The sequence below is a fragment of the Podarcis liolepis genome (genome assembly GCF_965112155.1).
Source record: "Podarcis liolepis genome assembly, chromosome: 2".
NCBI classification, from domain to species: Eukaryota; Metazoa; Chordata; class Lepidosauria; order Squamata; family Lacertidae; genus Podarcis; species Podarcis liolepis.
The window spans coordinates 34082857-34326649 of NC_139555.1; the positions used below are offsets into that span (position 1 = coordinate 34082857).

The 243793-nt window shown below is 44.2% G+C and overlaps 7 protein-coding genes, 3 long non-coding RNA genes and 1 pseudogene across 25 annotated transcripts; 6 read left to right on the top strand and 5 right to left on the bottom strand.

The window, feature by feature from the left end:
• Positions 1-3854: 3854 nt before the first annotated feature.
• Positions 3855-42332, bottom strand: FDXR (ferredoxin reductase). 2 transcript variants are annotated; one of them, XM_083487189.1, is made up of 12 exons: positions 42296-42332; positions 34095-34204; positions 21371-21466; positions 19508-19630; positions 18287-18400; positions 17351-17452; positions 14442-14549; positions 13808-13892; positions 11633-11832; positions 10826-10997; positions 10011-10184; positions 3855-7591 (listed from the first exon to the last, which is right to left on the bottom strand). In XM_083487189.1, exons 1-12 carry the CDS (start codon positions 42315-42317, stop codon positions 7461-7463), a joined length of 1437 nt encoding a protein of 478 aa, XP_083343315.1. In that variant the 5' UTR covers positions 42318-42332; the 3' UTR covers positions 3855-7460. The 2 variants fall into 2 exon arrangements, with proteins under 2 accessions (XP_083343315.1, XP_083343314.1); XM_083487188.1 differs by lacking the exon at positions 42296-42332 and adding an exon at positions 38473-38917.
• On the top strand, positions 34099-35579 carry LOC310699463. The gene is made up of 2 exons (XR_014522098.1): positions 34099-34209; positions 35312-35579. It is a non-coding gene; the product is annotated as an uncharacterized lncRNA (long non-coding RNA).
• On the top strand, positions 41586-51472 carry LOC310699459. The gene is made up of 3 exons (XR_014522094.1): positions 41586-42189; positions 42494-42700; positions 51219-51472. It is a non-coding gene; the product is annotated as an uncharacterized lncRNA (long non-coding RNA).
• On the bottom strand, positions 47283-70460 carry FADS6 (fatty acid desaturase 6). 2 transcript variants are annotated; one of them, XM_083487209.1, is made up of 10 exons: positions 69912-70460; positions 67794-67979; positions 67476-67574; positions 62969-63094; positions 58839-61049; positions 56741-56907; positions 53767-53947; positions 51479-51666; positions 50079-50258; positions 47283-48522 (listed from the first exon to the last, which is right to left on the bottom strand). In XM_083487209.1, the coding sequence occupies exons 5-10, from the start codon at positions 59362-59364 to the stop codon at positions 48373-48375; spliced, it is 1392 nt and encodes a 463-aa protein (XP_083343335.1). In that variant the 5' UTR covers positions 59365-61049; positions 62969-63094; positions 67476-67574; positions 67794-67979; positions 69912-70460; the 3' UTR covers positions 47283-48372. The 2 variants fall into 2 exon arrangements, with proteins under 2 accessions (XP_083343335.1, XP_083343334.1); XM_083487208.1 differs by lacking the exons at positions 62969-63094; positions 67476-67574; positions 67794-67979; positions 69912-70460 and adding an exon at positions 64378-64524 and having other exon boundaries at positions 58839-59370.
• Positions 70461-70826: 366 nt separating this feature from the next.
• On the bottom strand, positions 70827-113754 carry LOC310699447. Its single transcript, XR_014522081.1, has 5 exons — positions 113650-113754; positions 101397-101517; positions 95617-95729; positions 87237-87350; positions 70827-72475 (listed from the first exon to the last, which is right to left on the bottom strand). It is a non-coding gene; the product is annotated as an uncharacterized lncRNA (long non-coding RNA).
• On the top strand, positions 96634-97899 carry LOC310701012 (cyclin-dependent kinase 9-like; annotated as a pseudogene). The gene has a single exon. The product of its transcript is annotated as a cyclin-dependent kinase 9-like (transcript).
• Positions 113755-122481: 8727 nt separating the features above from the next.
• Positions 122482-158232, bottom strand: USH1G (USH1 protein network component sans). Of its 8 annotated transcripts, XM_083487211.1 has the most exons (7): positions 158073-158232; positions 153302-153392; positions 146059-146182; positions 142423-142483; positions 138280-138544; positions 125617-126849; positions 122482-124324 (listed from the first exon to the last, which is right to left on the bottom strand). In XM_083487211.1, the coding sequence occupies exons 5-7, from the start codon at positions 138441-138443 to the stop codon at positions 124321-124323; spliced, it is 1401 nt and encodes a 466-aa protein (XP_083343337.1). In that variant the 5' UTR covers positions 138444-138544; positions 142423-142483; positions 146059-146182; positions 153302-153392; positions 158073-158232; the 3' UTR covers positions 122482-124320. The 8 variants fall into 8 exon arrangements, 7 of the variants coding, with proteins under 7 accessions (XP_083343337.1, XP_083343339.1, XP_083343338.1 ...); XM_083487213.1 differs by lacking the exons at positions 142423-142483; positions 146059-146182; positions 153302-153392; positions 158073-158232 and adding an exon at positions 139209-140683; XM_083487212.1 differs by lacking the exons at positions 142423-142483; positions 146059-146182; positions 153302-153392; positions 158073-158232 and adding an exon at positions 139126-140683.
• Positions 141121-150890, top strand: OTOP2 (otopetrin 2). The gene is made up of 6 exons (XM_083487173.1): positions 141121-141586; positions 142572-142708; positions 143648-143706; positions 144569-144687; positions 146260-147155; positions 149023-150890. Exons 1-6 carry the CDS (start codon positions 141172-141174, stop codon positions 149191-149193), a joined length of 1797 nt encoding a protein of 598 aa, XP_083343299.1. The 5' UTR covers positions 141121-141171; the 3' UTR covers positions 149194-150890.
• Positions 155783-163548, top strand: OTOP3 (otopetrin 3). 3 transcript variants are annotated; one of them, XM_083487172.1, is made up of 7 exons: positions 155783-155966; positions 156639-157053; positions 157760-157896; positions 159173-159231; positions 160559-160677; positions 161630-162564; positions 163270-163548. In XM_083487172.1, exons 2-7 carry the CDS (start codon positions 156657-156659, stop codon positions 163438-163440), a joined length of 1818 nt encoding a protein of 605 aa, XP_083343298.1. In that variant the 5' UTR covers positions 155783-155966; positions 156639-156656; the 3' UTR covers positions 163441-163548. The 3 variants fall into 3 exon arrangements, with proteins under 3 accessions (XP_083343298.1, XP_083343296.1, XP_083343297.1); XM_083487170.1 differs by having other exon boundaries at positions 155833-155966; positions 156603-157053; XM_083487171.1 differs by having other exon boundaries at positions 155833-155966; positions 156636-157053.
• A 3516-nt stretch (positions 163549-167064) lies between these two features.
• HID1 (HID1 domain containing) lies at positions 167065-209477 on the bottom strand. The gene is made up of 19 exons (XM_083487129.1): positions 209139-209477; positions 201370-201519; positions 197707-197877; positions 193000-193113; positions 189146-189252; positions 187947-188060; positions 185799-186021; positions 183762-183818; positions 183509-183649; positions 182587-182677; positions 180784-180935; positions 179782-179860; positions 177656-177820; positions 176816-177043; positions 176024-176157; positions 173301-173381; positions 172113-172204; positions 169980-170138; positions 167065-169021 (listed from the first exon to the last, which is right to left on the bottom strand). Exons 1-19 carry the CDS (start codon positions 209202-209204, stop codon positions 168958-168960), a joined length of 2388 nt encoding a protein of 795 aa, XP_083343255.1. The 5' UTR covers positions 209205-209477; the 3' UTR covers positions 167065-168957.
• A 2548-nt stretch (positions 209478-212025) lies between these two features.
• Positions 212026-243266, top strand: CDR2L (cerebellar degeneration related protein 2 like). Of its 4 annotated transcripts, none has more exons than XM_083487225.1 (6): positions 212026-212427; positions 212890-213040; positions 234367-234479; positions 235240-235388; positions 236532-236696; positions 239958-243266. In XM_083487225.1, exons 2-6 carry the CDS (start codon positions 212962-212964, stop codon positions 240841-240843), a joined length of 1392 nt encoding a protein of 463 aa, XP_083343351.1. In that variant the 5' UTR covers positions 212026-212427; positions 212890-212961; the 3' UTR covers positions 240844-243266. The 4 variants fall into 4 exon arrangements, with proteins under 4 accessions (XP_083343351.1, XP_083343350.1, XP_083343352.1 ...); XM_083487224.1 differs by having other exon boundaries at positions 212242-212427; positions 212954-213040; XM_083487226.1 differs by lacking the exons at positions 212026-212427; positions 212890-213040 and adding an exon at positions 214738-214839.
• The last annotated feature ends 527 nt before the right edge of the window (positions 243267-243793 follow it).

A 243793-nucleotide genomic window follows, 5' to 3' on the forward strand; every position in this document is an offset into this window, starting at 1 on the left:
TTTAAAATTGGGGCTCATTTTATACACGGGTAGTGCTGAGGGGTGTTTTCTTAATTTGGAGTCCCCCAAAATAGGGGTGTCTTATACATGGGGGCATCTTATACACGGAAAAATACGGTAATGAGTATAAAAACGATTAGGGGAAAGTATGCATAAAAAGGCAGGCACTAGTGCAAATAACATGCCCCAAAATGCATTATATTAAGAGGAATTGCCAGCAAAAAAAATAATTAATGTGATAAGCAGGCCCTTCTGGCTTTGTCTTTTGCGTCCATAGAGCTGAAAGCTCCTAGCCCAAAGATAGCTTCTGCACTATTAGTAGCTATGAGACAAGGAAACATTGGGGCAGAGGGGGGTGCCACTTATTCCATCACAGTTGTGTTGATGGTAAGAGAGCAGTGTCTGTAAGTTCCCTCCTCTCTCTTGATGCAGGGATGTTAAATACATAGCAAGTGCAACCTCATTTGTCAAGAAAGAATGCTAACATATCAGCCCTCAGAGTCTTGATGTGTGCTGCACCCCTTGTATTTGTGAACAGACAAGAACGTGGCGAATTAAGAGACCCCACCAACAGAGTACAGTATTCCCTTCATACCATCTGTTGCCCTGCCAATTGTGGAATAAGACGCTCAAAACAAAACTCTGCGAAGCAGCCTTTTTCAATCCAATGCCCTTCATATGTTTTGGACTAGTGGTGACTGGGGTTATGGGCATCAGGTCAGTGAAGGCAGATGTAAAAACTATGCAGAAACATACTAAGAATTTAATTCCCCCCCCCCCAAATCATACGGAGAAAAAAGGTATGTAAGCTAATTTTTGGAAGTTTGGGTGCAACTCAGCTTTTTTCATGGGACCTCCAGCTTTCCAGGCAATCCCTGTTATTTTATCTCTTTGCTGACTTCTCTCTAGCCTTTGAAGTATAGACTGATACATCTTCGATGGCATCCTGTTTACAACTTCCTCCTCCTCCTCACACTTTCTCTGGACCTCGAAGTGAGAGGTCACCTTGGATTTATCTTCTGACAACAAAGCAGAAAATGTGGCTCCTTTTTTTCTTCGACTAGTTAGCTAGGACTACAAAACTATTTTCCATCAAGAATGTAATTCCTTTAAACAAGCTTTCTTATTTAATACCAAGTCTCAGATCTGAATACCTTCCAACTAAAGGTGTGCTCCAAGAAGAATGCATTTAACTAAAGTTAACTTCTGCTGCTTATGCTATGCTAACACTATTTTCTACTAAGAAGTCTTCTTGACCAGGGGAAACAGGAGATGGGGGAATAACTGAAATGATTTCAGAATTGTGAAAGTGTATAGAATTGTGAAAGTCATTTCTCCAGTTCCACACTGTGGCCCGGCCTTCATATAGCTCCACAACAGTCTGGCCTCTCAGTATTCCACAGAAAGGAAATTCTCCTTCCTCATAATAAAAACCATAACAGCGCCCTATAAACATAATAAATACAATATATTTTTAAAAAAACGTGAACCCAAATAAAGGAATGAAAGGTTGCACAGGTTTATAGGTAAACCAGTTGCAAGATTTAGGTTTTCTATGTACTGAATTCTAATTCCCTAGATTTTACCTCAGTTCCTGTCCCCTAGGTGGCTTCACACTTCGTGGGGCAGTCATGTGTGCACCAAATGTCTACAAGGGCACATGTCTATAAATACACAGTGGGTGCATGCTGAGAGCCATGCTTGGTACTGGCATCCTGGCACACCGCCGCTGCATGTTTGTCCATCTCCCTTCCTAAAGTTATGGAGCTCATTGTTTTTATGCACCAGGCAACCAAGAGACACATTGGCTACCCAAAGCATAAAGGGGCCTCGGTGGAACACTAAAGATTAAACCCAACAGGGGGCTTATTCACCTGTTGATATTATCAACAGATGCCTCAGCAGGAGAAAAATAATGGTTTGTGCCATTATGGGCAAAAGCTGAGGGAATCTTTTCCTGTCACCAGTCTTTAGATCAGCCTTCGTCAACCTCCAACACTTTAGACTGGGCTGGGTTAAGTGGGGCATGATCGACCCACGTGGTGGTGCGAGGAGACAGGCAGTCCAGTGAACATCTTTTAATTGCATGACAAAGTGTAGATGGGGCATTTTATTGCAACCCTGCGCTTAGCAGGGAAGATGGTGAGTGGCATATCTGAAACTTGAGTTCACACCCACTCTATAGGTGATCTTAAGCTGTTTCCAGATTATTCCCACCCCTTCCTCCCAGTCCTAAACACAGGTTTAGTATGCAAATTTTGTTGTTCTTGTTCCAACCAGGACAGAATTATCAGGGCATGCTGCAGAGTTTGGAGATAAATGAACCATTCCATTCCTTATATCCCTACCTCATCATTGAGGTCTTGAGGTGAATCGCTGTTTGTGGTCCTCCACAGCTCAGATGCACAGCTCCCTTCTACCAGGAGCCATGCACATTCAAGTACTATGGGCCCAATTTTGGGAAGCTCCCTTCCAGTTGAGGTCAGACGGGCTCCTTCCCCACTAGAACTTCTGGCACCTGGTAAAGTCGTATTTAAATTTCTGCAGGCATTTCAAGTCAGGTGGGTGGGATACAAATAATAAAATTATTATTGTTCTTTCCAATTTTATAATTAGCTGTTAACTGGCCTTTCCTCTGGTATATTTGTTGAGCTTGTTGTACACTTAAAGGCGATGGTAATTGAGGAGGATATAAATGGTCAAAATAAAGAACTCCTGCATTGAATGGGTACCTCTCTTTTTTGACCATCTCTCCCCCCCCCCCCGGCTTCCTCATTTAGCACTGCATAGCTCAGTCGTACCTGAACGTAGAAATACCTTTAACACTGCAACTGGGAAGCCACGGGAAAGAGCCTCCTTCTAAACTTAGCAGCAGGCAGCTCCTGTGCAAAGAATGATTCCCTTCCTCTCCCCAACCTGCCTCCCACTGGTTAAACAGGCAGAAGGGGTCTTAAACAGAGGAGAAGGCAAGTCAATATGTGTGGCATGAGCCATGCCATGGCATCCAAGCCAAGCCTTAAGTCCAGCCACTTTTCACTCAAACTTTTCAGGAACAATCAGGTGTCTTGGAAGGGGTGTGTGGGCGCATGCGCAGTAGTTTCTGGCTCCACAGCACCACCTAATGGAGAGAGCAGACTCGGGACAAGAAAGTTGCCCCAGGAAGGTTGGCCTAGGATGGGGAGAGAGAGAAGAGGGAAGGGTTTTCAGGCCAAATTGGGTCACAGCAAACCGATGTGGTGGGAGGGGCAGTTCAAAGGCATGAAGAAGCGGCACCACATTTACATAATCTTTACTGAGGGCTCCCTTCCCTCCCCTGCTCCCACAAGGTTAAGCCCAAAGGATTGACTTTTTGTCCTCCGGTGCTACTTTGCATAGGGGCATTAATCCCCCAAGCTCAAATCAGACTTCAGTGCGAATAGCTAAGTGGCTGCCCCAAAAAGTTTCTCCTTCAAGTCTTCATCCTTTCTCAGTTACTGACGTAGAGGGGAAGCCAAACCAGAGCTGCCATCTTTTTCTTGTTTTACACAGCTGGAATGGTGAAGGTTGTGTGGGTGTCAAATAATGTACCATTTGCTTCCACTGTGGATTTTTTTTATCTGTAGGCCCGATCTTGAGGTAGTTCCTGCAAGGGGCATGGGGAAACGCCTTTGCAATGGGAATTCAGCCATTTTGACAGAAGCACCAGCACTAAGACCTTGCACCCACCGTTGAGTTGGGATGGTGCGTCAGAGGCCCTCCTCCACCTCAACATCCCCACCAGAAGCCCAGCTCTTCCACCTCCACAAACCCCAAACACACGTCAAGGCTAATTCAAGAACAAGAAATACGACAACGAAACAGAGTAGGCACACTTCGACTGGCCTCCTTAATATATTCAAGGCTGCAGCTTTATAGCTCTTACAACACTCGCTTTATTTACAAAAGGAAATGTTGGAGGCAGGATTTATAGACGGTCCCCCAAAGTACCTATCTCTCCCATTTATGAGAGGCCAGGCAGAGACAATACGTGTACAGCAAAAACTGATCACCTGCCCAGCTCCCCAAGGGCTCCGGAGAGAGCAATAGTCAAGCTCACTCTCTGCAAACTCACACTAGCACAGGCAAGAATTTGAATTCCAAACTCTGTTGCTGGGAGACAGCATGGCTGGCCCCAAATGTTTTGCTTCCCAAGGTAGCATATCCACATGACCCTCCTCTGCCCCACAGAGGAGGCAAACAAACCCCACTTAATGGCAAACAGCGCTGTGGTGACATCATCTTCAGGAACACCAGGGGTTTGTACCATGCCCTCCTTGCTCTGGCTGGTGAATGAGGAGATGACAAGGCTTTCAAGTTTTACTTTTGTTTGTGAAATGTCAGCATGTAACATGATTACTGTCAGCTTAAAACGCTTGGCTATAATGGTATATTATACAATTGGTATAATGCTGGGCACTATTGCTCTTTTGTCTCAACGTGTAAATTCAGGAATAGGGAACCAGGTGCTCTCTGTGTGATGATGTAGGACTTGTATCAGCCCCAACTTATGCTCAGGAACGATGGGAGTTGTAGTCCAACTACCTCTGTTGAAACAAGAGCTGCCCGATAGCATGATTCCTGGTAATTCCAATGTGCCTTTTACAGAGTAACCACCCAAGCAGAGTCTGCTACATGGGACAGTTCCTCCCCATCTCTCACCCAAAGTTAGTCTCTGCAGCAGCTAGCTCACCTTGCTTCATGGTGGAGTCACTACTGGAGGCGAGATGCTAGCTCACTCCCCAAGCAGCAAGGGTCAGCTACCACCCTTGGGGGTCCAGGTAAGCAGCCTCTTTTATCCACTGGGCACAGATGCACCCAGCAAAGGATGGTGGGATGCTTCAGAGTACAAGACTGCCTTCTGCCAAGAAGTGGAAAGGCTTTAAAAAAACAACAGCCAACCTTCCGAGGGAAACCTTTGGATACAGGAGCAGGCCAGATCAGAAAACTAAAGGGCCCCCGCTTTTTGTACCGGGACCCTGAATCCTCGCAGAGCAGGGGACGCAGATCAGTTCCAACACTTCTTAGAGCATGCTGCCAAAACCAGCTTTCCTAAATCCAGAGTTGATGTAATCCCCAGATCAGAGAGAGTAACACCATAAATGCATCATCCAAGTGCCGTAACAGGGGCTCTATCACACAAGCAGCTGTTCGACAAGCTTTATTGCTCGTTTGCATACGACTTTCCAGCAGTCACTCCATTTCTCCCGAGTTCCCTAATGAGAGACTGCAAATGAGATTCCGGGGGTGCGTGCGTGCCTTCTCTCTGGGTTAGAAATGGGTCTCAAATACGGAAACCGGGCAGCTCGAAACCTAGAGTCTCCCAGTAACTGAAAAAGCCCCTGCAGGCCCCAATAGTCCAGTGAAAATGTGTATTTTGTGTTCAAAAAGCAAAAAAGCTGAGCCAATAAAACAAATCTGATTTTTTTAAAAACTAAAAAAATCCACACATTTCAATGGGTTTGCACAATTTATTCTGTCCTGCTAAGTCATGGGGAAGGGTAATGAATTCTGCAGGGGCCCTACGCCATAACCCTCCCAATTAGGCTGGCTTTAGAGATCCCACCTGGGAATCTCCGATTTGCAGCCACAACAGTTCCAGAACAAGGCTGTGGAACCTTTCTTCTGTCAAGAGCCACATTTCCTTGGGGAAAGGCCCTTTGGGGGGCTGCATATTGGCAGTGGGCAGGGGCTGGAGCCGCTGCTGTTGGGGGGGTTGGGTCAATGACAAAAGTAGGTGGGGCCTGAAAACGTTCCCCCACCTCCTTTCCACCTGTCTGAAATGATTTAACAAAATGCATATACTGCTTGGCTGTACAAAAATCTCTAAGCAGTTTACCAAAATATAAAATAAAATTATTGGTTAAAAACCAGCCTCAAACAGGCATTTAAAAATATTCTTCCAAACAACCCAAAGTCTAAAACTTGACAAATCCTGTCTTGTTTTGTGAGCCACTAACCACAGTTTCCAGTTATGCTCAAACCTGGAAACTAAGGCCAAGTGCTGGATCTTGGCTTGCACAAAGGTAGGAGCAAAAGAGTTCCGGATACCAAAAGGTAGCTTAGGCACATGTTGGCTTATTAAGCTTGGAACTGATGGTGCGAAGATCACATTGCCTCTGCAGCCCTACCAAGCGAGAAGGAGGATTACAAACCTCCTCCTTTCAACATAATAGATTGGTACCCAGAGACAAACTCCATGGCCCAAGAGAGCCCTAAAACATGCAACCCAAGAAGCCATCACTAATGCCCACCCAAACTTTGCATTGTGGGAGCAAGCTAATTAATCACGCACGTACGTTCCTTTATCTGCAGCAGTAATCCAGCTTCTGTTTGAGCTTCCAACAAGAAAAGATAATCATCGCCTGTGATTTATTGACAGTGACCGTGTGCTTGAAATTGGCAAGGACCAGTCAAGTTTGTCAAGAGCAGCCCTGCATTTCCCCAGCTCTTAGGATGGCTCCCGTGGCAGGTTTGCAGGCCTGCGTTAAAGCTAAAGCACACAGGCTGGCTAAGGAAGCTGGATTCCACTGTGCTGACCCAGGTTCACCTTCTGTTTGAGAAAGAGCTTTATTTTAAAATGGTTATACAATCCGCAATCTGGCATCAAAGTTGGGCGGCGGGTAGAAAGGAATAATTTGAGTTTCAGGGCGAAGGGGAAAGGTGACTGATGTTTCTCGTCCTATCTCTGGCTCATTCTCATGATTATTCATCCAACTTTTCGGCCCTCTCTCGGAAAGTTCTTTGACTTGGGTTTTTACTTCTTTTATGCTCACGTCCAGTGTGTGTGTAAATGGAATGCGCTGTACATTTAGCTGGGGGGTGCTCTTATGAAGCTTTTCATTATGGCAGAATAAGAGATGGCGAAAACTCATCAGGGTTTTTCTAATTACACAGGGGGAGGGGGGGAGGCGTGCCTGGCTTTGTCTTCTCAAGATGGTTTGTGTAAACCTCATTACGTGGAGATGTGAAGTGAGGAAAAACAAAGGGACAACCCTGAAATAACAAGTAAGGCACTTGGGAAAGGCCTGAATAATAAAAAAACAAAACAAAAATTTAAATTGTTCGCTTTAACCATTTACAGGCTACCTTTTCTGCAATGATTATGGCAAAGAGACAAGTGAGCCAATTCATTTTTCTGGAGCAGGACTGTAAATCAGGAGGTAAAACTATGGCTAAAAGCCAGAGGTCCTTTGCAAAAAAAAATGAGCGTAAAGGTGGACAGGGCTCTGGACCAAACGCTACTGCTGGCAGTAGCAACAAGCTTTTAGCATATTCACATTGTTTTCAAAGTCCAGAGCCAGCACCGCCGTCACACGTTCTCTGTTTTCGGCGCATCTGTAGCATCATGAACGATGATTTCCACCATCTTTAGCAAACCAAGCACCTTTGGGAGCTGCAGGGCCATTAACACGGCTAATTCTTGGCCGATTCCTGGCTACATCTCAGGGACCGATCAATTCTAGCATTTCCTTCGGGTCGACAATCTTCTCCCGAGGCTTCCCGGCCAGCTTGCCTCTCGCCACTTCAGCAGTGTCAATCTTCTCCCAATCCGAAAAGGAAACTGGGCGGATCCCTGTTAATCACCGCAGAAAGGGAAAGCACAGATCAGATCAACCTGCTGCTCCCAGATAAATTCACACATGCAAAAACGGCAGAAGCTCACAAGCCTTCCGCATCAATTACTAGGCAGACTCAGGAGTGCCGGTCAAATGAGATTACTTGTATCTTGCAAGGCTCTTATAATAGCACAGCTCTACCTTAGGGGATGAAGCTCTTTTTTGGTTCGCTTTAAAAGCCTGAATTGGTTTAGAGGGAACACGTTAATTGAAAGCATTTAAATATAATGACAGCAAAGGACCCTGTTGGGCTTTAAAACTACGTCCCCAAGCCCACTGGGGAAGGATCGCTGCAAAAACGATTCAACGTTTCTCCACAAAAACAAAGCCATATTCCTGTGGTCTTTTTTCCCCAGGTTCTGCACATCGCTGAAAAGCAGTCAAACCGTCCGGGTTCCTTTTGAGATGGCATTTCTGCCCTCTCAATCTTGCCACGGCTACTGCTTTTCACATCACCACCACCCCATAACTTTGCACCCTTGGGAGTGCAGGGATCCTTTTTGCATAGGAATAAATTACCTGCATGGATCTCTCTGCCACACAGCAAAGTGAGCATGCACCTTTGTGGGTGGAGTGTTACACGGGCATCCCTTATGCTGCATGTTCAAATAGAGCAGGGAGTTTTAAATGGCCCAGGTCACCAAACGAAATAGACACTAGGCCTGGGTGATATATCACATGATAGCGGTTTCATAATTTGTGATCTGGCAATATATCACAATTCATGATATATGTTTGTGTGTGTGTGCCCTATGCAAAAAAATATGTGGGGGAAACCGTGAAGTCAGCCAATGCCTCTTTGTAGCTCCATCCTTATTTTAGGCATTGTGATATAAAAGTAAAAGGCAAAGGACTTCTGGACGGTTAAGTTCAGTCATCTCGCTTTCAGGCCGAGGGAGCCGGCATTGGTCCACAGATAGCTTTCCGGGTCATGTGGCCAGCATGACTAAACAGCTTCTGGCACAACGGAACACCGTGATGGAAGTCAGAGCGCACGGAAACGCTGTTTACCTTCCCGCCACAGCGGTACCTATTTATCTACTTGCACTGGCATGCTTTTGAACTTCTAGGTTGGCAGAAGCTGGGACAGAGCAACAGGAGCTCACTTCATCGCAGGGATTCGAACCATTGACCCAAGAGGCCCAGTTGTTTAGACCACAGCGCCACCCGCATCCCTATCAGTATATCACAATGTTTAGCGGGCAATATATCACGATGCTGAAAACCAGATATCGCTCAGCTCTACTGCTCACCTCTACAGAGTTTCATCCTTATTTCAGACATTGTGATATATCGATATATCACAATGTTTAGCTGGCAATATATTGTGATGTTGAAAACCAGATACTGCCCAGTCCTAATAGATACATGTTTCTATCACATAATTGTGTGTCCACAAACAATTGCTTTTACATACTAGGTAACTATTTTCCCATGGGCAAAGTGGCCCCAAGAGCTGCCAATGGCTTCCTGCTTGCTGCCTTGGCTTTTATTTGAGCCAGATATGTAAGCAACAGCACAGTGCTCTTACATAGACAAACCTTGTTCGCCCGCCCCCAAAGCTTGCCTGACATGCTGAACACGACACAGCACAAACCTGACGTAATCCTCTATTACGGCAAGCAAAAAAGAATAACACCACCAGACTCTTTGTGTGGAAAGGGATGAAAGTCTCTAATCGTAAGAATGAACACCCAGTTCAAGCTCCAGTTCTTTCAACCTCGGCTCCCCTTCAGTGAAGCACTGAACAACAGCTCACCTTAAAGCACTTGAGGCAAGGTTAGGCAAAGGCTGCAAAATACACACTTAAAGAAGAGAACAACCACAGTAACACCAAGTTGCTGTCTTTGGTTCCTGGGAGAGGAAGGCTGAATTTCCTGTCCATGATGTTTGGGTCAAAAAAAAATCTCATTAAAAGTGAGAACAGCAAAATAAAGTTGACGGTAGGTATCCTCAAGGCTCCAGAAAGAGATTAGAAAGAAACACAACAGCAAAGGGCATTATTATTTCTTAAGATCCTTATAATGTACCAAGTACAGATAAAAAACAAGAACCCAAAAATCAAGTCCCCTGGCAAAGCCTTAACAATCTAACATATTTCTTTAAAAATTAGAAGATGTATCTTGTCCCTCAACACTTGAACTGTGTATTTAAAGCCTCACATTTCCAAATCTTGTCTCATTGTTCGGTGGACTGTGCGTCTTTCGGCAATATATTGGGTCATTAAGGTAGCTGCATGGACACCACTGCCAATCTGGTGACAAGCTTCTCTAATGAGAATTAAAATACACACCTTGGCCAAGGTCACCTGTCCTATTATAGGATTCCAGTGTGAATCGCAGTAGGATGGACAGAAAGACAGAGCAACACACTTACGTCGGGATTGAAGGATGCTTCTCACTGAGCCAAAGCCTTCCTTGGCATCAGGAAAGTCCAGAGCGCCAGACTGCAGGTCCCCCAGCACAGACTGGGCTGTGTCAAAGCTATCGTTCATCGTGGTGATGATGACGCCGGTGGGGCCCCTCTTCACCCAGCCGCTGCAGTAGAGCCCTGCAAAGGGAAATGAGCAGATGAAGCACGTGTCCGCAGGTCTTCACATGGAACACCTCCAAGCAGAAGCTGCAAACCTGCAGCTCTTTCTCCAGGGTCAACTGGAATACCTGCTGCTGACCCCAGGAATAATTTCCGTATTTTAATATTTTGTTGGAAGCTGCCCAGAGTGGCTGGGGAAGCCCAGCCAGATGGGCGGGGTATAAATACAGTGGTACCTCGGGTTACAGACGCTTCAGGTTACAGACTCCACTAACCCGGAAGTTCTTAACCCTTGGGTTAAGAAATTTACCTCAGGATGAGAACAGAAATTGCGTGCTGGTGACAGCAGGAGGCCCGATTAGCTAAAGTGGTACCTCAGGTTAAGAACAGTTTCAGGTTAAGAATGGACCTCCAGAACGAATTAAGTACTTAACCCAAGGTACCACTGTATTATTGTTATTATTGGGAGGGGGGGCAAATGCAGCAGAGACACTCCAAGGCCCATGCATGCAGGTGCCACAAAGCTGGCCCAGAAAGCCTCGGTGCCGGAGCCACAAACCTCTCAGTAGAAATTACCCTGGGAATCACGAGCACCCCTGTCGGAAACACAGTCTCACCCTCTGCAATGCCAGTCTCCACATGGCTGCAGGTCAACTAACCTGGTGCCCCAAGAACTCTGCCCGACTGGTTCGGGATAACGCCTCGCTTGGGGTCAAAGGGCACGGCGGGGTCAATCGGGAGGCTCCTGTACCCAATGCTGCTGAGAATCAATCCGCTCATGACGTCCTCAGTATCTCCAGTGGGGACTGCCTTGGCAGCGTCTCCTGAGCCCTGCACAGTTCAGGGGCAGCAAAAGAGGAGCAGAGGACAGTGTTAGGGAGGGACGTCCTGTCCTGCCAGCACACACACAAAAACCAGGCTAATTGGAGAGGTGCATGAGCCGAGAGCCCCCAGCAGCACTGCTAGGTGTGTCCCTGGCTAGGCGTCTCCGCCACCCCTGTCCTGAGAGCCTCATGCTCCAAGCTTTTACATAGCTGAAATAGATTTCAGAAGCAGCATCCGTTTGGGTCTCAGCCTCCCCAGGATGCTGGTGATCTCCTCGTGAGCACTGGCTGCGTTATGAGGGCATCCTCCTTACCCCAGCTACCAAAGAGATTGTGGGAGGGGGAGACACTTTCTGTACCACTCGGAGGAAAATGGATCCTCGGGGAGACATCGTCCCGGCTTGCCGAGAAGCTGCCATTTCAGCTTGCAGACGGCAGGCAGTTTACACCGGTGGCTCTAATTAGACTGGGAGAATAAAGCTGTCTTCCACTTAATGCCGAAAGGCTCCTGGGGGAAACTCCAAAGCTAAATGGATGCAGCAAGGCGTTCCAAGCGCCAGACAGGATGAGCGAAAGGGGGCGGGAGCAGGGAAGGAAACGAGGCTTGGTGGGGCCACGGGAGAGGAATTTCGGAGCTCGTACTTCCAACCTGGTGGCAGCCAATCGGATGGCTCTGGCCTGCTTCCCGTCGGCGGTGGGCAAGACTTCCAGCGGGCTGCACAAGAACTTCAGGCTCCACTCCTTGGAGGCCGAAAGCCAGCGGCCAGACACCACTTCCCCGGGCTCTTCCAAGGCTGTTTTGGCCATCAGCTCCGTCAGCCGTTTCCTAGGTCTGGGGAGATCTGAAAATTACAAAAGCACTTCAGAAGCACAGGGCGGCCCTGTTGGGATCAGAGGTCCCTGTTGTGCTACTTCAGATGATGATGGAAGAAGGCCCAGCAGGAGGAAGAGAGACCATCTTGCTCTGCTACACAGTAATCAGAAAAAGTGGAAGACTATCTGCGGGACTCAGCCAGCCACCAGAACGTGAGAAATTGGGGTTAAGGCTCCATTAACTGAGGCAGCTGGCACTGAGCTCGGTAATAGAACATGAGGAACAGGACAACTCTGCCCACAGAGCCACTTGCAATGAGGGGATTCAACCTGCCGTGTGAAGCACAAAGCAGAAGACTTTTTTCTCACAAGGAGAGAAAACACAACAGCCATCAACATGGATACAACAATGGAGCCTAAGTGGGGAGGGCTATTACCCCTTTGACAAGGTAGCCACTTTCCTACAAAAGGAAACACACAAATAAAGCAGGAATGGAGCCCTCATGCGATACATTGGGCTCCATCAGCAGTTCTCAGAAGGCGTCCCAAGCATGTCAGCATCCATAAAGGTCAAACTAGACATGAAGTGATAGGATTTTCCCCATTGGGGCCCTTTGCTTTGCTTAAAAGCAGCAGGGTGGGGTAGAGGTGAGATTGGATTGGGGCCCAGGAGGAGGAGGGGTCAACTCTTTTCCCTGCCACTAACACAGTGATTTATATTGCCCCACAGCCCAAACTGTTATTAGCCTCCAGGTGTGGGGTTTGTGGGGAGGGGGTAAGGAAGACCCATGCAGTATTTCAACATAAAGAAAGCGTACATCTAGGGATCTGATCGCGGATCTTCTCCCATGTCTAGTCTGCATCTTGGGCTGCCAATTCATCAAAAGCGGAGGTGGAACTGGCTCAAGTCTGCAAACTGGCTCAAGCCCTTCGCAGCTTGCTACACTACAAGGGGAGGAAAAACTTGGGTTGTGATTTTACCAAAATTGTTGTTGTTATTATTATTATTCACTTGGTGAGGTGGCAACAAGCATTCATTCCCCTATCCCAATCTGAAGGGTTTCACATTTTACTTGCTGAATTCAAAATTTGAACATACAACACTTTCAAAGACAAACAGTTTAGGCCGGCTCAGCTACGAGACAGAATTCCAAACACAGCATTTATCTGTTTCCCCCCGCCAACAGAATGCTTAACCTTCTACTCTCTTCTACTCAGCCCCCTTGAAATGCACCCTCCATCAACTCCTTCGCCGCCTCTGGGCTCCTCCTCCTTCTCCCCTGATGTTCCTTTGCTGTTGTTGCGATCGGGATGTGCAAGGAGGAAGCTTTAGGACAGTGCTTGCTGCACGCTCCCGAGAGCCAGCCAGCGTGGAGGAGCTTCTGCCTGTCTCTGGCCCTCAGCCATCTCAAGGTTAAAGACAGCTGTTGTTGCAGCTCATTGCCCTTTGGAGCACTGCAGTTCGTCCCGACAGCGTACACTTCATTATTGTAAAAGAGGCTCTCCGCAGGAAACAAAAGGCAAAACAGGGGACATGTTTCGCTTGCTAAACCAAACCACTCCTGCTTGAGGTATGGCTCTGCACTGTAAACATTTGCAATGGTTCAACCCTCATAGCAACCCTCACACCTCCACCATGGAATCTGGGTATGGTGAGGAGGACTGGCTCAAATTACCACCCTGTGTTGACTTGGCCTTGGTCATCAGCACCAATTGGTAATTTATGAACGATAAAAAGGCACCAGCTGCCGAACGAAACATAAACATCATCCACATGTCTCTGCCATCTAAATGGAGGACCCCGCCTCTATGTGGGGACTTGGCCCCAGAGCATCTGATGTGCCCCTACCCATGTACAGAGTGCTTTCTGCTCATCACTTCCCATGCTCAGCCACACCACAACCAGCTGGGATTAGCAGGAAAGGTTTTCAGATCACGAGCCATAGCAGCAGCAGCAGCAGCAGCAACATTCATTTAGGAAACGAGCTTTGGCCGATTCCTCACCTTTAACAGCCTCTCCAAGGTCTTTGAAGTCTGCAGGATCTAGAAAAGGCCGGGCGTTAGGTAGGTTGATCATCTCCCGCAGCTCCTGAAGGTTGTCAGACAGAGAGCCATTATGCGCCACAACTCCACGCCACCGAGTTGCAGAAATAGGTGTGATGCAGGGAAGCAGAATCAAATTGGCTTTCAAAAGTCCTATTATCAATATATATCTATACTCCACTGCCATAAAGAGCCTATAGGCTTAGAAAACTCATGTTTCAAACACCCACAAATTTTGGGGTCTTTTCTACCCAGCAGGCTGGCCTCACAACCAGGTGTGTCCTGGCAGGAACAGGCAGAGATTGCAGTCATTTTTGCAAGTGTGAACTGCGAGCAATCTTCCCGCCTTCAAAACTTTGGTGTGGAGTGCAGAAGCTCTCGCTCCGTTCCTTTTGAGACCGTAACGTGGCGAATCCAAGCCTGTCTTGGATATTCTTCATCCCAAACTTTAATCAGTGACTTCAGCAATTTTACACCCAATGGAACATATCAGCCACACCAGATGAAGTGATAGTTATACTGAGCTGGAAGACACAGAACCTGAAGAGCTTTCAACTGAGAAACAAAAGAAGCGTGTGTGTCTGTTTGTTCATACCTTTATGGTGAAAGCCACCTGGAGGGGTCCCCTCCTACCGATAAGGCACACCCGCTTGACTTTGCTGCGGGCCAAGGCTGTCAGGGCATCCTCCGTGATGTCAGTTTTCTAGACAAAGGGAAGAACAGCACCATCCAGGGTTAAGGCAGGCCCACGAGGACCTAGGGTGAAAGTCATGTAGCCACCAGTTCACATGAACGACCCAATCTCCTTCAACGCAAAGCTCATCTACGCAGGCAAATCTGACATTCAAAATTTGAAGAATTGAGCACAGCATAACCTGGGTGGGAGCATAGGAATGTGCATCATTCCAAGTCACACAGCTGGTCCAGATTGCTGAGTACTCTCTGCACCAGGGTTTCCCAAACTTGGGTCTGCAGCTGTTGTTGTTTTTTGGACCACAGTTCCCATCATCCCTGACCACGGGTCCTGCTAGCTAGGGTGATGGGAATTGTAGTCAAAAAATAGCTGGAGAAGTTTGAGAAATCCTGGTCAACATTGATGGACAGCAGCACTCCAAGGCAGAGGCCTCTCTCAGCTCTTAACTGGAGAAGTCAAGGATGGAAACAGGGACTTTCTGCTTCACCTCTGAGCCACACCCCTTCCACACATTTCTCAAGATTATAGACCAGCCATGAGCGTGCTGGAAACTCCGCCTGCTGCCTTCTTTATAGGGCACAGCTGGTAACTCAGGAATCAAATTCTGAGCTTAGAATAGCAAACTAGTTCTTTGTCGTTTTGTCACTTATAAATGGCCAAATGGTTGCAGAGGAACCCAGTCCTCATCTGATGACCAGTCACATATTATACACAAGAAAGAGCTGTAACTGACATACAATGTGTCAATAAGAAACTATGGGTTGCGTCCCAAGGAAGACATCCCATCAGCGCAAATGCTTCCACCTGCACAACAGGATCTCCCCTCCCCTGTCTCTAAGAAGGGACAGGTGTTTGCAGGTAGAATCAACCAGCATATCCATGGTGACACATCTGGCAACCCAGCCAGATGGGTGGGGTATGAATGAATGAATGATTATTATTATTGTTTGGCAGCTTCTTAGGGCAGGGCAATGACATCTGCATAGCTCACATGGGAGATCTTTCTAGGCATTTTTGCAATGACTTGCCTAACTAGTTGAGCTTCAATGTGAAATCTTCCAGTGGGGAGGCGGGAGAACAGAGAGCTGCACAGCAGCGTGATGAAAGGTCAGCCGCACAAAGCCAGAAGCACAATTTGACATGAGTGTGGAGGGAGAAGTCTCAACGGGCAGCATCTCTGGAGCTTCCAATTCATGTTAGCTCAAGACCGGTTTTCTCTCCTTTGCTAGTGCAGGAAAGCTGCAGTCTAAGCCTAGCAGGGCTCGTCGGATTCTCCACCGTCCGTGTTTTCCAGATATAAAAGGGCCGAGAGATGCTCAGATGCCTCTTGCCCAAGGCTGAATAAACTCCAGTTCAATCAGTGCCTCCAGGTGGATTTAGTCCAGATGGAAGGCAAAAGAAAGTCTGGCTGTAGTCACCCGGGAAGCAGTGGATAAAACTCAAGGCGCCAAGTTGGACGTAGGTCGGAGGAGGAGGCGGGAGAGAGTTTCCTGACCAACGTACATGAAAAACATACCCAGGCTGCCACCTTGTGCTCAGCTGAGGTATGGGAGGCGGTTCCAGAAGAACGCACTGTGGCAAGAGCTGCTCCCATTTCGAACATCAGCTCAAGAAAGCTCTACCCTTCTGCATGCAAACACTGTTCCCTCAATGGGCAATTCTGCTTTTATTTTTTTAAGGACATCCTTTCCTCCAGTTCCCACAGGATGGAAGACTCTTAGAAGCACATGCAGGCAACCTCTAGGCCAGGGAAGGGGAATCTCTCTCATCCCGAGGGCCATGCTGCTTTGTAGGAAACCTTCCCAGGGCCGCAGGGTATGTGTCAAAAGTGGTTGTGGCCAGACATGTCCCATCGCATCCTCCTTCCAAGCAAGCAAAATATATTCTTACTACAGTTCAAGGGCACATTCCAGCCCAGTAAAATCTCCCGAGAGGTGGACACAGAGCAGGGCCAGCGAAGAGCATGGATTGGGGAAAGGGGAGTGTGGGCTGAGGAGTGCCAAGGGCCAGGCAGAAAGGCTTGGAGGGCCACATTCAGCCCTGCGGTTCCTCACCCCTGCACTAGGCTCCACTTATTGCCGCTGATAGCTTATTTACCGTATGCCACCCAGAGAATTTAGGTTGTGGGGGAAATTAACAAATATGAAAATATGAGGGGCTGTGGGATTTTTGCACCATTAACGCAGTCTGTTCCGCCCTCCCAAAGCAGAAGACAGAAAGAAAACACGAGATGAGGAAAAAGGAAATGAAGTGGGCAGAATTCAACTTCTCTAAATCTTGCAAGGAAAGAAACAAAAGAATTTAATGCATTTAAATAGCAGAGAATGCAAGTAGTTTTTTTAGAAAGAGATCTGTTTTGCCCGTGACGGTGTGTCAGTCCTACCATTGGTGGATTTAAGCAGACACACCATAAGGAAACGCGAGGGTTGATTTGTCTGTGTCTCATTTCTCACCCATCTCATGCACACACAGAGCGACACACACAGCTATGACTCTATCAGAACCCTCACTCCCTCTCCCTCCCGCCCCCCGGCCACCTCCCTACCCCAAAGTCCTTCAGTGGCAGATGCAGGATTACAAGCTCCCCACAGAGCTAAGCAGCAGAAGGACAGCTCTTATCTGCAAGGCGGGAATCCAACAAGCTGGCTGCAGCCGTGTAGCTGCTTTTAATTAGATTCTGCCCAGCTCCACCTCAATGGCAAGAGCCCTTCATTAATCTAGATGGGATTTTCTGGTATAGTTTTACGCAAAGCCTTCACTGGCTTACACACACCCCTGCACCTGACTTCTGTTGCTTGTTCTCGACTTACCTGAAGGATTTCGAGTGGGGATAAGAGAATCCGGGCAACGTCCAGTGCCACATTCCCATGTCCCAGGACCACAGCCGTCTCACTGCTCAGGTCTGGTTTCAGCTACAAAAAGGAAAGGGATTTTTCATCACAAGCACTCCAGCCATCCCCCTCGGTCTTATTACACAGCAGAGATTATCTGCTCTTCAGGATGTGCAGTTATGCTTTGCCTGCCCTTCGCCGTCTTGCAGGACTTCCCGTGCCTCTCCACTTGAAGTCTCTGGGAGAGTTTCCCATGCCTCCCTCTCACAGTCTCTGGCAGAACTTCCACGCCTGTTTATATAGGCCTGTGGACTCCATTTCTCTGTGCTCCAAAGGTGCCACTGTTCTTCTGACCAACTAAAAGCTGTCGCCAGCATCACAACCGATGTGGTTAATTGAAGAAAATCCACCATAGACGCCACTTAGTCTCATATAACTCAGAGACCAGCCAGTTCGGGGGACCCACTTCAAATCTCCTCAGGCGGGAGCCTTGGGCAAGCCACCTTTCCCAAGCCTCCCCACCACATGCAATATTGGGATAACAAAGCTTTTCGTACAGGTTACAGGACAGCCCAATCCTTTTATTTCCTACATTCAAACAGGGGTTGGAGGTGGGGGAAATGCCCCACTGGACATACCCCCACTTCTCACCCCACCCCCTTCCCCAAAGTAGAAAAATGCCCCTACTAGGTTTCCTCATGGCACCTCCAAGAGAGGGTGCCAGCTAATCCCCTCTTACGGACGTGCAAATTGTTCACATTTGTAAGTCTAAGGAGGATTTAATTTGATGTCTGCTAATCTTTTCCAATTGCAGGCCTTTCAGCCAGCCACTAATCTGAAGCTGGATGGCTTCTCTGGAACATGTGGAAAGCCTGAAGAGGCTGCCGGGGGGGAGGGGGACGACGTTCTCCTTACGTCTCTGTTCTCAGGCAGGCCATTGTACCACCCCACAAAGGCTCTGGCTGTATAAACTCCGGCCAGGTCCTCCCCTGGTATCCCCAGGGTCCGATTGTCCTCAGCTCCATAGCTCTGCAGGGGAAAGAGAGGAAATCCATGTACATTTTGCAGCACAGCTGGGAGGAGTGGCTGGCAACATTCTGCAACACTGTGATGGGTTTCCCCCACTTAAATTACTCTCATGTTATCTGCAGCAGAGAAGGAGGTGGGAAGACCACGATGACCATAGGACTGTCAAGATCCTGGCAGAGCGGCAATGTTACTTCTCCCTTAGTTCTAGTGTGCTACAAGGGACTTTTGCCGAGATCTCACACTCACATTTATCTGATTGTAATGGACGGCTTGAGCATTTTGAACTTCTAAGCCTCCAGCAATTTGTTTTCCAACTTCTGGATGGGACTTTTTTGTACTCTGGGAGCTTTTCCAGTTCCCAACAGTCAGAACTGAAGCAAAGTGGTTCTATTTGGGTATTTCAAATGGTTCCTGTCACTAGGGGGCAGTGTAACAACAACAACAACAACAACAACTTTATTATTTAACAACTACTACTTTACAGTAGTAAAGTACTTTACAGATGAAGGGCAATGTGGGTTAAACCACAGAGCCTAGGTCTTGCTGATCAGAAGGTTGGCAGTTCAAATCCCCACAACGGGGTGAGCCCTGCTCTTGCCCACCTAGCAGTTTGAAAGCACGCAGTGCAAATAGATAAATAGGTACCATTCTGGCGGGAAAGTAAACGGCGTTTCTGTGCACTGTTCTGGTTCAACAGAAGCAGCTTAGTCATGCTGGCCACATGAACCGGAAGCTGTACGCTGGCTCCCTCGGCCAATAAAGCGAGATGAGCACCACAACCCCAGAGTCAGCCACGAGTGGACCTAATGGTCAGGGGTCCCTTTACCTTTACCACTTTATTATTTAACCCCCTGCCCATCTGGCTGGGTTGCCCCAGCCACTCTGGGCGGCTTCTAACACATATAAAAATGTGTCTTTGTGGTTTCAGTCCCAGGAAAAAAATAACTAGGGACCTAGCAATGGACACTGTGAGAAGTGGGCACACCTGGACTAAGGTAAAACATAGTCCAACAACTCTGACCTAGCCAATATATCTTTGAAAAACCCATGTCTGATCAGGTCTGCCACTGATTCTCCCGCTTAAAAACCAGAGCCAAGCACACTTACCAAAACCACCGCATGGTACGCTTTCTGCAGCTCCTCTACGGTTACGTCCTTCCCCACAGTCACATTCCCGTAAAAGGAGCAGCGGTCGGAATGTGCCGTCTGAGTAAAGGTGTTGATCACGTTCTGTTGCAAGAGGTCAAAAGGGAGAGGTCAGAAGAAGTCGTGTTCCCACATATGCAGAGAGAACTCCCACAGCACCCAGGCAGGAGACCAGAGTCAGGCCAGAGAACAATGAAGGTCCTCAATGACCTTGCAGCATTTAAGCCAGCATCTCGCTCTCTGGTTCATGCTGCCTCTTCCAAGACTCTTATCTGACAACCGACGAGAACATCTCATTTTAAAACAACATTGTTATCTATGACCTGGCACAAGGCCAGACAGTTTCACTAAAACGGTACATTTATTTATTTTTCGTCCCCCAGCGTATAGTCATAGGAGAAAGATCGGGGGAGGGGAGGATTTCAAGTGCTGTATTCACAGGGGGGAATGTGGGCTTTCTCACCCATCCATTTACAAGCATTTTATCAAAAAAATGAAACAATGGCAGGCTAGCAACGACCTTGTCCAGACATCAGGGTTTACCACTCCAAAAATCTAGTTACCCATACTATTGCTTTCCATTGAAAATCCTGCAAAATCAAAAGGTGAAGTGCAAAGAAGAAATCTAAACCAATGGAAATAATGCAAGTGCTGCATGTATTACCACTTTTAAAGCACCTGCCCACAGAAGACGGTCCTTGCCTGCAGGTGCACAATCTAATAGACATGGCACAAAAGGGGAAGGGGGAAAAATGTGGAGGGAAGAGGACAAATTCAGGTAGCAATTATTGAAGTTACATAACCTCAGCAGCATCATTTGATCCCTGCCTTTTAAGTACAAATATATGTGCAACCCAGCTGCCCTTAGTCCCTCAACCAATGACAGAATCTACTCTGATTTTCTCTTCAGCTTAGCAATTGGATCCTAGCTATTACTTACCCATCCTGCCCCAAATTCATACCTCTAGGATGTTTCTTCCTTCCACTACAATACCTATGTGACTTGTGCAGCTCCCTTTACTATACCGGTGGAGAGGGGAGCCAGTGGTCTAGCCTGCTTCTTCCCAGGAAGTGGATTCATGCCATAAGGAGGAATATTGCTTCCTATGACCTAAGATGCCCCCCTCCCCAAAAAAACTGCAGACGAGGCAAAACGGCTCAGGTGCTCGCAGCTTTTCCAATTCTCCATTTTGCAAAGGTCAAGTGGCTCCTCCCTGTTCAGCATGAGATCCCTCAGCCCGGGATCTCTCCTACTTCTTGTTAACTACTCTGTAGGATCCACATTTGTCTCGACTCTTTTATGGAGAAGCTCACAGCAGCATTTTGGCTTCACTGCAACCTGTGAGGTAAGGGAGGCTGACAGATGGCGACTTGGCCAAGGCTACAGAGTTCAATACTCCACTAAGCAAGGATATGAATCTGTGCTTCCCCACAGCCAAACCCCAAATCCTGCCCAGAGTGCCAGGCTGGCTCACAGGCATCTGTGTCATTTCATGGAGAAGAAAAGAAAGAAAAGAGTGATTAAAGCAGGAGTGGGGAACTTATGCCCCTCTAGATCAGTGGCGTGGCAACTTGTGGTCCTCCGGGTGTTGCTTAGCAACAATTCCCATCACCCTCAGCTATGCTGGCTGGGGCAAATGGGAGTTGCAGTTCCACAACAACCAGAGGACTATAGGTTAGCCATCCCTGCTCTAGGTGTTGCTGCTGCCACCATCCCAGATCACTGGCCACGCTGACTGGGACTGACAGGAGCTTGAGGTTAACGATATCTAGAAAAGCACAGGTTGGTTTTAAGGAGAGAGATGTTCCCAAGCTACTATTTACCTTTACTTCAGGGTGGTCCGGAGCTACTCCAAAACGAACAAGGCCAAAGGGAACAGGCAACTTCTCATATATATCCACCTGAGCCAGTTTGTGGTGCTAGGGAGGAAATTAAGTTGGATTAACACATGTAACTGATAGCGGTAGGGCAGGAGACAGAGGAAAAGTTGAAATTAAATTGACTGAAGCTATTATATTGTTGAAACAGGTCATACGCAACAGCTGCTGTTGCAGCAGCTTAATGCAACTCCTATTTTTACTTTTTGAACAGACAGTTTTGAGTTCCACTTACTCACTAATTGCTGTGAACGCCACCCATGGATTACATTACTTCCTTAAAAAAACCCACATCTTCTGCTGGATGATGGCAGTATCTAGAAGGCTCCATGAAGTTGGTGGGGATCAAAGCATAACAACTTCAAGTCAGCACTGACACCATCTTGGGAGTTCCCAGGACCGATGCAGCCACCTGGTCTAGAGTTCTCACAAAGCAGAACCCAACATCCCTATGTGTTCACTTTCAATTTACTTCAATTACAATTAGCAACTTCAAACATTCCACTTTTCAGAGGTTTATCTCGGAACAGGTCTTCTTGCCTAAACCAGGGAAATGTGGGTTCTCTCCTCCTTTACTGCAGCCACAAGGAGGAGCTTGAAAGCTTTCCCTTCTGTTTTCAGTTTACTGTGGTTTTCTGTAATGCCAGAACCTGGAACTGTGGCTAAACTTAACTACCACTTAGGAAACGGGATCATAAACCACAGTTTGAAGTTGGCTTCTTTCCCTCAAGCATAGATAAGATTGACCACTGTTTGTCCAGGTTTAGCTGTAACACACAACCGCGGCTTGTAGGAAACTGAAGAGAAAGCTTCTGATCTTCACCTTGCAACTGTGCTAGAGGAGGAAAGAGCCTGATGCACAATCACGTAACACTAACGCTACAGTTCAGGGTTACGTCCAAAACACAGCCACCGTGCTCCAATAATGTAATGCCTTTTTCTTAAAACTTAGTGCTCTTTATTCATTGCCGCATAATGTGTATTTAACAAGCGGCAGGCCGCAGTCCCAAATACTGGGGAGTGAATCCCATCAGACTTAATGGGATTTGTTCTGAGTAAACATACTCAGGGTTGCTTTGTTAGGAAAGGAACTACAATAGATCTCACTTAATTACCAGATACTTGTGAACCAGTTGGAACCATCCATTCGTGGATGAGCTCCGGAACGGAACGTGCTAAACAGTACAATACAGAACAGCTCATCACAATTGCCACCTTCTAACCCAAAGAGCTGCCTGTTATTGGAATACAGATTGGCAAAGGGACGAGACCTCGATTCAGTTATAAATATGTATGCAAGGTTTTGAACTATGGGGACATTATTGTTTCTCGGAGAGACTTCCCTCACGACCTGGTAAATTATTTGCTTTTGATCATCCTTTGCCTGGGGATTGCGGGGCAAATCTAAACACTGCCATTGTTTCAGCAGAAGTGGGAACTCTGGGAAGGAGGCTAGAATCTAAAGTAGGCACACACTTTGAAAATTCGGTTATACTATGCATTTAAAGATGCTTCCCACCAGGTAACAAAATGTCTCCCACCAGACAGCTTTTATGGAATCCAACAACAAACCCAAAACCCTGGGAATTGATGGGGTTGTATTCAAAAGCAGTTTGTGTCCAAGTGGACTTGACTTCGACTCCCGCAATGGGACATTACCTCTCTCCTCTCCCCTCCATGTCCTCAGGGTTGGGGGATCTGCCAGAGCAGATTTTAGGAGCATGTGGTAGGAGGACAGAAAGGTGAAGTCCCACTGCGTGGGCTGAAGTCCATTCACACAACACTGGGTTCCATTCTGTAGCTCTGTGAAATGACTGGTGGCTCCTACGAACTAGCAGTACATTGGAGGCAGTATGCTTCTGAATACCAGCTGACAAGGACAGGGAATTTGTGAGCAGGTCCTCTTTCCAGGTTTCCTACAGGAATCTGGCTGGCCACTGCGAGAATCGGATGATTCTCTGGTCTGATCCATTAGGGTTCCTCTGAGCAGCACTCACAGAACTACCATCCCTATGGTTCTTCTTTTTTTTTTTTTATAAAATTTTTATTGGTTTTACAGAGTTTTTTAAGAAAAACAAACAAACACTTAAAAAGACAAACATACACGTATAGTTTCAAACATATTTTCATAAACCTCTTTTCTTTGACTTCCCCATACCCCCCCTCTCTGCATCCCAATGTCCATAATTCTACAAACAACTCCCAATTATTACTTTCCAATCTCTGTCATCTTAGTCCTCTTTTGTGTTCTAACCTTATATCCCTGTACCCCTTTGTTTCTGAAAACCACAACATTTTAACATTCATTAAGTTTATAGTAGTCCTTAAGATAACTTTTAAATTTTCTCCATTCTTCTTCCACCGTCTCTTTTCGTTGGTCACGGATTCTGCCTGTCATCTCGGCCAATGTCATATAGTCCATCACTTTCATCTGCCATTCTTCCAGAGTGGGTAAATCTTGTGTCTTCCAATACTTTGCGATGAGTATTCTTGCTGCTGTTGTAGCGTACATGAAAAAAGTTCTATCCTTCTTTGTCACCAATTGGCCGACAATGCCCAAGAGAAAGGCCTCTGGTTTTTTAGGAAAGGTACATTTCAGTACCTTTTTCATTTCATTATAGATCGTTTCCCAGAAGGCCTTAATCTTCGGGCATGTCCACCAAAGGTGGTAGAAGGTACCTTCAGTCTCTTTACACTTCCAACATTTGTTATCGGGCAAATGATAAATTTTTGCCAGCTTGACTGGGGTCATGTACCACCTATAAACCATTTTCATAATGTTTTCCTTTAAGGCATTACATGCCGTAAACTTAATGCCGGTGTTCCATAACCATTCCCAGTCAGCTGACATAATGTTGTGTCCAACATCCTGTGCCCACTTAATCATAGCCGATTTAACTGTTTCATCCTGTGTATTCCATTTCAGCAACAAGTTATACATTCTAGATAAATTCTTAGTATTGGGTTCTAACAGTTCGGTTTCTAATTTTGATTTTTCCACCTGGAAACCGATTTTCCTGTCCTGTTTGAAAAATTCCACTATTTGGCGATATTGAAACCAATTTTGTACTTTATGTTTCAATTTCTCATGACTTTGTAGTTTGAACTTATCTCCATCCTGTTCTAAAATTTCCCAATACTTCGGCCATCCGACCTCCATATTGAGTTTCTTCACTGCTTTAGCCTCCACTGGTGACACCCATCTAGGGGTTTTATTTTCCAATAGATCTTTATATCTTATCCAAACATTAAACAGTGCTTTTCTGACAATGTGATTTTTAAAGGCACTGTTAACTTTGTCATACCAAAGATATGCATGCCAACCAAAAGCATTATTAAAACCTTCCAGATCCAAAATGTCCGTGTTCTCGAGGAGCATCCATTCTTTCAGCCAGCAAAAAGCTGCTGCCTCATAGTACAATTTTAAGTCCGGCAGGGCAAAACCCCCTCTTTCTTTAGCATCTGTCAATATTTTAAATTTAATTCTGGGCTTTTTGCCCTGCCAGACAAATTTCGAGATATCTTTCTGCCACCTCTTAAAACATTCCATCTTGTCAAGAATCTGCAAGGTCTGAAACAGAAATAACATTCTAGGCAATACATTCATTTTGATCACTGCGATTCGGCCTAACATTGACAATTTCAAATTTGACCATATTTCTAGATCTTTTTTAATTTCTGACCAACATTTTTCATAGTTGTCCTTATACAAATTCACATTTTTAGATGTTAAGTAAACCCCTAGGTATTTCACCTTCTTGACCACTGTCAAACCTGTCTCCTCTTGAAATTTCTCCTTTTCCATATCTGTTAAGTTTTTCCCTAAAACTTTAGTTTTTTGTTTATTCAACTTAAATCCAGCTACCTGGCCAAACTGTTGTATTATTTCTAAAACCTTTTTCGTACTAGTGTTTGGCTCTTGCAAAGTCAATACTAGATCATCTGCAAACGCTCTTAACTTATAATGTTTAGCTCCGACCTGCACACCTTTAACCTGCTGGTCATTTCTTATCATGTTCAGCAGCACCTCCAGAACTGAAATGAAAAGTAATGGGGAAATTGGGCACCCCTGTCGTGTTCCTTTTTCTATCTTAAGTTCCTCAGTCACAACATTGTTTACAATAAGTTTAGCTTTTTGTTCAGAATATATTGCAGCCATACCATTCTCAAAACCCTGGCCTACCCCCATCCCATGAAGATTCTTCCTCATAAAACTCCAAGAAATATTATCAAAGGCTTTCTCCGCATCCACAAAGATCAGTACTGCTTTAGTGTTTATATTCACCTCTAGCTTTTCCAGAATGTCTATTACATTCCTTACATTGTCTGCTAGGTGTCTTTTAGGGAGAAAGCCTGCTTGGTCCTTATGGATCTTCTCCATCAACACTCTTTTAAGTCTTTTTGCCAAAATGTCTGCAAAAATTTTGTAATCCACGTTAAGCAATGATATTGGGCGGTAGTTCTTAAGTTGGGTCTTTTCAGTCTCTGACTTTGGTATGAGTGAAATATATGCTTCTTTCCACGATTCAGGTGCCCTTTTTCCCTCAAGGATCTCGTTACAAACTTCTCTCAATGGTTGAGTCAGCCATTCCTTCAGCGATTTGTAGTATCTGGAAGTCAGTCCATCTGGTCCTGGAGATTTGCCCAATTGCATATTCTGAATGGCAGCCTCTATCTCTTGTTCTGAGATTCTCTGGTTCAGATCCATCTTGCTTTGATGAGAGATATTTTGTAGTCCATATTTTCCAAGGAATTTGTCTATGTCCTCTTCATTTTGCGGGCCTTGAGTGTAAAGTTTTTTGAAGTAGCTCAGAAAGCAGTTTCTAATTTCATTGGGTTTAGATATATTTTTTCCATCCACCTCTAGGCTTGTAACTGTATTTAATTTCTGCCTTTTCTTCAGTTGCCATGCCAAAAGTTTGCCACATTTATTTGCTGATTCAAAAGTCTTTTGCTTCATTTGCTTTATCTTCCATTCAATCTCTTGGTTCATCAATTCCATATATTGTGTTTGATATAACTTGATCTCTCTTAAAATGTCCTGAGACTTTGGTTTTGTTCTTAATTTTCTCTCTCCTTCCTTTATCTTTTCCAAAATCTTTTCTTTTTTCTCATTTTGTTTTTTCCTCTTTATTGAATTTTGTTGAATCAAAAATCCTCTCATCACCGCTTTACTTGCATCCCAGATCACTCTTTTCTCCACGTCGGTCCTCAGATTTATTTCAAAATAGTCTTTTAGAGTCTTTTGGGCCTTCGTGAGGATCTCCTTATCTCGAAAGAGGGTGTCATTCATTCTCCATCTAAATTGACCAGTTATTGTAAGTTTCATCTCCATCTTCACGGCGTTATGGTCGGAGCAAGTTTTTGGGCAGATTTCCACTTTATTAATCTTTGGGGCCATACCACTAGTAATCCAAATTTGATCGATTCTGGTCCAGGTCATCATTGCTTGGGAGAAAAAAGTTCCCTCTCTCTCCAGAGGGTTCCTTGTTCTCCATATGTCTATCAAGTCCATATTTTCTGTCATTTCAAAAAAAGTCTTAGGAAGTCTCCCTTCCTTACTAACTGTTAGTCTTTGTGCCTTGTCCATATTAGTGGAGACCACGCCATTCATGTCTCCCATGATTATCATATTGTAATCCAAATAGTCAGTCAGGGTTTCATGAAGTCTCTTAAAGAAGTCAGATTTGCCTTCATTTGGTGCATAAATTCCAACCACTAAAAATTTTTCTCCTTGTATTTGTATCTCCACTGCCAGGTATCTCCCTTGTTCGTCCTTGAATATCATTTTTGGGGCCCATTTCTCTTTCACATATATTACAACTCCTCTTTTCTTAACTTTATCTGATGAGATAAATTCTTGTCCTAGCCTTTTATTTATAAGTAGTCTCCTGTGGGCTCTAGTTATGTGAGTTTCTTGCAGGCATATCAGGTCCAATTGTTCTCTGTTCAATATATGAAATACTTGTCTTCTCTTCAAGGGCCCATTGAGCCCATTACAATTCCAACTAAGGAATTGCAGAGCCATCTTATTATTTTTCTAGAACTCCTCCAACAGCTCCAAGTTGTTGCTCTTCTTCTGATGGTGGTGGTTTTTGTCCAATCGAGAGATTCAAAATCTCTAGTGCTCTCCTCTGTTCTGCAAGTACATCCACAGTCCCCTTCTGCAGGTCCTCCTGATTTCTTGCCAAAAATTTGTCCTTATCTTGAATTGTCTTTATTTTCACCTTCTTTGCCTTATAGTCAAATGACAGTCCTTGTGGGAACTCCCACCTGAAGCGGATGGAATTTTTCTTTAACAAAAGAACCAAATCCTTGTAGAAGTTTCTTAAATCCAAAATATATTTTGGAATGTCTTTAAAGATCTGTACAGCTGAATTTCCAATTTGCAAGGCCTTTTCAAAGTGTAGTCCTAATATTTTGTCTCTTTCCTCCTTGGATCTGAGTGTGATCAAGCAGTCTCTCGGGGTCTTTCTGTCTTGCTTTTTACCCAATCTAAAAGCTGTCGTGATTTTAAATTCCTCTTCCTCAAGGTCCCAACAATCCACAAACTCCCGTGTCAGATATTCCACAAGATTGTCTCTTTCATTCTCCGGAATCAGTCTTAATTTCAAATTTCTCTCTTTTCTCTGTAAGTCCCACAAGGCCAAGGTTGCATCATGCTCATAAACCTTCTTAGCAATCGGCTCTAATTTCTCTTGTGTCTCTCCAGCAGTAGCTTTAGCATCTTCGGCAATTTGACGTGTGGTAGCGTTTTCCTCCACCAATTTATTTATAGATTCTGTGTTCTGGTTTAGTCTTACTGATATTTCTGTTAATTTTTGTGTATTCTCTGAAGTCTGTTTTGTCAAAGACTCCAAAGTTTGGTTTATCTTGAGCAGAGCATCTGTCACAGCTTCCATAGAGGCAGCTGTTCCTTTTTCTTGTCCTGTTGTTCCTGCTGATCCGGCTGTTACGCCTGAAATTGAGCCTCTTTTCTTTGTCTGTTGCTGCTGCTGCAGCTGTTGTTGTTGTTGTTGCTTGGTCTTGGCTCTTGTGACTATCTCTTCTTGTGAGCCACTCATGTCAAGGTCAGTTCCCACGGGATCTGTTCCCCGTTGGAAAATTCCACCGTCTTAGGCCGTGCCGGACTTTACTTTATCCTCTAGGGGGAGCAAATCAAAATGGCCATAGAACAGAATATCCAAATACGAAAACAAAGGAGAATGCCCAAAGATGTAAAAAAGGAGATTAACACAGTCAAAGTCAATGTTGGTAGAAACTTATAACTTCAAATTGCCACAGTTGCCCAATTTATACTGTTTCTTCTTATAATGTACTGTAGCCAGGCACTGTGAAAACTTTGTATCACAGTATCACTTTGCAGGAAAAAGTCAGTTCAGTGTCCTAAAAGAGGCAAGCCGTTTCATGCTTTCAATAGGTGAGACAGCAGAGGATTTTTACTTCAATTAAATCGTGCAATTATTAATCTCATTCACCTCCCCTCTGCCTTGCTAGCTAGAGGGGAGATCAAAGGTCTAAATGTCCGGTTTAGCTGATCAAAGAGCGAGTTTCAACGGATGCAAGTTTAGAGTTCCGTTGCTTTCACTTTCATGCAGTCGGGGGGAGGCAGACTTCCTTGATTTAAATCTCCCCGTTTTTAGCCCAATTTTCAAAATTTAAAGGGTCCCGAATATTTTCCAGCTCTTACTCACGGGAATTCAGTCCGAATTTTCTTTTCAGGAAGGAATCGGCGCTCTCCGCTTATGGCGACGCGGCTTCACTTCGCAGGCTGGGTAGCGACTCTCAGCACCGCGCTCACTCCCGATGTCGATCCGTAGCCTTTAAAAAGGCTCTTTCACGGTACCGGGGGGCGCAAAGGTGCCCACCGAGTCTCCTTGTTCTCAGGCTTCAGCGCCTGGGATTTTAGGGGTCCCCCGCTCGCCGTAGCGGGTAAGACCCGAACTTGCGAAGCAGTCCTTCTCCGGAGCTCGGAGGTAGGACCGCCATTAAGCGCTGGCACCGACCGGAAGTCTCCATCCCTATGGTTCTTCAGGAGGAAGCGGCGAGACTTTAATCAACTGAAAACAAGCTTTAAATGTGGAGGACAGATTTAACGTTGGCTTGTAGCAAATTCAGCATGGCCCCCGCATTACAGCGTATTAGAAAGCCAGTGTGGCGCAGTGGTTGGGGTGCTGGACTAAGACATGAGAGTCAAGGGTTCTAATCCCGACTCATCCACGAAGCTCACATGGTGACCTTGGGCCAATCACAAGTCTCCATCCTACCCCACAGGGTCATTGTGAAGATAAAACGTGTCGGCAGTGGAAATTGTGGGTAGGACTCAACTAACAAAGCCCCACAAATGGAAGGGCTTTCGCTAGCACAACAGGCCTTTGCCCCACCTCCCCCACTGGCCTTGGCTCTGGGTGGGTTGGCAGAACCCCCAGAACAGCACACAGCAGGGAGGAGAGGGTAAAAACTGTCCCATTAGGCAAGCAGAAATGTTTGCGGTGACGGGAGCGATCTGCTTAGCACCACGCAGAATTTCTCCCTGAGAATGCCTCCTAAGGCAAGATAGGAATGCATGCAAATTCCTTTTGACAATCTGAAGCCACAGTAGTAACTCCATGAGCAGTAGGGGGTTAAGATGAGGTAGAGATATTCCTGCCCCTGCCCAAGCCCCAACTGTACCTGGCAAAAGCCAGTAGAGCAGGGCAAAGCAATTCAAAGCTGCTCCTCCACCCCCAGAGAGGAGACTGATATTTGCCCCTGCTCTGCTACACCAACGTGGAGCTAGCGCAGCGAAAGAAGCATGCATGCACATGCACATACACCCTTTGTGGCCAGCAGGGTCTGGGTGCAGTGGAGGACCTGATGTTACATTCCTCCACAGCCAGTCTTAGGACTGCCAGGCCGGAGGACTTTTACAAGCCTTGACACAAACGCAGGACACAAAACAAGGCTGGGGAAGCCAGAGCTACTCTTGCAGAGACCCACAGTTTCAGCTACACTAGCACCACACATCAAGAGCTCGCCCTGAGCAGGGAGAGCGATGCCCTTGAACACGCTGGCACCCATTCCAGGATCAGTTTGTTATGCCTTTCAGGATTATCCTTCACAGTCGAATTTTGCGGCTGAGGGCGAGCAACAGGAACATTGTTTTCCCAATTTCAACCAAGAGGGAGAGAGAGAGAGAGAGAGCTCTTGAAGTTCAAAAGGATAGCAGTGGAGGCGGGGGAGAGAAGAGTGATCCTAATTTAACAGCATCACATCCAGTACTGCAAGAAGCAGAACACTTTATTCCCAATTACAGTCTCTTCCATATTCTGAACCGGCCTTCCAGCGAGAGATTTCCATCCCTCCAAGAGTCTCTGATGTGCTAATTAACCTACCTGACCTGGCTATATACAAGCACAGAAAATCCATTTTTCTTTTTACTATTTGGATCTAATCACCCTTGCAAAAAAAAAAAAAAAAAAAGTTGTGTGAAGCTTGCTTTCTCTTTTCGGGTCCAAAGCGTTGTCCCAATCAAAGGAATCGCCTCCACCATCAAAACTTGCAATCTCATGCAAGGCTTAAGGCCAAGATCTGCTAAGCATTTCAGACAGTGGGTGTGAAATTTTCTAGTTTAGAATCCCTCTGCAGAAAAGCTGCAGGCCTACATAGACCCTTAACCAGAAGTAAGTCCTACTAAATTCAATGGGGCATACTTCTGAATAGACAAACACAGGGTTCTCTCTGTTATTATCTGTGGAGCCGCCACGAAAGGAGGCTCACCAAAAACCTGCTATTAACAGTGTCCAGTTAAGAGAGGAAGGTTGCAATTCTACACATGCACAGTAAGCACCAAGGAACTGAGCCTAAATGCACAGGATTGCATTTTTGCTCACACTAGCGTATGAGGATGGATTTAAAAAAAATATTATTTGGGAATGGCTATTGCAGTTGTTGCTGTTTTTTATCCTATTACGTGGTACAGAAAGTAAACCCTTGTATCTGCTTCTCAGGGACTTATACACAGACACACACAAAGAGGGGAAATGCTACTAATTGCCAGTGATCTTACAGGTACTATTCAACAGACACCCAGTCATAATAATAATAATAATAATAATAATAATAATAATGATAATTTATAACCCGCCCATCTGGCTGAGCTTCCCCAGCCACTCTGGGCGGCTTCCTATAGAGTGTTAAAAACAATACAGCATTAAATATTAAAAACTTCCCTCAACAGGGCTGCCTTCAGATGTCTTCTAAAAGTCTGGTAGTTGTTTTTCTCTTTGACATCTGATGGGAGGGCGTTCCACAGGGCGGGCGCCACTACCGAGAAGGCCCTCTGTCTATAACCTCACTTCTCGCAACGAGGGAACCGCCAGAAGGCCCTCGGCGCTGGACCTCAGAATGTTTTAAATCAAACCACAAGGAAAAACAATTGGCCCTAAAACATTCCAATCTAAAACAAAAATAGATAACTATGTGTTTTTTGTATTTTAATGCTTGCCTAAGCGTTTCACTAACAAACATACAACAGAGCCACCAAAATACCCAATAATATAGAAACGAGCTAAAATGCCAACTCTCCAAACGTGTTTCAGCTACTCAGGTCTTCAGCAGTTTAAGCACATTAAAAAGAATCCTAGAAGAGTTGGAAGGGATCACAAGGGTCATCTAGTCCAACCCCCTGCAAGGGAGGAATCTTTTGCCCAACGTGGGGCTTGAACCCATGACCCTGAAATTAAAGAGTCTTTTGCACTACTGGCTGAGCTAAGAAACCTTGTTCTTGCTCATCTGGGCCCTGCTAGGCCTACATATCCATCATGTCTCAAAGTTCTGGTATGTTTCATGCACACAATAGGCAAACTCGACCCTCCAGATGTTTTGAGACTACAATTCCCATCATCCCTGACCACTGGTCCTGTTAGCTAGGGATGATGAGAGTTGTAGTCCCAAAACATCTGGAGAGCCGCGTTTGCCTATGCCTGCAATAGAGCTATGATGGATCAAAAAGGAAGACACTATGCCATGTCTGGGTCTCTTATGTATAAGTTGCTTAGACCTTTGTGCACATTTTTTTCTGCTTTAGCCAACAGAGGCCTTGGCATCATGATAAGAGTAGCGGAAAAGCAGCCGCGAAGCCAAAACAAAGGTGACAGAATAGCACATTTTAGCAAACCGGCACTGGAATGTCACAAAAATGCCCTGTGTGGAGAACCGCCGACACGGCAGGGTCCCAGGTGCTCATTTCTCCACCCCCTCCCAAATTAATTAATTAGTCTGTGTCTATATACGTAGTCATGTCAGCTGCATGAACAGTAAAATTAATAGAAAGTTCCTGGTTCCATTACTGAAAGATATTAAAAGATGAAAAAGGGATTTTTTAAGGTTGTTCTTTTGCAGAGTTTTCTGCTCCCCCACTTCTTTCTTGCTTCATGATTGCATTCCATATGGATGTTCATATCACTTAATAGTCATACCTTGGAAGCTGAACAGAATCGGTTCTGGAAGTCCGTTCGACTTCTGAAACATTTGACTTCCAAAGCACAGCTTCTGATTGGCTGCAGGAAACGGCTTCCAAAAGAACGTTCGAAAACCGGATCACTTCCGGTTTTTGATCATTCAGGAGCCGGAACATTTGACTCCCAAGGCATTCAGGAGCCGAGGTACGACTATAATACCATTAAGCTTTGGATATTAATATAATGAAGTGAGCAACTGCAGTCCTTTGCTGCCTCCTTTCCACATGATAAGCTGTCAAAGCCCCAAAGAGAGAATTTGGAACACATGTATTACGTGAATTCTTCAACCTCCAGGGATAATCACTGCCAGCAAATAAGAGTCATAATAATAATAATAATAATAATAATAATAATAATAATAATAATATCTTTATTGTCATTGCCCCCTCTCGGGGACAACGAAATTACTTGGCTGCTCCATCCACCCAGGTAGGGCACTCCACACAAAATCAAATCAACTATAAAAACACTAATTAAAACAATACAGTATAAAACAGCAAGGAAGATTAGATGACTTTCAAAGTCCAGGCTTCCCATTCAGGGCCGAGATCGCTCTGGGGAAGAAGCTGTTCTTAAGACGGCTTGTTCTTGTCTTCATCGTCCTGTATCTCCGTCCCGACGGCAGGAGCTCGAAGAGACAGTGACCAGGATGCGATGGATCTTTTACTATGTCCAGTGCCTTCCTATGACACCTTGTGGCATAAATCTGCTCTAAGGTGGAGAGTGGGCAGCCAACAATGCTCTCTGCTGCCTTAACAACTCTGCACATCCCCAACCTGTCCCGGGTAGTACAGCTTCCGTACCACACACATAAGCCATAAGTGAGCACGCTCTCAATGGCACAGTGATAGAAGGCAAGCAGCAGTTTCTGCGGAAGATGGTTTTTCCTTAGAATTCTCAAAAAGTACAGTCTCTGCTGCGCCTTCTTCACAAGCCCCCTTGTGTTGACACTCCAGGACATAGAATAGTAGAGTTGAAAGGGACCACAAAGGTCATCTAGCCCAACCCCCCTGCAATGCAGGAATATTTTGTCCAATGTGGGACTCGAAACCGTGACCCTAAGAATAAGAGTCTCGTGCTCTACCGACTGAGCTATCTAAGCTCCTGCTTCCAGAAGCCACAGCCGAGATAAGAAGCCCCACTCTTGCCTTTGTAAGTATGCCAATTACCTTCAGAAGGTGTTGTGCCGTGTAGAATCCAGCAGGTCCACTGCCTACAATACATATCCGAGGTTCGGTCTTGGCTGTAGAAAGGAGCCTCTTGTTTCCTGAGATCAAAACTGGGGTGAAGACAACAGAGAAGTCACACAAAAAGCAAAAAAACAAAAACCACAGTGGTCCATAGCTGGTAGGTTCAATCCAGCTACAGAAATGCGCACCTGGCCTGGAAAATAAAAATACTATATCACTGGAAAAGTGATATATACACACCCCTTCAGTTCCATCCTGATTGATGTCACAAGTGGCTACCAGCAAACAAAGCAGAACCAAACCCAGTGGAAGTGGCAGAAACAGTGGGGCAGGAAGAAGACCCCCCCCTTACAACAAGGGGGCTTATGGCCCACTGTTTCCATGTTCACCTCTAGCCTTGCCTGCTGATCACCACTATTGGTTGATTCAGCTTGCAGAATGAAGCACAGAAGAACAGAGTGGTAAGTGTGCAATATTTTTGATTCCCCAACCATCCCCTGCTCTGGCCATCCTTGCTCAGAGTTAACTTATAGAAAAAAATGTTATTCTTGTGTCTGTGAATTTTATTCCCCTCATAGGGGAAAGTGAACTAGTGCCTCCTTTATTGCTAAGCATCCCCAACTCTACCAGTTAATTTAAAAAATAGCAACAATTGTTCCTATAAGCAGTTATCAGCACAGTTTGGATAAGCTGCTGTGAATCCAATATACCCACAAAATGCATGTCAAAGGAATTAGAGGGGGCCTTACACTTATTGTAACAACCTCATGGTGATAATGAGCTACCTATTATATTGGGGGGGGAGGGGAGCACCAGTCACCACATTGCATGGGCTTGCACTGTTGTATTTTATATTTCCCCCATGATCCTTGACAGTTTGCTTATCCATGACAAATAACTGGGTTCTTACTCTCATCCCCATTCACGACAGCAATACAATCCAGAGGCCAAAGCTCATCAGTTACCACACGTGACTTAATCAAAAAGGCGAAGGTCTAGAGATCGTAGCCTTCCTCCCCCCCCCCCCCAGCCTACAAAGACCTTGGCAGTCACTGATAATTTTTACACTGTGAAGTACAAAGATAGCCCTATTCCCCAGCACGTCACTGAGTCTAACATTTTGATGAACTGTCCCTGATATTTTATGGGTTGTTGTTTTTTACCAGTTTGGGTTGCGTAAGCATTACTTGCTTCAGAACTGCTAGACTTGCTTGGATCCACAGCCTGCCTAAGCTTGTATTCCAGTTCCAACCAGGGCCAACATTAGAAGCTTGAAAACAGATTGAGAACCGGTGGGACCTCCAGAAGTTGCGGCCTACAGAGCAATGTCCAACAGGTTGATCGTGATCGATAGGTCGATCCTCGGGGGCTCCCTTTTGATTGCCAGCTGTAAAAAGAATTGTGTAGGAAGTCTCGCCCCCCCAATGCTCATTCTGTCCGTGAGATGGGCGGTCATTTAAGATACTTGTCTGTATCATTTTGTCTCCTCTTTAGACCTGTGGCTGTTTTTGACTGCTTTATGACACCCCCCCCAAAAAGTTCAACTTTCATCTTCTACTAAAAAGGCTCAACAACTCTCAACAAACCCTAAAAGCTCAACAACTTTGGTTCCCCCTCTTCAATGACAATGGGTAGATCACTGCCAGTTGTTTTATACTGGGAGTAGATCGCAGTCTCATAAGGCTACAGTCTGTAGGGAGTTGGACGTGCCTGCCCTACGCCATTGCATTGCCACTAAGAAGGGGAATAGCTTTCCCACCTGAGCCTGACCCCACCTGTGTCTGCGGTCTAAAGACTACTGTGTAAACTTTAGCTTTGGTTAAATACAGTCTCGCAGCCCTTGGAATACTTTGTGTAGGCCTACAACCATCTGGAAGCACGGCGGTTCAACACAAAGCTCAAGGGCCACATGCAGCCCTCAAGGCCTTTTTTGGCAGCAGTGTTAGAAAATCAGATATAGAGTGGAACCTCGGTTTTCAAACATAATCCATTCCGGAAAACTGACTGACTTCCGAAACGTTCAAAAATAGAAGCAATTACATCCGGGTTTTCAGCATTCAAAAACTGAAATGTTCAACTTCGAAGACGCTCGAAAACCAATGTTCCACTGTTTAAGCTAACCACCAAATGGTTCCTTAAACCTGAGTTAAGGTAAGGTTGCCACAGCAGAACATCTAGGTGCCACTGGGCGGGGGAACAGTGAGGTTTATTATTAATTATTATTATAATCATCACCAGCATTTATATACCACTTTATAGTTTAAAGGGGGAGGGGGAAATCTCAAAGTGGTTTACAATATATTAAAGCATCCAATGAAACAATCCAATTTCCAGCTTCAAGGAAAATACTTCAGTGTCATTTTGCTTTCCCCATATTGATTTATCAACTTAATTTATATAGCTTCCCCTTAGCAGAAGTACTCTATGAAGCCAGTGTGGTAGTTAGTGTAGACTAGAACCTGGAAAATGCCTGTACAGTGGTACCTTGGGTTACAGACGCTTCAGGTTACAGACTCTGCTAACCCAGAAATAGTACCTCGGGTTAAGAACTTTGCTTCAGGATGAGAACAGAAATCGTGCTCCGGCGGCGCAGCAGCAGGAGGCCCCATTAGCTAAAGTGGTGCTTCAGGTTAATAAGTTTCAGGTTAAGAACGGACCTCCAGAACAAATTAAGTTCTTAACCTGAGGTACCACTGTATTTGTGCTTCACCCACGGCTCTAAGATGCCCATGAAATGTACCTTACCTAAGACAGAACAGCAGCGCCATGTCCAATTGCAGTAATGCTGCACCTAACCCCAAACTCACCCCTGCAGATGAATGCAGGAAATCTCTGGTGCACCCTGGTTTGCACACACTCCAAGTGCCACAAAACCGACAAGATCAGACAAAAGATCTCTCACTCTCTAGTCCAGCCTCCTGTTCCCACAGTGGCCAACCAGAACCCACAGAAGCAGGACATGAGCACAACAGCCCTCACCCCTCATAGTGCCTCTGGTCCTGGTGAGAGCATAAATAGCAGCCACCCTGACTAGTAGCCACCAACAAGGAATTTGATACCAAACACTTTTTCAAAGTATCCATGCCAGTGTTGGCTTCCCACACTCTGGACTAACAACGGTGGGAGAAAGTAGCACCTTCTAACGCACTGGGGGTTAGTAGCATCAAGCACCGCCTGGGCAGATCACACAGGCAACCCACACTACTGGCCTTTCAACCGCCACACCTCTGGAGGTGTGCTACCAAAAGGGGCAGCAGCATAGGCTGAAGCTCATGTGGCCTACAGCCTCAGGTGCCTACAGAAGCTCATGTGGCCTACAGCCTCAGGTGCGCCCAATAAGGACGCCATCTCGCCCCTTCTCCTGCTGTTGCTGGGATAGCAGAGTTGGTAGAGCATGAGACTTCATGCTGACCTTCAAAGCCCTAAACGGCCTCAGTCCTGTATACCTGAAGGAGCATCTCCACCCCCATCGTTCAGCCCAGACACTGAGATCCAGCGCCAAGGGCCTTCTGGCGGTTCCCTCACTGTGAGAAGCCAAGTTACAGGGAACCAGGCAGAGGGCCTTATTGGTAGTGGCACCCGCCCTGTGGAACGCCCTCCCTTCAGATGTGAAGGAAATAAGCAGCTATCTTATCTTTAAAAGACATCTGAAGGCAGCTCTGTTTAGGGAAGTTTTTAATATTTAATGCTGTATTGTTTTTAACACTCGATTGGAAGCCGCCCAGAGTGGCTGGGGAAACTCAGCCAGATGGGCGGGGTATAAATAAATTATTATTATTATTATTATTATTATTATTATTATTATTATTAATAATAATAATCTCAGGATCGTGGATTCAAGCCCCATATTGGGCCAAAAGATTCCTGTATTGCAGAAGGTTGGACTAGCTGACTCTCTGAGATTCCTCACACACACATTCCCTGTGGCCCGGACTTGGGGGCCTCCCTCTCCCTGTTTCTCCACCCTGCCAAACAGCCAAGTTCTGGGACAGCTCCCTTGGTAAAAGCTGAGACTCTTAATATCTCAGGGTTGTCTGTTCAAGTCCCACGCTGGGCAAAAGATTCCTGTACTACAGGGGGTTGGACTGGATGACCCTCGGGGTTCCTCCTAACTCGACAATTCTACGATTCCGTTCTTCTACCTTAGTCTTTCAGCAGATCGGGAGCGAGGTATCGCTTTCGTTTCTTGCTATGCCGTTTATCTTTTGCCTTTTTATATTGCAAACCGCCCTGTGACCGTCGGGCGGTATAGAATTTTAATTGATATTAAGAACAACCCAAGCATGCAATTAAATGACGCTCCCCACTTATAGGGTCCCCCCCCCAAAAAAATAATCCCACCAGCTGCCCCGCTTACCGGCTCCGGAGGAAGGACGCTCTCTCGCCAGGGATCCGCTAGGCAGAGAAGAGCGGAGCGCGCTCGCCCTCCTCCAGCGAAGGATCCCCCCGGCTCGGCTCATCTTGGCAAGCAGTGCGGCAGCATCGAACCCCGGCGCCTTGTCCCGCCGCTTTAGTCTCCTCTCGCCCGGAGAACGCCGCGACCAATCGCAGGGCGCGAGGGGCACGTCCTTAGCGTGGGTCCGCCCACGTGCCGCCGGACGGCTCCGTTCTCGTCCCGCCCCTCGGTCAGCAGAGGGCCAATCGCGCCGAGCGCAAGTTATTTAGCATAGGACCGGCCCAACCCGGAAGTTCAGAGCGCGGCCACAGGAGGAAGCACGTGACGGTATGCGCCTCTCCTGCCTTGGCCAGGTGGGCTGCGGAACTCTACGGTGCATCCTCCGCAAAAAAGGGGTATCGATTCTTCCCCGTGTGTGCAGGAGGGGGCTGCATGGGAAGCATTGATAAGTAAAGGTGGCTACGATCATGGGCGTAGCCAAGGGGGCGGGGTAGGTGCCCCCCCAATAAATCAAAATCAATACAAATCTGAGGTTCTTCCCCTCCGTAACTAAAATCCTGGCAACGCCTATGGCTACGATGATGGGGAATAACCACACTTGCCCAGCCCCGAGTTGTATTCTGTTCAACAGTGAGTCGACAATTGACTGTCCATGTGCAGCAGCAGCCCTGCCTCGTAATAGGGCTTTAATCCACCCTGGTCCATACTAATTCTTCCTCATCGCTCACTGAGCCATATAATTTGCAGACAGCATGCATGAATTCACTTGCTAGGAACAAAATAGATTTGCTTTCTCGTACACCACTAGATGTGAAACGTAAATGTGGAGCCCTACAATACAGAAGTGCAAATTGCATGTAGGCAGTCTATATTATTGTTGTTGTGGATATTATTATTATTATTATTATTATTCCCCACCCAACTGACTGGGTTGCCCCAGCACTCTGAAGGCTTCCAGCATATACAAAAACGTAATAACACCAAACGTAAAAAAACTTCCCTGTACAGTGGTACCTCGGGTTAAGTACTTAATTCGTTCCAGAGGTCCGTTCTTAACCTGAAACTGTTCTTAACCTGAAGCACCACTTTAGCTAATGGGGCCTCCCGCTGCTACCGCGCCGCCTGTTCTCATCGTGAAGCAAAGTTCTTAACCGGAGGTACTATTTCTGGGTTAGCGGAGTCTGTAACCTGAAGCGTCTGTAACCTGAAGCGTATGTAACCCGAGGTACTACTGTACAGGGCTGCCTTCAGATGTCTTCAAAAGGTTGTATAGTTACTTATCTCCTTGACATCTGATAGGAGGGGGTTCCACAGGGTGGGCACCACTACCAAAAAGGCCCTCTGGCTAGTTAACGATTAATACAGCCTCTTTCCTCTTCCATTGCTTTCTACCTTAACATAAGCTAGATAAGTGTGCTGCTAAGGGGAGCCGCCAGGCGTCAGAAATGTTTAGACTGGATCACTGGTGTAAATGATAGAGGACCTTCGTGTGACATCTGAGGATGCCAAGCCGTAAGAGTTACTTGTCTAGTAATATAAACTAAATTAAAGTTAAAGCCATGGTTTTCCCAGTAGTGATGTATGGAAGTGAGAGCTGGACCATAAAGAAGGCTGATCGCCGAAGAATTAATGCTTTTGAATTATGGTGCTGGAGGAGACTCTTGAGAGTCCCATGGACTGCAAGAAGATCAAACCTATCCATTCTTAAGGAAATCAGCCCTGAGTGCTCACTGGAAGGACAGATCGTGAAGCTGAGGCTCCAATACTTTGGCCATCTCATGAGAAGAGAAGACTCCCTGGAAAAGACTGTTTAATGTTTGGATAAGATATAAAGATCTATTGGAAAATAAAACCCCTAGATGGGTGTCACCAGTGGAGGCTAAAGCAGTGAAGAAACTCAATATGGAGGTCGGATGGCCGAAGTATTGGGAAATTTTAGAACAGGATGGAGATAAGTTCAAACTACAAAGTCAGGAGAAATTGAAGCATAAAGTAGAAAATTGGTTCCAATACCGCCAAATAATGGAATTTTTTAAACAGGACAGGAAAGTCGGTTTCCAGGTGGAAAAATCAAAATTAGAAACTGAACTGTTAGAACCCAACACTAAGAATTTATCTAGAATGTACAACTTGTTGTTGAAATGGAACACACAGGATGAAACAGTTAAATCGGCAATGATTAAGTGGGCTCAGGATGTTGGACACAATATTATGTCAGCTGACTGGGAATGGTTATGGAACACCGGTATAAAATTTACGGCATGTAATGCCTTAAAGGAAAATATTATGAAAATGGTATACAGGTGGTACATGACCCCAGTCAAGCTGGCAAAAATCTATCATTTGCCCGATAACAAATGTTGGAAGTGTAAAGAGACTGAAGGTACCTTTTATCACCTTTGGTGGACATGCCCGAAGATTAAGGCCTTCTGGGAAACGATCTATAATGAAATGAAAAAGGTACTTAAATGTACCTTTCCTAAAAAACCAGAGGCCTTTCTCTTGGGCATTGTCGGCCAACTGGTGACAAAGAAAGATAGAGCTTTTTTCATGTATGCCACAACAGCAGCAAGAATACTCATCGCAAAGTATTGGAAGACACAAGATTTACCCACTTTGGAAGAATGGCAGATGAAAGTGATGGACTATATGACACTGGCCGAGATGACAGGCAGAATCCGTGACCAACGAAAAGAGACGGTGGAAGAAGAATGGAGAAAATTTAAAAGCTACCTTAAGGACTACTATAAACTTAATGAATGCTAAAATGTCGTGGTTTTCAGAGACAAAGGGGTACAGGGATATAAGGTTAGACTATAAAAGAGGACTAAGATGATTGAGATTGGAAAGTAACAATTGGGAGTTGCTAGTTGAACTACGGACATTGGGATGCAGAGAGGGGGGGTATGGGGAAGTCCAAGAAAAGAGGTTTATGAAAATATGTTTGAAACTATACGTGTATGTTTGTCATTTTTAATGTTTGTTTGTTTTTCTTAAAAATGTTGCAAAACCAATAAAAATTTTATAAAAAAAAAAAAAAATGATGTTGGGAAAGATGGAGGGCACAAGGAGAAGGCGACGACAGAGGACAAGATGGTTGGACAGTGTTCTCGAAACTACAAACATGAGTGACCAAACTGCGGGAGGCAGTGGAAGACAGGAGTGCCTGGCGTGCTCTGGTCCATGGGGTCATGAAGAGTCGGACACAACTAAACGACTAAACAACAACAACAATATAAACTAAATAGTGCCTTCTGAATTGGGTGCAAAATGCTGTACGATCACAATCAGTCTCATAAAACTTTTAACATTATATAACCATTATAGTGTCAAACAGGAAACATTACATTTTTGTTCCACCATTCCGCCTTCAGGATGTATGCATGTTTCTCTCGCATTCCTCATTTTACCTTGATAAAATCCTTGTGAGATTAATTAGTCTGAGAGATGGTGGTTGGTTCAAGGTTATTCAATGAGTTTCATGGCCAAGCGAGGGATTTGAAGCTGGGTCTCCCCCATCCTTGTCTGACACACTGATTTTTCCATAGACTCACTAGCTCCGCACATCAAATGTTAATTATAAAACTGAAGGTCGAGATACAGCTGGAATCTTTTCTGGTCAACAACCCTTTATGGATGCCAATCTGAGGCATTGCTGTTCCACAGTCATCTGGAACAGTACTATAGCTTGGTTCAAAACAGAACTTAATATACTCCAGTCACCATCCGCACAGCAACCCTGCCCCCACCCCCAAAAGCAGAGAAGAACAAATGAAGGGGCCACTAACCTGTTGGTAGTTATGCATGTAATTCTACAGCCAACCACCTACAAGAATTAAAAACAAAAATTAATACAACAACAACAAAGATAGGACAAGAGCAGTGGATCTCCTAAGTCCGAATGCTGAGCTATGTGGAAATGTTTGCAAAGATGTTTCCTGGCTCTTAAGAAATCAGGGGAACATTCCTTTTTCATACTGAGCCTCATTGGAAAGCAGAATACTATTTATTACTTTGAAAGTTTCTTCCCAGCTCAGTTCAACAGGGCCAAGCCCTCGCCCCCCAGTTGAACACAATAGGACTTCGTGTACATAGGGTTACGTTTGTACTGTAAATCATGTTGTTTCCAAAGAGGTATCCAGCCTGATTCCGTGCATGTTTAGTTGGAAAGAAGTCCATTTACTTTCAAGTAAGTAGTAGCATTCTCTGTGATACTGCAGTATTCGCTCAATATTCAAGTTGACAAAATCATATACATATCAACACACTAGACTTCTTGTCTATCCCGTTGTATATTCCTTTTTTTACAAATGAATATACTCTTATTATTGTATATTTCTTTACATTTTATCTAATACATTCCTATATCAATATGTGCTCTTAGTCTTATTTCTCAACTCAGTCTCACTCCAACGTGAATCAAATGCTAGCATAGATAGTGAACATTTACTGTATTTTTGAACATGTTTTATATCTATCCCACTTTTCCATAAATTTTTGTTTTAAATTGCCTCAGCGTATTTGTTAACTGCGCCATTTGTTTTTTCTCTTTGTTCTTTTTTTGTTTGTTTCATTTTCTTTCTAGGTATATAAAATTTGTATATAATTTCTGTATACATGTTGGAAATTATATTATAGTAAGTCCTGTAATGTAATATGACATTGTTTACCGATGTAATATAAGAATGTTAACAAATAAATAAAATGCAAATACAAAAATAAAAATAAAAATTCAAGTTGGCATAGCTGTTGTCCTGCCCCCAAATCTGGCTTCCTTAGTCACAGCTACCTCTTTTCTTCTTCTTCTTTTTTGTCATCAGTTACATGTTGAAGGTTTTTTTGTTCCCAGGACAAACCATGCCTTTAGAAGTCTATTTTTATTAAAGACCTTGAAGCCATAAATACTTCCTAAAAGGTCTGCTAGATAAGCCACTCACAGAAAGAAAAAACAAGGCTATATTTATCTGCCTAAAATAGACCATATTTTCCCTTTCATCTTCTCTTGAAGTCATTGATCTGCAAAATTGCCAATTATTCAAGATTTCAGCATGAATGATGGGAAATGTGCCCCAGCACAAATGTTGCTAGTCCTGTCTGTTCTCCCTTAATTTAATAGCCAAGAAGAGCATAAAAACATGGCCTAGGTTTACTTCAAGACAAGCTGTTGCAATCCACTGCTTGTTATGCCACAATATGTGGGTTTTTACAACACTGAGTACAATGCAAAATTTATATTCGTTATAATTTCTAGTGTGTTCTGATTTCTCACTAAACTGATACAGTGGTACCTCGGGTTACATATGCTTCAGGTTGCAGACTCCGCTAACCCAGAAATAGTACCTCGGGTTAAGAACTTTGCTTCAGGATGAGAACAGAAATCGTGCTCCGGCGGCTCGGCAGCAGTGGGAGGCCCCATTAGCTAAAGCGGTGCTTCAGTTTCAGGTTAAGAACGGACCTCCAGAACAAATTAAGTTCTTAACCTGAGGTACCACTGTACACAGTTGTCTAGTATTGAATCATTCATGGCACTTCCTCAGTAACATATTGTAATAAAAAGAGTTTCCATGAAGTTGGGATAAAGGGCAACACAAAATGGCGGCTTCCTGAGGAGGATGAGCAAGATCTACTGCCTCTGAACTTGGAGGGGATGTAATAATACAGAGCCATCGTGATTAGTAGCCATTGATAGCTTTTCCCATTGATGTGTATAAAAACCCAAACCCATTTTAAAGCCATCCCTGTTTGTGGCTCTTGCCAGATCTTGTGACAGCATATTCTGCAGTTTGGCCGTGCACTGTGTGAAGATGTATGTCCTTTGTCTGTCCTGATCTCCCATCATTCAGCTTTTGTTGGGTGACCCCCAAGTTTTGGCACAGTGGTACCTCGGGTTAAGTACTTAATTCATTCTGGAGTTCCGTTCTTAACCTGAAACTGTTCTTAACCTGAAGCACCACTTTAGCTAATGGGGCCTCCTGCTGCTGCCGCGCTGCCGGAGCCAGCATTATAAAAGAGGAAGAAAAACTTACCCACTTCCTCCACACCATTGTTCTAGAAACTTCTTGTAGAATCAGAGATGGAAGGGACCATGTGGGTCATCTAGCCCAACCCCCAACAATGCAGGATTATTATTATTATTTTGCCCAAGGTGGGGCTTAAACCCACAACTCTGAGATTAAGAGTCTCATGCTCTGCCAACTGAACTATCCTAGATTAGATCCTATTTTTGGTAAACTAAAAAGCTGCAGATGTTTGTAACCTTTTGTCTGGGGTGTTGCTCTTGCCCCCCTGATCATTTTGGCTGCTCTTTCTCTGCAGCTTTTCCAGCTCTTAAATGTAAACCATGTCTGTCTAGACCAGCCTCTTGTTTCGTGAAACAGCCAGTTATTATCCATTTAGAGTCTTTCTATACTAGTCCCCCCCCCCGACTCCAAATCACTTTAGTCATTAGAGTGGTTCATAAACATTGCATTTATAGGTGCATGATATCGACCCTCCACAATGGCAGTTCTTCTGACATATATCCAAGCAAACACCGAATAAGATACTTTCTGAATATCCTGCTGGCCTGAGACAATTCTCCTGAAGTGAAATGGACTAGCTGATTTTTTAAGCAATCTGTTTCAAATGCTGGGTCCTGTGATAGTTAAAACCATGGCTTATAGCCATTGGTAGACTTAGCCTTCATAAACGTGCCTAATCCAGTTCAAGAAGGCTTCCAAACCAGCAGCTACCATCACATTTTGTGGTAGTAAATTCCACAAATTAATATATGTGCATTGTGTGAAGCATTTTATCCTGTCATCTGTGAGCCTATTGCCAATCAGCTTCATTGAATGGCTGCCCCATTCTCATAGCATGAGAGAATATTTATTTCACCCATTTTATCCGCTCTGTACCCAATTTTGTAAACTCCTTAATGATAGTAAATTAATTATATGAGCAAGTTCCTTGGATCCCCATTCAACCTGCAGATGTTGGCTAAGTATGCAATCTGATGCATACTTATCTGTGGTTAAACTCCACTGGTTTGAATGGGATTATGAGTGGACATGGATAGGATCGCACTGCTAATCTCTGTGTGGTGATACCATAGAGAGGGGCATTATTTTCAGTAGCAAGCAAATTTTGCTTAAAAACTTCACCTGCATGCTGTCAAGATGATTTTACTGCAATAGCAACCACTGTGTATATGAACTGTATAGCTAAGCTTTATTCTGAACAAGATCAGAGCTTGTCAAACATGATTGTTTCTGAACTGAGCTGTAATTATGCCAGCAGCATGTGGCATTGGGATTAACCTCTTCACACAATCTGAAATGGTATCGAAATAAATCTCAGTTTAATCCTCCTCTCCCCCCCCCCCTTGCCCCTTAATTTTGCTGCCTTTGGATTGGGGGGCGCTGTGGTCTTCGTAAACCAGGGAGGAAATTCATCATGATGATTAATCAAGCCTTTAATGAACAAATAGAGAGGAATGGATGGGAAATTAGACCAGCAAAATCCACCCTTGTCAGCCAGTTCAGGATTATTCCCTATGCAGTGCTTGCTTCTACTCTGAAATGATAATGCCTTACTTTCAGTTGGTGGCTATTAAGTAGAAGTTGAAGTAAATGTATTGTTTTGAAAATATTGTGATGAATACTCAGATTTTTAAAAAATCAGGCTAACAAAAGGCCAACAAATGACCTTTCAGACATTTGTTGGAGTATGACTCCCACCATCCCTGACCATTGGGCTTTGCTGATTAGGGATAATGGGAGCTGGAGTCCCAGCAAAATCTGAAGGGCCGCAGGTTCTGTATCCCTGGCTTCCAAGAACATTCAGGTTTATCTTCTACTTCTAAAACTTCTTGTTCTTGTGGCATACTGCTTAATTTGCCATGATTTATTTGCTGGTCAACAGTGAAAACATTGTAAATCGATAGTTGCAAAACTCTGAGCTTCCAGACATAAGACAGGTGAACCATTATCAGTGACTTCTTGTATTATCTTATATTCCATCCTTTCAGCACTCACCTTTTTACATTCCACTCTTGTCCTCCATGGTGTAGGAGCTCCGGAAGTGGTGTGATAGCTATAACTATGGTTTGCCATTTCAGATATCACAGAATAATAGAAATGTTGTAGTTAGGATTCCTTAACCATGACTTGGCATCATGTCTGACTTGTGCCTATGTATCAGTCATTAAGGAATTGTATTACATGCTTGATACGTTGTTGGGGGGTTTATATTCTTGCTATAATAATCCATGAAATCCATCAAATCATGGATATGTAACAGAGCCTAGTTGGCTGTCTTATTGAAAAAATGTCACTTTAAAGTTTAGCAATACTAAATTTGGAATGTTGGAGCAGCATCAGCGATTTCAATATCCTGACTACATCTGGGTCTCTGCAATAGCTCATACCATGTTCCACCCACCCAGTCATCTTCCCTTCCTGCCTCTGCTACCTGCGACCTTGCTGGTGATGCTCAGTGGTGGAGAACCCTCTCCGGCACCCAGGGCGGTGCAGCCCATACGGACTTGCGCAGTCCATATGGGATGCAACTCATGTGTGACAGCATCCCGTATGGAGGGCACGTGTGAGCAGCAGCCCGGATGGATGCCGCATGAGCATGCGCCCTCGGCCACTCTACAGCTGGGGGGAGGCAGGGGCCATCTTGTCACCCCTCCCAGAGTGGCACCTGGGGTGACCCGCCCCCTCCTTCCTACACCCCTGGTGATGCTCCACATTCTTTCAAAAGAAAAGAAATTAGGCAAGGCACAGATGTAAAATTGCATTACCAGTTTTATCTCAAGAACGCAAGTTCTCCATCACAGTAATTTTTTTTGGGGGGGGAGCTAATATAAGAATTCATTTTCTTCCTACCTCCCCCCCATTGCATAATAATTTCCACAGCAGCAGTCTTTAATATAGGCTCCCCCCCAACATCATTCTTGTTAAGAAGTCTACCACCCAAGGTGGTTGTGTTGCCCCGGCTTATGGGCTGTCGTCATTTGCAGAGGTAACTTCCATTTTGGCAGTTCTGGAAATTTGCCTTCAAGGCCCATCAATCATTCCATGGAGAAGTATCACCTTTTCAATTGTCCTGGATTGGAGGCTTGACAAAGTGATTTAGCTAAGTTTAACAAAGTCCCTGAGTTATCCTGTCTGCACTGGGACAGGAGTCAACTTGATCTTTCATGTATTACTTTCCCCCTTGCAGACAGAACCTTCACACACTTCATGTCTGTTGTAATGTATGGAAAGCAGTATGACATTTCCTCTATTGTGGATTCATAAATCAGCATCAGTCTGATCTGAGCCATACACCAAAGTTGTGCAGGGGAATACCACTCAACCATCTTGCTGTGTGCAAGTGTTTCCTGACATGAACGTTACATCTGTTTGAGGGGCAGCGGGGGAAATAACGCATGAATCAGCCCTTACAGCAGGAGTGGCAAACCTGTGGCTCTCCATTTGTTGCTGAAACATAACTCTCATCAGCCCCAGCAAACATGGTCAGGGATGATGGAAACTCTAATATAGTAATGTCTTGACTGGAGGGTCTGCAGGTTCACCATCCCTACTCTATAATTCATGGGAAGGATGCATCAAAGTTGTCGGTGTGCAAAATTAAAAGAGAGCGGGGAGGGGAGTCAAAGTATTAAAAATATCTCTTGTATAGGAGCAACTGATCTCCCCTTTGACTCAGATGCAGTTTCTTATCCAAAAGGTCATCTACTTGTCCATATGGAAGATATTAAAGACATGTTGGTGTTCCTCTTGATAGCTTGATCCAGTTCCTAATCTGAATTCTAAATTTCTTGATTCTGGGAAAGAGCAGTCTTGCCTTAGGCTGTGTGTCCTAGAAGAGTTGTCACTGAATCCCAACAAGTTCAGAAATAGGTGGCGCGTGGACCATCAGTTCTTCATATTTGGCCAGGAACAACTTCAGGCGGGACCAATAAGAATCCTCATTGTATGTCAACTTCTTCTCTTTAAAGTACCGGGAAACAATTGGCTTGATCTAAAAGGGAAAGCCAGCATTAATTAGCATTACTAGTGATTACTAATATTTCCAGCAGTTAGGATAGCCCCTAGACTAAATCCCTCTTGGGCCCTCATTTGCCAGCTGCAGAAGCAAAAGAGGGGTGTGGTTAAACAGCATGCCCTTCAACATTTCTCCGATGAAAATAGGGACATCTTATTCAATAAACTGAGGGACGCGGGTGGCGCTGTGGGTTAAACCACTGAGCCTAGGACTTGCCAATCAGAAGGTCGGCGGTTCAAATCCCTGTGACTGGGTGAGCTCCCGTTGCTCTGTCCCTACTCCTGCCAACCTAGCAGTTTGAAAGCACGTCAAAGTGCAAGTAGATAAATAGGTACGGCTCTGGCGGGAAGGTAAACGGCGTTTCCGTGCGCTGCTCTGGTTTGCCAGAAGCACCTTAGTCATGCTGGCCACAAGACCCGGAAGTTGTACGCCGGCTCCCTCATGACTGGACCTAATGGTCAGGGGTCCCTTTACCTTTATTAATTATTATTATTATTATTATTATTATTATTACTATTACTATTATTATTATTTTGTTTATATCTAGCCCATCTGACTGGGTTGCCCCAGCCACTCTAGGTAGCTTCCAACATATATAAAAACATCATAAAACATTAAAAAACTTCCCTATACAGAGCTGCCATTGGATGGCTTGGGGGGGGGGTCGCATAAAAACATACCCTCCAATATTTCTCTGATGAAAATAGGAACACTCTAAGGAAAAGTGGGAAATTTCAGCATCAAATCAGAAACTGGGACAGCTTCTGAAAATCCTGGACTGTCCCTGGAAAACAGGGACACTTGGAGTGTCTGGAACAGTCCTCATGCCACAGATATTTGGCAAGTGACTGGGGGGGGTGTCCTCCACTTCCATTACAAAGCAGCCCCAGCTCCAGCAAAACTCTTTGCTGTTGACCTGAGTTAAAGGCTCAGGCCCCAAGTATCTGAACAACCACATCCTTCCCTACAACCCCTCTCAACTGTTAAGATTGGTGGGAAGGCGGGTGCTTAGTATTTCTGCTGCCCTCAAAACTAATGTGAGGTGGTGGCCTGGAAGCCAGCATTCCTTGTGACAGCCCCTAAATTGTGGGATTCCCATGGCACCAAGGTTTGTCCAGCATCTTCACTGTACAGCTTCCATTGGATGCAGAAGACACTCCTCTTTACCCTGGTCTTTGATAGCCGAGAATGTAGAAATATACCTGTCTCTGCCTTCCGATTTAAACTGCATGGGCTTCTTATTTAAATTGTATTAGTTAGTTGCTTATAAAAATTATTTTTATCTGATTTTAAAATTAGATGGCTGCATTGTTGTAACCTCCTTATGGTGAGGAGTGGGTAAGGAAACCTATAATGGATAGAATAAAGGCAATTTCTTCTATCCCCAGAGATGTTGTGACCTTGACCTCCCATGAATTCACTTCCTTCTTAAAACCACCAGACATGTCCCCTTCTCCTTACTCATTCCACATTCAACAGACACTCCTGCCTTCTAAAGACCCAGCACGCCCATCCACCACCCAACTTCGCACCTTCAGGCACATGTTATCAGAAAGTGCTGGGAAGAGATGATGCTCCACGTGGCAGCTGATGATCGAGTGCCCAAAGGACCAGTCCAGCAGGGGATTCCGAGGCAGGTTCAGAACGCCGCAGCTCATCATGTGAATCCGTTTGGGCTTTTTGTCAGCTGCGAACATTGGCAGGCCAATATGCTACGAGACAAAACCAGAAAGAGCTAGCTGCTGCTCATCCTTCCTAAGAGCTCGAGAGGAAGCTTAGCTACAGAAGGAAGCATCTGAATAATAGCAAGAAATCATGTTTCCAGATACATCGCAGTGAGCCCCACTCTATGGTGGAGAAACAGTAACTCACTCAGAAATGGAACAGACCCAGAATTCTGCATTAAGTAATTCGCAACCTGCATAAAGGCAGGGATGGGGAATCAATTTGATTTAGTTTCAGAACATACAAACATTTGATTTAGTTCACATAAACCTAGAATTTGTATGTTCTGAAACAATGTGCAAACTGAAATGCAAGCAAGATTTCCAAATTCGCAGTTTTCTAAACTCTGCAATACTGTATAGTTTATAGCATCACAAAAAATATAAATAATTCACTTTTCCGGGGAAATGTGGCATAAAAATGCATATATTAGTGAGATTAATAGCAAAAAAAAATATTATTAACATATAGAGGGGAAATCTTGCAAAAACACGTACATCAAGCAAGATTTCATTCAACAATCTGTATATTAGGAGAAATGCATGCTAACATTCTATTTTTTGTGAGGACTTCTTTTCAACAAAGTAAATAGTAATGCAGGAATGTAGGGAACTGAACTTAAGATGGGGGAAAAGAGAAACTGCAAGAAACCGAAATGGATAGATTCATCCATCTATATACAAAAGATCACATCAAGTATGGATGCTGTCAAATATCTGATGCAGCCTAATTCCATGTTTACTTGCAATATTGCATCATATATACTTGGAAGTGAGTTTCTTTATAAACTACATCACACTTACTATATTTGAGTGGGACGTATTCTTAATTGAGTGCACAGGATTGCAGCCAAAATGCATACTTTTAGAGAGGCATCTCTATATGTGTGTTTGTGTTTGTGTAGTTAAATATGCAACCAATGTTTCATTGTTCCATTTCCTTTGCAGGTTTTGCAATATCCCATCTTTTAATCTACTTACAGCTCAGTCCTGTGCATCCCCATTCAGAAGCTGGTTTTGCTGAGTTCAGTGGGAGTTCGCGTGTGTGTGTGTGTGTGTAGGATTGCAGCCTAAACATGTCAACATTGGGAAAGAATAAAGCAGTTGCCAAATATGTTGGATGTTTCGAGTCACACGGCCTATTGCCGCGAGACCATCAATTAGTTAAACAGCAAGAGAACCCTTGATACTGAGTTGGTAGCATTTACCTGGAAGATATTAACATGGATGTAAGGGTGAGAAAGGAGAGCTCTTGTGACCAGCATGCAACTGAGAGCGGACCACATGGACTGGAAACCTGAAATGTTGATCAGCAGCCAGTAATGGGAGTACAGGCCAACAAACATGCAACAGAGCGTCCGGATGGCCGTCTTCAAGTCAACTTCTTTGAGCAAGCCTGTGGAATCAAGAATCTTTGAATGCAGCAGCTCTCAGGGGTCCTTCCCTAAGCTGCTACACCATCGGTGGGAAGTCATATTTCTGAGCGGCGCCTGAAGCTCTGCCTCATGTGGGGCAGTTTGAAGCAAGGCTCCATTCCTCATCCTTCTCCCTGCTAATACTACAGCAACAGTCATTCTATTTTTGAAGCATTTCTATATAGCCAAGCAGTGGTGTTAGGAAAAGGGGTGTTCAGCTCTTTTTCCTCATCACATTTCCCTAATGGCCTCCTTCTTGGGAGCTCTGTGGCATGGGAAGATATAGGTACAGCATCTGTGGGTGTTTGGGGGGAGGGAGAGAGAGAATTTAGAGTGGGGAAATAGTTCAGGTAAGATCAGTGGCTTGCTTAGGCTGCACTCGCCACAGAAAAACGCATCACCAAAAAAGTAGCCAATGGAAGATGCAGTTCTGTGCAGAATTAGCTTCTGCTCACTTATGTAGGTGCAAATTTAGAAATACTTGCTATAATCGAAAGAGAAATAAAACATACCTCACTTCACACAAGATTATTGTTAAATATTTGACTGAAAACTAGGAAAAGGTGTGGATTTTGTTGAGTGGCATCGAGGTACTCCCCAGTAAAACTAGTTTTGGTAGAATGTGGGGAATGGTTTTATTCTGCACTCAAGGTCCGCCTGCCTGATCACAATATTTGAGGTCAGGAGTATTTGAGGTCAGGTGAGACTGGCTTAGCAGGTTTCTCCCCTCTAATATGTGGAATGGCCTGTTTGCTTGCTTCAAATAGCTGGAACTATGTTCTACAGGCCTCTTTCTCAGCCTGTCAGACACTTGATTCAAATTAAGTAGGTGGGACTGGTTAAACAGATGTTCTTGTCTAATGGAAGTGGATTAGACTAGCATACTACATCTGAACCCCTGGAACATGAGTTGAGAAACCTGTGGGTCATGGACTTTCTAAAGTAAACCAAACGTAATTATTGCTTTTAATCTTTAACTGGTATGATGAATACCTCCTACAACTTTTTGTTTTCTTGACGTAAGGCTAAAAATAAATAAATAAATAAATAAATAAATAAATAAATAAATAAATTATACCCCGCCCATCTGACTGGGCTTCCCCAGCCACTCTGGGCTGCTGCGTTGATACTTGGATCTGAAATGCTCAAGTCTTACATTTTAATGCTTGGGAACCACTTTTGTGCAGCAGATCCAGTGACAGTTCACCACAAGGCGACGGTTCACCACAAGGTGTGGGCCTGTGATTCACAGGCAAGCTGTAATAGTCGCTCATAATTGCTCCCTGTATGAGCACCTTGTGGCAAACCGTCACCGGATCTGCTACCAGGATCAGTGAAGGCAAAGACGCTCTGAAATTCGCTTAGTCTAAATAAGAAATAATATTTTTACGATATGTATCAATAATGATCCGAGTCTATGCCATCAATCCCCACATTTACAAACCCCAGGTAGGCAAAATTCAAGCTTAGCCATTCCACTTTGGCACTTGCCAAAACAGACTTCGTATCGAATAATTTTTCTCATGATATTGACCTATGAGTATTTTTAGTACTGCTTGTAAAACTGTACGCTTTTAAAACAATATTGCAATATCCTGCGATCCAATGGTGGTGTTCTTAGATTCCCATAAACAAAAACAGCGAATTGCTTTGTAAGTACTATAAATATTTCAACAAATGATTCCACATTGATAAAAGCATTAAGTGCATTTTTGCTTTGATGCCTCATGTACTGGTTATAAAATAAGAACAAACTTGCAGTTAAAATGCATGAAACCTATGGCTGCCAAAGACCTAAGGTCCAAAACTCATGCGACAGTAAAAAGATGAGTCACACCACACCAAGTGAATTTCGATTGGCGGGTTGTCATACCAAAAAGGTTTGGAACCGCTAGAGTAGCATATCTTTGGTCCTTCCCCATCTTCTTACTCTGAGGCAAAGAATAAATGCTACACATACTGTGAGATACAATGACCAAAAATATCTCGATCTAAATCTCCTTCTACATGAAGATACTTAAAATTGTCTAGGATAAACGTTATATTTGAAAAGTAACAGGATCCAGAGGAGAGCAACGTACCAATGGCTACCAAAGGGGTGAGGATGGGCACTGCGATGGGTGCAATGAACATGTAAACATAGCGGTTCAGGAAGGGAAGCTTCCATGTGCTAGAGTCTCCCAGGCCGATGACATTTGTGTAAGCGTGGTGGATTTTCACATGGTTGTAGGTCCCCTGTTCTGCCGTGAAAGCAGAGCAAACCTGGGACAGAAAGAAATGGTAAATAAAGGAACGCTGCCTGCTCATGTATGTAGCACATATGCATCCAGGGCTCTCAGAAGTGACAGAATTACAGAATTTCACATAAGGTTGCAAGCCTTGTAAGCTCAGTATTGGTCAACAAGACCTACAAGGCAGTACCATATTGGCCCGAATATAAGCCACACTTTTTTTTTTCCAAATTCTGATCGTGAAAAGTTAAAGTGCGGCTTATATTTGGAACCTTACACCGCCAGCAAAACAGAACAGCTCCCACCCCCTGGAAGTGTGGCCAGCCGCCACTCCAAAGCCTTCCCCGAGCTGTCGGAACAAAGGTGGGGAGTCATACCACTTTGCTGGCAGCCTTCCCCCCTGTACCCCTTATCTCTGGCAGCTTAAGGGAGGCTTTGGAACGGCGGGTGGGCTGTGCGCCTTTGCCCCAGGCTCCCCTCTGGGGAGGGGGAGCTGCACCGCTTTGCTGGCGCCCACCCTTTTATCCGTCCACTCGAAGGCGGCTTTGGAGCAGCCGTTCACAAGCCTCCCCTGACCCACCAGAGATAAGGGGGGGAAGATTGGCAACAAAGCGGCGGGACTCCCCCCCTCCACCGCCCCGAGAGCAGCCCGGGAGCGAGGGAAAATGGTGCGCAGCCCACCCACCACGGCTTATATTCAGGGTTCCCCCCTCCAGTTTTATAGCTGTGGCTTATATTCGGGTGCGGCTTATATTCGGGCCAATACGGTAAGTTTTAGAACACTGCTGTTTGGTGGTGAATGCTCAAATTACTTAATTCAGTGTAGCCTCCCTGACTCAAATGGGGCTATGTTAGAATGTGTAGTTTCACAACTGGGTCCATAACACAACAATTCATCTGTTTGTACCACGCGAATGTCAAACTACACATTACACAGAAATACATGGAAACGTAGCTTGTAAGCCTGTTTTGAAGAGAAAGGACTACTTGGAGAGGGGGAATGTCATTTGAGAGCACAGAAGCGGCTGCTGGGGAAGGAAATTTCATTCTTTCACTTCTCATTACTTTCCTGTTCCAGATTGCTCCTGAAAAACACAATCCTATGCATGTCATCTCAGAGGCTTAAAATTGCAGCCTCAGTGACTTTCTTCACCTGCAGAGTTACACACATGTGTGCAAATATGCATTAAAGATCATACCCCAGACCCTCCCCTAGACTCTTTTTTTTTTGTCCAGGTTATCCCAATTTCCATTTCATATAAGACTCTGAAATTTGAATAAATTCATTTTGCAAAATAAAAGGGCAAGGTTGGCTGTGAATTTGTTTTATACTCAATCTGAATCAGGCAGTTCGGAATTTCCTCACTTGTAATCTCATTTTGACATCTTTCAATTAGGGCAACTTTTTCTCTAAAGCTTTGCCAGGTTCAACCACACCTTGAGTGGAGCTGAAGTTTCACAGACTCCACCGACTCACCTTTGAGAGCCACTCCTTGAATCTTGCTACCCAGGATTTGTGAGAAAGCATTTAGCAATCCCTTTGCGAGGTGTGCAGTGTTGATGTGGCCTAAAGGTTATAAAAGACTGATGCTTTGTATGTTGACTGTGCTGCCGGCGCCCTGCCACTCTCCATTTCCAACACAAGATAGGAAAACGATGGACATAATGATGGAAAGAGCTTCTTTCAAGGGAAAGATTTCTATATTCAATGTACCCCTTTTTCAGAGCAACCTTTCAAGAAAATGGGAGCTTTTTCAGATTTCTCAATTTTTATCTGACCCTAAACACATATTATTTCCCGCTTTCCTGAAGCTAAGACAGCGTGGGAAACAAATATGGGGTCAGATCCATGGAGTAAAATGCGGCACGTGAACCCCCTGACCACATTCTCCACTAATCTACAAGAGAACTCTCAAGTTCGTTCATTGGTGGTTTTATGTGCTAGTTCAAATGGTCCACATTCAGGGCAATGGTAATGCTTCGTGTTGGCAGAAATGCAACAAAAGACAAGCTTTTACTGGATCTGTCCAGTATTAAAGCAAGTGGTTGTGCAGATTGTCCTTAGAGGAGATAGAGCAACACTGGACCCCGTTACGTTTATTATCTGTATTACATGGAGGAAAATGCTGGTGCTGTTTGTAAACCCCTAATCATTTATTTCATGGTGAAATAAGGTAAAGGTAAAGGGACCCCTGACCATTAGGTCCAGTGGTGACCGACTTTGGGGTTGCGACGCTCATCTCGCTTTATTGGCCGAGGGAGCCGGCGTACAGCTTCTGGGTCATGTGACCAGCATGACTAAGCCGCTTCTGGCAAAACCAGAGCAGTGCATGGAAACACCGCTTACCTTCCCGCCGGAGTGGTACCTATTTATCTACTTGCACTTTGACGTGCTTTCGAACTGCTAGGTTGGCAGGAGCAGGGACCGAGCAACGGGAGCTTACCCCGTTGCAGGGATTCAAACCACCGACCTTCTGATTGGCAAGTCCTAGGCATCAATTACTTTAGATAACTGTTGCAATATGTAGTTTACCCCTCATGAAGCTGCAATTCCCAGCATAAACTGCAGTTCCTAGGATCCTTTTTCTTCAGGGGTGCTTTAAATGTAAAGTTTATGTAAATGTAAAACGTGCTTTTAACGTAAAAGGAGGGGGCAACTGCAGCTGAAGAAATAGCCTCACACTGAGACACACACACACACAAACACACACACACACAGCTTTCCACTCTCCGCCTCTAAAATAAAAGGGGGGAATGAGTTGATATGAGTCAAACCTCTTTGCGTTCTCTCACAGAACAGGAGCTGCTGGAAGCGAAAACGCACCTCAAGGAAGAATACGGCCCATATTTTCCCCCAGGACTTGGACTCCGCCAGAGCATTGTGGGTAGCCAGGTGGCTCCCCTTCACAGTGAGGGTTTGATGTACCACACCCAAGATGGCAATGCCCAACAGGAAAGGGAACAGATTGTCAGAACGCAGAAGCAGGAACCCTAGGGAGAGAGAGGAGACATTTAGAACCTTTTGCTAGAGGTAATCAAGGCACCTAGAAGGTCCATGGGTCCTAACCAGCTCTATCATGATAGCAACAAGGACCTTAGAATTATTTGGGCTCGGCTCATAGCTAGAAGGGAGGTTGATCATACTCTCTGGTAGTCAGACAGACTCAGGACACTTGTGAAGATCAGGATCACACCTGTACTGTACATTTAAAGCAAATGACGTCTCTTAACAAATCCCAAGAACTGCAGTTTGTTAAGAGTGCTGGGAAGGACAGCTCTGTGAGAAGTAACCGACTCTTCTCAGAATTCTTTAGAGTAAGCCATTTCCTTTAAATGTATGGTGTGAATATGATCCAAACTGGTCTGCTTTTTGGAGTTTAATGAAGCCTGGACACTTTGAATTGAGGGCTGCCCAAAAGTGGTTTGTTTTGGGGTGGGTCTTTTTTTACCATAGCCATGTGGTGTTTTTCTGTTTTTTTTTTCTTTTTTCTAGGCCCAAATAGGCATTAAAATGAGAGGCAGAGCTTTTGCAACTCAGTGTCATGTGGGTGATGTCATTGTGCCATATTTTGCCCTGCCCCACGTCACTGGCAGGGTCAGGATAAGGCATGGCACCAATGATGCTGTTAGAACATGTGGCAGAGCATCATTGGTGCCATATGTTCTAACTCAACATTACAGGAAATGGGATGAGACCAAAAAAAAATATGAAAACCAGCAGCAACAACTTCCATGTCTATCAAGATGGTCTAGTTCAGGGTTTCCCAGACTTAGATCTCCAGCTGTTGTTGGACTACAACTCCCATCATCCCTAACTAGCAGGACCAGTGGTCAGGGATGGTGGGAACTATAGTCCAAAAACAGCTGGGGACCCAAGTTTGGGAAACACTGTTCTTGTTGGACCTTCAAATGCACTCAGTTAAGTCGATGCGAAAGAACCACAGATACATTGTTCTGTTCCATTCTGGAATGGTTTAAGGCATATTTATCTGTTTTTGTTGTAACCCACCATGGGACCTCATGTTGAAGGAGGGATAATAAATAAATTTTCATGCCAGCTGGGACAGATATGAGGGAGAACATCCTCCAGACTCTTCAGCTGGCTTAGGAATAATTTGGTCAAATACATCCCAAAAATTAAACTCCCAGAGAGAGTGTCTCTCTCCTCTGTAAATAACCCCATACCACCTGGGCACTCCATTACTGACTTTACTGTTAGATAGCACTGATTTTATTATGCAGGATGACTAACCACCAGGGGATCAGGCTGCACAGCAAAATAGTGACTGATCTGAAATTCACCAGATTAGCTCTATAAAAGCACCTGCCAATATCAATGCAGATTTCCAAAACCACTGCAGTCATGTTCGCTGTGACTTGCTGTGTTCTTGCTTGATACCATTTGCAACATGCCCACTGAGCTAGGTTGGAGAGCTCCTCCACAAATTAGTTTCAATGGGGAATATCTCAAGATGATTTATGATAACATCAGTACAGTGTTCCACTGACTCACTTTTCAGTGTGGGAAAGCTGCACCATCCTTTTCTGTTGCATAGTCCAGGGACTATGTGGCCATAAGTGGCAAAATGAAATAGTAGCCCCAACCCCATGCTTAGGAGTGCAGCGCAAGGACGTTAACGTACTCCATGCTGTGAGGGTCAAAGACAAGTCCCAGGGCATTCTAACCAACCCATCTCTCAGCAGTCAAGCAGATGCCCCAGAGAAGTCTCTGTGCAGGGTAAGACTGGACAATGTCCATGCCTTGGTAGCTCAGCAGTTGGCAACCTATGCGTTCCCTTCTTTGACCACATCACAGGGCTTACCTTAAGGTGTAATAGCACCCGTCAAGAATCACAGGACTCCCCGGCCTTCCTCCCACCCCACCCCGCAAGTTCAATGAGCCCCTGAGGCATTCTCCTTACCTACTGGCAGGGAGAGAAGGCTCAAAGCGATGATTGTGCCATCGATGCCATGCCTCTCCCACCAGCTGCTGCTCTTCACCACGTCCTGCACCATCTCAGAGAGCTCCCGCATCATGGATTCCTCAGACCTCTTCCCTCCGGTTGGCTCCAGTTCCTCCTTGGCTGATCTTTTTAATACGCCCATCTTGTTTCCTTTGCCTAGGCCTGAATCGCCTTGGGGGGCCCTTAGGCTTTGTTCTTCTGAAATCTCCTCTTCCGAAGGGCCTTCTCTTCTGGAGCCATTTGGCAGCTGTCGCTTGGCACCTGCGCCCTCTTGGCTTGGGGCGACCCCTTGTCCTAGCCTCCTCTCACCTTCATCCTGGCAACCGTTCCCCTTTTCCGGCGCCACCCCAGGGCTTAAAGGAGACGCTCCCTGCAGAGGTCCTCCACCAGTCACATCTGCTGCCTTGGGCTGCTCCTCCTTCCTTCTCTCTGGGCACCATTCCTGGTTGTCCTTCATCAGCATCTCGCCCTGCCGTGGCTCCATTCTTCCCTGCAGAGCACAGGACACTGCCGAGTGAGAGCCAATGTCCTGGTGCTTCCGCAGGATCAAATAACAAGCATGGCTGTCCCAGCAGGAAGGGCAGAGAGAGATAGAGAGAGGGAGGGAGGGATAGAGAGAGACAGCAGAGAAATGCAGGTGGCCTTCTTGGCAGAAATGCCACAGTGTGCAGTCAGAAATGCTCACTGGGCTGTAAGCTCATGTTGCTTCGCTCTAGCCTGGAGAAGTTGGCCCCAGTCCCATCCCTAGGCTCTGCCCATTTTGTCAGCCTCTGCTCTGGCAGCTTCCGCCACTCCCATTCTGCTTGTGTCTCCATCCCAATGGGGCCGTGTCCCTTGCCCTTGGCTCTCTCTGACTCTGTCATTAAGAACAGCTTGTTCAGGCAGGAACAGTGCTGCTGCGCTCACCATTGCCGAAGGACATGGGAAGGGCAGGGCAGCGGGTATCTTTGAAAAAAGGAGCGCGGAGCTCTGCTGGAGGCAAATAGGAAAAGCAAGAGAAGAGGCAGACTGCAAGAGAGAGAGACCCAGGTCCATCACACCCCAGTCTTAAAGGGCCATCCCTCATATTAAAGCAGAGCACTCTTCAAACATTCCTGGATCTGCAGTTTTAAAAGTATATTCTAAATGCTTACAGCTCTCCATCTGTGTGTAGCACAGATGAATGTGCAGTTTTGCGAATGTGAGGAAAGGGGGTCACAGTTGGAAGAGTTTATTATGAACGTGGATTACTATTGTATTATTTTTCGGTATTCAGCAGAACCCTCATTACTCCAACCTGATTTGTGTCTTCCTTCATAATAGAAAACCTGTGTTAGTGTAAACAGCTTTTTCATTTATCTTCTTAGCATAAGCCTTTGCCACAATAGCTCAGGGGATTTATTTAAAGGGCTGCCGTGCCAGTTCTGAAGAACTAAAAAATAAATTTTAAAAAAATCAACTCCTCGCAAATCATGAGACTTTATTAATGCCAGTTATAAATGTTGGGAAATTATTTGTATTGGCCCACAGATATGGCCAATATTAAAGGATACGAGTAGATTTCTTTCTGTGTGTGTGTGTGGCCACATTTAAAATAAGCTAATACCTAAACACAAACATACACACAGAGAGAAGAAAGCACTATAAAATTCATATCAGTTCCCTGATCTCGGGCCAGGATCACTGTGCTTTGACCTCTTTCTCACAAAAGTTGTTTTTATTTATTATTTTAAAACAGTCAAGTAACCTAGGGCTGCCATACATCCGGTTTCGCCTGGACATTAATGGGACTTAAAAGGCAGAATTGACGTCCGGGGAAGATTTGCAAAAGGTGGTGGTTTGTCCTGGGTCTTAGGCAAGTCAATAGAAAAATTCTGGGGTGTTGTTTTTTTTTTTTTTGGTGTCTTTGTAAACAGTTTGGGTGTTTCCTTAAAAAAAGCTCAACAACCTTCAGGATGTCCTGGTTTTTACTTTTGGAAATATGGCAACCCTAGAGTAGCCTAAACCTATAAGAGAGCCAGTGTTGCATAGTGGATTAGGACCTGGAAGACTAGGGTTCAAATCCCCACTCAGCCATACAGCTCACTGGGTCACCTTGGGCTGGCCACTGCCTCGCAGTTTAACCTCCTCACAGGGTTGTTGTCAGGATTGAATGGGTATAGGGAGAACCACGTATTCCACCTTGAACACCTTGGAGACAAAAGTGTGATGTGAATGTAATAAAGAAATAAATGAGCTGTTTGGAACAGGGAGGGGAATCATGAAATTTGCCAGAACAGATTATGGGGAAAGGGTTACCTTTTTGTTTTTAATGTCCCTGCTTCTGTGCCTTTTAGCTGCAGCCTGGCACACACACAAATTGAGCTGGTGAAATTATGTATTTTGTGTTTTTTTATATTGTGATTTTATGTTGTGAACCGCCCTGAGACTTGCAGGTATAGGGCAGTATACAAATAATAATAATAATAATAATAATAATAATAATAATAATAATAATAATACAGACCCTCCAAGTGTCCCTATTTTCCATATTTTATAGAAGTCATTCCGGTTTTTTATTTAATTCCATAATGTCCTGCTTTTCTTTAGGATGTCCATATTTTCATCGGAGAATTGTTGGAGGGTATGGAGTTATCTGACCCCTGAGCCATCTGAAGGCAGCCCTATATTAGGGAAGTTTTTTAAAAAAATGTATAATGCCTTGCTATGTTTCTTATATATGTCGGAAGTCACCCTGAGTGGCAAACCAGTCAGATGGGTGGGGTATAAAGAATAAAATTAATTATTTGTTGTTGTTGTTGTTCTTGAAAAGGACGTCCCTATTTTCATCAGAGAAATGTTGGAGGGTATGGTACTAATAGTAGAAAGTGAGGAGAACAGCTTCACCTGTTAAATGTCTGCCTGACGGACTGCTGTTAAAGGCATAGGAGGAGAGCCAGTTAAACAGCTGGAAACTCAAATTGCAGGCTATACCACATAGGCCACAGGGAGAGGAAAGGAAGACAAGATGAGTTGGAGGCGAAAAGATTTGGGTGGGAGTGGGAGAGAAAGGAAGGGGGTCAGAGTAAAAAAGAAGACAGATGTAGGCAGTGGAAACAGCAAAGGCGGCAAAGAGAAACACAAGCCGTGTATTTAGGCCGGCAGATATTGTTTCAGTTTCCCAAGATAAGCTGAGCAGGGTGTATGTAGGACGGGCATGTACTGAGACTATTAAAACTATTTGAGGGGGCAGTAGGGAGAAATGGGAAGGCTAGTTTGGTGTATTAGAATATTGCATGCTCAGATGCTATGAAGATTGTTTGTGTGTGTTTCAGGTCAAGCGAAAGGACAAAAGCTGCCAAACAGGACCGGCTCAATACATTTTGCTGCCTGAGGCAGAAGACAAGATGGCGCCTCCTCCCCATTCCACCTACCTAAACTGACTGGACTGGCAGTGCAATCTTACCTCTGCCCTGGCAATAGGAGTTCCAGGAGAGGTATGTGACACACACACGTGACTTCTAGAAGTCAGGGAATGGCTTGGGAACTCAGGAGACGAAGCCAGGGGAGCTGCTGCTACTGCTGCCACCCAGTATGTGCTGCATGAGCCAGTTGCCTCACTTTGCCCAATGGTAGGGCCAGTCTCAGTGTCAAATGCCTGATAATGTGTAATCTGTCAGCTTCCAGGCAGAATTCCCAGAAGTAATGTTATTTTATTGATTGATTGATGTTTTTATTTTATTTTTCTTTTGCAATCAAAGTGGTTAAGAAAAAGATAAATCAATAAAATCAAAACCCTACTTTTAAACACACAAAAATTAAAATATTAAAACAGGTTAAAATCACTTCAACTTTCTAAGCATCTGGGTAGGCTTGTCGAAACAATGTTTTTTAGCAAGTGCCTGCATGATTTCAATAGGCAGGGAGTTCCGCAGTGTAAGTGCTGCCACACTCAACAATCAAGTTCTTACAGATGTGGCATCTGTAGCAGTGTCAATTCTGCTGATTGAAGTGGTCGAGTGGGCACATATGGGGCAAGGCAATGTTACAGGTAGATATTAAATAGTACTAGAAATAAGATATCCCCCTGCGGCACCCCATAATGTAGCCACCAGGGAACAAAAAGGCACTCCCCCAAAGCTCCTCTCTGGACTTGGTTGTGAAAGTAGGATTGGAAACATGGTATAATACAGTGCCCCAAATTTCCATTCCCCAGAGGAGATCCAGGAGAGTACCATGATCAATGGTATCAAAAGCTGATAAGAGATCAAGAATCAAAAGAAAAGTGGCAATCCCCGTGTCCCACTCTGTGCATCAGGGAGACCAAGGCTGGCTCAGTTCCGTGGCCAGGCCTGAACTCAGATTGGAGTGGTTCTAAATAATCTGTGTCCTCCAAGAACACCGGCTGCAGCCCCACCACAGCCCTCCACCACTTTCACCACAAAAAGGGTATGCACAACTTCTCAATAGTTATTCCAGTCCAAAGGGCCCACAGCCAGTTTACTTAGAAGTGCCTTCACCACTTTCAATGCAGCAGGGACCAGCCCCTCATGCAGTGAAGCGTTAACCCAACCCAGTTATCCACCATCAGTTCGCCCTCCCAAATTCTAATGAAGATGTGGTGTTAAAAAAAACACAACTTCCTTTCACTTTTAAGGAAAAGAATCTCCCTCCCTCCCTCCCTGTGTGTGTGTGTGTGTGTGTGTGTGTGTGTGTTTCATATACAGGGCCAGCACCCAGCATAATCAGCAAAATGCCAGGGCCCTGGGGCACCCCACTGTAGCTGATGTGGTTCAGCTGGGCATTGGCTGCAAACAGTGGAGCTCCAAGTTTGCTTGGTGGGTGGGGGGTGAATACTGTCATCTTCTTAACCAGGGGCCAGTAAACTTTTTCAGCAGGGGGCTGGTCCACTGTCCCTCACACCTTGTGGGGGGCCAGACTATATTTTGAAAATCATAATAATAATGAACGAATTCCTATGCCCCACAAATAACCCAGAGATGCATTTTAAATAAAAGCACACATTCTACTCGTGTAAAAACACGCTGATTCCCAGACCATCCGCGGGCTGGATTTAGAAGGCGATTGGGCCAGATCCAGCCCCCGGGCCTTAGTTTGCCTACCCATGCTCTTAACAATAAGGGCGGCAGCACCTCTGAGTTAGGGGTACGATAGGGTAGGGCTGGTTTTAACATAGGGATTCTGGTCGGTTGATGTATCCCAACTGGACCCAGAGTTCCACATGGCACCGCCATAACCAGGCCACCTCCCTGTATTCTGCCAGGAATTTCCCTCTCAAAGAAAATAGCAGCTTCTAAGCAGGAATTTTCTTCAGTTAATGCAGAAGGGAAAGGAAGGCTTAACCACCACCCTTTCCACACCTACTGGCATGCAAATAATTATCAGAGAAAGACAGACAGACAGACAGACAGACAGACACACACACACACACACACACACACACACACACACACACCTCCAGCTGATGTTATTTTCATTTTTAAAAACCTGTAAATTAAATGCAAAGTTAACATCTTACCTGGTTTGGTCTCAGAAACATGCAACATGTTGTAACCCACAGCATAAGTTCTGCATGTCAGGTGACACCCACCCACTGAGGAATTAATCATCTCTGGGAATTTGTTGCATAACCATGTGATACCCATCCAAACAACTGCAGGCCATTGCTCAAATGGAATGCAATGCTAGCACGTTGCAGGATTTCTGGGGAAACCTGTCTGAACCGGTTCTTTTCTAATGACGGGGAATTCAAATTATTAGCTGCTATATATACAGGCTTCTCCTCTTATATTCCATTGGCTCTTCCGTGGTATAAATTAGGACTGCACATCATCATTACTCTGATCTGATCTGGGGCCAGATCAAGCACTTGGGATCAGATCTGAACCAGTTTTGAGCCAACCCAGATCTGGGCCCCAACTCAACTCTATCCATGCAACCCTAATGTTTAATGAGGATTTTAAACCTTAATTACACACGCAGTCAGGAGAGGGTGCTGCTTTGCCAACACACTGCCTGCCTCTGTATCCGGGAGTTGTATCACACCTCTTCCTATAGGCCCAGCCAGCCTTGCTTCATTTCCATCCTGACAAAGCTCCACAGAGCCTGGGGCTCTGAGCTTCATGGGGGGCACACTGGGACTGCCCAAAGGAGGAAGCCGCAGGATGAAGCGGTGGAGTGGGGGAACACTGTCCTTGCCGTGGTAATATTGCCACTGCTTCTTACTCCTCATCTTTGGCTACTTCTGCACTTGAGAAGGCAGTGAATGGGGTTGGTGAGGAGAAGCAGAGCAGAGAGGATATCTACTTCAGCCACAAATGGAACTGACTCTGGAAGTGCCAAGGAGTTCAACGTTATCCCTTAGGAACCAGCACTGCCAAGTGTGCACATGGAAGGGCAACCACCGTCTCAGACCACAGCACCAAGTCCAGTACAGTGATACCTCAGGTTAAGTACTTAATTTGTACTTAATTCGTTCCGGAGGTCTGTTCTTAACATGAAACTGTTCTTAACCTGAAGCACCACTTTAGCTAATGGGGCCTCCTGCTGCCACCACACCGCCGGAGCATGATTTCTGTTCTCATCCTGAAGCCAAGTTCATAACCCGAGGTACTATTTCTGGGTTAGCGGAGTCTGTAACCTGAAGCGTCTGTAACCTGAAGCGTATGTAACCCGAGGTACCACTGTACTGAGTATCTGCTCAGGATTGTCCCAGTTCTCGACCCTTCGCTTGTGCAGCCCAGGCAAGGAAAGCATCTATTCTGAAACACTCTCACAGACACACAAACACGTCCTGACCTCCCTCTGCTCAGTCAGTGGGCATTGCAGGAGGATGAGTGGGGTGGGAAGTCCCATTGCTCTAGCAGGAGGCCTTGTGTGGGCTTCTGCTATAGGCAACAATTTGTCAAATCCTGCCCTATACTTAATTCAACAGTATAATAATAATAATAATAATAATAATAATAATAATAATAATAGTTTTCATCAGTGGTTTTTCCCTAAAAAAAAGTTTAGGAGTACTCTCATTTTCCTACTCATATTGAAATACTGCCCCTCAATGAGGCCAAACTTAGATTCACAAAATGTTTAGGGGTATGCGTACCCCTGCATCCCCCCAGAAAAAAAGCACTGGTTTTCATGCTTACTCATCTGATGGGACAACAAATGCAGTTAGCAGGCAAATGGCATTTTGGCACCCCCTAGTGACAGAACACACATATTTCAACATACTAGCCGAGAGGAAGCCAGTCTTCTGCTGCAGTCCAGAGAGACTGCATGTTTAAACAGTCTCAATCCATTGAGAATCTAATTACAGAAGTCCAACCTGATATATTTTCTGTGTTAATTCATCCTCATGCAGAAATGAGGCAACTATAAGAGGCAGTTCCTTTTAAACAGTACCTCTGTATCCAGAGATGTCAGGGACTGACCCTGGTAAAGCATGTGTTCTACCACTGACCTCAAGGTTTCTGTGTGGCACGGTGAAGATAAAACCAGGCCTTGTGATGCCCCTCCCCCCAGAGAAAGAGAATATGAGCTCACCCACACACTCTCAGCGCGGTGCAGCAGGAAGGATTACCCTGTTAGAGACATGCAACCATTTGCTCACTTAAGCTCTCCCTCCGGCAAAAGAAAGAATTACCCAGAATCCCTAGGAGCAGGCAGCACTTCTGGGTTCTACACACAGCATAGGAGAACTGGGAACAGACAGGGCAAGTGGCATACTAGGTTCCCATTAAGACCCACAATCAGTCGTATTGTGTTAAAGCTGGTTTACCCATGATGGTGATAGGAGTAGAAGCAGTACAAATCAGCAGGTAAGAGGTACTCATTTTGCACCTGACTACAGGCCACCTGCAACCAAGTGAAGGTGCCTGGGTGCCACAATGGTGCCTGAAATCTCCACCATCTGGAAGTGCATCCCTGGGGGAACCTTCAATCTTGACTGTTTTCACACACTATCAACACATTCTGTAGAACTCTATCCGTTATCTTTTATCTGCACAATCAGAATGAATTTCAGGAACCAAGAAGTCATATTGGAAAATACAACTTTTGAGCTTTCTGGCCCCAAAATGGCAACTAGGCATTCCCTTTTGGCAACTGTAACCCCGGTTTAAGGAGCCATTTGATGCCTAGATTATATAGCAGTTTCTAATAATGTTCCTGGGTATCTTACAAGGGTACTCTCCTACCTAGACTAACGTTACACACTGTGCTCCTGTGCGTTTTGCTAAAATGTGCCGATTTCTTAGCCAGCTCTACTTGATTGACACCTGCCTTTCCTCTGGCAGAACAGAACTAGGACTTCACTAGCGCTTTCCCTCAGAACACAGGCAAGGTTTCAGGCATGCAAAGAGGCACGTGCCCCAAGCAACTGAAGTAACTATGTGCATCTATTCACTTTTTAAAAATTACGTAGTTATTTTCTGAAGTCAGAACAGAATCTTACCAATTCACCCAATATGTCCTCTTGATGTATACAGACAACATAAATAATTCCTACACCCGCAAACAAAACATAACATAACAATCCTTAAAAATATTACCTCTAAATTAGGTGCGAGTCATAGGTCTATGATGTGGCACTAGGATGTGAGGAAGCATACTACTGACCTCAGGTCCTGCAGCATGTGGGCTTCTTGAAGGTCACTGGTTGGTCATTGTGGCACATGTATCCTGGACTTTGATGTGTTCTTGTGTTCTTATGATCATCTGAGGGCACAAAATTTTTTAATTGATTCATTTATTATACAGTGCTATTTTTCTAGAAAAAGAGATGCTGGAACTCACCATGAGGACCTCCCTTGTTCTCTTAAAATGGCAATGGCACCCACTTGAGAGGTGCTGGAACTGAGTTACAGCGAGTTCTGGGTGAAAAAAAGCCCTGATATTATATACACCCCACAAACCTACAACACAAACATACGGTACCTTCCGGCAATCCAACTCTGGTTTCAGTCCTACTCAACAAGCTGATAATGGTGTCATTGGGCACCACCCGATTATAATGATGATAACTCTTTGCAGCTGCTTTGCTCCAGGTCACATAATACAGGGGTCAGCAAACTTTCAGCAGGGGGCCGGTCCACTGTCCCTCAGACCTTGTGGGGGGCCAGACTATATTTTGGAGGGGGGGAAATGAACGAATTCCTATGCTCCACAAATAACCCAGAGATGCATTTTAAATAAAAGGACACATTCTACTCGTGTAAAAACACACTGATTCCCAGACTGTCTGCAGGCTGGATTTAGAAGGCTATTGGGCTGGCTCCGTCCTCCGGGCCTTAGTTTGCCTACCCATGCATTATGAGGTAAATAATAAATGCTAAGCAACAGCTCATCGCGGGCATTTCCTCTGAGTGTTTTCCTCAGAACAGCGGTTTGTATAAATTGCAACAACCCCCCATCAAGAGAGGATTTAACTGCCGCGACATTTTCCCATGTATGAGAGATGGTAATAATAACTACATGCAGCAGTTAATGATCTGTGGTGAACAGCCACTGTAGAATATTAGGTGCTCCAGGAGTGACAGTGCAAACCACAGGCAAGTAATAGACTGAAAACAGCCCTAAGAAAAACAGGAATTCACCCTGATAGTGTGTCTCATCACTTGAAGGTCAAATTTAGCCAAAGAGGGAGTGGTTGCTCTTGCATATTCAATTAGCCCTGGCCATGTGACAAACCAGCATAAGATCAGAGGATAATTGGATGACATCTATACTAATTCATACCCAGTCCATCTAAGTCAATATTGTCTACACTGACCAGCAACAGCTCTCCAAGGTTTCAGCCTTATCTGGAGATGCTGAGGATCGGGACCTTTTGCATTCAGATCACATGCTCTGCTACTGAGCTATAGCCTTTCCTTAATATTAGATGTAGCCAAACATTTGATAAAAGTTAATAGAAAACGACTCAATGGGTGCCACTGAGTTGTCAGGAGAAAGAGACTGCATTCAGCAATCAGGGAAAAAGGAAATGTGAATAGATTATATTAACTGCAAAAACTTTACCTAAACATACTTCCTCCTTCTATTCCTACTTCAAATAGATGTGGTTGGGCAGAATTGACCATTATATTGGGAAGGAAAGTAATGATGGAAGAAAGGGAGACTTAGTGTGAAGTTTGGGGCTGGGGGGTCTGCCTCTGCTGAGTTCGCCACTGTTCAGAATTGTGAAACCTAAAGGGGCGCCAAAGTCCCATGGGTGAGTTTGATTGGCATTGCTCCCTCCCTGTCCTGGTGTTTACTAAGTCAACGCCAAAATCTGGTTTCCCTACCGCTTGGCACAGGATTTTGGCAGGGGAAAACGAGATGATCTCAGTTCAAAGTCATTGCTATCCCTCCCTCCCTCCACTGGCTGAACTTTGAATGCAGATCTGTGGATTGTCATATATAAATGTGGGTTTTTTAAGTGGCACATTTCAAAAAGTGAAAATCCAGACAGAAAAGTTGTTGGCAAAGTTGTTGAGCTTTTAGTTTTGGCCAAAGTTGTTGAGATATTTCTGAGGAAAACCAGCAAAGAGGACATTTAGCAGATTTTCACCTGGACACTGCTTGCGGCTGCAATATTCCAGCTATGTCCTGGAAATTCCAGGTGTATGGCAACCCTAGGTACTGCATACCGTTGAGTACCACCAGGGGAAAAAAATCACAGGTGGAGAGTCACAGGTTATTTTCCATGTATTTAAATTTTTGCATCTTATCACCATTTACCCCCATGAATACCTGAACCACCCACATTCACACTGTTTTAAAGATATTAAATACAATTGCAGCACTTTTTGGAACTGACAGCAGAATTTTCTGTTAAAGATTCAGAAATGATGGATCAGCAATATTCTCCAGGTCCTTGTCTCATGAACATCTATGTATCTTCTTATACACTCATTTTTACACACACACAACACTGCAAATAGAAGCACACAAGCAGGAAACTGGCAAACACAAAAGTTATGAACCCTTATTTTTAGAGGCACATAGAATTTTTAATACCCCTGCGGCACTTTGGTCCTTGGTTTGATATTTCAGTAAACAGTAAAGACCTACCCAAGTCAGACCTGGCTGTATGTTGTCTCCAAGTGAAGAGCACCACCTACTGGTAAGCAGTAGCATCGTCCTTTCTCCAGCTTAACTAGTTACTAGTCTGGTCCCTGCAGTTTAATACTTGGGACAGCAGAGGATTGGTTTGCAAAGGATCCATGCACTTTTGCACAACAATGTTTGGTCCTGTTGTAGCCCTGTCTGAGTCCCATTGCTGAGCAAGCAGGGGCTAGGAGTCTGGAAGGAGCTCTCACCTGAGAGCAGAATCCACATACAAAGTCAAACACTCCAGAGGTCAGGGAATCCTGATGGAGAGCAGGTAGCAGCAAGCTTGGGCCAGAAACTACAGGCATTGTTTCCAGCATCTGACTGCTGCTGAGAGCTCTGTTTAAGAAGGCCACAGCCAGCTGGTTCTCATCAGTGCTTTCTCCTGTGGAGTCACTCCACCTTCTCCTCCTTCAGGATGCTGTTCAACAGGTGAAGCTGACTCCTGGACCCATGACAGGTCCAGGCAGAGCACCATAGCAAGTGGGGCTAGGATTGCAGCTTTGGTTTACAGCAAACCTTCAAAATATCAAAACACAAAAGGGATAGGGGAGAGAAGTAGGGAAGTTTTTAATGTTCCATGTTTTATTGTATTTTTATATTTTGCTGGAAGTCGCCCAGAGTGGCTGGGGCAACCCAGTCAGATAGGTGGGGTACAATTATTATTATTATTATTATTATTATTATTATTATTATTATTATCATCATCATCATCATCATCATCTTAAGGAGTGGCGTTCAATGCTAGTCCTACTCACACTAAACCCATTAAAGTTAATGCACATGACATAGCTGAATACAACCCAAAGCTCTTAAGGAGAGATCCTAGGCCCCCAAGGAGGCCTGTTCCTATGCTTTATTGCAGTTTCTGGGGAAATGTATTTAGAGATTTGGGGTTAAACCCATCTCCCTCACCCAAGAGCTCTGCCAAAATTCAGAGCCACCATAACTGGGTTTCAGGAAATCAAAATAATAGGCGATTCATAGATCTTCCACTTTTTCTCTGGCTTGGCCTAAGTTGAATTTCACCCAAGGTACTTAGCTCAGTCTTATCTATAAAAAGAAATGCATATTTGTTGCTGGCAGAGCTGGATAAACAAACCAGTCAAATGTATCACCTGCCTATTGTACTGTTTTCGCAAGAATCAGAAAACCAAAGGAAGAGATTAATGAAAGCACAGTTTGCATTGTTCATGACTTTTTCCCATTGAATTCCAACAGTTCTTAAGAAGACAACAATGCAACCAATCATAGATATCATCCAACACGTTCCAAAGATTGCAGTGATAACGACAGCAGGCCCCTGGCACCTTGAAGTCTAACTATGCCACAATAAATCTGTTAAGTCCTTTAAGATACTTCAAAACTCTTTGTTGTTTCATCTGATACATGTTGCCCTAGGAAATCTTTCGACAGCAAAATATGACAACATGTGTTCTAGTCTGATGAAGCGATGCAACAATTCATTATATAAAGCGCTGGTTTTGGCAAGATAAAGCTTGTTGCTCATTATCTGGAGAATCCATGCCTAAAAGATCAATGGTTCAAATTCTGACCCAATATGGCCATTATTCTTACTTGGTGCTGAGAGGATATTTTATCCATGGAGGTAATGGTTGCGTTCTGCTTGGCAGGATGATTCTCCGGGGTGTTTTTTATCATTTTATCTGCTGGGCTGTGCAAAGGAGCAAGTGCTACGGCATATGTCAAACTGACATTTGGGGAGAGATAGGTCGGTCTGCCATTGCTTTGCTGATTCACATCATACTAGGCAGAAGTTCTCAAACTTTCCCATAATAATGGGGAAGCCCGCATTTTAAGGGAGAGACGTGCTCCATGAAGCACCACTCCCTCCGAGGCCACTGGGGCTGTGGAAGCTGAAACCAAGGACATCAGAAGGACAGTAGGAGTAGACTGTGCAACATCTATTTTAGTGAGCCAGTATGGTGTAGTGGTTAGAGTGTTGGACTATGACCTGGGAGAGTAGGGTTCTAATCCCCACATAACCATGAAGCTCACTGGGTGACCTTGGGCCAGCCACTATGGGACTGAGCATGAGGGATAGCTCAGCTGGTAGAGCATGAGGCTCTTAATCTCAGGGTCGTGGGTTCGAACCTCATGTTGGGCGAAAGATCCCGACATTGCAGGGGGTAGACCAGATAATCCTCGCCATCCCTTCCAACTCTACAGTTCTATGACAGGCAGCAGAGCTGAGAGAGGCCTGCACAGAGTGAGCCATCTCTCAGCCTAACCTACCTCACACGGTTGTTGTGAGGTTGAAATGTGGAGGAGGAGAACCACTTTGAGCTCCTGGGGGGGGGGGGGAGGTGGTATATAAATGTAATAAACACGCCAAATCCTTCAGATGGTCAGGACTATAACCAGCCATGGCTAGTCCTTTCGGGCAAATGGGGCACTGATCCACCAACCTCAGCCAACCGCCACTTGTCTGCCTCCTTCCTTGCAACCAGCCCAGTGGGTGTCCCTGGCTGCCAGCTTTCTCCTCCTCAGTTTCACCGTCACCCCTTGGGAAGAAGAAGAAGAAGAGTTTGGATTTGATATCCCGCTTTATCACTACCCGAAGGAGTCTCAAAGCGGCTAACATTCTCCTTTCCCTTCCTCCCCCACAACAGACACTCTGTGAGGTGAGTGGGGCTGAGAGACTTCAGAGAAGTGTGACTGGCCCAAGGTCACCCAGCAGCTGCATGTGGAAGAGCGGGGAAGCAAACCCGGTTTACCAGATTATGAGTCCACTGCTCTTAACCACTACACCACACTGGGAGCAGGATGGAAGCAGAACTAGAATCTATTGGCTATGCCAGCTATTGGCTCTGGCTCCACTTGCTTTACTGTGCACGACTCTGTTCCCTTGTACTTGATCTAGAAACTGCAATCAGGACAGGATGCTGCAGCATGGTTGCTGACAAAAGTGGAAACTGTACTAACTGGCCATCTGGCACTGTTATCGGTGCCTGAAAGGGTTGCCATATTTTGGAGAGCAAAAACGAGGACGCTATGACCACTCTCATTTTAAATACCCCTACTATGTGTAGTAGGGACGTGGGTGGCGCTGAGCCTCTTGGGCTTGCCGATCAGAAGATTGGCAGGTCGAATCCCCGCGATGAGGTGAACTCCCGTTGCTCGGTCCCAACTCCTGCCAATCCAGCAGTTTGAAAGCATGTCAAAATGCAAGTAGATAAATAGTTGCCACTCTGGCAGGAAGGTAAACGGCATTTCCGTGCGCTGCTCTGGTTCGCCAGAAGCGGCTTAGTCATGCTGGCCACATGACCCAGAAAAACTGTCTGCGGACAAACGTCGGCTCCCTCAGCCAGTAAAGCGAGATGAGTGCTGCAACCCCAGAGTCGTTCGCAACTGAACTGAACTGTCAGGGGTCCTTTGCCTTTTTTACTATATGTAGACTATAGAAGCTGTGATATATTGCTGGGGGGGGGTGTGAGGAGAAGAGAAGAGGAAAGCAAGTCTTCAACTACCAGTTACATCTATGTCTCATCCAGAAAGTATAGCCAGAGACATTTTGGCAAATTTAAAAAATCTACCCCGACAGAAATTTTACCCCTGAAATAGAGGACATGTCCTGGGACAAGAGGACACATGGCACGAACACGTGTTCAGGACTTGTAAGATGTCAGCCGTTTGGTGTGGCAGCACCTACACACATTGGAACTCCCTGCCTAGTGACATCAGGCAGGCTGTGCTGTACTCTTCTTGGCACCTGCTTAAACCATTTTTGTTTAGGCAAGCATAGTTGAAATTAAAATGCATTTTAATTATCTGTCAAATACTTTTAAATCCCTGTTGTTAGCAGACTGCCATAGATAACTTCAATGTTTTATTTTAATTTTATTTTATTGTAAAACGCTTAGAAGTTTGACGCAGAATATAAATTTTGCTAAAACAACCAAAGTAATAAACATTGTTTTAGTCTGTGTTATTTTATGGGCTGCTAAACTGACTGTTTTGTGAACAGTCTTACCACCTTGCACTGTTTCAGCTCTGCTTTCCCACTGGTTATTGTAACATTATAATTTGATTGTTTTACCATCTTTGAAAGTTCTTTAGTTGAAAGGTGGGGTATAAATTCTGAAAATAAAAAAGTCCTTATGTTGAAACTAGCACTACTTTCTTAGATCTCTTCTGAAAACATAAGACAAGAAGCTTTGGCTGTTATATAAGATTATGGAATTATGTATTACGTTTTGATTTTCTTCCAGTTTTTTCCATTTATGCTGATGCTATACTGATAAAGCGAGATGAGCGCCACAACCCCAGAGTCGTCCACGACTGGACCGAACGGTCAGGGGTCCCTTTACCTTTACACTGATATATGATGTAGCATAGATAGATGATGATGATAGATAGATAGATAGATAGATAGATAGATAGATAGATAGATGATAGCTAGCTAGCTAGATGATAGATAGATAGATAGATAGATAGATAGATAGATAGATAGATAGTTGGATAGATAGTTGGATAGATAGATAGATAGATAGATAGATAGATAGATAGATAGATAGATAGATAGTTGGATAGATAGTTGGATGGATAGATAGATAGATAGATAGATAGATAGATAGATAGATAGATAGATTCGAAATGAGTTTTTTCAACAAAATATTGACGATGGGAGGGCTGGAAAATGTGTCTTACACCAGATCAGACTATCTGCCCACCTCACACAGTACTGTCTACTCTGGCTGGCAGCAGCCGTTCAGTGTGTCCAGTAGAGGAGCTTCCTATTACCTATCTCACCATGTAATTGGAGATGCCACCAGGGGTGGAATGTGGTGCCTTCTGCATGCCAGGCATGTGGCGCTTGAACACTGAGCTACAGCCCAGGGACATCCTGGGTGGTTGCTCAGCCTTGTGGCCACCACACTAAATGTACAAGGGCATGAGCCACTTCCCTTCCCATCTGTGATGCCTGGAGAACTCTGTGGAACAATAATTTACAAGAGGCATGCATCCTGCATCTTCATGTGATGCATGTTACTATAAAACAACAGAATGAGCCACAACCAATTTACTGGCTAGCTTATTCACTGCGGGCTGCAGCGTGTGAACCACTGCCTCTGGGTATGCATGCGTTATGTGTCATTTTGTGATTTTAATTAATCACTGCCACACACGTATGGATCTATTACGGATATCAGAGGCACAAACATTCTTCCCAAAGCTACATGCAAACTGAAGTGGTGAGAAAGCAGCACAGTATATGGAAAGATTTGCTTTCAGATGACTTGTTTACTGAGCATTCATCCTGATTTATTTGTATGCACTTTCTGTCAATTGATGATGATGATTTATTAATTTTGTATACTGCCCGTCATCCTCATCCATTTTTTAAAAAAACTTGATTTGTTGAGCAAGGGCACCAGACCGCTTCAATCCACATTAATTGTGCAAACCTACATTTCCCAGTATGCATTTTAATCCCTCCAGCAAAATAGTAACAACCTTGAGATAGCTAGTAAACATGGGAAGTCTATTTACAAGAGACTAGCACAAGGAGAAGGGGATGACAGAGGACGAGACGGTTGGACAGTGTTCTCGAAGCTACCAGCATGAGTTTGACCAAAGTGCGGGAGGCAGTGGAAGACAGGAGTGCCTGGCGTGCTCTGGTCCATGGGGTCACGAAGAGTCGGATACAACTAAGCGACTACAACAGCAAAAAGCCTCTAGAGGGAGACATAGGCATAGATATAAGCAACAGTTAATGATCTGAAAAAGAGATGCAGTACCTTACCAGGGCTCACTTAGCAAAAAACAAAACAATATATTGTGTCTGTTGGTATCCAGCTCTTTCCGCCATCTGGTTCTCGGTAAAATAGATATCAGCATTCTTGTGCTAATCCTGGGGGCGATGCATTCATGATCACTGCTTAAGGAGACGACACAGCCTACACATCACATCGTAGAATATGTGACATCGTATTCAATACATCGCTTGAGTGGATAGACCCCCCCCCAATGTACCTAACTAAAATTGCACAATCACCTTGCCAACAAAGGTCCGTATAGTTAAAGCTATGGTTTCCCCAGTAGTGATGTATGGAAGTGAGAGCTGGACCATAAAGAAGGCTGATCGCCGAAGAATGGATGCTTTTGAATTAAGGTGCTGGAGGAGACTCTTGAGAGTCCCATGGACTGCAAGAAGATCAAACCTATCCATTCTTAAGGAAATCAGCCCTGAGGGCTCACTGGAAGGACAGATCGTGAAGCTGAGGCTCCAATACTTTGGCCACCTCATGAGAAGAGAAGACTCCCTGGAAAAGACCCTGATGCTGGGAAAGATGGAGGGCACAAGGAGAAGGGGACGACAGAGAATGAGATGGTTGGACAGTGTTCTCGAAGCTACCAGCATGAGTTTGACCAAAGTGTGGGAGGCAGTGGAAGACAGGAGTGCCTGGCATGCTCTGGTCCATGGGGTCACAAGGAGTCGGACACGACTAAACAACTAAACAACAACAACAACAAATTGCACAAGCCTTTTTTGATCTAGTATCACACTGCCCAAGCACCACTGTGGGGTAGGGACATTTGGGAGGGTGAATTAGAGAGGTGACTGTTGATAGTTGCGAAACAGAAACTAATAAACTATTACAATGAGAGGAAAGAACAAAGGCTCGGATTAAAAAGGAAGTCAGCAAAGATGCTACTTAGCTAATGCCAAGAAACAATGTTACAGAACATTTCCACAGTTCAAACAGATTAATATTATAAGAAACAGAAAAGACATGGAAACAAAGCAAATATTGGACTTAAGTCATAACCTGAAACTCAAACAGTCCATTGTTAATATATGATTTTGAAGTTAGCCATAAACTACAAACATACCAAAGAAAGCCTCTAGGTGGGAATTCAGACAGAAAGCAGGTTCTTCAAGCTCTTTGGTCGGGAAAACACTTCCTTACCCAATCTCAGCTCCTCCTCATTTTTTTGGAGCAGCTAAGAAAGCTAAGTAAGATTTTTCTAAAGACAGGCCAGCTCCTACAGCAGTGATGGGGAACAGGTGTCCATCAGGGTGTTTTGTACCACAACTTCCATCAGCCCAGTCAGCATAGCCTGTGTTCAGAGATGAGGGGCTCTGTAGCCCACCAACACCTTGGAGAGCCACAGGTTGGTTACCCCTGCATTAAGGAATCCTTAGGAAGCTCGTGGAAATGCATTTCCCTCCCTCTTACAACTATCACCATATAATTTCACAATCTTTCGTATGCTCTCGTGCCGTCTGTTGCTACTGAGCAAATATTATTTGACATTTGGAGAAGACAATCTGTTTCCATAAAGGCTTTTCTCTCTCAAGCAATTTTATTCATATCTAATGTCTGTACGCTATCTGTTAGGGCCCACAAGAAATGCAGGTGTGGATAATTTCATGCAAAGCAACTCACGGCTTGCTTAGATACCAGAGCACCTTATTTGTCCAGAAGCATACCCATGACAACATTCAGGGTGTGTTCCCGTGCCCTGGCAAGACTTCTAGTCCGGGCTCTTGAAGAAATCTCATAGCTTTGGCACACTCAGCGACATGGCATGCCATAATTCAGGTTCTGTGGCCGGCTTTGCTCCTTGCGCCCGTCCATCTTCAGCGGACAACTCTCCTGCCATGATATCCCTCAGTAACACGTTCCCTTTAATGTGGTTTTCATACACAGTGGTCTAACCACAGTAGACATTTTGCTTGGCCAGTCTTATCTTAATAGAGTGGATGAAGTATTGTGGCCACAAGTATAAGAAATGAAGCGGTTGTAATTGATTACCTATAGGGGCTTTGGCAAATTGTCAGCATGCCTGCACGGATTTCCCAAAAGCATCTGATTGGCTAGGATGCTGGACTAGATAAGCCATTGGCCTGATCCAGCAGGGCTCCTCTCATGTGCTTACGTACTACTGGAGAAGAGGTAGGTGTTGCTCAGCCTCCTTCCCTTGATTTCCCTTGCTGTGCTGCTTTATTGCTCAGCGCTCTCTTCCCGTGTTGCCAAGACTTGCCGAGCTACAGCTTTAGGGAACAAATTAATGGCTCTGAGATGAATGAATGTGATAGCATATTTGCACTGGTCCTCTATTAGCTTTCAGGCACGGCCCATGAAACTTGTTCCCGACCCAAGAATGCAGCCCTAACTAGTAGATGCGTGCACTAAGTCCAAGCACATTCCCCCGGCATTTTCTGTGGCTGCCCCACAGCTGCGCACTCCCTTCCATTGCAGACCCGCAGAGCTGCTAACATCACAGACGTGCCAAAATACCAGGGCTGGTTTTAAACAGCTGGCGTTAAAACAGAAAAGGTTCCTCAGTAAAATGTTACTGAGCACAATTCCCAGAGTTGAAGGTGAAGAGGGATGGGTGGTTAAACCACCCTTGGAACTGTTTCCCTGGGAGGGGAAGAGGGGTCTTCTAACAACTCTCTGCACCCTTCACAATCTACAGATTCCAGATTTCTTTGGGGAAGCCATGACAGTTTAAAGTGGGATCACAGTGCCTTAAATGTATAGTGTGACTGTAGCCTGAGTTAGATGAGAAGCTTGGATTCCAAACTCATGTCAACCGAAGAAGCACACCACTGTTGGAAGAAGCAAGATTTCTTGCAACCCTATAATGATCCCTAGCAAAACAAGACCAAAGGCCTATATGGTATACAAACCAAAATTTCTCATAACATGTTTTTCCCCCTGAAGGGGTATTTTGTGGTAGCAGCTGCCACCGCTCCTGCAAATGCCCTGGAACAATGCAAAGTCTGGAGAATTGTGGAAGAAGCAAAATGGTGGCCAGGCTACCAATGAAGAGGAATGTCTCAGGAAAAAAGAGGCTGTGCTAATGCCACTGTTCATAAGGGGTCTCGTCCCTGAGACACTATTGGAGAATTTCTCCTCCCCCTAAAGAAATTCCGGAAAATGTCCCTGTCCCCCCCCCCCAGCAAATGTAGTGGGGAATTTTGAGAGGCCATTTGTATATAGCATTAGATATGAATGTGGAGGTTTGAATGCTGTGAACTAAAGACATCATGTGCTGAGCACATGCTCCTTCCTAGCAAAAATCAAAGTGTCTGACAGGTAAAGGTAATGGTAAAGGGACCCCTGACCATTAGGTCCAGTCGTGACCGACTCTGGGGTTGCGGCGCTCATCTCGCTTTATTGGCTGAGGGAGCCGACGTACAGCTTCCGGGTCATGTGGCCAGCATGACTAAGCTGCTTCTGGCGAACCAGAGCAGCGCACGGAAACGCCGTTTACCTTCCCGCTGGAGTGGTACCTATTTATCTACTTGCACTTTGAGGTGCTTTCAAACTGCTAGGTTGGCAGGAGCTGGGGCCGAGCAACGGGAGCTCACCCCGTCGCGGGGATTCGAACCACCGACCTTCTGATCGGCAAGTCCTAGGCTCTGTGGTTTAACCCACAGCGCCACACCAGCTTTAATACAATATACTGATGCCGAACAATATAGCAGTGCCCTTAAGGCTAAAGGAAACAACCCAGCAGAGGAACAATTTGGCAATTGCCAGAGGGCATGCACTGGGGGCTTGAGGAACCCTGCGTAAAGTTACTGAGCTTCCAAAAACAATTCCTGTTTGCGTTCATCAAGTTGCACAGAATAGCCAAGGGGACGCAATTGGCATAAATCATGCCCTGCTCTTCAGCGGCAGATTTTGCTATGCACAGCCTAGAACTGTGGGTGTCAGCTTTTAAACTGCATGACGTTGATCCCTGGGTGTCATCTCCCTCCAAAGCTTCACCGTGACGTTTCCCACAGAAGTTGTTGGCAATTGCATGCACTGTCTGAATCCTTTCTGGCTCCTGGCAAGTTTTATTTGAGGAACCAGTTTGAATCAACACAGCATGCCTTTATGTACTCAGCTGACTTGAATTAAAGCAGGGCTTGACCTGACCTAGTGATATGTGCAAATCCCTCCAGTTCTCCCACGACTGCACTGGAGGGACATGTTTTGCCCCAGTTATTCTCTCACTTAACCCCATTCCTACAGGGTTACGTCAGAAACTCAGGGCCTTGTCTGGCCCAGTTGTGCCTCAGAGGCCTTTGACACCTCCCACTTTCAGGAGCCTCAGCTGTTTGTTTGCAGATATGTACTTCTTCATTTCAATTTTTATTTCTTGTAAGAAAAAGACAAAGGGATAAATTAAAACTACCACTGATATAATCCATCTGGTCAACTAATAGGCACTCTTTTCTTAGCTTCAAGCCTCTCCAGGAGCCATTGTTCTCTGCTCCGACACTAAGCCATATTTTGGGAAGCAAAAGTATGCATGTAACTGGAAAGAGTGTGGAGGTGTGAGGGAGGTTTCAGGAAGCTGGCAGTGAAGAACCAAGAGAAGATAATTGGGTATCACAGCTAGGTTGCTTCCTTTTCATGCCGCACCCCCTTTCCTAGTCTCAGGGCCTATGCAAAATGTGCTGTAGCATGTCCATGAGAGAAAGAACAGCCATACATTGATACTACGCTGGGTGAAAACATGTAGTTAGGAAGTTTTCTCTTGCATAATTCATGCTATCTATTTCACATGTTACCTCTTATAGCACCAAGAGGAACCATTAAAGAAGAATGTGATTGCTTTGTTGGCACCAGCTCAGCCAACATTCTGAACAAAGGGAGTCACCGCTGAGGAAACCTGCTGTAACATATTGTTATGCATTTGGAGGGGTCGGTTTGGATGACACCCTGCTTCTCTTCCAAACCCTCGATCCTGTATCTGTGAGGATACTGTTAAACCAGGAACTTCACCAAGGCTATGGTCTTTGCTGGCCGGTTAAGCTGGCCTCATCAGCATTTTAAATAATGAATGGTTAGGCATTTTCCTCACTCCCCTCACCTGGCTGGAAGCTACGTAATCCTAGGTGGAAGAACAGTAGCCAGAGTTGCATGTGTGAGTTTGACTGGTATTAGAAGCTGGAGACAGAGAGACACTCTGTGATGGATCTAAATTTGGGACTCCCTCTGAAAATCTACTTATGCCCCTTCACCTTATGCTTCAGTGTGAATGAATCCTAAAGACACCAGTCTCAACTGACCATTGTTCCAGGGAAACCAAACCGTGGGAAAGTACAGGAACCCCTGGAGTCACTCAGAGATTAGAGATGTATCAATATAAAGGGGGCAGCTGGTGAAGGGCCTCAGCAGAGGTTCTTGATGTGCAGGCTGGTTGTTATGTGATCAGGCCCTTGCCATGTTGAACCCAACTGACACCATTAGGCATGATATAAATCCACTTGACTGGGGTAGCCAACATACTGCCCTGCATTTTTTAAAAAATGCAACGCCTATCATCCCTTAACATTGGCCACACCTGAAGAGGCTGATGGGAACCAAAGTCCAACAACATCATTTGGAGAACCAACGATTCCAAAGTGTGTTTCCAGTTCCCACTGCATATAAAGCAGAGGAGAGGACAGAACTGGGCCGATCTGTGACTGGGATTTTACTCTTAAACTCAAAAGAAAGCCCTCTGTGAAAAACAGTTGCAGGCAACTTTTGTTGTTGTTGTTGTTGTTGTTGTTGTTGTTTAGTTGTGTCCGACTCTTCGTGACCCCATGGACCAGAGCACGCCAGGCACTCCTGTCTTCCACTGCCTCCCGCAGTTTGGTCAGACTCATGCTGGTAGCTTCGAGAACACTGTCCAACAATCTTGTCCTCCATCGTCCCCTTCTCCTTGTGCCCTCCATCTTCCCCAACATCAGGGTCTTTTCCAGGGAGTCTTCTCTTCTCATGAGGTGGCCAAAGTACTGGAGCCTCAGCTTCAGGATCTGTCCTTCCAGTGAGCACTCAGGGCTGATTTCCTTAAGAATGGATAGGTTTGATCTTCTTGCAGTCCATGGGACTCTCAAGAGTCTTCTCCAGCACCATAATTCAAAGGCATCAATTCTTCAGCAATCAGCCTTCTTTATGGTCCAGCTCCCATGCAACTTTACTGCAATGTTATTTAAAAACGAGAAGGAGCCGTTGCAATTTTAAGTGGAAGAAGAACAGGTGGAGAGGTTAGCATGCCAACCCCTTTCCCTTGGCCCTCGTGGTGATTTTTCTGCTCCAACTCTCACACCCATGCTCAGCTGCACCAGTGATTCTTTCCAGTACTTGGTCAGCCAATGTCACAGGAACTATCATATCTGTAATGAACTGGTCACCAGAGAAGAGATGGCACTGCTATTTCCACATGTCACCTTCCTTCTCTATGGCAAGCTCAGAGATAGGAGGCATGTTGACACCTCAGGATTGTCAGCAACCCAAAACCCAGAATGGAAACCATGATCCATCTGTGAGAACGAAATGCCATATGGAGCAAGTCCTGGCTGGAGACATTTGAAAGATTAACTCTGACATCATTAGTGGGCAATTAATACAGAAAACATTTTGGACTTTGTGGAATCCTATTTGGCTTGTGAAGCAAAATCAGTTTCATTTTTTCACTTGTTCCTCATCCTGTATCCATGAATAACCCACATACGCCAGTATCATCCTCCCAGAGTTTCTTCGGTCACACACATCCTCTCTTTACTTATGTGAGGCCCACAGTATAATTTGTGTATCTATTCTTGTCTTAATTATACCAAGTCCTTTCTCCCATCTTGGTCCCAAATGTCACCACCTTTGTGGAATAAAATCCTTTTGAGTGTTAATTAAGCTCCCATTGCTCTGATGCAATACATTATTATCTTCTTGGTTTATGGAACAGCCTCAAATATTTTTACCTTAGCCATGCATGCTATTCTGCCAGTAATTATTTCTCTAAAATGCTACTGTAAGTGTATACACAGTATCCAGTTGCTCTCAGCTAATCATTTGTTAATACATTGCATCTTCTACTAATTCTAAAAGTTTCATAACAGCATAGATTTTATTTCAGTCCACTAGTATGGGGGGAGCAGAAATTATTATTGATTGACACTTCAGGTTAATACCTCAAAGTTCTAGTTCTTCATGATTTACTTGAGCATCACCTTTGCCATGTAGTCTCTTCTACATCACGCTGGCATGAAAATGTTCTCCATCGTGTGGTACTTCCCATGCCATTTTATCCATGACCCCTTTTCCCCAGTGTGCCAGGTGTTTTTGGACTTCAACCCCCCCCCCCCGCCCCAGACAGTATCTCCACACAGTTGGAAGCAACCCGGAGGATTATGTAGTTCAACCCCCTGCAGTGCAGGAATATGCAAGTGTCCCATATGGGGAATCGAACCTGCAGCCTTGGTGTTATCAGCACCATGCTGTAAACCAACTGAGCTATCCAGTGCTCATGCCATGCATCATTTTATATACTTCTAGCATGTCACCTCTTATTTACCTTTTCTCTAAACTTAAAAGCCCCAAATGCTGCAATCTTTCATAGGAGATTGATCATTTTGCCTGCCCTTTTCTGAACTTTCCCCAGCTCTACAATATCCTTTTGGAGGTGAGGGAACCAGAAATGTGAATTTAAGATTATTTTTTGCTCCAGTGTGCATCATCTGCAGCTCCCAACAGCACTGCTACAATCCAGAAAATGTTTTGTGACTGACTTCTGCTGATGGTGCAAACTAGTATAGAATACATTGCCTAAGAGCACTTGGTGAGTCCCTAAGAGGAAATCTGAGCTGAAAACTTTTACCTCATCTGTATTTCACCAGCTCTTCCATCTATTAGTGTACGGATATGACTTGCAAATTGATCTAGACGTAACCTGGTATTTCCATGATTTGCGTCATCTACAAGTAATCTGCTTGCTTTAAATTCATAGACTTTGTTGTTTTACCCATCCAACATAATGTGGTCTGTCTGCTAGAAATTCTGGGTTTGGGCCTACTATTATCACAAATACAAATCCAGTGGACCTGTAATAATCCTTACAGTTTGGAGCTAAATTAAGACCTCGAAGACAGACATCGAGAGTCTGTTTGCCAACCAAATCAAAATTTACTAATTTATCAACTTTTGCAGTTTATCCAACTCACATGGCAAATCAATATGTCAGTTCTACCCAAAGCCCTGCTCCAAAGTTCAGTTCAACCTCGGCCACAAATGTATGCATCAAGTAGCCATCATTGATGTTATCCGAATTTACTTCTTCCAATTCTGTCACACTTTTGTTGAAACAAGGAGTCTTACTGTGTGGTCCAAGGTTGACCATTAGCAGGGCCAGCCCAAAGCATTTCACTGCCTGATGTGGAGGACAAGATAGGGCACCCTCACTCAATCTCCATTCCACTTACAGGGCAGTGCTATTTTTCTAGAAGAAGAGGTGCTGGAACTCACTATGAATGCCTCCCTTGTTCTCTGTGCCCACCTGGGAGGTGCCAGAACTGAGTTCTGCTGAGTTCCTGCTGAAAAAAGTCATTTTACAGGGTTATTTCCAATGTGGTGCTAAACAACTTGTTGCGTCAACACAAGGATTTACATTTGCACACAGGAACTCCCCTCCCCCACTTTCCTCTTCACACGCGCACCCTGCACTCTCTGCAGAGAGTTAGGGAGAGACCCTAGAAAAAATTTAGAGGGTATGCAAGAGTGGAGGAGAGGGGGGAAATTTCTGTTGTCCGAGCCTAAATCTTTGCACCGATGGAGCCAGTAAGTTGGCTAACACCCACAGAATTCAGCTACAGGTGGGTAGCTGAAATTCACCTTAACCCTGCTGATGGGACAATATCCTCCCACCATCCCTGAGGGCAGGAGACTAGCTTAAGGGGTACAGAGGAGGCTGGCTTAGGGAACTCAGAGAGAATGCGAACAGGGGACTGCTGCCACCTGAAGCAGCCGCCTCACTTGGCCTAATGGTTGGGCTGGACCTGAACCTGAGCCACACCCATTGGGTCCAAGCTATCTGAAAGATCGTATTCCCTCATACAAACCTGCCCAGGCTTTGAGATCTTTGGGGGAGGCCCTTCTCTCAGTCCTGCCATCCTCACAGGCACACTTGGTGGGGATGTGGGCGAGGGCCTTCTCAGTGGCTGCTCCCATGCTCTGGAACTCCATCCCTGGAGAAGCTAGCCTGGCTCCCTCCTTGTCCTTCTGCCAGCAAGTGAAGACGTTTTCATTCCATCAAGCTTTTGGGAACTGACTGCTTTTAATGAAAGCTCTGGTGCTGTTCTTATTTGAAATTATTTGTATGGTTTTAACACATTGTATATATGTATATAGTCTTCCTTCTAACAATGCTTGATTGTTTTTTAATGATTTTTTCCCCTATGTTTTTAGCGGTTCTCGTGTTAATAGGTAAGCTGCCTTGAGTCTCGTCAGGGGGAAAGGGTATAAATATATGACGATGGTGATGATGATGATGATAAAAATTTCCCCATCTGAGATAATTGATCTGACTACACCTGACGGCATCTTCAGAATCAAGTTCTGGAGAAGCGGAAAAAAGGTACTTTTGGACTGTTCCACAGGATTTCAGTTCCCTGAGAACATACCATGAGATGTTTGCAGTGCTTCCGTGGGAAACATAAGAAATCACATCCTGTGTCGTGTACAGGGAACCTGCTCTGCAAAACCATTTGTCCTATTTTCAGAGTTTAGATTCCTCTTGCAATGATGACCAAGTGGCGGTTTTATTTCCTCAGCCTACCCACTCACTTTCCAATCTTGCCCTTGGAGGAACTTCCTGTTTTTGCTCTACCACCTGTCGAGCCAGAAGAGATGCCATCTTCCAGGTTATTCCCCATGCTAGAGTTGGCACCTTGCTGCTAGTTCCTCTATGGCCTCTTAGGCTCCACATTTTAAATTCTATCACACAACATCCTTCCTGCCAGTGCAATGATTCACGTGTTTTAAGATGCTGTTTTAAAGCAATATTCCGACTGACAGTGTCAGAACCAAGTCAATGGCTACAACTGGAATTTTTTCTTTTACTGAATGGTTCCATGTAAGTGATGGGGACATACACACTTGATACAATTTACCAGTGGGATCACCTTACCCCAGCTGCTATGACCTCCAGAATAGGCACTGTTCCTGCATTGCAGGGACATGGGTGGCGCTGTGGTCTAAACCACTGAGCCTCTTGGGCTTGCCAATCAGAAGGTTGGTGGTTCAAATCCCCACTACGGGCTGAACTCCCGTTGCTCTGTCTCAGTTCCTGCCAACCTAGCACTTCGAAAGGATGCCGATGGAAGTAGATAAATATGTACTGCTGTGGCAATAAGGTAAATGGCATTTCCGTGCGCTCTGGTTTCACTCATGGTGTTCCGTTGCGCCAGAAGCAGTTTAGTCATGCTGGTCACATGAGCTGGGAAGCTGTCTGTGGACAAACGTCGGATCCCTTGCCTAAAAGCGAGATGAGCACCACAACCCCATAGTCGCCTTTGACTGGACTTAACCATCCGGGGGGGTGTCCTACTTTTTTTACTACTGCAGGGGGTTGGACTAGATGTCCCTCATGGTCCCTTCCAACTCTACAATTCTATCATTCCCTCAATTTTTACTTTAGCAGTACATACATACACTTTGAAACACCCTGATTATTGATAACAGGCAGGCACTTTTACTACACTCTTTTAAGTGGCTGCTAAAAACATTTTTTTTTTAAGACAAGCCTATCCCTATCCCTATCGCGGTTCAAATCCCCGCAGCAGCGTGAGCTCCCGTTGCTCGGTCCCTGCTCCTGCCAACCTAGCAGTTTGAAAGCACGTCAAAGTGCAAGTAGATAAATAGGTACTGCTCCGGCGGGAAGGTAAACAGCGTTTCTGTGTGCTGCTCTGGTTCACCAGAAGCGGCTTAGTCATGCTGGCCACATGACCCGGAAGCTGTACGCCGGCTCCCTCAGCTAGTAAAGCGAGATGAGCACTGCAACTCCAGTCGTCCACAACTGGACCTAACGGTCAGGTGTCCCTTTACCTTTTTATCCAGATATATAGAATGAGAATGTTTTAATCTGTTGTGTGTTGCACCGGTCCCCACTAGCAACCCACCAAGGAATGCCTCACCAATGGAAGTAGTGGCTGTGGTGATAGATGGTACCCAGCAAACAGTTGTCACACACTTAAAAAAAAACCAAAAAACACCACCACCACACTCCCACACAATGCACTTCAGCATGTCCTGCGTAAGATGTGATTTTTATGTTGGATTCCCCCCAAATTACTACATTATCTCTGGATCAGGAAAATCCAAATTAATTTGGGGGTGGGGGGTAGTAGTACAAACTGAACTTGGAACAGGATGTTGTGTGGATAATGCACAACACACACACACCTGGGACACATCAAACCCACTTTACAGTGCCCTGTGTTCACACCTTGAGTCAATATTGGTGATGAGGAACTGAGGCTGAGAAATAGTGATGTACCTAAAGGTTCCAAATGACTTGAAAAGTAAGGTGGGATTTGAAGTGTCGACAATCTGGTTCAAAGCCTCAGTCACACGTCCCCAGCTCTCGAGGTCACTTAAGCTTCTCTGTCATCTACGAACTTGTAAGGAAACACATAAAAAAACCCACAAAAATATCTTTTTATGGTTGTTTATGCTTTGAGGCCTTCTTCATGGGATCTGAGCAGCTGTTTTTCATCTCACCATATCTGTGGCAGATAGTTGTGTTACTTTGTTGGTGTTCCTTGTCTTTGACTGACTAGGATAAGGAAACCACGGAGGTCAGGGGTTTCCTGAAGCATGAATTGCGATGAGAAATAGGGTTGAATGGAAATATGTACTACTCCTCTAGAGTGTGTGTGTGTGTGTGTGTGTGTGTGTGTGTGTGTGTGTGTGTATAAAATCTGCCTGCAATCCAATAAACCTGGTTTTGAAGGCACTGACAGAGGTGGGCATTTCTTACTTTCTTGGCAAGGTGTTTTCTCTTTGAGAATCTCCCTTCCTATCTCTTTCTATCTAGTACCCTAGTACTCTGATCCCTCAGAGCTTGCCAAGAAGATGGAGGCATACACCTTACACCAAAATGAGAGCTTCCAGAGGCATTCCTAGGGGGTAACTGAAACCAGCTCCTGCTGAGGCCGCAAGCCCAGTGGGGGTGCAAAAATCACCTATCAGGTGTTGAAGTCCTCCCAATACTGGGAGCACCCCTCTCACCCAATGCTCAGCACTCCAGCATCTGTTTTGCTGGCAGAAGGAATCCGCTGGGATCTCTAGCAGGAAGAACTGCTGCTCCTGCTGCAGGAGGAGGAGATGGAATGGCCTCCAGGCATAGAGCGGCGCGAGTGCCCCATTCAGCCCCAAGGAGCCATGGTCCTCCTGTTCAGGCAACCTTGCCTGCTTCTCAGGTTGTTGTTTTTTTCAGAGGAGGGGGGTGCCTATACAGCTCCTTGCCAAGGGTGCAAGGGACACTAGGTATGCCTCTGAGAGCATCCACCTTATACCCTCAAGTGCATGTCTCATCTTCAGGCTCCTCCAGGGAAATGTGAAAATTTGTAGGTCACCTGCCACTTCCTATGGTGTTTTGTTCCTTAATTGATTTATTTAAAGCCGGCAGGATGAAACCAAATGCAGGAAGAAACGAACGATGGACTCTCCTGCTTCCATTGCCACTTATATAACTAAATTACAACCTGGTTTAGACAATTCCCGCCTCAACTCTTATGGGTAATTTAGAGCGCCGTCCCACTGCTTGTGATGGAATTCCTAACACAACTATGCAAGTACATTTCCAAGCGATGATTGATGTAAATAACTTTTGGGCTAGCCATTATGGAGTCGTGAGAAGTCCCAAGGAAGGGTGTGTACAATTTCCTGGTCTGGTGTGTGGAGAGAAATGAGGGCTGTAGGCCTCAGAGACCCCAGAGCTATGGCAACAGAAGAGTAATATGTAACTCAAAGGGAACTGGGCCCTGCTAGGTGACCATAGGGCCAAACTAGCCGATACATTAGCTTTGTATCTGGGCCCTTAAATGCATCTTTAAACCAGCTGGCTACACATCATTTAGTTTGATCCTGCATGGCACATAACCCTGAAGAAAGTATACCAGTGTAAGTCAATGGCTCGCTCACACATCTTGAGTTGAGATTATGTAAAGGATAAACAGTAGGTGCTTAACTTGGTCATCAGGACACATTAATTAGGCTTGGCAAGCAGTAGCTGCTAAATATTTGGCTAAAACCCAGGTTTCTTCCTCCCTGGGCACCACATTTCCCCCTTTATGTTTAAGACTTAATTTCCAGGTGCCATTTGAAACTGGCAGGAGAAGAGAAGAGACTGGTTCATTTGCAGGCGTGTAGGAGGTTATGGATCCATTAGTGCAATTATGTGTACTTGAGGCCTGCCGGGTTATGAACTCAGGGTCAAACTAGATCCGACTTGAAGTACCTGATTCAAAACTCTGCTTGTGTTTATTTACAACATTCCTACACCGCCCATTAATAAAAAGTTCTCTGGGTGGTTCAAGAACAAAAGTTAAAACCTCCATGAAGTGAAAAAGCAGAATGCAAGCATAAAATCTGATCAGAATAAAACCAGTATAAAGGCAGCAACAGAAAATAGTGCAAAGAGCATTAAAAGAAACCCTGAGAAAATAAAAAGGCCTTTTGCCACAGCATGGGTCTCAGGAGGACAATCTCTCTAGTGAGAGAATTCTGCAACCAGGAGTGTTGAAAAGGCCTTCCCCTAGTGACAGCCAGTGTGGTGTAGTGGATAAGAGCAGTGGACTTGTAATCTGGCAAACTGGGTTCGCTTCTCCACTCCTCCACATGCAGCTGCTGGGTGACCTTGGGCTAGTCACACTTCTCTGAAGTCTCTCAGCCCCACTCACCTCACAGAGTGTTTGTTGGGAGGGAGGAAGGGAAAGGAGATTGATAGCCGCTTTGAGACTCCTTAAGGGGAGTGAAAGGTGGGATATCAAGTCCAAACTCTTCCTCCTATTCTTCTTCTTCTGGCCACCAGCTTCAGTTCAAATGATGTCTCCTTGCCCTACTTTGTAGAGGGCAGACCTCTGTTTGAAAGTGTCCTCTAGAGCAGATCTCTTCAACCTTTAGAAACTCAGGACCCACCTTTAACCCAAACACGCATTTACGGATCCATTTCTTATGCTTTTACCATATTCCAATTTAAATGTTACAAATTTCTTTCAAAATTGGTATTTATACACTTAAGCTACCATATGCAAATTGGAGTCCTCTTTTGCCCCCTACTTTTTTGGTGTCACAAATCATAATCTCCTATATCCCACTGATTAAAATTGGGGTGCTCGTTTGGCCCTGAGTTTTTGCAGGAGCCAGCTGACTCACGCAAGAGCGCGAAACCAAAGAATGGGCGTCTTTTGGGCCAGAGATCTAGCACGAGCTGCTAGCATGTGCCAGAGTGCCCAACCAAAAAATGGGACATTCCGGGATCCAATCAGAAGCTGGGTTGGCTTCTGTAATTCCAGGATGTCCCCCTCAAATCAGGATGGTTGAGGAGTATGGCAGATCCTCAACTTTGGCAATGCGTGGCTGACCACCCTATGGGACGAATTTATTGAGGACACCCAGAGAAGGGCTTCTTAAATGAGTCTGTTGAAACAGACTGGAAAGTAATTGGAAAGTAATTCAGAATTCCCCGTTCTGTGTCTGGGGAAACCAACTGGTCTGAGCTGGTGAGAAAAGGGAGATTAAGCCTTTCCTCCTTGCTTCCTAACCCCCCCCCCCTTCCGATAGGCTATTTACAACTAGGGCAAACAGCTTCTTTGGGTGGTGCTTTATATTTATAAAATATTCTTTTAGGCAATAATCCTAGGTGCAATTACCTGAACATTAATGCTACCGAAATCATTATCTATAATTATAATATTAAGATTGCTGTGATAGTTAGTTACATATTCACCCTCCCAGACATTTGTCAGCTGGGAACTAGGTGCAAGCCTTTCAGTAAGGGAGAAAATAGAAAATTACCTTTTATCAGCTTTGTCTGATTTACAAGCTGGGGCTGTTTGTGGACAGGGATAGACTAATCGCTGTAGTCAATGCCTTGGTAACTTAAAGACTGGGTTACTGCAATACACTTTATGTGGGGCTGCCTTTGGACATGACTCCAACTAGAGCAGAATGCAGTGGCCTGGTTATCCCTCAACTTTCCCAGAAAAACAGAGACTTCCCATTTTTTAACACAACAGCATGGCAGCCATTTTGGGATACTCTGCCAATAGAGATTCAGCAGGCACCTTCTGTTTCAACTTTTAAATGCCTGCTGAAAACTTTATATTCCATCAGGCTTATGCAGGCAACTAACAATGCATATTTCCATAGTATAGGTAACTCACAAATTGTGCACATTCAACTTGTGCACATTCAGCTTTACACACTTGGCAAATAAAAAATAAAAAGGGGTGGGGTTCTAAGAAAAATGACTTTGGCAACCCCAATCACCATCAAACCCAATGTATTTTTGACTATATACAATTTTGGATTTACAGGTGATCCCGGAATGGAACCCTGCATAAGTTGAGATTCATTTGTAATTAGCTGCTTTCTGATTTAAACATTTTCGAATGGCATGCATTGTCCTTTCCGTATGGTTATTGTAAACCATTCTGAGTCTTTAACAAAAATGAATAGCAGTATATAAATATTTTTTATAAATAAATAAATATTGTTGTTATGCACAATGGCAAATGTCATGATACAGACATTTTCATCAGTTCCAATGGCTGGGTGGGGGAAAACCCAGTGGATATAAAGAGGATAGTAAGAGTTGCTGCACTATCAAATGCAATATACAGTACATATAAACAAATCCTGATTATCCTTCTTACTTTTGTGGTTTAGAGTCTGCCCTAAAGAATTCACCCTTATCCCGTTATGCTAAAATGAAACAACTAGTTGTCACCGTTCCTTTGTATTGTGAGTTGTTTTTCCCCGCACTCCACCCACAAGTCGTCACATATGGTCCTAGAACTGCTTATAGAGCAACAACAGAAAGCACTGTTTACTTGCAATGCAGAGCAATGCGCCATCTCTTGATGGGAACAACAGGTCTGACAAGCCCCAAAGACCTCTGTGATGCTGTGCAAACAGCCAGAGGGAACCTTGCCCTAATTCAACAGTGTTAACTAGGGGCAGGCGATAAGGGAACCTGCCTCAAGTGGAGCCTGGACAGGAGAGCAAATTGGTCGCTTTAAATCATCTAACATTCCACTGACAGCTGCTAAAGCAATACTTCATTTGGAATAATTTGACATGTTTTCCAAGCCGGTAGCTGAAAAGTCAAGAAGCACAGGTATCAGCTTGCTCAGGGTGCTGGCGGGAACAGCAAGCCAGACTTAATGACATCCATCTAATTTGCCAGTAGGTTAAGCCTAGCCAAAGAACCGCTATACTGCAGGTGATATGCAACTTTCCCCCAGATTTTACCATTCATTTCCCAAAGGAAGTTAAGGTTGTGGATGAATTCATCAATTTTGGGTTCTCATTTTTTCAGCTTTCAGTTCTCCGCATATCTGCATTAGTTTGTTATACAGTGATACCTCGGGTTAAGAACTTAATTCGTTCCGCAGGTCCATTCTTAACCTGAAACTGTTCTTAACCTGAGATACCACTTTAGCTAATGGGGCCTCCTGCTGCCGCCACGCCGCCAGAGCACAATTTCTGTTCTCATCCTGAAGCAAAGAGGTACTATTTCTGGGTTAGCGGAGTCGGTAATCTGAATAGTCTGTAACCTGAAGCGTCTGTAACCCGAGGTACCACTGTACACACACTCCAAAAAATCCATCAGCATTTAAGTACAAATTTATCCTAATATGCAATTTTTGGTGTGCAAGTCTGCCCAAGTGGTGAAGTGCCCACGTTTGACACTTTGCAGGCTGTGACTGGAAATTGCATTTCCAACATTTCACAAAAACATAGGGATATGATTGTATCACGCCATTTCCCATACCAAGGATCGGTGCCTGAGCTCCCTACAACTAGCACATATAATAAAAGGCTGCCATTCACTTGATACATGGACCCCAGACCCCAATTATTTTTAATGATCCCCAAGTTCCCTCAACATTTAAAAATATATATACAGTGGACGCTCGGGTTGCGAACGTGATCCATGCGGGATGCACGTTCGCAACCCGCAGCAGCACATCTGCGCATGCGCCGATTGTGTTTCGGCGCTTCTGCGCATGCGCGACCTCTGAAACCCGGAAGTAACCCATTCTGGTACTTCCGGGTTTCGGAGCATCCGTAACCTGAAAAAACGCAACCTGAAGCGTCTGTAACCTGAGGTATGACTGTACTGCAGTGTGATGTTCTCCTCTGGGTTTTTTTTATCTCGGGTGGTGGTGTCATGCTCCCTCTCCAGCCATTGTCAACAGCAGCAGAACCATACCCAGTAGGCTACTTGCCACTTCCTCATTCATGATCGCTTTTGCAATGCTCAGTCATCTTTGAGCACTTCTGGGAAGCCTTGTCTGCCCACTGAATGATCAGAAGCGGCTGGCTAGTCCCAGCAGAGATTGCACATTAAAGCAGCCACTGTTCTGCCATGCCAGAAGTTTCACAAAGCCACTTTTCTGTGCTAAGTGCTTGCTGAGCACCCTACATATGTCAAATACTTGTTTGATCAAGACTGGAATCAGGAAATTAATTATCCATTGTTTTGCGATTTGAGGACATTGACACTTCAGTTGAGCTGGCTGTCCAGCAATGACTGACTAGGGGGCAACCTGGATGTAGCTGTGCTGAGGAGAGCTGTGGATCCACTTGGTGCACCTGAACTAGCCAACGCCACCCTGGGGCTGGCCCTGTACGGAGATGTGCAGGTCGGGCAGTGCCAGCATCATTAGCAGGCCAGCACCAGCCACTGCACATATGCAAAGCCGACCCAGAACTCCACTCAGCACAGCCACCAAACCGGAGCATCCACTGTGGGCTTAGCTGTGTCATTAAGCCCTCCCAGGGAATCCATTGTTTGCTTTACAATGCATGCCAGAGGCTGCTGCCAGGCCTATTAAATCCCATTAGGAGTAAACATGCATAGGATTGCACTTCATGCTAAAGTCTATGGCGCTGCAATGTCATTGACTGATTGATTGATTGATTGATTGATTGATTGACAGGCAGACATGGAAGAGGAGCCACAGAAGAAACCTTTCGAATTTACGAGAGATTGGCTTATAGCTTCTCTGTGCCTATAAAATCAACATGCATGGATTGCTAGTGTGCAGGACAGCAGGCCTTGGACTTAGGTGACACGTGTGCCTGCACAAAGCAGGTTATAAACATACTTAGTGTGGTTGACACTGACACTGGCATCTCTCTTGCACATCCTCAGATGAGAAAGAAGCCAGCCAGCCCTGTTTTATGGCTACAAATAATAACCCCTCACAATGTCCACAGTGCACCGTCACTACCATCCAAAGGGCTGGGCAAGCATTCTGTTGCATTGCTCCTCCTAGGAATTATAATTTGGTTTCACATGCCCTGCACTTACCCAGCAGCAGCACCTATGCTAAAGAGCTGCTTGGAAATTCCCTGCTGCCACCAAACTAAGGATGGAATGATCTGAAAATCTCAATGTCAAGTTTATCCGCCATATTTTCCCCCCTAATTCCTGCCTCACTTGTTCTCAATGAGAAGTTTACTGGTTCTATTAAAAACACAAACAATTCTTGCACAGTCTACACACACACACACACACAAATAATATTACTAGGGGCTGCCAACCCGGCTTGCTCTATCCACCAACCCACCAATCCCTTTGCCAACCCTCTTCCCCCACACCCAGCCAACCCCTTCTCATTCCCCAACTGGGTAGGCAAATGAGCAGGGTGGGGCTAGATGTGTTTTATTTGCCAAGATGCTATAAACTATATTAACATACCCGCCTACATTTCTCTGATGAAAATAGGGGCATCCTATTCAACAATAACAGTAATAGTAATAATGTGTTTCCAACATATATATAAATATAATAAAACATTAAACATGAAAACAATTCCTTGTAAAGGACTGCCTTCAGATGTCTTCTAAAGATTTTATAGTTACTTGTCTCCTTGGCCCAGGGGTTGCATAACTCCATACCTTCCAATGTTTCTCCAATGAAAAAGCCACTTCTACAATAAACAAGGAAGTGGGGTTGCGGGCGTCACACCCCTTCCCCACATTTGCGGGGGCTGGCTCCAGCCCCCGTGATACCTAAGGGAATCCCCGCCTGTGTCATATCCCGGGCCAGCCAATCGGCTGGCTCCGGGGGTGGGGCCTCGGCTATTTAAACCTGCTGCAGCCGAGGCTCCTCTTCTTTTCCTCCGCTGCTACAGCTGACCTGGTTTTCCCGCCCATCCCACCCCTTTTTAGGATAGGTTCTCTGACGTTGCTATGAACTCCGGTTGGTCGCCGTCAAGGGGCGTGGTAGGAATTTTCCCAAATGGCAGATTGGCTCCAGCCATTTGGTTTTCGCCTACCTCGTAGCAAACCGTCACAACTCCTCGGTATTGGCGGTGAGGCATTGGTAGGGGTACTGTCCTATTGTTATGCAAATGAAGGGGGAAGGAGCGCCATCACCTTCCCCCCAAGCAAGGGTAGTCCGGTAAAGGATTCCGGGGGGCGTGGCCTTGTCCTAAGCCTAAGGAGGTGTGGGCCCACGGCACGCCCCACGCGGTGATGCCCGGGGGAGGTCCTAGTTGACGTGCCTCAGCAGGACTCCTCGCTCTGGTGAGTAACCCTTCTGGCCTCCAGCCGGTTAGTAGTTAGGACCAATGCCTAAGCCAATACCTCTCAATTCCTGTAATCAATAAAGTTGTGGCCTAATTTGACCCACTAACCTGAATTCTTGTGTCCTGTGTCTTTATTTCCTCAGGGGGAGGCGGGAACTCACCACGCAATAGGAATAGCCTACCATACCCTCCAACATTTCACCAATTAAAATAGGGATGTCCTAAGGGACAACAGGACATTCCAGGATAAAATCAAAAGCTGAGACAGCTTCTGTAAATCCAGGGCTGTGCCTGGAAAATAGGGACACTTGGAGAGTCTATATTAATGTCAACAGAGAATTGCCAACATGTTTATCTCCCGCCACCCATTTATCTTCAGCATAATAGGGGCATCTCTTACGTAAGTTATCATTTTGTAATAAACCCTGTTGGAAATTACCTTCCAACCTTTCAGTAGCATGACTCAACAGAAGCTACATGTTTAGAGTGTGAGGTTAAAAGCCTTTGTGTACTTAAGTAGGCTTCAAGTGAGGTTGTCAGTCTGTAATAACCCCTCTTAATAAAGAACCAGTGCAATGGCCAGGGAACTGTTGCCTAGGGACTTGGTGCAGGTAGCACTCCAACCAGCTAGCTCCTCACACACAAAGTGGCTCAGAAGAGTGACGCATGCAAGGGAACGAAGATCCCTGCCTGCAATTAGAAAAAGTGGCAGCTTGCCATTTTCCTGTTCAAAAAGAGAGGGAGCAAAGCACATTACTACTACATAAGTAGGCTGTTCAGATGAGCGGATAGTTATGCAGTCAAATCTTGCTGCACTAACATCTGTCCTGGCAGTATTATTATTATTGTTGTTGTTGTTGTTGTTGTTGTTGTTGTTGTTGTTGTTGTTAAACTAATAACCACTCTGATTTTTACAATTCTCATGCTGTTGCTTATTGCTTGTTCTTATTAACTGGGCTGCATTAAACAACTGTCACTTTTTTGCATTATTGTATTCGGTGCATTGTTGGAAACTGTCCTGGAATCACATAAACGTCTATAAACTGGACAGATAAATAAACTGTCTTATAGCCCACGACCTGGAAGTGGCGTTGGTGGCGGCGGGATGAGAGGAACTGCAAAGAAATGGAGCGGCTGGGTGAAAGCGCTCCCGGAAACATGCTGCTGCGCCCCTCAGATGGAGACCGGCGGCAGCCAGAAGAGATCAGGGGCGCCGGCTCCGCCATGGCCTAGCAGTGCAACACGGTGGAATGTCTCTACTGCGACAAGGTCTCCAAGTACGAGAAGTTGGCCAAGATTGGGCAAGGCACCTTCGGGGAGGTCTTCAAAGCAAAACATCGTCAAACAGGCAAAACTGCATTGAAAAAAGTGTTGATGTAGAATGAAAAGGACAGGTTCCCCATCACAGCCCTACGGGAGATCAAAATCCTCCAGCTACTCAAGCATGAAAACGTTGCGAATCTCATTGAGATCTGCAGGACCAAAGCCTCTCCGTACAACTGCTGCAAGGGCAGCATCTACCTGGTATTTGACTTCTGTGAGCATGACCTGGTTGGACTCCTTAGCAATGCCCATGTCAAGTTTACACTTTCGGAGATCAAGAAAGTCATGCAATTGCTCCTGAACGGCCTGTACTACATCCACCGGAATAAGATTTTGCATCAGGACATGAAAGCAGCCAACGTGCTTATCACCCGCGATGGTGTTCTGAAGCTGGCCAACTTTGGCCAGCCCAATCGCTACACTAGCAGGGTGGTGACTTTGTGGTATCGTCCTCCGAAGCTGCTTTTGGGGGAACGAGATTATGGACCACCCATTGATGTCTGGGGCGCAGGATGCATAATGGCAGAGTTGTGGACCCGGAGCCCCATCATGCAGGGAAACACAGAACAGCACCAGCTCACTCTCATCAGCCAGCTTTGTAGATGTATCACCCCGGAGGTATGGCCAAGCATGGATAAGTACAAACTGTATGAGAAGGTGGACTTGCCGAAAGGGCAAAAGCACAAGGTGAAGGAGAGGCTAAAGATGTACGTCAAAGACCCATATGCTCTGGATCTCATAGACAAGCTGCTGGTCCTGGATCCTGCCCAAAGGATAGATAGCGATGACACCCTGAATCACGACTTCTTCTGGTCCGACCCTATGCCTTCTGATCTCAAAAACATGCTCTCCACTCATAAGTAATCCATGTTTGAGTACCTGGCTCCTTGTAGGAGGAGGGGTGGACATGTGCCACAGCAACCTGCCAATCAGGGCAGGAATCCAGTGGCGACCAATCAGACAGAGTTCGACAGAGTGTTCTGATGGCTGTGGACCAAGAACAAGAATGGAGTACTGGTTTCCAATGGAATAACGAAAACGATTTATTTCAGCTGTTGTTGTTTTTTACTGTTGCAAAACAAAACAAAAATTGGTGGGAAGAGAACAAAACACCTGCGGGTCTGTGTTTTAAGAGCTGCAGGGCTAGATTAAACACTGTCTGGAAAGGTGTGTAGAGTTCTGCCTACCTGGGCTATCACAGACCGAACTGCAGCTTTTCTGTGCTTGTTGATTTCTGAGGTACTGAAACAATCTTGGTGAACTGTTTTTCGGGGTTGCTGTTGTTTTTAATTCATTGCTTCTATGAAGTTGCACTGCTAGGAAAGTGTGTATCTGGTGTGCAGGAGGATGGAGCAGACTGGGTAGGGTCTTGTGTCCAAGAATGGCTGCTGACTTTGAATCATACCGTGTGGCCTGTCCACTTCTGTCAGCAAGTTCCACACACGTGTTGCTGCAGTGGGTTTGTAGCAGTGGTCTCCAAGATTCTGAGAAAACCCATATTGTGAGAAACAGTTTGTCATGTACTCAATTGCAGCTACAGGCCATGGACAGTTGCGAGAAGACTTATTCTTTTTGTACTAACCAGTGACGGTAAAGCTCCCTTTATCTTATCTCTGGAATGTTGCTTAGAAGAACCAAGAAGGTCCGTTCGGAACAATAGTGAAGGCCATGAAAGAATGATGGAGCTTATGTGAAAAAGGGGGAAGTTAACCTTAAAAGGAGTGAGGAAGGATGTGGTTTAAGAATTAGCTAATGAATATGTAATGCTTCATGTATATCAGCCAAAAATAAAGTATATAAGCCTCTGGGCAACCATGGCAAGGCACTCAGCTTTTGGAAGTATCCTCTGAGTATCCACTGCTTGCTGTCAGCAAACAATAAATTTACTTTCCTTTTCTTTATTGCTGCGTTTTGAAGTTTTCATTCAGTCTGCAGAGTCTTGCAACAGGTTGGTTAGGGGGGCCAGGAAGCAAGCTGCAGATCTCCCAGGCTTTGGTAACAGAGGTAGCCTTCCCATGGTGGGTGAGAAGAATGTGGCCATCAAACCAGTGTTTCTTGGATTTAGGTCCTCAGCTGTTCGACTACAAGTCCCACCATGCCTGGTCACTGGTTCTGCTAGCTATGGATGATGGGAGTTATAGTCTAGCAGCTGGTGGCCAAGGTTTGAGAAACACTGAATTCTTATATTTTTGCTGCACCACTATGTAGCTTTGCCATGGATTTTGTAGACTTCAAGCTTCTTAAAAAAAAAAAATCCCAACAGCAGCAGTAAATGCTCACTTACTTGGACCTAACAAGGCAAGAGGTCTGATGACTTTCCATTCTGGGTATGGGTGGGATACTTATCTGTATTACACTTTTATCATGTTCTGATCTTTTTCTAAATAGCTCAACTGTAATAAACGGTATTTGCATACACACACACACACATACAGTGTCTTACAAACTGGACAGATAAATAAACTGCCATGTTGTTATTACTTGTATACTCCACTTTCCAATTAATATTTCTCAAGGTAGTTTAGGACGGCGATGATCAAATTTTAAAAGAACCTACAGGGTTGGACCAATATACAGTATACAGTTGAATCAATTAAATTCATCACAACAGATTATATGGGTATACATAACTGACACAAGACAAAGGGGCAGTTAAATTTCAGGCTGGCGGCTTAAAATAATAGTGCGGCAGTCGGAAACAGAACAGACCAATTTAACATCAACTTAAAACATGGTCACTTAAAATATTTTTTTTAAAAAAGGTAAACAAAGCCCCACCCCACCCCCCAGTTAGCAACAAGAAGTAAAAAAGCACTAAGAAATAAAGGTTTGGCTTCAGGCCTAGCATATGAACGAGGCACTAAGCAAGAGTCCCAGTTGTAAGTACTGAGAAGCCCCATTCACCTTACCATCACATATACAGTGGTGCCATTTAGTACTTTGCAGCAGAAGTCCAAGGCCTCACCAAGTGCAGGCAGGGCTCCCCAATGCAGCCTGGCTGGCCAGCTGACAGATGCTGAGCCAGTGAAAGGGTATTGACTACCAGGAGTAGGTATTGGGCTTAATCTGTGCATGATTTGGAATTTGCATCTATTTAGCTTAGAGATTGCCTCCATCCATACTTTGCGCACCACAGGAGGAACAGCAGTGTGGTGTTAACAAGACAGGTACGGTATGTCATCCTATAAGCAGCCTGCTGAAGGACATTCTCTTCAGAGGACTCCAAGCCTGACTCAGGTCATGAAACATTTAGCATATGCAGGCATTCAGGTGATGCATCCCTAAGGATTTTTATGGTTTTAAGCATGCAGTTTTAAGCATGTCTGTGTGTATGTATGCGGTATTAAATGTGTTTATTTTGTACATGGAGAGCTTTGGGCAATGGGTGCTTTCATTTAAAAAAAAAATCACAATGGGCATAATCCATACATGAAACCCTCCCACTGAAACTGATGGGACTGAATAGTTACAGATAGGTAGCCGTGTTGGTCTGCCATAGTCAAAATAAAAAAATTCCTTCCAGTAGCACCTTAAAGACCAACTAAGTTAGTTCTTGGTATGAGCTTTCGTGTGCATGCACACTTCTTCAGATGTATGTGTGTATCTGAAGAAGTGTGCATGCACACGAAAGCTCATACCAAGAACTAACTTAGTTGGTCTTTAAGGTGCTACTGGAAGGAATTTTTTTATTTTGATGGGACTGAAAACATCTATTTGAGGCAAATTTTGTACCTCTTTTATAAGACTAATAATCAAATTTATTCCAGTCATTTATAATGTTGATTTTAAGAAAATAAATCAATCAAAATTTCAACATCAAATAAACAGAAACATACAAAATGTTTTTCTTTTCTGGCTTATACATATGCACACAAAAAGAGAAAGAGATAAAGAGAAAGCATGAATGAAAGAGATCAATCAGTTGAAACTGAATTTTATGCACCCCACGTTTGCATATTTTTGTATCATCTACACATCACTGCCCTCATCCAAATGTCAGTCGGTATTTTCTTCACATTCCTCAGACAGGAAAAATATGTCATTTGTTATACACAATCACTGCTGCTGTGGATGTTCCTTGGCACTTTTTTGCAGTGGGTGGTTTGTCGTGTGTGGCGACCAGTTATACTGCTTTCAGTGCTCTCTATTGCCACACCTCCGACTTCCTCACCTGAGCACAATGAAACCGTTTTGTTTCTGTGGCCTACACAATAAGAGTGTGCCTATTTCCACTGGCTGCTGAAGGCATGCTCCCGGTGCACATATATATATTTGTTTTTAATGCACCAGCCTTGCCCAAAACTACATCTGAACAAAACATCAGCATTAAAAATAATATAGAAGCATAGAATTGTAGAGTTGGAAGTGATCCCAATGGCCATGTAGTCCAACCCCCTGCAATGCAGGAATCTCAACATGTGGTTCCTCATCCAATTTGAAATCATATTGGACCCTGCTTAGCTTTGCAAATGTGCTAGCCGTTTTGTTGCTACACCACTAGGAGATAATTTGGACTGTCATCCTCTCTTGGCTCTCACCCAACAAACACAGTTAGAGGCTCTTACTTGTAACAATACAGGCTCAGCAGAAGACACCGTTCTCAAGAGTCACGATTCAGGAGCAGGACAAGAAGTTCAGAACTGGATGGAAGTGATGAAGATGTCCCAGCAAGTTTTCCCACACCTCCTGCCAAAATTTCAAAGATGAGGCATGGTACACTAACTCACAAGGCTCCAACAATTTTGCCTGCCCCACCACCGCTGCTTCCTCCTCTTCCATCAGAGCCTGTCAGCCCAAACCTAAGAGCACTGTGGGGCTCAAGACTTAACCTGAATAACAACTATGGCAAGTGGAAAGGGGGAGAGTCCAGGTGACATGAGCTCATGCCACGGACCCCCCCATCCCCTCCGGTTCTACAATATGCATGAGCATGATAAGTGAGAGAGATTCACTGTGCAGATATGATACACTGTTGTATGATATAGCATAGATAGATAGATAGATAGATAGATAGATAGATAGATAGAGGAGAGAGACAGATACTCAATATACCAGTTCAGTGCAAATTGCTTCTCGGCAAAAAAGAAAAAAAGGTCTGTATTAAAATTTTGAGCAAATATTGATCCATCAGGATATGGTCAGGATTTGGTAGCCTTCCACTCACTCAGATCGCATCACATTAAATTCAGACTCCTGTCTCTCGTCACAAAAAAACCTCCCTCCCTTACCTCCTTGATTTACAGCTGTTCAGAACACTGGCGATTTCACTTTTTGTGTTGGCGAAAGCAGAAACAAAGCAGAAGGAAAAAGACCCCCAAACAGCCATTTGGTTTTTTTATGTGCTTAGGGAGTGAAATGGCCTGGGAATGAGCTTGATAGCACCTTAAGAGAGACTTTGCAGGGGTGAAACATGGTGGGGGGGGGGGGAGAGAACAACATTGGGTCCGTTTTAAACTGCTGTGTAGACAGACCAAGCCTGGATAGATCCCACTGGTGTGGACTGCAAGCAACGCATATAGTGTCTAAAAACCCTGGAGTGTGTGTGTGGACACTTGCAAGCCAATAGTTCACACACATGAAACAATTCTGAACCACCTGTTTGCAAGATTACAAGCATCCCTGAAGCTGAAAGAAAGATTGATTCCAACCTGTTTATAAAGCATCCGTCCTGATTTCTTTGTACAAAGGTTGTATAACTTACCATCAATTGATGGCTATGCCACGCTTTCTTGTGCCATTGAAAGCAATCATTATCCCACACATTCCAGCACATTTTCCCACCACTTTCCTTACCGCAAAAAGTCTATTAAAAGAAAAGGTGGATTTGTTGTGCAAGAGAGCCAAATCCACTTTAATTGTGCAATGTGAATTTTCTCGTTTCCTATTGGATCCCACCTACAAATTAGCAACGGTCTGAAAACAGCCAAATCAGTTCATGTGTCCAGTGTCATGTATACACATGTCCATCTTGCATTGTAAATTAAGATGCTAATTCTATGAATGCTTATCTTTACTTATTCAAAGGACACTTAAACTTATAATTGATATGTTACAAAAATAAAATCAGGCCCTGCCTGTAGGCGTTCAACTGGAAATCAACCTGTGCAGTCAAAGTGCTTTTTTAAACTTCAATTGATTTCAGTGGGAGAGAATTAAGCATGGGCTTAACTTCTGTGGATCATGCACTTAGTAAATATCATCTCAGAAAAGGCCCTCCTGCAGTGCAGTGAGGATTAAATTCTGAGTAAACATACATACAGGATGCATATGATGTAACGTTTAGTGTCTCCCAGCTCAATATGTGTTAATAAATGCTGTGTGGTGCCATAGGGATTGATCATCAGCTCTTATTGCCTCGCTTATATTACGGGAGAATCCTGTAAGGAATGAACACTGTCCAGAAGAGGAGATCTATTGCAGAATAAATTACACCAGGGTTTAGCCAGTCATCACCTCCTCTGCCCCTATTTGTCAACTCCTTTCAATGATGCTGGAGAGAAAATCCCTTGTCCCTCTCACCTTTCCTCATTCCTCTGGGCCCTTTTCCCACGCCCAGCAAAACATTCCAAAACATTTCCAGCAACATTCCACCACATCCTTTTTCTTATTAGTGCATATTTAAATTTAATTGTTCTCAAGAGTGATTTCCCATGAAAACATGTTTTAGCACCCCCCCCCCGGTAGCTTTTCTTTTTCGCTTTCTAAAATCACCATAGGTAAAGGTAAAGGGACCCCTGACCATTAGGTCCAGTCATGACCGACTATGGGGCTGCGGCACTCATCTCGCTTTATTGGCCGAGGGAGCTGGTGTACAGCTTCCAGGTCATGTGGCCAGCATGACTAAGCCGCTTCTGGTGAACCAGAGCAGCGCACGGAAACGCTGTTTACCTTCCTGCCGGAGCAGTACCTCTTTATCTACTTGCACTTTGACGTGCTTTCGAACTGCTAGGTTGGCAGGAGCAGGGACCAAGCAACGGGAGCTCACCCCGTCGCGGGGATTCAAACCACCGACCTTCTGATCGGCAAGTCCTAGGCATCAATTACTGGCATCCGTGGGCATCAGATTCTCCATCTCCTTGGTGCCTAACAAGGCACCCCTCTCTTTTTTTTAACTTGGTGGTTGAGGGAGACGACCATTTGGGCCAAAACGAATTTCAACAGATGTACTGTTAAGTTAATAATGCAAAGGGCTGCCCTGTATGCCTGCTATTGAGCAAGAATTTTGCTAGTTCAGTAGGCAAACAGGGTAAAAGGGAAATTAAGAAGGTAATGAAATGTTTTTCTTCTGGCTTTTGTGAATGAGGCACACAATTTCGAAATGATTCTCTAGAAGGAGCCAAATTTAAGTATGTCCTTACCTGCTCAAAATGTCCCCAAGCAACTGCTCAGAATTGCTTTTTTTAAAAAAATAGAAATGTGTAACTTGCGGTTTCTCTGCATTCTTTCCTTACTTTTCTGTGTTTTGAAGAGGTAGTTTGAGCAATTCCCACTGGCGCAGAACCCACATCGTGAATGCTGTACTTTCTACCACGTCAGAGTAATGGTTCAGGCCTGGTCTACACCTTGTAAAAACTGAGGTGCTGACAGTCGTATACTGATAAAAGTTATTTGGGTGCCAGCAGAAAATGGCTGCCATGGACAGTAAGAGAGACAGAGACAGAGACAGAGAGACTGACTGACTGACTGGCTGGCTGGCTGGTACTCCGTGTTGGTGAGTACTGTAACAGAAAAAAGCCCTGACATTATTTTTAAAAACAGCCTGTTCTTGAATCCTGATTCTATCTTCTGAGGTATTAGCCACCTCTCCCAGTTTGGTGTCATCTGCAGTTTTAATGAGTATTCCCTCAATTCCTTCATCCAAATCATTTATAAAAATGTTGGACAGCACCAAGCCCAGAACAGGAACCAGTAGCACCCCACATATAGGGCCTTGGTATGGTTTACCAGGATGATAGAACCATAGAATTGCAGAATTGGAAGGGACCCTGAGGGTCATCCAGTCCAACCCCCTGCAATGCAGGGATCCTACTCACAGCCATGTCTTGGTGGGCTCAAACTACAGTACCAGCCTTCTAGTTAACAGCCAGACACACTGACCCATTGCACCACAGGCTCCCTTAATGTGTGTGAAGAACTTTGAACACTCAAAAAATTTAGTTGTTTCTGTTTTAACTATTTGTGTTTTTATCTTGTATTTTAGTCTTTTGATGAAGGGTGGTATATAAATCTAAAAAAAGAAAGAAAAGCGTTATATAAATTTCAGTGGTTTGTACTGGTAGCAGAGAACACACGAACCCTCCAAGAGCTTAGGTCATCAAAGGACCATACAAAGAGAATAAATCAACAAATTATTACTACCACTATCCTTTTGGGTCTTTGGCCTGCAATAAAGAATTGACTGATACTGCTGCTATGATCATGTAGGCTTAGCACTTTTCATTTTAGAAACGGAATACTATTTTGCAGTGTTTTTTTAAAAAAATGTTTAGGGGTACTCTCATTTTGACTCAAGGAAATCACCATTTTATAGTTCAAATTGGGGAAAATAAATACAGTAAATGGACAAAAGTACAAAGATTCGCAAAATGTTTAGGGGTATGCATACCCCTGCGTACCTCCAGAAAAAAGCACTGCTACTTTGTAACCCTCAAAAGGTAACGTGGAAAGCAGTCCGTCTTTTGTCCTCCTCGCCCCCTCCAGTTAAATTCTTTAAAATGAGATACTGGAGCTGAAGCCATCTATACATGAGTAACATGTAGTTGTGCACACACATGCACATTCAGAGGGCGTTCACACACCCAAGAATCCTGGGATCTGTAGTTTGCTAAGGGTGCTGGGAAATATAGTTTTGTGTGTGGGTGTGAACTGCAGTTCTCAGAATTCTTTGAGGGCAGCGATTTAAATGTATGGGATCTATGCAGCCTCAAATGTGTGTGGGCTGGTCAGGTATGATATTGTAGTTGGTCATGCTGTTATTTTCTTCGTTGTGGCCAAACCTGGGAATGCAGGTAAGCCCTGGCCCAGCTCAAGCTTCCTACTGACCTCTAGCGGTATAAAGAAGCAAGAACAAATGGAACTGAAGCAAGCCACAACCTTGCTTTTTAAGTGCAGAGACAAGGGACCTGGGGCCTCCCCCTACAGCTCCCATTATTTTGACTATTGGCCATGCTGGTGGAGGCTGATGGGCATTGGAGTGCAACAACATCTGGAGGGCCACAGGTTCCCCACCCTGGTTGAAAGTGTATTTTCCAGTTCTCACTGCATATGGGGGCAGGATAGGATAGGACTGGGCAAGATCTGTGGCTGGGAAGATTTTGCAGAGAACATTTGCGGTGGCACGCACTTTCCCAGCTGGTCCTCAGAGGAAATGCATGCCCAAGTAGCAAAACAAAAAGGGCTGTTTTTGCTGTGTGTGGTTCCTTGTTGCCTGAAATGCACTCTCCAGAAGCCTTTTGCTTTAATCAATGGGAGATTATCATATCGACAGAGAAATTCCCTTTTGTTGCAAAGCCAGCTCCTTGCCATTTGGGCTTCAGCTCAACTTTAAACAATAAAGAGTAAATATTGGCTCTAGTTTCACATAGTTGTTAAAAGGTGGCTGTTTTCAGCAGCCCTCCAGAGGTTGTTTAATTGAGTCCAACAATACCCACAGAGCTGCAAAGTCATCCACCCAGATGTAGAGTTTCTCTACTGCCGCCGCCCCCCCCCCCATGAAAAACTGAAATTAGTAATAGGGTTTTATTATTTATTCATTAATAGATTTGTACCCCACTTATCCATGGAGGCCATATATTCAAAATGGCTAACAAGAAAATCCAAACACCTATCATAAAAACATCCAATATAATTTCAAATGAAGCCTGCTCTTATTTTGATTCCACCTGGCTGAAATTGTTTCAGTTCAAGTTAATCAAATTTCTATAACCAGTTCAGCACAAAATAGAAGAAAATAAAATGATGCTTAATTTCTTACAGGTGAGTAATACCCATTTCAGAGTCAGAGCAGAACAAGATGACCTAGTGACAGAAGCCAGTGTGTTTTAGCATTACTTTCTACAATAAATCTGATCTGCTCCAGGATGAAGTTCCCTTTGCATCAATGGGCAGAGTTCTTATCTAGACACCACACAGAAAAGCAGTAAGTACTTTATTTCACAATTCCTTCCCCCCTCCCCTCTGCATTTCAGTGTAGAAGGAAGATGGGAGAGAATTCTCAACTGGTTTGCCCAATCACAGCCAACTTGCACCAACTAGGAGTTTTGCAGGTCATGGAAAGGGGTGGGGCTGTGGTTCAGGAGGCAGGGAATATCATCAGGATTAAAAGTGCTATATAGAAGCACCTGCCAGAGTCATTCTGCTCTCAGTTGCCCAGTGCTGCATCATCAAACAGCTTCCTGGATCGTCTACTCAGCCTGGATTGAAGACAAACACCTGTGCTTTCTTCTTATCCCACTTACTACCTGATACGCCTACTGCAAGCAACAGACCTCGGTACATCACTTCTGTAGGGATAACCAGCACGCATCAGGGGAACATAAAGAAGAGTGATGATGGAGCACGGTAAGTGAAGCAGGATAACTTCTTTATCACCTTTTTTAAAAAAAGTGGAGCTTGGAATATGCAAGATCAAGAACAGCAAAAAAGAGTTCTGGCATGCTGAAGTTTACCATTAAATAATGTACTGATTGCGTTTTAAAGGGTTTCCCCTTGTTCTGCTTTCTCTTGCTGATGAGACTGGAAAATATGGGATGTTAAATAGCTTCTGAGCTACTAGTATTTGGTTTAGCTTGTTGATGGTATTCCTGTGCCTTCCTCTGCCGCCTCCTGAAAGTTGTTGTCGTTCTCGTTTGAAGTCTCTCTGTACTTTTTTGTGCCTTACCCATCTTTGAACTCTAGGAGTGAATGAGTAACATAACCAAAATTCTGCCTTGGTCCTCATCACACAGGAAGATCACTGGGCATTAGTAGTGGCTGTGCAGCAAAACAGTCATCCAGCTAATTTGTCACATGTACAAGTTGGGTTTCACCCTGAAATAATGTGCCACAGAAGTCAGTAGTTCATCTCTTTAACTGGTTGAAACTTGATCTAAGTGCATGTTGGAGCCATCAGACATTTCCAGGACACAGGCATGGGGTGGTCAGTTAGTTTCTGCTCAAAAAAACATGAACTGAAAGTATCAGACAGATATCTGTCTGGGATTGTAGACCAGGTGGAGGTGATGTGATTGATAGGTTGTCAGTGGCACATGCACTTATTTCCCACCCCACTCCTCCTCCTATTGCCTCTGGTCAAAGATGTTCAGTAGGGCTTTGAAATGCTGAAAGCTCATTTGGCCAGAGGCAATAGTGGTGTCAGTGCCAGCTCCAGGTTTGGCCAAGATGCCTTCAGCCAACCTTTCTCTTTTCTTCTCTGAGTTGACCCACCTTTAAACATCTCTGCCCTTTTGCTTTTGCTTGTCCTCACCCTCTGGACTCAAGAGAAATGGTTGCTGCTTCATTCTTGCTGCTTAAATATCCAAAGAGGACCAATGATTAGGTAGAGCCAGAGATGAAAGAGTAGCAAGGCCAGGAGGCTCTTAGCATTGATGATGGGCTCTCTGCAGGGGTGTAGACCTTGGCAAGTGCTGCTGCTGATGATCATGATGATATCCTGAGCCTAAATGCCAGGGAGGAAAACCAGTGAGTGCAACTGTGAGCATCAATGGTTTTACTCTGCTATCTTCAACTCTCTTTGAGGAGGACAGGAGAAGAATCTCTTGACTATCTCCATCCTGAAATATCTATAATTCTTTGTGAGCCTCCTAGGATGGTAACACAAGAAGAGGCCTTCTCTGCAGTGGCTCCCCGTCTGTGGAATGCTCTTTCCAGGGAAGTTCGTCTGGTGACTTCCTTATACACCTTTAAGCACCAGGCAAAAATGTTCCTTTTTAACCAGGCCTTTGCATGTTTTGATTGACATCCTATGCCCTTTTAAAATGGGGAGGGGGAGTTGCTTTTTAAATATTTTGTGGTTTTATATTTTGATTTTGTTCTGTGAACCACCCTGAGACCTCTGGGTATAGGGTGGTATACAAATTCAATAAATAAAATAAAATAAACAATAATATAAGGCCATAATAATCCATAATGTAACTGAGAAAATGGAGTCACTCTTTGAAATAGATAGCAACTTGATTCCATGGCTACAACTTCTGTCTACTCAAAATTACATGCAGAACATAGATTGGAATTTAGATCTTTATTGGATCTTAGTGTTGTGCAAGGATATTTGTCCAAAATCTCAGGCAGAGAGGTTTATTGGTACTTTTTCCTTCCTTGTAGTTTATAGAGCTGTTGTATATAATTCCTTCACCATTAATGTTATGTCTGCAATCCAGCAAGTGGATTTTCAGGCTTCATTCCTCTTTGTTTCACCATACATAGGTCTTATTTTATTTTCTGCAAAGCTCTCATTTATTTCAATAGAATGTACAGTACGGGTGCTTCCAAACTACCGCTATTTTGGGATGGAATTCAGTCACAGACCAGCAAATTCAGGTTGTACAATGGTAGTTGAGGTTAGGAATTGTGCAACAAAACTTCTTCCCAAAAAGTTCAGGCTTTTTGCTGTAAGGCAAGTGATGGGGAAATGAACCAGAAAGTGTGGGATAACACCTGTGTCTTCCAACCCCTTTGGAAACAAATCAGGATGACTGCCGAATAAATGGTTTTTGCTTGAAGAGGCCTCAATGTCATGCAGGCTTGCTTGTAGTCCACACATTTCCCTCTGGCTTTTATCCTTCCTTTCTTATTTGTCTTGCAAAGCAGACAGCTTTGAAGCCATTTAGGGAGATAACTAAGAGTGCAATAAATACCACAGGGAGAGAGAGAGAGAGAGAGAGAGAGAGAGAGAGACTAAAATTTTTATTAGTTAGTAAAACATGGAGGCATAAAAGCAGAATGGTGACCACAACTATTTTTCCCAAGGAAAGAAGAAATGGGGCAGGGGTGGGTGGGTGAAGCATTGTTGCTTGGGAGTGGAAAGTTCAAATGTCACCTTACACTCTAAGTAAGCAGCTTCAGAGCCTCGCAGTAAGATTCATAAAACTTTTAGGGCAACACCTTTCCCATAAGATGGCTTAAGTGCCAGATGTCCTGTTTAATTTCCTTGTGGGTCCCAATTTTGCAGAAAGGAAGTGGGTTATAAGTCTCCTTGATGGCTATGTCTTCCAGTTAATTATTTGGGATCCGAAATAACTAGCTTCAGTAGAAGTAAATTGCACACTAATGTTTTGAGGACAACAGCCTTGCAGATAAATCTTACGCTGCCTACAGGCAGCACTTTATTCCATTTACTCAATGTTTATTACCTGTTAATTTCTGCAGTGAGGCTGATACTGACCCAAGCAAGCATGCATAAAATTGCAGCCTTGGCTTCCTCACCGTTAAACATTATCTCCCCATCTCAGTCAGCCAGTCTCAGGGCCCCTCCTGCCTTGTATGTGTTTGCCTTTTTTGCTGTGACACGCCACTGATGCAATAATTGTGCATTAGTGGTGGATTTACTCTGGACCATCCGCACATTGTTCTGTTTTATTAGCTGCTCTGCTATGCTTCCTCTGTGTTACTGCATTATAGCCATCCGGACAGGCACTTTTGCACTACAGTGGTACCTTGGTTCTCAAACTTAATCCGTTCCGGAAGTCCGTTCCAAAACCAAAGCATTCCAAAACCAAGGCATGCTTTCCCATAGAAAGTAATGCAAAACAGATTAACCCATTCCAGACTTTTAAAAACAACCTCTAGAACAGCAATTTAACATGAATTTTACTCTCTAACGAGTCCGTTGATCCATAAAATGAAAGCAATAAACAACGTACTGCAGTCACACAATCAATCAATCAATCAATCAGTAGCTGAACTGAGTTCCACACAGTCACAAAAACAAAACAAAACAAAAGTCACAAAAATGTAAAATAAATAGCAAAAACAGACAGACCTCAGCGTAACGCTCAAAGCGGAAGTGTGGCACTCAAATCGGAAGCGTTAACACTCAAAACAGAGTATGTTCAGCTTCCGGAAAAAGTTCGCAAACCGGAACACTTACCTCTGGGTTAGCACTGTTTGGGTTTGAGTACCAAGGCATTTGAAAAGCAAGGTACCATTATATAGCACAATAAAAATGGGACAAAATAAATAAATAAGCCAGAATACTTGTGGTATGAAAAATTACAGGATTTCAGCAGACACAAAATGAGGCAGTATGCCTGCCCCGAAACATTTGCAGGCACAAATAGGACTGAAAGCAAGATCGCATATACCTACGCCATCTGTCACGGATGTTCTAGCTGAGATTCCTGCATTGCAGGGGGTTGGACTAGATGACCCTTGGGTCACTTCCAACAACAACTGTTGTTGTTGTTGTTATACCCCACCCACCTTGCTGGGTTTCCCCAGCCACTCTGGGCAGCTTCCAGGACATATAAAAACATAACAAAACATCTGCAATGCTATGATTCTACCCCAATACTATCGCAAACACAAGCACAATGAAAAGGATGTAAGGAGAAGCCCTATGATCCTTTTAAAAGATTAGAAAGGACAGGATGGCACAAGATTGCACCTTAAGCTGCATGTCCAGTGACCACACTATGGGCTTGGGAAAGATGTGGGGCCATAACTTCTATCCAACTTTGCATATGGTTTAGCAGTTAAACTTTAACTCATCTGCTAGCGTGGACTAAAGTATATTGTCCATTGATGAGCTATGTTTGGTCTGTGTTTTGCCCAAACCCCTATGGCCACGTGAAGGTAGACCTGGGAAAAATGAGGAGGGGAGTGGCTTGATTTACCACAGGCACTTCTGCATGACCGAAAGAACTCTTCCAGAGTCTCCAGCTTGGTGCAAATACTTCCAGTTGCAATGGGTGTAATTAACTTAGAAGCACTCTCTGTTGCTAGATATCAGCAAGGGCTGAGTCACAGGGAGGAGACACCAAAATGACTAGGGTGAGCACATGCAGTGACTCTAGCCGGGATGCCAAGAGTCTATTAGTGGTTCAGGCATTTGTGTTTCCTTGAAAGGCTCTTAGGCACAAAACTGGCATCTCTCCATCCCCATCAGCTCCACATTGTTTGTTCTGTGGCTGGTTCTCCCTTGCATTCCTGTGTGGCGGATAGGTAAGGCGGTGTTTATGGATCTGCGCTACCCATAGCAGGCAATCTTAGGTGCTTGAGGCTGCAATCCATGTATACTTATAGTTGGGAGTAACTCCCATTCAGCTTAATAAGGTTTAATAGGGTGCTGAGCTTCTCTGCTGTCGCGTCTCAGTGGCCAAAGCAGGTAGATTTCCAGAACCCACACCTGCTCCTGAAAGAATTAGCAGGAGGGATCTATAAGATTGTACCAGTTTCTCTTCCCTTCCTTCACATGTTTTGCTAACTCTCTCGTAAGCTGGTCTCCAGCACCCAGTTGACTTCTGTTGGCTTTGGCCCATAATTTTCCAGCTGTAAGTATCTGTGAGAAGGGAGACTGCCAGTATCCACGTTTCAGCCTTGTGACATTTGGCAAGTCAACTCCCAGAGTCATCATACCAAGCATACCTGTCATAGGTATCATAGGTGCCAGATTGCCTCTTAATTTCCAAATCTGATCTCCTGGCTGCAGAGACATGCTGGAGACTCAATAGAAACATGGAGCAGGGGGACGCAGTTTTAAAGCCTTGCAGTTCTATCAGATTATGGACTCCCCTTACCCACCCAAGACGAGAATTGCGGTACATAGGAACTCTGTGCTGGGGATATGAAATGATGACCAGGTTAAAGGACAAGCTATCAGAGTGCTCTTTTCCAGATTACATGAAGGAGCAGTGGGTGTTTTGAGATGCCAAACGCTGATCCCATTATTTTCATTATTATGTATTTATATACCGCCTTTCCTTTCAAGCAGTTCACAAACCACTATCAACCGCAAAATAACAAGAATAAAACCAAATGGTAAAAATGCAGCCATATAGGTCTAGCACAGGTCTTTCAAAGCTCTGGAGCGATAAAATCATTTCCTGGGCAATGAAGTAGATCCCATGTTTATGAAGAAATAAAATGAGGTCTTTTTTCTTCTAAAGCAATGGTTTGGCTCTCAACACTTCTTCTAAAAGAGACGCATGTTAGAGGTAGTTGCAGAATGTGATCAAAGTGATGAGGTGACAAATATACACATGGCAATAATCTGCAATGGATTTTATCACTTCATTTGAAAATTGGGAACGCTCATATTTATGTAAAAACTCCAAACTGGTACCACCACTTTTTAAACCATTCCCCCCTCCCACTGCCACAACTTTTATTTAGCATAGCCCACAAAGAAAAGAAAATATTATTTGCTGCATAGTTGCAGTTTTAACTGGTGATTCAAGCATGCATTTTTTCTTTCATGATTCCACAGCTGCCCCCTCGCCCAAATGAAATATTTGTGCAGATCAGGATTCCTCAGTTTCATCACAGAAAAAGGATACATAATCCCAGGTTTCTAGCTCTTAAGACTGCCATGGAAAGCTTAAAAGAGGGTAAATCTCAGAAACCACAATATGAGTTAGGGATGGGTATTAGTGCCCAGCCTTTTGTCCCTCCCTAGGGCTAGCAGAATAAGCATCAGAAGCAAGGATGTTGCAACACTTTTAAGTGGCATACTACATCCTGTCATAAACCTTGGGGGCAGGGGATATAGTACACAACACCGTCACCTATTACAGTTTTGAAGTGGCACATATAAAATAACCCACAGAATTAATCTTACAGATGCTAAAATTTTACACTCTGAAAAAGATCAACTGTACTCACCCAAAGCCAGACCAGATTTCCTTTTTTGTTTAAATGCTTAGGGCCAGATTCAATGAAGCTTTTGTGCTAGAAGAAGCCAGCGCAACGAATCCTACTAGGGCAATGCTAGTACATTGTCACTTTCCAGTCAAGCAAAGGACAGGGTGTGGGAAGAGTCAATGGGCCGCCTCAAGAGGCCTGGAGGGCTTCACTCAGTCTCCTAGGCCCGAGATTTCCTTTCCTTGCTGCAAAATATGCAAGGCCCCTAGCCGATTTGGGCCATGCAACAAGCATTCACTTTTGCTTAATCACCAGTTTCCTCAGCCCCTCCCCTAAAAAAAACCCCATTCTATACTGAAACCCATCCCAGGTTGAAAACAATGTAGGGTGGAGTGATTTGGTCCAAGCCCCATCTTCTCCTTGACTCACATTATTCTGCTTCCTTCCTCTAAAACTTCTCTTGATTTCAAGCCAGGAAGGATCATTGCAGAGCTTCTTTTCACACCTTCCTACTGAACTGCTAAATAAAGGTGGGACTAGGAGCAAGATCACTACAGACCTGTCCTCCCCCCTGACAAAACAGTCCGGGAGGGATGGCTAAATTGTGGCCCCCCAGTTGTTGTTGGATTCCAGCTCCCAGCAGCCCCAGCCAATATGGCCAGTGGTCAAGTATGAGGGAGGTGTCGCCCGACAGCAACCGGGGCACCACAGAGTTCCTCATCCCTGCATTACAAGAGCAACTCCTAGAATTTGGGTCTTTTATTGTGAGCATATCGGGTTTGGTGCATATCCCTCACACCCTTAGAGTGAATGGAGATCTCATAAGCCAGTAGCAGCTCATGCCATGGTGACACTAGTCCCATGACTGTGGAACCAACTGTTGCTAGACGCACCAATTAATCGTCAACATACCTCGATTTTCTCGTTTTTGTGAATAAGGAAACCAAGTCACACAGGAAACGTAGTGAGGTGTCGGGAAATCTCGCCTTGAGTGCCTGAGTTCCTACCTCAGTGCTCCCTTGAACCAGTCAGATGGAAACAGTTGGAATGCCAAGGAGGTGACTCCATTTTATTTGTGGCTTCCATCGCACCAGACTAATGAAGGGATAATACTGTGAGAAAAACGCTCTGCTCCCTGAAGGTCTAGCACATGGTGAAGTTGTTTTCTTCTTCTTCTGAGTAGCATGAAATGAAATTTAAAAATACATAGAATCAAATACACCCCCACTCCTGATTTAGTGCTTTGAAGGTCCACAGCAGGAGCCTGAAGCAAGTGGAAACCTGTGAAGTTGGAATGATATTGGGAGTTATATGCTCTGTGAAGTGAACCCATGTTAAGGGTCCTCCAGACTGCAAATCCACAACCCCTTCATGCTCAAATGAAAAGGCTGAAGCTCATCTCAGCTGTATTAGACGTTTGGAATAAACTGGTTTTCATCCAGCTTCAGCTCCACTGGGCTGTGAAAATACTAGTTTGGATGAGACGCTAGTGTAATGAAGAGCAATGAGGCCTATTTAGCTGAAGAACATAACCATGCTGGATTAGCTGTTTCTTTTTCGCCTGCCCTGTTTTAAGCTGCACAGAGCCCCTTGTTTTGACAGACGGAGGGGGGGGGGTCCTAACAAATCTCATAAGCCTCAACAAACTACAGTTCCCAGGATTCTTTGGGGTCTGATAAATCTTTGATATAAGCTTGGATTTATAAACCATTGGTGCCATAAATAAAAGCTGGGTGCTAAAAGAAATGTGAACCAGCAACCACTCTCCTTGTGAACTCAGTTATCAGACTGCAAGAGAATTCAGTGTATAGCAGATTTTAAATAAATACATTTTCATATAAAGTAAGTTGAACCAGTAGATGCTAAACCTAGAACAGTGATAAGGGTGTGCTACCTATGTGGACTGATTTTATCCTTGCCCTGTAGTGGTTAGAACAGTTGATGTGCCTCCAGAATCCGGGGGGGGGGGGTGTAAATTTATTGTTACTTATGGTTATGTTTGTAGCAGCACATTCCTCTTATAAATACTTGACGTTTTGGTTCTGAATGTCTGGTTTCATTACTGTCCTCTGTACACCATGGTTTTTGCCGCCTCCCTTTATTTGTAGAGCCACTTTGGTGTTGGTGGGAGTGGCAATGGCAAGATGTCTTTCCAAGATCCAGCAGCTTTTCTTCCTCTCTTGAGTATCCCACAAGGTGAGGCAGTCTGAATAGCTGCCAACTTCTGACATCCCTACGATTCTCTCCAAACAGGTTTGCCTAGTCTGGGCATGAGAGGGAAAAAAACCTTGAGCTGAGCTATTCATTTTGTGGCTTCTGTAGTACTACTGACATCGCTTCCTGGCTTCTCTCGATGGCTTCCTCCTGGGCTCTTCTTGCCATGCTGACCTGTCCTTACACCCCAATGGAAACGAATTTCCAAGCTTAACAAATGGAGCTCTTTAATGCAGCGGTAACATATATCCACAAAACCCTACCTTAGGCTGGTAGGTCAGCCATGCATCGTCTCAAAATGGGTGGAACAGAGAGCTATGAATCTCCAGAGTTTGTGGATTTAAAATCTGGCCTGCTAAGTCTCACATTGATTGACTTTGGTTTGTTGACTTGAAAAGTTTTTGAAATCTTGCTGCAGAATCCTTTGATGATCTCAGCCTGGCTTTTCTTTTCTCGACATAGGAACCTTTTCCACAACCCTCTTCTCCCTCCTATATTACATCATAGAGCCTCTCTTCTATTGGGATTGGTTGCATCATTTTTCCGACTTTCCAGCTGATAATACCCAAAGTCTGCTTTGGGTGGATCTACACACAGGGGGCGGGGGGGGGGAATGCTATAAATAAGTCAGAAATTGAATCGTTATAACAAACGAGAAAAAAAGCTATGTAAAAATCGCTTCGTTGTTTGTTTGTTTTTGCTCTCTGGTGCCATCTTGCATGTTTATAACGAATTCAAAATCTTGGTTTTTTACTAATGTAGCTGAGTCCTTTGTCTGTGATACTGTTTCTCTTGAGAAGTTTGAGCCAGTTGGATATTGTTCTGAAACCGGGATGCCAACTAAATCACAATCCTGGTGATATCCTTAGTCTTTATCTTCAGGCGTGTCAGAGTGGGCTGGCAGCAAGTTTCCACTTAGAAAACCAGCAGTTTGGGCTGCTTCTATAGCTTAGCATAAGAACCCCAGAATCAGGGAATTGTTGAGAATGAGATAAGCCAAGCAGTCCTCTGATCCACGCTCCAAGGCAAAAGATGCACCAGACATTTAAGCATCCCTAGGAGATGAGCACAAGATATTCAGACGGCAATATTCTGCGATCAGTTTACCCACCACGCAGAATTGCAGCATCTCCCGGGGGTTGGAATAACCTACATTCTTGATTAACACACCGCAAGGTTGCACAACATTTCTGTGGAAGGAAGCAAACCTTTCTGCTGAAACTTCAGGGGATACTCAAGTAGGCAGATTGTAATTGCTCAATTTGGGAAGAACCCAAAAACACCTGCAGTGTTTCAGGACACCAGCGAGCAAGGTTTTGATCTTCTACTTTCCCTAGGTCACTGCACAAGCATAAAGAAGTGAGCCGTAGTAGGGCATTCATTCAGGTGTCTCACTGGGAAAACTTGTAAGTCCAAAGCTTGCATGTTATAGAAAGTATGTGGAAGTTAACTTAACGTGCAAAAAAAAAATCAAAACGGAACTAAATTTCTGATACTCAAACTTTCATAGCTAGTTTCCTTTGCTTTAGTGTGCATGTGCCAAACATATATCTTGAACAATTAGAATACAACCCAAAAACACATTCGGGTAGAATACTTGTAAAAGGTTGGTGTGGTGTGATAACACACACAGTTGACTTCTATAGACAGGGAAAGCAAAACTTCAGTTACCATACTAGCACATAACAATGTGCTCTCTTAAATATGGGGGAGCAGAATATATTTCCACTACATTTTGTTACCTCACTCTATGTGGATAGAGTTCTTTCTGATATATTGGAGGCCACAAAGAGAAATGACTGGACCTGCTTTTGCAGTAAGAAAGACAAAATTGATAGGTGCAAGAGAAAATTATTTGATAAGCAGAGTTCTACATTTCACACCATGTTTTGAATATACTTCTCCTGGGGAAACTAGTCAGCTTTTAAATTTGAAACTAAAATTCTGATTCAGTTCAATTTCTTCCATCTTACTCCAGAGCAAATCACACCTATGCAGTGCAAATTAAAGCATGTGGTATCGTCGTCACCCCCCCCCCGAATCCTGGGAACTGTAGTTTGTTAAGAAAGATGGGAATTGCAGCTCTGTGAGGAGTACAGAACTTCTACCAAGATTCTTTGGAGGAAACCATGTGCTTTAAATGTATGGTTTGCATACGAGACAATTGTACAGGCTAACCTGCTGTATACATTGAGAGAGAGAATATCTTGCCTTTACAATCAGGAAATAGAATTAAACTTTCTTGCCATTGTGCAGCTATGAAAGGAGACTTATCTGGAAAGAGCTTGAAACCAAGAGTACTGTTTTCTCAAACAAGATACCAGGTAGTTTCCCAGAAAAATACTGTGTTTAGAAACCAGCCTGGTATCTTATTTCCTGGTGTCGTCGTTTTTAACTGTTTTAACCTCCATAGTCAGCATGCCATACAGTTGCATATTCTGGTGGGAGGGATTTGGATCTGAGTAGACCCATGGGATAGTCTTGGGTAACCCTCACCCATAAAATAATAACAAAGAGAGATGGGTGGGGATTGTAAAGTAGATTGGCTGGTGTCATAAGTGTCATAAGAAGCAGTCATATTTTTAAAACCATGGGACGTCTTTACCAAGGCGACAAAAGGCCTATATAGAAATGCTGAAGAAGGAATAGGAAGTTTTGCCTGTAGGAAAGGACAGTTGTTTTCTCGTTGTTATGAAAAGAACCAATTAAAGGCCGCTCACAGTCTGAAGCAGTTTCTGCCTTGGAGGCAAAATACTTAAGCGTGTTGGAAGGGGTGAAACCTCTACTGGCCTGTGTGCTGGTTTCACAAGATGCCTCTCCAGAATGCATTTGCTACAGCCATAAATAATGGGCATGCAAATCAGCACGTGTGGCGGTGGCCCTGCCTGGCTGACCTACCAGCTGTGCTTCCTTTCAGCAGCAGCCAAGGAGCCTGTTTCGGCATGTGAGTGTCACCAAGCAAAAGCAGAACATTCCTGTTCTTGCATATATTGTCTCCAGCTAGGATCAGGACAGCGATAGCTCTCTGACCTTCCGCCTGTTTTCTTTCAAAAGCTAGCCCTGCAAAGCCTTCATCACAAAAGACTTGAATCACCTATGTCCCGATTCCCCAAAGGCTCTCTCCTTTGTGGAATAATCTCTTTAACAAAATGAAAGCTACTTGGCCAACTATTTTATCTAACAAAGCCAGACCTCTGTGGCAGGTTTGACCAGTTGAGCAGGCCCCCCACCCTATTTTCCAGACCCCAGCCTTTAAAAAAAAAAAAAATGAGCCTGGGAAGTATCCGAAGGGGACATCCAGACCAATCCCTCCCCTAAAAAAAAATTCCAATTCTCATTAGCCCAGCCAGCATAGCTGAAGGTCAGGAATAATGAGAACTGTAGTTCAGCAACTTCATCAATGGCTGAACAAGTTTCAAGTGAAGGCACTCTCCAGCGCCTTGCAGGTGCTGGCCCCTCTTGCCCTGGTTTCGCCTTTCCCAACCAGACACCTTCCAGATGCTTCGGACTACAGGACCCATCATTCCTAACCATGGGCCATACAGGCTTCTGGTTAATGGGAGTTGTAGTCTAATAACACTGGGAAGGTACCAGGTGAGGGAAGGCTATCTAATCTTTTTTTCTTTTTTTTTTTTTTTTGAGGAAGGAGAACAGGGGGCATTTACATTGACCAGATAGCAAAGGGGTTACAGCCTTATCTTTTAACCAAAGGAAAAAGGATATACAGTGGTACCTCTGGCTACGAAGTTAATTCGTTCCGGAGGTCTGTTCTTAACTTGAAACCGTTCTTAACCTGAGGTACCACTTTATCTAATGGGGCCTCCCTCTGGCGCCGTTGCGCCGCCACTGTGTGATTTCTGTTCTCATCCTGAGGTAAAGTTCTTAACCCGAGGTACAACTTCCAGCATAGCGGAGTCTGTAACCCGAAGTGTTCGTAACCCGAGGTACCACTGTACTGTGCTTGAGGATAGCTGGAGACCCCAGGAAAGTAGCATAAAACAATCTTAAAATCAAGTTGTAAAATGGGTGTTTCTCAGCACCAGTGGACTGCACCTGCATATCTTTAAACTTGGAATACATGGTCAATGTGTCCTCTTCATCTCTCCCCGTATCATGTGAAATGGACAATTACCAATGGGCCACCAGTGTTGAAGCAGCTCAATAGCAGAACTGCCGTTCTTGCAGAGCTGCTCAAAATTCTGCAGCAAGGTCTGTCGCCCCCTTAGCTGGCAGGGTTTGACTCGCAGCAGCAAACACACACCTACCTCCAGAGGTTTCCAAATGCCGCCTGCAATGGGCGCAGCTTCTTTTTGCCTCACACCCCCTCATTATGCTAGCCTGTCAGTTAAGATCTCAGATGCTTCCACAGCTGAAGACACTCCTGCTAAGTAACTGCTTAGTATTGGTTTCACTCCATTTTGCGTGGTATGGACTGAGAAAGGGAGGGAGGAACAAATGCCAATCATCATGTCATGAAACAAATCCTGGAATGGAGCAAAGAGGTTATCAAGGACACAAGGCTTCGGTCTGAGTTTTTCAAAAGGTCACCCTGTTAAGGGCTGTCCACACAGTCTGGGAAATCTAAGAACTGTATACACACATACATATATATATATATGAGTGTGTGTGTGTGTGTGTGTGTGTGTGTAAAATATATTCATCATTGCACCTTCATTTAATATGTTACACTTCCAAACATTAAGGCACTGCCATTTTAAGAGACCTAACAGGATTTGTGTCATTTATATAGTAGAAATTAAATTGATAAAGCTTCGTTTAACTCAGAATGCCCTCTTTTCTTTTGCTGCAGGCAGCAAAATGTCTTAAGACTGTGCTTTTATACGTCCACCATGCTCTGTTTTTACTGTATATCTCTTGAGGAATGGCTGTTTAGCCCAGTGTCGAACAATATCTGAAGGGCACTGCATCAACTGCCCATGCTGTGCACACTTCCCTGGTAGTCAGGCCTATGGATATACTTCCAAGTAGGAATGCATGCGACTGCACTTTATATCTTCGAGATCAGCAGCAAGAAAAAAGCCACACCTGTCAGAAAGGAAGGTAGATTCCAGTACAGTAATTCCTTTATCAGCATTCTCCAAGCAGAGCCAGTAGATCTATTGCACATACAGAGAGTGTGTGTGGGGGGGGAGAGAGAGAGATGCCCTGGAGCATACAAAACGCCTTCATGTTTAATTTGCAAGTTCTGAAAACACCCCAAATGGCTGGCACTCCTATTGCACCACCACCAGTCACCACCCCCAGTCACACCGAAAGAGCACGCCTAGGCTGCTGGCCGGCCTAGATATAGAAAGCATGACAGGGTGTGCTTTTGCAGAATTGTTGTCAGGTGTTTCTGGTGCTTTTCCAGCAGAGGGTGCAATCGCACTACCAATCGCACAGGGAGTGGTTTAGGAGCAAACAAGGTGAAAGCCAGGACTCTACTACAGAGAGCTATTTCAAGACCGGCTGGCTATGCTACTGGTCTGGTGGTGTGGAAAAAGAGAGAGACACGCACAAGACGACTGCAGTTGTGAGTGTTCACTCACTGTGTTTGTTATATGTTTACATAGAATAGCCACAGACTGTGCAGATTGTATTTCTTTGTGGACATTTTGTCCCATAGCCTACATTTTATTTCCTGGGTGGAAAGCCCAGTTCCTATTATCATCTGTTGAAGAGTTCTACTGATGTGGCTTCACAAGTTGTCATTTGGGGTACACTGATCTGTCATGCAGTGCCTTGTACCAATAAGCGTCCCGATTCACCAGCTGTTATGTTCTGGGAACGTGCTCAGCTGCAGTGTCACACCTTCCTTAAGCCAGGTGTGCTTGGCCACCTCACCCCAGATGCTCACCAGTCTGCAAAAGCTGAAGGCAAGAACAGCTGGACTGCAACCCAAACATTAGAGAAACAAGCCATGGTTTGTTTGGTCACCTATGGGGCAACTCAGCCCTGGTTCAGCAAACCATGGTTTAGCATTAGCTGTGAATTGGGCCAATGTCAAGGCTGTTTGCTGGGCCCCCAGTATTGAGCATACACTTCTGGAAAACGCACCTCAACGTCTGTGAAATGACCCACAGTGAGATTATATGGGTGAACAAGGATTCAACTTCCTCACCTTCATTGCATAGCAATGAAACTCAATATCAACTGAACACTGGGACCTGCACAACCCTATGCAAGTTCTGGTGATCACTACATTTTTGCTGCCTGCAACAAATCAAATCCACTATCTAGGTGCACCTTAAAAGTGTTTGTGAGAATCAGCATTTCAGAAAGCTGCAGCTGCTGGAATCTCTTGCTTTCTTCAGCAGTGTTGTGCTCAATCTGTGAATGCACCTATTGCTCCATCTCAGTAGAGCTACTACCTATGAGAAATGGGGCTTCATGCCAGGTTCAAAGTGCCTGGAATGAGTGATGCAATGGTCTCTCTGGCTTGGAAACAGAGCGGGAATGGAGTCAGTGGGCTTCATTTTGGCCAAAAACTGGAATTACTGGGATCTGGCTATACTAAAATACTGCCCTTGTTCTAGTCCCAAATGATGCAATTTGCATTTAAAATAAACCTGCAGGAAACGTACCTGGAAGCAACCTCCTCTTCTAAATTACAATCATGAAAGACAAACTACGCCAGGTTCTTTTTATTAAAAATATTGTAATCAGGCAGTGGCAGGGAATAGTATGCACATGGTATAATAAATAAGCAGTAAACAACAGGGTCCTTTTACGGGTTGGATATACATACATACAAGGAATACAAAACATACCAAACATCCACAGAAGATAGGAGGTGTACTGTAAATGCACAAACATTTACAAAACTGCAGCCCAATTCTATGCACATTTACTCAGAAATGAGTCCCTGTTGGATTGTAAAATTGACTTCTGCTCATGCAATAGGACTTCACCTTCTCCCTCTCCCAGCCCTCTTCACACCTCAGAATATGTGTTCTGGATGGTGGGGACTCCCCATCCAGAGCAAAATTTGGGTGTGCACAGGAGAGAGAGAGAAGGAAGCAGTGAAGGCCCACTGTGCAAGAGAAGGTTTGCACAACATTGGATTCCGCCCACTGATGTTCAGTCAGGCTTACTGCCAAGTACACATAAGATTGAAGCCTGAAAGATATACACTGTAGATATGGTCGGGCACAAGAGAGTCATGTAAAGTGGAGAAAGGGAAACAGTTTCTCTCCATGATCTCAAACCACACAACACTTGCTTCAGAGAAATCCTACTGAATAAAAGTAGGCTTGAGAATTGCAACCAAGTTTAGGTTGTTCATTTAATGGCTAATATAAACAAAGAGCTTGGCTAAAATTCAGTTTACCACAGTTTAAATTTGCCCAGTATTGGTCCTTTGGATTCAAACCACATGCATATGTGATCAGATGCTCTTAACTGCTGTCAAATGACAGTGGCACAGGGGCGGCGGCTGTGGGCAGGATTCCTTCATTCCTAGGGGGTTAGACTAGATGACCCTCTACAATTCTGTGAGTGGAGGGACCTATGTTTACACATGGCAATAAGCTGTCCAGTGCTGAAAGGTCTGCCCCTATATTTTGTCAGTGGAGTTTTCTTCACCAATCCCATTGGTATGGCTTAGCTTGTTTTACCTTTATTTAAAACGTTGCGACAAAGCCTTTGCAAAACTGATGAAGATACATCACCAGGAGAAGTTCTGTAACATAGATCAGCCCATCCATTAGCAAAAATATAAACCTTGTGCGGAAAAGAGGCTTAAGACAGTGTGTGTGTGTGTGTGTTCGTTCCAGTCACAGTAAGTGAAAGCAGCAGGCATAAAGACAAGGCAGGCAGGCATAAAAAATAAACTCATTCCACTCATGCCTATTTCCATACATTTGCCTCCCACTCCAAGTCATGCAGCCTGAACTGTGCAAAGTTACTTGGAATAAGAGCAATTTCCCTAGAGTTCTCAGAGCAGGAAATGCAGGTGAGCTCCTGCTCAACTTGGCCCTAAGCATGGTGGCTTCACAATGTGATAGCCAAAGTTACAATACTGGTGGGATTCCACTGACATTGCAAATCTTGATGGTGGTAATCACAGAGTCGTGAAGGTTTGGTTCAAATGAAGCTCCTTCATCCGTCGCTGTTGATATAGGATAGGCCTGGAAAACCTGTGGTGGGGGAAAGTGTTCAACAACAGCTGGAGCGCCACAGGCCCTGTAAGTCCTGTTGGACTTGATGGGGCTTACTTCTGAGTAGAGATGTATAAGACTGCATGGTTAGATTAGTGTAGTGCAACTCATGTCCCCAAAATGCTCTTAAGCAAGAGGCTGTTCTCTGGCAAAAGTCTGCAGGCAGGAAAGCAGAGAAAGGAAGCTGAGAGGTGGTTAGAATTGGGCCTTTTATTATGGCGTTCATTATTTCCCACTGTTAGGATCACTGGGAGATGTTTTCTGGCAACTTAGAACTGGGGTTTTGTTTTTCTGTTCATTTCTTGTTCCTTAAAAACAGCTATCTGCAACGGAGAGAAGAAATTTTGTTAACGTAAAAGGACATTAAAGTACAATTACTGAACTTTTCAGGGCTACGGAGTCATCACTGATACAAAAGCATGAAGCAACAAAAATATTACTGGTATCTGTGAGAAGCCCATTGTAAATCCAGCATTCCACAAAACGTTTCTCAAAGCTGCCTAGGAGATTGCAGTTCCTGTCCTCCATTCTTTGCAACAAGTAAAGATGCGTACTTAAATCTTCAGACCTACTTTACAAATAACCACTTGAGGCTAGGAATAAGAATGGGATAACAGGCTTGCGGTTTGCCAAGAAGTGGCACAGGTTTTTAATGCCAACACTATGATTAATTGAAGGCTCCCATGCTGTCACATAGGAAATATATTATCTGACGGCAGCCACTGATTAAGTAGATGAGAGTCTGTTTACAAAGCCAGATCTATCGTTTCTTCAGACCAACCACCTGAATACTATTTTTGCCTTTTAAGGGATGGTGGGGAAACTCTGGCTTTCCATGAGCCTCAGCCAGCACAATCCAATGTACAAGAATTATGGTCTAGCATATGTAGTCTAGCATATGAAGGGCTATGAGTTTCTCATGCCTGCTTTAAAGCTACCAACAGGCCCGAACTAGCTGTTGGACAGGTACAAATAGTATGGGGCTATGGGCCAGTAAGCAACAGCCAAGGGAAGTCTCCCCACCACCACACAAGACGCTCCTTTAGCAGAGGGTGATGCAATACAACATCTGAAGCAGCAGGAGGTGGCTCTGCCAGTACTGTGCTTGTGAGTTTGCTGATCAGATGGTGTGAGCCCAAAAGTCCATAATTAGACCTGTCCTGTAAGGGTATGGAGTAGCCCAAGGTCTGTCCCTAGAAGCTCAGCTTTTGTCTGGTTTTTTGGCCAAGACTGCTTAAAAATGGCTTCCAGTGGCTTTAATGGCAGCACATTAGTGTTGATTTCACTGGGTAAAAATTATATTGATACCAACACTACCTTAATCTAGGTAGCAAAAAGAATCTGATTTAAGGCATTACCTCAAGGCAACTTGTGTACCCAGCTTGCAAATATTGAAACATTTGTATAAATTCATTTTTGTCAGTCTTTCTGCTGGCAATTTTCTGCCGTGTGCTACGCAGACATTCTCCTAGCACCCTGATCTATCGGAGAATTCCTGTTATTCAAATACATAATATGAATGTACGTAAGAAGTACCATTCTATGCTATGCGCATCGCATGCTGAAGACCTGTGTGCATTCCATGAGTGTGAAAGGAGGGGGCTCAATTGCTTACAGCTCAGTGTCTTCTATGACTTCAGGGTTCTCCATAGTCTGTCTCCTCCTCTTGCAAGCATCCAGCATCTTTTTCCGGGGCCCCAGTGGAATGTTGATGCTTTTCAGATCATTGTCCGAACACAGCATAAGAGCTTCCAGGTCAATCTTCTCCTTCTTGAGGATTGAAATGAACTCAGACATATGCAAGGAAGCCAGAAAGGTCTCCAGGGGGCTCGTCTCGGGTTCGATATCATCATCCAGGCCTAGCTCCACCTCATCCCACGGCAGCTCCTCCACATTCCTCTCCTGCAGGCTGTTGGCACTGCCGATGCTGTCATTGAGACTTGGCGAGCGCTGCAGGCGGTTGTGAAGTTTAACACCCATCCTGTCCTCTCCCAGCATGCTGGGGTCATCCTGGCCAATTCCAAACAGTCCGCTACTGACATAGTTCCTCCGGAAAACCATCGTGCCAAGTCCAGGTCGATTGAATAAAGAGTCGTGACCAGAATCAGTGCTGACCTCAGAATGGGCCGAGTCCATGTGCAAACCTGGGTCACTTATGGCACGGGAGACAGTATCTTCGTCCGTCATAAACATGTCCCTAACGTTGCGCCGGGTCCAGTCCTTTGGGCTAACGTAGGTGCCTTGTTTCACAAACATGACGTCGTTGCCCAGCTGCAAGCCAGACAAGGACCTCACACTTTTCCTCCCATCCTCGTAGATTTTGAAGGTGCCATCCACTTGCTTCTTTTTCTCCAGCTTCTTCTGGATTTTGGTCTTGCCCTTGGCTGTGCCGTGTATGGTGGCCTGAGAATATGGCAAGGAAGTCATCATAGACATGTGCTGGAACCTCCTGCTCAGAGTGCTGCTGGAGTAGCTGGAAAAACTCATAGTGTCTGAGTGGTCAGACATTTCCTTCTTGTACCGCTTCTCCATCCTCTCATGGTGCTTCTTCTGCATCTTTACACAGTCCTTAATCCGCTTCTCTGCGTCCTTGAAGGCCTTGTCCTTCAGCTTGCTTACCAGCTTGGGGTTGAGGCCACTCTGCTTGGCAGCAATGGAGTCCAAATAACGCACACACTCCATGTGGCCCTTCATGGCTGCCATGTCCAGCGGAGTGTGGTAGTCATTGTCCAAACACCAGATGTTGGCCCCAAAAGACACCAGGAAGGAGAGGCAATTGAGATGACCATTGGCTGCTGACAGATGAAGAGGTGTGTTCCCCCAGATATCACATTTGTCTGGGTCACCCCTAAAATGCAGGAAACAAATTAGTTAGTGATCAGGGAAGCCTCTATACCTAATGAGTAGATGTTGCTTAGGACTTGTGAATTGTATCAAATCAGTTTACACATTCTTATTCTGGTGTTTACCTTACCTGTGGCCCTTGTCTTAATCAATCACAGTAATTCTGGAGCATTTTTTGGAGGAGGAAATCCACACAAGCAGAATTATACCCAATAAACTTCCCTTCATCTCCTGTCAACAGATCTCTTTCCACCCTTCTCCACAATGCATTATTGACCTTTTTTAAAGCTTAGTTTCAGACCTGCTGTGCTTGTTCAGTCTTCTTCTTTTCCTCAGAGTGAGAGAGGGTATATTTGAAGTTTGGGGATGGCAAAGGTGGCAAGCAGCACTGACACTGACGTAAGACATTGTGCACTCTCTCGACCTTTTTTGTGTGGGCATGAGGTGAAACGAATCCCTGCTTTTCAACTGCACTAGAGGTATTGCACAAATTAGAGCAGCTCCTTCCTACCCACTCACGCCTGCTCAAATGCCCTTGGTTATCTTCTCCAGAAATCCAGGACAAGTTAGCCAGGAGCACATTTCAAGAGGGAGCAAAGGTGAGTCCACCTCCAGAACCACAGTCTTCACTAGCACCGAGCTTATAATCTGGTCACACCTTTCCCCAGCAAAGTCGGCACAATGGGAGGCTAGTATAACCAGGCATGCTAAAAGCTGCCCTAGTATGCAAACCAAGACTCAGTCCTGCAAACAACATTTTGTTATTTTATTTTATGTCCCGCCCTTTCCCTCAAGGAAATCCAGCTATCATGCATGTCCCCTGCACCGCCAACTTTATCATCAGTAAGACCAAGGAGAACTAGGTTCAAATTCCCACTCACTTTTAACCTACCTAGGTGACTTTGAGCCAGTCATTAGGGCTTATGCACACATTTGCCCCACTCTTTCCAGGCACAGGTCAGCGCTTGAAATCTCTGTGTCCAAGCATTGTGGTGTTTTTGCCCCAGAGCTTTTCCTGCAAAAAACCTGCTCTTTAGTGCTCAATCAGCACAACTGTCAATGCTGGGTTTTCATATGGAAAACTCTGGGGCAAAGAAAAACAATGTTTGGATACGGAGCTTTAATGGATAAGCCTTGGTTATGTTGGGTTTAAAAAAATAAAATTATATTGTTATCAGTTATGATGTTTTATTAATTGTTTATGACTATTTTTGTTACATTGCAGTTAAGTTTCTTTTGTGTTGTAAGCTGCCTTGAGCATGGCTTGAACTGTGAGGTGGCATACAAATTAAATTACGTACGCATGCATCCCACCTCACAAGGTTGTTGTGACGCTTAAAATGGAGGGGAAGGGAGTACCCTGCACACTGCCTTTTCCCATTAATATTTCTTTACATTTTTATGGATGCCCATCAGTACAGTTCTCTAGTCCACTTACAAAACATGTATGCTGCCTCACTCTCTTTGGAGGAAAGGCAGCTTACAAATATAATACATAAAGATGGGTATTGTTGTTGTTGTTGTTTTGAGTAGTGCTTGTTAACTCCATAGGCAAAAGCAGAAGACACGTTTTTAAAAGAGCAGTGTTGCTTAGTGGCAGGCCTTCTCCCTATTTTAATGATATGCTGGAGTGACCGATACAAGATTTCTAAGCCACCCAACTCCAGATAAGCTCTCTGTTGCGTTTCCCACATAGAGCGAAATCTATCTAACCAGCCAGGCCCAGCAAGCAGCGACAGGAGGTGGGAGGATGAAGTTGTCTGGCAGCAGAACGCTGGAACAGGTTTCCTTTTGCTTTGTAGCCCTGGGTAAATGAGTACCATCCAGGAGCTGGCAACAGGTTCGCTGCGACTCCTTCGCTAGCCTGCCCTCATCCCTTCACCTTGATACTGGCCTATCGGTAGTGGGGAACTCAGGGAAAAGATGAATATTTGATGAATTGCAAGAGGGGTGAATTATTGATGGAGATTGCTTAAAGAGACACAGAAACTGTAAATGCTGGAGCCGGCTGGGAGCTCAGGGCGTGTGCGGCATTGTTTATGTTTGTTCTGAATGAAGACATGTGCGTTGGAATTGGGCGTGGAGGCTTGCAAGCAGCCGGAAAAGCGGAATCAGACCCTACTGTTTTCTCCCTGCAAGCGAGAAATGCCGCTTGTTTCCCAATAAAGCAATCTATTTCACACCGATACAAAGCAGTATCGGGTGCAGGTCCAGGGCAGGAAAACGCAGCTATATCAAAGATTCTTGTTGCCAACGCAGGCAATTTCACCACGTCTCATCGGAATGTCCCAGCTTGGTGGGGCTGAGGGGAAAGTGGGTGACGGTTGCTTCCCACGTAACCTTTGGTTGGAATGTGAATACACCAAAGCTTAGCAACAGAAACGTCGCACTGAGCATTTGTTCACTGCCCTGAGCTGGAACTTGTACCTATGGGACCGCCTCTCCCGGTATACCCCACAGAGAGCCTCAAGGTCCATAAATAGCAACACCCTAGTGGTCCCAGGCCCTAAAGAAGTTAGATTAGCTTCAACCAGAGCCAGGGCCTTTTCAACTCTGGCTCCGGCCTGGTGGAACGCTCTGCCACATGAGACCAGGGCCCTGCAGGATCTGATTTCTTTCCGCAGGGCATGTAAGACAGAGTTGTTCAGCCTGGCCTTTGGCTTGGAGCCAGTTTGATTCCCTCCCCCTCTTTCTTTCTTTCTTTCTTTCTTTCTTTCTTTCTTTTTTCTTTTCCTTTCTCCTCCTGCAATGAGGCTGCATTTTAATATTTTAATGTTTCAATATTTTATGTTGTATTTTAATTTTGTTTTTAAGTTGTATTCATTCAATTTGTTTTTATTATTGCTTGTTTGCTGCCCTGAGCCCGGCCTTGGCTGGGGAGGGTGGGGTATAAATAATAATAATAATAATAATAATAATAATAATAATAATTATTATTATTATTATTATTATTATTATTATTATTATTATCCTGCTAGAGTAGGCCAATGGGCCACCTAGCTGCCAATGGCATTCTGTCCCCACAGTGGCCCACCAGACACCTATGGGAAACAAGCAAACATGATCCGGCCATGAGGGTACTCTGTCCTCCCATTGCTTCCTGTGATCATGGAGGCAGAGCACAGCCATCATGGCTAGTAGACATTAATAGCTTTACCTTCCATGAATTTGTCCAGTCCTTTCAAGATGGGAGCTGTGAAGTACAATACAACCGTTCCTTGCACCGCATTGTACTGCAGCCCCTCATTATTGAAAATTGCAATACAAATTTAACCGCTAAACCATAGAGTATCCGGGCTGGAAAGAAGCAGCATGCCTCATATTGTCCTCTCTTACATTCACCCACTTGCCCAAGACATGTTAGTGCCTGAAGCAGGAAAAATCCCTGTGGAACCTACCTCCCAAATAGTGGCTAGTCTCATGACACAATTGACAGCTTGTTGCTCTTTAAATGGTACTTTGAAATCTAGTGCCCAGTGTGACCTGCCTCCACCTGCTAAAAGGTAGGCCTCAGTCTGGATAGCAGCTTCTGCTGCTGCTGGATGATTTCTTGAGGCAGGTTGTAAGGGGTGGGTTGGTTGGTTGGTTGGTTGGTTGGTTCATTCTTCAATCTGGGCTTCTTCAAGGAAAATCAGTGAAGAGTCTTGTGGAACCTTGAAAGATTAACCATATTTTTATAGCATAAGCTTAAAACTACTACTGCTGCTGCTACTACTACTAAATAGGATGTTTAGTCTTTAATTTGCCACAATACTCTCGTTTTTTGGTTGCAACAGACTCACTTTGGAAATTTGTTTCAATGCAAATGACTTCTTGGAGAGCCAACGTTTGAGAAGGGTCTTTACATTAAAATGGTGAGGTGTGGATGCTGATGGGGGATGCTGGCAGCTCCAGGCAGGGCATTAGGCAGAGTGGGGTGACCACCTGAGGGAGCAGTCCTTGAGTGTTCCTCTTGAGCACACATCCCTTCTTCCATTCCTCTCTGCTGTCACACTGCTTGTCCTTCACGCTACTGTGGCCTGGTGCCTCAGATACAGTGGAGAAAGCTGTTGCACCCCCAGTGTTGATAGCAGATTCCACTGCCATTCCAATTGGTTTCTGTGCTTGGAATGTGGAGGAACGCCATCTTGTCTGCCTCAGGCAGCAAGACGACTTGAAGAAGAAGAGTTTGGATTTGATATCCCGCTTTATCACTACCCGAAGGAGTCTCAAAGCAGCTAACATTCTCCTTTCCCTTCCTCCCCCACAACAAACACTCTGTGAGGTGAGTGGGGCTGAGAGACTTCAAAGAAGTGTGACTGGCCCAAGGTCACCCAGCAGCTGCATGTGGAGGAGTGAGGAAGTGAACCTGGTTCACCAGATTACGAGTCTACTGCTCTTCACCACCACACCACACTTGGGTCAGCCCTGGCTCCGGGACTGCTTGATTCCCACACTGGAAGGGCTCTCATACTGCAAACAGACTCCATGACTAGGTCAAGTTTCAGTGCCAAGTGCCAGATTGGTGTGCTTTCCATTCTGCTCCAGCATAGGATTTCTGTAACCTCGCTGCACGGCCGCCTCCTTTGTCTGGTATGATGTGAAGTGCTTCCGCAACACAGTTGGACACCATCGTCACGTGGGACAGGGTGCGTGAGCGGGGCTACAAGGAATACGAGAGACCAAGTAGGCATGGGATGCAGGGAGAGGAAGAGGCCTGTCCAAAAACCTCCTTCCCACTTGACTGATACCAGATCATCCTTTATGGGAAATTCAGTAATCCCTGCTAACAACATCCAGGCAGGAAAAACATAATTAAGTGCAATGACTGGTGGCAGTTACAAAACCACCAGAAGCAGGAATCAGCAAGAACCAGTAACCAGGGGGAAGTCCCTTTGCTAGGTGGAACATTTCCCGTCTGGCGTTGGGGGAAGTGCATGGGAAGGGGTAAGGTTGCATCAAGCTCCAATTAATGTGAGCCTAAGCTTAATCACAGTTAATAATAATCTAATTGGCTGTGATGTTTGCTTAATTGTGACATATTGCCACTTCCAAGCACTTACAGCGCTTCCCTTAAAAAAAAATGCCACCAAAATACCCTATAGATAACTGCTTCTCAAAGAGTGGGCCGGGACCCACCAGTGGGCCTTGGGACGCTTTCAGAGGGCCTCAATGCCACAGTCTGCCCACTGCTCACTCCTCACTTGCCTTCCCTGCTTCTTGGCCACGCCATACCCTTTTGGTTGGACCAATGGCAGCACCAGCCAACTGCTTACATGGTGAGAAAACATGGCTGGAGATGGGGGGCGGGGAGGAAAGAAGAAAAGGAATGTCCCCTCTCCTCTGAGGAGAAAGGACCAGGGAAGGTAATGGAGGAAATTAGAAAGTCAGACAAAAGGTGGTGGTTGCTGCTGCTGCTGCTGCTGCTGCTAGCAGTACAGTATAGTGGTACCTCAGGCTTAAGTACTTAATTTGTTCCAGAGGTCCGTTCTTAACCTGAAACTGTTCTTAACTTGAAGACCACTTTAGCTAATGGGGCCTCCTGCTGCTGCCGCGCCACCGGAGCATGATTTCTGTTCTCATCGTGAAGCAAAGTTCTTAACCCAAGGTACTATTTCTGGGTTAGCGGAGTCTGTAACCTGAAGCGTATGTAACCTGAAGCGTATGTAACCCAAGGTACCACTGTAATTAACAAACTGGGACTAGTACATCTGGAGGGGACTTTGACTGGGGTGTTTTGTTAAGGGGGGGTTGTTGTTGTTGGTCTTTTGCATCTTTATTTACGATTTTTTGTGATTCATGTGGGAATTGTTTGGTTTTGGTTTTGTATTTTTTAATGTTGTATTTATTGTTTATGACTGCTTTTGATATGTTGTAGGTATGTGTTCTTTTCTGTTTTAAGCTTCCTTGAGCATAGTTTGAATTGTGGATTGGCAGCATACAAATCAAATTATGTATGCATGTATGCACGGCTTTTTTAAAAAATAGAAAGAGTTGTCGGTACTGACCATGAAGTTGTTACAGCAAGTGCCACACTTTTAACATTTGGGGGGAAAGGAGGTGCCCAGAAAAAAGCACTGTATGTATTTATGAATAGAAATGAAGAAAGCTGTTTTACATTAAAGGACCAAGTGAAATGGCAGTTGGGTCCAAGTTTAGTGTGAAAGAAAGGGAAAATAAATCACAGGAGATGGGCAAAAATACTTTGAGAGGCATGCGGAGTTGGGACGATAAAAATATAAAAGAAAAAAAATGTTCTCTAGTTAGAAGCCTCTGGATTAGCAAATTCTGCCTAAAATGGGAAGGCCTAGGTACACCATACCTCCAGAGCAAATGTTTGTAGTAAGCAGAGCTATGGAACTCCTTGACGCAAGGAAATTGCAGTGGCAAAGAAGTAGGCCATTTCAAAAGATGGATTAGGTGTAACTAGAAGGTGATGTCAGCAATGGCTAGCTGCTTATGCCGAAGTCTGCATCCATCTGCCACCATTTTGTGATGAGTGTGCTTCAGTAATTTTTGCCTGTTCCAAATGGGTCCTAGGGAGCAGATAGTTTGAGAACGCCTCCTTTTGTTAACCCAACAAGTGGCCTACATTGAGCAGCCTCTTTTTATCTTCTGTAAACCTCAGCCCCATCCGTTTGTTGCCACATTTAGTGATGCAACAGCTATAAATCAGGCCCTCACTATTTGCATACATAATATTTATGAGTAATCACAAATATTTAGCATTGCCATTTTTTGTCGCCATGGCTTCCATGCCTTACACAGACACAGGATAGGCAGAAATGCTAAGGTTGTAGCTTTGCCCAGCCTTGTGATGCTGTCATGACAGGGTAAAAAGGCCTTTGTTGAATTTCTGCTCCTTCCTGACACTTGTAAATGTACAGGATCACAGCATCTAAATGTAAAATAAATACAGAAAAGGATGCTACAACTACATTAAAGGGAACCACTGAGTTCTCTTGAAGTGTCTGCAAGATGTACAGATCACTGGGCCACTGTGGATTTTATTTTTAATTGCTCTAGGGTCACTCACGTCCAACACATTTTTGGAACTTTATAAACAAAAAAACAAATCTCTAACATTCTGTGCCCATCTATCTCCTTGCATGTCAGCCTTCTCATGAAGTGCCTTCCTGGAACAGGCAGAAATCTGAGAGGGAAGGGAACATAACAGGCTAGTACAGTGGTACCTCAGTTTACGAACTTAATCCGTTCCGAAAGTCCATTCTTAAACCAAAGCTGTTCTTAAACCGAGGTGCGCTTTCCCTCATGAGGCCTCCCGCCACCGGTGCCCTTCCACCGATTGGCCTTCGTTCGTAGACAGAGGTAAAGTTCACTAACCGAAACACTAATTCCGGTTTTGCAGAGTTCATATACCGAATAGTTCTTAACAGGGCTGTTCTTAAACTAAGGTACCACTGCATTTGGAAACATGTAATCTTTAAGTGGGGAGTAAGTGTCCATCTGTATCCTCCACTGCAGGGATTTTTTTTCAGTGGGCAGAAGTTAGCAAGACTGAGTACAGAGGCTCAAGTGTCTTTACAACATTTGGTAAACTAAATCTCACTCCTTTCTGTAAGTCTACAATCCTCACAATCACTACTCAGTAATTAAAAATATTGCCTTGCAAATTACTGATGTCCTGACTTCAAATAGAATTAACTCAGATTCTGGGCAAGGATCAATTATTGCCATGAGTAACCAGACAAGGAAATGATCTTGGCAGTGGCGTCTGTCTAAATTTTTAAAAGACTTCTACCTCTTTTGCCCTAGAGGGCTACATAAAAAATGTCAAATTAAATTTATAATTGGTGTAGAGGCTCAAGGCGGCTTATATTATTTTCCCTGCAGCCTAAGGCAGGAAGAGGCACCAACAGGTGTGCCTAGCTGGAGAATGGAAGGATGGGAGAGGGTAGCATGCATGCATGGCAAGCATGCAGGATAAATATGAAGAGGCAGGGGAGAGAAGCTATGACAGTGTGCAAAATTTGGGGTCGAGGAAGGGTACAATAGAAGGAAGACAGCAGATTGCAAAACAACCTTGCTGTGTGTTAAGCCACTAATGTGAAAACATCCTACATCAGGGATGGGGAGCCTTTGTACAAGGCTGGCAGGCCGCCCACCTGTCACTCAACTGGTGTCACTATGGCAACAGGTGATGCTGCGCTTTGGAGTCCCAGATCGTCAAAACTTCCAGAACTGTTTGAAAGCCTTTTGCTGTTTCCCTCCCCTCTTACTTTGGATTTGCAGCAGCTGAAGCTTAAGCTCTACCTAGATCAGGTGGAGTTCAATGCATCTGCACTCCAGAGCCTGCCTCATGTGAGGAAGTGTGGGATCAAGCTGAAGCCATGAATTCAAATCCAGAGCAGGAAGTATAGCTAAGATCAGGGTCTCCGCATCCTGCAATCTGAACTGCATACTGCATTTGATATACAACTGAATTATGAAAAGAGAGCATCTCTGGCATTCACCCAGGAATAAAACAAACTGGGGGGAACAACACATTCTTTAATGAGTGTGTTGTTGCCAAAATAGCACACTGCCACTTGGACAGAAGGCAACTTCATTGCCACCTCATCTCCTGAAACCCTTCATTGTGAAGCCCAGCTAATCATAAGCTGGCCCATCTCCCATCTTGGGCACTGCTGCTGATGAGCTCGTCAAAAACTCACACTAAAGAGCAATTGTTTCTCTCGGAGGCTGTGGCACCAAATGCCAGCTTGCCTCCCTTTTCCCAGCCATCACATTAATTGTGTTCCTTTCCCTCATTAGCGCACAGCCGGGAGGATGAAAGAGGCCTTTTGTCTGACTAATGAACAGGGCAGATCTACCACCAAATCCTCCTGTCTTCCCCACAACCCTGCCTTCATCATGTACTGCACAAAATACAAACATGGTGTTTCTTCAGAGCTGCGCACCCAGACAAATCCTTCGTGTGCAACAGTAGTATTGCCTCATTGTTCCCTACGTTGTGCATTGAGAGGATAAAGTGGTGCACACAGTTGATATAAGATTTGGGAGTGAGGCCTATGATCATAGCCTCCATATTCACCAGATATCCGTTTTGGAAAAGCTTAGGGAAGCAGTCCAGACAGCAATTTATCCTCCAGTCTAGCACACCAAAGCACATTCAGCCACTGATTACTGGTGCATAAATGTCTGCAGGAATTAGTTGCAATTGTGCAAAAGTATTTGTCCAACAGAAGACCTAAACAACTGGAGCTCATAATCTTCTAAAACAGAGTTAAGTTCCCTGCCGATTTCTGCTTGCGGCAGCTAGGCAGCTGTGCCAATACAGGATATGTTACTGTCGTTAATTGGGGGACGGGGGGAGAATAGCGACATTGCAGATGCAGGTAAACTTTCCCAGTCAATACTGAGCATCAATAATTTTGCTTCTCTGAGCGCAGCAAGGCCTCCTCCCTCCCGCTTGCAAATTCCGTGCTGTTTTAATTAAGCGCCAGGGTATATTTCTTCCATCTCTGACAAACTGTGGCCAATGATGAAAGCACCTTTTAAAGAGCCAGCCTCATCTGTCTTTTCCTAATAACATCCATCACCAAAAGGGCATGAGCATTCCTCTCTACTATATCCTCCCCACTGACAGCAAGCACATAGTATTTTCAGTTCATTAAACACTAGCTGAGCTGCAAGGAAGACGCTCATCCAGGACCATCTATTCCAGTCCAAATGTATCATCAAGTACCTTTCTGCAGAAATCCACATTTAAGCCCCTTTGAGGGGTGGCAGAATTGTATGGAACTGCAGCCAACACTGAAAAATTAGGGGAATGCCGCTTACCCATCAGATAATAATGAGAGCACTCATATTTAGTGCTCAGAGGAGAAACATATAAAAATGTGTGCATTAGCAATCATGGAAATCAAAAAGCCTCAATGTAAGGCAAGTCAGTGTAATGACTTGTTCTTTGCTTTCTGTGCAAAAGCTGAGATTTCAAAAAGACCTTTTGAAAGGGACCTGCTTTGGCCCAAAAGGTTATAGGCCCCTGTGCTTCTCCTGCACACTGGAGCTATCTGAGAGCTGCTTGGACACTTCAGCAATTAAGCAGCATATGAATACCTTAAATAAATAAATCCTTTGAATTTCTAATAGTCCAGCAGCACCTGCCCAAGCAATTTCGGCAAACCTCATACAGTACTAGCTATGGTCCCTGGTCAACTGATCTATGCTGGAGCTCTGCACTGACTGGCCTCAGGTGAACTTCCATTCCTGTGCCTCAGTTCATTTGGGGAATGGGAACAACAGCACTCCAATCTTGCGGATTTGTGAACAGCAGTGGCTGAAATGAGGACACCTTTGATTATTTGTTCACCACAGAACTACCACAGAACTCATAGCCTTCGTCCAATAGATAGAACTGCCTTTGCACAGTGCCCATCTTCAACAGATAACCAAAACACATATTTTCATCTTGTAAAAGTTCAGCTTTTCTGGGACACAGAGGCTGGCAGCATAATCTAGGAAGAGGATCCAGTTATCCTGATACCTCTCTGCCTCTCAGATTCTTCCTCTTGCAGCTTCTATGATTAACACCATCAGTGATTGTGATGGAGAAGATAAGAGCATGGGTCTGATCTGTGTTTTAGCACACTCATTTTGCAGGCCTCCTCCATCCTTCTCAGCACACTGTCTTCAATGGATTTTGGAGGGGGTGCATAGATAATTAATACCCTCTTCAAACTATAACAGAAGAGCCGATACATCCCCATCAATGCCTCATGAGCCAGAGTTGGCTTGAAAAACAAATCACTTTGGGGGGAGAGGGGTGTCGAGAGATCTCCCCCATCCAACTCCCACATCTAATAGGTTTGGTAGGTTTTTGTAGTGCTTCAAAATCCACACAAAACCTAGAGGTAATAGAAATGTGAGTGGAGGAATGGAGGAAGCAATGCTAAAAAAACACTTTCAATGTCTCTTTAAAACTATTGACACACATAACAGGAGAGGGTTACCAACCCCTGCCTTCGCCAGATAAAACAAGAGAACGGGGCTAGAGTTGCCAGCCAGGCACCAAACATCTTAACCAACATTGAGAGAACACAGTGCTGCGGTCCCGCCATTCCTGATATTTTTAAGGGTGAAATCTGCAAGGGAGGGAGACCAATCCAGGACATTCACAGGCAGTGAAAGACAATTGTTAAAAGATGGGATAAGGTGATGGGGGAAGAGGTTTTCTTGCCCACTGACCCAACACAGCAGCTGCACCGAGTCAAAAGCTTCTCTGCTTTCCCAACATGTCCATATGGGAAATTCAGACTCGCACAGATTTACACATTCCCTCCCCAAAGGTTGAAAAACAAGCAGGCTCAATCCACCTGCCTCGCTTTCATTCCCTGCGAGGCTGTGTGGCCTGTCAAGGGAAAGAGCCGTGGACTTTTCGCTGAGCCCTGCATCACAGCAAAGTCAAAACAGGGCAAAAGGCAGAACTTACCCTCTGCTAACTATCAGCCTTAAGGCATCCAAGTTGCCATGGTAGGCGGCCCATAGGGTTGGGGTCATGCCATCCTCATCCAGCGAGTTGAGGTCCTTCTTGGTGGCTTCCTTCAGCAGGTCGAGGTAGCCATCCCTGGCTGCCCTGTGGTAGTGGTCGTTCATGGTGCAGCTTTACTCCCTGGCCGCTTCATTGGGAAGGGCGAGAGGGGATAGTAAGAGGAAGGGCATGGAGTCTGAGGGGAGAGTTCCAGGAAAGCAGCTGGCTGAGAAAAGAGAGGAGGAGGGAGCTTTGTTACTTGGACACCTGAGAATCCCTGACCAGTGAGGGGAGGAACTCCTCATATTGAATGCATGAGATTAGTTTCTGTGGATTCCCCTGGGTCCTAAGGATTCTTTGCCTCTCTCTGGTGTGCACTTCACCTTAGCAAACCCCTCGCAGAAGACACTCGTTCTGTCCTCTTCCTAGCAGCAAAATGGGCTGGTAACACTGTGGAATTCTCTGCCCAGCTGTTGCCTCAATAGCTGAAGTTCTCGCTTAAAGGGACTTAAAACCTTCTGCCTGCTACCTGCTAATCTGAGACGTTTTCTCCCTCCCCTCTCTTCAAATCTGAGATAACAGCGTTGTTGTTGTTTTGAAAGGAAGTTTCTGGGAGGGATAGTTGCCGCATACAAAAATCCACTTTTGAAAAGGCTTCCCTCCACAATTTCTACTCAACAGAGAACTCTACAACTGTGTGAAGCAGCAAAGCAGCTGACTTTTAACCAGTTAGACCCGTGCTTAGTATTGTGGGCACTGACTGGCAGCTCTCCAGGCCTTCAGGCAGGGGGCCTCTCTCAGTCCTACCTGGGAGGGGTGGGCAATAGCCCTGGGACCTTCTGCTTAAAAAACACCACCCACTGTGCTCTGGCACTTCCTCCAGTGTTTACCCAAGTGATAAGGCTCAGTTTCAGAATAGTAGTAGTTGTCTTCCAGGAATGTTCTTCAGAATTGTGCCTGTTTACTACGCAGTGTATGCCCACATCTAATGCAGGCTGCTGTGTGGTGCCTGTACGATGCATGTGCTTCCAGACACCTGTTTGTTGCATCAACCATCTCAGTAATGCGTGACCTGAATTTCAAAGGGCTGTGAGTGACCACTAGTTCTCTCTTTCCAGCTCTCTTTGGGAATACCTGGTCTTCTGGCGCCATCTGTTGCTCAGAGAATGAAATTCACTTAGAAGCTCTACCAGAAATAAGTGGCACTTAAGTGGCATAAGCTGTCATGGACTAGTGTCCAGAAATGTTTGTTTCCTTCCAGCCTTATTGAACATGGAACTAAATGATTCACTCCTGCAGTTTTCTTAGGATAAATGGCTGCAAATGGCATTCTATTGCAATAGCATCAGTGGATGTCATGGATTATTATTTTTTAATGTAAACTGCTTGGAGGTTTTGGTGGTGAAGTGGTGTATAAATCTGGTTAAGTCAGTGAACAACTCGTTGCCAGGGTGCCTTCCCTACAGTTCAATAACAGCAATCTTCTAACTAATCTGAATTGTGCACTGTTGGCTAAAGGACACTGGTATTTAAGCACAAACAAAAACACAGACCCACAGGAAACAAAACTGGCATTGCATGCCTAGGATAGTCAGGTGAAAAAGGGCTAAAGGTAAAGGGACCCCTGACCATTAGGGTCCAGTCGTGACCGACTCTGGGGTTGCGGCGCTCATCTTGCTTTATTGGCCGAGGGAGCTGGCGTACAGCTTCCGGGTCATGTGGCCAGCATGACTAAGCCGCTTCTGGCGAACCAGAGCAGTGCACGGAAACACCATTTACTTTCCTGCCAGAGCGGTACCTATTTATCTACTTGCACTTTGATGTGCTTTTGAACTGCTAGGTTGGCAGGAGCAGGGACCGAGCAATGGGAGCTCACCCCGTCGTGGGGATTCGAACCGCCGACCTTCTGATCGGCAAGTCCTAGCCTCTGTGGTTTAACCCACAGTGGGGCTCCTTTGTCTTTAATAGTTGTGTAGAAAAGGGTTTGGTTGTGATTTTGTTCTGCTGCCATTTATACTGAAATCCCCCCTCCCCTGCATAAGAGCTCTGTACTCTTTTTCATCTGGCCCCCAACTCTAAAAATATGCAGGAAATAAGACACCGACAATGCAGTCCTTATATATCACATCTACTCCGAAGACCCAGTAAGTTCAATGGAGCTCGTATAGGATCAGTGGAGTGTGTATAGGATTTCAGCCTAAGGAGGTTTTACTTCCAGCTCAAGACTGGCAGGTTGATTCTAAGCCAAGGCCAATTGTTGCTGTTATGCTTTTTAAAAATAATAATAATGAAATGAAATGTGACCTGTGTGGTATGGTTTGCGATAAGATCCCACCTTCCCACCATTTTTACTGTCAAGTGACCTTGACCCTCTCTTCCTCATCCTTTCTTCCCTAAAACTAGCTACTGCACAAAATGGATCATGTGAGCCTTACTGATAAGTTTATGAAGATCACTGGTGGTGTAAATCACAGAGGCGTCCGGACAGATATAAATTCCAGGGCATCTGTGAGCTGGGGGAAAAGGAAGCTTGTGTGAAAGCAGCGGTGAGGAAAGAGAGTCGACTTACGGGTGGAAAACAGGTAGGTGTTCTTTGTTGTGATTACAGTTCTGGTCTCTTCGTGCCTAGTTATAATATACCAACTAAGCGATATTAGTGCTATGGAAAGAGCAGTTGAAATATTGCACCTTGAAGCCCACCTTTGCAGGTCTTACTGTTCTCTTTTTCTGTGCATCTTCCCCCTTTTTCTAACAATACCATAATTTTCGATGACACTAACATAGGTGTGTACATTTTCTCTCTTCCTGCCCCCACCTTCAGGCCAGCAGCATCTCCTCGGTGCCCATTAAATCATGACCGAAGTATCAATGTGGCAAGACTGTGAGATCAGACGTGAGGATTCCATTATGGGCTCCGGCCACAAGGACGATAAGGGCAGCTTTGGACCTGACCCGCTATCTCCCACCTCTCCCATTGGCTCCCACAAGTGCCCGTCTCCCTCGCCACACAGCTCCAAAGAAGTCTGGAAGAAAGGAGGGCGTGTCTTCTCCATTCTACTAGCCATCAATTTGGTGCTTCTGTCCTGCACACTGGTCAGCGGTGGGGCTTTCCAAGAAGTAAAGCTGCATGACTATGATGTCTTTTTCATGCTCATCATTGTGATGCTGATCAACATTGCCTGGATGCTCTTCTACATCTTCAGAACCTCCCGGCTGCAGGGTGCCATTCCTTGCAAGGACAACCATGCAGGGCCCATCTGGCTGAGAGGTGAGCAGGAAGCTATATGTTGTTGGGGTGGGAAGGACAAAGCGTAAACAGGATGAGCAAGTGGGTCTTATTCCCATGGGAATGGGGCAAATCCATGAAAAGGGTGCTGCTGCATTCATAAGAACATAATAAGAAACAGCTGGATCAGGCCAGTGGCCCAGTGTAGTACATCAACCTATTCTCACAGTGACCAAGCACAGTCCTGCCTATATTTAATCAAAAATCTCAGCTGTTCTCTAAGTTCTGCGAGACTTGCTGTTCTGCTGAGAGCCGTAAGCGGGAAATACCTTCAGTGTCCAAGAAGAAAGCTGGGTAAAAAGTTATGTCACATTTGGTGTGGCAGCCAGAGGTGATGCCAGGATCTGGAGCATCTAACCCAGATTCATGAGTTTTCAAAGCAAAGCCGTTGATCCAGTACAATCCCTAAAACACACACACACACACACACACACACACACACACACACACCACACCCCAACCACTTATCCTCCAGTGCTTTGGAGAGCATTAAGGAGGGTGGATTTAAGAATTACAGAAGCAAGCAAGTGACATAATATTGCTGGGGAGGCTCAGATGTCTTGTCTGCCTGTCAAACAGAAAATGACGTGGTGCAGATCTTTTGCCAAAGGGGCCCAGCAGAAATCTGGAGCCAGCTCTGAGTACCCATGTATAATCAAGGACTTGGAAGAGTTGGAGCTCCATTTACTGAGATGGATTCTTCACCCTGACATTGAGTTTGGACTTGATTTGCTTGAGGCAACACACACACACACGGGTTATTTTTGCTTTTATAAAATGGAATACCTAATTAGACTCCTGTTTCAGCAGACTGGTACCTTGTGCAGGAAATTCCATTATTGTTACTTTATGTGGGCTGCTGGCATAAAGGATCCATGGCTGTGGGTAAAAAGACAAAATGGAGGGACTATAGGAGTCTAGGAATCTGATGTGCATGGAATGTGATTGCATTTTCTTTCCAAAACAGGAGGCTTGGTCTTGTTTGCAGTCCTCTCACTGGTAATGGATGCTTTTAAGACCGGATATTATTCCAGCTACTATAAGTGCCTGTCACCCATCAGAATAATGTTTCCAGTGGTACAGGGTGTGTTTGTGATCACTCAGGTGAGTTGGGCTCTTCTTTGGGGTACATAGGAGATGGTCTATGGTGGGGGAAGCCAGCCTGGGACTCTCCAGATGTTGTTGGACCCCAAATCCCATCAGTTCCAGCCAGCATGGCTAAGGCTTAGGGAAGATGGGAGTTCAGATCTTGCTGTGACTGATTCACTGAACCCAGCACATGCAGCAACCTTAGCTGAGATGAGGAAGCAAAAGGAATGGGTGGTGGCAAGTTCTTTAGCCTTGTTAGCTGTGCTTGTGTTTACTGGAGACTGTTCTTAGTTAGGATCTTGTCTGCTAGGAGGAGACTGGATAAAACTATGCCACTGTTTCCTTTTTGTGTGGCCTCACAGCTGCCTGGTTAATATACTTAGAGAGCCTCTTGTCTGTCTTTTGGATTACTTTTAGACCTGGAAAGGTTAGCATTCCTGTAGAAAACATTCTCATGAGCGCAGGAGAATCTGTCACTAATTAGATCCAGGACATTTCCAAACTATGGGGGATTTTTTGGGGGGAGGGGAGATCTGAGTGTATTCTGCAACATGTCACTGATGCATTGTGCATTAGTGGTGGATTTGTACTTGGCTATCCACACAGCATCCTGCTTCATTAGTTTAACACTCTTCTACAGGAATGATGTGTAGAAACAGCTGGGTGGGAAATGAATCCTACAGCCATTTTATATTGGAAGGGCAAGGATATTAGTAAGACTAGCCATGCCTTTAAGGCCCCAAAGTGATCCTTGGGAGTTGGCAAGTTTGCATCGCTTAGAAGTGGAAGGAATATTTCCTCTATAAGCTGGATGAAGGGACAGAAGTTACTAAATAGGATAAGAAGAGTAAATGTGACATCAAATTTCTTTGCTCTCTTTTTTTGCCTCTTCCATTCATTCCCTGCCTACTTTGGAATGTCATTTTAAATATATATACTTCTTCCCCGTTCTAGACTGTCTTCCTCTGGATGTCTGCCCAAGACTGCATCCACAAGCATCTGAATCTTACCAGGTAAATATCCAGGCCACCTAACCGAGTTTTTCCATGCTGCTTTGTCATTTTATTAAGCCTCAGCCTAGGCTGGCTGAATAGAGGGCCAAATCCCAACATGCTAGCCATGACATCATCATCAGTAATGAAAGACAAGGAGGGGATCTGCAACAAAATGTAGGGTCCTGCTCCATCTTAAAGGGCTCTTTGAAAAGGCCAGCCAAAGACATGTTGCTGCTTGAGGTAGAACAGCAAATGATATCATCCTCTCAAGACCAGCCAAGTTATTCTGGGAACTGAGTCAGAAAATCCCACAAGTATCTCTCCCCCTCCCTGGCAGTAAATATACAATCATAATAAGTAAATAACAACTTGCTGCCTTCTCGTGAATCCCAGAATTGGTTGCCTGAAGTGGCTGTCTTGCTCTACCTAATGGTGGGTGTCCTCTGCAAGTTCCTGCTCTTTAATGACTCCAGAGGATAAGTTACAGGTAGATAGCCATGTTGGTCTGCTGTAGTCAAAACAAAATAAAATAATTCCTTCCCGTAGCACCTTAGAGACCAACTAAGAAGTGTGCATGCACACGAAAGCTCATACCAATAACAAACTTAGTTGGTCTCTAAGGTGCTACTGGAAGGAATTTTTTTTATTTTGTTCCAGAGGATAACTACATGATGGAAGATCTCTTCTTTCTGCCTGTTGCTGTTGTTGGTCTTAGCCCTCCTGATGGAAATAGCTAACAGCAACAACAGCAGCTTATAATTTTTATATTGAGCTTTTTCTCAGTGCTCCAAAATCCCACCTCTTGCATTTATTGTCATGATGTATAATCCTGTAATGAACAGAGTTTAACTCCATGGTTCCACGCTTTCTCTTCCTACAGATGTGGCTTGATGCTCACGTTGACCACCAACCTAGCAGTGTGGATGGCAGCTGTAACAGATGAGTCAGTGCATAAGGCTGAATCAAAGAACCCAGTTGCAAATGTTACGCACAGAATGGGTAAGTGGCTCAAGCAAGGCAATCCGTTTAGAATAACTTAGATTAAAACTCACAAGGCTTCCTCACTCACACATTACACTAAACTCAAGTACAAGCTGTCTCTGCACATGTACAAGTGGTTGCATGAAGCAATGAATACTTGTAGATTTGCACAACTCGATTACTGTGTACATGGACTGCACACCTGGTTGAATGTTAATATGTGAATAATTCTACAGATGTACAGCTCAGCTCCTTATGTACACAGATTATACACTTGTTGGATGTTCATGTGTGGACATGCCTACAGTGCAGTGGATAGCCCTACAGAGCAGCAGTTTCATAGTGGATCATTTTACAATTTTCTTTTACTTTTGCTTATATTAAAGAGCAGTTTACCCAAAAGCAGACTTCAGTGGAAACTTCCATGGAGTAAGGTTGAAATTAGGGTCCCCGCTTCTTAACCAGCCCATATCTGCCCTATCTCCTGAAGATTCCAAGACCAGGAAAAATTAGTTGGGTAGTGGTGGTGTTTCTTTGTTTTGTGAAGTGCTACATAGATTATTCGAATCCCTGCGAGGGGGTGAGCTCCTGTTGCTCGGTCCCAGCTCCTGCCAACCTAGCAGTTCGAAAGCACGTCAAAGTGCAAGTAGATAAATAGGTACCGCTCTGGTGGAAAGGTAAACGGCGTTTCCGTGCGCTGCTCTGGTTTGCCAGAAGCGGCTTAAGTCAGGCTGGCCACAGGACCGGGAAGCTGTACGCCAGCTCCCTCAGCCAATAAAGCGAGATGAGCACCACAACCCCAGAGTCGGTCACAACTGGATCTAATGGTCAGGGGTCCCTTTACCTTTACCTTTACATAGATTATTGTCCCCCTTCTGCACCACAACTCACAAACTAAAAGATTCTTCCTGGGAAGACATCAGGAACAGGCCTCGGCCTCACATGCTCCCATCCCTTCCCTGGTCTTCCTACTCCGTTCTGGAAAGTATGAGAAGTGAATCACCAACAAAGGAGGCCTGCTGTTATTTGAACAAGAAATCTCCCCAGCTGCCAAGAAAATAAACTGTTTCTAAAAGGGTAGTCGGCCATTCGGGCTCTCATTTAGCTCCTGTAAGAAAGAGTTGGGAGAGAGAGTATGGGCTTGTGTGAGTGAACCTAACCTAAGGACCCCTCTCAGTATCCCTCTCTGAAGATGATAACATCCAAAGAAACCCAAAATAATCACACACACACACACACACACACACACACACACACACACACACACCCTGCCCTTCCCCTACCTCTTAGCCTAACTAGTTTTAGAGTTGTTGGGAGAGGGGACATCTGTGTGTATCATTTTGACCACCACAGAGGAAAAGCAAGATATAAGTGCAATGCACAAAGCACCTGTAGAGTTTTGAGAGGGCTTGAAGAATCATAGAGATGGCTCTGAAGTGGCAGCTCTCATTTCAATCCCATTCCAACAAAATTCATAGATATTGCAATCTTTGGCTCGTTTCTTCTCAGAGTCCTATTTTGTTTAAAGAACAAAAAACTTTCACAGAGCAGTAAGTAGCCCCTAACAAGCTTGTTTTCTCTTTGTTGCAGCTCTGTTAATGATGAGGGCGGCCTCGCATGCAGAAAACTGTGCCTGCAAAAGCCAACTCTGCAAGATCTTCCAGAATGGCTATTACTGGCTGTACCCCTTCAATATCGAGTACAGCCTCTTCGCTTCCGCAATGGTCTACGTCATGTGGAAGAACGTTGGCCGCCTCATTGACCCCCATGACAACCATATCCACCAACTGAAGTTCAAGCTTTTCAGAAGGACTTATTTTTTGGGCACCATCGTGGGGTTCTTGGTCCTTGTGACGGGCATAGCGGTCCTGATTGTGTATGAGATTCAGGTAAATTCAAAGGAAGACTCTAAGAGGACCGACCAGGTGCTCACTATGTATTACGGCTTCAACATCGTTTGCCTGAGCCTGATGTCCGCCATCTGCATCGCAGGCTCCATCGTTTATAGATTTGACAAGAGGGACATGGACCATCACAAGAACCCAACCAGAACTTTGGATGTAGCATTATTGATGGGTGCAGCCTTGGGGCAATATGCCATTTCCTATTACTCTATTGTGGCCACAGTGGCCAGTTCACCAAGGGACACTATAAATGCCCTCAACTTGAGCTATTCCCTGCTGATGCTTGCTCAACCCACTTTCCAAAACATTTTCATCATTGAAGGCCTGCACCGGCAACCCCCAGAAGAGGAAGACAAAGTTGACCCTCAGCAGAAGGATATCTATGGGCTCACTTTTGTCAATATGAATGCAGTATCGCTCCGTGTCCCTGAGAGTTTGAGTGCTCTGCCGCCCAGCGCACTGCCAGGGTTAGCTATTCAGACTTCTGAAGCGAGGCGGTCCCTTAAGGCCTCCAAGAAAATGAACTGGAGAAGAAGATTCCTAAAGGAGATCTCAGTGTTCCTGCTCTTGGGGAATGCCATTGTAAGTAAATCAGCTAATTAATTTGGAAAATTTCTTATTCCTTGGGGGGGGGGGAATACATAGCAGCAAAGCATGCAAGGAACTCCTGCTCTGAGGCAGGGGGGAATGCAGATGTACATCTTGAGTATTTCTTTTTATAACCAGTTGCGGTCATGTTAATTACACCAACACATTTTCATGTGTGACAAAAGATGTAGCTGTAGGTTGAGTAGTGGAGTCTCTGATAGAACTAGGTGTTAACAAGAGACATGGAACACTAGTAACAGTGTGCTTTCGCTTCCTCTCTCTCTCTCTCTCTCTCTCTCTCTCCTAACAAAACATACCCTATTTTTCCGTGTATAAGACTAGGGTTTTTCCCTTAAAAACAATGTCAAAAATTAGGGGGCATCTTCTATACAGGGCCATCTCCCCCATTTTCTTAAATCTGAGCCCCCCCAAAACAGGGGTGTCTTATACATGGAGGCATCTTATAGAAGGAAAAATATGGTATATTACATTGTATTTTTTTTTCTATACAGGGCTCACCCACACTTCCTTCTGTGCCATGCTTTCTAGGCTAAAGTCCAGGCTTTCCAGATCCAGAATTTCCAAGCTGTTTTACCTCCTTCCACTGCTTTCCCCTGGAAAACCAGCATTTTTCTGCTGAATCCAAGCAAACCTTTGCTCCGATTCAGTGGTAAAACCCGGGTCTCCCTGGGCAAACAGTAGGACCAAAACAAGTGCTCAGATGTGGGCCTCAAAATCCTGGATCTGTGCCTACAGTAGAAAAAACAGCACAAAAGGAAGTGTGGATGAGCCCACAGAGTGGGGAAAACGCATGACACGACGGCATCATCTCCTGTGCTGTTAGTTTTAAATGCTATTGAGAAGTGAGCTCCAGGTCTCTTGAAAAGCCTAGTTTCCGCCCTTTATACCGTATTTTTCGCACCATTGGACGCACCGGACAATAGGACGCACTTTGTTTTAGAGGGGGGAGAACAAGAAAAAAAAAATCTCCCCCTCTCTGCCCAGCGCCCCTTCAGTGAAGCGGCAGGAGGCGCTGCACAGAGAGGGGGAGAACTTTCCCCCTCTTGTTTTCCTGCTCTAAAACAAGGTGCTGTTTAAGGCGCGTTCAGGTGGCTACCTTGGAAGCCTGGAGAGCGAGAGGGGTCGGCGTGCACTGACCCCTCTCGCTCTCCAGGCTTCAGGTTCCTTTCGAAATGCTCTTTGGGGCTGGCGGGGGGAAGCCTACCACCAGCCCCAAAGAGCAGGTCAGAGAGCAGCGGGTGCGCTCTCCCGGCTGGGGAGGTGACGCGCGGCTATAGAGGCTCCTGCCATAGCTGCGCGTCACCTCTCCAGCTGGGAGAGGGTCGCGGGGGGCTGCTTTAGCCCCGCGCGGGCTCTCCCGGCTGGGGAGGTGACGCGCGGCTATAGAGGCTCCTGCCATAGCTGTGCGTCACCTCTCCAACTGGGAGAGGGTCGTGGGGGGGCTGCTTTAGCCCCGCGCGCGCTCTCCCGGCTTGGGAGGTGACGCGCGGCTATAGAGGCTCCTGCCATAGCTGCGCGTCACCTCTCCAGCTGGGAGAGGGTCACGGGGGGCTGCTTTAGCCCCGCGCGCGCTCTCCCGGCTGGAGAGGTGACGCGCAGCTATGGCAGGAGCCTCTATAGCCGCACGTCACCTCTCCAGCCGTGAAAGGGTCGCGGGGCTACGGCGTCTTCGCTCCATAGGACGCACACACATTTCCCCTTCATTTTTGAAGGGGGAAAAGTGCGTCCTATAGAGCGAAAAATACGGTAACTTGCTGATATAAAACTATGTAATACAGAGGGTGCTTACAGATTCCTAATGTTCTTGTGTGATCCCCCCCCCTTTTTTCCCCCCAAACAGCTCTGGGTCATGCCAGCATTTGGAGCCCGGCCACAGTTTGACAACAAAACAGAGCTTGCGTTCTACGGTTATCCCATGTGGGCTGCCATTGTGGACATCTGCCTGCCATTTGGCATCTTCTACAGAATGCATGCAGTGGCTAGCCTTCTGGAAGTCTACATCATGTCTTAATCGGAACAATGAAGAGTTTCTTATAAGGACCTATGTTATCATGCCCCTCCCAGGACTGGATGATGCACTTAATTGGGGGGGGGGGGGAGGTTGAGTTTCACTTTGATGTCAGACCCTGGTGATTCGTGGGCTGGCAATAGCTCACATGTACCCTAGTGATTTTGTTTGTTTCTTTGTTTTCCCGTGTGTGTTTTGTCATTCTATTTAAGTGCCTCCTTTTCTTCATCCTACTAAGGGTTGTTCATCTTTGACTACTTTTCTCCCCCCCTCCCCCTACCACCACAAAATGCTGACACGGACTGTTTGTAGCCTGAGGCTAATTCCTGGTCACTTTAAGGCCTGTTCAGTCAACCAGTCTAGGGAAGGTCAGTTTGAAAGAAGAATCAAGTGAATGTTGAAGCCAGTTAAACACTCCACAGTCGTTTGGATGACTTTGTAGGTTTGTGTTGTCCCCCCCTCCACGGAGATTAAATCCAGCGGTTATTAACAGCCTTGGGGAGTATGACCCTGTTGGAACTCACACGATAAGTATAAGGCTGAAGTCCTAGAGGTTTCAGTGAAACTTACTTGCTGTCCTGAATCAGGGCCTGCAGCGTGCCAGAGTGTAGGGTTGTGCTTTCAAAAGGGTATTGAGATATGTTAGTTTTTAAAGGTAGCTTAATAATTTTTTTAACGAGTATTTTTATATGAAAAAATATTTATTGATTTTCATTCTGACAGCACACACACACACACACACACACACACACACACATATGATTGAATAGGGGCATTGAGGCAATCACCATTGAACTCAATACAATGGCAGCGCCTAAAGTGCAGGCATGCCTAAAAAGGTCAGAGCCTCTTCCTCAGCTCAGATGTTGTAGGAAGCGGGGTGTTCGTTGTTAACCCTTGCTTGGCCTTGAAAGTCGACTGAAACTTATTGGGTGAGGTGTCTGCAAATGTGTCCTACATATGGTGGGATTTGATGGCTTTTCAAAGTCTCCACCATCATCAGCTTTTAGTCCAGCCTTCCAAACCTAGAGGCCTCTGGATTTTATTTTTTACTACAACTCCCATCACCCCTTGCCATTGTCTAGTCTGGATGGGGCTGGTGGGAAATGTAGTCCAAGACATCTGGAGTGCATCAGGGTTTTGGAAGGCTGTTTAAATCCAGTGCAAAGCTTTGGAAAGCCTAACCTGCTGAAGATGCTCTTCCATATTGGCTAGGGCCATCATATATGTTACAAATCCTTCATAGACACTATACAGGGAATATTCTCTAAATGGAAAGTCTTGAGGCTCATTCAGTTAGAATATCCCTGCTCTTTTTCGGTTGTTATTCGAGCATCCCCGCCCCCATGAATTTTGAATGACTGTCAACATGTAAGCAGCCCAGATAGACACCCATACACTTGTGGTTAAAGTTTAGCACATCTAAATCTATGCCATGGTTTAGTTACGTTCTTCCACTGGAAGCCACAGCTGCAACATTAAGATGGAGAGTAGAGGTGATGGTTCCGTCAGCTGATTCTATTCCCCCCAAATGTTTGTAGATCCAGATTTACTAGGTACACACCTACATGCACTGCCAGGATTTTAAAAAACCCATGAAACTGTATTCACAATGGAAAGAAATGTCTTTTGCTGCTTAAAACATGGAGGGCGGGTGTTGGAAAATCTAAAATGAACAAATAAATGAAAATCATGTTTGATTTGGGTGAGCTTATTCTCTTCTTTTGAAATGCCTTAAGGATCAATGCAGGAGGTAAGGTTGGGTTGGGGTTTGAGCTGATTTACTGTGTCAGATACCAAAAGTCATTTAGAAGTTTGGAGTCTACATTTCCATGGATACAGCTGGGGGAAAGAAGCATTTTTGCACAGTAGTAAAAATATTTTAGCTGGAAGAGTCAGCATAAGTTAATGGAAGGAAGGTTCCCACTGCTCCCCCTTCACTGCACTTTAAAGTGCTAATGTGAACACACCCTAGGATAGGGCATTGAGGCTGCTGAACAGAAATCACCAAAACAGCTTCGCGGCCCCTCAAAAATCCATGTCCAGGGCCATGGTCCCTTTACCCTGTCCCATGCTACGCCCCTGGCCCCTGCAGACAGACATAGCCATGGGCAGTGCGTACCATAGTTCATTATCTAAATCCTGGTTATATTGTCAAATATACAATGAAACCCGATTTTGTTTTCTAAAGTTAAGCCCTGCTTCCCTCAAGCATTTGTAAAGAGACAACCAAGTTGCGTTTGGCTGGCATGCAGGAGAGAGCATTCTGTAGAGTTTCACCTAGATTTTGGATTTTCCTTCTGAGGGAGGCCTGCTTAGCCTCATCCCTAGTGGCCCTCTCTCAGCTTGCAAAGATTGGTCTCTTTCACCTGCTGATTTCTACCTGCCCAGTTACTGTTTAATTTTTATTGGCTGTCTCCTCCTGATCTCTGAAGTCTTTTTTTTTTATCATGCATTTTTACAAATATCTATTGTTTACCTCATAGTGAGAGTTTCAACGGAAAGATGGGGAGTAAGATTTTAGAAAAAGAACTAAGCAGGTGGTTTTTAAAGGACACAGTTAAACACACTGTTTGCTGATGGTCCTTACATGCCATTTTGTTTGCAGGAGGCGCTAGCGCAATGTTCGCCAACCTTGCGCCTTCCAGATGTTTTTGACCCAAAAACCCCCACTAGCGCCAGCAAGAGCAGTCAATTCTAGTCCAAAACCTCCAGAGAGGGGCATCAGGTTTGCAGAGGCTGCCCTAGTGTGTAGCCGCTGGTAGTGTTCTGTGTACGTTTCAGGACTGCTCTCGGCCTATAAATTTTTCAGGATCCAACATGATTAACAGACAGGCCATTTCCCTCTGCCCTAGCATGAATTTTACCTAAGAAGAGCATCTCAAATAGTGCCCTTGTGGCACGCTGCTATCCACAGACACACTTGGGTGGTATTATTTCAGAAGCACTCACAACACCTTTTCATTTGGGCTAACATGTCACATTTGGGCTTTGCAAGTTGTAAGATATTTAGTGGTGCCAGCAGCAGTTAATTTAATGCCCACCCATTGGTATGAAGCTGCAACCAAGGTGTATTCATTCCTGCCTCAGTTTATGGGCAAATGAGTGGGGGCCTAGGAGCTGGCAGGGGAGCAGCTCATGTCCACACAAACACATATACAGTGGTACCTCTTGTTACATACACTTCAGGTTACAGAAGCTTCAGGTTACAGGCTCCGCTAACCCAGAAATAGTACCTTGGGTTAAGAACTTTACCTCAGAATGAGAACAGAAATTGTGCAGCGGCAGCAGGAGGCCCCATTAGCTAAAGTGGTACCTCAGGTTAAGAACAGTTTCAGGTTAAGAACGGACCTCCGGAACGAATTAAGTTCTTAACCCAAGGTAACACGGTACATTTATGCTTACAGAAAGGCCCCACACGACCAGCTCTACCATTAGGTAACATGAGGTGGCTCTCAGGCCCCTAATTTTGGATTGCCACAAAAGGCCAACAAATTGTATGTATACTGCCAGAGAGAGGTACGTTTTAACTTTTTTTGCCTCAGATGCCAAAATAACTTAGCCAGTCTTGGGTACTTAACTTTTGGGGTTGGTGTGGGGAGTGACATTTGTTGTTCTGCTTCAGGCCAGCCCTGCAGAAAAGTTGCCATGTTGTAAATGCAGCAGGTGTGTTAAGCGGCCTCTTTAGTCGTTGGTGACTGAACCAAGGCCAACACAAAAGCCAAGACTTTTCACTGTCTAATTACTTAACAATGGCTCTAATCTTGCTAATGGGCAATGATAAGAAAGCTCTCATACTTTAGCTGCTCATGATGTGTCAGCGTTGTTAGACAACACAAGAACTGCACAAGCTGTCTTCCCCAAGTTCTTCACTCTGAGAGGGTGCAGCATGTGTGTGTTTGCTTTACGGTTCAGTCTCAGAAGAAGATGCAGCGGCCCCAGGGGTCTTGCAGTTACAATTGCCCAGCAGGAAGGCCAGCGTGCTTGGGGAAATGAGAGGCAAATGCTCACCACTGTGCTGTGTGCCATCCTTAGCAATATGACCATGTTGGGGGGAGATCTCAAAGATGTCGCCGATTTCTGCTACCTAACAGAGTCTGCCAGGACTTACCTTTGAACGAGGCTTGAACCAGGCAGCTCCTGGGCTGGAGTCTCTTTGCTCCCCACCGTGGCTTTTGAAACCATTGTTTAAAACAATGTTGCTATCAAACAAAGGCAATGTTAACAGAATTACAAAGGAGAGCACAAGCAGTGGTGTCATAATATAGCAAAATCCAGTCAAACTAAAACTGGGTGAGGAATCTCAGGCTCAAGGACCATATGTAGCCCTCAAACCCTCCCATTCCCAAGTCACCCTCTTTGGTGCTGTCCTGTGTCCTCCTCAAATACAACAACAACAACAACAACAACAACAACAACAACAACAACAACAACAACAACAATATTTGTATCCCGCCCATCTCACCAGGTTGCCCCAGTCACTCTGGGAGGCTTCCAACACATATAAAAACAAAATAAAACATTAAATCTTAAAAAGTTTCCCTATACGGGGCTGCCTCCAGATGTCTTCTAAAGGTTATATAGTTACTAATCTCCTTGTCATCTGATGGAAGGACATGCCACAGGGAGGGTGCCACTACCCAGAAGGCCCTCTGCCTGCTTCTCTGTAGCTTCCCCCGCTCATGCTAAAACTTGGTTAAACAAAATGACTTTCACTTGGTGCTTAAAGAGAATAGACACAAACATAAATGTATTTTGGGACCTAACTGGATAACCATCACTGACAAAGCTCTGCCCCTGGTCACCACCCACATCACCTCCAAAGCTGGAGACTATTGATTCTAAGAACTGGATGGAAAGTTTTCTGCAAACAGACAAAAACCCACCGCCGAAAAGGTGATTTCATTGACAAAACATCATTGGGGCATTTATCTGTGGGTGAGAGCAGTTTGAAGCGATGCATACTGGAGTGTCCTATGCGTATTATATTCTGTAATATGATAGCATCAATGCAACCTGCTTGAACAAATCTTGATGCTTTACATAAACTTCCTATGACCTGATTTTTTATTGACACATTGCTGTGTGCAAGCAGGCAAAGACTCCACCCGCATGTAACCTTCAGCTTCTCCCTTTTCAATTCTGCTCTGGTCCTGGGAGACAGTGGAGCAGCAGACATTGGGGGCAGGAGGTGTGGAAGGCCTTGACTCTACAGCAGCCTGACCTCCCTCTCCCACTTCCTGTACCTAATCTTTACTCCCCTATACTGCCACTTCTCCTGCCCCTGACTCCCATCTCCTGGCTGTTACAGATCCCCCCAGGTCAAGGATCCCTTCTTCCAAGCCAGCCTCCAACTCCCTGCTCCCGACACCCACTTATCAGTATCCAGCCACCCCTCTGCGGTGCCCAGCCATTCCCTGGCCTACAATACTGCTTAAAATGCATACTGCAGATGGGGCTTCAGCCTTCATAACAAGGGATGCTCTGCTAGGACATGGGGAGAACACCTGCCACTGCCTCCTTCCCCTCCTGTCCCAATGCATGTCAAGAAATCAAACCCTGATTGATCCTTGCTCCATCTTTACCAATAGCCATGTCTTATGGTGATTGTTGTTTAGTTGTTTAGTCGTGTCCGACTCTTCGTGACCCCATGGACCAGAGCACGCCAGGCACTCCTGTCTTCCACTGCCTCCCGCAGTTTGGCCAAACTCATGCTGGTAGCTTCGCGAACACTATCCAACCATCTCGTCCTCTTCTCCTTGTGCCCTCCATCTTTCCCAACATCAGGGTCTTTTCCAGGGAGTCTTCTCTTCTCATGAGGTGGCCAAAGTATTGGAGCCTCAGCTCCTTCCTTAATCTACCTTCCTTAATCTAATTGCAAATCTTCCATTGTTCTGGTCAAGCAACCTTTCCTCAAAGACATTACAGTGGTACCTCGGCTTAAGTACTTAATTCGTTCCAGAGGTCCATTCTTAACCTGAAACTGTTCTTAACCTGAAGCACCACTTTAGCTAATGGGGCCTCCCGCTGCTGCTGTGCCACCAGAGCACAATTTCTGTTCTCATCCTGAAGCAAAGTTCTTAACCCGAGGTACTATTTCTGGGTTGGCGGAGTCTGTAACCTGAAGCGTATGTAACCTGAAGCGTATGTAACCTGAGGTACCACTGTACAGAAAATAAACAAGAGTCCAAGATGACAAAGAGAGAGCTTCTGAACCTCTGAAGAACATGGGCCAGAGATTCATATCATGTAGCAGTCCGCACCGATTAAACTTCAGGCGATCCAGTTAGCCTAGAACAGGCCCATTTCTCGCACCCTGGGTTCCTCTCAAATTGCAGCCTCGGCAGCATTAGTCATGGAGCTCTGTGGTTTTGCACTCAGCACATCCTGTGCTGCAGACTTAAACTGTTGACGTGAGCTGACCAGGCAGGTGTACATGAGGGTGGTTGGATCCCATTGGTTGGACTCTCCAGCTCTAATGAACCTCTCAGCCTGGTAATTAATATAATGACACGACTATCCCCAAAGTAAACAAGGGGAAAAAATCAATGCAAACTACACTTTTTATTGGCAGCTCTGCTTGCCTGTGACTATTTCTCAGTCCTTCTGAGAGGAAAGGGCTTCACAGCCCTGGAGAAGGAATGCCTTTTACTACTACTACTACTACTACTACTACTACCTCCTGTTTCTAGTTATGTTTCCCTGGAAGATGTAGGATAAGACAGTTTCCCACTATTCCAGTTTTCCTGCTGAAGCTGCCAGTGATCAAGCGCGAGGTAAGAAGTGTGAAGTCACATTCCTTAAACTGCATTTTCTGGATCTTCCCTTCTTTGTTGGGGATTTGATTTAGGGTTGATCATGGGTCCCAGAAACATTGTGGCTCTGGGGGCTTGGTGACAAGAAGATGGATGCATTTTAAACATTCCTTTTGAAATGTAATTGGACGGTTTCCAATGAGGACACATTAAACCGATAAAACCCGTCATGGTGTGTTTAAGTCGGAAAATAATGGCAGCATGTTAAATGACCAATTCTGATTTGTTTTTAAGGATTTAGGGTTTAAGAGAAACAGGGAGAGAGAGAGAGAGAGATTTCACAGAGGATAGAATTCATTTACCTTTCATAGTCACAAAGAATAAGAAAAGCTGTGCCTGCAAATCATAATCTAGAAGGTTGCCCCTGAGGAAATAGTTCTCAGGATCAAAAGGGTTTCCCACATCTGGTATAGACAATGCCGAGGGAGGTAGACGGCTGATCTTAATGTTTGACAGCTTCATACGAAGCACCCTGAATCTACCCCACTAGCATCTGCAGCTTCCTTTGGAGTAAAGACTTGCTCAAGTCTAGCCCAACAACCACCTCTTGGTCCTGCACTTATGGTGTCAATGACCCAACCTTTGTTAAATGTCTAGAGGGATTAAAAGCAAACTCTCCTGCCTACCCAGCAGCCAAAGCATCATCCAGCCATGGATATCAAAGCAACAGCGCGTCAGAGACACCATCCCCAGGAAGCTGGAGAAGATGAGACTGCTTCCCCCAACCCAGAGGGCTGGAAGATCAACTACGAGAAGTCGTGGCTACACCGCCATTGCTCTTCCTTGCTCCTCCGCGACAAGCAGGCCCAGAAGGCCGGGCGGCTTTTCTCAGGACTGATGGCCATGAACGTGGTGTTCCTGGGCAGCGCCTTCATCTGCAGCATGATTTTCAACAAGGTGGTCATTACGCTGGAAGACGTCTGGATCTTCCTCTCCATCCTCAAGGTCCTGGCCTTAGGCTGGATGGCAAGCTATTTATTGTTCACCAGGAGAAAGCCACATGCTATCTTGTACCGGGATGCCCATGCAGGGCCCATGTGGGTTAAAGGTAAGCAGTGCTGCCACCATCTACAACGTCCTGACAATGTGTCTAGAGTACTTCACATACCAGGATCCAAGCATAGCCCCTAGGGCACCTACCTGGTTAATAGGCCCAAGTACCTGTTTTCTCAGGTGGGCGGTGTCACATCTTGGGGAAAACCTTAATGGTGGGCTATGGAAGCTCTAGAAGAGATGGTTCACTAATTGTTTTTAGGCAGCCTAAGAAGTACAGATTAAAAAAAAGACACATACTACAAACTCTGGGGACATTCACACACCTTGTTGGTGCATTCCCTTTTGCACTGTGCTTGGTTTTTTTAAAGGTGCTTTTATTTAATACCAGGGGTGGGAGATCTCAGGTTCAAAGCCAAATGTGGCCCTCCCTGTCCTTCTGTCTGGCCCTTGCAACTCTCCCCAGGTCACACACTGCAAGTGTTTTTTTCCTGGCTGCAATGCATCCTTTAACTCTGCTCATGTCTACCTCCTAACTAGACAAGCAAGGGAGAGGAATGTGGGTGTAGAAAGCAGCTACCTGTACAAAGGTAAAATCTGCGTTCAATGCTCCACCCACTTTTGCCTTGGTCCTGCACCCACCACTGGTTGCCCAGAAGGGAATGCGGTGCTCAGGCTGAAACAGGACCCCCACCTCGCAGGTTGACTGCTCTTATTAGCTAGCTCTTGACAAAATATGGTTGGTTTGTGTGTTCATACAGGTTCTCTAATCCTGTTTGGCGCTTGCAGTGTCCTCCTGCACATGTTCCGGATTGGGTACAACATTATCCATATTCAGTGTAAATCCCAGGTGGCCCTTTTGTTCCCATCCATAGGAATCCTCTTCATCTGCATTCAGGTATTAGCTCCTGCTTTTGCTACAGCCCAGCCTCTTTGCTAACAAAAGAGCTCACTTTTATCATTGGTATCAAAAGTATATATACACATTATTGTATAAACGCAATGATATTATATGCTGCCATTCTAAGAGTTGTGTGTGTGCATATGTGCACACACACACACATGGTTGCTTACCTTCAACTCCTGAGTTTTCTCCCAGACCTTTAGATTTGCAGGAGCAGGGGGAAAAACCAGCTGCCGTTTCTCCCATTTCCAATCTGGTCCTTTCACATTTTATCCGCTGCAGCAAACAGGAGACTCCCAAAGTGGGAAGAGGGCAGACAGGCAAAACACAAAGTTGCAAAGTTACAACACACAGGGAGGGAAGGGAAAACCACAAAAGTGCCCTTCAAAATTGCAGTTTTATATTAAGTACTAGCAGCCTTGTAGAAGAAGAAGAGTTTGGATTTGATATCCCGCCTTTCACTCCCTTTAAGGAGTCTCAAAGCGGCTAACATTCTCCTTTCCCTTCCTCCCCCACAACAAACACTCTGTGAGGTGAGTGGGGCTGAGAGACTTCAAAGAAGTGTGACTGGCCCAAGGTCACCCAGCAGCTGCATGTGGAGGAGCGGAGACGTGAACCCGGTTCCCCAGATTACAAGACTACCGCTCTTAACCACTACACCACACTTGCTCTCCAATGTACCTGGCATTGCTTGATAATTTGAAGAAACAGACAAAAATTGGAGCAGTTCAGAAATTATTCACACATAGACGAAAACTTGCTCCTAGATCTCAGGACCCATAGTGTAGAATTTGGTTATATCTCAGGAGATGTTCAAATGCTAACAAGGTTACATTCAAGTATCTGTAGCTGAACACAGAACAAGTGGCCCACTCCCTCCCAGTGGCGTAGCTTGAATTGCCAGTGCCCAGGGCAAGGAAAGTAGTGCGCCCCAATCACCTGTACAAAAATACAAGCAACATGTTTAATTTATTTAACAAGATTTACCATATTTTTCTGTGTATAAGACTAGGTATTTTTAAACCAAAAAATTAGGTTAAAAATTGGGGCTCATCTTATATACGGGTAGTGCTGATGGGTGTTTTCTTAATTTGGAGTCCCCCAAAATAGGGGGTATCTTATACATGGGGGCGTCTTATAGACAGAAAAATACAGTATATACTGCTTGATTGTAAGAAAGCCTTTAAGTGGTTTTTACATGTTGGCCATCTGTACAAAACTGTTTTCATTATTGCCGCCACACTCATTTTCCTCTCTGCATTGATTTCAGACTTACTTTATATGGTGCCATGCAAAGGACTGCACCCAGGTTCACCACAACTTCACCAGGTAGGAAAACAGAAGCATGAAACCTTTACAAATCGTAATGGTGAAATGGGAGCAGTGGGGGCTCACTTCATAACAGAGGCAAAGAACCTGTGGCCTATCAGATGTTATGGCCCCAACTCTCATCAGCACCAACAGCCAACAAGGGATGATGAGAGTTGAGAGAACAGCATCTCATAGGGCCACCAATTCCCCACCCCTAACAAAATTAAGTACTTTGTCACACAACACATAGCTAAACTATGGAATTTGCTCCCATTGGTAGCAATGGCCACCAACTCAGATGGTTTCAAAAGAGGATTAGACCAATTCGTGGACAATAAGTGGCCACTAGCCGCAATGGCTGTATTCTACCTCTACCATCAGAGTAGGCCTCTGAATACCAGTTGCCAGGAATCGCAAGTGGGGAGACTGGCACTCAAGTCCTGCTTTGGGGCAACTGGTATTCAATAAGCTTCTGGCTGGCTCTTGTGAGAATAGAGTGCTGGACCAAATAGGTCACTGGCCTGATCCAGCAGGTTTTTGCTATGCAGAATCTAGCACTAGTTACGGTATATAAGATTGCATCCAGTTGTTGTCCTACTAAGGGTAGACCCACAGCAGTTAACAGGCATAACTAAGGGCTGGTCATTTCAAGGGGTCTACGTTGAGTAGAACTTAGTTGTCTGCAGCCCAAACTGTATTTACTGAAGTTTTATGATCAGAGGTTGATTCAAGGAAATGGCATTAAGGTGTTTAGGTTGTTTCTCTTGGGCTAGCCCTCCTCTCCCTTGCCTACTCATTCTCTCACTCACAAACACCTTTTACATTCAAAGTTTATTCTGCAGCTTTGCAGGCTAGGTAGGAATCTTTTCATTAATGAAAGAGGAAGCCCTCGGGGTGTTGATCTCTGCTCCCGATGCCAAACTCCACAACTGGAACAGGATCATGGAGCTGGATTGCGTTAGCCACACAACTAAGGACTTTCACACATCCACTTGTCCTGCCAATTTTCCCCAGGTAAACTCTGCTCTTTACCACTGAATCAGAGAAAACATCAATTGGTCTTTACACAGATTGAAGTTTGCTCTGATTAAGCCATAGAGAGCGGGTTTTCCTGGGAAAAGCCAAAATCCATTGGACCTGTGCTATCTGGGCATAGGACAAGTGGGAGTGTAGATGAGCCCTTAACTTTGCTATGTTAACTCATACACTGAAAGGTCAGCCAAGTTCCCTATTCAGTTACCAACAAGAGAACTGAATACCAATACTGTGAGAACAGGTAGAATACAGCTTCATTAATAAAAGACCGATGTCAAAAGACTATAAATATGTGTTTCTTTTTTGACAGATGTGGGCTTATGCTGACCTTAGCCATTAACCTCTTGCTGTGGCTCTTAGCAGTGACCGATGACTCAGTTCACAAGGAAATTGAATCAGAACAAAACAATACCATACAGAGATATGAAGGCAAGGTTCAGTCTCTATTTTATTTTATTTTAAAGTGGGCAAGAGAGCCAAAAACAAGATACATTCTTCATCTTCTTAAAAAGGGTAGAGAAGTAGAATGGGGAACATGCCAGGTGAGCGGAAAGCTTTGTACATTTCCACACAGACAAACTGTGATTGTGAAGACATCACATGCAATAAGATGCTAACCTAGGTTATGAACCCTATTGATAGCTTAGGTGATCGAAAAGGAGGGTGGGTTATTTGCTCACTGAAATTAAGTGAGCCCTGATGGATCATTTATAGTCCAGCATCCTGTTTTCAACGTAGCCAAGCCCCACGATCTCAGGACCAGAAGATGTGTAAAGGTCACAGCCCAAAATGTATCTGCTTGGTTTGCATATTTGTCTCAATAAAAGGAGGCTCCACAGGGCTGGTAGGCAGCTTGCATGCAGCTCACCTGTGCGCAGCTCACCTGCATTATCAACTCCTGCCTCATGTCCATCACTTCAATAGAAACCCAGTCAATCTGATGCCTCCTTTCCCAACTGTATTGCAGAATTTAGAGTTCCAGTCCTGTACCTCGATGAGTAGGAGAGAGGGGAGAATGGTCCAACAGTAGTACCGTGATTGGTGGCTCCAGATATGTCCAGTTTCCTTGTAATGTGACAAACTGTAGTCTAATCACTGGATTACTTGGTCTGTGCCTGTCCTGATAACTTAAAATGCCAGTATTAAACAGACAAGAGCAAAAAAAAACCACAGAGCTGCAATCAGGCGTAATTCACAAGGATCAAAGAACAGAAATAGAGTCATGTGCCTTTCAAAAAGAAATGTGTGCCAATACTGATGGGTTAAGACAGAATCGCCCCATGCAGGTTGAGTATCAGCATTTGATTCCAGCACCTTTTCATGTGCAAACTTCATAGAAGTCTTCTAATAAGATCCTGCCATTCTCCTCATCTTATTCCAGGCAATGGGACCAGCTCCTGCAGGTGCTCCAACAAAACAGGCTGCAAGGTCTTCCAGAATGGCTATATTTTGCTGTACCCCTTCAACACAGAATACTGCCTGATCTGCTGCTCCATGCTTTATGTCATGTGGAAGAACGTGGGCCGGCGCATAGCTCAGCACCATAGTACTTGTGCCAAGCCCAGATTCAAACCCCATGGGGTCATTTTCGGGCCACTGCTGGGCATCTTCGCAGTGATCGCTGGCATCTGCATTTTCATGGTGTATCAGGTCCAAGCCACCAGCTCCTCCCCGAGCCATCAAGCATTCATTCTCTATTATTCCTACTACATTGTTTTGTTGCCTGTGATGACACTAGGAGCCTTAATTGGAACCATCACCCATGGCTTAGAAGAGAGGGAGCTGGACACGCTAAAAAACCCAACACGAAGCCTCGATGTGATATTGCTCATGGGAGCAGCCTTAGGCCAGATAGGCATCTCTTACTTTTCCATTGTAGCCATTGTGGCCACAGACCCAACGGATTTGTTGAACAGCATCATCCTAGCCTATTCGGTGAGCCTCATCATTCAGCACATCACCCAGAACATCTTCATTATTGAGGGGCTCCATAGACAGCCACTGCCGGCAAATGAAGGTCGCAGCCAGGATGAACATTCCAGGAATGGCTCTGCCTCAACCCAGAGCCCACCCAGTGAAGACATGATTGCATCCCCTGGCTGTCGAGAACCTGTCTCATCCGCAGCCAACAAGGAGGCAGATCCCAATGAAGGGGAGAAATGCGAACATGCTAGCGCCCCAAAAGTTTGCAACCCAGAGAGAAGGCAGGACATCCGGAAAGCTTCACAGACCTACATCCAGACCTACAGCCATTTGAACTGGAAGAGGAAAGCTCTGAAAGAGATCTCTAGCTTCTTGATCATGTGCAACATCATAGTAAGTGCTTGACTTCAGTGCATATAGAAAACTCTATGCGGATTGTAGTGAAGAGCCCCAAAGGCTGCCCAGGAACACGAGTAGCTCCCATCTCTAAACTTGAGGTTGCTGCCACCAGCCCTCACTTTTCTCTCTTACTTTGAGACAAAGACAATTCTCAAAGCTACAAGCAGTTAATATTAGTTAGGGCAGAGTTTGCCAACACACCATCTGCGGGCACCACTGTGCTTGTTAGTAACTCCTAGGGCACCCATGAAATATGTCTTCTAAAATCCACAATGCATGAGAACACGGTTTGCTCTTCCTTAATATAAGGGTCAGGGCAGGGTTGTTTCTTTCAGTCGGAGCTCAGCTCTGGCACCTCTCAGGTGGGCGCCATTGCCATTCTAAGAGAACGAGGGAGACGTTCATTGTGAGCTCCGGCATCTCTTTCTAGGGAAAACAGTACTGGGAGGGATGGGTAAGAAAACAAGAGGATAGATAGACCTTTGTATATGGGATCACACTAGCAGCAGGGAACAACCCTGGCACATGGAACCAAGGTTGGTTTGATTTTCAGGTCACTGGAAAAGGAGGAACAGGAAGTGGGGGCCTAAATCAAAGGCAAAAAATACATTGAGCTATCTCCATATTAACTGTCCCCCTTCCCTGAGCTGCGATTGGCAAACATTCTCTGATTTTTGCTCTTTTCACACCCCTTTTCAGTTGTGGATCATGCCATCATTTGGAGCGCATCCGGTGTTTGAGAATGGAATAGAGAAATCATTTTATGGCTACTCTACCTGGTTTGTTATTGTCAATTTCGGGCTTCCCTTGGGTGTGTTCTACAGGATGCATTCCGTTGGCGATCTTCTGGAGGTGTACCGATCTGCTTGAACTCAACTCAAGCCTTCATACATTGACAGCAGAGTGAAAACTTCACTGAAATATTTATGGAAACCAGTAACACTTATGAGAATATGACATTAAAAAGTGGAAATTGTGGCTACGGTTTGAACAGTTTACGACACTGGGGGATGGGGGGACGGGGACAAAGGCAAATTTAACCTTCTTGGTACATAGCCTACTATGTCATGGGAGAATGCACATCCCATAACAGATTATTATAGAACTGACACATTCTGTGTACATTATAACCTCTAATTACAATTATGCTAGTAAGGTAAAGGGACCCCTGACCACAAGGTCAAGTCGTGACCGACTCTGGGGTTCCGGTGCTCATCTCGCTTTATTGGCCGAGGGAGCCAGAGTACAGCTTCTGGGTCATTTGGCCAGCATGACTAAGCCACTTCTGGCAAAACAGAGCAGCGCATGGAAACGCCATTTACCTTCCCGCCGGAGCGGTACCTATGTATCTACTTGCACTTTGACGTGCTTTCGAAATGCTAGGTTGGCAGGAGCAGGGACCGAGCAACAGGAGCTCACCCCGTCGCGGGGATTCGAACCACCAAACCTCTGATCAGCAAGTCCTAGGCTCTGTAGTTTAACCCACAGTGCCACCCGCGTCCCTACAATTATGCTAAACAACCATTAATGAGAAACACAAGACTTGGAAGATGTGGGAACTGAGCTGGGCCCAACAATCCCTTCGGCAAAACTGTCACCTTCCATGAATATGTCAGTCCTTTAGGGTGCAAGAACCAGCCTTCAGAGACTGAGAAGCGGGTCGCCAGAGGCATTTTGAAAATGACATGGTAAGCGAATACTCATGTTAACACCCATCCACATCTAAAGAGTTAACAAACCATAATGTCTGAATTTGATGTACCGTATGTCTGGCAGGTCCAGAGATGCTTCTGGTGTTTTGTCCTTCATGTTGCCTCAATAGGTATATAACGCAAGTAGTAATGCTCAGGAAGACTGAAACATAACCAGGTATCAAGCAGAAAAGGAGCAAGAAAATCTGTAACACCAGTTTCCCAATATTGCCTTCAAAGTAACTACTGTATTTGAGGGAAAGATGATTTGAGTTCTGATTTCTGCTGACACTGGGCTATTATCCTTTTATTGTCAGGGGTTTACAACAATTAATAGGACTTTAGGGGGTGTGGAAAGGGACAAAGTACCCTCAGGATACTCACATTGCCTCAATAGTTGCCCCATTCCCACTGGAAAGCCTTGTTTAGAGGACGTCCCCAGGACATGATGGAATAAGACAAGGAGTATAAAGTGTTCAGAATGTAATTACACATTTTTTAAGTTAGCATGAGCCAATAGTCTAATTCTGTTTCCATGATTTATTTAGTAATACTGAACTGGGAACAGATAGATTTTAAGAGATGTGATGTATAGTTTTGAAGACATTGCATTCGATCTGTAGCAATAGTGATGGCACTGTGGCAAACCTTGAAAAGCCACATCATTAAGCAGTTAATATGGCTAGCTAAATGTTCAAAGTTTATTGCATGTGCAATCTGCATTTCACCCGTGTTCAGGACACAGCAAAGCCAGTAGAACACAATGAAAAGCTGCCTCTAAATTATAATAGGTCTTGGCTCAACCTAGTGATCCATTATATAAAGGATTAAAAGCTGCTCCTGGCGTTGCAATCAATTCATCTTTTAGCACTATCTAAATCCTTCTTGTTGCCGAAGGCTAATAGATGGAACTGTAAACATCTCGTTTTATTACTCTCTTGCAAAATAAACCACTCTCAAGCAATTTCTTGGTCAAGGTATGGGCTTGATGTAATTTAATAATAATAATAATAATAATAATAATAATAATAATAATAATAATAATAATAATAAAGAGTTATGAGAGGAAAAAACAGTATGCACAGGTCTTAGGTTCCCATGCCTGTCAAACAGTGTGGAGACTATTTCACTTGGACTTATAGGGCAAAAGGTCTTACGCTTTTGGACTTTGCATCTCTGTTAATTTTACCCAGCCTTATGTCAACAGGAACTGTCAGAAGAAATAAAAGCTGGATAAATTAGCACTCTTAAAAGTTAATTATTACCCCAATCCTCATGGGCAAAAGCACAGGATCCCATCAAAGGAGCTTACTGAAGGTTAGTCCTCTTTTTAAATGAAGAATTAGGGAAAGGGTTATAGATCTTGCAACAAAGAACTCTGTATGTGAAAGGGAGGCTGCCTGGACTGGAGTATACACACGGGGAGCTGGGCCTATCCTACGACAGTTAAGTTCAAACAGATCCATTGCATAAGCTGGTCAGGATTTTAAACATCCCATTCAAATTCCCACATTCCTATCAGAACATGTTCGTGTTCAATGCTTTTGGTTTCTCATATTGCTCTGCAGATGGACTTCTTCGGCACACCCTAATTTGACAAATCCCTAAGATCATTGCAGGCGTGGAGGAGTGGATGGGTGAGGACCCCTAAGCTACATTTAAACCCTGTCAAGACGGAGGCCTTGTGGGCGAGTGGCTCCTGCATCCAAGAAACAGGAGAGTTACCTGCTCTGGATGGGGCTTCACTCCCTTCTGAATGAACAAGAATGGAGTCCTGCCATGCTCCTGGATCCCTCTTTGTCACTGGAGCCACAGGTAGCCTCGGTTGCTAGGAGTGCCTTTTACCAGCTTCATCTGGTAAGACCATAGTGGCCGCTGGAGTTAGGGACCTCAAGATTGGATGCCTGCAACGCACTGCATGGGGGGGGGGGATTCCCAGAAAGCTGCAGCTAGTGCAGAATGCAGCAACCAGGCTGTTAACTGCAACATCTTCCCAATAGCATATAGCACCTCCGCTAAGAGAACTACACTGACTGCCAAAATGCTATAGGGCTCAGTTCAAGAGTTTGCTTTCCGTGTTTAAAGCCCTATGCAACCTGGGGCCAGGTTACCTGAAGGACATCTTGCCACGTATATCCTTGCTCAGCAATTGCATTCCTCTGATGGGGCGTTGTTAAGAGTTCTGAATATCCCAGAAGTACATTTGATCTCAACTCGGGAAGTGGGTCTTTAGTGTTGTGGCTGTAGCTCTAAGTAATCAGCCTCCCACTGAACAGACGCGTGCTTAGCATCTTTACTTTTAGCAGCTACTGAACACTTATCTTTTTAAGACATTTCTTAACTTTTTAAGAAAGTCAAAGTGACCCAGCCATTTCATACTGGATTACATTACACAGAATTTTGCAGTTTGACATTTTAAAGATATGCTTTAAAAAACAGTTGTGTATATTTCGTTGCTTATGAATTTTTAAAATATATTTCTGTTGAGTGCTGCTTCAGAAACATTTGTTGGGAAGCAGTTTTAAAACCCTTTAATAAATATGGCACCCAGTTGGAGCCTACATTCACCCTATGGCTTTCTGTTAATCGGTGCAAGGGACTGTGCAAATGCTCTGAACTTATCTGTGACATCTCTCTCCAGGTGCTGCTTCCAGTTTAGCAGTCGTGTTGAATCGGGAACTCCTGTGCAGCCATGCCTTTAATGGAAAGTTACATGTTGCAAAGGACGCCAGATCATCATAAATCAAACAGTACCAAACAAACTCATAAACCTTCCGGAGATACAGACACAGAGGAAAGCCCATTGCGGTGTTTTAAGATAATTTTATCTCTATATGTAAAGCAAATAGTTTACAGTGCAACTCTGATTTTTCATGGAACAAAGAGCAGACCTGCAACACCAACGAATGCAAAAGTCAAGATAAATTCACAAGGAACAACCCACATTGACACAAAATAAAAAGATGGGGTGCTCACAAAAGCGTCTCTGTGTGAAAGGGAATGGGACAGATCAGTGTCTGGTACAGTGTGATACACTCAGCCAGACCCTTGCAAGAGCACTACCAAATCACATTTGAGAAATCAAAGACATTCCAGGGAAAGTATGAACTTCAGTCTGCCAGTGGAGGTGGAAGGTGAGATGAATAATTAGTTTTGCCAATGAGAAAGGAGTGAGATAAAGGATATTTGTCCTTTAAATTCTTCATCTATTTTCATCTTCTAAATATTTAGAATAAGCTCCAGATAAAACCTAGAATTTGCCAATTCTGTCCAAGATAGCCTATCCTATCCTGTTTAGGATAACCTAAAATATATGACACATCTCTCATTTCCTGTAAGTGAGCAAGAACTACCCATAGTGAACAAAAACTGTGATTCCAAACTGGTGGTGGCCTCTGAACCCTTTGAGAGCCTTCTGGGGAGTCTGAAAAATCTTAGACTCAAGTGGTGATCAGCCAGAAATGGACCTGTCATTCCATGACCATATTTGCAAGGGGATGTTGGCTTGCATCGTAAGATACAAAACTAATTAAACTCATGTTAGCTAACCCAGGTCTAAGCATAAATCTCCAATTCCGAAAATAGAAAACTCACATTCCTCTGTAAGAACACTTTTCAAATTCATGTTGATTCCTCAGAGACACATTCCAAAGGCATGTGGTCTATCAACCAGCCTTTGCCAGTCCCTCATGAATTTTGCTAGGGAGAAATTCCCATTCCCCCCCGCTAACTTTGAATCTATAAATCTAGCTTAAGCAACCCAGAACAGAAGCCACACGGCGCACCTTCTTAAATAATTAAACTTCATTCTAGCAGTCTTACTGCCTACAGTTATCATTAAACACAACAAAACGATTTTCTAAATCCCTGAAAAAGAGCATGGGTCCACCCCCTCCCACCCTCTCGCCACATGTCCCACGTCAGAACAGCTTTCCCAGAAACAATTCCTGCAACAAACACAGTGTGATGCATCTTAGAGACACATCCACCATTAAAAGGGAGGAAGGACGAGGGAAGAGGAATGTGGATGCTACATTACAGCACCAGTACAAAGTAGTTAAGCACATTTTCAGTGACAGGAAAGAAACAACCAGACCCAGAAGATTAACCTGAAGTGACTTAAATAAATAGAACCCCACAGCCACCTAGTAAAAGCTACTACTCCACCCTGGGAAGTTACAATAAAGCAAAACACCAGCAAGGTGGGCAACATAAAAGTGGTGGTAGGATACATTCTTTGGGGGGGGGAACCACACAGCTACCTTCTGCGGTAGCACTTCCTTCATTGGTCCAGTTTTATATCACTCTTTACATTCAGCATATTTTAAATTGAAAGGCTGAATCTGACCAGGGAATGAAAAGATCGCTTCTCTAGCTAGTCAGGTTCAGAACCCCACCCAGAAGCAGAAGAACAGCATGGTGATATACGGGTTGGTTTTCAGTGCAACCACCCAAAGCTTTCCTTGCACATTCTTCCATCAAAGTTCCCTGGGAGCTGGGGGTGAGGGAAGATTTTTAGAGGGGGGGGTCCTCAGCTTGAAAGTGGCAGGTCAGTAGATGGAGGTGATTGTCCTTTGGATCACTCAGCAGGCAGTGAAATGAAGGAAGAGCTGTGATGAAGAAGCGCACAGCAAGATCCTTGTTTCCAGTGTTCCCCTCTCAACAGGGGCAAGTTCCTCCCTCTCTTCCCCATTCCTTAGACTCGCTGAATTTCAAACAGCTTTACATCCGTGTCATACCAGATAGGGGGATCCACATTCCTGAAGAGAAACAGAAGTTTGTTTTATTAGGCAAATCCCAGTGTTTTCCCATCTAGGATAGTTACAACGTTCACAAAACTTTAACAGATTTGCAAACGCATGAGGTCAATAGACACAAGTTGCTAAGGGCCACACTGTTTGTGATGCTCAGTCAACTATTTCTTCCACAGGGCAGGTGCCACTACCGAGAAGGCCCTTTGTCTGGTTCCCTCTAACTTGGCTTCTCGCAATGAGGAACTGCCAGAAGGCCCTCAGCGCTGGACCTCAGCGTCCGGGCAGAACGATGGGGGTGGAGACACTCCTTCAGGTATACTGGACCGAGGCCATTTGGGGCTTTAAAGGTCAGCACCAACACTTTGAATTGTGCTCGGAAACGTACTGGGATCCAAAAAAATGAAATGGCAGCATTTCTTAAAGGTTCAGAACCAAAATTTGAATAGCTGCCTAGGGCTGAATAGATGCTTATTGTGAAGAGGATTTTTTCCCATTTCCCCAAGGTAACATGACCCATTATGGATTTTCTCTTAAATTTACTTTCCTGTATCTTAACCCCATGCTCTCCATACTATATTTAGTGCATCTGATGAATAATTGTTTTCCCTTTTTATTTCCAGTATCTAAACATTATTTTGAATTGCCGTTTTGTTTTCAAATTCTAAGCCCAGTTCAATACTAAATGTATGTTATTCTCAGATGCCGATAAAACCCTGATTACACTTCAAAGTGATCTTACTGAAAATGAAATGTCATTCTCTGTACAGAACCTAACAACATGGCTCATGACAGGCTTGGCATCCATTACTTTGTGCAAAATTTAAAATTCACAGCTTAACTCCACCTCATGGTTATGAAGGCAGCCTTTAGTACCAACCACTTAACTGAAAACAAGGCAGGCCACTCGTCAGCAACATGCTATCAGTGAAGAAAAATGAATTTGGGTTGTTTTGGGCCGACTTACCTCAAATAAATAACTCCCCACATGTAAGTGCGGAACCACATAGCAGTGCCACAGTTAGCCTGGTATTTGCGGATCAGGATGGGATGAGGAACAGGAAGCAGCCCCACCAATGTGCCATGCTGCAAGAACTTCAGAATCTCAGACTCATCTGTGAGGCCCCTGGAAAAAAGAGAGAACACTTAAACGGATGCTGCAGAAGAATAAACGTGACACGTGACCCACAGAGTTTCCTTTTATTGGTGTGCACTCAAGTTCCACAGACAAGGGCAAGATGAAAGAGCATTAGAAATTCTCTAAAACTGCCAGGAATTCCCTGCAGAACATATTGAAGTGCCCAGTTATTTCCTTCAAAATGACACTAGTGTATTGGTCCAAGCTTGATTTTACAATACACTAAGGGGCTAAATTACATACAACTTTGGAGCTCTGCATCTGGAGGTCCAAGGCAATGTATTTTTTTGTAAAAGCAGCCACACATTTCCAGTTGAGGTCAGGCACAGGAGGTGAAGGTACAATCCTTCCTACAGCTGTGATCTAGACTGCTCCTCTGGAACAGCTGTTGCCAACAGGAAGTTCTACATGTGGGCTAAAAAAAAATTAAGTGAACAAGTTCCCCCTCCACAACTAACAGCCATTAAGGAATGAGGGTGATCTCAGTAGGGGCCCACTCCACCCACACCCATTGCAGTTCTAGTCTAAAACTGGACCCCGTGGCTCATTTTACAAATTGGGAGCTGCAAAGCAAAGAGCTCCAATGTGACATGCAGTTTTGGTCCAGTGAAGAATGTAAACTTTGCTAATAAATATCTTCAGTCAGGACAAAGAACACCAAAGAGTTTTACCCACACATTTACAGGTATCTTTTTCTGATTGTTAATGAGGTGAAGGAGACTTGCTTATTACAAAAATTGATTAGGACCATAATGCTTATGTTTACTAACTCAACGTTTGTTGATAGGATATTATCTCTTTGAATAAGAAAAATTGCACAGTAACATTACAGATTATACAGCCTGATTCAGGCTGGATCTAGACACACCAAAGAAGCATTTCAGTTTAAAGTGTTATAAATTTAAACAGGGAAAACAGGTAGAGAAAAACGGGACTGCCATGTTGCCACCTGGTGGCACAATGTTATATTGCATATACAACACATATAAGTCACTTTTTCTTTACCAATCTAGCTGAGTTCATAGTTTCAGCAATGTACTGTATGCTATCAGTGCAATAATAAGAGTTCAAAATTGCTTCTGTGTAAAGTGTTATCTGGAATCGTTATCGTGCTGCAATTTATTGCCTTTCTTAGGGAAACCAGTTAACCGTCAGGTCGTGCAGCTGTAGGGAGCCAGCCCCATAATGCTCTGCACTTCTTAAACCACCCCCTCAAGCAATTCATTGGGGTATAGAATCAAAAGGCCTTAAGAAAATGCACATGTGGGGTCCGTACCCCTTCTCAAACTTTGCACTAAAGAAGATATACAGAGGTGGGGAAATCATGCTCTCTATTCAAGGAGAAGATTAGTTTCAGAGATCTTCAGAGAACATCCTTGAGTTGCTGCTGGCTAATTTTAATGGTGACCATGCTTATGTTATTGTGGGTATAGGATTTCTTATTATCATCTAAACCATAGTGTATGATTACTTTTAGAGTTTGTTGTTGTGTGAGTATTTTTTTAATGGAAAGTTTGTATTAGAACTGTATCTCTCACTGCAATTTGCGTTAAGACCTGCATAAGCTGGTGAACAAATGAAATTTACTGTATTACCACAGTTAAAAGAAATTAGCAAGAAGATGTTCCTGCCATGCATTAGGTAAACAACAACAAAAAAACTCTTGAGGGGAAGGTTGGCATGTGCAAGCTCGTAACAGATCTCTTGGATAGCTTCAAAGCTGGGCTTTGCACAAGTGCAGAGCCCCACACATTGAATCAATATAGATAGACTTCTTTCTGATGTTTGGGACTGCATGTACTTGGTAATTATTGCCAAATTTGATATTACCCAAACTCCTATAGAAAAGTGAGCAGAGGGCATGTCCTGATCATCACAGTAATGACTTCTTTATAATTCATATCACTTTACAACTCCCCTCTGGCCCCGCCCTCAAATATTCAAAGGACCATAGACACTTACTTGTCAATGCAAATCTTCTCTACCTGGGGGACCAAGACCTGTAAAAGCCGCATGATTGTCTGTAGGGGCAGCTTTGACTTCCAAGATACTACCTACAAAGAAAAAGAGTAGAAGATAAAATCAATGATTTTGAACAACTCAGAAAGCATACAGATGAACATATTCATGTAGAACATGTCAAGTATATCAAACTAGGTTGCCCTTAACAGGGACAGTAGGAACATTAGAGTATGTACCTACAAAAGGAACTTCCAAGTCCCCCCCTCCCCCCGCCACAAAAACATAGGCAGGGGTTCTGTGAATGCTTATATTAATTTTTTTCTATAAGAGAATTAAGTCTTCAACATAACCACACAAGCTCTGAACACTGTAGGTTTCTGAAAGAAGAGTACAGTGGTACCTTGGTTCCCGAACGGCTTAGCTGACAAACAAATTGGCTCCTGAATGCCGCAAACCCAGAAGTAAGTGTACTGGTTTGTGAACGTTTTTTGGAAGCTGAAAGTCAGTTTCTGCTGTCGGCATTGTTTCCGGGGCCAATCAGAAGCCATGCCTTGGTTTTCAAATGTTTTGGAAGTCGAATGGACTTCCAGAACGGATTGAGTTCAAGAACCAAGGTACCATTGTACTCTGTCCCTACAGAGACAGAGAAAGCCGCAGGCCACCCCAGGGATAAATCCTCTTCTCATTTAGAATGAACACACAGCAACCCACCCTTCCACAGACAGAAAGAATCACGTAGACTTAAAAGCTAAGAAAGACTGCTTAACTATTAATAATTTTGATATTAAAAGCTTTTTATTGCATGTAGTGCGCAAAGTTCATTATAATTCCTGCTTCATTAAGCAGTGAAGGGAGCAATGGAGCAGGACCAAAAACTATAGTGATCCCTAATGAGGGATGAAAAGTGTAGTACCTGCTTGCTGTCCTTTGCAGGCCCCTCTCTGCTCAGGTCCAGGTGGCAGGAGAATGCTGCTTCATCACTTTGGAACAAGCACACCCCCCCTCCCCCAATTGCATCACGCTTGCTGTAAAAAGGGCTCAGGGTGGGCATCTGCTCTAATGCACATAGCATTTTACTTAACCACCGCCTGTTTACTTTAACTGACTAGGAGCAGCCCCAGTTCAGCTCCTGCTGAATCAATAGGGAGTGAGAAGGAAAAGGAATCATGGAGCACAGGCTCCTCTCACCCATTCAGGAGTTGGATTCCACTGCCCAACTGAGGATGCACTGGACTGACGCCGTCGATCTCGCCGGGGCTGCAATGATTCCTGAGAAAAAGGGACACAACCATATCGCTTACCAACTTATCTGCACCACACTGCTGCCTGGCTAATGCAAATATTACTTACATGCCGGTCAAGTGGGAGGATAAAGCATGAAAAGTAAGTGCAGTACATGAAAAGGACTGGGTGGGAGGGAAGCAAATGCAAATTTCCCCAACATATTCCTTTTCATTAATTCTGGGGGTTTTTCACTGCAGTTTTTCCACATTTGGAGGTTAACCATTCCAGGTGGGCATAGCAATCTATGCCCCTGATTTGCTGTGCTGAAGAGGGTTTGGAAGAGGTAGACAGGGCCCCTCCACCCAGGCCTGCAAAAATCTGCTGGACTCTGCCAGGAGGAGCTCAACCAGCAAGACGTGCCCCAGTGTACTCCCCCAAACTGAGTGCAGAATCTATTGCTGGTGGTATTGCTACAAGCGGAAGCCAGCAGAAATTCTAGAAACAGGGCATGGGGTGGGTGGGGAGGGGGAGAGAGCTGAGCTGGCACAGGATCCAGCAGATCCTCAGCCAGCCCTGCTACTGTTATAGAAAAGGGCCCAATCCAGGCCCAATCCAGTGCCAATCTGTGAGCTGGCGTAGCATCCCCACTTTCTGCCTTAGATGGTGTGGGCAGTGGGACTGTGGATGCATTCAGCCCCTACCTCTCTTGACCAGGGGCTTGTATTCTTCACCTCTAAGGTCAAGAAATCTAGCAGCTGTGTCTTAACATGCATCATGGATATTCACTGACTATACTGAACCAAATTTGTTACTGGGAGACCTTCAGCTCATATCATTTCCTGTGTGGTCATAGGGCCTTTGTGCTGGACATAAGGCCACTCTACACTTAAGCCCCTATAAAAGCACCTCTGCAGGACAAAGCTGCAGTGTAGCATCCACTTCCAGGTACGTCTAAGTGGGCAGTTACAAAAACTCCTCACTGATACCATTCATCTCTGGAAACACTATACTGAGCTCTAAACCAACAGAAGTGTAATGCTGCTTATCTGGAAGCAAACAAGGTACAAGATGATCTGGGTCTCTATCTTTTTTGCCTCCAGGATTTATTTATTGTCGCCATAAAGTGATAACACAATCCAGCATAATTTACAGGCACATTAACTTTATGGTATGTAGACTCCTGGACACCCCCAATAAAGCTTCCACAAATCAATCCATGAAAATACCTGTTTGGGGCCCCTGTTCATGCCCTCCCCCATCCCCAGAGCATGAGAACCTTAACCCTGTCATCAGCAACTGTCCACAAAACTGACATTTTAAGCGCAGCATAGTTCTATTTGATCTACACAGCAATGTGTCAAACAGAGATACTTGCTAGATTTGTCCTGCTGATAAAAGAATCACTCAGGTTTAAAGTATGGATCTGAAACGCCACCAACTTCTCTGTAGATGAGAAAAAGGCAAACTCCGAACTGCAATATGTAAGAAACCCATTTTGGATCACCTCATTTTCTACACACACACACACACACACACACACACACACACACAAAATAAAAAATACTTCTTCAGTGTATCTGAAGAAGTGTGCATGCACACGAAAGCTCATACCAAGAACTAACTTAGTTGATCTTTAAGGTGCTACTGGAAGGATTTTTTTTATTTTGACTATGGCAGACCAACACGGCTACCTATCTGTAATACACACACACACACACGCGCGCGCGCACACACACTTTACCAAATGTGCTTTAGTGGATTTAATGCCAAGGGCAACAGTGTCCTTGAACTGCATCAAGGATAGCATTAGATCAGTGGATCCCAAACTCCCCCCACCCCCACAGACCACTTGAAAATGGCTGAGAGACTTAATGGACCACTTAATGATTTTTTTCTGCCTGCTGTAGAAATTGTAATGTGCTATGCTAGATGATGTATGGTTTCCTTAATGGTGTTTTCATTGTTTCTTTTATTTCTTATAAGCCGTATTAAAATTTTAATTCTATGGAATTCAAATTATAATGCAATCATAGAATGGTAGAGTTGGAAGCTACCCCCAAGGGTCATCTATTAAAATCCTCTGCAATGCAGGCATCTCAACTAGATCATCCATGTCCAATGGCCATCCAACCTCTGCTTTAACAACTCCACAAAGGAGAGTCCACTGCTTTTTCTTGTACAATAAAATACAATATAAGAAATAATAGGTGCAACAACAATACCATTAAATATCATTAAGAATGTTTAAGAAGATGGATGTGTAGTCTCTCCTCTTCAACCACAAATCTGTAGACACACCATCTGAATGAAGCTCATGGTTGTAGGACCATACAGTGGTACCTCAGTTTACAGATGCTTCAGGTTACAGATGCATCAGGTTACAGACTCCGCTAACCCAGAAATATTACCTCAGGTTAAGAACTTTGCTTCAGTATGAGAACAGAAATTGTGCTCCAGGCAGTGTGGTAGCAGCAGCAGGCCCCATTAGCTAAAGAGGTGCTTCAGGTTAAGAACAGTTTCAGGTTAAGAACGGACCTCCAGAACGAATTAAGTTCTTAACCAGAGGTACCAGTGTAGTTTGAGAACTCCTACTCTAGATACTGTTATTCAGTACCTGTATTACAACTACTAGCTATGCAAGTTTAGACAAGAATGTGTCCAAGCCCAAGAGCAACATGTAGCCGTACCCCACTCCAAGATTCTGTATCACTGATAACGCCAGGAGGGCTGCCTTGTGCTGCAGACTGCGCAGACTCTGGCTCCAGGGAGCGCATCGTCCCATCTTCAGACACCTGGGCTTTCTCAGTGAGCTTGTCAATACCTGAATTTGGAAGACAGCATTAAGAGGAAACCAAGCAAGGCTCGGAGGAGGTCAACAACATAACTTAGGCCAAATGATGCAACTCCCACTACTTGCCTTTCTGTTAAGTAGATTCTTCTTTCTTACGTTTAAACCGACATATCAAGACATGTAAATTTGACATTTGTTTTAACACGCAATCATATTTTATAATGTATATTTTTTAACTGTTGGTTTTGTTTTGAAATTTTTAAGGCTAGCATCTGATTTTATTGGTAATTTTAATGTTATATAAATCTTGTTAGATAATTTCCCACCACTTTTTCAAGAGCAGAAAGCACCTCATTCTAGAAAAAGGAGAACTATCATGGGGGAGGTAGGCAAGCTCCCCGGTAATTGAATTAAGCTTAGGGACTAGGAAACCAAGATGGGAATATTTGGTCGTTTGTGGGTAGCTACAAAACAGCCCGGTTCAAATGAGGGTTCTATGGCAATATCCTGGCAATGGTTCTATGACAATATCCCGGCTGACAAACCCATTTCATAACATGGAGCTTAAGTTCTTTCCCTAAATGATCTTCGTCATCAGGAAAGACATCAAAGATTGATCCAATTCATCATCTTTAACTGAACTTACACTTTATTTAAGCAATTATACAACAATAAAGGTTAGACTGACCTGGAGTTGCTACCAAGCTGGTCTTTAGCGTCCCGGGCTCAGCAGGTGCAGCCGGTCGAGATCCTTCCATGGACACTCCGTCCTGAGAGTTGGTGCGAGATATAGGTTCGGGAGCTTTCTTTTTGCGCTGCAAAGCTTTCTGGATGGACTGCAAGTCAGTAGGCAGATTGGCCAACTGATGGAACACATTTCGCTTGCGGATAATGGCATAGACCAAGTTGGAATTGCCTAGGAAATCACAGCAGCAGAAGGGAGAAAAAACATGATTAAGTAATTTTATTTGCAGGGTAAAAGACCTACGAATAAGCCTGGGAGGCTGTATGCTACTTATAGTCCTGTATCAAGAACATCTTTCCTTACCTTCTCCTATATTACCGCTAGGGAAAAAATTTAGTCCACAAAGCAAAAGCACAGTTCTTGAGTTGTTTACAGGGTACCCAGTTGGCAATGCTAAACTTAAGATCAATAACAGAGCAGAAGGAAGTGGGAGCCGAGTGAGCAGCATGCAGGATCTTTACTTGAATTTGCTTTCTTGCTTGGCTACCAGCTTACTGAAACTTTGGCCTAGTCACTGTTCTCAGCCTTAGTGCCCAGTGCATAAAATGGAAGCTATAGTGACATGGATCAAAAGCAGTGTGAGAAACTGGGATAGAAAAGCTGGAAGCCAAATGACTTCTGGGACTTGGGTTGTGGGTGCCAAAACAGAATGTCTAGTTGTTACGGGGGGGGGCACGACAACACTTTTTATTATTACTATATTTAGAGTAATAAATTTTCTTCGTTCTTGGCATGCCATCAGAAAGGGGTATTGGGCCAGCTTATTGTTTAGCAGCTACTCACCATCAAACTGATATTGAATGATATTATTGAAAACTTCCAGCAAAAAGAAGACAAGGTGGTGGTTCTGGACAGCGGAGAAGAGGAACCAGGTGGTTGAAAATGCTTCCAACAAGTGCAGCAGTTTGTTAGCAGCTACCATGGAAAGAGACTTCAAGTATGGAGATACTGGAAGAAGGGGAAAAGAAAATTAGGGTGACAGTAATTCCCTTTATGATTGTTTATCTTCAGCATACATGGCACTTTAACACACACACACAGAGAGAGAGAGAGAGAGAGAGAGAGAGAGAGAGAGAGAGAGAAGGAAGGAAGGAAGGAAGGAAGGAAGGAAGGAAGGAAGGAAGGAAGGAATCTAAATTTTAACAGTGGGGAAGGTACATGGGGCAGTTAAAGACAGCAAAGGATGGATGTGAACAAATGTTATTATACATCCTAAATTACTGCAGGGGAGGAGGATTAAACCAAAGGCTTCATAGTAGGGGTGAATTTTGGGAAGGCACGTATTTACTAGTTCACTCAGTCTTTTGTGAACTAGTAATGTAAAACCTTAACTAAAAATAAAGAAGTTTACATCTAATTCTAGGAAAAGGTGAAGCAGGAAACTTTGTTGAAGTTTGCCTCATATCTTGAAAACTAGTTTAGGGGTTTTATTTGTGTTCCATAAAGGGAAAGGCAGACTGTAGTGTCTCGTTACACAGGGTTCCATAGCTGTTACCTTCAGAATTAGGAGATACGTGCTGTGGGATGTAAACACAGGAGCAGTCAATGACAACATTCCTAGAGTGTACATGTTACAACATGGGGAAGGATGTCTGTCCAGCAAGCAGGTAAACTTCCTGGGGACGGACTTCCTCCACATGTGACCAGAGGTGGGTGTGGCCTCACCTGTGCAGGTAATGACAAAAGCACAGGGCAGGCAGCCATCTCTCTCTCTCTGCCATCACCTTTCGAAGAAGCAGGATGCCCTCTTGGCTCTCAGCCAAGAGAGGAGAGGGCTATCTTCCTATAAGATAGATTCTAAGTGTATTTTACCTTTTTAAGCCTGTCTGCCGTCTGGGATCATATTGTGAACAGATCGTGAGTAAACTCTTTTATACTTTTATAAAGACTGTGTTGTGTCTTGTATTTTAAGAGGGAATAAAGGGGAAATTACCATAGTAATTATTATAGAGGTTCTAGCGAACCTGTGCACACGTTACCGTTGCGAACTTAAAGGGGAATGTTTGTAAACTCTGCTGATATTTTGGGAACTTGTTAGCACAAGTTGGACAAGGATATAATTAGTCAATATATCCTCTCCTGCACCCCAGAACATTCCCACACGTGCACCATATGGGGCCTTGTAAAATAAAGGAAACCTGATCAGACACCACTTTAGCCTTTATGACACTCTTCTTGTGTTTTTAAAATTTGTTTAAATGGTTAATATATTTGGAACAAAACCCAGTAACAGGATACAAGAGCTAGCAAAGAAAAACTAAGTCAATTATGAAAAGGCAGTTCCAAAAAATGCTACAGGTTTCCCTTAATATGAAACATATCTTGATTCTAAGTGACTGCATATTGTTAGCGAAGGAGGCCAATGCCATCTACTGCAGTGGAGATGGTATTGCACCATTTCCTCATCTCATAAAATTACTTCAATGCTTATTGTACAGATTGACACAAACTAGGATGTGTCTCGAACGAGAGTAAGGAAATGCACAAAATAACTCAGTGAACATTTCCCAACCGTTGCACTCACAATGGTCTTCTCCGACCGAGTTTAAGGAACTAGAATGAAGATTTCTAGAAATAACATCTGCATATATTGGGTGGTATCCAACTAAACAGTTCCACTAGCGCAAACTCTTTTAGCTGCACAACATAACTTCCCCTCCCTCTTCTCTCGCCATGAAGCTGATTTAAGAGGACACAGAAGAGGGAAGGGAAGGTTAGCTCCACCACATGCCAAAACCCAACGATCTGTTTTGCAGGATACCAGCAACTGTCTGTTCCTTCAGATGTCAAGAGAAACACTGCTGGATTATTATACTACCAAAGGTTTCTTTTGTGGGGAGGTTGTTGATTTAAACATAAATCTCCATAACTAAGTAAGCGTTTCAATACAGTTCACTCTGGCACCTTACCATTCACAATGATAGTAAGGAGGCAGTCAAAGAGGGGCTGCAGCCTCTGGTGCCCACTGGTGATGATCTTATGAAAGACCTGGAACACAGAATGAAAGTGGAAATGAACAGGTGCAGACAGAATTATCCTGTGCTGGCTGTTGCCACCACTGAAGAGCAAATGTAGCATATGAAATTCTATAAGTCGACCATGAAGCAGTTCACAAAATTCCTGCCCATTTCTCCTAAACTCTGATTAGCAAGACTCAGGGCTCATATACACTTCCATCATCATCATCAACAACCTTTTATTCGACCGTCAGTCAGGAAAAAGTACATTTGTCAATACACGGTTAAAACTTCAAAGAAGATTTTAGAACTTAGCCAACATTAAAATGGGCTAAACAGATAGCCCCATATCAATACAGTCAATTATAGTCTTGCGGCGCTTAAAAGCTAAAAAAAGAAATTTGGCCACCAAGGAAGGTATAGCTCTAGCGACATCATTCAGCAAGTGTAAAACCTGGTTTTCTCCGGGTAGAGAGCTAAATTGACATAGGAGTGGGTCTATAAAATTTTGTCTAAGCTCTGCATAAGAAGGGCAAGTCAAGAGAATGTGTTCAGTGGACTCATCCACACCCATGGCACAATGACAGGTTCTCTGGGCGTATGGTACTCCCCTGTACCTTCCCCACAATATCGCAGAGTCAAGGACATTGAATCTAGCCGCTGTAAGAAGTCTGCTGTATTCCACATAGTGGATTTCTGCAAGGTAGGGGGCTTCTGCAAGGTAGGGGACTTCCACTCGTCCTGTGTTTTCTAGGCATGATTCTGAGTGGTGGTCTGTTTTCCCTGCCGCTTTCCCCCAGAAAACCAGACTCTTTAGTGCTAAATTGGAATAGACGACAATCCATGGAAAACCCAATTGCCATTTGTTCTAATTCAGCATTAAACTGTGGGTTTTTCTTTGGAAAACGGAAGTGTGGATGGGCAATGGGCATGGCTGGTAACTGCGACACTCACAATGATCAGGAGATCTGCGTGTGTCCCTGTAAATACAGGGATATCCATTGGTACTCGAACGGAGTACGGCTTGTTCAGCCGAACCCCAAAATTTCTCTCTCCACTCAGCAGCAGTAGGATGAAGACACCGATATGCATAAGCCCAACACGTGCTGTAAAAAGAAGAACAGCGTTGACGTTCAATCAGCTAACAAAGATAACGCAAATAATTTTGTAGAAGAATCTTCTGCACAGCAGCTCCACTACTGTTCAGCGCAATGGTCCTAAAGAAACTCATGATCAAAACAGACCCATTTCACTGCTGACACCCAAGTAGTTTAACAGGGAAAGGGCTACAGCTCAGTGGTAGGACATCTGCGGTGCATGCAGTTATAATCCCCAGCATCTCCAGGTAGGGCAGGGAGAAACCCTTATTTGAAATCCTGGAAAGCTGCTCCCAGTCACTGCAGGCAGTGCTGAGCCGGATGGACTGTTGATGATATTACTCAGTATAAGGCAGCTTCCTATATATGTCATGGCGCAATGTGTGACTGCTGATTTTGTGAATGTACATTGACCTGTGAATGTACTCCAAGAAGGGTACTGAAAAAAGGAGAGGGAGGTCCAAACCAGATATGACAGGGAAGCCACACATATTTACACGTTTAAAGCAGGGAGTGTGTGGACACCCTGTTTGCACAAAAAGAACCAAATGCCTGTGAAGAGCTAAACCCTATCCTGCCTTAGCTCACAGTGCTCCACTGCCTGCAGTAGTTCTTTCTCAGCCCAGCTCCAATAATGGCACTGAGCAGAGCTGAAGAGAAACATACTTGAAAACAATGTACAGTGGTACCTCGGGTTACAGACGCTTCCGGTTACAGACTCCGCTAACCCAGAAATACTGTAGTACCTCAGGTTAAGAACTTTGCTTCAGGATGAGAAGAGAAATTGTGCTCCGGCGGCACGGGGGCAACAGGAGGCCCCATTAGCTAAAGTGGTGCTTCAGGTTAAGAACAGTTTCAGGTTAAGAACGGACCTCCGGAACGAACTAAGTTCTTAATCAGAGGTACCACTGTAGTGAGGTTGGATGAGAGATGGCTAGGCTCCATTCATCTATGAATGTCTTGTCATGTTAAGGAAAACAAAACAAAGCCCTGAACCCTCTCCCTCCCCCATGCTTTACACATGAAAATAACAGACATGTCTGCCCATGTCTAATCTGGCGTGGCCCTAACACAGCTCTCTTGCCTCTGCATCTAGAATCTTTATGGCTGATGACCTAAGAGCCAAGGAAAATTAACATGGGTATCATTTGATTAAATTATGTTTGGCTTCTGGGTGCTGTGAACAGGAGACACCAAACCCACTTCTCACATATTCTAATGGTAACACACTGACCTGTGTTTTTCCAGCCATTCTTTTGGATCTTGCAAATCAGAGCCACCAGCTGAGCAGTACAGGAACACTAAGATTAGTGGGGAAGGCTGCTCATGATGGCCTATGGCTATATGACTGTAAACTGATAATTCTGGTTTCTCATGCTGTGTACACACTAGTGGGCAGGCAGTGGGTATGGATGTCTTCCTGTAGCTTATGTTTTCAAATTGGGTCAAAGCTGATGGGGTGGTGGGGGGCTGTATTGAAATACAGCATTTTTCAACCTCACATACTCTCTAGGCACAACCACTTCAGTTGAATTGGACCCAACTATAGCTACACCCATTAAGTTATTTCCAGTATCTGTGACTGCACAAGCAATCACAATGAATGCAGAAGCAAGCTTTATCAGCCTGAGTTTTGAGAAAAAGACAAGACCAAACTTACACTGATCTGCTCTGGCATCGTTCAGGAAAAAGAGAATTGGCACCAGGATATCTAGGACATCGCTACTCTTCAGCACAAAGAAGAGAAATTTCTGAAAGGGAAAGATAAAGACTTGAACTCCTTCACACAGTTTATCTACTCTACAGGTCCAGCCACGGCCCAGTGGCCCAACAGAAAGAAACTGATGCTTTATATGAAGATGTGTCAGAGAGGAGGAATAGCATACAAACCAACAAGTTGAGAAGTGCCGGCTAGTTTTTCAGTGGTTTTGTGTTTTAGAACTCTGCTTTCCGCTGACTGCATTGCAGCACAAAAAAGTTAAGGAGCAAGCCCTAGTAACTCAATGAGTCTGTCTTCTAAATAGATATGGTAGCATTTGCACTGATAATCCCACATTTATTTTCATGTTAAATGTCTTGATTGAATAATGAAAAGCATGCTCTGCCAGTAGTTTCTTATGTGAGGAAATCAGCAAACAGCTGGCACTATAATTTCCTATTTTCCCCCTTATAGGCTCTTTCTGTTGGAGGCTTCTCAAGTGTCAGGTGTGCTGATTCAGCATGCCTGGAATCTGAAGCTCACATAAGGATCGGGTTGAGGCCTGTGCTGATCTCTGCAAGTCCAACCACATGCAAGCAGATGAGCAGTATCAGCAAGGGTTATAATGTCCCACACAGTCACCAGTTAATGAAAGAACGATACTAATCAGTATATTTTCTCTTCAGTGATTCCCCATTCCTGCATCTTTCAGTGCTAAACCAGCCAAGGGGGAAGGAGGTCAGGGGAAAGAGGAGAACTGCCAACTAGGTAACACACACGTCCCTAGTCGCTATCACTAAGATTCCCTTATTCCCTTGCTTGCTTTCAGCAGGCACAGATCTCTCGCCCTCTTGATTCTTTGGCAGACCCAACAGATGTGCACCTTGTTGAAATCACAGAGTTTCCAGAAGAGAACCAGGAGCTCCTGGTGGAACTGAATCTTCTTGGTAGAGTTTGGCAGGTAGGTTTGGAGCAGTGGGTTGGAGAGTAGACGGGCCACTCCTTTCAGAATGAATTGAAAATCCTGCCAAAAAAAGATAATGTAAATGGAATAAACAAGTCCTGTCAACAAAGATAATGTAAATGGGCTCAAGGCTAGCCCAGTAAGTAGTCAAAAGAAGAATATGGCACAATACCTCTTCTCTGTGTATCCTAGACAGGTAATTGACAAACAGATTGTCTGGTCCCGGAGGCTGCATTAAAAGGAAGTTGAGATAGCACTTCTCAGCATTTGCATTGGTAATTAAGGGCATATAAAAAGTTATTTGCATTCTCTGGCAACTGACATTTTCACCAAATTGTCAGAAAATTCTAATATTTATTTGACAAATTCACTCAGTTAGGGATCAGTGATACACAGAACAGGATTTGGTATAAAAGTGCTTCCATTCACAGAATTTAGCAGCAAGCCAAATGATACACCTTCCATTTTGAGGATGCAACGTACAGCAGTGCTGCTGACCAAAGTCAATACTTAGCATCTATAGACTAGGCTACTTACTTTACTTATTATATAGGGAATGCTATTAATTCTAAAAATTGACTTGCACACAAAAATAGGAAGTGGTTCCTAATACTACTATTGATAGCATGCAAGGTTTTAATTGTCACACAAAGATTTCTGCTTGGAGTAGAAAGCTCTGCAAAGTTAGAAGACTTGCGGTAATTTTCCTATAAAATGAATTACGGTACCTCTGCTAGCACCCAACAATTTCAAATTCTGACTCTTATAATTCAGGGGCAAGCTACATGTTACATGCACATGCAAACCCCAACAGTATTTAAGAAGAGCAGCTTCTTAATTGGGTTGTTTTTGTTTTTACCCCTTTTTCCACGAGCCATTCCCCCCCATTCCAAATCACACTCCTGAAGGGAGCTAGAAGCAATTCCCACCCTGACATCAACCAGGGCCACACAGGGAAGGAACAATGGAGGATGTGTCATTTGGTTTGAAAAAAATGGCTGTAAAGGGGAAAAGGGAAAGGCATAAGCCCGCTCCCCACCTCCAAAGCTGTTTTTCTTTCAACACTAACGACACTGGGGCTTCAGTATTTACATCTCTGTGTAACATGCAGTTTGCCTCACAGTTTGCCTCTTAGTACAAAGTATGTAGGGACAGACAGCTGAAAGCATTCTAAGATTTGAAGACTGAGCATCAGTTTGGCCAAAAAGGAGTGTTTCAGTACAAAGATGACCTTCCCCTCCAATAAAGACCAGTTAGCTCCTTCTCCTCAGCAAGAAAAGGAAGGGCTAGAGTGCTCCTTTCATCTCTGCTCATTTTGAGAGCGAGCATGGGATACCTTCCCAGCATGCGGACAGGAAGAAAAGCAGAGTGAAACTAAAACAATCACGTGTGCTACAACTGCAGTGTGAGGAATGCCCTGAAATGAGCTAGTTAGTATGCACGTTAATACAGGTCAGGGATTCAGAAGAAGTTATTTCAGTATTAAGGAGAAGCAAACGCACCACTAAGCTCTTAGGATGATGGGGAGTTCATGTCTCAGATTTACCATGATTACTACAATCTTAGCAAAAGACAGCTTCAAAAGAGGTTTTCAAAAACCAGCTGGACTCTAGAAAACAGCACTATACTGAAGTATGCACTATTGAGAGAGGGCAGAGTACTCAAACTTCAGTAGAAGTCAGTCATCCCACTACATTTCACATTGTGGTGAATTTATGATATATACATATTAGTTTTTGATCTTCCCTTTTTGAATTTATTGGGCTTTTTTATAGGGACAAATCCATTTACCTGTTTGGTCAAAGACACCATCTGATCTTCTCCCAAAACCCAAACTATTGCATACAAACTCTCTTCCCATGTTCCTTATCTGCAGCAAAACTGTCTCCCCCCCCCCAAAAAAAGACTTTTCCTTCACAGAAGCTCCTGAAGGGGGGGGTGTATGCAACATCTGGCAGTTTCAGGAACTTCAACCTGACCAAAAAGACTCTTGTGTGAGTCTGGGCAATATTTGAGACTGGTCTCATGACAGATACATACAGGAAATACAGAACACAGGAACACAAAAATTCCAGCTGGAGAGTTACTCTTTGAGGTGTATAAATTTTATAAATAAAATAAATGACTGTGTACCCACAAACTTCTCTAGAAAGGGAAGCCATCCTCCCCTCAGTACAAGGAAACACAGCTAAACTTGGGAGCAACTCACATCAGCATCATCCATGACTGTTCCAGTGGTAGTTCCATCTACTGTGGGGCTGGAGCTGGTGGAAGTGTCATAGTCCAGGGTGACTATCAAGACTTGGGCAGCCTGCTCCACCAGGGGTTCGCGATAGTCCGAGAAGAGCAAGTGGTTATATGGGATCCCATAGCCCACTGGATCATAAGCACAGACGATATTCAAGAGGGAAGTGAACAGTGGAAGCGCATGCCTAAAAGAGGATCCAACATGCTCAAGAAGTTGCACTGGGGATGAAAAACTCTTCAAAGCTTTCCAAAGTCAGCTGTACTTTCTACAAGGTGTGCATTCTGTTAGCATTGATTCACTACTATGTGGAAGGATAGAAACCTGTATGCCTCAGGGACAGCATGGATTAGTGAAAGGGGGGGGACTTATTCTGAGGCATCATCTGATATTTTTAGATTATTCTTCTTAGCCATCTAGATAAATGAATCATTATTCCATAAGTGTGTCAACATTAACTTGAATTGAACCATTATAACCCATACTGTAATAAAAAAAAAATTCATCACTACAGTACTTAAGTGCTGCTATCATACAAATCTTCTACTATATAAAATAGTTGGGCAAAGTGCTTGTGGCATCACTAGCAATATGCAATTAAAACATACTCTATCCCTTTAACAAAACATTTTCCCAAAGCAATTTACAACAGACAATATAAAAAGCACCCACTCATATACCATGCAATTTTATGAGCATAAAGGAGTTTATTTGTTTTCCTGCTTTACAGAGACATTCCTCCTGCCATGGTAACAGGCAGTGAAATGCTCTTATTGCTCTCTCTTTTTTTAAGGGCAGTGGGGAAAGAAGTGGACATCAACAAAACTACCTCTTTCATAGACAACGAAGGGCTGCCTTTTGTTTTGTTTAAATTCTCTGAGGCTAAGCACTCTTCCTCTCCAACACTGCTTTGTGTGCATGATTAAGTCTTTTTTTAAGTGGCACAAGGCTTACTTACACACTTGGCACTTGCTCCCTTCCATTACATGGGGACAAAAATAGCACTGTCACTGGAGCTTGCTCCACCACAGTGCTAAGAATAAAAAACCATTTTGAATCATCTGCAAAGGCAGGCATGAAAAAAGCTGCCAGCTACTGATTTTATCACATCAACTGATGTAGCAAAAGGAAAGTGATACCACTCAGCTCAGGAGTGCTGGTTGGATAAATCCAGTCATATTCTAGACCAGGGGTCTGCAACCCGTTGCTCCGGAGCCGCATGTGGCTCTTTTACACCTTTGCCACGGCTCCGGGGAGGATACTAGCGAGGGGAGGAGGCGCATTGTGCGCCCCGACACTCCCCACTGTGGCGGGCGCTGTACTGGCTGTGATGTCGCTGGGGGCGGTGCGTGCGTTAGTCACGCACCGTCCCGACGTCACCTTCCCGCCCGCTGTCAGATTGCGGCTCCGGAGATATATTTGTTTTAAATGTCGCAATGGTTTTGCGGCTCCCAGTTGTTTTTTTCTTCGAAAACGGGTCCAAGTGGCTCTTTTTGTCTTAAAGGTTGCAGACCCCTGTTCTAGACCAATGAAAGTGCTTAAGCCTTTTGAAAGGCAGAAGACTGCAAGAGATGAACACCAGAGGGCAGGCATTCACCAGGAATCAAGGATTGCAATCCAGGTATAACCAACAACGTACAGTGGTCAGAATATTTGAAGCCACAATTGGAAACCGATATAGAAAGTCCACCCGGTCTACTTGTTTGTACTTCAGAAATTGGAGTACAGTGAACTTCAACTTCCAGTATGAGGCGTAGAATATATCACCTATTTGGGCAATGCGTATGAGTTGTAAATAAAGCTAGGCAAGTGTGGACATCCGTAAGGCAGATATAGTGAAACACCCACAAAAAAGAGGGGTGACATGCAGAAGAGAGATACCTTGTCTATAGAACAGGCATCCCCAAACTCGACCCTCCTTGTTTTTGGGACTACAGTTCCCAGCATCCCTAGCTAACAGGACCAGTGGTCAAGGATGATGGGAATTGTAGTCCCAAAACATCTGGAGGGCTGAGTTTGGGGAGGCCTGCTATAGAACTTCTTAGGCTAACAGATTTGGATTAAACTATATTGCTCCAAAGTATCCACCACATACAGTCAGCTACCTCTCACCTATTCTCCGTGGAGCAGAAAAACTGGACCCAGGGATTTGAGTTGCTATCTGAGGAGGGGGGCAGGTACATGACCTCGGAGAAACAAGTCAGCAGGAGCTTCAGGAGCTCTGTCCTGAAAAACACAACAGCAAGAAATCCCAGTTGCATGAGGCTGTAAGGAATGGAGAGCTAATGGAGGGGTAGTTTCGGATTCTCTGTTACAATGTAAACTGAGCAACCTTTCATCAACCGCCAGCTTAATATACATTACTAAATGCATTTTTCTTCGTGTTGGCATTTGTAAGTGGTCACTGAGTAGTTTTCTTCTCTTATCAAAGACATGCTTTTTCTAGGAGCGCTATTTCTTTAGCCATCAGGAGCCACAGGCCACTTATGCACTCTCCCATTCACAGTAAGTAGCTATTAGCAGACAGATCCTGAAGCTGAGACTCCAATGCTTTGGCCACCTCATGAGAAGAGAAGACTTCCTGGAAAAGACCCTGATGTTGGGAAAGATGGAGGGCACAAGGAGAAGGGGACGACAGAGGACGCGATGGTTGGACAGTGTCTCGAAGCTACCAGCATGAGTCTGGCCAAACTGCGGGAGGCAGTGGAAGATAGGAGTGCCTGGCGTGCTCTGGTCCATGGGGTCACGAAGAGTCGACTAAACAACAACAAGCATTGTGTCTTTTGTTTGGCCCTATTCCATGGAGCCCATCTAAGCAAAAGAGTGATAGCGGGAAATAAAATGCAATGCAATGCCCGGTGTAGCCTTTGCATTAGCACTGTTGGCTTACAGGTAGGTAGCCGTGTTGGTCTGCCATAGTCAAAATAAAAAAATTCCTTCCAGTAGCACCTTAAAGACCAACTTAGTTAGTTCTTGGTATGAGCTTTCATGTGCATAAGTTGGTCTTTAAGGTGCTACTGGAAGGAATTTTTTTATTTTCACTGTTGGCTTGTGCAACTTCATATATCGATGATGCCTTGGTTTTCATATTCTATCAGAGACCATCTAGAATGCGGACTTGAGTAGAAAAAAAATCACCTCCCCATATATGAAATTAATTTAGTCCTAGTCTTCAATACCATAAGGTTATTAGCACCTAGCTTTCGCCCATACAAAGAAAGGTCTATTGAGATGCTCACATTTCTGTATAGCGCCAATCATCCTGCCAGCTCTCCTTTTGTCTCTTCTGGAGTATTTTTTGATGTTCTTACCTGTTCAAGTCGTGGTTGTAGCTGGGCTGTGGGGAGTGAGCAAACCCAACACCAGCCTCCCAGATGTATTCACAGCTGTCAATTGCATGGATATCCTCAGCTGTGTCCTGGAAAAGAAGTCAGGAGAGGAAAGATAAATACTCATGCAAACCGGAAGTGGGATTTACTTTGTCTTTTTACTAGCAGAGGCTCCTGCTGAATCTTCCAGCTGAATGAATGGCCAGGATAACAGAGATCTGGGTAAATACCTCCTTATGCCAAGGATCTCTTGTATATAGATTAAGAGGATCGGAGAGTTTCAAGCAGCAGAGAAGCGAGATAGGGCTACTAGGGATAGACCAATCAGTCTATTTCCAGTCGGTGCTGATTTACTGTGTGTTTGTTCAGAAGTCTGTTGTCTGCCCTTTTCCAAAGTTTTTAAAATCCATACAAAAGCATTATGAATTCAGATACATAATTAAATACATATTTATCACAAAATAGGTGTTTAAGTACACAGAGCAGGATTCAACTAATGAGTCCCATCAGGAGACACCTGCACAAGGACTTCCACTTGTGCAATAGGGCTTCGCCTCTTTCTTCCCTCCCATGCCCTTCAAAATTGGCTCGGGGAGGTGGGAGTTGGGAGAACCCCAAAAACAACACATGGAAGGAGAGGGGGGTGTCGTTCTATCTGGCAAGCTGAAATGTTTGCATCGACAGAACAACTGTAATAGCCCAAGGTTGAATTCCTCCCACAGTTTATGCCAATGAGTGAATTTCTAATTGACTTTTATCCTAAAACACATGTTAACAAATTTTGGTACGTTTTTGAGCCAAGAACCGTATTGCAAAACTTGAAGAAGCACGAAATCCAAAACATAGTCATGTTCCAATCTGCATATTAGCCCAGCAAGACGTAAGTGAAGGCACTTAAAAATGCAAAACAAACAAACTTCACTTCCGGCCTTGAATGCCACACATCGCAACACACAGCCATGTTATGTTTGGTTGTTTGTAGGAACTGGTGGTGTTTGCATTTATATTAGTTTACAATTTAGAGAGGCAGAGTTATGACAAGGTTGTTCGATTAGTGCCACATGGCTTCCTTTCCCCATGTGCCCCTGGCACCCACAGTCACACCCACAAAGGAGATGAGGGGGGCACAGGGGGGTGTGGTGAGAAAAGAGGAAGCCCTATTGTGCAGGTGGAAGTCCTTGTGCTAATGGAATGACTCCGCTGAATATAACTGAAAATGTGTGGCTATTTTCAATCTTCTGTTTAAATGAGCACGTCATGCATCTGGGAAGGTGGCATCTGGTCCAAAAAAGCTTATGGTACAAGAAATGATGCCAAAAGACTCTGTTATTTCTAGTCTTGCATTCTGGACTATCATCCAGGACAAATCAGGTAGTCTCAGACATGTTTAGTAGCAAACAGATCCCACAATAGTGTAGTTAGCCACAAATAGGTCTTCTTCTATACAGAAAAGGGCACATTCCAATACTAGTTCATCCATATTCTTGCTGCCGCTTTTCAAGGCCAATGAATCATTACTCACATGAAGACCCCCTTCCCACCAGCACACACTGAAAACAGTTATAAATTTAAGAAGCTTTTCCTTTGTATCCAGCTTTATTAAGGTTGACCACTTTGCCCTTCTCTTATTTTCCCAGTATTGTTTTTTTGGCAGCAACACGCTCTATTCTGTGCCACAAACAAATCACTGGGACCACTTTTATGGAAACAAGCAGCCATTGAATACAGTGGCGTTTTATTTTACTTTTCAGGAGCAGCTGAGGCAAAAGGGGCCTCAGATTAATGTGCTCAAATTAAGGGCATCTGGCATCATTAAAACAAATCATTCCGGTGCTTTAATTAAGAAAGTTCTGTGTTATCCTTTCCCTGGCACACACGGAGTGGCATTTACAACTCTTGCCCAATGCCTCAGAATTTCCATTATATAATGGTCAACCTCACACATCCCAACACAGAGACAGGACAACAGTCTGAATGGCTGGAGCGGCAACCAACTCTGCCTGCCTGCTAAGGCACAATCGTGCAGAGCAGCGCCTTCTGTAGAGGAGTACAACTTTTAAGCTCAATCCAACAGCTGCAATCTCCCCACGGAGCCGACATTTCACTGAAGGCAAACAATCAAATAAGTTTTGGGGGTTTTTTTGTAAGTCACTCAGGGCTTTTAAAAATCTCTCTCAGACATAAGTTCAATCCGCAGAATTAAAAAAAGGAGCATGGCATAAAACGTGTCCAGCGAGCTAAAGGATACTTCTGCCGAGCTAACCTTGTCTCAATTAGAACGCCAATGAAAGAAGCAAGATGGTGCAATGATCACAATGGCTGAGATGCAGTAATGGGGACAGTGTCAGCAACCCAGTTAAAGGTTCACTCAACAATACCACAACACTCTGCCAGCAACACTCCTTGGACAGTCTGTACCAGGCAACTCCAATTTAGTTTTTCCAAGAACAGCACAAAACTCATGGAAGAGCAAAGCTTCCTAATTTGACAGAACAGGCCAAAGAGTCCGACTCTGTTTACATCACTTGCTCCTCAGCAGCTTGAAAGCATCATGCAGTGGTAGTGGGGAAGAGAGGCAGAAGGATCATGTGGTGCTCCCGAACCCCTACAACCAACTTGGTTTTGAATCCAGTGTAGATTCCTTAACACAATAACTGGTGCTAGCCTTTGCAGGGTGCTATAGCTGAGGATGGAGGGCAATTTCATCCCGTATGCATTTTGAGCAAATGGCACAAATGTGTGCTGGTAAGAAAATAACTGTATATTTAAATTTGCACTTCTATGAATTTCATGACCTAGTTTTTGGATCGAAAAGTATATGAAATTTGTAAAAAGCATATTTTGGAGTAAAAAGCCCCAATTAAGAAATGTACTTATTATATTTTGGTAGTCTATTTTAAAAAATAAATAAATCACAGATTAATGAGTAAATATAATGGATTTATGAATGTATGCGAGACTGTCATGTTAAACTGATTCACCCATATCTAGTTACATCAGGTGTTCAGAGGCTAGCCATGTAGAAAACTATTTTCAAGCACACCCCACCAAATAGGAAGGCACAGGGGGTAGATTCAGCATTAGTCACACTAATTTTCCCATACATGAGTCACTATTCTGCAGTCAACAGCTCTTCAATATTGCTGGAGGCCCTTAGAATGACGCACTATGACAAGAGTGATTTCTACCCAACACGCAGAGGTCTGTGCAAGAACCCTTGCCATCAAAAAAACCCACAGGCTACACATATTGTACCAAGGCTCTTCCACAGAGTCTAAAGGCACCCGTCCATTTTCATTTTTAAAAAGTCCTTGCTAATAGTATTTAATTATTACATATTATGCATGCCTGTTACCAAATAGCCTTAAGATGAATTACTACTTAAACATGCTAAAATATGACAAAGGAAAAGGAAAGACATGTAAAAACAAGCTTTTGGAGATTATTGCAGTGTGCCAAAGGATCAGAAACTGAAAGGTAATTTAAAATAAATAGATATCTGAAAGATTCACAATTATGATTTTTATGGGTTCATCAAATTTGGGTCATCAGTCTAATGTCAAATGCACTACGTTCACCATGCTACCTGCAAATGGAATACAAACTCATGAAGAAGCATACTGTGCCCTACATCCAACACAGAGTTAGGCAAACCTGTTGCGTAAGCATGCCTAGGTGTGCTGAAATGGGGCCTATAGGTGTGGATATTTTCTGTTAACATTCTAAGCAGGGCTTTATTCAAAACTCACAGTGCAATCCTAATCATGACTACTAAGTATTATTGAGCTGCAACCGTAACCTGTCAGGATAGAACAAAATCAAATTATTGAACTCACCACATTGTTTTTTCGGTGGCTCTGGACAGTGAATTCTGGACAAAAGAGCAAATCCGCAATGGCCAGAAGCAGCGACTCAGCGAGAGGCCTAGCATTTTCATCATCTTCATCTCCCTGCCAATCAAAGGATAAGTCACAGCATACTCGATCTGATCTTGACACTGACTGCAAAGCAACATTACTTAGTTCACCTAGCTTCCTTTGGAAGCACACAAGACATGTGTGTTGGAATAGGTTCTACCAAGAGGCACTGGTGCAGGATTCAGAAAAAGCCAAAACTATGGAGGAGGAAAAAATGCAACAGAGGCAAACTCTAAAAGAGGCAGTGCTACTGAGGGAGAGGGTGCCAATGTGGTCTAAACCACAGAGCCTCTTGGGCTTGCCGATTAGAAGATCGGTGGTTCGATTTCCCGAGACGGGGTGAGCTCCTGTTGCTCTGTTCCAGTTTGTCAACCTAGCAGCTTGAAAGCACACCTGTGCAAGTAAATAAATAGGTACCGCTGCGGCGGAAAGGTAAACGGCGTTTCCGTGTGCTCTGGCTTCCATCACGGTGTTCCGTTGTGCCAGAAGCTGTTTAATCATACTGGCCACATGACCTAGAAAGCTGTCTGTAGACAAACGCCAGCTCTCTCAACTGGAAAGCGAGATAAAGTGCTGCACCCCATAGTCACCTTTGACTGGACTTATCCATTCAGGGGTCCTTTACCTTTTCCTACCTTTACTGAGCTATGTGAAGAAACATGTTTATTTTTATTTAGAACCAGGCCTATTTCTATGGGTAAGGGTTGTGAACACAGTATATTTATAGGATAAATATAAGGAGTAGGACACAGCTTTTCCCACGTTCTAGCTGAGGAAGCAAGTCTAAGCACTAACATTTTTTCTTGGGACCACCCAATGGCAGCCTGACCAAGGTAGGAATTGAAAGAAAGGGTTTATTTATATATCGTCCACAGCTTTCTCTCAAATTACATTTTACCTATCTGCAGTTTCTGAGCACCTTTGCTCTGCAGACCACATGAAGCATGTTACTGTGTCCAGAAGTTTTCTTTGGCAAGTGAATAGCTTTGTGCTGCTGCTCTTCCCCTTGTGTTTTTAGTTTTCTAAATAAGTTCACATGTACAAGTTTCCATGTAACTAAAACTCAGGATGAAATATAAAGTTGTCTTAGAGGAGTAGAACTGGAAAGTGCACCTTATCATTTTGTTTGTTTTTAATGATGGGATTACACAAGCACAGCCAAATACTCCTGGATACTTCAGCCAGATACTCCTGAGTTATTTAACTGGAAATAAAAGTCGGGGGGGGGGATGTAACAGGCAAATTAAATTTTTAACAAGAATGATTGTTATTAAAACCACACAATGGTCAGGTGTGGTTAAGAGCAAATGGCAGAATATGGTTGTGGCTACCAGCCATAATAGCTGAAAATGGCAACTCCATGTTTAGAAGCAAGTCACCCCAATGAAGGGGTGGCTATCTTCATCATGCCGTACTTGTAAGTTTCCCAGGGGCATCCAGCTAGCCACTTTTGGAAACAAAATGCTGAGCTACAGGGACCTTTAGCTGCCTAACAAGCCAATGCTTATGTCTTAGCACAAGCTATGCATATGAAGAAAAAGTAGCATTCGTGCAGCCCATGATCTCCATCATAATTGCAAAACCTACTGATGCATTATCTATAATTATTCTAAATATCTTCCCCACATAGAAAATATAGGGCTTTCGCTCAGTGGAACACAATATATCCCAAAGTATCACACAAAAGTACAAAGTTTATGCAGACTATGCATTGCCAAAAAAAATGGCTGCAAATGAGCCGAAATGTCCTTGGTCAAATAATTTAACATCAGGGCCACTTTGGCTTCAAATACATTACTGTATTCTAGAATCTAGTCATTGCATGAGCAGACCTTAAACAGAAGCATATAGTTCTTATGTTGCTGAATGATCTGTGAGAAATGTGTTATAGAGGCAGGGGGTTATTCAGCAAAGAGATGCTCTTAGTTTTGCTGGGGCAAAGCAAGTCTCTTCCTTCAGCGGCCCAAGTGTTTCCAGGCATCCAAATCAAGCCCTATTCTTCTATCTCAGTGCTGGTGCTTCAGTCACAAGTCTGCAGCTGTTTCCAAGGGAACCATACATCCCCTCTGCAGGCCTGTAGCACTGCCACTCAAAGCTCATCCTGGATCTCATACTCTCCTCCAGCGGAGGGGGAGGGACAGGGGCTTATCTGTGACAGCCAGGCCTGTATCAGCCTGTGCATGACACAGAGCCCTTCACTCATGGCAAGCAGGCTAGACTACAATAATGACCTGCATTGATCCAACGTTGTCTAGTACCATAACGGGGCAACCAATAAAAGCATACTAAGTGCAGAAATAGAAAACAAAAGAGATGAAAACCGGCTAGCTGCCCTTCCATTCAGCTTTGAAATCAGAGAAGGAAAAATAGTCTCTAAGAATCTTAAGGGCAAAAGCATCAAATCGATTAATCACAGACATCTGTTATCGTTAACATGGGATGGATTTAACACAGAGCCATGTCCTTCAGTGTAACATACAATGCACAGCTCTTGAGGTAAGCACCAATTACAATCTCCAGCTTAAGCTCCACTGAAATGAATAGGCAGAATTATACTATCACAGTTGTGCTCTTATAACTCCTGCTCCTTTTAACGGGTCTAGCCTAGAAGAAACTCCTGAAAAAGAACAGAGCCCATAAATTGACCCCCATAAATTATTTGATGTTATTTAGTCAACAAAAACATTTTCATACATATTCCCAATATTTCAACTACAGTCAAACCTCAGGTTACAGACGCTTCGGGTTGTGTGTTTTCGAATTGTGCACCGCGCTGAACCCAGAAGTACTGGAACAGGTTACTTCCGGGTTTCGGCAATCGCACTTTGCGCATGCACAAATCGTAACCCGAGCGTGCACAGAAGCGACACTGTGGGTTGCGAACGCTGTGGGTTGCGAACGTGCCTTCCGCACAGATCACATTCGCAACCCAAGCATCCACTGTATTGCATTTGACCAATTTAATAATTTTAAAATGTTATTGGAAAGTCAACACATTTAAACAGCTTGACAGTCTGTAGAAGGATGAACTATAGTAAAGCAAAATGAGGCAAGAAAGCACCACTATGCTGTACACAGGCTGTAATTGGCAGTGGGGACTATTTTTAAGCAAGTCCTTCTGCAGATATGGTGTGGAAACAGATTTCCGTGGCGTTCTCAGTTTAACAGTTTGCAAAAACAAAAATCCCACCAACAACTCAAAAACACACATAAAATGGTTTCATCCTGTGTTGCTTATGGCTACAAAACTGCAGTTTGTAAAACAAAACGAAAATGTTCCAAATTCTACGAGCAAAGCCCAAATGAGAAACTAAATCAATAAAACATGCAAAGTGGCTGAATGCTCAATATTTGGTTGCAAAAGTTTCTGTGCTTTGTCAGATTTAAATTCCTTGACAGAAGTGGGAGGTTTAGAGACTAGAATGGCATTATAGAAGTCAAAAGCAAAGAATTTTTATTATGCATTCGGGGAAAGTGGGCATAAACAACTCAGAAACTGATTGCTTCCAGACAATATGAAGAAGTCCGCCCCACTTAGTGTTGCCCTGGGGTTAGCCCTCTTCAGTACTTCCTGCACATTTTCCAAGTCCCATTTTCTAAGGCCAATGCAGAGAACACATTTCAAGTGTTCAACACAATTTACACCCACCACATCCCTATTCCCACAAACACTTGGGCTGCACACATAGTCTTTGAGGAAAGTAAATTAAGAATGCCACCAGCCATCTCCTCAGGAGCAGGAAATGGGTTTGGATTCAGTCCTTTCACCTCCCCACCCAAGCCAAAAAACTGATTTGTGGGATTTTAATACTATTATTTTTTTGAAGGTTCAAAGCAAGGTTTTGGCATTGGTATACACAGCCGTATACAGCTTGGGACCAGGATAACTTGATGTTTCTACATCCCAGCTGATCATATATGTATATATGATCATATGTGTTGTTATTGTAAATAACAACAACACCTGAAACTACTGAGAGTATGTCTGAACCCTGAAAACTATTGTGATTGTGGTCGTTGGCTCTGAATAAGCATGACTTGGAACAAGAGATCAATAGTACAGTCAGTCCTTGCCATTTTTCACTGGCACTGCAGACCAAAATTACTCCTTACCAGGCTATTGCAGATGCTGAGTAAGATGCAAAATTCAGCAACGAAAAGCACCTTACGTTGTCCTTCCGAGGACATCATCAGTCTAGGTTCATTTAATTTTCTTCCCTCCCATCCCATTTATAGATAGAATGAATTTCAAGACAATTCTTCAACACCGGGTATCGTTTTGAGAATGACCAGCTTTCCCTTGAGATGCCCATGGATGAAAAAATAGTTTAAAAGATACAGGCATGGACAAAACAAGGTGCCCGCTTTACCAGTCTTTCCATTATGAGCCTCTAGTCCTCCATTAAATATGTTTCAGTGCTTCATTTAAGAAGGTAGAAATGCTGCCAGGATCAGAGCAAACCAAGCAACACAGTCCAGGCATGCCTAGGCCTGGGTGAAGTTTTCCTACCTCTAGATAAATATAATTTAGTAGTTAAAATAAATTAATCATTACACTTTGATTAAGAAGAAGTCCTTTCTCCTTCATCTGTTTGAAAGCAGTAGTACAATTCAATAGATACATACCCCTCCTCGACCTGCTCCGGGAACAGTGGACCAGAAAAAGCCTCTCCAGTCGGGATCCTCAAAGATATAGGGTAGGATGCGGGTCAACAGGCGGCTACAGTTCAGGACAATCTGCTTTTCCTTATCCGAGTGACAGCCACTCTCAGCTCCCTGCACCAGCTTTTCCACTGCCTGGAACAAATAAGGTAAAGCAAATGACAGGAACTGCTGCCATGCAGACACCAATTATTGCCACAGATAATTCAAGTTTTCAAATGGCTTACTGCAGCAGCAGCAGCATTTAATAAATGCATAATTATTTATTATTAGTGTTGGCCTCTGTTTGAACGTAATAGGTAACATCCAATGTTTCCATCCCATTAGCACAACAGATTTCCATTCGTTTTACAGAACTTGCCCTTCTAGCCCCTGCCCCCACCCAAATTTGCTTTTGGAACAGAGTTTGAGGAGGGGGGAGCAGAGGAAAGGGAAATACTTTTGTGAGCATTTAAATCTGATCATGCAATGCTGTATGTTACCCAATACTGAAATCCATCTGAATAAGACGTTTTTCTGAGAATGTGATAATTTAGTAAAGGGCGGGGGAGAGAAAGGATTTCAAGACTTAGAAGTGTGTAATCAAAATCTTACTTTCTTCCTTGATCTTGAAAAATGACTGAAGGTTCCACAGATGAATATGCTGCTCTATGAGAAGTGCTTTTAACAAGTGCCAAGCATAATGGAAGAGGTGGGAAATATGGATCCAACTGATTTGGAAAGTGTGGGGAGAGAGCATGCCAGACTTCCAAGATAAATACCTGAGATCAAGTTAATATCACTGTTTTTCAGGAACAAGGTCACTGACTCCAGTATAACCCTACCAGCAGCAGTCTGTGCCAGCTTCTATTTTTGCAGTTATTATCTGATATTCCCAGATACATTTTTAGTGGAGGGAGAAAAGCTTTGGTCTGCAGTATGGTATGCATTACTCTTGAAAATGAACTCATATTTGAATTGGAAATGCAAAGTACATTTTGAGGATCAATATGCCACTTCCAGCTCTTGGAGAACTATCAGAAATTGCTTAACATGGCTGCTCACATAGTTTGAATAGCATGCATCCAGCTCAGTGATTTGCAAGGTATGTAAAGTCATATTAAAGGGACGCGAGTGGCGCTGTGGGTTAAACCACAGAGCCTAGGACTTGCCGATCAGAAGGTTGGCGGTTCGAATTCCCGTGATGGGGTGAGCTCCCGTTGTTCAGTCCCTGCTCCTGCCAACCTAGCAGTTCGAAAGTACGTCAAAGTGCAAATAGATAAATAGGTACCGCTCCGGCAGGAAGGTAAACTGTGTTTCCATTTGCTGCTCTGGTTCGCCAGAAGTGGCTTAGTCATGCTGGCCACAAGACCTGGAAGCTGTACGCCGGCTCTCTCAGCCAATAAAGCGAGATGAGCGCCGCAACCCCAGAGTCGGTCACGACTGGACCTAATAGTCAGGGGTCCCTTTACTTAACCTTAAAGTCATATTAAATAGAGTGCTCTGCAGGTAAATACTGCATAGCGGACTAGCAATAGTCCAATCTACAAGTATTGGTGGTACAGTAGATACAAATAGGTTCCTCTTTCCTCCGTTTACCAAAGAGTAAAAGAAGAGGGAAAACCTCATACATTAAAAGTATTTTCAATGTCTGAACGACATTCCAGACTAGAGCAGTTGAAGTTCCTATTGCTGAATATGGGAGAACTCTCCTAGGATACATCTTAGTGGTATGCAAATATCATAATATTCTACTGTGCCACATACACGTACAGAAAAAAGACAGACCCGCTTGCTTATTTTCTACACCTGAAAGCAAGAAACTACAAATTTGATGCATATCCCCTGTCCAAGACACCCTTGTGCTGTTAAAGTCTTCTCTGTTAGACAGAGAATTACAAATATTCTGCTATAATGAATAAGAAAACCTAAACAAGAAGAGATAAAACCAAAGTCTTTAACAAACGCTTCAACTTATAATGCAAGGGTTTAAACCTGGTATACAAGATGGAATAATACAAAGGGCATTTTTATAAATACTGAACTTGCTCTGGGGCACAATTTTCTGAGATAGGAAGTGATGTTTGTTTATTTAAGGAATGCATTCCCTGCTTTGCAATTTATGTCTCGGTGTGGCTTGTAAGATGATAGATGATAGATAGATAGATAGATAGATAGATAGATAGATAGATGGTGCTTTGCAATTTATGTCTCGGTGTGGCTTGTAAGATGATAGATGATAGATAGATAGATAGATAGATAGATAGATAGATAGATAGTAGATAGTAGATAGTAGATAGATAGATAACCACATCAGAAAATGGAAATATTACAGCAACATTCATAGTGCCTGGGCCTCCTGAAATAAAACTGCTTTAACCTGCAAGATGGTCCTCCTTCAGGAGACACAAGCAATTTACTAGAAAAGCAAGTTCTCACTTGTTTTCCTTTTCACCAGTTTCTAACTTGTTTTCCTTTTCACCAATATCATTCCCTCATCACTACATCATGTTCAGAACTAGAAAAGCATTTCCAGCAGCATTTTTTTTAGCCTCTGAGCGATCAGGTACAAGGAGTTTTTCATTCATGGTAATGATGATGACCATTTCTTTTCCAAAACATTTTAGGGGGAGGCTAGAAGCGCAGCCACTGGTCTTCAGCCGGCCTTTCCTTTTTCTCTGGAGAAAACCTCTGGGACCATCCAAAGGCATTCTAAGGAAAGTGAGGGAAGAAGGCTAGGTGGCTGAATGCCCAGCACCAAACGTTTAAAAATAGTTCTTAAACCTAATTTAAAAATAATAATAAAAATTGGGAGGGCCAGGAGGTCTCGGTCCAAGAACACTATGCTGGCTGCAGACACCACATGGGGGACTCCAGGCTTAAAAGAACAGGAGAGTCCCTATAATGGGATTCAGAGGCATAATTGAGGTCACATCTAGTTTGACCCTTAGGTCTGCTTTCCTGGGGAGGGTTAGAAAGATGGTATTCTGGGACAGCTTAGCCTAGCAGTTACTTCGGAGCAATCTTTGCAGATTCACCAATTGCTTAACGGCAGTTCGATACCCCGCGGGCGCTGTCTGGCTTTTTTAAAAAAAAGAAAAGAAAAGAAAGAAAGATGGTATTCTAAAATTCACCTGGTAAATGTAACTCCTGAGCACACTTAAACTAGCAAAAGTCTGTCTGATCCTTTGATCATATGTATATGTAAGTATCTACAGTTGAAACACATGTGAGCTTTATAACTGGAATTCAGATCCTTGCACTCATATTCTTGCCTTGCAGGCTACTGCTGTCCAAGACTGATTGCCATAGTTAATCCTGTTGAAGTTTAACTACAGCTTTCATGTTTGCCTACCCTGCAGGGTATTGGTGGTTTGATACTATATCCTCTTCCAGATTACCATAAACCTCAACTAACAATGAATCTACTGAAGTATCTTTCTATGCCTTGGTGCTAATTTAGGATTATTTGGAATTATGGAGTCGTTTCAAAAACTGCATTCCATGTGATCAGTGGTCTCTACTTAAGAGTGATGGACATCTCATTCTGGATTGGTTTACCTTCGGCCAATTGCCCCCCTCTGAATGAGCTAATGTTTGTCTAACCAAATTTCACAGTGGGGGCAATACAGGAAGAATACCTTTTACCTTATAACACAAAGTAGCCAAATTTGAAGGAGATTCTTCCCTCACAGCTCTGATTTCTGCAGCAGGAACAAGAGCAAAAACATCTTGGACTGAAGTAGCTGTATCTGCCCAGAACTGGTCCCAGAACGCATCATCTGTTGCTTCTACAGGCTGAAGAGACACAAATATCAAAGGATTAAATTGATTCAGTATTTTTATGTTGCTTCTTCCAAAGTTGAGGTCAAAGCAGTCCACAACAATAAAGATAAGAACGCTTCCATCAGTATAATCATAGCACATCAGTAAGCAAAAGCGGACCAATAAAAAAGACATTCAGTACAAACCCATGCTTATTCAAAAATAATTTATCAGAAATGACTGCTAAGCACTAGCCCAGTGAGAAAGGGGTTTTCTCACCCAATGCAGCAGCACAACCTGAGAAGGCAGATGGGAGTAGTCAGGTGGTCTTTAATGAAAACATACAAAACCTGGAAATGGGAATGACTTTTGGGAAAGCTAAGAGCCACAGAAGACTGATCGGAATGCAGGGAGTAGGTTAAAAACACAACCACACAATTATAACCTATATTGGTTTTTGAGTTACTGGTTGAATACTTGATGTGATCACTTTGTTTATCAAGCAGACATTTGAATGAAGTCCATGACCAAGGAACATCCAAAGCCATCCAACCAAATCAACCCAATACTACTGACCAGTTGGACAAATGTAAATGCATTATTAATAAAATAATAGAGGATCTTGGAGAGACACAAGTAGGGTGGAAAAACTGAAGGGAAATGATGTAGAGAAGCTGAGAGCAAAAAGGCAAAGACTTAGGGCCAATAGGAAGGGGCAAGAAGCTGTGGTGAGATTCGGCAAGTACCTATGAACCTACACCAACATCTCTTGTTCGTTCGTTGCAGCTTTCAAGAAAGGCGCTTTGACAGACACTTACTTTAATAGAAACCAATGCATGTATGGGAACAGAGCTATATACACAGGCAGAGTAACACACAGCGTTCTGGACATGGGTGCACATCTACATGCATATAGTTTATGATACAGACAACCACAAAAGTCATACTGAGCAGACTTGATTATTTTGTGCCAACACAAACAGTCACTCTAAGAATACCAAGTGTACCAAGTGAAGAAGGTTCTCTCCCTTAATAAAGGAAATAAATTTCAGTCATTACAGACTCACTGAATACTACTCAGCAGGACAAGTCAAGACATCAGGTAGAATGAATATTCTATCGTGATCTTGTGTGACTGACATAGTAAAAGCTCCAAAAGCAAACAGCAGTTCTTGCCTAATAGCAAGTTATTCAGGGCATTCGGCAATTTCAAATTGTGTTTGGAAAGGGTGAGGAGAGGAAAGACGACTGCTTGTTTAAACAAAGACAGTTTCCTGGCTTCCAATTTCCTGGCTTTACAGCAGATAAAGGAATCCAATGCCTACATTGTTAAAGAACAGTTTAAAAAGCAAGTGAGAGTGAGAAACTTTGTCATGCCTGATTAATAACTGGCTGTGATGAAGGAGACCACCTGAGCTATTGATAGGTAATGTGTCACTAAAACATAAAGACCAGAAAGCTGAAGCAGGTAAGCAAAGCATAAACTGGTAGAGCAGGTTTGTTCTGTAGTGGTTATATATTCCCATGAGATACTAATGTCAACTACCTCCCTGTCACCATCCCTAACATCCATAAAATGAGCCCCTTTGCATTCTCTAAAAGTAGGCACTTAATCACAGGTGATTGCCTTAATGCAGAAAGTATTTGCATGTTAACCAATGGGCAACACAGCAAGTCTGCATTCAGCTCCTTCTCAGTGAGGAAAGAGGAAAAGAGAGTGAACAATCAGAAATAAATTCAGCAGGAAAGCATATTCATAGCACTGAACTACTGAGAATCAGGAATTTTAGCAGATTGTGTGCACAGGTGTAAAATGCATTTACACTGACATTCAGAATGATATAACCGAGGATTTAGGTAAAGAAGTGGCCCCTGACTTGATCAGAGTAACAACTACCCAGAATAAATAGGATTGGTATAACTGGGGTGCAGTGTATTATGCAACTCAAATACATCCATTACCTTGAAAAATATTCAAGTTACCAAACTCTTTTCAACATGGTTGAACTGCTAACAAACTAATGAGCAAATCACCCACAATGCAGATGGATTAAAAATGTGACATTAAAAAATGTGATATAAAAATGTGCATTATGCTGGATATGAAAAGGCAAGAAGAATGCAAAACTAACTGGAAGGAATATCAAATATAGTGCATTAGAATAGTAGACACAGCACTCATCAAAGAAGTGTCAGCCTTGCCTCTTCCCTAAGCTCCACTCCCCTCATAGTATCCTCTCCCACACCCTTAGGATGATGTCTGTCCCACACCCTACAAAATCCCCTTCCCAACTCCCAGAACAGCCACTTTATACGAAAGGGTAGCCATTTTGTGTATGCACCCCAAGCAGTATTTTCAAGGTAGGTTGTGATCTATCCATGTTGGATGAGGGTGGGTATATGAGCACTGGCCCCATGCTATTAGCTGATATACTTTCCAGCCATTGAATTGTGTTAAGATGAACCCCCACCCCTCAAAAAAAATTTGCTCTCCAAGCTTATCTAGCCAGCTGGCCACAAGGAAGCCAGAGAAGGAAGTACAGTACTATATGCTCTCAAGGCAATGATTCACCAGGGACTCTGCTGAGAAGGTTGTGCGCTGGAAGAGTGTTTATTTACATGAGGAGGGTGGGGAGAATTCAGTGCTGTGCACCCATTTATCCCACCACGTAATATTAATTTCCTTTTATTTCCCCCACTAAGAACCACGAAAATGTAAGGATCCCTGTAGTAGATTAAAAAACCATATTGAATGTTACATTTGTAAATAATGTAAAACAAAAGTATAGAACATAAAATTTAAAAAAACCAGTTTGATTCCAGATCTACCCTCTGTTTCACTGGAATGCAGTGTTTCCGGAAATACTGGATATCGTTCAGGGAATTAGGCAGAATGTCCTGGTCAGATGACTGCCAAGGGAAGGGGCCACTTCAGCAGAAAAGGCAGGTGTTCTACCTTACACTGAACAGTTTCCTGGCTGAAAAAACAGCAAGATTTTGCATTACAGAATCCTTCCCCAGGCATAAATATTTGGACTATTTATTATAGTAAACTGTTTCAATGATACTTCTTCAAATATCATGAGTATGTTTGATCCAATACTCTTTGTACAAAGCATGGGACAAGTTGGGGGCAGGGGAGAACATACTTGAGAACTATGCTTTTGGGTCACCTCCAAAGTAAGCAGAGCCCAACAAAACTACCTTAAGCTGCTACCAGACTGATGTTCAGCTGTGCCATCCTTGATATGCCAGAAAGTTTCTACCACTTCCATTAGAATTAAAATGTATATTGAAATACAAAGGCATTGCAGGCGAAGATATCTGAACATAACATAACCACTTGCTGCAGACATGCTGTGATATGTCTGCAAACCTAAGAGGACCAAGGGTATTATAAGAGAGCTAATGATCAAAAGTAACTATTACCAGTGATGCATTTATGGCAAGGGGGTGGGTGTGAAACGTACCACCATCACCCCCACTACAAATGTAGCCAAGGAGCACAGCTCTTCTTATCATATGCCAGAAAATCAACAGCTACAACCATTTGATCTCAAATCTCCATAAATGAAATTCTAATAGGAGATATAGGAAACACAATTATCTTATTACAGTGTAATGCTTTAATATCTATTTGTAAGTACTGTAAGTACCACTGAGTAAGGCAGGCCCAATGAGTTCAAGGGAACTTACTTCCAAGTAAACAGGTACATGATTGCTGCCTTAGTTGAGTATTTGAGGAAAGGGGTTAGAGCCAGGAAACATAGCTGAGGTTTAAAGTAATTGGTATAAAATAAAGCAAGAGATTTAATCCAGCCACTCCAGGCATAATCCACCCCAGACCTAGAGAAAGTGAATGTGTGTATCAAGTGGTGTGTTGTGCATTTTAGTTCTGTCTTAACAGCTTTGCTTTAACTTGAGAGAAATGAAAGGAGCTACTTAAATTCCAGTGGACCTGATAATTTCCAGAGAATCAAGAGCTCTGCACAAGATTCCTGAGGAAACAGGATACATCTGCAGAAACAAGAGAATAGTGCTACCCTTTGAAACAGGAAAAGGCAACAACACACTCTTCCAAATCAGCATTAGCTAGATTTTCAAATAATGGTAACTTCATAAAGATAGTGCAATGCAGAATTTTGGACTTATGTGGGAAATCTGGGTTCAAATCCTTGCTGAAGTTGGTGGTCTTGATAAAATCACAGTCTCCTAGCCTACTTATAAGTTTGGTGCAATAATAAGATGCTTTGTAACTGCCCAGAGCCTTTTATGAGGGGAGACAATCTAGAGCTGTATAAAAATGAAAGGAGATCCTATGCTTACACCTGCAAGGTAAGACAGGTATACAAATTAGCCCGCTGAATTGTACTTAATGTTGTCAAGCAAGAAAGCCTAGTTTGACCGTAGCTGCCCAAATAACTTTTGCTTCTCGTGCCTAAGGCCAGTTGCCTTGCTGAGTTCAAATGCCTAAAATTAATGCCTCTCTATTTGCTAATCCTACCCATCAGTAAAGGAGACAATAGGAAGAAGGAAGGCATGTGATTAAAAAAAATTATCATTTTCTCTGGAGAAAGTATTCCAGTTGCAATATAAAAAGCAATCCATCAACACTGACAGAATGCAATGGCAGGCAGCATATTTTCACCAAAGAGACTATGGAAAAGATAGCACTGCTTATTTGCAATTTGTACAAATTACATTAACATAGTAAAGACACCAGTCCCCAGGTTACAGACGCACATAGCCTTTCATACTGGTCACTTTTGAGGCTTTTTGAAAATTATCTCATTAGAAAACACAGACTACAGAAACTATCCATGTGCACCAAGTCCAGTTGGTTCAGATCTGCAGCCTGACATTCATAAAAAGAAATTTGAAATAGTAGGATTTATTAGGTTGCACAAGGATGTGTTGTGTGTATATATAGTCTTTATGATCATTTTTTTGTCAGTCTGTACAACAGTATGACATTATGGTATAGTTTTCATTTTGACAAAACAGTCAAAAGCAACGGCATCAAACTTCAATTCACCTATCCCTGTCTGATATGAAGGATCTATGTTTTTATTATAATGGTGTAATAAACAGCACCACCAACATGTTACATACAGAATGTGGCTGATAAGGCAGTGCTATATCTTACACAGATATTTGGGTGACTGGCCCCAAGAAGGCCTAGTCATACATACTGCCCCTGCAGGTACTGTAGTGCCCTTCTCAAGTATGTAAATATGGGCGTTCCATCTCCTCCACCCACCTTTCCTCATGGCACAGTCTCCCCAGTACTGCTATGGAGGCTTTTAACAAACCAAGCTAGGGACACCAAACATTCACTTTTATAAAAGGAATGAACTTGTAAAGTCAGCAAACCAAAAAAACAACAACTCCTATTTGCTTGCTGTGTACTAGCACTATGCTCAGACTGTGAAACCCAAGGAGACATAATACTTATAGGAGTAAGACTCACTGAATTTAACCGAGCTTTAAGCGTAGATGTCAAAAATTGCAAAGGTTATAGTCTCTTTATACACACACAGCAGTTTTTAATTTTTCCTTTACTCAATTGAAGGATACCACATTAGCACTAAAAGAAAAAAAATTACATAATATTATATTAAACCTAAAGTATTGATATATATTTTTCCATTATCTTTCTTTCAATATATTTGTCTCAACCTCAAGCTGGCTTACAGATTTTACAAATGTAATTATTATTTAGTGATGGGACAAGGAATGTGGGACTAGGCACAAGAAAGCCTAGTCATGTACTGTACCTGCAGGTACAAATCAAATTATTTGGTAATGGGACAAGGAATGTGGGACTCTCAGGATCCCTAACGGGTGCCCTTATTAGCATTCTTTTCTCCTTTGTTGGAACCTGTAGAAAAGGAACCAACAGAAAAGAAAGTTAACTTTTTCCTCATATCATGAGATCTGAACATATAATGCCTGACTCTGAAGGTCTATTCATCCCTCCTTTCATCATAAACTCCACACAGCTAAAATGTCACCATGACTCTGCTGCAAGCAGGCCTTCCACTGCCACATTGCAGCAAATCAAAATAAGTCTGGAAAATCCATGTCACTAGAGCTTCAAAATATCTCTTACTTTTACATATCTGGAGGTCCAAGTACTAGGATACTTACACTGACAATCCTAAGCAGCATTGTTATATGCCAACTAAGGGAGGTGTTTTTTTACAGCCTCTCTGCATTCTCACACTGTACCTGTCTCTAACCATGGTTACTAGTCCTGTGCTTTTTTTGCTGGAGATGGCAAAAATCCACCAGCTGTTGCATTTTGGCCACCGTGCAACAAGCAGGGTAAAGAGAAGAATTTTGCTGAATATATTTGTTGAGAATCTTCCTTTCACCCTTCAAGTACAAATAAAAGGTCTCAAGGCCCTTCCTGTCCCTTGTCAATAAGCACCACCTCACGTAACCCAACCTGTCTGATGTTTCTAAAGTTGCGACAGCTGCTGCACTTTCCAGTACTCACTCAACTATTTGCCTGCAGGCTACCAGTTCATTACCTCTTCTCTCCGTAACCACATTTTTTGTACCCATGCACCTGACTTAAAATTTAAGGGCAAGCAAACAAAAGGCATAACCCGATTAGCCGAACACCATATGCTATGTAACCACTAATTCCCCAGGCTTCCCTGAAAGGGTAAAAGAAAGTTACGCATCAAGGATGTGTGTACCCAAATGATTTGATTCAGTTACCCGATGCTATGAAATAGATGCATATAGGTCAACAAAACAATTCAGCATTTTGCAAACAGGCACAGCCTTGAGCCTTGGTCCTAATCGTACTCATTTTTTACTCCAACTGTGGTTACTTTACCACATACAGTGATTGGGGAAGAGCGTCTACCATCTGGCCTGACCACATCATATTACTAGACTGCACCCTTCCAACTTTCTCCTATGCACCCTACTCTTCTCCTCAGGCCTTCTGCTCCAGTGAGGCCTTCTCCGACTGTTAGGCCCAAATCCTTGAGGCAGCCCACCTCTGTCAGCCTCTATTCACAAACATATGGAGCTGTGGGCACCGCAGGTTTTACTTGGCTGCCTTGCGTATGTGAGAGGCCAAGTTTAATCCTGTGGGTTGTGGAGATAACACACAGATAAGAAAGGGGGGCAATACAAATAAAGGCATGTCAGCAAGCAAATGGTTTGCAGCACAGCAATGTCTGTGAAGATAAATTGACTTAAGACCCACTTTGCAGAGGGCTCGCAAACCCAGCACTTTTCAGGTGCCTGTATGCATCTCACAAGGTCCATTCCCACCTAGATCCCCAGGATGGTGGGCTTACCCCACGTCAACACCCCCCAGAGGGAGACAAGGGGGGTGGATCTTCCAGCGTCAGAAGCTTCCCTGCTGGATCCTGTCAAACCCCAGCCCCACGGCTTCTCCTTGGATCAATGTCTCTGCCCAGGAAGAAGACCCTTTGCCCATCAAAACCCCGTGTCCCCCCCCAACCAACCACCTCGAAAGGCCTTTCCTTCAAGCCCCCTGCACGCCTCTCCTCCTCGCCTGCCTGAGGAGTGAGCCAGCCTCGCCGCCGATGCCTTTGATTTAAGGGGTGCTTCTCCCTCGCAGACCGGCCCTACTCAGGTGCGCTTTCCCCCCCCCCCCGCCTCACCTGCGTCTTGGTGGTGAGCTGGATCACCGCCTTCCTGAAGTTGAGCTTGGAGTCGGCGTTGCCCATCCTCCTCCCGCGCCCGGATCCGGGTCCGCTACCTGCTCACTCCCTTCGGCGGGCCAGAGCGAGCCGCCTCCTCCTCCTCCCTCGTCGCTCGTCACCGCTAACAGCCCTCCTCTCCTTCTCCACCTCTTCCTCTCCTCGGCGCTGCGGGCTCCATCCCGGCGGCTTCGCTCACCTGCTTCCCTGGCGGCGGCGGAGGCTGCTACTCTCTCCCTCCCTCCCTCCCTGTCAAAGGGAGCCGCGCAGCAGCTGATGCTGTTGCTGGTCCTGATCCCGCCTCCCCTCGTCAGAGAGAGGCGGCTCCTCCTCGCGCCTCCCTCCGTCCCCGGCAGCAGCCGCCCCCTTTCCCTAATCGGGAAAAGCCACGCTAAGCCCGCCTCCCTCTCTTCCATCAGCATCGCCTCTCTGGTCCTTAGGCACGCACGCATCATGCATCCCTCCATCTTCTCCATGGGCAAAAAGGCCTTTCTGCTCAGTTGCGGTGACGCCGCCTTCGCACGGCTCCACACTAAAAACATAACCTCTCGGTTTTCCTCCAATTCTGCCTGAAGCGCAGACCGCTCCCTCGCCCCGCCTGCTTCTCGTTGCTGCCTCCACCATTTCCCGCGCTCCTGCCTCATGCACACCCCAGGGTTATTTTCCCCCCTTATACCGCCTTGCGGCTCAGTTCTATATTTGTTTTCACACTGTGTTGAGGAGGGCATCCTCCCCTTAAATGTGTATAAGATTGGAGCCCTACAGTACATCTTCTTCTTAATTATTATCCCAGTGTATCTCATAACTGGTTTTTTGGTCCCTCACACAGAAGAGTCCTATATATATGCATTCACCCTTTCCCCACTTGTTCAACTTATATCTACTACATATTTATGTTCCACTATTAATTTATCTGGTCCATCCTCCACTCCCTTCCAAACTTGAAATGGCAAGATTAGCCCGAGAGATTTTGGTATGCATAAAATTGTACCCACCCATCCTATGTTCTGGCAACATAGGCAAAAAGTACACATCCATATTTTTAACAGTGTGCACACAAAGAATACTGTGCATGCGAAAAGTCTGAAGTTCAAATTCTGGCATATCCAAATATGGCTGGGAATTTAGAGAAGGCACTTGTCTGAAACTGGAGAGCTGTCCAAACCCTTTGCACACATCAGATACATTTCAGGGCCTTGGGTTATTTTGTGGAACATAAAGGTATGGTCATACATATAAGAATACTTTTTAAACATAGCTGTACAAATATAAGGAACGGTTTAAGAGATGATTAGCACACTGTCTCAAATTTGCTACCCAAGTCAACTGCCACAGTTTGCTTCAGAATACGGCCAGACCTTTAAAATAGTTCCTTCTGCTCTTTTCCTGTCTTAAAGTATATAGGTGGCTGGTGAGGGAATTTGAATTGTCCCCATTAATGACTTTGTGTATAAACCAAGTGTGGTAGCTACTCTTCTTTTGCCATAGTAAAAATTGACAAGATATATATTTTCACACACATCCTTCTTAATTTCCACTTTATTCAGTTGCCAGCATTCATCTTTCCTTCTCCCTTCTGTATCACCCACCACTTATATGTTATCTATATTGTAGGCTCATAAATGAAGAGTCCTGTTAAATCAAACCAGAAGCCCATCTAGCCCAGCATCTCGTTCTCACAGTGGTCAACCAAATGCCAATGAGGGCAACAGTACTCTTACCACTTGTAATGCCCAATAACGTATATTCAGAATCACACTGCCTCTGATACTAAAGGCAGTATGTAGCTATCATGGCTGGTAGCCACTGATAGCCTTGTCACCCATGAATCAGTCTAAAATCATTTGTAAGTCATCTTGTTGTAGATAATTCCATAGTTTAACCAGGCACCTTATGAAGAAGTATTTCATTTTGTCTTTCTGAATCTTCCAAAATTCAGGTTAATTGGATGGGCCCTGGTTCTTGTTTTATGAGCAAGGGAGAAAGATTTATCCACTTTCTACACATGAAGGATAATTTTGTAAATATCTGTCATTTCATCTACTTATGTGCCTTCTAAACTAAAAAGCTTAACATATTGATTCCCCCCCATTGGGGAATTACTCCAACCACTCGATCTTTTTGGTTGCCCTTTTTGGAACTTCTTTTGCAGTATATAAAAAAATATCCTTCTTGGAGTGTGGCGTGGCAATTACAGTATTCAAATGCAGCCGGATTTGTATAACAGCATATTAGCAATTTCATTTTTAATTCCTTTTCCTAATAATCCCTCACATGAGGTGGGTTTTTTGTTTTTTTACAGTTGCCACACGTTAGGTCAACATCTTCATAAAGCTATTTGCAGAATTGGGCCTATAGCTATTGCTTGGTTTCTATAGAGGAGCCAAGTGAGCTTTCTCCTAACGCAGGTGTGTGAGGGCTGATCGAGAAAAGACACTCAGCGCATGCGCAAGGACACTATTTCTTCATTAAAGAAAACTAGATTCTGAACTAAACCCTGGGGAAGGGTGGCACATCAAATTAAGTTCTTTTGCCAGTAGTTGATATGGAATCACCAGCGCCCCTCCATCAAATTCAGATGCCTACCCCTGTTCCAAGCTTTCCTACTCTGTCCTCCACTAGGAAGACTATTTGCCACCTCCTATTGCAAGGAACAATCTTGCCTCCCATCTATTTTAATTAATAAGAGACATGGAATCAGATCCCGCGCCCCCCCCCAAGTCGTATTGTTCGTTTATTGCAGCGAGAGCAAGGATTTTCCAAAGGAACAATGGCAAGGAATAATGCCAGCATAAGCTGTCGTGAAAACATTCATCGCTGGCTCTTACCCAACACACACATCCCCAGCGCGCAAAGTAAAAGCTGTGCAGGCTGCCGTAGTAAAAAGGACCTCCCACTTATGTGCAGATTCACAGATTTGGGTTCTGTTTTGCTTTTTGACTGGCACCTTCCACGGCTCCGCCCCTAGCTCTCTACATCCTGGAGGAATGCAAGCCTCAAATCCGCCTAGCAGCTAAAATGCATCTGGAATTCCTCTGATGAGAAGGATCGGGCGGGTAAAAAAGGAAAAGGAGGGAGGTCTGCTCTCCCTCTCCCTCCTCCCCTCCTCCCGCGCCCATGTCTTTTGCATGGAATTTTTTTTGCAGCAGTTCCATGCTAGAGGTCTCCACCGAGCTGCACAAATAGGAACTGGCTGCATCGGAAGGTTGCTCTTTCTTTTGTGCATCATCACCCAGCGAAGTCGGCGCAAGTAAGAGAGCCTTTGCAGTCTTCAGGTTCTTGTTCCCGTCCATAACAAAGACTTAATAATCCCTCCGCTCCCAGCCTGAAAGCAAGATTTTGGCGTGGAGGACAAGAAAAAGGCCGGGGAAATCCGTACGCCACGTCTTCTCTGCTCTCGCTCCCTCGCCAAAGGGCTGATGGAGAGAGAAGGAAGGAAGGTGATGCAGAGATAGAGGGTGAGAGGGAGAGAGAGCTCGATGCCTGCTACTACTGCAGCAGCAGCAGCACTGATCACAATAGCACATCTGCAAAGCCATTGTCCCAACCTTACGTCTGCGCAGGATCAGACCTACTGGCCGATTCCCAGCCTTAAAGCCTGGCGACTGGATCCTGCCTTCATCAGCTTGGGTCTTTGGGAGAAGATCCTCTCTGCTCCCCCTCCCCCAGCGCCGGTCTTTTCTCACCCTTGATTGTATATATCTTTCTGCAGTGTCCTCTTTGAGAGCTCAGCCTCTCTCTGCTTTACTGCTCTGTTTTGGATGTTTCCGGAGTAGGAGAGCTAATGCTGAGCGCCGACAGAATGGAAGAGTTTCAAAGCGAGGAAGAGGAACCCTGGTACGACCAACAGGACTTGGAGCAAGGTAAGGAAACGTATAAAAAAACAAAACACTATAGCACCAAAGCCATGACGATCTTCACACAGGGGATGACCTAGCAGAACGGGATAGGGACACAGAAGCAAATAGGCTGGAAAAAGCTTCCTAATCCAACTTCTGAAACGCCATTCTCTCTCCGCCTTCAATACCTGAAAGACTGCACCATCTCTCAGGGGAGCTAAACCATCGGATTGTAAATTTAATATTTCACCGTACATCAATGGGGAACTCTTTAAGTTAAAAGGCCTCTGTAGACTCAGGGAAAGCTGCATACATTTTGCCCCAAGTTATCCTGATGGGAAAAATACGTCACCATGTCATTAGTGTTCGTGGTGTTAGACCTCTGCAAAAATGGTCATGGCACTTGATTTGAGTCCCAACTATTTAGCTGTTAGTGCTAGTTTAGATTAGATTAAGTCATGTTGGTTACAGACAATTGTAAATCAGTAAGAAGTGACTTGTACAGAAATGGGAGAGAGATATAATGAGAATGGAGAAAGTTTTCAGTTGCAAACAACCAAAAGTAAGTGAACCATATTATTTTTTTTGAAAGATAGAAATTTGTTTTGTACGTTTCTTTTTAAACGAGCAGCCACAAATTTATGCTGTATGCTTTCAACATAAGCAATATTTGCTGTACAAGCTGCATTAAAAAAATTAAAATGTTATTTGTGTCAAACTCTTACTGACCACTAGGAAATCTCTCCTTTTCTTGTATGAGAGCCCCAAAAATGAACCTTCCTATGCTCAGTAAAATAAAGGAATTGAAGATAAACCTACAACTGTAATACTGAATTAAATGCAGACATAACTGTTGGTGAGATAATCTCTTCAACTAATAGCTTCACATGGATGCTCATAGCCTTAGGAGATTTTGCTGGAACATAAGTTTTCATAACTTCAGTTGCAGAGGAGGAAATGAGAAAAGACTAAACATTCCATTTACAACATCGCACACTTAAACTAATAAAAAATATGCAGCCTAGATATTAGAGGTGCAAAACATTCATGAAACTGGAGATCAGATCAATACCCTTGTATTGTGGAGAGAGAGAGAGCCATAGCTAAGCATTTTATATGCCAATGAATTAATCATGTCCTTAACTCTTAGATGTACTTTGGCCAGGTTGTGGCCTTACACTTGGGCGATGGGGTGTTTCAGCTTACTCCATCCCGTCAAAAGGAAGGCAGGATCCTAAGATGGAATGCAAAAGTGAGGATTCTGTGTAGGGAATCTAGGTTAAAACACAATTGACTTGATCCTGAACAGCATGCAACTTGGCCTCAATTTCTTGAGGCAGCATCAAGAAAGTAAATATATTTCCACCCCCAAAAAAGTGAGGTTATTATGAGGGCTTGCTTGGTGACACTGAACCCAACGTGTGACAGTGTTCAGTAACTTATGCTTGCTTATGTGAATGGGAAGGGAGTTTGAATAATATGAAAAGAACTGATGCTTCCAGAGGATGAAAACAATTTGGAGAGCTACCATATCCTTGCATACCATTTTAAAAACTTGAGCCAACACCTAAGTGCCTAGGATGGGAGCAAGCCAACAGTAACATTAGCATAACATCAGTAAACATCATTTTCCACTGGCATTGGAGGTGGTGTTCCATGCTGATAAACTGTCACAGTTATTGAAGAACAGGGTCCAGGAACATAGAGGTTATAATAAAGAAGCTTAAATCAGCTAGGAATCCGAACATGGAGAAGATGTTGAGGTCTGCTATTGCTTAATAACTACAACCACAGTTAATATGTACAATACACAAAGCTGACAAGTACTTACAGTACAGTATTGTATTCTGTGCAACTGCATTGAGACGGAATAGCAGTCTCTGGTTGATTACTGTCTCTTAAGTTTAACACATTATTGCAGGCTTGTCGTTTTTTTAGTTGGGAAATGCGGAAGCTTTTAAAAGGTGCAGAGTGTGTTATGCATTGCTAAGAGGATCAGGATGTGAGCCTTCTGGGGGTCACGGAGGCAAGGTAATATTTGGCAGCAGATTCAGACAGGGTGAGTGACCTTTCCTGCAGGTTAAATGCTGAAACTGCTGAAGGCAAAGTAATGTGGGAATGACACCAGTCTTGATTACTCCAAATAAAAAAATTCCTTCCAGTAGCACCTTAAAGACCAACTAAGTTAGTTCTTGGTATGAGCTTTCGTGTGCATGCACACTTCTTCTTTATTTTGACTATGGCAGACCAACACGGCTACCTATCTGTAACTTGATTACTCCAGTTTGTAATGTGATTTTGCTCGGTTATCAAAAGTGTTCTTTATGTAGGAATAATAAAAGCTGCCTCCCAAGCAGTCAGTACTTTAAGTAGGAATTCAGCAAAGGGTTATTATGATCACTAACCACTTAGCTACTGGTTCATTATACCCACATTCTAAGCATAATGTCTCCATACAGTACTAGGTTCTTTTCTTTTCTCTGAATTTCCAGCTGTCTGGATATTCACATCTCTGCCTCAGTAAGTCTGCTTGCATGAACTATCAGTTTAGTTATGTCTTTCACTGCCTAGAGACTTCACATGAGGCAGTTGTGAAGTTGTAATATTATTTGTATTAACAAATAATAAGTTCTAGGGTTTCCCCCCTTTTCATTAATTATGTCTCTTATCTAAAAGCCATTTTTGAATGATGCACATTGATCCCTCTTGCTCTCTGCTTGTAATACAGGGTATTTAGTATTCTACATGGCTAAAGTCAATTGGTAGCCTATGTGGAATGATGAAATAGCAGCTTCTATTTGTAATATCAGCTTCTGTTTGTAATGGAAAACAGCTTTCTTTCCCTTGTGCTGTTGAAAATTAAATGAAGAATATCTTCTGAATTCTGAAGTACACTGCACATGACCTTGCTCTTCGCCTGACCACCACCATCCTCCTCCTCCTCTCCTTGTCCTTAAATATATACCAGTCAAGAACATTTCTCTCCAATGCAAGGCTTCATTTAAAACTAAACTGGAATCAGTTTGGAGAGTATGTGCAAATTTGAGATCTACACACTCTTTGCAGAGTTCCTGTTCCTGAATATAACAGAAACCTACACCCTTGACTCTAATAATTTAAGTGGCGTGTTTACTGTTTATGTTATTGTCTGAGAAATACTAGTTCCTTAAGAAAGGGGGATTAGACTAGTTGACTTTCAGGTTTATTTCAGCTCTTTGCTTTTAGAATGCTTTTCATAGAAAAAACTATTAGGTATATTAAGTGATCTTAGATTTAGTAGTATGACTGAGCCTTTTTCAGGTAATATCAGCTTCTGTATATCGTTTCAGATTTAATTCAGCCATTGAACTTGGAGAATATTGACAAATGAGTTTATTTTGTTTCCAGAAGTAAGATTTTGTACTTTTTTATTTTTAGACATGCTTTTATTGTTGACAAACAGCTGGTGATGGCACTGTAATACTACACTTAAAACAATGCCACTAAATTGTAGCTTTTGTTGCTTTAATGGCTGCAAAGAACAGTCTATAGAAAAAACCGGTTTGGCAGAGCAAGAGTGTAAACACGGATTTTGTTTAATCAGAAACCCTTTTCCCATTTGCTGAAGACATGCGTTGTGTGGCCTTGTTCCTTTAAGGAAGTCCTGCAATTGGAATGCATGAATGAAGGTAGAGCTGTGGAGAGAAGTGGAGACAATGAGCCTTGTTTCTGGCAGCTGGAACATGATGATGTGGCTGTACTGACATAATGCAGTAACTTCCCAAGGAATGTTTGCTATGAGAGCTCAAGGGAGTGAACTAGGAAACCTGAACTATAAAGAATCAGGGGAATATTTCTACTTCTTGGCTTATTATTTAGTTCAGCATAAATATACCAGAAGAGAATTGCAGTCACAGGCCAAATAGCCTGCCTAGCTGCTATGGCTCAGCAGGCATGATGTTCATGTAAGTGATATACACAATTATTTCATTTTTTTCATTGATGTTTTACATTTCTACTCTCTCTAAGATGCTTAGGGTGATGTGATCGGTCCCCCATTTTCCCTTATAACAACTCTGAGTTGGATTAGGCTAAGAGATGGTGATTGTCCCAGGCTTATCAACTGAGAGTCATGGTTTAACATGGATTTTAATTACTTGCATGCGCACGCACATACACACACACACACATATCTGCCATTGTTTGTTTCCATTGTGATCCTTGGTGGTAAACAAGGAGGAGGAATATAGTCAACAGCCATTAAACGGGGGTGGGAGGGCATCTGTACTTACTTTCAGAAATAACAATAGTTTGCTCCAGGAGTGAAGTACTTCACATCCGTTCTGCTTGCACTGCTGTTCTTCTCACCTGGTCCTCACCCCCTTCCTAAGCTGAGAATAAACCATGTAGTAGCTGGTACATAGAGCATGTAAGAAAGGATTCTTCTTTGCATTATGTGACGTGTAAGTTAGGATGAAGGAGGCTGCATTGCAAAACAAATCTGCATTGCAAAACAAATCTACCTAAGTATTTCTCCTACCTGGGAAGACAGAACTCTTTACAGGCTTCTCCCAAGTCTTTTTATGTGTTGCATTTGGGGACAAATCAACGTATGGAGGGAAAGGTTGGAGATAGGAGTAGGGCCAGCAGGCATGATCCCAACTTCCGTCTGTTTAAGGGTCCTGTGTGTCCTGTTTGAACATGGATAGGCTCTTGTATGCATGACTGGGAAACCTTCATTTTTCCAGGATACTAGATGTTAAGCACTTTCAGGTATATTTGCGTAGATTCCATTCATTTGGGACCCATGAGTTCATGGAAGTCCAGGAAAGGACCAGCAGGTGTTTGCTGACCACCTGTACAGCACTACTGACTTTCAGCTATGCAAAGAGAAGCAGCAACAAATTACTGCTAACCAAACATAAACAGTAGGGAAATACCTAATAGTAGCTCCAGCAGTAAACCAGGCATGAACTGCTAATGCAAACATACCATATGTGTACACTTAAGCCATATAACGTTAATGCCCACTCCAGAGCACAAATCTAAGCATTCTTCTCTCTCAGGATCCGTAGTCTGTTTAGGCAACTTGTCACTTGTTTTGCTCACATGTAACAACACAAAATGATGTTACTGTCTTTCACTGTGGGCTCCGGCATTCATTATGCTTCATCCTTGTACCAAGATGTAACTGCTGCACTTTCCACTAGGTGTCTATAAATCTTTTGATACAGAAGAGTAGCTGTTAACTGCAAAAGTTTTTCAAGTACTGTATTCATTTAAAGGGCTTCAAAGGGATAATTGCAATGTAATATGTTACTTGACGGTAACTAACCTGGAGTGTGTTGCAGTGACGAAGAATGCGCAGTTACATCCTGTGTCTTCAGCATTGCTAATACTCCAGTTGTTGTTTTTTAAGAATCTGAACATTTTCATAGAGTTTCTGGGCAAATGTATTCAACATGTAAATCAGCAGGTTTGCCACTCATGAAATGTGAATATATCTTAAAACTTGAACAATTTTTTAAAAAGTATATTGCTAGATGAGGAGGTTGATAAAAACGACCCGGTTGGCAAGAAAAGATTGTTGGATTATGTAAAACCATCCTAATCACAACTTTAGGTAATAATAAAATTACTTTATTGCACTAGCCAAAGACCATGGCATCATTCTCAAAGGGAATCATAATTCTGTAAAAGCGATTCTTAGTATGGCAAGTGGGAGCTTTGTCAAATAATTAGCTCAGATGTGCTCCGTTTTGATAAGTGGGAACCTTTTGGTAGAGGCAATCGTGGTTAAATCCCTTTCTGCATCGGACCTGAAGAGACAATCTCTAAGTGCCTCTTATCCATCCATCTTCATGATCACCTGAAGATCTTGGGTCAAGAGGCATTGGATGCCATCCTTCCAACATTTGGTCTGTTCCTGCTCTGTGTGGGAAAATCTCTCCTCTGAGAGAGATTCAAGTCTTTTCACATAGTTTAGACACAGATAGTCAATTCTAGCCCATATTGCACAACCTTAGGTAATTCACAAGAGCATTGCTACCTCATGGCTTGCCCAGAAATTTCTCAGCCAGATTAGTCAGTTAGAAATACATAGCTTAATTAAATTTACACAAGACCCTTCTTTTCCCCCCCATAATGCATTTTAGGCAATGAACTTGGCCAGCTTTATTGCTAAAGCTGGGGTGTATGTTTTGTTTGATTAGTGGGGAGGCTTTTGGGGTGGAGTTGATAGGGGCCTAAAACTTTCTGCAGTGTCTCTCTCTGCACCCAGTTAACCACTCTGAAATTCAAGTCCGTACATTGCTGGGAATTCAGAAACACGTGGGTTATTTTATTGGCTAGGTTTTGTAAACAAATGTACAATAACTCTCATTTCTGACATGGCCAGAAATACTTATCAGATACACCAGACTGAAGCATTGTGGATAAAGAAGGGAATGAAAAAGGTCATTCCATCGAGTGGCAGAAAGCTTCCCAACTTGTCTCATAAATCTGGTTGTGCTGCTCTGAAGGAGCGTGATGCAGATTGCCTGGCACTGTGGGCTGTGCCGCTGTGATTGGCTGGATGTTGTTTGACCCAAAATCTGCACAGTCAGAAGGATGCTGCTGGCTATCTCTGCAGTATCTGAAGCTCTTATTTATTTATGAGTCTAAACAAGCAGGTGTGTTCAGCTAGTGGAAACTTTTTTTCTTAACTGCTGAGCTGCCATACTGCTAAACCAGTGGCCTGTGTAAGATGCAGAGGCAAAGATTATATTTAGTTATTAAATTTAGAGCAGGGAAACCCTTTTGAACCCAAGGGCCAGAGGCCAAAGTAGATGGTGGAGCAATTAATGTGATTTTTTTTCTTTGTACGGTAGGCTACTTTCTTCGCACACGCACATCCCTCTCTATCTTTCATCCAAGCAAGCAACTCGAGTTCAAGGGCATACTGCAGCCAGGAAAAACCACTCAAGGAAGATGTGGAGGAGGACTGGTGAGGGGTGTAGCCTGAGGAGAATTCAGAGGGCCAGCTATGGAGGCATAAAATGCTACATTTGGCCCTCGCTTGGTTTTAGAGCCTCTTCCAGCATTAAAAATAAATAAATAATTGTGGGCACAGAAGTGCTTCATGAATAATTTCCACAGTTAAATTGTATTATAGGAAATACTAATGCAACCAGCCTAAGTAGGGCTGGACGATATCAGCTTTTTGACGATATACCGAGATGTTGAAAAAACTGCATTGGCCTCTGCCCACGAGGCACCTGGTGAAACTGCCCCAGCTTTCACCTCTCACCTCACAACTCATTGTGTCCTCTTCATTTTGTAGCAGTATTCACATGGATTAAAAATGTAATGTGGAAAGGCAGCCCCTTCCATGGACTAGATTCTGGTCACTGGAACATGTCAAGGAGATTCTGAAACTGATTTTCTTAAAGGAAAGAAAAATCCACACACACCCCGCCAAATCTCCTGGAGAAAGGGAATTATTTATGCACAGATTGATCTGTAACTTCCTGTGAGAACCTCCTATGGAAGATCTTTTTAGCACTTGGTTCCACATGCAGGAGAGAGTAGAATTAGAAGGAAATTGCAGTTAGAAAGTCAAGCCAGTGGGTGATTTGAGGGCAGGGGAGAAGCAAAATGGATCCTCTGAACCTTGGAATGGCCACCTGGCTGCAGATGTTTCTCCCTGTCTAATCTATAAATAGAAAAATTTGCCTCATGAATCCTAAATGTCATTCCAACCCTAGCGACATAGACTTGTATTAGTCATTTGTGGCACGTCAGCAGCCTAGGAGGAGGGGGGAAAGCAATTTGTTTTGCAACTTAGAAAAACCTTCCGGGATACCTGCCTGAAATTATTTTTTAAATGGGCACAATCCAGCACTCCTGTTGGAATCAATGAGATTGGAAATCAAAGGGTCTTACATTCTGCCAGATCACAACCTCTGCTAAATTGCCAATATCATCTTTCAGTAATGGAGTATTTTGCTGCTGCTTCTTTTTCATTTAAGCTATCATTTTTTGATAGCTGATAGTTTTAGCCTTTTATCATATGACCGGTCTTCTATGCCTATTAATATTTCAATATTTCTCTGTTTTACTCCCTTTAATAGTGAAGTCAGGTGCTGAGGGTCAACAGAATTGGAGACCAAAGGGGAGCCATTAGGAAACAAGATGGGGGAGGTATCTGCATCCTCAGGGAAACTCCAAGATTTGCAAAACTAAGTCTCCCCCCCCTTTTTAAAGTGGCAGCCTCTCTCCCCCCAAAAAAACAGTCCAAGGACTTTGTAGCCACAGAACACTGAGAGTCCAGTTGCAAATCTGGGAAGGGCAATTGAGGTATAGAAGTTGGAGGAAAGGGATGGCTAGCTGGCTGTTCCTGTTAGGAGATAACGATATACTGCAACATTTTGGTTGCAGGTCCCACTTGTTCCTTACTATTGGTCACCATGCTTGTGTCTTTACTGTGCCACTATCATACTACATGAAGCATGAAGGGGATTCTTATGTGCGTTTGAAGTAGATGGGTACATGGCTCTGAAGGAAGGTGCGGTTTGGAACGGTGCTCTTGAGAATGAATAGTAATGCCTCTGCACCATTGGCTCCTTCCCAGAGAAGAATTATTATTTCTGCTCAGTCACCTACACAGAGTGCAGCAGTGAGTGCAAAGGATTATGGGGACTAGGTAGCCTGTTTCTAAAGACCTGAACAACACAGATAATGAGCTGGTTATGTTGAGGGCTGAAGAATAAAGCAACCATGAGGTCGGTCAGGATCCCCGGCTTTGTATGACGCATGGATGCAGAAAGGAGTTTGGGAGTTTCTGCAGTGCAGCTCCTTCCCACATGACTACGGTAATGTAAGAAGCTCCAGGCCACATGGGAGGTGGGTGTGCTGCATCTCCTCCCCACACCAGCAGGATTCCTCCTGGAATCTAGGACAGAAGCTGGCGCAGGAACAGGCTGCAGCAGGGGCTCCTCTTATGTGCCCAAGTCTTCGGATGCTCTCTTCATGATGCAGGAAGGAGCAGGCTGAACCACAAGAGGTGGCTCTGTGTTAACAATAACCCAGATTCCCAGTGTTCACAGTAGACGTTTATGCCTCTTGATTGCTCTACCTTAGTGTATCTCTGAAAGGCAGCTGCAAGCACAGACTCTTCCTGATTTAGTAAGAGTATGCAAGGATCACCCAGGTTGTAGACAAGTATGGGGACAGGGAAAAGGTTATTTATTGTTGGCAAAATGCTGGGAAATACAGTCTAATGAAGAAATGCCAACTGAGACATCTTAAATGCCATGTAACACCTCAACGTCGGTAAGCATTTATGGTTACTGTTTTCATACTGATTACAGTGGTACCTCGGGTTACATACGCTTCAGGTTACAGACTCTGCTAACCCAGAAATAGTACCTCGGGTTAAGAACTTTGCTTCAGGATGAGAACAGAAATTGTGCTCCGGCGGTGCAGCGGCAGCAGGAGGCCCCATTAGCTAAAGCGGTGCTTCAGGTTAAGAACAGTTTCAGGTTAAGGATAGACCTACGGAATGAATTAAGTACTTAACCTGAGGTACCACTGTAAATGCTTTATGTTAGGCTACTCCGAAGAAGACCGGGCATCTTAGAATATCCTGGGGCAGTAAAAATGCTCAAGGAGCGCGGTCTGGATGGTGCCCTTTGCACGTCTTGCAGAAGAGTTCTTTCCCAGGGAACACAGGCCCATAAACTTAAAGAGATTTAAACCGGATTAAAGTATCATGGTGTTGACTTGTGGGAAGCAGAAGTTACAAATCAGACTGAGCCGCTCTCCATTTTGATTCTGATGTAGTTGGTCAGGAACCTATTTGAGAGTAGATTGACATGATTTACATATTGTTGCACTAAGAACAAAGGAAGAGTCTGTGAAAATGATTCCTAGGCTTTATGCTTACCTGCTGCTACAGAGGGCTGAAAGGTGGTGTGGCCCATGATAGAGACAAGCAGGTTCTCCAGACACTAATGAGTGGCTGCTGATTGAACAGCAGGTTCTTTTCCTTCATGCAACTATGTACTTTGCTATCCACATACTTTTAAGTGGCTGCATTGGCGAGAGGAGATTTTTTTAATGATACTTTTCTTTATGGGGAGGCTGATGAGAGGAGAGGAGTGCTTTGTGGTTTAACTAAAGAGAAACTGATTTGGGGGGGGGTCTAGTTATGGGCTTAGATACATTAAGGGAGGGTTTATCTATAGATTATCTGAGAAATCAACTGGTTAGCTTTCTGAGAAATAGGTATTGTTGTTGCAGCCAAAAAAAAAAAAAAGTGCCCTCAGACAAGTGGCCTGGTGTTTGGAGGACCAGGCTCTTGCTTGTCTCTTTGCCTCATTGGTTTGCCTTCTATGAAATGGGTATTGTGTTGCAGTAGGCAAATGGGGTGCTTCAATGAATTGCTTAGTGTTTTCAGCTCAGAGAGAGAGGAAAAAAATAGCCTGTGCATTGTAACTTCTCAGCTTCCACATCTGTAAAATGGGTAATTTTTTTTATAGAAAGACTTCTGCCTCCTTATTTCCTCGATCATACCATGTGTGACTTCATTCAACTCAGTAGCATGGCTCATTTTCTTGAGGCATCTATCTGCTCTTCGTGTATGTTTTTTCTGCTTACTGTTCGTAGCACAGTTGTCGTCTGGATTGCCTTTCATTTCTGGGGTCTTGATATCATGTGTGGATAAGCATTGCCCTTGTGTTTTTATGATGGGGGGGGGCTGCCAACTGGTCAAGCTCTGCCTCTTATCTTTAACATGCAAGACTCAGTGGTTGTATTTGTAACAACTTCACTTTGGGAGGCACCGGCTGCCACTGCGTTCTTGATTCCTGAACTGATGCTCTGTTTTCCAAAATTAATCTTGTTGTTATTGTTTAGTCGTTTAGTCGTGTCCGACTCTTCGTGACCCCATGGACCAGAGCACGCCAGGCACTTCTGTCTTCCACTGCCTCCCGCAGTCAAACTCATGCTGGTAGCTTCACGAACACTATCCAGCCATCTCGTCCTCTGCCGTCCCCTTCTCCTTGTGCCCTCCATCTTTCCCAGCATCAGGGTCTTTTCCAGGGAGTCTTCTCTTCTCCTGAGGTGGCCAAAGTATTGGAGCCTCAGCTTCACGATTGTCCTTCCAGTGAGCACTCAGGGCTGATTTCCTGAAGAATGGAGAGGTTTGATCTTCTTGCAGTCCATGGGACTCTCAAGAGTCTCCTCCAGCACCATAATTCAAAAACATCAATTCTTCGGCCTTCTTTATGGTCCAGCTCTCACTTCCATACATCACAACTGGGAAAACCATAGCTTTTACTATACGGATCTTTGTTGGCATAGTGATGTCTCTACTTTTTAAGATGCTGTCTAGGTTTGTCATTGCTTTTCTCCCAAGAAGCAGGCGTTTTTTAATTTCGTGGCTGCTGTCACCAAATGAATCTTAGGGACAATTTAAATGTTCAGCAAAATCAAGCAGTAAAATGTTCCCTTGTTGTACCACACTTGACTCAGGTGTGCAAAGCAAAATGCTTTTTTTGAATGTGTGGAGACTTTTTGTCATGGGATATCGTTCGGACTGGCAAAGCCCCTCCTTAGCCAGTTGAAATAACAACAAGGACAAATTCCACTTCTTAATTCTACTTAAGCTGGCCTTTTAGTACCACAATACTAACATGGTTTCTTTATTTGCCATTGAGTTGTTCAAAGCTCTTGTCAAATGCTTGAAAAATTGTATTTTAGTATGTATAATATATCTAGTGTTTGTGTATGTATATATGTAATATAATATAATATCTACACAGAGGTGGATTAAATGGACAGCTGGCGATTAAAGTGTGTTGTGTAGACCTTCATCATTTTACACTGATGGTTATGAATTCCACAATTCGTTCAGTTGTAAAGAAAGGCTAGCAATCTCAACTGTGGTTAGCTTAGTCTGGAGTTATGAGTGTTACATTTCCAGAGGAGTAGACATGTTAAAACCTGCAGCAAAAACTACAGAGAGGCTTGTGGCACCTTAAAGGCTAGTTGCCTAACCTAGAGTCCTCGTCAAGTTGCCGTGGAGCAGAGGAATGATGAATGAAGGTCATGAGGTTCCTAAAAAGCATGCCGTAAAAAGCTTCCTAAAGCTGTATAAATTTTAAAAAGCTTTAAAATCTCTGGAGGTTGAAACACAAGAAGTTAAAGGCCAGGGATAAACCATTAAATCTGCCTTCTTTGGCTTGAAAGACCTGCAAACAAAATGTGGCTTTGGAGACCAGTATTACCTGAGACGTCAAAAATGCCCAAAGTAAGCCCTCTCAGGACATAGGAGATGATATCAGATAATGTGTCGTGGCCTCCTTAAGCACACTTAAGAAAGCAATTGAGATCTGAACAGCAAGAGTCTTGGAAACATCTACTGATCACATAAGTTGTCTCAGATCAAGGAGAGAAGACAGACTCAAAAGGCTAAACAAAGCAACAAGCATTAGTAGATAAGGTGAGCAATATTTTCATGGAAGATGCAGACATTTGTACTGTCTTCACTTTGGAGGCTTCAAAAAAGGAGTTGAAAATAATGATTTTATTTCTTACCACCTGCATTAAAAAAGCTTTAGCAATGGAACACGCGACGGGGAGCAGAGCAGTCTCTACGGGCCTCTTTTGACATTGTTATGTTTCTGCATTTTCACGACAAGAAAACTATTAAGAAAGAGCAGCGACTGTTAAAGCATGAAGTTGAAAGCATGAAGGGTATTGTATTTCAAGGTCTCTCTGTGGAAATGATGCATAAGTCCAAAATTATGAACTCATCACAGTCCTAATAGTTGAAGGATTACAACAATGAGGGGGACTTGCTCTGTTGTGCTGAAGTGTGTGGTGCTCTGAAGTGTGTGGTGGCAATAAGCCCCAGATTAACCATTTTTACAAGTTTAAAGGACAAAAAGAAGAACTGAGGCAGCCCCCAGATTGTATCATACAGGAATCCAAAGGAGCTTGCTTTCTGAAACAGACCCACAGCCCAAACTGAGTCATGATTTGCTGAGACCAAATTGAATCCAAGTTATGTGGATTCTTCCCTCATCCCTAAAGGCAACTGAAAACCTCTGAATATAACCAATTGTGTTTTGAACAAACCACAGTTATAGGTGGGGGAAAAAATTGAAAAGGTTACTCGAAAAAATAGTGAAATGGAACTATTTTTGAAAGATGGCATTAGAATCATTTGTAACATCTCAGTAAGATTCGAGTGCTAATAACATGGTATGTTTGAAAAGCTGAATTTCTTCTGGAACAAGAGATATGGACAAGCTTACATCCTTGGTGGTAGTTCAAAGGAGAACTGTTTCAAAGTTGTGGCATTTTGGTACATTATCTGAGAGCCTTAAACACTTTATAAAGATGGAGATGCTTGGAATATCCTGGTGTTCTTAGTTACTCACTTGAATTTCTGGTGGCCTTGGCTAGCAATTCAGTGAGCATTTCCAGCTGGATGAAAAGGTCTCTGCCTAAGGCGATCATTTTGAATTGATTTTAAACCACTGTTCAGTTGTTTTTTGTACTGTTTTTAAAACGATGTTTAGCTTGTCTTATGGTAAGCATGGAAATCGCCTGGTGACACATGTAAAGGTGATTCATAAATTAATAAATAATAATAATTCTGGATATGTGTCCTTCACAGAAAGTACAGTGGTTGGAATTACAGTCACTAGCTATACTGGTTGGGATATGTAAATCAAAAGATAACTACCCGGCTTTATAAAATAAGCTAGATGCTCACAGTTTAATGATGAAAATCATCTAAACCATTAAAAGAGACAGATTAGATTTATAAATTATAGGGGATATTCTAAAGATGGACAAACTAAATCTGGGGTCAAAATAGATTATTTTATAGCAAAATTTTGGCCTATGATTGGAGAATGCTCGAGCCAATATCTCTATCTATCATCTATCTATATCTATCTATCTATTCCTGAGATTAGTCCTGAGAGATATAGAAGGATTTATTTGAATTAAACCTTAATTCAATATAGAGTTTGATTAATGGATGAATTAAACAAGGATCTAATCAGCCCTTTCCTTGGTGGGATAAGGAACAGAAGGGACAACGATAGGATTGGTTAATTCTTTCCTTGTGTTGCATTTTTTGTGAAGGAACAATTAATATATATTTTTTAAGTTGCCCTAGAGCTGATCTGATTGTGACAAATGTGTTGGGTCACCCAGAGCAATCTCTGTCACCATGGCAACATGGTTCCTGAGCTGGTGTTATTTCATTCTACAGTGACTTTCTGGCTTGCTTCCGGCTTTGTGTTTTCTTAACTGCAAGGCTATCTGCCCTTCTTGTTGCTCTCGACATAATTTGTCTTAACTGCTCTGACAAAAGACAGCTGCTAGAACTCCTCCTTCAAGACATCTTGAATAATATTTAACATATTTATTCCAAATCTGCCTGTATGTTTGTGTAGAAGTGCTAATACTTTTGATTTTACAGAAAAATTGCAGTGATTTTCCCAAGGTGACCCTGTAGTAAGGTGACCCTCTTCGTAGATGGACTTAGGATTGCAGCCTCCTAAATCCCACTGGATTTAGTTGGACATACTTCTGGGTAAATATGAGTAGGATTGCACTATTAATTAAGCATGTTACCTGCTTGGTAGCTGAATTAATGGTCCCCCATAACTTGCATGTGTGGTTCGTATCTACCACATGCATTCAGTATTATGAACCTGGCTCAGATCGGACAAGCCACCCTCCTCCTTGTTGAACTTCTTTTGTTTCAGCAGGCCTTTTAAGTAACTTTTCCGATTTTGTAGTTAGTTAGTTTAATCTTTATTGTAGCATTTTAACCTTATGGTACACTGGTTAGAGATTAAAGCGTTAAACCTGTGTATAAATGCTTGAAGTAAAATAGCTGAAAACAAAATATGCCATATCAGTTCTGATGGTGCTGTGTGACAGGCCCAGTTTGGACAATTGTATCTAGGCTTAAGCAGAAATAAGCATAAGTCTTGGGGCTGCGAGCTCTGTCCCCTTCCTTCCCTCTGTTTTTCTTGGTGTACAGTGATGAGCCAGGAAGTCTTCAGTTAACTATAATTTTCCATTTTATCTGAACCAGAAAACTGTTTACTATGTCATGACTTAAAGCCATAGTTTGACGCTGGTTTAAGAATATGGCATTTCCCAAAGCTGGTAGTTTTCCCACTTGGATGAATAGTAAATTATGCTTAATTGAAGGCTCAGCGCAGTGCATTGAGAAGGGATGGAACTGTATACACATGCATTTTGAAACATGAGAGGAAAACATTGAGAGGAAAGGGAAATATATGCATTGCTGACTTACCTATGAAGCCTTGGCTCTTTTACCACCTTAAAAATAAGAAATGCATTACGTTTAACTTAGGCTGTAGTTCACACATAAAACACCACTGTTTAGAGTACAAATGAATTAAAAATATATAAAATCTTTCCTGTTATTCATGATTACGAGTATACCGTACCTTGTGTTGGAAATGAAATGTTTAGCTGATTAAGTAACTAATTGTGCTTTTTGCAAGTTGGCAAAAATGAAGCAAAAGTTTGCCATGGATGATAAATGAAAGGGCTTTTTTTTAAAAAAACATTTTTTATGGGAAGTTGTGCAGGGAAGGAGTGTTCATCCCTTTTAAGTAGAAATCAGAGGGGGGGGAATATGTCTCCCTCCTGATGTTAAAAGGTAAAGACCTTAAAATTCTTATAAGAAAAGGTACCCCTGACCGTTAGGTCCAGTTGCGGATGACTCTGGGGTTGCGTGCTCATCTCGCTCTGTAGGCCGAGGGAGCCGGCGTTTGTCTGCAGACAGCTTCCGGGTCATGTGGCCAGCATCCGTTTCTGGCGAACCAGAGCAGTGCACGGAAACGCCGTTTACCTTCCTGCCAGAGCGGTTCCTATTTATCTACTTGCACTTGGTGTGCTTTCGAACTGCTAGGTGGGCAGGAGCTGGGACTGAACAATGGGAGCTCACCCCATCGCGGGGATTCAAACTGCTGACCTTCCTATCGGCAAGCCCTAGGCTCTGTGGTTTAGACCACAGCACCACCTGCGCCTCCTGATGTTACTGGACTACAACTCCTATCAGCCCTGATCACTGGCCATGCTGGCTGGGGCTGATGGGAGTAAGAGGATTCATACCTTCAAGTAGGAGTGCCTGGCACAATAGGGCAGTGGCGTGGAGCCACCCTCCTAACTACTGGCATTGCTGCTGAATGGGGCAGGGCAGCTGCTGCTGGTGTACCCACATTGCCATAACCTCACTACCCCTCGGTCTCCACCCTGTCCAGGACACAGCTCATACACTTTTAATTCCTCACATGCTGTTGCTGGTGTCCGTGGGTGCAGAGTTCCTAGTTGTGTAGAAGCAAATGTGATTGTTGAAAGCAGCAGTTCTTTAAGATGTTACTTTAAACTGAAAAACCTCATTGCCTCCCGACGAAGATGTCCTCCGTCGCAGAAAAGAATAATAATTTTCCTACGCTTTTTTTCTCTTATACCTTTTACAGCTCCTGCAAAAAAATTACTAGTTTTTAAAACCATGATGCTGGATCCCGGGCTTTCCTAATCCACTTAACTCAACCCCAGCAAATTAAATTGGAAGCCATATGGTGGGACAAGGCTGACGTAATCCTTGGATATGCAGGGAGAACTCTGCTCTTTGTTACCTGGAGTAAGGCAGCACAAATGTTTCTGGGTCTATCAGCTTCCAAATAATAATTAAAAAAAGATGACGTAGAAGAAGAAGAGTACATCAGTCACAGCCCAAGGAGCTAATGAATATGACATTTCCCTTTTGACATAAGCTGGAACATATTATTTTCCTCTTCCAGTACTAACCCCTCTTTGTCACGCTTCCAATCTCTTGGGGGCATTTTGAAACCTGGAGGTGGCTCCTATAAAAATCTCTCTACCCGTAAATGCAATCCGCTCTTAATCAGACCCATTCAGGGAGTGCAGCTGCCAGACCGGGTCATTCCGCATCGTTATGATTATTAAAATTAAGAGCTTGTCACTTCTCAGAGTTCACCCTGGGGTATAGTGTTCAGAGCCGGAAATTGGGTTCACGAGGAATAATCAACATATATAACAAGGAGCTTAGGAATACATCTAAAGCCCTTGGCCAGCCTCTGGGTGTAATTTGGTGCTTCTCTCGTACTTCTTGTCAGGTTTTAAGCAGGGAAGGACAATTAGGAAAAGCCGAATCTGATTACTAATTAACAATTCTATATTTCCATACTGTTGCAAATGCAGCACAGGACACATGCACCCAGATTTAGTTATTTCCCTCCATTCTAGCATATTCAAATCCCACAATCAATAGGCCCAGTGGGCTTAATTATACAAATAATATTGCCTTGTGTGCCTTTACAGAGGGTAGCCCTCCATTTGAAGGGCTGTCCAGTCCAAGACGCAGTAAGGGACGCGGGTGGCGCTGTGGGTTATACCACAGAGCCTAGGACTTGCCGATCAGAAGGTCGGCAGTTCGAATCCCTACGACAGGGTGAGCTCCCGTTGCTCGGTCCCTGCTCCTGCCAACCTAGCAGTTCGAAAGCACAAAGTGCAAGTAGATAAATAGGTACCGCTCCAGCGGGAAGGTAAACGGCGTTTCCGTGCGCTGCTCTGGTTCGCCAGAAGCAGCTTAGTCATGCTGGCCACATGACCCGGAAGCTGTCTGCAGACAAAGGCTGGCTCCCTCGGCCAATAAAGTGAGATGAGCGCCGCAACGCCAGAGTCGGTCATGACTGGACCTAATGGTCAGGGGTCCCTTTACCTTTCACCAGTCCAAGACTGGTTGAAAGATCAAGACTCCCGCTGTTCTTTCTTTTCACAGCAGACTGTGAAACCATACAGGTCAAACCTATTGCTACTATGATATGATAGTGCATCTTTCTAAATGTGCATCTCTCTGTCATTAATCAGCATATGCAACTTTTGAGCAAATCAGTGTCATCTTCCAACTTTCCCTTAGACTTATGCATTTCCTCTTCTTTCTTTTTTTTGGCGGTGTGTAACTGGCCTGCCCTCTGTACAACCTTTGCCCAAAGTGAGCTGAGGTGCAGGGTGCAATTCCAAAAACTGCTGATTTACCAGAAAGGCATTTGGATTCCAGACCTGTTAATTCCTATCTGAAGCCTGACATCTACATGTGCAGGGAATAGGGAGGACAGCAGAGGAAGGTGTGTATTTGTGTGGGTGGGTGTCTGGCCTCCTGCTTCTGCTATAGCAACCAGTTCAGAACAATAGCTCCCCAGAAGCATTACTCATTAAAGTCCAGGGGAACCAGGAGGAAAGGCAGTGATTCAATTAGCACCTCTGTGGCAGCACTGCCCCCTTTGGCTTCCCAGCAGTGTGGGATAATTAGGACAATTTATCCTACGGCTGCGCTGCCCCAGAGAGACAGCCTCTCCTTAAACAGGCAGGTGCAGCTGACTCTTCCTGACACACGAAGGAGTCTATGGCAGCTTGTCCCCCAGGCAGCAGCCACCAACACTCCCAAGTCTTCTCACACGTTCATCGACAAATAGAGGATCAGATCAGACAGACAGTGGCAGAGGCAGCTGTGAAGAGTCTGGTGGGAAGAGATGGCTTTGTGCCTCCAGGCTGAGCGGGACTCTTGTCAGGAGCTGGAGATGGATGAAATGCAGAGGGTTACTCAGTCCTTAAAAAGGACTATAAACCAATTCTCCACTGGTAGTGCAGACTAGACCTAAATGAATTTATTCAACATTGGCTTGGAAAAGCTGAGAGAGTAGAATCTTATCAGTCTGCGAGAACTTAAGAAAGAGTCCTCCCGGATGAGACCAAAGACAATTGCTTTAGTTGCTAGTGTGTTTCAAGGCTGAATCAAAGGTGCCTAGGGCACCTAAGGAGAGCCAGTGTGGTGTAGTGGTTAAGAGTGGTAGACTTGTAATCTGGTGAACCGGGTTCGCTTCCTCGCTCCTCCAGATGCAGCTGCTGGGTGACCTTGGGCTAGTCACACTGCTCTGAAGTCTCTCAGCCCCACTCACCTCACAGAAGGGAAAGGAGATTGTTAGCTGCTTTGAGACTCCTTAGGGTAGTGATAAAGCGGGATATCAAATCCAAACTCCTTCTTTTCTTCTTCTTCTTCTTGGGCAGCCATGCCTTCAAAGACCACCTCTTCATATGCAGCAGTGTCACTCTGTGCATCAGGGCCTTCTCCAAAGTGCCTTAATTTTAGAGGAGAAACAGCATCCGCTGCAAGAAGCAGGGGCTATATTTCACTTGCCCAAAGGCACAGGAACGCCCTCGTTGATCAGCCTCATAGCCTTCTGTAGAGTCTTTGCAACCAGACTAACTTTGGCAAGCATATGTCTGCTGCTTCTGCTGCCGTTGTCATTGATGATGGCGGTAATGATAACAATGATAAATATAACCATTATTATGGGGTTTTATATGCTGCTCTTCAAGCAGAGGCTCTCGGAGAAACCAACAAATCATAAAATAAAACGCTAAAAAGATAATTAGCACCTCAGCAGCGGCAAGGCCCCCCTCCTGTGCCACACTAGGGTGAGATAATCAGGACAATTTGCCCAACAGCTGAGCTGCTGAAAATGATAATTAAGAATCATAAATAAATAAAAGCAGCAGTGCAATAAAGTATCTCCTCCTTGGGGGGGGGGAGTCCACATAGGAGGGGGGCAGTATCCAGTTCTGCAGTGATGCTCAAAAACGTTAGATTCCCCCGTATGTCTAATCTGGGTCAGTGAAAAGTGGACGCCACTCCGCTTCTTGGAAGAGAGAGATTCCAGCTTGACTTTTGCATGAAAAATAGCAGTATCTGCACTACCTTCATGGAACTTATAAACAGCCCTGCTGGATCAGATTGAAAGCCCATCTAGATCAGGGTCTTCTTCTCATTTCAGCCCACCAGATGCCTGTGGGAAGCCCAAAATCACAGCCTGAGCACAAGAACCCTTCCCCTCCTAGTGATCCCCAGCTGTTGATATTCAGAAGCATACTGTCTTGCACAGCTGAGGTAGAACATAGCAAGGGTCCATTGGGTGGCCATCACTGTCACTTGGGGGAGCAGATTCCATGGTTGTAACAATGCAATGTATGAAAAAGTGCTTGCTTTTGTCTGTACTGAATCTCCCAAAGATCAGCTTCATTAGATCACCCTGGCTTCTAGTACAGTGGCACCTCGGGTTAAGAACTTAATTTATTCTGGAGGTCCGTTCTTAACCTGAAACTGTTCTTAACATGAGGTACCACTTTAGCGAATGGGGCCTCCCGCTGCCGCCGCGCCACCACCACATGATTTCTGTTCTCATCCTGAAGCAAAGTTCTTAACCTGAGGTACTATTTCTGGGTTAGTGGAGTCTGTAACCTGAAGCGTCTGTAACCCGAGGTACCACTATATATTGAGAGGGGGAGAAAAACGTCTTTCTAACCATTTACTTCACACCACACATAGTTTGTACACTGTCCTGCTTGGACCAGGTTAGATAATGGTCTGTGAGTTAGACAGGGCAGGTTTCTCAGTACCATCTGCTGCAGGCTTAGGGCCATACACAATAACAAGGTTGGACCCAAGTCAAAAAATAAACCAGGGTGGTGTCCAAAAACAGGAATCAACAACTGAGGAAATCTTGTACATAGCAGGGCAAAGACATCAGGCTCAGACATAGGCAGTTGAATGACATATATCATTCAAGCAACAGATTTCAACGAAGGTTGATACAACCCAGACCATACCCAGCCTAAGATGCAGTTGTTTGCACTAAGAGCCCACTCACTTTAGAAGGACCATTACTCTCAGGGAGCTCTTCGGTTATGCAGTAAAATTGGGTTCTCAGGCATGCACTCCACTGTTGACCATCTGCTTCGGATTGGGCCTTCTGATACCAGCACAGTTGAGTGCTGGGGATTGATGTGACCTCCCCCTCTGATTTGGCTGGGGGCTTCTCTGCCAGAGGAGGGTCAGAAACTCATCTTGGGGGTCAGACTATAACTTCCTGGACACTGACACGCTGACTCCGTATTTTCTCCTTTGTCTCCATAAGAAATTAGCAAAACATGGCTCTTATGATCCAAAACTACAGAAGGAATCTGTGCAGTTAAAATGCATTATTCATGGCACCTGAACTGCTGTACTTGCTTCTGTTGTTTTATTAATACATTAATTTGAGGTGTCTGAAAGCTCCTTTTTTGTAGATTTATGTGTAGTTGTTGAGGTTTTTTTCCCGTTAGCTGCCTTGAGATTTGGGAAGATGGGTTAAAAATATTTTTAAGAGATTGAATCAGCCCTATCACTTACTCACACATGCCTGGTTCCAAAGAGCTTGGTGAAGAGGCCCTCACAGCGCGTTCTGTTTCGTTTTACTTTTCAGACTTGCACTTAGCAGCCGAACTGGGGAAAACACTGCTGGAGCGCAACAAAGAACTGGAGGATTCTCTGCAACAGATGTACACAACCAATGAGGAGCAAGTGCAAGAGATAGAGGTACCGGTGAAGCACAGGCACACACATAAGCCAAATAACCCGTTTTCCTGCTTCAGGCGGAGCATGGCTGTGAAAAAGTAGACAGCTGCTTGTTTGGTATTTTCACTGCCACAGCGCAAGCCAGGATGAGCTGCAGCCTCAGAGATGTGCTATTAGGGGGAGGGATGAAAAACACATATGGAAGAGGGTAGAAAAGAGGTGGATTAAGGCCCACAGCTCAAAAAGACATTGCTTTACATTCCTGGGAAGCCCTCCCACCCTTAACCCATATGTTTACATTCTGGGCAGCAGCTTTAGTCAGGGTCACTTTGAGCTTTGTTGAGTCCCTGGATTAGTTTCCAACAAAGTCCCTGAAATGGGGTTAACGGTGCAGACCTAACCCTGCCTGCTCAGAAGTAAGTCCTATTGAACTGAATTTAGTGTGGCTTACTGCCAGGTAAGGGGGGTGAGGATTGCAGCCTAAATGGCTTTGTCCCCTTTTGATAAAATGCATCTGTTTTCCATTGACTTTTTCTATTTTCATTTTTCAAAGTATTAAGATATGCTTAGCAGTAGCTTACCTTGTTGTTGTTTTTAAATAGTAAATTTGGGCCCGCCCATGTTGCCCAATTAGGGGCAGCCTTTTAGTCAATCAAAAGGCATTTTAAGTGATTCATCCAGTCTTTTAACTAAATGCTTTAGACCTACTGAATTGTTTTTTGGTATTATGTCCCTAATGTTTTTTTTTTCTTATGGGCTTTTAAACCTTTTTTCTTTCCAGTATTTGACCAAACAGCTGGAAATGTTACGGCATATGAATGAACAGCATGCCAAGGTTTACGAGCAGCTGGATGTGACAGCGCGTGACTTGGAACTGGCCAATCAGAAGCTTGTGCTGGAGAGTAAGACATCCCAGCAGAAGATACAATGGTAATGCTTCATCTGGTGGGTCCTTTCACGTCTAAAGGTAGAGGTTGCCTGGTAATTGTGGGGGAAAACATTCAAAACTGAGGTGGCATTGTTCATTCAAAAGTGAGGGTTATAAGAACACAGCCATTGTGACATTTTGTAGTTTCATGGCCCTGTTCATGCCAGGGAACAACTGAGATGGTGATGGAATGCAAGATCTGCTCCCAAATAGGGAAAACTTTCTTCTTCCTCTTCACTGGGAGAATGAATTTTTAAATAAGAATTGGGTTTGTCAGCTACCCAGTGATGGCCAGTGGACAGGTAGGTTGATTGATCCTACATGTAAGCAAATATGAGAATTTGCCCTTTGCACTGGGCTCCTCTAAGTTCTCCATATCTTAGAATACGGTGGTTTTTCTGTCTGTTTAATGCTTCCAAGTGGAGGTGGAGAACCCTTTTTCAGCCCGAGTACCACATGCCGCTGGTGGGAGTTATTATAGGCAAAAGTAAATGGAGCAGCAGATGCAAATTTTACCTTTGCACAGTAGCCTAGTACAATATTGACACACCCCTTTATCCTCTGTTCAGAAAAGCGAGAGGCATTAGAGTTTGAGGTACAGCCCAGCCAGGCAAAACCATTTGTAGAGCAAAGAGGTGTGGCTTGGTGACGGTGCTGAAGGCCGCTACTTTGAATAATGCAGAATAGCTTAGCTCAGAAAACATGGTGGCTATAGTCTCACTATAACAGACTTCCAGGGAAGGATTTGCAGGACAGAGAGATCTAGCTTTCGAGTGTGTCTCTGTGATCTTTCATTGCAGATGTGTGGCTCTGCCAATCATTGGCCAGAGGTGATGGGGCATGTAAGCACGTAGCTTGGCTAGTTTCCTGCTTACCTACCATTATAGTTAGGATGCCATCCAACTAACCAGTTATGCTTGTGCAATGGCTTTTAGTTGTGCATTTAACTTTCCTGCCCTCTCCTCTCCCTTTAGGAGGCATGTTGGGAGTGCTGAGGGCACAGAAGTTAACATTGCGCAGCTAAAAATCATTGCACTAGTATAACTCTGTAATTGGATACTGCCCTGTGTCTGTATCTCAGTCTAAAAACAAGCTAGCGTTCTCTTCTCTTTTTCTTTCCCATCAACTCTGGCTTCATGTAACAGCCTAACAGAAACCATTGAGGGGCTGCAGAACCAAGTCGATGACCTACAAAAGCAGGTGGAAGAGCTGCAGAGTCTAGATCAGCTACGCATCCGCCGGGAGAAGAGAGAGAGGCGCCGAACCATCCATACATTCCCTTGCCTCAAGGAGCTATGCTCTAGTCCCAGGTAATCTGCAGCTGGAGGGGCGGTGCTTTGCAGGCAGACAAGGGAGAACAGAGTTAGGACAGCCATTCCTTTGCAGGGGAAAGCTGTCTCGGGCAGTATGGAACATTCCAAGGCTGCAGCAATATTTTTCATTCAGGGACCCATGGGCATTGCTAATGGCAGAAAACAGATGGAGGAAACTTTAATTTTATAGAATAGACTGGGCTGGTGGGTGGAGGGAGAACAAACATTTACAAAGTGCATTAAAATAATAATAAAACTTGCTTTTTTGCCAGTTAAGCGGTTTCAGATCCTCTAAAAAATATATATATCCTAAAACCAAAGGGGGGGGGTGTAAAATGCAGATATCAGTTTTTGGCCCGCATACCAGTCTCATTTCCATCTCCCTCTATTGCTGCCTGGTACACAGTTTGAGCAAATTCATATGTAGAATAGCATTATGAATTCCAGATTGGAGAGAGAACAGGTTTTAATAAAAGAGGAGAATATTCAGTAATGTCAGAATCCCCATTCTTGGATAAGGAAGGAAGGAAGGAAGGAAGAAAAAGAAGCAGCTTATTATCAGAACATCTTCTGTGATTATTTTGTGCTCAGAATGATAACTTTAATAGTGTTATCACAACAGGACAGTTAATTCCCACCCCTTTTTTTGAAGCTAAGGACTGTGTGCCCTTGCTATGCATATCTAGTATATAGGTAATTTAATTGTATACCAATAGTACCTCACTAGGGACGCAGGTGGCGTTGTGGGTAAAACCTCAGCGCCTAGGGCTTGCTGATCGGATGGTCGGCGGTTCGAATCCCCGCGGTGGGGTGAGCTCCCGTCTTTCGGTCCCAGCTCCTGCCCACCTAGCAGTTCGAAAGCACCCCTAAGTGCAAGTAGATAAATAGGTACCGCTTTATAGCGGGAAGGTAAACGGTGTTTCCGTGTGCGGCACTAGTACCGGCTCGCCAGAGCAGCTTTGTCACGCTGGCCACGTGACCCGGAAGTGTCTTCGGACAGCGCTGGCCCCCAGCCTCTTAAGTGAGATGCGTGCACAATCCTAGAGTTGGACACGACTGGCCCGTACGGGCAGGGGTACCTTTACCTTTTTAGTACCTCACTGTGGAGAACACGTGAGCTTTCCAGTCATTCTGGGTACGCATGTCACTTAAAAAAACAGTGTGCAAGATACTGTGCACTCGTACCCCCCCTAAATGGTACCCCTGTCAATGAAGATTCATAAATATTTGCCTGAAAACAAGGGGCTCTGCACTTTAGAAGTAGACTGACCTCATTTTCAGATGTTCCTTTCCAGCGCTAAGCTCAGAGAAAACCAGTTCTGCAGTCTACTCAACCCTTTGGCCTGCCAGCAAGTTCATTGACATAGTCTCCATGTGAGTTGCAGGGGCACCGTCTCAGCTTCTCCCATACCTGACAGCTCTTCCACCTGCAATTCCACCCCTGTACTAGAGTAACAAAAGTTCCCAATGCATGCTCCTCCCCAAAAGAAGCCTGATAGTCAGAGAGCTCATTTATCACCCACTCCAACTGCAATTCTTCCCTGACCTTCTGAAGACATTCCTTTGGTGCAGGGATTGGCAACCTAAGGCCCATGGGCTACAAGCAGCCCACGGGGGTCATTTAACCGGCCCTTGAGCCCCCCCCAAACCGAGCTGCCTGCTTGGCAAGTCCCCGTGCGCTGCGCTAAACCGGTGCGGTGCAGGGGCTCGCTTTCATGGCACCAGAAATTGTGGGCAGGCCTGATCCGGCCCATGAAGGGATCTCCGCTGGAGTGAACCAGCCCAGGCAAGGTAAACCTTGCCAACCCCTGCTTTGGTGTGTTTGCTTGTTCTAGCGGGAGCCGTCTAAACCAGCAGCATGCTGCATTGCAAACACAATCTGCTGAAAACCAGCAAGCAGAATTTCTGCTGCTGTGATGAAAGGAATATGCTATTAGGCCATAAGCTAACCCTAGGCAAAATCTGTTCAGTGCCTATGTTTCCCCACAATACCCCTGTGGTACTTTACCCAAAGTGCTGTAGGGCTCTGTGTGTTGCCTTAATAAAACCTGCATTTGGGTTTATGTAGGTCACATTCCCTCTGGGCCACTAAGAAGAATTTTCAGTACCTCTCCCAGCCACCAGTTCCAACCTAGAATGGAATGGGTCATGGGGTGGGGGGAGGAGATGGTATGGCTCCTCCCACCCCACCCCACTTCCATCTGTTTCAGCTAATGATTCAGGCATCTTAATGGGGGGAGAGAATTATATATGCTGACAGAGATAAGCCAGTGTTTGTTTTCCATATTATAAAATGACTCAGGGAGATGTTATCCCACTGGGATCATATTTATAACCATCCTCCCTCTCACTCTGGACAGCTGGCTTCAGAACTAGCTAGCTCTTTAGAGACCTGGAGACAAACTTTCAGAGATGAGCTGCCTTAACCCATGGATATTTTTCTTTCTTTCTACAGCCTCTTGTCAAATAAGTTTGTTTAGTGCTTCGGGCAAATACCTGGAAAATCAAAACAGGATCCCAAAACTGTGTCTGGCATAGAATAGAACCATAAGACGGCAGGCACCGCATCCCACCCCCTTCAGTGCAGGAATCAACTCACTCTTTCCTGTAAATGTTGCAGTGCTTATAATAAACAGAGCACAACATGTTTGTTTTTTATTCATCATCAAAATTCGCCTTAAAATCCATTATTCCCTTGAAGCCTATAGATTGTCTGTCTTCTTCCTTAGGAAACTAATCTTAAGTACATGTAGCTTTCATTTGCTCACACTCATCCCTTCTTCCCTTTTCCTCCCTCCCTTCATTGTCTTGCCTGCAGTTCTACAGCTGGGGCCCTTTTTTTGCTGATATTGCTCTTAAGAACACCATTCATAGAGGTGTCACTATAAGAACAATAATGAGTGTATAGTATGCTTATAAAGTCCTTTGAAAAGAACAGTGCAAAGGTTTTCTTTAGGTCAGTTAAGCAGAACCGTACTTGGTTGGTGACTAGGGTTCAGTATGAAACTCAGGAAAGATAAGCAGAGTCCAGACAGCAAGTCTGTTCCCCCGTGGAAGAATTACTCCTGGCACATATTAAAATAGCACATCTCAATAAGGGTTCACCTATATGTTGCCATTTGGGGTGTGATACATAGGATTCTGTTGTGTACGGAGGTAACTTCTCTGTTAACCTTTGCTGGACTTATGGTACCCACCTAGGAATCTATAATGATTAGTTTGCTAATGGCTTTTTTGTTTTTGTTTTTTGGATATCAGATATGAAGATGCGTTCCAGATTCATAGCTCTTCAATGGAGTTCAGTCAGATGCCCTTGGAACGAGAGAATGAGCGGCTGCAAGCAATGGTGAATTCCCTCAGGTCCCAAGTCAACCAGGAGAAACAGCGGAAGGAGAGGGTGGAGAGAGAGTACACGTCCGTCATCCAGGAGTACTCAGATCTTGAGCAGAGGGTGTGTGAGATGGAGAACTGCAAGCTGCGCATTAAAGAGCTGGAAGGAGAGTTACTGGAACTCCAGCAGATGAAGCAAGTCAAGAAATATCTCCTCAGTAGAGAGGACAACCTGTCAGAAGCACTTCTGGAGCCACTGAACAATGCCCCAGAAGCTGACTATATTGACCTAACTGAGGAAGATGGAGGTAGAAACCATGAATCGTCCATGACAGCCTCCCCAAACCACCCTGTACGGAAAAGCTGTAGCGACACGGCCCTGAATGCCATTGTGACCAAGGATGCCGTGAGCCGCCATGAAGGCAACTACACACTGCATGCCAATAATGTACGCAAGAGGGGGATGTCAATCCTGAGGGAGGTGGATGAGCAGTACCATGCCCTACTGGAAAAGTATGAGGAGCTCCTCAGCAAGTGCCGGCAGCACAAAGACAGCGTGCGCCATGCCGGTGTCCAAACCTCCCGCCCTATCTCTCGCGACAGCTCCTTTAGAGACTTCCGGGGAGAGGGTTATGAGCTGGACGAGCTCAAGACAATGGAGAAGAGCCTTAGCAAACACGTGGAGGCTGTAGACAAGCGGCTAGAGCAGAGCCAGCCAGAGTACAAAGCCCTGTTCAAAGAGATCTTCTCCCGAATCCAGAAGACAAAAGCAGACATCAACGCCACCAAGGTGAAAAAGAAGGCCACAAAGTGAATCCCGCTGCTTTGGCGTCACTGCGTTTGCCACAAGCAAATTCAGCATCGAGCTCTTCACTTTGGCACCAGGGAGCATTGTACAGCCTCCTGCCTCCCAAGTCCTAGGAGCTTCTCATGTTGATGTCTTCTTGCACAAAAAGGGAACCTCTTGGAGTGTTTCAGGAGTGGGAAGAGCCCACCTCAAATTCTTCGAAGTCAGTGCTCCAAGCTGCCTGAGTCCCTGGATGTGCTGCAAAAAGCTCTATGTCATAGTTGTAGTTGGTACCCAAGATTTTCCAAGGAAACCCTTCGCATCACTGCAGCAGCCAGAAACCACAAACAGGAAATTAAACGAACTAGCCACAGTCTCACCTTCTCCCGCGACCAGTTGGATTTGCTTTCCTTCAAGCAACACAGCGACAAGCTTGGATTTATTACAATGCCCTGGAATACTCAAAACGTAATAATTTAAAACATCAGTTTCCAGAGGCAGCTTCCATACACGCACTCTTTTTCTTCAGTTTCCTTTCCCCCTTCTTCTTCCCATGAAGAACCCACAGATGCATCGGCAAGACTTTTTACTGGACTTCTCTCTTTCCGTAAGGGGAGCATGTTCTTCCTGTTTAAGCCATCCTCTTATTGGTCAGGTTTTTCAATTTTTACAATGCAAGCTCATTGCAACTGGAAAAACTTGAAAAAAGATTGCTGTTATGTCTTCATCAAGCATACCTAGTTGTTCCACTCATATAAGATAGGACAGAGTGAGATTAGGTTTACACTTCCTCCAGTATTTTTATTTTAGGAAGTTAGTTGTCATCACTTCGCTCATTTAACCTGGGCTTTCCAAGAAGCCAAACAAGAAGTGCTATTACTGGCTTGGAGAGACACCCTTGTCTTCATTTGGGTGTTGCGTTTCCCATGCCTTGCCGTTCAAGTGGTTTTTCCTAATTGTCTTTTGTGGCTGGCTCCTAAGACATGATTTGCATAGGCTTGCAAAAACTGAATAGTGATGACTCATGTTAAGTAGGAGTAAATTCAGCAAAACACCCAAGTTCAGTTGTCATCACTAATAATGTTGTTTATCACACTATTCCACACCGTCACTTGTTAGTTAACGCTTCCGTTGCCAAGCTGCCTTTTCCAAAGGCTGTCTCTACTCCATTTATACATTCAACCTCGCTTACATATACCACACATTTACACACAAAAGGCCTCTTCAGTCTCAGGAATAGTCAGTATCCATTTCACAGAAATACAGAATTGGGATTCTTTAGTCACATGCTAATAAGTGATGGTTAGGGTCACATGCATATATGAAAATAAGCAGTATTATATTTCACTAAGTTTAGGGTACACATGCCAGAGTTCTCACTTGTGAGGGGACAATAGTAGCAATGATTATTAACTTACCAAGCAGTATTATACTTGAAGAAATTTTGGACCAGTTTCTTGTTTAGTTGTACCTGAATAAGACCCAAAGTCTGTGATGTTTCTTTGAAATCATGCTAGTGTAAATGAGTCTGCCTTTTCATTATTTCCAGCTTATTCCTTCATGTCCTCTCACTTTTCAGCACTGCGATTCTCAAATCGCACGCTTTGCAGTGGTCAGTATTAACAGGCCCGAGCCAAGTGACTTGAGGACCGTGGCTCCTTGCAGTTGGCTGCCAACATTTCTGCTTCTTGCCATGCTTTTACATTTCATGTTGGTAGACCTGGTTTTGACCTGAAGCGGATTTTGTGAACTAAGTAAATACAGGGTAAGAAGGCAAATGTGTGGAAAGTCAATGGTTAACAGAGTGAGATTTCTACTCCTCTGCCATCAGACTGTCATCTCGTTATGTGTTTGCTAGATTCTTGCCATGGGGGTCCTTGTGTTCAGCCAATTGAAGTCACTTTTGTAATGTGTGAAAGTATTTTTGAGCAAGCCTGCCCAGGGGCTCTTCTTTCTGGAAAGATTCTTCCTCTACTACTTAATGCCAAAACTTCTTTTGTACCCTTGATGTGGCCCAGCTTTTGAAGTATTAGGAGCCATAGACATGATTGTGGCTACCACTCTGGTAACCATGATGACAAACCTTCATGCCTTACAGTTGAAAAATCAAGTTGTCTGGGGGGTAAAATAACAAAGGAAGTTGGTTTTCTCAAGAGCATTTACCTTGCTCTGTGTGGCTGCCATCATGGCTGCTGATGTTTTGATTAACTTTCCTTTACTATCTTTCTACTAAGGGACTTTTGAACGGATGTTTGTTCTCAAGTCATCTGTTTGTTGCATCAGTATTTGGGGAGGGAGGGGGCCATTGCAATCATTCTTGGTTTTGAACACCGTTAATGTGCAAACCAGCATCCCAGTTTAAGTGTAGTATACTTAAAATTAATATATTTAAAAATGCTTTATTCTCTTCTTAAATAAAAAAAGAAACACCAGTATTCTGAACACGGAAATTTCTTGTGTTTATTTCCTTGCATTCCAGAAATAGGCTTGCTGCTTTGAATTCTCAGCATCATTTAGGTCAAGAAAATGCTTTAGGCATGATAAAAAGTGGAGGGTAACCACCAGAATGGATGTGCTGCTTCTCTTTATTTATTACATAACAGATAGTTCCTGTTTTTGTGGGACAAGGATTCACTCTGTTATTAAAAAGCACCCCTTTACACACGTCAACATTCTGAACGCTCCAGTAGCTTGAAACATTTTCTTCCATGCTTGCAAATGTCAGCTTTGATTTCTTGAACACACTTCAGAGTAATTACTCATGCAAGCAATGAGATATTAACACTTGCCTCAACAAAGGGACAGCTGCATCGCATTGCCAGTCAGTTCAGCAAAATGCTGAGAGCATAATTTCTTTGACCAAAAATAATACTGGCTGTATTGTGTACAAAAAAAATCTAGTGAACTTGTCTTTCCACTAAAAAAACAGAATCTGCTTCCTACTTCTATAGCGTATATCCGTCTTAAAGCTCCCTGG

What these genes read in the sequence shown, in the direction of transcription:
- FDXR (XM_083487188.1), bottom strand. Translation starts at nt 38,575, where the DNA reads ATGAGCCGAGCCGGGGGGATCCTTCGCTGGAGGAGGGCGAGCGCGCTC. An exon ending in CCCCACTCGAAATCCTTCAG is followed by an intron (nt 14,550 to 17,350) that starts GTAAGTCGAGAA and finishes CCCTTTGTCTAG; the next exon opens with AAAACTGACATCACGGAGGA. An exon ending in AAGCATCCTTCAATCCCGAC is followed by an intron (nt 7,592 to 10,010) that starts GTAAGTGTGTTG and finishes GGTGATTAACAG; the next exon opens with GGATCCGCCCAGTTTCCTTT.
- FADS6 (XM_083487208.1), bottom strand. Translation starts at nt 64,422, where the DNA reads ATGCTGTGGGTTACAACATGTTGCATGTTTCTGAGACCAAACCAG. An exon ending in TCCATGTTAATATCTTCCAG is followed by an intron (nt 50,259 to 51,478) that starts GTAAATGCTACC and finishes TTTGTCTCGTAG; the next exon opens with CATATTGGCCTGCCAATGTT. An exon ending in CTGATAACATGTGCCTGAAG is followed by an intron (nt 48,523 to 50,078) that starts GTGCGAAGTTGG and finishes TTTCCCTTTTAG; the next exon opens with ATCAAGCCAATTGTTTCCCG.
- USH1G (XM_083487211.1), bottom strand. Translation starts at nt 138,443, where the DNA reads ATGAACGACCACTACCACAGGGCAGCCAGGGATGGCTACCTCGACCTG. An exon ending in AGGCTGATAGTTAGCAGAGG is followed by an intron (nt 126,850 to 138,279) that starts GTAAGTTCTGCC and finishes CCTGCATTTTAG; the next exon opens with GGGTGACCCAGACAAATGTG.
- OTOP2 (XM_083487173.1), top strand. Translation starts at nt 141,172, where the DNA reads ATGACCGAAGTATCAATGTGGCAAGACTGTGAGATCAGACGTGAGGAT. An exon ending in AGGGCCCATCTGGCTGAGAG is followed by an intron (nt 141,587 to 142,571) that starts GTGAGCAGGAAG and finishes TTTCCAAAACAG; the next exon opens with GAGGCTTGGTCTTGTTTGCA. An exon ending in TGCTCTTGGGGAATGCCATT is followed by an intron (nt 147,156 to 149,022) that starts GTAAGTAAATCA and finishes CCCCCCAAACAG; the next exon opens with CTCTGGGTCATGCCAGCATT.
- OTOP3 (XM_083487172.1), top strand. Translation starts at nt 156,657, where the DNA reads ATGGATATCAAAGCAACAGCGCGTCAGAGACACCATCCCCAGGAAGCT. An exon ending in AGGGCCCATGTGGGTTAAAG is followed by an intron (nt 157,054 to 157,759) that starts GTAAGCAGTGCT and finishes GTGTTCATACAG; the next exon opens with GTTCTCTAATCCTGTTTGGC. An exon ending in TACCATACAGAGATATGAAG is followed by an intron (nt 160,678 to 161,629) that starts GCAAGGTTCAGT and finishes ATCTTATTCCAG; the next exon opens with GCAATGGGACCAGCTCCTGC.
- HID1 (XM_083487129.1), bottom strand. Translation starts at nt 209,204, where the DNA reads ATGGGCAACGCCGACTCCAAGCTCAACTTCAGGAAGGCGGTGATCCAG. An exon ending in CTAGGATACACAGAGAAGAG is followed by an intron (nt 183,650 to 183,761) that starts GTATTGTGCCAT and finishes TTTTTTTGGCAG; the next exon opens with GATTTTCAATTCATTCTGAA. An exon ending in CGATGCCAGAGCAGATCAGT is followed by an intron (nt 180,936 to 182,586) that starts GTAAGTTTGGTC and finishes TTCTTTTTACAG; the next exon opens with CACGTGTTGGGCTTATGCAT.
- CDR2L (XM_083487225.1), top strand. Translation starts at nt 212,962, where the DNA reads ATGCTGAGCGCCGACAGAATGGAAGAGTTTCAAAGCGAGGAAGAGGAA. An exon ending in CCAACAGGACTTGGAGCAAG is followed by an intron (nt 213,041 to 234,366) that starts GTAAGGAAACGT and finishes TTTACTTTTCAG; the next exon opens with ACTTGCACTTAGCAGCCGAA. An exon ending in TCCCAGCAGAAGATACAATG is followed by an intron (nt 235,389 to 236,531) that starts GTAATGCTTCAT and finishes TTCATGTAACAG; the next exon opens with CCTAACAGAAACCATTGAGG.